Source organism: Aphidius gifuensis, linkage group LG4 (genome assembly GCF_014905175.1).
Source record: "Aphidius gifuensis isolate YNYX2018 linkage group LG4, ASM1490517v1, whole genome shotgun sequence".
NCBI classification, from domain to species: domain Eukaryota; kingdom Metazoa; phylum Arthropoda; class Insecta; order Hymenoptera; family Braconidae; genus Aphidius; species Aphidius gifuensis.
Window position 1 is genome coordinate 371,499 of NC_057791.1, and position 260,124 is coordinate 631,622.

At 24.9% G+C, this 260,124-nt stretch overlaps 49 protein-coding genes, 2 long non-coding RNA genes and 5 other non-coding genes across 75 annotated transcripts; 33 read left to right on the forward strand and 23 right to left on the reverse strand.

Moving 5' to 3' along the window:
- Positions 1-304: 304 nt before the first annotated feature.
- On the forward strand, positions 305-2,734 carry LOC122854175 (FK506-binding protein 5-like). Its single transcript, XM_044154618.1, has 2 exons — positions 305-2,289; positions 2,368-2,734. The coding sequence occupies exons 1-2, from the start codon at positions 651-653 to the stop codon at positions 2,538-2,540; spliced, it is 1,812 nt and encodes a 603-aa protein (XP_044010553.1). The 5' UTR covers positions 305-650; the 3' UTR covers positions 2,541-2,734.
- LOC122854174 (ATP-dependent RNA helicase SUV3 homolog, mitochondrial) lies at positions 2,691-5,082 on the reverse strand. Its single transcript, XM_044154617.1, has 2 exons — positions 4,972-5,082; positions 2,691-4,908 (listed from the first exon to the last, which is right to left on the reverse strand). The coding sequence occupies exons 1-2, from the start codon at positions 5,046-5,048 to the stop codon at positions 2,691-2,693; spliced, it is 2,295 nt and encodes a 764-aa protein (XP_044010552.1). The 5' UTR covers positions 5,049-5,082.
- A 460-nt stretch (positions 5,083-5,542) lies between these two features.
- LOC122854173 (helicase POLQ-like) lies at positions 5,543-9,098 on the forward strand. The gene is made up of 9 exons (XM_044154616.1): positions 5,543-6,841; positions 6,909-7,054; positions 7,133-7,367; positions 7,431-7,968; positions 8,036-8,193; positions 8,270-8,365; positions 8,428-8,715; positions 8,791-8,925; positions 8,989-9,098. The coding sequence occupies exons 1-9, from the start codon at positions 5,543-5,545 to the stop codon at positions 9,073-9,075; spliced, it is 2,982 nt and encodes a 993-aa protein (XP_044010551.1). The 3' UTR covers positions 9,076-9,098.
- LOC122854176 (ribosomal RNA-processing protein 8-like) lies at positions 8,014-10,467 on the reverse strand. Its single transcript, XM_044154620.1, has 3 exons — positions 10,000-10,467; positions 9,691-9,927; positions 8,014-9,608 (listed from the first exon to the last, which is right to left on the reverse strand). The coding sequence occupies exons 1-3, from the start codon at positions 10,422-10,424 to the stop codon at positions 9,395-9,397; spliced, it is 876 nt and encodes a 291-aa protein (XP_044010555.1). The 5' UTR covers positions 10,425-10,467; the 3' UTR covers positions 8,014-9,394.
- Positions 10,468-16,995: 6,528 nt separating this feature from the next.
- On the forward strand, positions 16,996-28,186 carry LOC122854171. Of its 2 annotated transcripts, none has more exons than XM_044154614.1 (5): positions 16,996-17,439; positions 18,729-18,879; positions 18,983-21,284; positions 21,372-21,521; positions 22,351-28,186. In XM_044154614.1, exons 2-5 carry the CDS (start codon positions 18,757-18,759, stop codon positions 25,002-25,004), a joined length of 5,229 nt encoding a protein of 1,742 aa, XP_044010549.1. In that variant the 5' UTR covers positions 16,996-17,439; positions 18,729-18,756; the 3' UTR covers positions 25,005-28,186. The 2 variants fall into 2 exon arrangements, with proteins under 2 accessions (XP_044010549.1, XP_044010550.1); XM_044154615.1 differs by lacking the exon at positions 16,996-17,439 and adding an exon at positions 17,922-18,197.
- Positions 28,187-30,117: 1,931 nt separating this feature from the next.
- On the forward strand, positions 30,118-37,300 carry LOC122853677 (histidine-rich glycoprotein-like). Its single transcript, XM_044154093.1, has 5 exons — positions 30,118-30,510; positions 32,702-33,292; positions 36,301-36,549; positions 36,624-36,989; positions 37,059-37,300. The coding sequence occupies exons 1-5, from the start codon at positions 30,144-30,146 to the stop codon at positions 37,208-37,210; spliced, it is 1,725 nt and encodes a 574-aa protein (XP_044010028.1). The 5' UTR covers positions 30,118-30,143; the 3' UTR covers positions 37,211-37,300.
- On the forward strand, positions 32,519-33,375 carry LOC122854178 (histidine-rich glycoprotein-like). Its single transcript, XM_044154626.1, has one exon. It carries the CDS (start codon positions 32,596-32,598, stop codon positions 33,346-33,348), a length of 753 nt encoding a protein of 250 aa, XP_044010561.1. The 5' UTR covers positions 32,519-32,595; the 3' UTR covers positions 33,349-33,375.
- LOC122854177 (15-hydroxyprostaglandin dehydrogenase [NAD(+)]-like) lies at positions 33,348-39,050 on the reverse strand. 5 transcript variants are annotated; one of them, XM_044154625.1, is made up of 7 exons: positions 38,335-39,050; positions 34,700-34,806; positions 34,514-34,637; positions 34,338-34,444; positions 34,102-34,275; positions 33,884-34,038; positions 33,348-33,818 (listed from the first exon to the last, which is right to left on the reverse strand). In XM_044154625.1, the coding sequence occupies exons 2-7, from the start codon at positions 34,793-34,795 to the stop codon at positions 33,704-33,706; spliced, it is 771 nt and encodes a 256-aa protein (XP_044010560.1). In that variant the 5' UTR covers positions 34,796-34,806; positions 38,335-39,050; the 3' UTR covers positions 33,348-33,703. The 5 variants fall into 5 exon arrangements, with proteins under 5 accessions (XP_044010560.1, XP_044010558.1, XP_044010557.1 ...); XM_044154623.1 differs by having other exon boundaries at positions 33,622-33,818; positions 34,700-34,802; positions 38,335-38,515; XM_044154622.1 differs by lacking the exon at positions 38,335-39,050 and adding an exon at positions 34,953-35,125 and having other exon boundaries at positions 33,622-33,818; positions 34,700-34,802.
- LOC122854179 (lysozyme-like) lies at positions 38,685-39,355 on the forward strand. The gene is made up of 2 exons (XM_044154627.1): positions 38,685-38,916; positions 38,989-39,355. Exons 1-2 carry the CDS (start codon positions 38,776-38,778, stop codon positions 39,325-39,327), a joined length of 480 nt encoding a protein of 159 aa, XP_044010562.1. The 5' UTR covers positions 38,685-38,775; the 3' UTR covers positions 39,328-39,355.
- A 4,859-nt stretch (positions 39,356-44,214) lies between these two features.
- Positions 44,215-45,178, forward strand: LOC122854180 (pro-resilin-like). Its single transcript, XM_044154629.1, has 2 exons — positions 44,215-44,348; positions 44,485-45,178. Exons 1-2 carry the CDS (start codon positions 44,331-44,333, stop codon positions 45,106-45,108), a joined length of 642 nt encoding a protein of 213 aa, XP_044010564.1. The 5' UTR covers positions 44,215-44,330; the 3' UTR covers positions 45,109-45,178.
- Positions 45,179-46,910: 1,732 nt separating this feature from the next.
- On the reverse strand, positions 46,911-47,856 carry LOC122854181 (immediate early response 3-interacting protein 1). The gene is made up of 3 exons (XM_044154630.1): positions 47,709-47,856; positions 47,237-47,338; positions 46,911-47,165 (listed from the first exon to the last, which is right to left on the reverse strand). The coding sequence occupies exons 1-3, from the start codon at positions 47,797-47,799 to the stop codon at positions 47,110-47,112; spliced, it is 249 nt and encodes an 82-aa protein (XP_044010565.1). The 5' UTR covers positions 47,800-47,856; the 3' UTR covers positions 46,911-47,109.
- A 2,359-nt stretch (positions 47,857-50,215) lies between these two features.
- Positions 50,216-52,451, forward strand: LOC122854184 (DNA primase small subunit-like). The gene is made up of 6 exons (XM_044154633.1): positions 50,216-50,435; positions 50,557-50,890; positions 50,977-51,145; positions 51,216-51,382; positions 51,453-51,645; positions 51,740-52,451. Exons 2-6 carry the CDS (start codon positions 50,563-50,565, stop codon positions 52,347-52,349), a joined length of 1,467 nt encoding a protein of 488 aa, XP_044010568.1. The 5' UTR covers positions 50,216-50,435; positions 50,557-50,562; the 3' UTR covers positions 52,350-52,451.
- A 291-nt stretch (positions 52,452-52,742) lies between these two features.
- LOC122854183 (poly(A) RNA polymerase GLD2-like) lies at positions 52,743-56,731 on the forward strand. The gene is made up of 5 exons (XM_044154632.1): positions 52,743-52,874; positions 53,072-53,175; positions 53,445-53,701; positions 53,923-54,146; positions 54,229-56,731. Exons 4-5 carry the CDS (start codon positions 53,940-53,942, stop codon positions 56,419-56,421), a joined length of 2,400 nt encoding a protein of 799 aa, XP_044010567.1. The 5' UTR covers positions 52,743-52,874; positions 53,072-53,175; positions 53,445-53,701; positions 53,923-53,939; the 3' UTR covers positions 56,422-56,731.
- A 1,720-nt stretch (positions 56,732-58,451) lies between these two features.
- LOC122854182 (regulator of nonsense transcripts 1) lies at positions 58,452-63,267 on the reverse strand. Its single transcript, XM_044154631.1, has 2 exons — positions 62,683-63,267; positions 58,452-62,333 (listed from the first exon to the last, which is right to left on the reverse strand). Exons 1-2 carry the CDS (start codon positions 62,869-62,871, stop codon positions 58,965-58,967), a joined length of 3,558 nt encoding a protein of 1,185 aa, XP_044010566.1. The 5' UTR covers positions 62,872-63,267; the 3' UTR covers positions 58,452-58,964.
- A 521-nt stretch (positions 63,268-63,788) lies between these two features.
- On the forward strand, positions 63,789-64,820 carry LOC122853678 (speckle-type POZ protein-like). The gene is made up of 2 exons (XM_044154094.1): positions 63,789-64,600; positions 64,715-64,820. Exons 1-2 carry the CDS (start codon positions 63,789-63,791, stop codon positions 64,818-64,820), a joined length of 918 nt encoding a protein of 305 aa, XP_044010029.1.
- Positions 64,821-65,373: 553 nt separating this feature from the next.
- On the forward strand, positions 65,374-66,927 carry LOC122853679 (neprilysin-2-like). The gene is made up of 5 exons (XM_044154095.1): positions 65,374-65,497; positions 65,557-65,617; positions 65,688-66,348; positions 66,439-66,638; positions 66,914-66,927. The coding sequence occupies exons 1-5, from the start codon at positions 65,444-65,446 to the stop codon at positions 66,925-66,927; spliced, it is 990 nt and encodes a 329-aa protein (XP_044010030.1). The 5' UTR covers positions 65,374-65,443.
- Positions 66,928-66,988: 61 nt separating this feature from the next.
- On the forward strand, positions 66,989-67,257 carry LOC122854185. The gene is made up of 2 exons (XR_006373944.1): positions 66,989-67,028; positions 67,096-67,257. It is a non-coding gene; the product is annotated as an uncharacterized LOC122854185 (long non-coding RNA).
- Positions 67,258-67,677: 420 nt separating this feature from the next.
- On the reverse strand, positions 67,678-70,671 carry LOC122854186 (translation initiation factor eIF-2B subunit delta). Its single transcript, XM_044154634.1, has 5 exons — positions 70,548-70,671; positions 70,303-70,335; positions 68,613-69,943; positions 68,346-68,523; positions 67,678-68,277 (listed from the first exon to the last, which is right to left on the reverse strand). The coding sequence occupies exons 2-5, from the start codon at positions 70,312-70,314 to the stop codon at positions 67,891-67,893; spliced, it is 1,908 nt and encodes a 635-aa protein (XP_044010569.1). The 5' UTR covers positions 70,315-70,335; positions 70,548-70,671; the 3' UTR covers positions 67,678-67,890.
- A 438-nt stretch (positions 70,672-71,109) lies between these two features.
- Positions 71,110-72,239, reverse strand: LOC122854188 (60S ribosomal protein L19). Its single transcript, XM_044154635.1, has 3 exons — positions 72,175-72,239; positions 71,576-71,846; positions 71,110-71,493 (listed from the first exon to the last, which is right to left on the reverse strand). Exons 1-3 carry the CDS (start codon positions 72,177-72,179, stop codon positions 71,167-71,169), a joined length of 603 nt encoding a protein of 200 aa, XP_044010570.1. The 5' UTR covers positions 72,180-72,239; the 3' UTR covers positions 71,110-71,166.
- A 475-nt stretch (positions 72,240-72,714) lies between these two features.
- Positions 72,715-75,866, forward strand: LOC122854189 (probable peroxisomal acyl-coenzyme A oxidase 1). Its single transcript, XM_044154636.1, has 3 exons — positions 72,715-73,169; positions 73,643-73,802; positions 73,878-75,866. The coding sequence occupies exons 1-3, from the start codon at positions 73,031-73,033 to the stop codon at positions 75,604-75,606; spliced, it is 2,028 nt and encodes a 675-aa protein (XP_044010571.1). The 5' UTR covers positions 72,715-73,030; the 3' UTR covers positions 75,607-75,866.
- A 1,165-nt stretch (positions 75,867-77,031) lies between these two features.
- LOC122854190 (syndecan-like) lies at positions 77,032-103,049 on the reverse strand. The gene is made up of 4 exons (XM_044154637.1): positions 102,722-103,049; positions 79,802-79,982; positions 79,025-79,369; positions 77,032-78,933 (listed from the first exon to the last, which is right to left on the reverse strand). Exons 1-4 carry the CDS (start codon positions 102,800-102,802, stop codon positions 78,752-78,754), a joined length of 789 nt encoding a protein of 262 aa, XP_044010572.1. The 5' UTR covers positions 102,803-103,049; the 3' UTR covers positions 77,032-78,751.
- Positions 103,050-103,338: 289 nt separating this feature from the next.
- On the reverse strand, positions 103,339-103,843 carry LOC122854192. Of its 2 annotated transcripts, none has more exons than XM_044154641.1 (3): positions 103,719-103,843; positions 103,578-103,656; positions 103,339-103,521 (listed from the first exon to the last, which is right to left on the reverse strand). In XM_044154641.1, exons 1-3 carry the CDS (start codon positions 103,760-103,762, stop codon positions 103,345-103,347), a joined length of 300 nt encoding a protein of 99 aa, XP_044010576.1. In that variant the 5' UTR covers positions 103,763-103,843; the 3' UTR covers positions 103,339-103,344. The 2 variants fall into 2 exon arrangements, with proteins under 2 accessions (XP_044010576.1, XP_044010575.1); XM_044154640.1 differs by having other exon boundaries at positions 103,578-103,662.
- A 104-nt stretch (positions 103,844-103,947) lies between these two features.
- LOC122854191 (ATPase inhibitor mai-2, mitochondrial-like) lies at positions 103,948-104,964 on the reverse strand. The gene is made up of 3 exons (XM_044154639.1): positions 104,830-104,964; positions 104,323-104,455; positions 103,948-104,247 (listed from the first exon to the last, which is right to left on the reverse strand). Exons 1-3 carry the CDS (start codon positions 104,874-104,876, stop codon positions 104,116-104,118), a joined length of 312 nt encoding a protein of 103 aa, XP_044010574.1. The 5' UTR covers positions 104,877-104,964; the 3' UTR covers positions 103,948-104,115.
- A 197-nt stretch (positions 104,965-105,161) lies between these two features.
- LOC122854193 lies at positions 105,162-107,098 on the reverse strand. The gene is made up of 2 exons (XM_044154642.1): positions 106,527-107,098; positions 105,162-106,451 (listed from the first exon to the last, which is right to left on the reverse strand). The coding sequence occupies exons 1-2, from the start codon at positions 107,001-107,003 to the stop codon at positions 105,255-105,257; spliced, it is 1,674 nt and encodes a 557-aa protein (XP_044010577.1). The 5' UTR covers positions 107,004-107,098; the 3' UTR covers positions 105,162-105,254.
- A 496-nt stretch (positions 107,099-107,594) lies between these two features.
- On the forward strand, positions 107,595-110,547 carry LOC122854194 (protein scarlet-like). The gene is made up of 8 exons (XM_044154645.1): positions 107,595-107,859; positions 108,121-108,341; positions 108,410-108,988; positions 109,054-109,639; positions 109,723-109,858; positions 109,921-110,026; positions 110,098-110,198; positions 110,273-110,547. The coding sequence occupies exons 1-8, from the start codon at positions 107,836-107,838 to the stop codon at positions 110,452-110,454; spliced, it is 1,935 nt and encodes a 644-aa protein (XP_044010580.1). The 5' UTR covers positions 107,595-107,835; the 3' UTR covers positions 110,455-110,547.
- Positions 110,548-112,041: 1,494 nt separating this feature from the next.
- On the reverse strand, positions 112,042-120,695 carry LOC122854195 (ras-related protein Rab-32). Of its 3 annotated transcripts, XM_044154646.1 has the most exons (6): positions 116,105-116,710; positions 115,360-115,923; positions 114,515-115,116; positions 113,704-113,932; positions 113,309-113,634; positions 112,042-113,228 (listed from the first exon to the last, which is right to left on the reverse strand). In XM_044154646.1, exons 1-6 carry the CDS (start codon positions 116,427-116,429, stop codon positions 113,115-113,117), a joined length of 2,160 nt encoding a protein of 719 aa, XP_044010581.1. In that variant the 5' UTR covers positions 116,430-116,710; the 3' UTR covers positions 112,042-113,114. The 3 variants fall into 3 exon arrangements, with proteins under 3 accessions (XP_044010581.1, XP_044010583.1, XP_044010582.1); XM_044154648.1 differs by lacking the exons at positions 114,515-115,116; positions 115,360-115,923; positions 116,105-116,710 and adding an exon at positions 119,969-120,695 and having other exon boundaries at positions 112,053-113,228; XM_044154647.1 differs by lacking the exons at positions 114,515-115,116; positions 115,360-115,923; positions 116,105-116,710 and adding an exon at positions 117,724-118,114 and having other exon boundaries at positions 112,053-113,228.
- Positions 120,696-121,838: 1,143 nt separating this feature from the next.
- LOC122854197 (serine/threonine-protein phosphatase PP1-beta catalytic subunit) lies at positions 121,839-125,411 on the forward strand. Of its 2 annotated transcripts, XR_006373945.1 has the most exons (6): positions 121,839-121,964; positions 123,418-123,905; positions 123,968-124,066; positions 124,136-124,375; positions 124,455-124,622; positions 124,712-125,411. XR_006373945.1 is itself a non-coding variant. In XM_044154649.1 (5 exons), exons 1-5 carry the CDS (start codon positions 121,913-121,915, stop codon positions 124,569-124,571), a joined length of 996 nt encoding a protein of 331 aa, XP_044010584.1. In that variant the 5' UTR covers positions 121,839-121,912; the 3' UTR covers positions 124,572-125,411. The 2 variants fall into 2 exon arrangements, 1 of the variants encoding a protein (XP_044010584.1); XM_044154649.1 differs by having other exon boundaries at positions 124,455-125,411.
- On the reverse strand, positions 125,200-133,051 carry LOC122854198. Of its 3 annotated transcripts, XM_044154651.1 has the most exons (8): positions 132,919-133,051; positions 130,961-131,157; positions 130,722-130,878; positions 130,507-130,595; positions 128,203-128,346; positions 127,850-128,098; positions 127,421-127,501; positions 126,447-126,546 (listed from the first exon to the last, which is right to left on the reverse strand). In XM_044154651.1, exons 2-7 carry the CDS (start codon positions 131,058-131,060, stop codon positions 127,458-127,460), a joined length of 783 nt encoding a protein of 260 aa, XP_044010586.1. In that variant the 5' UTR covers positions 131,061-131,157; positions 132,919-133,051; the 3' UTR covers positions 126,447-126,546; positions 127,421-127,457. The 3 variants fall into 3 exon arrangements, with proteins under 3 accessions (XP_044010587.1, XP_044010586.1, XP_044010585.1); XM_044154652.1 differs by lacking the exon at positions 127,421-127,501 and having other exon boundaries at positions 125,200-126,546; XM_044154650.1 differs by lacking the exons at positions 126,447-126,546; positions 127,421-127,501 and adding an exon at positions 127,137-127,216.
- Positions 133,052-144,286: 11,235 nt separating this feature from the next.
- Positions 144,287-152,725, reverse strand: LOC122854199 (homeobox protein Nkx-2.8-like). 2 transcript variants are annotated; one of them, XM_044154655.1, is made up of 4 exons: positions 152,435-152,725; positions 146,876-146,988; positions 146,537-146,749; positions 144,287-145,309 (listed from the first exon to the last, which is right to left on the reverse strand). In XM_044154655.1, exons 1-4 carry the CDS (start codon positions 152,515-152,517, stop codon positions 144,744-144,746), a joined length of 975 nt encoding a protein of 324 aa, XP_044010590.1. In that variant the 5' UTR covers positions 152,518-152,725; the 3' UTR covers positions 144,287-144,743. The 2 variants fall into 2 exon arrangements, with proteins under 2 accessions (XP_044010590.1, XP_044010589.1); XM_044154654.1 differs by lacking the exon at positions 152,435-152,725 and adding an exon at positions 147,703-148,270 and having other exon boundaries at positions 144,623-145,309.
- Positions 152,726-153,670: 945 nt separating this feature from the next.
- On the forward strand, positions 153,671-156,278 carry LOC122854201 (Golgi resident protein GCP60). Its single transcript, XM_044154658.1, has 3 exons — positions 153,671-154,188; positions 154,427-155,742; positions 155,843-156,278. Exons 1-3 carry the CDS (start codon positions 153,984-153,986, stop codon positions 156,008-156,010), a joined length of 1,689 nt encoding a protein of 562 aa, XP_044010593.1. The 5' UTR covers positions 153,671-153,983; the 3' UTR covers positions 156,011-156,278.
- LOC122854200 (beclin-1-like protein A) lies at positions 156,268-161,901 on the reverse strand. 2 transcript variants are annotated; one of them, XM_044154657.1, is made up of 8 exons: positions 160,928-161,579; positions 160,720-160,851; positions 160,560-160,640; positions 160,266-160,493; positions 159,973-160,176; positions 158,668-159,824; positions 158,483-158,589; positions 156,268-158,422 (listed from the first exon to the last, which is right to left on the reverse strand). In XM_044154657.1, the coding sequence occupies exons 1-8, from the start codon at positions 160,946-160,948 to the stop codon at positions 158,118-158,120; spliced, it is 2,235 nt and encodes a 744-aa protein (XP_044010592.1). In that variant the 5' UTR covers positions 160,949-161,579; the 3' UTR covers positions 156,268-158,117. The 2 variants fall into 2 exon arrangements, with proteins under 2 accessions (XP_044010592.1, XP_044010591.1); XM_044154656.1 differs by having other exon boundaries at positions 157,060-158,589; positions 160,928-161,901.
- A 1,594-nt stretch (positions 161,902-163,495) lies between these two features.
- Positions 163,496-165,601, forward strand: LOC122854205 (mitotic checkpoint protein BUB3). Its single transcript, XM_044154663.1, has 4 exons — positions 163,496-163,660; positions 163,782-163,979; positions 164,067-164,447; positions 164,527-165,601. The coding sequence occupies exons 2-4, from the start codon at positions 163,785-163,787 to the stop codon at positions 164,929-164,931; spliced, it is 981 nt and encodes a 326-aa protein (XP_044010598.1). The 5' UTR covers positions 163,496-163,660; positions 163,782-163,784; the 3' UTR covers positions 164,932-165,601.
- A 118-nt stretch (positions 165,602-165,719) lies between these two features.
- Positions 165,720-169,122, reverse strand: LOC122854203 (mitochondrial coenzyme A transporter SLC25A42). Of its 2 annotated transcripts, none has more exons than XM_044154662.1 (6): positions 169,009-169,122; positions 167,191-167,376; positions 166,778-167,109; positions 166,416-166,678; positions 165,926-166,106; positions 165,720-165,846 (listed from the first exon to the last, which is right to left on the reverse strand). In XM_044154662.1, exons 2-6 carry the CDS (start codon positions 167,311-167,313, stop codon positions 165,720-165,722), a joined length of 1,026 nt encoding a protein of 341 aa, XP_044010597.1. In that variant the 5' UTR covers positions 167,314-167,376; positions 169,009-169,122. The 2 variants fall into 2 exon arrangements, with proteins under 2 accessions (XP_044010597.1, XP_044010596.1); XM_044154661.1 differs by lacking the exon at positions 169,009-169,122 and adding an exon at positions 168,649-168,854 and having other exon boundaries at positions 167,191-167,374.
- A 25-nt stretch (positions 169,123-169,147) lies between these two features.
- LOC122854206 (calmodulin-like protein 4) lies at positions 169,148-170,306 on the forward strand. Its single transcript, XM_044154664.1, has 5 exons — positions 169,148-169,416; positions 169,488-169,518; positions 169,602-169,733; positions 169,800-169,982; positions 170,059-170,306. Exons 1-5 carry the CDS (start codon positions 169,414-169,416, stop codon positions 170,157-170,159), a joined length of 450 nt encoding a protein of 149 aa, XP_044010599.1. The 5' UTR covers positions 169,148-169,413; the 3' UTR covers positions 170,160-170,306.
- LOC122854202 (neuronal acetylcholine receptor subunit alpha-10-like) lies at positions 170,286-174,536 on the reverse strand. Of its 2 annotated transcripts, none has more exons than XM_044154660.1 (9): positions 174,396-174,536; positions 174,128-174,309; positions 172,906-173,042; positions 172,676-172,830; positions 172,424-172,607; positions 171,871-172,066; positions 171,287-171,421; positions 170,859-171,028; positions 170,286-170,792 (listed from the first exon to the last, which is right to left on the reverse strand). In XM_044154660.1, the coding sequence occupies exons 2-9, from the start codon at positions 174,174-174,176 to the stop codon at positions 170,367-170,369; spliced, it is 1,452 nt and encodes a 483-aa protein (XP_044010595.1). In that variant the 5' UTR covers positions 174,177-174,309; positions 174,396-174,536; the 3' UTR covers positions 170,286-170,366. The 2 variants fall into 2 exon arrangements, with proteins under 2 accessions (XP_044010595.1, XP_044010594.1); XM_044154659.1 differs by having other exon boundaries at positions 170,342-170,792; positions 171,850-172,066.
- Positions 174,537-175,171: 635 nt separating this feature from the next.
- On the reverse strand, positions 175,172-186,377 carry LOC122854207 (colorectal mutant cancer protein). Of its 3 annotated transcripts, XM_044154666.1 has the most exons (8): positions 185,725-186,377; positions 184,375-184,604; positions 184,031-184,167; positions 178,050-178,311; positions 177,786-177,943; positions 176,259-177,721; positions 176,095-176,197; positions 175,172-175,366 (listed from the first exon to the last, which is right to left on the reverse strand). In XM_044154666.1, the coding sequence occupies exons 1-8, from the start codon at positions 185,832-185,834 to the stop codon at positions 175,256-175,258; spliced, it is 2,574 nt and encodes an 857-aa protein (XP_044010601.1). In that variant the 5' UTR covers positions 185,835-186,377; the 3' UTR covers positions 175,172-175,255. The 3 variants fall into 3 exon arrangements, with proteins under 3 accessions (XP_044010601.1, XP_044010603.1, XP_044010602.1); XM_044154668.1 differs by lacking the exons at positions 184,031-184,167; positions 184,375-184,604; positions 185,725-186,377 and adding exons at positions 179,603-180,099; positions 180,583-181,084; XM_044154667.1 differs by lacking the exons at positions 184,031-184,167; positions 184,375-184,604; positions 185,725-186,377 and adding exons at positions 179,603-180,326; positions 180,583-181,084.
- Positions 175,744-176,037, forward strand: LOC122854209 (protein brawnin). Its single transcript, XM_044154670.1, has one exon. The coding sequence runs from the start codon at positions 175,853-175,855 to the stop codon at positions 176,033-176,035; it is 183 nt and encodes a 60-aa protein (XP_044010605.1). The 5' UTR covers positions 175,744-175,852; the 3' UTR covers positions 176,036-176,037.
- On the forward strand, positions 178,727-179,284 carry LOC122854208. The gene is made up of 2 exons (XM_044154669.1): positions 178,727-178,862; positions 178,947-179,284. The coding sequence occupies exons 1-2, from the start codon at positions 178,754-178,756 to the stop codon at positions 179,177-179,179; spliced, it is 342 nt and encodes a 113-aa protein (XP_044010604.1). The 5' UTR covers positions 178,727-178,753; the 3' UTR covers positions 179,180-179,284.
- Trnan-guu lies at positions 180,963-181,034 on the forward strand. The gene has a single exon. It is a non-coding gene; the product is annotated as a tRNA-Asn (tRNA).
- Trnan-guu lies at positions 181,250-181,321 on the forward strand. Its single transcript has one exon. It is a non-coding gene; the product is annotated as a tRNA-Asn (tRNA).
- On the forward strand, positions 181,504-181,575 carry Trnan-guu. The gene has a single exon. It is a non-coding gene; the product is annotated as a tRNA-Asn (tRNA).
- Trnan-guu lies at positions 181,757-181,828 on the forward strand. The gene has a single exon. It is a non-coding gene; the product is annotated as a tRNA-Asn (tRNA).
- On the forward strand, positions 182,039-182,110 carry Trnan-guu. The gene has a single exon. It is a non-coding gene; the product is annotated as a tRNA-Asn (tRNA).
- A 214-nt stretch (positions 186,378-186,591) lies between the features above and the next one.
- LOC122854211 (DNA primase large subunit-like) lies at positions 186,592-188,805 on the forward strand. The gene is made up of 6 exons (XM_044154672.1): positions 186,592-186,795; positions 186,875-187,320; positions 187,386-187,610; positions 187,683-187,862; positions 187,941-188,316; positions 188,393-188,805. The coding sequence occupies exons 1-6, from the start codon at positions 186,792-186,794 to the stop codon at positions 188,614-188,616; spliced, it is 1,455 nt and encodes a 484-aa protein (XP_044010607.1). The 5' UTR covers positions 186,592-186,791; the 3' UTR covers positions 188,617-188,805.
- Positions 188,806-188,850: 45 nt separating this feature from the next.
- LOC122854215 (probable 39S ribosomal protein L45, mitochondrial) lies at positions 188,851-190,419 on the reverse strand. Its single transcript, XM_044154675.1, has 6 exons — positions 190,228-190,419; positions 189,835-190,146; positions 189,598-189,749; positions 189,475-189,523; positions 189,251-189,400; positions 188,851-189,154 (listed from the first exon to the last, which is right to left on the reverse strand). The coding sequence occupies exons 1-6, from the start codon at positions 190,276-190,278 to the stop codon at positions 188,864-188,866; spliced, it is 1,005 nt and encodes a 334-aa protein (XP_044010610.1). The 5' UTR covers positions 190,279-190,419; the 3' UTR covers positions 188,851-188,863.
- An 86-nt stretch (positions 190,420-190,505) lies between these two features.
- LOC122854212 (tRNA pseudouridine synthase A) lies at positions 190,506-192,236 on the forward strand. Its single transcript, XM_044154673.1, has 4 exons — positions 190,506-190,717; positions 190,799-191,191; positions 191,254-191,596; positions 191,672-192,236. Exons 1-4 carry the CDS (start codon positions 190,663-190,665, stop codon positions 192,213-192,215), a joined length of 1,335 nt encoding a protein of 444 aa, XP_044010608.1. The 5' UTR covers positions 190,506-190,662; the 3' UTR covers positions 192,216-192,236.
- A 226-nt stretch (positions 192,237-192,462) lies between these two features.
- LOC122854210 (modular serine protease-like) lies at positions 192,463-195,843 on the forward strand. Its single transcript, XM_044154671.1, has 8 exons — positions 192,463-192,562; positions 192,937-193,006; positions 193,075-193,467; positions 193,538-193,983; positions 194,059-194,280; positions 194,817-195,127; positions 195,198-195,522; positions 195,590-195,843. The coding sequence occupies exons 1-8, from the start codon at positions 192,529-192,531 to the stop codon at positions 195,841-195,843; spliced, it is 2,055 nt and encodes a 684-aa protein (XP_044010606.1). The 5' UTR covers positions 192,463-192,528.
- Positions 195,844-195,900: 57 nt separating this feature from the next.
- On the reverse strand, positions 195,901-197,836 carry LOC122854214 (charged multivesicular body protein 7). Its single transcript, XM_044154674.1, has 4 exons — positions 197,267-197,836; positions 196,405-197,179; positions 196,141-196,330; positions 195,901-196,074 (listed from the first exon to the last, which is right to left on the reverse strand). Exons 1-4 carry the CDS (start codon positions 197,542-197,544, stop codon positions 196,013-196,015), a joined length of 1,305 nt encoding a protein of 434 aa, XP_044010609.1. The 5' UTR covers positions 197,545-197,836; the 3' UTR covers positions 195,901-196,012.
- Positions 197,837-198,221: 385 nt separating this feature from the next.
- On the forward strand, positions 198,222-200,981 carry LOC122854216 (probable tyrosyl-DNA phosphodiesterase). The gene is made up of 3 exons (XM_044154676.1): positions 198,222-198,329; positions 198,550-198,648; positions 198,736-200,981. The coding sequence occupies exons 1-3, from the start codon at positions 198,311-198,313 to the stop codon at positions 200,979-200,981; spliced, it is 2,364 nt and encodes a 787-aa protein (XP_044010611.1). The 5' UTR covers positions 198,222-198,310.
- A 735-nt stretch (positions 200,982-201,716) lies between these two features.
- LOC122854217 (phosphoglycerate mutase 2) lies at positions 201,717-202,959 on the forward strand. The gene is made up of 3 exons (XM_044154678.1): positions 201,717-201,959; positions 202,150-202,647; positions 202,729-202,959. Exons 1-3 carry the CDS (start codon positions 201,860-201,862, stop codon positions 202,893-202,895), a joined length of 765 nt encoding a protein of 254 aa, XP_044010613.1. The 5' UTR covers positions 201,717-201,859; the 3' UTR covers positions 202,896-202,959.
- A 338-nt stretch (positions 202,960-203,297) lies between these two features.
- Positions 203,298-204,905, forward strand: LOC122854219 (ras-related protein Rab-24-like). Its single transcript, XM_044154680.1, has 4 exons — positions 203,298-204,062; positions 204,144-204,232; positions 204,296-204,570; positions 204,656-204,905. The coding sequence occupies exons 1-4, from the start codon at positions 203,949-203,951 to the stop codon at positions 204,793-204,795; spliced, it is 618 nt and encodes a 205-aa protein (XP_044010615.1). The 5' UTR covers positions 203,298-203,948; the 3' UTR covers positions 204,796-204,905.
- Positions 204,906-204,911: 6 nt separating this feature from the next.
- LOC122854218 (S-adenosylmethionine mitochondrial carrier protein-like) lies at positions 204,912-206,258 on the reverse strand. Its single transcript, XM_044154679.1, has 6 exons — positions 206,091-206,258; positions 205,871-206,027; positions 205,691-205,800; positions 205,373-205,622; positions 205,171-205,303; positions 204,912-205,108 (listed from the first exon to the last, which is right to left on the reverse strand). Exons 1-6 carry the CDS (start codon positions 206,151-206,153, stop codon positions 204,982-204,984), a joined length of 840 nt encoding a protein of 279 aa, XP_044010614.1. The 5' UTR covers positions 206,154-206,258; the 3' UTR covers positions 204,912-204,981.
- A 4,135-nt stretch (positions 206,259-210,393) lies between these two features.
- Positions 210,394-213,846, forward strand: LOC122854220. Of its 2 annotated transcripts, XR_006373947.1 has the most exons (7): positions 210,394-210,624; positions 210,866-210,939; positions 211,194-211,303; positions 211,533-211,619; positions 211,703-211,811; positions 211,898-211,993; positions 213,219-213,846. It is a non-coding gene; the product is annotated as an uncharacterized LOC122854220 (long non-coding RNA). The 2 variants fall into 2 exon arrangements; XR_006373946.1 differs by lacking the exon at positions 213,219-213,846 and having other exon boundaries at positions 211,898-212,712.
- Positions 213,847-214,216: 370 nt separating this feature from the next.
- Positions 214,217-220,340, forward strand: LOC122854221 (ubiquitin carboxyl-terminal hydrolase calypso). Of its 2 annotated transcripts, none has more exons than XM_044154681.1 (6): positions 214,217-214,609; positions 214,711-214,925; positions 214,998-216,039; positions 217,740-217,844; positions 217,933-218,264; positions 218,330-218,649. In XM_044154681.1, exons 1-6 carry the CDS (start codon positions 214,552-214,554, stop codon positions 218,567-218,569), a joined length of 1,992 nt encoding a protein of 663 aa, XP_044010616.1. In that variant the 5' UTR covers positions 214,217-214,551; the 3' UTR covers positions 218,570-218,649. The 2 variants fall into 2 exon arrangements, with proteins under 2 accessions (XP_044010616.1, XP_044010617.1); XM_044154682.1 differs by having other exon boundaries at positions 214,218-214,609; positions 217,948-218,264; positions 218,330-220,340.
- LOC122854224 lies at positions 215,299-217,571 on the reverse strand. Its single transcript, XM_044154684.1, has 2 exons — positions 217,293-217,571; positions 215,299-217,204 (listed from the first exon to the last, which is right to left on the reverse strand). The coding sequence occupies exons 1-2, from the start codon at positions 217,512-217,514 to the stop codon at positions 216,062-216,064; spliced, it is 1,365 nt and encodes a 454-aa protein (XP_044010619.1). The 5' UTR covers positions 217,515-217,571; the 3' UTR covers positions 215,299-216,061.
- On the reverse strand, positions 219,807-226,779 carry LOC122854222 (probable serine/threonine-protein kinase DDB_G0267686). Its single transcript, XM_044154683.1, has 2 exons — positions 226,068-226,779; positions 219,807-222,329 (listed from the first exon to the last, which is right to left on the reverse strand). Exon 2 carries the CDS (start codon positions 222,307-222,309, stop codon positions 220,711-220,713), a length of 1,599 nt encoding a protein of 532 aa, XP_044010618.1. The 5' UTR covers positions 222,310-222,329; positions 226,068-226,779; the 3' UTR covers positions 219,807-220,710.
- Positions 226,780-260,124: the final 33,345 nt, after the last annotated feature.

The following is a 260,124-nucleotide window of genomic DNA, read 5'->3' on the forward strand; positions in this document are numbered from 1 at the left end:
AGAAGCATAGAGTGGTCACGTTCATAATTACAAGGTATTTTTTTCTCTGGATTAATTAAAAATAATCGAATGAGATAAAATAAACAACATTGTTGCATATAAATTCATTAACAATGTTAATTTAATTATTGGTCATTAGTAAAAGTAATTGTTGTTGTTTTATTTCAAGAATTCCTTGTAATTGTGAACGCATTCACTGTATCATGCATTTGATTGGATGAAATTTCAAAATCAACAAACTTCACACCTTGTTGCATTGTTGTTGATTTGTTATGTGTGTTTGTGTAATATGTTTGCCATTTTTTAGCATTTTTCAGACTTTCAGTTGATCTGATAATTAAAAAACTGGTAATTACAATTACATTTGACTTGTTTCTTTGTGGAAAAAGATTAATTATATTAACGAAATAATTAATTGGACAAATTTTATTTGAATATTTTAATCAACAAGGCATGTAAGTTTGCAAAATAATTCATTAAAAAAATAATGAAAACACAAATACAAACTTAACCACAAAATTCGTATAGAAATTAAAACAAAACATTGTTAATTAGATGTTTAAAATAAAAATAAATAAACAAATTATTTATTAATAAAATATAAAAATAAAGCTATTTTTCGATTTAATAATAAGAAAAAAAAAAAAAAAATGACAAGAAAGTGTATATTGTGTCAAGAAACAAATTTTAAAACAAAATACAGTTTTTTTTCGGCGCCAAAAGACGCACCAACTCGTAAAAAATGGAAGGAGGCACTTGGAATACCAAGTGTTTGTGATGAAACATATGTTTGTAGTAAACATTTTGATGATCGTGATATTATATCATCATGGGCAAGTGGTACACCACCTCATGTTGTAACAATTCAATATAAAAAATGTCGTTTAAGACCAGGTGCAGTACCAACAACAAAAAAAAATAGTAGACAATATTGTATACCTACTACAAGAAAAGATAATCAATATTTCATACATGAAAAACATGATGGTGATGATGATGAAGATGAAGAACCAGAAGAAGAAAAAGAAAAAGAAGAAAATCAACAACAAAAAATGATAAAAGAAACACATGATGAAAGACAAGAGGAAAATCATAATAAAGAAGATGAAAAAGAAGAAGAAGAAGAATTTATTGAGACAAAAAAACCAGCAACAAGAAGTAGCATGAGAAAAACATTGCCAGTACCACCTGCAAAGGTAAACAACAATAACAATAAATTAAAAGCAACTGCCAAAAAAACAAATGATAAACCAAGTATTAAAAAACCTGTTTCAAAAAATGGAACAGTTGTATCAAAAACTCGTGCTGGTGGTGATAATAATTGTCAAGAAAAAATGATAACTGAACCGATAGATATTATTGATCCAGCTAATATGGATGTTGATGATAATGGAGATAAAAGTGCATTCTATATTAAAACTGGTGATACAAAACAGCTGTATTATATTAAACCAGTTGATGAAAATTCTAAAACAGATTTTACCGAGGATGATATTATAAATGGTGGTGATGATGATAATGTTGATGATTCTAAAGAAAAAAAAGTTGAAAAAAATCCATTAATTAAGCTTGAAAATGTTAAATATATTGAAGATGACGATGAAGACGAAGAAGATGAAGAGGATGAAGATGATGATGACGATGATGAATACCCAATGTGGAAAAAAATTAAGGCTGAAACAAAGAAAAAGGCAAAAATAATATCGAAAACAGCATCAAAATTACCATCATCAAAAACACCAGCAACAAAAATATCAGAACCAAAAATACCAGCAACAAAAATATCAGAACCAAAAATACCAGCATCAAAATTATCACAACTACAAATACCAACATCAAAAATAATAGAACAAAAAATGACAGCACAAAAATTATCAGAAGCACAAACACCAGCATCAAAAATATTAGAACCAAAAATATCAGAAGCACAAATAGCAGCAGCAAAAATAAATTATGAAGAAGAGGAAGATGACGGTATGTTATTTGAAGATTTACTTGAGACTTATACTGATGTCACATTACCAAGTGGCTGGTGTGTACTTGTTGAATCAAGAGGTGATGTGACAACAGTTATATATGCATATATTGAAACAACAAGTGGTGGTATACCATGGATTAGAAAACAAGTATTTATACAAAATGACATGTTGATGAGAACATCAGCTGGTGGAAGAGAAATTGATCCAATAGTTTATAAATTAATTAAAGGCACAAATAGTGTTCAAGTTACAGATGTTGATGATGTTACTGATATTATTAGAGAATTTGATGAAAGAACTGTTTGTCAAGGTAATTTATTTTTTAAATTTAAATTTTAAATATTAATTTATCTACATTATTAATTAATGTTTTGTTTTATTAATAAAGGTACAAGTGAAAAAATAAATCCAGCTGATATGGACAACACAATTGGTTATCTAGATGGTGTTAATTGGCGACATGTTGAATGTTCAATAATGATTAAACCTGGACAAGCACGTTGTAAAAAATGTAACTCATTAAATGCAATAGCTAAACGTAAAAAAGCAAAATTACCTTGAGCTGCTGAATTTGTTAAAATTTTATAATAAAAAAAATAAATAAAAATATTATTGTAAGCTTATTAAAATTATTTGATTAGTAATTTAAAAAAAAAAAATTATTGATTTGAATAATAATAATAATAATAACTTAAGACACAAAATAAATAATTATTTAATTTTTTTATTTCTATTAAAAATTTTGTTATCAGTTATTCTATTTTTTTGATTTTGTATAGACCATTCACGTTGTAATTCTTGTAACATACTTGGTGTTAATAATCCTCTTTCAAGTAATTTATCAGTTAATTTACCTTGTCCATGATGTTTTCTTCTGCTATTATAAGCACCACCACCATTATTATTATTATACTGATTATTATCAGTAATTGTTGATGTATTTGTAAGTGAATTGCTTGCACTTGTTTCATTGCTAGCTAATAATTTTGTTAATTTTAATATACCATCTTGAATCATCATGTCAATGTCTTTTTGAAGATTTCTAACAAGATGTGTGTCTGGAAACAAATCAATGAATCTATAACTCAGCCAAAGATATAGATCCATTACGTCAAACACAGCTTCCAGATGCACCAAGTCAATTATTGTTTTTGGTGGTTTTAATGGCCAATCAAATTGTTGTGTCAACCATGAAAATGTTATTGCCTCATTTTTGCTGTATTGACGAGCAAATTTAAGGAACATTGTACATGGAAATGGTATTTTTTTGTTGATTGGCGCACAACAAAATACATAACGTGCACGTAGTGGAAGTGACACATGTTGAATCATATCAGCAAGAAATTTAAAGTCATCAATATTACACATGAAATACAGTGAATCATCAACAGTACACAGTGCAACAAATATATCAATTAAATTTGATAATGGTGCTTTTGGCAAATGGTATGCATACAATTCAATTTGATCAGCTGTTGGATGTAGACCAGCTTGTGTTATTGGCTCTGGTGATTGAGATAAAATACTTTTTAATAATGACAAATCTTCAGCCTTGAATGTTGTGACATATCCCTTTTCCCACTGGGTACCATAACGTCCAGCACGTCCAGCAATTTGTAGGGCTGATGACACTGATATTTTATCCATTTCTTTTTCACCTTTTTCATTTACTGTTGGTTTAATCATTGAATAAAATATGACACGTCTGATGTGAAGATTCAAGCCCATACCAATTGCATCAGTTGCCACCATGACTTTGCATGTATTTTTTGGATCATTGAATTTAGCTGCTTGACTGAGCTTTGTATTTGGTGGTAAACCACCATATATCACAGCTACTTCAATGCCATTCATTTCCAGCTCTCTTGATACTGAATAAATGTCATTTTTATTGAAGCAAACAATACAATCACCAGGTTGTATATTTTTGTATGTCACAATTGCTTGATTTTGTATTTCCAATTCAGTCAAACGTTTATAATGATTAACATGAACAGTTTCACCAGTTGTTAAGCATAGTGCACGTACCAAATCAACTGCACCAGCTTCACCACAAAGATGTATCTCATCAGCTGGTATGCCTAGCAATGCACGTGTCCATGCCCATCCTCTTGCATAGTCTTTTAACAATTGTATTTCATCAATTACAGCAACTTCACATGGTGCATTTATTTTAGCCATCTCAACTGTACATGCAACATGTTCTGATGGATTATTAACACCATTTGCAAATAGTCTTTCTTCACCAGTTACCAAATCACATGGTGTATTTAAACTATTTGTTTTGTTAAATACTTCAGTTGCTAATAACTTTAATGGACCACAATATAATCCACTTTTAGCTGTTCTAAAACGTTCTAGGGCATGATAAGTTTTGCCACTATTTGTTGGTCCAGCATGAAATATTATTTTACGTTTTTTAGTTCTAGCAAGAGGATACCAATTTGCTGGTGTACGAAGATCAGATATTTTCTTCAAATCATCCATGCACTCAAGATGTGGAAATATTTCTTTTGCATGCTTGATAAAATATGGAAACAAGTCAGACACATTACCACCATTTATTATATCTGATATGACAATGTGTAAATCAACTGGTAGAGTTTCGTTTTCCATGCAAAAACGACGAAAACTATTGAATGCTTGTTGTTGAAGATCATTGTCAAGACCATACTCTTTAGCTAAACTGTGAATTTCTTTTTTCATATAAAATTTTGTTAAAATTGTTTGTAAGTCACTTTTATTTATAACACCACTTAATTCAGCACCAACATTAACGTGTCCTTCTGTTGTTGTTGTTGTTGTTGTTGTTGTTGTATTATTTGTTGATAAATCAATCGGTCGAAATAACGAATTTATTGGCATATTTTTTTTATCCATTTTTTTTCCTCTTTTTGTTTCTATCATTACAACATTTGAATCTAGTGACCTGTAATTAAATAAATTAATTAGATAAATATATATTTTATTTAAATTAAATATGATGAAATACCTGCTGAAAAGACATGGTTTCATAAATCTATTTGATTTACAAAGATATTCAACTATTATTTTTCTACTATTCAACATTTTAATGATTATAAATAAACTATTAAAATTACTATTATTATTATTCAATTATTATTATTATATCAACATCAATAAATTCATAGTTAAAAATAACAATTAATTACGACATTTTTTTATGTGTGTTCAATAATTATTATTGAGGTTATGATTTCACGTGGTGTCTCTTTTTTTTTGTTTTAATATGCCATCTTGTTTTTTATTTAGGCGCGCAATGTTACCGGTAAAAAAAAAAAAACAATAATAATAATAATAATAATATTAGTATTTATTGTTTATTGTTGTTGTTGATGATGTTGGAGTTGTTCAAAACTAGCTCCAAACAGGCACCAACACGTTTAATCATCAACTCTAATTAACTAAAAAAAAGTGTAGATAATTTAATATAGTTAATGGTAAATATATTTTCATCATAATTGTTAAATAATTGATGATAATATTTATTAATTGATAAATCAAGGTTACATGTGACTTGATTTATAAAGAAATAGTAAAATATGGCAAGTGCAATTAAAAAAATAAAATTAATTGATCATAATCGTGAGCTAGATGTATTAACACAAGAATCAAATGATAAATTAAATATTGCAACAATAAGTACCAATGATGATTCAATATTCAGTGATTGTTTTGATGACTTTGATAATTCATGTCTCAATAAAAGTATATACATTGATGATGATGATGATAATGAAAATGATTATTTATCAATAACAAGTGATTTTAATGCACCATCATTAATTGAAAGTGATTTCAATTATATCAATGCTGAATTAAAAAAAGAAACACCACATATCAATGATAATTTCAACACGACAAATTGGAAAAATGATACAATATTTGCATCTTCTTCATACAATAAAATTGATGAAAATAATATTAAAAAATCATTATTAAATAAATCATTTAAAAATAATTTATCAATTTTAAATGATGGTAAATTAGAAACAAGTAAATTGTCATTAAGTTTAAGTAATACTAAAAATGAAATATTAAATTCAGCATCATTATCATGTACTGGTCTTGAATTTGATGATTGGTCACAAGAGCTAAAAATAAATGATGATAGTAATTCATTTTATGGTCTTCCTGATCGTGTTAAAAGTTTAATATTTAAAATAAAAAAAATAAATTCATTATATGAATGGCAAAATCAATGTTTAAATTTGCCATCAATTAAAAATCGTAAAAATTTAATTTATTCATTACCAACAAGTGGAGGTAAAACACTTGTTGCTGAAATACTCATGTTAAAACAAATAATATGTTATAAAAAAAATTCAATATTTATATTACCATTTATATCAATTGTCCAAGAAAAAATACAATCAATGGCACCATATGGTGTTGATTTTGATTTTTTACTTGAAGAATATGCTGCAAATAAAGGACAATATCCACCAATTAAAAGAAGAAAAAAAAATAGTATTTACATATGTACTATTGAGAAGGCACTTGGTTTAATAAATAGTTTAATTGAAACAAAAAGACTTGATGAAATTGGTATGGTTGTTGTTGATGAGCTACATTTACTTGGTGAAAATGGAGGAAGAGGTGCTTGTCTTGAGGTGTTATTAACAAAGCTACTATATGCTAATGATAATATTCACATTATTGGAATGAGTGCAACAATTGGTAATCTAGCTGAAATTGCTGAATTTTTAAAAGCTGATATGTATGTTGAAAATTTTCGTCCAGTTGAACTCAAAGAATATGTTAAATGTGAAGATAAAATGTGTCTCGTTGATGTCAAAGAAGAAAATATATTTCAAGATTGTAAAACTGTTAAATATCCAGTAAGTAATTTTAATTTTAATCTCAAGTATTATTAGTAATTAATAATTGTCTTTTGTTATATTTTAGTATTCAAAAAAATATGCAATACTAGATCCAGATAAAATTGGAGGATTAGTTATGGATGTCGTGCCAAATGATTCTTGTTTAATATTTTGTTCAACTAAAAAAAATTGTGAAAGTCTTGCTGGTTTATTAACACATGTTCTATTCAAGTTTGTTAATTTTTTTGCTTGTTAATTGATTAATTATTAATTAGTATTTTTATTGATAGATTTTATGTACTATTTCAGTCATTTAAAAAAACATAAAGAAGCTGAAAAACAACTACTACTTGATGCATTAAAAACAGAGAGTAAATTATGTCCAATATTGGCTGAAACAATTAAATATGGTGTTGCTTATCATCATTCTGGTTTGACAACTGAAGAAAGAAAATTAATTGAAGATGGATTTCGTGAAGGTGTACTTTGTGTTATTTGTGCAACATCAACACTTGCTGCTGGTGTTAATTTACCAGCAAGAAGGGTAATCAAAATAATACAAAAAATATTTATTAAAATTGAAAATTAATTAATCAATTTTTTTTAGGTAATTCTTAGAAAGCCATATATTGGAAATCAATTTTTAAATTTAAGTAGATATAAACAAATGATTGGCAGAGCTGGTAGAGCAGGAATGGGACAAATTGGTGAAAGTATATTAATTTGTCAAAAAGTTGATATGAAAAAAGTTGAAGAAATGTTAACATCAAAAATGGATGATTGTTTGAGTACACTTCATCAAGAAACAGATCGTGGTATAAATTATTTAATTCTCAGTGGAATACTTTTATCACTTGTTAAAACACGAGAAGAAATACATCGTCTTGTTTCATTTTCATTATTGGGCTTGCAAGCTAAAAGACGTGATATTAATATTAAAGAAATTGTTGATCAATCAATTATAAATTTAGTCAAGTCAAATGCATTGTTAATCGACAAAAAAATATATAATTCAAATTTTAAAATTGAAATATCATCACAAAAATTATTAACAAATAATCATGATGATGATATTACGTCATTAATTGATATGACAATGATGAGTCATTTAGAGCTATCAAATTTAGGAAAAGCAGCAATGAAAGGTAATTTTAATTTATTAACAATAATTATAAAAAATTAATTATGTGTTGTTTTTTTTTTTTTCTACAGCTAATATTGATTTAAAAACAGCTTATATTCTTGCTGAAGATTTAAAAACAGCTCAAAAGCAATTGATACTGTTGAATGATTTGCATTTACTTTACTTGATAACACCGTATGATTTTTCTGATAAATTTAAAGTTGATGGATTGGTACTTTATGATGTGGTATGTTTATTAATTTTAAATAATATATCTCTATTATTGTTGTTGTTTTTTTTTAACTAAAAATAATCATCAACAGATAATGAGTCTACCAGAAAGCCTGATGGTTGTATCAAGATTACTTGGGATTAACGAAATGACTGTTATAAAATTACGTGAAGGTGTTGTACCAAAGGTATCTATCATCATCAAAAATAATTTTCACCTATTTTTTTTAATTATATACAATTGCTTTAGAGTGTTTCAGTCAGAGTTATTTCTCGTTTTTATTTGACATTGATACTGTATGAATTGAATAATCAACAGTCAATTCATATTGTTGCCGAAAAATATAAAGTTGATAGAGGCTGGATACAAAACATCATGATTTCATCAGCATCATTTGCAAATTGTATTATTAAATTTTGCCAAGAGATACCAGAATTTTGGGCATTCCCAGATTTAATTAAAGTATTTACTAAAAAATTGAGCTATGGATGTTCTGGCGAGTTAGAAATTCTAATGGAATTACCAACTGTTAAAGCAGTAAGTTTATTATTTAATTTTCCACGTAATTTACGTAATAGAAAATTTAAATAATATATTTTTATTGACAAATAGGGAAGAGCTAGACAACTTTACAATGCTGGCTATAAAACACTACAATCAATTGCAACAGCAGATGCCAAAGAAATTGCTGAAAAAATTCGTTACATGCCAAAAAGTTCAATAAGTCGTATTATTTCATCAGCTCATGTAAGTAATTAAATAAAATTGACTCTTAAAATTGTACCTGACATATTTTTTTAAATATTTTAGCTATTGTTGAAAGAAAAAATTGAAAATTTAAAAGATGAATATGCAGAAATGATGGATGATTTGGATCCAAATTTACCTGATTTTTAATCATTTATTTTTCAATCAATTAATTAATTATAAAATAGTGTTGTTAATTTTTTCGTACTGATTATGTAAGTATATTTTTTCAAGTTTATAATACTCAAATATATATGTTAATAATAAAAAAAAATTTAAGTATACTCAATGATTTATTTATTTATGAATTGCATAATTATTTTTATTTGAAAAAAAAATAATGTGTCAATCAGATCAGTATGCCTGAAATCTTGTCATGCTGATTAAGCTGTCACAAACATTAATAATCCACATAAATTATTAAATTAAATAATGTGGTACAGTATTTTAATTTATCAAAGTAAATAAATTATCTTCTTTTGTATAAGCATGTTTTTAAATAAACTTGTGGAAGATTTTTGTTTCTTCTATTGACATCTTCAATTTTTTTAAAGTCCATAAAATAAAATAAATTATTTGATAAATCTTGATATGTATTTTGAAAGCCATATTTTTCTAATGACTTTACAAATTCTTGTATATTTTCAAAGCGACTTTCAACATCAGCAATTTTTAATATTCCACTGTAAATTATAATTAATATAATAACAAAAAAAAAATTAATTAAATTAATAAAACAAAATATTTAAATTAAAAAATACTTACTCTTGTTTTAAAACACGATTTGCTTCTAAAAGATAATCTGCTAAATTTTTTCCCATTAATGATAAACAAAATACAACAACATGAACACTGCTAGTTAGCAAGGATGTATGTGCCATATCACAAGCTGTTACTTTGTCATTAACAGCAACTAAATCAAGTGAGTGAACTTTTTGTTCAACTGATTCACAAAGCTTGGCATCACCACAACCAAAATCAGCAACAACATATTCTTTTGGCCTGTAAAAAAACATAAATAAATATATTTTATAATAAATAATTAATTTTTCAAGGGATTATTTATTAACTCACATTTTTTTAATTGTATTTATGATAATTTCTAGTGGATTTAGTGGCCATTGTTTAACTTGCTGACGATAACCAGAATGATAAGCTTCAAATGCATCTGGATCTTCAACAAATAATTTTTTAGAGTCTGAACTATTGTTGTTGTATAGTGTTTCATTAAGATATCTAAATCTTGCTGATCTTAATTGCTCCAACATTCTTTCTCTTAATGACATTGTTTTTTCTTTCTTCTCCTTTGACATGCTTTTTTTTTGTGCTAATAATTTTTGAATTTTATTTAAATCCAGCTGGTTTTTATTATCAACAATTGCATTATCATTTTGTTCAACTTTGTCATTTGAATTTGTTGTTGTTGACTTATCTTGAGTATTAATTTGTTGTCTTTTTGATTTTTTATTCTTTTTTTTTTTTGTTTTAACAATATTCATTTCATTTTTAGCTAATTTTTCTTGTTGTTTATCTAATTTTATTTTTTTTACTTTAACATTATTTTCAGATGATAATAATTTACGTTTTTTAATATTATTATCTAATTTTTGTGCTCCATTTTCAATACTATCAACATTTTTTTTTTTATTTTTCATATTTTTATCCTATAAACATAAAAAATTAAAATATTATAATTATTTATATTTCTATCACAATAATATATTAATAATATTTTAATTAACCTAAAAAAACAACATACCTTTTTTTTAAACACTTTAGTTTTATTGTTTTCCAATTTTTTATTTAAATTTGAACTCATCTTGATATATCAAAAAATGTGTTGATTTATTTTTCACAATTAGCTATAATATCAACTGGCAATTATTATTTAAATAAACAAATTATTATCAACACGTGTCTTGGTCCTTGGACAGTTCAACAAAAAAAAACACAAGTGACAATAATGGCCGATTTACACTGAACGTGAACGTTAAGAGTGTGCTCTCCAATTGGCTTTTGTCACGAGGCTGTTTAGCCAATAGCGTTTGAGCATTTGAAAATCTTGAAACATTTAAAAATCTAAAAAATTGTTAAACATAATAAGTCGGAGCAAAGTTTATAATTGTATATAGCTGAAATATAATTAAAAAAAAATAAACAATGATAATATAAATCAATATAATATTAAAAAATTATTACGTGTAAATCAAGTGTCTTTTCCAAGTCACCCAGGAGGTAAGACACTTGACTCGTTTTTTTTTAAGTGGTATCTCCAGTAGACCTAGTCCACTAAAATTACGCTTTTTCGCACGTCGTCTAGCTGCAGCTAGAATTATTTCGATTTAAATTTTTCGATTGCGCTCATAGCAGCAAGTACTGATCAGTCGACGCAAATGTAAAAAAAAAAAATAAAAAATATGTGTGGGCCTAATTCACTATGCCACTATCACTCGCTGTGATAGGACATTTTTAGGTTTAATTTAATTTATTTCACTATGCCACTATCACTCGCTGTGATAGGACATTTCAAGATTAATTTAATGTAATTCACTATGCCACTATCACTTGCTGTGATAGGACATTTCAAAGCTTAATTCCACTTAGGTCACTATGCCATTATCACTCATTGTGATAAGACATTTCTATATGCTTGATTCTATGCCATCATTTTACTATGCAATCTTCAATAAGTAATCCTCTTGTATTCGAAATATAATTCTCAAGAAACAGCAGTTGACGTAGTCTTGAAAATCCTGAAACAAATAAAATCTTCAAAATATTAGAATCGTGTCAAACATAAAAAACTTGAAACAATTGACATCCTGAAAAACAAAATCCTGAAATATTATTAAAACATTAGTAATTGGAAAAGTGCGTAAAATATCAAATAAAAAAACCTTACATATTAACATACATCGCGATTGGAAAAGGGTGATAATTTATCTATTATAAATTATCACGATAGATAATAATAAATCCTAATCACCCCCGTCTACTCTGTTTGAGGAAGACAGGGTCAATTCATTTTGACTTTTATACTAACGACATTTAATTTGCCATAAAAATTAAATATAAATTATGAAAAAAATCAGTCAAAATAAATCTAAACAACAAATCAAATAATATATATAATTTGGAACGACAAGAAGCTTCAAAAAAATATAGCATACATTTTTTTGTAACTTCAAGGATATTAAAGCACTTTTCTGGGATAGGTTAATAATTACAACTAGTCGATCTCGATCTAGAGGAACTTACCTTATTACAGCAACCAGCAAAATCCTCAAAAGTAGTCTCCCGGTAGTCTCCAATAATCCAATTAAATTCTCTCAGCTAAGCCATGTAGAAATCGTCAAGGTAGACTCCAATAATCCAATAAAATTCCTCTCAGCTAAGCCATGTAGAAATCGTCAAGGTGGACCCCAATAATCCAATAAAATTTGTCTCAGCAAAGCCATGTAGAAAACGTCATATAAGGTAGTCTCCAATAATTCAATATAAAATCCTCTCAGCAAAGCCATGTAGAAAATGTCAAGGTAGATATTCCAATAATCCAATAGAATCCGGTTACTTTTCTCAGCAAATAGCCAAGTAAATTCCCCCCTACGAAGACGCATCGACCGATATTTTTGATTTTGTGACACAATAATATAGTACCGTTTTCCCGAGATTACCTAGGATACTCACACGGAGCACCTAGCTGCATAATTTGCATGCACTTTTCATATTATATATACTATATTCAAATTTTAAAAAATTAAACATTTTTTCCCAAAAATTCACACTAGCTCCACCCAAAAATTTAAAGCCATATAATTAAGTAAACCCATAAATATTATACATATAGTTTAGCTAACATCGAACATTTTTCAAAACTCTAAAACGAAAAAATAATAAAAAAACCCCCATGATATTTCACGAAAAAGATGCGAATAAGCAGTGAAGCAATGCCTTCTATACGCAGTTGCGGCGCAACCCTTGCTTGGCTTGGGCAGATTACTTAACGAACAAATCATTGGATCTAAGATACGCTACGTATGTTTACGTTAGAGATCAACTTACCAGTTAATTAGAAATGAGCATGGATGACACCCACCGCCAACCAGAACCAATAAATGACTTAAGAAAAATTTAGCTGGGCTTGAGAGTATAATAACTTCGAAAAGTTATCGTCGTCAATCTGCCAGGATCTGACAGCCAGCTAAATTTTAATTAATCAAGCTAAGATTGGGGCAGAATTTCTCGATTAAACTCACCGTACCCTGGACCGGTAAGGACTTAAGAAAAATTTAGCCGAGAATCATAGAATAATAGAATTCTGTTTATTTGATTACTCATACCAGTCTGCGATTGGTATGTCAGGTAAATATTTTCAAATAAATCACTTAGCTAAGAGTAAGGGCAAGAAAAACCTTGAAATAAATGCCATTCATTCCTCATGACTAAAGTCTCACAACAAATTTTTTTTAATTTGCGACTGACACAATCAACTTGGTTTAATAAGTACACAATTGCTTCAGCAGTCTCGCGTTCCGACCAGAGGCCACAGATAATAATATTGACACGCAACGTAGCAGCTGCATGCTAATGAATATCGCATAGTTTTCTATGAATTCGAGAAATAGTTCAGCTGAGTTTGGGTGCAAGTTGACTTCAGAAGTCCATAGATCAGTCTGAGTAACTGCCGCCATCCTGCCCGGTGAATACTTCAAGTATATCATTTATCACAAAATAGGGGTAGACTAAAGACTCAAGAAAAATTTAGCTGGGCTTGAGAGCTAACTGCAAGAGTTGTTGTCGTCAAACTACCAGGATCTGGTAGCCAGCTAAATTTTCGCGAAAAATATCAAAAAAAAAAAAAAAAAAAAAAAAGACTAATTACAAATGTCGATTTCAGTAAAACTATATATATAAATTTATCTATTTTTGAATTGAAAAATTACCCCTACAAATATGCATTGGTTGACATTTTTTAATTTGTGACACAGAGTACAGTTTTCCCGACATTACCCAGGATGCATCACATGGAGCACCTGCATAATTAACATGTACTTTTAACATTATATACCGTATGATCATGTTTTTTAAAAAATAAATTCTCCCCTACGCGAATATGCATTATTATTTTAAAACGAGTCGCGAAATAGAGTACAGTTTTCCCGAAATTACATCACAATATGAGCACTTGCATAATTAACTTGTATACTATTTAAATTAAATTTATTTCATTTTTATTAGAAAATCGATCCTCCCAAAACGTACGCAAATAAATTATCCCGACTATATTCTTAGAAAAATTAACGCTCTATGTCATTCAATCTATTGGCCAAAAAAAAATATTTAACAGACTTCTTGGCATTAACCAGGATGCACCACGTGGAGGTCCTGTCTGTCCTAGCATCCCATGATCACCACGTACACACTGAATGATTTTGAATGATTTTATTAAACTAAAAACTCTACTTTGTCTCTGGTACAACCCCCAAACCAACCCCAAATAATTATTCAAGTCAAAGGATAATTTATACTCAAGAATCTAATGAACTGGTGCCATAATATTACAATAAATTTATTAAATTAATTACTCGAGAAAAAGAATTTAAAGGTATCTATTTTATATTTATATTATAAATTTATTTTATTTTTAAATTATCTACGTATCACCCATTTTAGCTTTTAGAGATATTTTTCCCCATTAAAATTTAATTTATATTTTTATTTAATTGTTTCTATTTCAATACAAAAAAAATCTACGCCCCAAATTATATTGTCAATTCAAATACAAAACGTAAAATAAAAATTGATTGGAAAAGTGCTTTAAAGTCAAATAAAAAAAACCTTACATATATTAACATACATCGCGATTGGAAAAGGGTGATAATTTATCACGATAGATAATAATAAAAAATCCTAATCACCCCCGTCTACTCTGTTTGAGGAAGACAGGGTCGATTCATTTTGACTTTCATACTACCACCAATTAATTTGGCATTATAAAAATTAAATTTAATTAATGAAAAAAATCAGTCAAAATGAATCTAAACAACACATCAAATAATATATAATTTGGAACGACAAGAAGCTTTAAAAAAATATAGCATACATTTTTTAAAACTTCAGGGACAATTAAAGCACTTTTCCGGGATAGGGTTAATCATTACAACTAGTCAGTCTTGATCTAGAGGAACTTACCTTGGTAACAGCAAACTGCAAAATCCTGTAGAAGTTGTCCAGGTAGTCATCAATGATCCAATAATATCCGGTTAATTTTCTCAGCAAATATCCATGTAGATAATGATCCATGCATAATAACTTCCAAAAACAGCAACAGGCATTGTTGAAATTTATACACTTTCACTGAGTACTTATTTATTAAATTACTATCACTATATCACACTTGAATGCCCATATTTATATTATAATTTTCACATTATTCAATTGAAAAAAAAAATTTATATTCATTAAACACTTGCACGTTTTTTTTTTTTTTTTTAAATCGCAAAAAAACACGAGGTAGTCGGCACGAGTTTATTTAAAATATTTCTAATTAATTGTTTTAAATTATTTATCTGGACGCTAAAATTAATAAATTGAAAAAAATTTTATAATGAAAAACCACGAGGCTGCACGTGCAGGACTACTAACCAAACTTTAAAAATTATCCAACCCAAAGATTTTAACTGCACTCCGCATCCCGCACGAACTAAAGACGAACTGACAAAATTTTCCAGGTGTGTCTACGACTGACTCGCACCTGGAGATTAGAGGTCGCTTTTTTCTATGACTCACTACCTAACTCTGTCCTCGGCAGATGAGTCATCAGGCAGGATGAAACATATGCTTTGCATGGCATGATGTCCAGGTACAAAAAAAATTTACAATTATTTTTTCTATCAAAAATATAACTATTAAATATTTTTTTTTTAATAAATTAAATGTAGAACCACCGAGAGAAAAAAAATATAAATTATAAACTCTAAATTATTTCCATGATTATTATTATAAATTTAAAATTGAAAAAATAATTAAACAATGATAATTAAACGCGCTTGCAATTATATATCTTACTTGAATGGCCATATGCATTAAATATCTTATTCACATTAATTAATATAAATTTTTTTTTCAATTGAATACTTACACTTTACTTTCTTTTTTTTTTATCCTGAAAAAACACGAGGTAGTCGGCACGAGTTTATTTAAAATACTTCTTATTAACCTTTTTAAACTTTTTGACTGGACGCTAAAATTAATAAATCGAAAAAAATTTTATGATGAAAAACCACGAGGCTGCATGTGCAGGACTACTAACCAAACTTCAAAAATTATCTAACCCAGAGATTTTAAGTGCTATCCACTCCGCGTTCCGCACGAACTAAAGACGAACTGACGAAATTTTCCAGGTACGTCTACGACAGACTCATACCTAGAGACTAGAGGTCGCTTTTTTTCTATGACATCACTGCCTAACCCAGCTGTCCTCGGCAACATGTTTTCCATGGCATGATGTCCAGGTGAAAAAAACGTGTACAAAAAAAACTTTCAATTATTTTTTCCATTAAAAATTTTGTTATAATTATTTTTTCTATTTAAAATTTTGGCAATAATTTATGGTTCATAATTCATACTTTTTTTCTCTCGGTAGTCTTACAATTAATTTATTTAAATAATATTTAATAATTACATTGGTAATAGAAAAAAATATTTTACAATTTTTTTTGTACACGTTTTTTTCACCTGGACATCAGGCCGCATGCAAAACATGTTGCAGAGGATAGGGTTAGGCAGTGAGTCATAGAAAAAAAGCAACATAAATATAAATTATAAACTATAAATTATTGCCATAATTAATATAATAAATTTTAAATCGAAAATAGTTAATGATAATTATAAATACACTTGCATTTTATTTCATCTTTATATCGAATTATTTTAAATTTTGAAAGTCACGTGACTGCTTCAACCCGCCCTCTGCTTGTATTAAATTACACCAACTGATGAGAGAGAGAGAAAAAAAAAAAAAAAAAGAGTTTGATTTTACACACACTACCACAAATCAGCTGATTATTGTTTTTGTTTTCATGTGTGTGAAGGTGAATTGACGTGTGTGTGTACACAACTCTTTCGATGCGCCATATTAAAATCAACAAAGAACAATTTCATAAAAAATATACATAAAATTTCAAACAACAATATATTTATTTAAACAATCAATCAATTAATAAATTTTTTTGTGTATTTTATAATTAAAATCATAGTGTGTGTGTGTGTTTGGCAGTGTGTTTAATTAAGTAATTAAAAAAATCAAAATTGACATTTCGAGTATCATCACTCATTGGCTATCTGTCATTATTATTTTTTTTTTTTATTTTTTTTTCGATTCGCAGCGTATGACGCAGTAGAAGTGTAGAGGCAAGTGTAGAAGGTCGCCAGTGAAAGAAACAATAAAAAAAGAGTAAATTAAATTTAAAAATTATTTAAAATATAAAATGAAAAATACAGTTAAACAAACAAGTAAGTTATTAATTAATAAATTTAATTTAACACCTAGCTAGCTTATTTTGTTGCTAATTAAATTAATTGTAGAATTTTATGTGTTTTTTTTCGAGTGGAATTTCTTTGTTGTGCCTTTTTATCAATAATAACATTACGAAAAATTAAATTATATTTTTTTTGCGTCATTTTGTGGATCGATAAATTTAACCTTGGAATTTAAACTTTGATAATATATTAATTTTATTAGTTTTTTTTTTTTTATCATTTTTCTTTTTAAATAAAAATTTATTCAAATCATTGATTTGTGATTGAGGGAGGGAAATCATATATGTAGATATATTTTTTGTTGTTGCATTCTCTTGTGATGATTAGTATATATGTATATGCATTTATTTACATATAAATATATGTATATATGTGATTGTTTGTTGTACAAATATATCAGTGTGTTTGTTACGCTTGCGCATGTATTTTTTTCTATGAAAATCTTTGTGTGCATAACAGCAACAGCTGTACTGCGTCGAAGAAAAGAAAATAAAAATTTTTCTTTTTTTTTTTTTTAATTACCCTCTCCATGTAACATTGATTCTACAATATATATTTTTTTTTTAAATAAAATAATATATCCCCTCTTGTTAAATATTATTATTTCAATAATACAAAAGTTTATTTAATTATTATTTAAACATTTTTACCGAAATTATTTTCTACTCCAATTTTGACAGATTTTTTTTAGAATGTTTTTTCTTTGTTTTAATTTTTTTTCAAAATGAAAAGTGAGTTAATGATTTTTGTTTATTTAATTACACTTTAAAGTGAAATATAAAAAATTATTTTATTTGCTTTTTTTTAATCTGGCTTTACGTAATTCGAGGTGACATTGAAACTTTTTTTTTTTTTTTATTTATTTTTGGAAATCAATATATATTTCAAGTTGTAAAAAATATTTTTATTATTTATTTACATTTTGTGATTTTGACAGTTGCAATTGGTGATTGTGTTAACTGTATATATTTTTTTTACTCTAAAGTTATTATTAACTTTTTAAAGTGTCTGTTTTTTTTTTTTTTTCTTTTTTTTATTTACTACTTGGTCTACTATTGCGCGTCAAATTAATTCTTTACGAGTGTGAATAGAAAAATAAAGAAAATTAAATTTTTAAAACCTTTATTTAATTATATTTTTACAGACAATTGTCTTTGTCTTGTGTGATAATGTCATTTGAAGTTGAAAATTATAATAATGTTTAGTGAAAAAAAAAAAAACAATAATAATAATAATAATAAAAATTGTTTTAATTATTTTAGATAAAGTTTATTGATCAATGAAAGCAGAATGTCTGCAGATTCACCAAGAAGAGGGTTGCACAAAGGCGCCCAAATAATATCACCACAACCAATTAGTGATAAATCAATAATTGATAGTGTTGCTGGTATTATAAATGACATTGTTCCGCAGGTAACAAAAATATATATATTATATTTATCAAACAAATACTAATTTGTATTTTTTGTATTTATATAAATAAAAAATTTTAATACTTATTTTATTATAAATACAGGCATATACTAGTACACCAAGCAATGACAACAAAGAAGCAATAACATGGGCAAGATTTGAATTTGCTGATACAACAAATACTGATTATTATTCTGATTTTCTTGAAATATCAGCTTGTCCACCATTAATATTAGTACTTGGATATGCAACTGGTGTACAGGTATGGCTTGTTGGTGCATCAGGTGAAGCAACAGAAGTATTATCATGGCGTCAAGGTGTTGTACGTACATTGAGAATATTACCAAATCCAAAATTAGATGATGAACATCAAGATTTATATGAAAAAAAACGTCCAATTGTTGCAATATGTGATTCATCTGGTTCTGGTACACAATTTTGTAATGTTAGTTTTGTATCATTACGTACTGGTGAACAAGTTAAAAATATAAAATTTAAAAATCAAGTATGTGATGTATTGGCAAATAGAAAAACAATTGTCGTAACATTTATTGAAAAAATTGCTGTATTTGATTCACGTAAATTTGATGATATATTAACAGTAACAACATGTTATTTAAGTCCAGGACCAAATCAAAATCCAATAGCACTTGGTACAAGATGGTTAGCATATAGTGAAAAAAAATTATTACCAACAAGACGTAGTAGTGGTGGTAGTGAAGGTGAAGGTGTACAAAGTTATACAGCAACTGTATTATATGCTGCAAAATCACTTGGTAAAGGTTTACGTGGTCTTGGTGAAACAGTTGCATCAAGTTTAACTGGTAATAATAGTATCAGTAATCAATTAAATATTCATCATAATAATCATCATAATTTATCAAATAATAATAATGCAAATAATAATAGCAACAATAGTGGTGGTGGTGGTAGTGGTAGTAGCAACAGCCACAACAACAGTAATAATATAAATATAAATGATACAACACAACCAGGTGTTGTAACAATACTTGATTTACAAGCAGCTAAAGATGAAAAAGAATATGATGATTCAACAATTGAAACAGTTGTTGCACATTTTACAGCACATAATGATGCAATTGTATCAATGACATTTGATTTAACTGGTGCAATATTAATGACTGCTGATCGTCGTGGTCATGATTTTCATGTATTTCGTATACAACCACATCCTGGTGGTCCAACACTTGCTGCTGTACATCATTTATATGTTTTACATCGTGGTGATACAACAGCCAAAGTACAAGATATGATATTTTCATCAGATACACGTTGGGCAGCAGTATCAACAGTACGTGGTACAACACATGTATTTCCAGTAGCACCATATGGTGGACAAATTGGTATGAGAACACATTCAACATCACATGTTGTTAATAGATTATCAAGATTTCATAGAAGTGCTGGTTTAACTGATGATACTGGTACACGTTCACATTCACCAGTATCACACAATGAAATACCAATATCTGTTTATCCATATAATAATCCAAGACTTCCACCATATCCACATCCAACAATAATACATCCATTAGCACAAATACGTCAACCATCAAAATTACAAACAACAAATTGTCAATTATTACAAACAAATATGAGAACACAACAACAAAGACAACGTTTACATTCAGATGATAATAATAATAATAACAACAACAATAACAACAATCATCATCATCACAATAATAATCATCATCATCATAATAATATAAATAATATAACAAATGGTAGTTTACCATTAAAAATATGTGCATTATTTGCACCATCAAGAACATGGGCATATAATACACAAAGAGATTCAACAACAAGTAAAATAAATAATACAAAACGTGCTATTGATTCATTATTTATAATGGCATGTCATGGTAATATGATACAATATGATTTAGAACCAAAACCAGCAACTGGTATACCAAAAGAAAAAATATGTGATGATACTATGATTGAATTGGAAGTTGAAGCTAAAGGACAATGGCCATTATTAAGATTAACAAATTCCATTGAAATAATACCACCATTACCACAATCAAATCCATTATTAGTTTTATTTGGTAATAATCATCATTTTACAAATGATAAAAATGAACAGCAACAGCAACAACAACAACAACAACAAATGGATACTGCTGAAGATCGTTGGTTGAGTCAAGTTGAAATAGTAACACATGCTGGACCACATAGAAGACTTTGGATGGGACCACAATTTGTATTTAAAACATACAATGCACCAAGTGGTGTTAATTTATCAGAATCTGAAGCTGTTGAAATTGGTGTTACTGGTGGATCAAGACCAGCAAGATCAAATCCAGTTAATATGCCACATTCTGCTACTGCTGCTTGTGGCACAAGACCACTTGTACCAGTTATCATTGATGGATCTGGAAGTAAGTTATTTATACATATATATATATATATTTTTTTAATTTTTCAACTATACAATAAACATATTTTTTTTTATAATCAATTAATAGGTAGCTATGAACAATCACCAAGATTCATGGAAGTGTATGGTGATTCATTGGAAAATGACAGCATGGGATCTGGACATGGAGAAAATCAATTACGTGAGGATCTTGCTGAAGCCATGCTTGAAACATCAACAGCACCCAATAGAGTACCAGGTAAATTTTATTTTATTATTATTGTTAATTTAACAAGCCTTGCTAAAAACAAATTTATCAATTTCATTATCAATTTAATTATTAATTATTTATTATACTACACACTATTTTTTAATTTAATTTTTTTATCTTGATTAAAAACAATTCTCAACGTGGTGTGTAAATCATATATTATTTATTTATTTTTTTAAATTAATTATTGTGTTTAAAATATAATCGCGAATTAATTATAAGTTGTTTATATAAATTGACACAATATTGTCAATTATAATCGTAAAACGTGCACATAATTTTAATGCTTTTTGCACGTGGTGAAGGACGGTATTTAGGGTTTATATATATTTCAAGGACAGAAACTGGCCAGAGGCAGGTATCGCCACTATTTTTTTATTTATTATTATTTTTGTTTTTTGATTTTTCTTAATTTTTTTTTTTTTTTTATCATCATTAAAAATAACTGTAAAAATTAAAAAATATTAACAACGACAGTAAATTCATATCCAAAAAAAAAATAAATAACAATTATTATTATTATTATTATAAATCACATTTTTAATAATTTCATTTTTAAAAAAAATATATAAACGCGTTTTAAATCACACTTACCACTATTTAACAACAATAATAACTAAATATATATTTTTTATTTTTATATAATAATATTTTAAGCTGTGTGAATTATTTTTTTTTACCGTGTGTAATTATTTATTTTTAATAATTAAAAAATAATTGTTTTAATAATATATATTATATAAAAATAAAAATTAAAAATTAAAAAAAGGGTTTAATTAGTAACTGATACCTGCCAACGGCTTTTTTCTGTTACTAGGGAGACGATTGGTAGTTGAAAGGGTGGGACAACCGGTAACAAAAGTCGTCAATCCATTGGGCACCGTGATAACAGTATTGGCTGATGAAGAAGACGCGAATACAAATCAAGAATATAATGATATAGAAGATACTCATCAACAAGCACCTAGAAGTTTATGTGCTGAAGAAGGTCCAGCATCATTGAGTGATATTGAACAAGATGGTGGTTGTCCTCTTCGTAATTTAACTAAAATATGTGCTGAAATGCGTCACACAAATGAATCAACAACAATTGATACAATAAGTGATGATAATATACATGAAATTAAAATTAATAAAAATTTATGTATTGCTATGAATAATAATAGTAATAGTAATAGTAATACAACAACAACAACAATTGATTATGAAAAAACAGATAGTTTTCATGATATATCAACAAATTTAAGTTTATGCGTTGAACAAGGTGAAATAGTTCCAACAAGTTCAATGACACAATTACATGATAATTATTGGTCAAAAAAAAATAATAAATTACAAAATAATAATAATAATAGTAATAGTAATATTACAAATGCAAAATATGTTGTTAATTATGATGAGGATAGTGTTGTATTAATGGAAAATAAAACATCTGATAATAAAATAATAAAAAATATTGATACAACTGAACGTGCAACTAAAAGACCAAATAAACAAATAACATCAACAACACGTGCAACAAAACGTGTGACATCATCACAACGTGAATTACCAAAATATCATTTACATGAAAATGATGATAGTATTATTATTGAAATGGCAAATTCAAAAGCAACACCACCACCATCATTGCCACCAGTTGAAGTTAAAAATAAACAACAATTTGTTAAAATAAATAATAATGATAAAAAATTAAAAACAGTTGAAGCTATGATTATTGATTCAAAACAATTGATAAATAATAATATTGAACCAATTGAATCATTTGTTGATTTAAAAACAATTGATGATTATCAAGATTATCCAGAAGCATTGGAGCTCATTGATGATACAACAACAGCATCATTACGACCAATTATTGATGATTTTCATTGTATGGATTATCATATTATTAATACCAAAGAAAATACATATGCAAATAAATCAGATGATGATATTGAGCATATATTTAATACTGATAATACATTATTAGTTATTGATGATGATAATATATTAACTGTTGTTGATAATAATGTTGATGATATTAATGATAGCTATAATATATCACAAAATTTATATAGAAAATGTAGTAAAAGTACAATATCTGATGATGATTTAGAGCATATACAAAAATCTGAAATATCAGAGCTATATGAAGGTGCTAAAGCAATTATTATTGATAAAAATATTGATAATTTAGATAATGATGATGATGATGATGATGAAATTGAACATATTGTACATAATGAAGGTATTGATGATACAATATTATCAACTGCATCAACTACACCAGGTACATCAACACCACAATCAGTACCATCACCATTACCAGGATCATTACCACCACCATCAATTAATGATCCTCCTCCTTCAACAACAGCAAAAATACAAACAGCTAAATTATTTACAGATAAAAAACAACAAAGAAATTCAAGAAAACGTAAAGATGTTGTTGTTATTGATACTGAACCAATATTAAATAATAGTAATAATAATAACAACACAACAGATGTTACTGTTATTGTTAATACACTTGGTACAATTGATGAAAAAAAATTAACAAATAATATTAAAAATGATACAACAACTGAATTAACAGACAATAATAAAGATAAATTAATTGATCAATTGAATTTACAAAGTTTACCTAAAAAAACAAAAGTTAGAACATCCAAAACAGCAACAGCAACAACGGCAACAAATATACAACAAAAAGTCATATCAAATTGTATTGAAATAATTGATATTGATGCTATGGAAAAAGCTGAAATGACTGTTAATAATATTGTTAATATACCAGAATGTAAAATACTTGAACAATGTCCAGATATATCATTAACAAGACATAAAAAATCACGTAAAAATAAAAAAATAAATAATGATCATTTATTATCAAGTACATCATCAAAACAACAATGTGATCAACAACAAGCTACAATAATATCTAATGATAATGACAATGATGATGTTAAAAATTGGGATAAAATTGTTCATAGACCAATTTTAACACCAACAACAGTTGATGTTAAATTAACAGATGAAATATCAATTGATGATGATGATGATAATACTAAAACAGTTGTTCATAATGATGCTGATGTTGCTGATGATAAAGTATTAGAAAATGTTGAAAATAAAATACCAATAATTGAAGAAAAAAGTCCATCAGTTGAAGAAATAACAACAACAAAAAGTGATGATGATGATAAAATTGAAATAATGAATAAAAAAGATGATAAAAAGATTGTGAATAATGATCAAAGTGAAGTGATATTAAAAACGTCTGATCAAGGTCAAGGAATGAGTCAAGATAATGCAACGAGAACAGAAGAACAACATGTTGGAACACCAATGGATACTGAAGATGATACGGTTGTTAAAGATATTGCTGAAAAACCAACAACAGCAACAACAACAACACCAGCATTACCACCGTCATGGTCATCAGTTGCTAAAAAAAATAACAGATCAAAAAAGAAAAAACGTAGATGAGTAGAGGATTGCGTTGATATGCCTGGTGCCAGTCTTGCTCTTTATATATTATTCATGCAAGTTACTGGAGTTGATTGATTAAAATGGAAATAAAATTTAGCAAAAGGAAAAAAAAAAAAACAAAAATAAAAAGACAAAAAAAAAATATATAAAAATACAAAGAAAAAAAAAAAAAATATTAAAATACAAAAAAATAATCGAAAAAAAAAAAGAAGTATATTTAAATGTAGATTATTTTTTTCTTTTTTAATTTTTTTTTTTTTGCTTGTAATTATAATCGATTTATAAATTCGATTATAAATTTTATAAAAAATATTTTCCAATTTAATTAACAAGATTAATTATCGAAAAATTAACAATTTTTTCAACTCTTTTTTTTTTCTGTTATTTTTTTTGTTTTTAAATCAATGAAAATTAAGTTGATGATAAATTGAATGAATAGAGATGTTAATGATGACCTTGACAACAAATTAAACTGAATTAAAAAAATTAGATAAAATTAATTAAAATATAAATGATGACTTTGAATTTATTAATAGAAAAAGTCACTAATATTTAAAATTTGGCCATTCAGTGTTCATTTTAGAGTATATCCATGATGATATATATTTATTCAAAAAAACCATTAGATATTTTAAATGATTAATTATCATAAATAGCTAGAAAAAATTATAATTATATATTAGCAATGTTTATGTGCAACGTAAATATTTATCTGTATTATTTATAGCTTTTGAAAATCAATTTTTAATGATGATTGATTATATTCAAAATATATCAATTTTATTTAAATTGACAATTCATCATTATAAAATTGAATAAGAAATTTAATTTTTTTTTTCTTCAAAAAGTATTAATTCATTTGTTCTTATAAAAATACTAGCCATGATTTTTTTTCAATACAATTGGATAATTATACCAGTCTCTATTCATTTATTTAAATAAAAAATTTTTTTTTCTTCTTAAAAAACTGGTAATCATAATAAAATTAAAATTCATTTGATAATTCCAATTAAATTCAGTACAAAAAAACAAAAATATAATAGTTTAATTAAACACTTGGTATTATTTTACGGGTTTATTGATTGGATTATAGATTATATTGCACAAAAAAAATAAAATGTTATTTACGTGAGCACACAGAATAGTTGAATTTATATAAAAAAAAAAAAATAATAATAATATATACTGTAATAATAATTATTATCAAGGTATTTTAAATAATTATTAATTTTATTTTATTTTGCGTTTTAAAACAAATTAATAGTACTAATTTTTATCTATAGAAATTAATTAAAAAAAAAAAGACAAATCATGTCGGATTTTTAAAACGAGCTTTATTATTATTCAAAGCTTAATTTATTAATTGTACTAGCATCAAATATTTTATTCATTAACGTATTAATATTATCAAAAATTTTACGTTAAATATTTCGCATTAATTTTTTTCTTTTTAAATTTATTATTATTTGTCTTAGACTGAGATATTATTTTAATTTTTTTTTTGTTTTTTTTTAAAAAATTCGTACCTCATGTGATTCAATAGGAAATTTTTTTTTTTTTTTAATTATTATTTATTTTAACGTGGTGCAAATTAATTGCCATGAAAATTGGTGCGATGCTAATTAATTTGAAATGATTATTATTCAATTTAAATTATCGTGTAATTTTTTTTTTTTTGAAAATACGAGTTTTAATTTTTAATTATTTGCAATAAAAATAAAGTGTTCATATAAAATATTTCGAAATAGTTTTAATTTCGGTGCATAATAGATGGAAAATTTTAAGCTAAATCATTGTTGATAAAAAAATTTATTTCATTTGAATTATTTTGATTTATTAAGTTTTTCTTTTCGAAAGAGTTTGTCGGTTATAATAGAAAATAAATCAATTAATTTTCACGAATATTAAAATACACATATATTAATTTACAATAAATAATATTTAACAACAAAATATATAATTATTTAAAAACTTGGGTTAAATTTTAAATGACAATACTCACTATTAATTAATAATTTAATTTAAAAAATAAAAAAAAAAAAAAATATAAAATTTTTTTTTTTGTGATAATCACAATCAGCATTATTAATACATAATACGTATTTTAATTAAATAAAAAAAATTAATTACTAGCTGCCCGATTGTCACAAAAAAGTGAAAAAATGTTAAAAAAATAAAAAAATATTAAAACAATCAAATAGAACAAAAAAAAACTAAATAAATTTAAAATAAAAAAAAAAAACGATTTCTAAAAATATTGCAATTTTAATAAATAACAATCGGCATTAATAATTAATAAAAAAAATATGTGAATTTATGATTTTAAAAGTTAACTAGTAGAAAATATAAAAAAAAAAAAAATAAAAAGTATTAGAAGCTATTGAATTAATAAAATAATTAATATATTCTTATTTACATTCGCCGATTGATGTTAGCTTTATCTGTGTGCTAATTAATTAACAAAAATTAATTATTATTATTAAATTATTGCCTTATCATTGAGTTCATAATACTGTAGGTACTAATTAAAAATTTTACACAGCCAAACTGTGTAAAATACGTTTTAGATAATTAATAATTTATTGCACATTGATAAATAAATAAATAAAAGTATTGTCATTGAATGTAATATTAATTATTAATTAATAAATCAATTATTATTACTCGTGAGATTTCATAGCACATATAATAGATTGATAATAGCTTTATTCAAAATTATAAAATCATTATTTAAAAAAACTTGTTTTCCTTTTAAAATTTGACGATGAAAAAAATATCTGTGGTATATAAAAAATAAACATACAGTGTGAAATATAATTTTACATCAATAATAATAATAATTGAGCAATAGTTTTACTGAAATTAAATTATAAAAATTAAAAAACTGTTTAGAAAATTTTAACGAAAATAAAATACACGAGACGTATGTGATAATCATAAAATGTGCTTTTTTTTTTGCTTTTTTTTTTGACTATTTGTGGCATTAAAGGTGAAATTATTGATATAACAAAACACTCACACAGACACACGATAAATAATTGTACAAAAAAAAGAACAAAAAAATATGTTTGTTGATTAAAATAGTGTGTAAGAATTAAATCAGTGTGCATTGTCACATTGTATTGCAAGAGAAAATAAATAAAAAAAAAAAATATTGAAGCATAAAAAATGTTGTTTATAAATTGTTTATTATAAACCAATAATTAAATAAATTATTAATAATTTTGTTATTGAAATTGATAATGAAGCTTAAAATTCAATTTATTAATTTTTTTGTATTTTTAATTAAAGGTGGAAGTCAGTCAGTTGCAAGCTATGAAGATTTAAGTTCAAGCAGTTTTAGTTCAGCAAGTAGAGCATCATTAGATGCAAGAAGTTCACCAACACCATCATCATATGGAGCTGAAAATATGATGGTTTTTCCAGGTGATAGCAGTGGATCTATTTGAAATTACTTGAGGTGCGTTACCACATTGCCAAATTGGTTACGCTGCCTCAGGTAAATAATATTATGTGTTTACTGGATTTTATCAAGTATTTTATTATCCAGTTTATTATTATTATTACTATTATTATTATTAATATATTATTTAATATCACAATCCTCAATTGGGACCGGATAATCATTCAATGTAACACACAATTGGTAATTCCAAAATAGAAACAAAAAACAAAACGTACTAATTGTATTTTGCTGAGTGTTTTAAATTAAGTAACATCATGTACCTTTTTTATTTTTATTTTATTTACAAAAATTTTTGTATTCTTCTATATAATTTGATACTAAAAGAAAGAGATAATGTGAGAAAAAAACATACAAAAAAAATATAGACCACTAAGGTTGTGATAGTAGAAAATAAGCTAAAATTTTTTTTATTTTATTTTTTTAATTTGAAATATTATTTTGATTATAAATTGAATACAAAAAAAAAAACATGATAATTTCCAATTAATAATTTATAAATAAAAAACATTAAAGGACAAAATAATACATAACACTCAAAAGTATAATCAAAGCTTACAAATTTTGTAAAAAAAAAAAATATAAAAAACAAAAATTAATTATAAATAAAATTATATATTTTTGTTAATCATTTTTTCTAAATTAAAAAACAAAAAAAACCATGTAGCATTCTTATATCGTTACATTCTACTTGATAATTTAAAAAAAAAAAAAAAAAAAAAAGATCTGGGTAATTTTGCTGATGGAAAATAATATTGTTAAGTTAATAATTAAATTTATAAAAAAAATTAATTTGTTATTATTTTAATTATCACGACGTTTGTATAATTTTTTTTTTTATCATTAAAATTCAAAGATGTTGAATTTTGCATTTTGTAATATGTCTTGTATCTTGTGTATCATTGTTAACTATAAAAAAAAAAAGAAAATGCTTCACATTGCATCAAGTAAAGTTGTGTAATTTGAGAAGAAAAAAAAAATTGTCTGGTTTAAATAATCCAACAAGACCTGGATTTATTTAAAATCAAAGACGTAATTTAACATGATACCTAGAATATAATTATAACTACTTTGATATGTGATTAATATAAAAAACAATTGAATGTAAATATTTGGACATCAAGAAAAGTTGGATATTAGTAAGGACTTTATACTAGACTTTTAACTGTATTTTTATCAACAATTATTAATCATTGGAACTTGATTAATCACACAATTAAATTCACTATCCAATTACTATTTGGATATATTAATTAAAAAATTAAATATATCATTTTATAAAATAATTAAAATACCCATTGTGTAATTAATCAAGTAGATAATTTTTTTTTTTTTACACAGTTAAAAGTCTAACTATGTCGACTTGATGTCGTGACTTTATAATAAGTCAATTTTAATACCAGTTTTTGAAATAAAATTTTTAATCAACAATAATTTGTCCTGTATTATTTATTTATTGTTTGCATAATTATTATTTTTTGTTTTAGTTGCTGTAATGAAAACCACATGATTTGAAATAAATTTATTTCGCAATTTTTAATTGTTCTAGTTGATTAATTAATCATTGGAATATAAAGTGGTGATTTCACTTGATAAATACAATATAAAATAAATTATTCAACAAAGACAAACTTGAAGAATAATCATTTAATTTTTTTTTTCAAATAATAAAAATGTTAAATAAAATTATAAAATTTGTTTTTATTATTGGAATATTTATTTCGAATCTTCAGCTATCATTGAGTCATCAAAAAGATAATAATGGCAATAAAAAATTACAAGATTATAAAGCAGTACAAAATAAATATGGATTTTATTATCTTCCAATTTATGAAAGTTTAAACCGAAATGTTTGGAATAAATTAAAAACAACAACAACAACACCAAAAAATAAAAGTTTAAAAGTTGTTGATGATGATGAACGTATTGCTGCTGCATTAAAAGCTGAACCAGATGCAGAAATGTTACCAGCTGGATACAGTGGTATTGCACCACCTGGAGTTGATCATATGGAGATGAATAATTCATCTGATGAACGATAATAAAAATATAAATTGACAAATAAATATATATTTCAATGTTAATTAATAAATATACGTTTTTTTTTTTAATGAAAATGTTAATGTTAAATTATTAAAAATATAATTAATAAAAGATAATAAAAAAATATTGTTTGAACTTTGTTATGTAAAATTAATTTTTGGAAATTTGTTTATTTATATTTTTATTTATTTATTTGTTAATTAATAATTTTGATTAATATTTAATTTCGAAAGAAGATACCTTCTTATCTATTTTACTCTCCTTTTATTTTCGAGCGATTTTTCAAAGCCTCGCGCATATCACCACCACAGCATAACAACCACACAACAACAAATCAATTTCAAAGTAGATTTAAAAAAATTCTTTCTAATCCATGAAGATTAGAGAACAATAATATATATATTATATAATATATAAACTTCAGAAAATAATAATATATATATAAACAGTAATAAATAAAATTCAATATGTAATTAGTTACGCAAATGACTAGTAGATGGCCAAAAAAAAGCTTTCTCGCATGTGGTGAAGTCGCTAATCGTTTCTATATATAGAAGAAACAATTTTATATCATCACTCGGAGTGCAGGGGGGTGCGTCACGCCTTCGGGCGGGTTGACGTAAAGGAAAAGATGTAGCTTATGCTTAATCTTTCTATATGTTGGTCTTCTTTCACCTGTTGAGCCCTTTCAAGTTTGTAACGGGTTAACCTTAGGCACTCATACTTTTGCATTTTTAATTACTAATTTAAACAAATTTTTTTTTTATCTATTTGTCTATTTAAATTAAAATTACGCAATACTACTGTTTTCAGGACCAACTCTATTTTTGTTTCCCTATGTTTGAAAAAGAAAGAGACAGTTATAAATAAATAAATATAGTGTAAATAAATAAGCCTACTATCTAATAACAACATATTTATTAATAATTATATATGTATAATTTAAAATTAGAAAAAAAAAGAATTGAATAAAATAACTATTAAAATATATAGGAAAAATTTGCACATAATAATTAATAATAGTATTATTTGTGCTAAATTAAAATAAAAAAAATACTTTAAATTATTTTTTTTTTCATGAGTTAATAACAATTGAAATATGAAATTAATAAATTATTTAAAATTTAAGACAATCGAATAAATTAAATAAATATTTTTCTATTTAAAAAATAATCAATAACAACTTTTGCAGATTTTTACAAGAATAATATTCTAGTCTTTATGTTCTAATTATTACATCTATTACATTTATATTATTTTATTCTAATTCAAATACTATTCAATGAATTTTCATCGACTCGTTGGAAAATGTTTTAGGGTAACATCGTTTACAAAAGGTATCATCATCCTCCTCCTCCTCTTCCTCTTTGTTGAAATAACATTGCAATATACCTTCTTGCCTATTCTAAACTCCTAATAGATTGTACATATTTCTACATCTAAACCGCATGCGATATTCAAAAATATGTATTTCAAATCATTCAATAAGAGTATCAAAATAAATGTCTTTTTTTTTTTTTTTTGATGTATAACTACTGTAATTATTTATTAAAATATATATATATTTTTTAAAATTATTTAATTATAGTAATTATTATTAAAAACTTGTTGATTGACAAAAAATATAATAATTTGAAATTATCAATTAATTTTGTAACTATGTAATTAAAGTTTATTGGAATTTTTTTATAATTAAATTTAAATTTTACTAATTTAAATTGATATAATTTTAATAAATAATTTATCAAGTTGGGAGCAATAACCACATAACAACTTGATGACAAATTCATTGCTTCGATTAGATAATTTATTGTTAAAATCACTCAACAGCAACAGCTTCAAAAAAAAAAAAAAAATCTGTCTACAAGTATAAAAAAATTTTGTAATATCTAGACAATTATCGTTCCCCTCTATTGATTAGTACTTTTTTTCAATTAAATATATAAAATGTTACATTGCTTCGATTTCTCCAAGAATATTATCTATATAAATAGCTTGATAAAATTAAAATATCGTCTTAAGTTGTTGAACAACATAAACAACTTGCAGAGTGTGTACAACAAAATCAATAAAAAAAAAAAAATGAGAAATATTGACAAGTGGTCAAATGTCTGGACAGTTGTATTATTATTATCAAGTATATTAATAATAACAGTATCAAGTCGTAAAATAAATAACAATGATAAAGATGATTTAGCTGTTGCTGCAAATAATCATCATTATGAAAAAGGTGACAGTGAAGAGCATCATGATGATCATTATTCTGAAGATGGTGAAAAAGGTGATAAAGGATACAAAGGTGATCATGGTCATGATGAAGGTAAAAAAGGACATCATGATAAAGAACATCATCATGGTCATTATGATGAAGAAGAAGGACATAAAAAACATCATCATCATGATGATGGTTATTTCTCTGATCATCATAAAGGTGAAAAAGGTGAGAAGGGACATAAATTTCATGAAAAAGGTAGTTTTGGAAAAGGCCACAGTACAAAAGGACATCATGAAGTTAAAAAATTAGATGAATATAAAAAAGATAAAGAATTTCATGATGAACATCATGATTCTGGACATCATGAAAAACATGGTGGACAACATCATGAGGATGAATATAAAAAAGGACATCATCATAAAAAAGGACATCATAAAGGTGGACATCATGAGGATCATTATGGTAAAAAAGGACATCATAAAAAAGGCCATCATCATCATGATCATAAAGGACATAAAAAAGAAGATGGACATGATGATCATCATCATCATCATCATGGTTATGGTAAAAAAGGTGGACATGATGATCAAAAAAAATGGTCACACAAAAAAGGACATTAATTTATTTTTCATTTTAATTTTATTATTTTCAAATAAAAAAAAAAAAAAAAAAAAATTATAAAATATTATTTTATATTAATATTTTCGATTACAATGATATTTTATTTTATTTTTTTTTTTTATTTATATCACAATATGTTATTATAAAATATAAAAACACTTAAAAAATAAAATAAAAAACTAAACATAATTAATTTGTAAATTTATTTGTATAACAAAAATTTTCTTTTAAAATTGATTAAGTATATTATGTATCTTATATATTATTGATAAATTTTTTTTTGTGCGTTTACAAGACGGTATGAAAATTTATTATAATTAATATATTATTATTTTTTAAGTATGCGCAGATAATTTATTGTTTTGTCATGATTACTTCACGTGCTGGTTGTCCATTTTCAACAAGCCAAACACTTCCACTTTTTCCATTATTCAAAACATGAATAAGTGCTTTGGCAACATGTTCAGCTCTGAAATAAAAATATAAATAAATATAAATAAATTAATTAATTAATCAACTAGCTTATTATCTTACTTTTGAATAACACATGATGCTGTATCACGACGCCATGCATCTTCATAACGTGGAACAAGTAATTGTTTTCCAATGTCACGAACAAGATCACTGTTTGTTGCACTTGGACATATTGACATGACACTTATACCAGTTGCATCAAGATGATATTTGTCCTGTTGAAAATAAATCATCAATAAAATAAATGTATATAATTAAAATATCCTAATAATAATTACCCCAAAAGCTCTTGTGAGACTGACAATTGCTGATTTTGTTGCTGAATAAATTGGCACACTAACATATGGATCAAGACTTGTGTTGCTGCCAGTATTTATGACAACTCCACCACGACCACCCTTGTCAATACCAAGATATCTTTGAGCCAGTAACATTCCTCTTATTACACCATTCTTTAAAATACAATAATTATATTTTATTATTGCTAAATCAACAAAAATCAATTTCAACTTACAAGATTAATGTCAACTTCAAGTTCCCAAAATCTGTCATTCATTATTCCTGCATTATTTATAACAATATCCAAACGACCAAATGTTGCAATTGTCGTTCTGAATGATTCTGTTGATAATATTATTTAAAATTAAAAATATATATATTTAATATGGCATTTTTTATTAAATTTATTACCTTCAAATTGAGGATAATCAGTAACATCACATGGACAAAATAAAATACGATTTTTACCATGTCTTAATGATAAACTTCTTGCTAATTGATCACCCTCTTCAGCATTAATATCACATATTGATACCTATTTATTAAAAATCAAATTAAAAATGCATTTATTTACTAAAAATATTATTTTGCACTTACTGATGCACCATTGTTTAGCAATTCTTCAACATAAGCTTTTCCAATTCCAGTTGCTGCTCCAGTAACAAGTGCAACACGTCCTTTAATCTCCATCATAAAAATTCTATCTAAAATCAATTGATATTAATTAATTTTTCCAAGTCTTTTGTATTTTTTTTTTGTATTTAAAATTGGCAAAGTTACCTCACCCTTTGAGCCAACACCAACAATAAACAGATAAATTTAAAAAAATAATTATATAAATTAAACAAACCTTGATGAATTGTTTTGATGAATAATTATTGATAATTACTTAAAAAATAATAATAATTAAAAATGTTAAATTTATTTAGGACGGAAATAATCTCAAGGTGTGGCCAATGTCACCAGTGAGACACCAGTTCACCAGTTGTTTGGATTGTCTAACAGTGTGAATATTCCACAACATGTTTTTCTACGACACAGAGTCTGCGTATTAGTAACTATTGAAATATTACAAGTGGGAGTTTATATCCCACCCAGTGTGTATAATACAGTGAGGGATGAATATTTTCAGACTACCCCTATTTTTCTACATGGTTAATACATGAATTGCTTGATGACTTGATGGTGTCATTCTACCTTTGGGAACATGTGGAATATTGATTGTTCAAGGCGTTGGAGCGAGTCAACATTTATATTTTTTTATCAATAGAAATATTATTATTTTTTGTAAAACAAACAATATTTAAAAGTTGTATAATTAAATATTGATTTTTTTTATTTTTATATATTGATGTTGTTGCATGTCTAGATTGTTATTTATTTAAATTGATTTATTTTATTGTTGGACATCTAGACAAGATTTATTTTATATACTGTAACATGCGAGCAGAATTGGCAAGGAGGTTGAACACTGTAACTATTGATGCTAGACAAGATGAAATGTCCATTGTCTATTATTTAACTTGATTATTTTTATGATTGATGGACCATTTTATTGTTCACTTAATTTCTCAAACAAAATAAAAATACATTTTTCAATTTTACTAATTAAATTTAAAATACATTTGCCAATTTAAAAATTGCATCAAACAATGAAATATATTTTTATATATTTTTTTTATCATCTTTTCTTCATACTGTCACTTTCTCCTTGAATATTGTTTAATTCACTCAACCGTTTACAAATTATTCAAGCATACTATTAAAATTTAAAAAAAAAAAAAAAACAAAAAAACTTGGTTTTTAGATGATTACATCAAGGCCCCAAGAATAAGTCTTTAAATATTTCCTAATTAATTTAATAAATAATTTAAAAAACAAAAAAAAAAAAGGCACCAACATTTAATCTCAAAATCACCATGTAAATAATTAATTTTTTAAATGATAATAATTAATTTTTTAACTTGTACATCAAATACTTTCTTCTTAAATAATTTGTGTTTTTTTTTGTTTGTTTGTTTGTTTAATTGTTGTATTTATATAAAAATAAAATTGTCCTATATCGAAAGTTTGCGAAAGAAATCATTGTGGAAATTGAAACGTAACGAATGAAATTATTACGTAGTTAAATGACTATAAAAGGATAATTCTAAGATGTAATTAATCAGTTGGTTTATTGATTTCATGACTGCAACAAGAAATGAATAAATATTATATATTTAAAATATATAAATTATGTCCAATATTATTGATACTATGTATTGTCATAAAAACATCATGTGGTTTGCAGTATCAAATACAAGAACATCAAGATTTAGATACAGCTGCTGCTGAACATGGACATCATCATGAATCTGGTGGTGGACATAAATTTCATGAGGATCATCATGATGAACATGGTGAAAAAGGAGAAAAAGATTATCACAAACATCATCATCATGGAAAAGGTAATATAATACGAAGAAACTTCCTAAACTAGTTGTTTTATTTATTAATAATTAAATGATTTTTTAAAAAAAAGGTGATGAAGGACATTATGGTGAAGAACATCATGAAGGACATCATGATGAACATGGTGGACATAAAAAAAAACATCATGATGAAGAGGGTAAATATGGTGAACATCATGAAAAAGGACATGGTCATAAAGGTCATAAACATGGTGAAAAAAAAGGCCATAAAAAAGGAGAAAAAACTCATGGTTTTCATAAAAAAGCACACAAAGATGAATATCATAAAGAGCATAAATTTTATGATGATCATCATAAAGGTGGAAAGCATGAAAAACATGGTGATCATCATGAGCATCATGCTGCTAAAGATGGACATCATAAAAAAGGTGGACATCATCATTCTGGTCATCATCATGATCATCATGGAAAAAAAGGTATTTTATTTATTTATTTGTTTAATTATTGTGTTGCTAATTTTGTTTTCTCATTTTTTTTTTCTCCAGGACATCATGATAAGGGACATTTTGATGAAGATCATCACAGTCATCATAAAAAACATGGACATGATGATCATTATCATCATCACAAAGAGCATGGAAAAAAAGGACAACATCATCATGGAAAAAAACATGGCTTCTCCAAAGGCCATCATTAGTTTTATTAATTTTTTCATTCAAATTTTCAATTTTCAATTTATTTTCAGTCAAGTTAATTTTTTTTTATCATTACAATTTCAGTTGAACAAAAAAAAGGTCAATAATTAATTTACCACTTGATATGTATTTGTTTTTTTTTATTTAATTTTATCCAAAGTTAAATAAAAAAGAGACAATTCGAAACTGGTAATTTTAGGCTTTTATTTAATTTTATTTGTTGAAAGTTTTGATGTTTGTTTTTCCTGTAAACTTTTATACCAGTGAAATGAAAAAAAAAAGGGTTGATGGTTTAGTATTGAAAATATTTAAATAACATAATGTCATATTTTAATACTAGCTTTACAATTTTTAAATATTTTGGAATTAAAAAACCAAGAAATTTAAATTACATTAAATCATTTATTTATGATTTTTATTCATCTATTATTTTGTTGATGCAAATTTTATTTATTATCTCACAAATAGTGTCATTTATTAGAATGAAAAAATATTTAAATATACAAGGAGTTGTTGAATTTGTTGCAGTTGGAATTGGAATGTCGATTGTATTTTTTGAAATATTAACAATATTGTGTAATAAAAATAAAATTATTGAAATTGAAAATATGCTTGAAAAAAATATATTTATTGTAGAAAATAAAAATGAAATTGTTATTAGAAATAAATACAACAATGTCATCAAGTAAGTAGCTTGTAATTATTGTTTTCTATCAATTATCAACGGTGTCAATACCAAGTTTCAAAAATAAATGGTGTCAACGTGGTAAAAAATCTGGCAAATGCAATTCTCGTTGCGAAGATTTTGCTGACGATAGAATCACAGATGATATTTCGTGTGCAATTAAAATTTGGCAAGAAGAAGGATTTAAATATTGGAGTAATTGGACAAATAAATGCAAAGGCATCGAAAAAAATCAACAACAAAATATTTATCAACGATGCAAAAATATTAAATATAATTAAACAAAAATAAAATCTGTTTACCAAATAATTATCAATAATTGTGTCTCATTGATTTGTATTTTTAAAATAAATAAAAAAAATATTTATATATGCGTAAATAATTATCAAAAAAAATAATTAATTTAATTTATATTTTTTAAATAAAATACAAATATCTTACCTTGAAATTATTTTTAATAATTATAATAGCAACTTGGAATGTTGTCACACTATCACCATATCCTTATCATAAAAAAGCTAAACTACTTTATTTACACAAGCATAATTTAAAAAGCAAAAATTATATTACTTATTCTAGTTATAACGTAATATTTCCTGGTTGAATGAAAATATCGAAAAACAATAAGAAAATAAACATCTGTTTCTCTGATTACATTGTCGTATTTAATAACACACAAATGTTTTTATCATTTACATTCCCACTCGAACATTCTCCTTCTTTTAAATTCAAGATAATAATGTCTATCAGATAAACAAGGTCAAAGACGTGACACTTTTTATTTCTTTTCCATATTCATTATACATAAAAAAGACGACGCAATAAACACATGTTTAAAAATTAAGAAATAAACGTAAATCTATTGATGATTTAATTTAAAAAATGTTGTTTAAAATTTTCTATATATTATATTTTTTAATTTTATTTAATGATAAAATTAATGCGAGAATATTAACAGAGTGTGAAGCTGCAAATGAGCTGCGTAAATCATCAATAATATCAGAGACATTTATCAGACACTGGGTTGTTATATTATTTATAAATTATCATTTTAAAATTGACTAATTTAATTTAATTCACTTGTTTTTATATTAGGTTTGTTTGATGAAATTTGAGAGTGGATTAGATACACGTTTTATTAAAACAAATGGTCCACTGGCAAGTGCTTCATATGGTGTGTTTCAAATATCAAGTAAAAATAATGAATGGTGCATCAAAGGAAGATCTGGTGGTAAATGTAATGCAAAGTGTGAAGATTTTGCAAATGATGATATTAGTGATGATATTATTTGTGCCGAAAAAATACAATCGCTTGTTGGTTTTAAATATTGGGAAAATTGGATGAAAAAATGTAAAACAGGACCACTTCCTGATTTAAATAATTGTCGCAATCGTAGATATTCAAGCTTTAAATATCCACTTTGGTTTTTATAAAACAATAAATTTAAACAACAAAAATATATTTATTATTATTTTCAATTTATTTTCCTTATTGTTATAAAATTAAAATAAATATTATGTAAGTATTTGTTTTATCATTAATTCAGGTGTTATCATCAATTTTACCAGTTGAAAATAAAATACCAAGATAAAACTAGATAGAATGATTTATTATATTTTTTTATCAATATTATATTATTTTTCTGTGATATAAAAATAGGTGAAATAAAAAATTATCATCAACTTGAAGATGTAATCAATTTTCTTGGTAAAATCTAGTTTGATAAATTTAAAGAATTGTCAAGTGTTTTTCAGAATTAACAAATGAAAAATCGTGCATTGTTTTGTAATACAATTTGTTTATGAAATAGATAAATGTATTATTCAAGTGGTATAATTTTCACAACGACATATTATTATCATGATGATGATCTATGATGACAGTAGTAAAACCAAGTGAAATTTTAACTTTTAAGCTCATCAATTCACGTCATACCCACAAATATTGAGAAAAAAATAAAATAAATAATCATTTGCAAATTAATTATTGCATAATACCTGAAACCGGAGTTGCAACTTGTTGATCAAGGTCGTTATCTAAACTCGAATGAATAAATAAATAAATTAATAAATAAATGACAAATATTTATTTATTTTAAAAATATTTTTCTTAAATTATATAGGTACATTTAAAAGTTAATTTGGATAATGCATATATCTATTTTGATGTAATTTTTTTATAAATAAATAAATTGAAAAATAAAAAAAAATATTTACAATGGTATTAGTGTGTATTACGTGGTCATGAAGAAGAGCGCGTTTCAATGCGACTTACATCTCCTTTCACTGGCGGAAGTGAATTGCGATGGGGTAAAAAAATGTTACATAGAATCTGAAATAAAATATAAAAAAATAAAAAAAAAAAAATCAGGTGAGAGTAAGCCGGGTCATCACTCGTATATCAACATAAAAATTTATTTAAAAAAATGAATGATTATACTCAAGATTAAATCGCAGCGCAATTATTTAAAAAAAAAAAGAATTCATTTTAAAGAATTTGACAATTTAAAATATAGTTAATTCTAAATCGAATAACCATATAAATTAAAAAGCAATAAATAATATTTAAAAAATATATATATTTAAGAAAGGAATAAAAATAATTCTCAGGATGTTGGTGAAACTCAGTCGCTATCGACCTCTCGAAAGGTCGATTCAACATAAAACGATGAAAGTAAAGTGACTCTTTATTTTAACTTGATTTATCTATCAAAAAAATTTAAAAAAAAAAATCATTTGTTTATTTATTTTTTCAGATGATCATTTATAAACCCTTTTTTTTATGATGACTTTTGTTGTTTCATATATTTATAAAGGTCACAAGCCAATCCTTTTTTTTTTTTTTGTCAGTCTGGTTATACCTTTCACCCAAATCCTTAAAAAAAAAACGAATATTCTATAAATAAAATATATTTTTAAATACTAAGAAAGCTCGAAATTTCTTTATTTTATTTTTAGCTATTTTTGTATTTTTGATGACACGAATAATGCATTTATGAGTAGATAAAATATAAATAGAAAAAAACAAAATACAGGAAGCGTTTCACCAATAGTTTCACATACCACTTTGGTGATAATTACATGACATTAAATTGGTGCTATAGTTACACATTTGTCTATTGCAATAATACATATATTGAGACACCTCAAAAGTAATAATAATTATATATTTTTTTACCTTTTTTATTTGAATTGTTTTTATCATTTTAAAGTGGTGTTACAGTAACACACATTTTTTTTTTTTTTTCTTTTTTACATGACTGTTAAGTAGCCTGTTACGTTATTCAAAAAATAATAATAATATTTTAATTTTTGTTTATATATATTTAAATATTTATAATAAACAATTATTACACTTACGACATGTATATGTGGTTATTAAAAATTTTGTGAAAGTTTAAATTTTTAAAATTAAATTTGTTTTGTTTTTTTCTTTTTTTAAATTGAGTAATTATTTATGTTTATTTGTTTATTTATTTATTTATATTTTCTGTATATATAGCCATGTTGAAAATAGATAAAACAAATATATTTAATCATTTTTAATTTTAAACATTGTAATTAGTTAAAATCCTTGAAGGTTCAAGATTCAAGATTAAATGAATGAAATTTGCATTCATATCGAGAAAGAAATACTTTCGAATAATAAATATAATTTTTTTTTTTTTGTGATTTTTTTATTTCGTTCTTTTAATGGTTAAATAATGCGCGTTTTTTTTTTTTTTTGCTGAGATGTTCAATAGCAATTATCATTGCCTTTCTAGAGATATATAAAAATGACACGATGTGTTTGCAAAAAAAAATAAAAATAAATTAAATCTGATCTTAATATTTTGCAATGAAATTAATTAATATAATTTTGAGTAAATATAAAATTAAAATAGCAATTAAAATTTAAAAATTAATATATAAAATTGAAATTTTCGAAATAAAAATAAATTGAAAATTTAAAAATTAAATTGAAATGATTTTTTTGCTGTTATAATATTTAATCCAGAGTGAATGTATTGAATGAAGATCTCAAGGCTCCAATAATTTAACAGATATATATAATAACAGTTTTATAATAAAAAAATCAAGTAGGGTGGCTGATATTGCACCAATAAAAAAAAGAAAGGAATTAAATGAAGGAGAATGGAAGAAGAAGACCCCGAACATGGTCTCAGCGAAAGTTACAAAACCCCCCAGGGGAACTTGATGTCTGCCCCTTTCTTCTCAATTTTTTTTTTGCAACATTACCCTGAAGATAAATAAATAAATAAATAAAATAAATTCATTAATAAAAAATTAAAATATATTGATTACAAGTCTCAAACCATCACTCATAAATATTTAAAATAAATTAAAAAAAAAAACAACAAAAAAAGTGATAAATCAAGAAACAATACAACTATTTAGCATTTTAAATAATGAAAAATCCATCATGTCTGTCTGTATGAAAAAAGAAACAATTTAAACAACTATTAAATTTATTTATCTAAAAATAAATAATTAATAATAAATATGAGGTAGATAAAAAGAGCATATAGTGGTTTGAGTATTTCGCAAAGTAGGCCGGGAGTTCACGTGAGGATAATCGAATTCCATGACGAAGAAAGCGTTTTCCCTCTCGATCAGTGGTCACCATCACTGGACAAAAATAAAAATAAAAAAAAAAAACAACTTACAAATGCATCTTTACATGTATTAACTTGGTTTGTTCGTAAATATCTTAATAATAAATTCACATAAATTTAATTCAACTCTCATGTTTGTTGGTTCATCTTATCCACTATCATCATCTTGCTAAATACAAAAAATAAAATCAAGCAACTATTACGTAGCTTTTTTTTTTTATTTTACTTTTTTCATCAAGTTAAAATCCACGGAAGCAAATAATCATGATCATCACCATCATCCTACCAGTATACTGTATACATAAGACATTATTTTTCTTCCTCATGCGAGTTGATGTTTAAAATCAACCACACTTGTTACTTGAATTATTTATTTATCTAAAAAAAAGGTTTTAATTTTAATTCAAGACTAGATGACTAGTATGTACAGTATATATTTAAAAATATTAAAAGATTGTAGATTACTTTATTTTATTTGTAAAATTCGAAATAAAAAATTTTAAAAATTTCACTGGAAATAAGAAGGATGTTACATTGACGCTTTCGCTTGTCAGTAAATTAAATGCGTAAAGAGGAAATGATGATAATAAAAAAAAAAAAAAAAGTTGATTCAATTATGCTTATGAAGATTATATTGGACAGGTTGTGTCCTCGGTCCAACTTGATTGACTTTCTTTTAAAGTCTTATCAGCCTCAACAAAAATCACATACAAATTGCAATATTATATTTCATTTGTTGATCTAGATTTTATACCACCACCAAAAACAGCATAATTAATTTGCTTAAAAAAATTAAAATTTCATTTTTCAGGGTCGAATAAGATTGGCTGAAATAATATATTTATATCTGATCCAATTAAATAATGTTCATGACCTAAATGAAAAAAAAAAAAAAAAAAACATTTATTAAATCAGATATAAAAATGTATTTTTGTTTTATAAAAAAATTATATTGAGTAAATAAATTTAAAATTAAATAGTTAACAACATTTATCTTGATGTAAAAATGAAAAAAATAAAAAAGTTAAAGATCAAATCAGTGAACCAGATTACAGCTATTATTAACAAAAGTAACAAAAGAAAATAAATATTATTTTCTCACGATGATCGAATAGTAAAAATTTACAAACCAGGAAGAATATAATTAACACAAACAAAAAGTAATTTTATAAAAAAAATATTATAATAATTACGAAATCAAATTAACTCTCGAAATGAAATTGAATGTGTTTCTTTTTTTCTTAGTAATGTAGTTTAGATTTGGCGTAAATTAGTATTTAATCGAGGCCAAGAATAATTTTACATAATCAAGATTAATCAAGATGTATCAAGATGCATCAAATTACCAACAAAGAGAACATGATTTATTTATATTTTTTAATTAATAAATTTCCAAATTGTTAAATTAATATCAAAAAATATCAAAAATCAAGTATCAAGTCTAGGCCTAGGACACTGTTGATTCTCCACTTGATTCTTCACTTCATGAAGAATCCAAACAACAAATTCAATCATAGCAACAAAGCCTGTTGCAATTGATTGATTTGATTTTTTTTTTTCATTCCTTAAATACACGCACAAGACGAACAAGTCATTCTGAATAAAATAAAAAAAATAAATAAATTAAGAGAGGACTAAATAATAATAATAATAATAAAAGAGAAGAGCTGCATTTACTCTCACTCGAGGTCTGTCCCCGTCTCTTCTTCGTTGTCACTTTTCCCTCTCCATATAAATCCCTACTTAACATCAGGGTATAAAGCACCCGGGTGCAACTAACTCAAAGTCACAAAGAGCCAAAACGGCATTGCAGTAACCAACATGAATCCACTTTTCGCGGTAAGCATCATAATAGTGTTACATCTAGATACAAAAACAAAAAAAAATAATAATAATAATTTTCAAGTGATATTTTAACAAAATATATTTATTTATATATAATTAATATATATTTATTTTAACAAAATATTTTCAGTGTGTGATAATTAGTCTGGCAGGTGTTGCCTTAGCTGAGCCACCAGTATCATCAGGATATAATTACAACAGACCAAGTAGCGGTGGTAATTCAGGAGGTGGTGGATATTCATTAGGAGGTGGTGGTGGTGGTGGATATTCATTAGGAGGTGGTGGTGGTGGTGGATATTCATCAGGTGGTAGTGGTGGTGGTTATACACAAGTATCATCTGGTTATCCAACAAGCGAGGGTGCACAAGTTGATGGACAATTACTTGAACAAATACGTCAAATTTTATTAAAAGAAGAATCACAATCACAACAATCTGGTAGCTTTGGAGGTTCTGGTTATGCACCAAGTTCAAGTTATGGACCACCAAGTGGTAGTTATGGACCACCATCATCACAATATGGTGTACCATCAATAAATAATGGACGTGTTGTTGGTATTGATTTAGAAGGTATTAGACAAGCAATACAAGTTGCACAATTTCATCAAGCAACTTCTGGTAATACTGGTGGTTATCCAAGTGGTCCAACTGGTGGATATCCAAGTGGACCAACTGGTGGATATCCATCACCACCATCTGGTAGTTATGGAACACCAAGCAGACCACCAAGTGGTAGCTATGGAGCTCCATTCTAGATTTAAATATTAAAAATTAATATTTAAAAAGAAAGAAAACACACCAGACATCATCAAAATTATCTTTTTTTTTAAAAAAAAAAGAAAAATAAATAATATTACCAATCGGAATAGAAAAAATATAATAAAATTTAATATCAATAGAGAATTTTTGTTTTTTTTTTTTAAATATTAATAACATCTAGGCCAATCATATCAAAAAAAAAAAAAAAAATGTCTGGATAAAATGAATTTTTTTTTTTTCTTTTTAATACAAATTATGAAAATCAAATGAATAAATGATAATTCTGGATATGATGAATGATATTAAAATGAAAAATAATCGCTCAAGCGATGGAGAAATTTACTCCAAAAAAAAACGAAAAAAAAAAAAAAAAAAACTATTACCTGAGGAGGTCAAAGAGAATAATGGAGGAGAAAAAAGATGATCGTAATTTGCTCGATGTAAATTAACGGTTTTTGTAAATAATTAAAACAACACAAACACACAAAGAGAGAAATAAATTTGGAAGCAGATTATTATGAGATTCATGAAGCAGTATCAATTTAAAATAAAAAATTATCAATTGAAAATTATGATGCAATGAAATTGTTGGCTAAATATTGCCATTTAAAACTCGTAATTATTAAAATTGTATATATTTTTATTTAAATTAGTGACACGCAAGTTAACTTAGGGCATTCAATCAAAACTCACGTGTCACTTGTCTCAATAATCAACAATAAAATTACATCAACAATCTCTCTCATAGAAAAAGAAAAAAAAACACAAAAATATTTTGTACTTTTTTTTTTTTTTATACTTATAATCATGCAATTATTATTTTTTTATATTACTTGTATAAAGGCTTTTTTGTAGAAAAAATAAAGAAAAAATAAAAAAACGTCGCCACCGTTTAAAAAAAAAAAAAAGAATCTTGTTTTGTTGTTATTATTTTGTTGTTGAGGAGATCAACACCACCTTTCTCCTTTCACTTGATGCAATTTTTTTTATTTGTTTCATTGGATATATATAAGAACGCACTGGACATGACGTAAATAAATTAACCTGATCGATCTCTAGATGAGAACAAGGACCAAAAAATATACATTTCGAAATTCGAAAGTGAATGATGCTTTGATAATGTTGGGGACAAACCAACACTGTCCTCGAATTTGTTTTTTTTTTCTTTCTGGACCATGTGCTGAATTTATTTACACAAACAAGTTTAATAAGGAGTTGTCAATGTAATCTTGATGATTACGTATTTTGACTATTATGGAACTCTTTAAAACTTGATTGTTATTTTAAAAATGCTGACGAGTCATCTTGATGCTAATATGTGCAATTTGTGATTAATTTTGTTGCTAAAATAACGCAATGATTCACAAGTGGAATGCAATGACATGTTGAATAATAATATAAATAAAATCTTGATGATATATTTTTAATTTAATTGTGTTAATTTAAATGTTTTTTAAACTATTATTCAAAATGATATATTATTTTTGTATTTAATATGTTAACACGCAGAATAATACAGAGAAAGTAAAATGATCGTGGGAACATAATGAATGAAGACTCAATTTACCAAGAAACAATTTACAAGATTAATATAATAATATCCACCACTTTTGACTCTCTCAAAGACTTTTTAAAAATTTAAAATAAAATAAATAAAACCACAGTATGTTATTTCGTAACAATATTGTTATAAAAATAATTGTAACAATAACTGTGTTGAAGAAAAATAAATTAACACAAATAAACTATTAAAAAATTGCATCATAATTTTAATAAATAATCATGCATATGAATTTAAATAGTTTTTTACTGATTGTTTATTAACTCGAAAAAAAATATTTAAAAAAAACGAAATAAAATTAATATAAATAGTAAAATATTATCCTGAGATTTATGTACATACGACAAACGACTTTGATATTATTTTTTATTTAAAAAAAATTGATGTTTTTATTGGATTAATTGTTGGCTTGTTGGTGTCATCATTATCATCATTATCATCCAAGCACCAATTTAATTAATATCGTGAGAATATTTAGAAATATCAATGGAACTGTAAAATAAAAAAAAATCATTGTTATTAATTGTTATCATTTGCTTTTAGTTGAACTTTTAATTACTCACATCTTGTGACTGTTCTAATTGACCTTACAAGATGCATCAATTGTGATTTGACTGTTGGAGTTTCACCAAAGCCTTGGATATTTTGTTGAGCACCCCATCCAACTAATGACAATTGAAAAAAATTTCATAAATATCATATATTTTCACACATGAAATTAAAAAACAATAGGTTTTCTTTTACAATGAATATTCATGTGAAAAATAAATTAAAGACACAATAAGTCTAGTCAAGCAATAAAACAATATTACAAAAAACAATGAATAACAATATTATACCTATTTTTTTTTCTCATTGTTTTTATTGTTAAACAATAGCAAGAAAAGGTGAAATAAATTTTGTGTAGGCAAGAAAAAAAACTCACACAATACGTGTCAAATATATTTTGAGGTTAGAAATGATTAAACAACTTAAATGGCAATTTAAATTATTGTTATTAAATTTATTGAATAATTGTTGATAATTATAACTTACTTTTAACGAGAAAACGTTCTTCATGAAGTACACAAACAGCATTTAAACACAATAGTGTTGCTTCAAAAAGTGTCCACAATGTAAAGGCCATATTTGTGTGTTGTTATTTTTGAAATAAACAGAAGCTATAATAATAATAAATAAATATGAACGTCATTTTCTACTTTACCAGTAAAAATCGTTAGGCTGTGTGTGTGTGTTTTTTTTTTTTTCTTTTTTTTTTTACATTGTTATTTGTACATGTAGTAGACGAAGAGGGGAGAAAAGGGCATAGCTCTCACTCACTCATTCAGCTTCTTCATTGTCCTTTTGAGTTTTGGGTTTTACATCGTTTGTAAATATTTACTCTGTAGACTAGAGTTTTATCTAAATACATGTAACTATATTGTACAATAATTAAGTATGGATGCATATAAACGAAAAAGGATTGAAAGCAACGAATACATTCCTGAAGGTGATCTAAATGCTTCTGCAATTGATAATTATTTAGCACAACGAGCTGAGATAATTGAAGCTGCTTATAAATTCATCCAATTTGAAAAAGAACATGCAGAAGAGGATAAAAAACAAAAAGAAGATGAAAAAAAGATGAAGATGGAAAAAAGAGCGATGAAGAAGAAAATGAAACAACAGAAATCAGCTCAAGTTGAACAAGGTGGTTTGGCTGCATGTGAAAAATTAAATAAACAGCCTAAACAAAATCAAACAATTGTATCAATACCAGCAACAAGTTGTCGTCATCAACAATCATCTGGATTGTTCAACTTGGAAGCCCAAAAAAATGATGTTAATATTTATTATAATCATTATTTACCAGTTGATGAATTGTTTGATTTATTTGATGTTAACAATGGTAATTATTATTATTTAAACTATTATATTTCCATAATGATAGATTGATTTTTTTTTTAATTTTAATTTTCTTTCATTTCAAGCATGTAAAAGAGAAAATCGTAAATTCATGTTTAACGCTACATCATACTATGATCTTGAAGCAATAATGGAAAATGCAATTATTACTAAAAAACATTTGATTGATATTGATTTAAGTAATTATGATGAAATACGTACTTGCTGTAAAGGACGAAATATATGTAAAAAATGCTGGAAGTATGCTGCATTGGCATGTAAAATATTGGACAAAGAATTAAAAGGTAACAGTTGATGTTAATAATAAATTTAAATTAAACATCATATTTAATTTAATTTAATTTCAAATTTTAATTTAATGTAGAACATTGGCAGTATAAGCATATAGTGTGGATTTATTCGGAACGAAGAGGAATATTCGGTTGGATTTGTGATGGAAAAGCCAGAGAAAAATATGTTAAAGAAAGAACTAAAGTCACTCAATTTTTCAGTGGTGTTGAGTCAAGAAATAGTAAAAAACGTATAAAATTTAGAGGTCCTCTTGATCATCCTTCAATATGGTAATCATTATTATTATTATTAAAAAATATAACATATGATTATCATTAGGTATATTAATTGTATATATTTTTTTTTCCTTTCCAGTGATAATTTTGTATTGTGCTTCAAATTTTTTATTGAAATATGTATAAAAAAACAAGATTTACTGAATGATATGAAAAATATAAAATATTTTTTGGAACAAGTGCCAGTAGCATTTCGTGAAGATCTTTTAACTGGATTTAAATGCTATAAAACAAGCTTACAACGCTGGAATTTTTTTTTACTTTATTATGACAGACAAATGAATAATAATGTCAATAATGGAGGATTTGTAGCTGAATGTAAATATCTTGTTGAAGAAATTGTTATACAATATACTTTTCCAAAATTAGCTGGTCCAATATCAGTTCTACAAAATCATGTATTAAAATGTCCATTTACTTTTCATCCAAAAACAGGAAAAATAGCTTTGGTCATTAATCCAGAACAAGTTGGATTATTTAATCCAGATGAAGCTCCAAGAGTTGATGAAATTGTTGAACAATATCAAAACGGATATGGATCATCAGGGCAATGTCAATTTAAAAAATCTGTTGAACATTTTAAAAATTTATTAATTCAAGTTAAAAAAGACAAAGAACAACAACAACAATAGAAAAATGAATAATATATTTTAACTTTTTATATTTTAACTTTTCATAAATAATTTGTGTGTGTATCATCATTTAAATAAAAAGATATTAAAAATTAACAATAAAAATTCACCTTTTTAAATAGTATCAAAGCAAATATACCTATATATTTTTTTTTTTTTGAATAAATATAATAACAATATTTTGTTGTCAAAAAAAAAATCAACTGCTAACGTCATCTTATTGACCTATAAAAAATTAATAATAATAAAACAGCTAGCGTCATCCTACGTTGTCATCAACTAACTACATCAAAAATAAATAATAATAATAATAATAATACGTTTAGATACAGTAATTTTTTACTTTACCAATAAAAATCGTTAAATAGCTGTGTTTTGTTTTTTGTTGTTTTCGTCCTTTTTTTTTTTTTTTTTATACTGTTTTTTTACCAATTGCCATTGTAGTCGACGAGAAGACAAAGGGCATATATAGCTTTTATTCACTTTAGTGAAAAAAAATTTACAAGAGACAGTTTCCTCAATGTCCTCTCTTTCCGGGGTCGACTGCCTTGGTGTTCTTAGTAAATCGTGAAAACTGTGTCACAGGGTCTTCTGCATGTAGCCCGTGTGTGATTTAAGTTATTACATATAAAAATACTGCGACAAAAAAATACATTCCCGTAAGTAAACAAAATTCTTTTACAATTAACAAAAATTTCGATATAAATCAAGCTGAATTAATTAAAGTTGCTTCTTATTTTATTTAATCTAAAATTGAACGAAAAAAAAAAAAAAAAACAGATAAAGATGGATATAAAACAAGAGAAAAAATTAGATAAAATCGACCTGATTGATTTAACAATCGACGACGATTCTTCTAATATGGAAGTTGAAATTAACCAATCAGATAGTAATTCAGAACGTCAACAATTTGATTTGGCTGTATGTAAAAAATTAAATGAACAACCTAAACAAAATCAAACACTTGTATCAATACCAGCAACATGTGGTCGTCATCAACAACCATCATTCAACTCTGATGAAAAAAAAAGTCATATGTTTGAGGATAGTGCATTTTATTATGATCTTCTTTTACCAGCTAAAGCTATGATTAATTTATTTAATTTAAATGATGGTAATTTTTACTATTATTATTCAAAATATTATACTTCAATGATAGATTATTTTTTTTTTTTAATTTTAATTTTCTTTTATTTCAAGCATATGAAACAAAAAATCGTGAATATATGTTGAACGTTGAATCATCCAATGATCCTGAAGAGTCATTTGTTATAAGACATTTAAATGTTTCGAAAGCTTCGCAATTTAAATCACAACTTAAAGTATCTAAACCACATCAAATTGATATTGGTCCAATTTATGAAAAACCGTAAGTATTTTTTGGTTCTCAACAATATAATAAAATAAAAAAAATATATATGTATTTATGATTTTTTTAGACCACAAAAAGGAATGGAAAATAAAGTTATTGCTAGAGAGCATTTAATGGACATTGATTTGAGTGATTATGATGAAATACGTACTTGCTGTAAAAATAAAAATATGTGTAAAAAATGCTGGAAATATGCTGCATTAGCATGTAAAATTTTAGACAAACAAATAAGAGGTAAAATGTTAATAATAAATTTAAATAAAACATCATATTTAATTTAATTTCCAATTTTAATTTAATGTAGAATATTGGCAGTATAAACATATAATGTGGGTTTATTCGGGACGAAGAGGAATTCATGGTTGGATTTTGGACAAAAAAGCCAGAGAAAGTAATGTTGAAGAAAGAATTGTTATCACTGATTTTTTCAGTGTTCTTCAATCAGGTCATAATAAAAAACGTGTTAAATTTAGACGTCCTCTTCATCCTTTGATAAGGTAATCATCATTATTATTATTATTTAAAAAAAAAATGTAACATATGATTATCATTAGGTATATTAATTATATATTGTTTTTTTCTTTTCAACAGTGATAATTTTCAATTATGCTTGGAATTTTTTGTTGAAGTATGTATAGTGGAACAAGATTTATTGAATGATATGGAAAACATTTTGTTTTTTTTGGAACAAGTACCAAAAGAATTTCGTGATGATCTTTTAACTGGATTTAAAAGCTATAAAACAAGTTTTCAACGATGGAGTTATTTTTTACTTTATCATGAAAAACAAATGAAAAATATTGATGAAAAAGTAAATAAAGAATTGGTAGCTGAATGTAAATATCTTGTTGAAGAAATTGTTATACAATATACTTTTCCAAGATTGGATTGTCCAGTATCAATTCAAAAAAATCATGTACTTAAATGTCCATTTAGTTTTCATCCAAAAACAGGAAAAATAGCTTTGGTCATTGATCCAGAACAAGTTGAATTATTTAATCCAGATAAAGCTCCAACAGTTGATGAAATTGTTAGACAATATCAAGGTTCTGTTAAATTGGATGAGTCAGTAGGGCTATATAAATTTAAAAAATCTGTTGAACATTTTGAAAATATATTGATTCAATTAAAAGAAGACGAACAACAACAACAAGAACAACAACAACAACAACAACAACAACAACAACAACAAGAAAAATGAATAATATATTTCAACTTTTTATATTTTAACTTTTGATGAATAATTTGTGTGTGTATTTTTTTGTGTGTATCATTCTTTAAATAAAAAGATATTAAAAATTAACCTTTTTAAATTGTGATATTTATTTTGTCAAATTATATTATCAAGCAGTACCATGACACGAGAATATATTTTTTTGAATAAATATAATAACAACAATATTTTGTTGTCAAAAAAAAAATCAACAACTAACGTCATCTTATTGACCTATAAAAATTAATAATAATAAAACAGCTGGCGCCATCCTACGTTGTCATCAACTAACTACATCAAAGATTGATTACATGAAAAAAAAATAAATAAATAATAAATATAAACATAAATAATAAAAGAACAATAATAATAATAATAATATAAGATTGTGATTGTGAAGAAAGAGAATTCAAAAATTTATTTTGTAATAAACGATTTGTGTGTTGTGTGTGGTGTGATAATTGAGTAAACACACGAGTTAATAAATCCTGAGGAATACTAAAATTATTATCTGTAAATTATATTTTTAATTATTTATTATTTATTTATAACAAAAAAAATTAATTTATAAATTATTAATTAACTATTATTCATAATCTGACGTTTGCTAATTATTTATTTTATTGTTTTTTCTGTTTTTTTTTCTTTTTTCTATTTTCTAAAAATTTATTAAATTGGAGTTTTTATTTTTATTTTTTTTTTTCCCCAAGGAATTTAACGAGGGGACACATTTGGCGAGGAAATTTTAAAAACACACATGAAAATATATATCATCACCAGGTGACATGGCAATTGGGCATTGATTTTAATGACAGTAAGTTTTTAAATTTATTATTTAATTTTTAAATAAATATATCATTTAATATCATTGAAAATTTTTCTGTCAATATTATTTGTTTTAAAAAAGAGCATTTTCATTTTTTTTTCATTTGTCCATTTGTAAAATTATCAATCCTGCACTTGACCACACCAATTTTTTCTTGGAAAAAAAAAAAAAAAAAAAAAAAAAGTAAATGACCTGTAAATTAAATTAAATTCTTTCTTTGATTGATAATAATAATTATTTTGTTTATATATTTTCAGATAAATAATGAGGATTTTAATATAACTGATGTCATCAAATAGATAAAAAAAAAAAAATAATACACACACAACATTAAATAATTCCTCATAATCCTCATAAATCTATATCCAAAAATATCAAAATACAATAACAAATAAATACCATAATATAATAATAATAATAATAATAATTAGAAGAAAAATAAATTTGAAAAAAATAATGATATATCAAAATAATAATAAATTAGCATAAAATAACAAGTTACAAATTCAAAAAGGTACAAAAATTAATAATAATAATAATAATAATAAATATCAATGTGATAGTCATTAAAATAATATATTTATATATATTTATGAAAACAAAAAAATGAAAAAACTATTTTGATAAATTAAATATATATTATTGACTTGATAGTTATTAATTTAAATTTGATATTAATATATATATATATCTATTTTTTTAAATAATTTTGTTAATTAAAAATGTATCAAACAGTTGTATCACCACCATTAATGGTTAAGATTATAAGTGGTTATCAAGCCAATGGACAGTATCCAAATTTTCAATCACCAAATCAATCATTAGCATTATCACATACACCTCCACCACTACCACCACCACCTCCACCGCCAAGTCCTCGTCAACAATCCCCACATAATCATCAAACATATTTTATCAATGCCAATACTGAGTATCAACAAGGACATCATTTAATTCCAGTAATTATTATTGTTATTATTATATCTATTTAAATTAATTTATTAAATGTTTTGCTAATTTAATTTATTTTATAAATTACAGACTGAAGTTTATCATCCTCCACTTGAAGTTTATCAAATGATGAGTGTTGAAATGCCACATTTACATCGTCATGGTTTTGGTCCACAAGTTGCAATGCCATGTTCAATGAATCAACATTATCAAAGACGTCATTTTAATAGTTATGATTGCAATGCATTAACAATGCCACCACCACATTTAAATTTTCGTCAAAATGGTAATATAAATTGTTCAATTAAAAAACCAAATTGGCCAAATAATAAACAAAGAAAAAATTCACCAAAGAATAATTTTATAAATATTGATGGTAATGCTAATGCTAATATTTCAATGCCAAGAGAACAAATGCCACAGTATCATTTATTTCCAATAAGACAACAAATTACACCAACATCATTATCACCAATAACACCAACAGCAATAGCACCATCAGTATCATCAACAGCATCATCATCATCAGCATCTTCATCATCATCAAAAACAGATAATTATTGTCACAGTGACAGTGGTACTAATTCACCATCACCAACACCATCTAAAAATCAACAAGATAATCATTATGATGATAAAACAATTTTATCAAATTTTCATTCAAATGTTATCAATAATAATAATAATAATAATCACCATTATTATCATCATCATCATCATTATCAACAACAACAACAACAACAACAATATGATAATTCAAATGTTAATGCAACATTTACACAGCATCATTTGAGTCCATATGTTACAAGTCAATCACAATTTTTACAATATCATTATTATCAACAACAGCTGCAACAACAACAACAGCTGCAGCAACAGCAACAACAACGACAAACAAATTATTACAATTCATATTTACAAGCATTAAGAATGAATCAACAAAATTATCATAATAATAGAAAACGTCATGATAATAATAACAACAAGAAAAATAATAATGCATCATCAACAATAACATCAACATCAACAACAATACCATCACGTTGTAAAAAAACACTTGCTGAAATATTTATATCACCAGTTAATTTTACAAATCGTATAATACCACCAGATAAATTTTTAAATAAATCACATTTAATGCAAGTTTATGATAAACCAATAAATTTAACAAATAATTGTCAATGGGATAATTTATCAGTGGACATATGGAATAAATTTATTGAATCACAACAATCTGAAAAAACTTATAAAGATAAAATTTTATTATGGAAAGGTTTGTATCTTTATTTTAAACAAACATATCCAAAATATAAATTATATCTTGTTGGTTCAACAGTTAATGGTTTTGGTTATGAAAATAGTGATGTTGATTTGTGTCTAATTGTGAAAGACATTGAAATGATACCTAGATATGATGCAGTGGATCATCTAAATGAGTTGTGCAAAAAATTAAGTGAATGCAGTTTTATTGATAAATGTGATTTAATTGAAGCTAAAATACCAATATTAAAATTTCATGATTCATTGCATTGTCTTGATGTTGATTTAAATTGTAATAATGCTGTTGGTGTTAGAAATACACATATGCTTTATTGTTATTCACAAATTGATTGGCGTGTACGTCCATTAATTATTGTTGTTAAATTATGGGCACATGTTAATGGTATAAATGATGCTAGAAATATGACACTGTCAAGTTATTCATTGACACTTATGGTCATACATTTTCTACAAAGTGGTGTCAAGCCAGCAGTACTTCCATGTCTTCATCAACTTTATCCATTTAAATTTAATACAATATCAGACATTAAAAATATTGATATACATGAAAAATTAGAATTACCAGAGAGATCATATGAACAAATTAATAGACAATCACTTGGTGAATTATTATATCAATTTTTTCATTATTATCATAAATTTAATTTTGATCAATATGCTATATCTGTTAGAACACCACATAAATTATTTATTGAAGATTGTCGTAGTGTTTTATCACTTAAAAATCGTCGTCATCAATGGAATTTAATTTGCATTGAAGAACCATTTGATTTGACAAACACTGCCAGAGCTGTTTATGATATTGAAAAATTTAAAATTATTAAACAAGTTTTTGCTCAATCATTTGAAAAACTTGGTAGCTCACGTAATCTTGACAGTATATTTCAACAATCAAATATTGTAGAAAAAAAATATGATTCATCACAAATTAAACAACAAAATCAATCAAAAGATTTAAATATTATTAATGGAGACAAAAAAAAGGATAATAAATCCAAGTGAATTTATATTAAATTATCTTTTTTTTTTTTTTTTATTTTTTTGCCAAATAATCAGCCTAAGTTGATGATGATGGATTATTGATGTTTTTTTTTTTTTTTTTTTTATTTAAATTCCGTCAATAGACAATTTTGTGATATAAAAAAAAACAAAAAAATATGAATAAATAAATAAAAATACTTGGGCTGTGTGTGCATTGAGTCAAAACGCTGGTGATTACACTGTGATAATAGTTAATCATACTGATAATAAATTGATCAGCGTTTATTAATTTATTAAAATGATAAAAAAATATATCGTCTCAGGAAGAGCGTTAATAAAGCTAGTAAAAATATAACACTGCCAATGATAGCTGTCGTTTAAAAAAATATAATTTATTATTAATTAAAAATAAACAAACAAACAAGGCGAAATTAACAAATAATGTCATTGTGCCTTACATGTTAGTCGTACTTAATACTCAAATGCAAAAAAAAATTGATATTATTATTATTATTATTATTAATAGTCTGATGCAATTATTGCTCAATGTCCAATTATTGAATATTTAAAAAGGAAATTAGAAAAAACAAAGATACATTTAGCTATTACATTAACGAGATTATCAAGTGGCATTTTGTTTGAAAGAAAAATTAATTTAAAATGTAAAATTATTTGTCTTGCGAGTGTGCCTGTTGTTGTTGATCTCCCTCGTTATTTATTAACTATAATTTATCCAATGAAAATCGAAAAAAAAAATACTTAAAATCAAAATACAAAAACAAAAAAAAATGCCAAAAAATTAAAGCTCAAAAAAAAAAATAATAATAGATATATTTTTACAGATTAATTGTTAAGGTTTAGTATTTATTTATATAAATTTAATATTTTTTTTTTTTTTTTTTAATTATTTTTTCCGTGAATTGTATTTAGCTTCTTGTCGTATTGATATGATATTTTTTTTGTCTTGAGGGAGATGGCCTAGATCACGATGTATCATTTATTTTGATGAGCATTTTTTTCTGAAATTATACAAAGGTCGATTAAATTGAATGAGAAAAAAAAAACTTGTTAAATTGAAATTATATATGAAATTTAGTTATGTATTTTGATTTATACTTGCAAATAAAATTAATTTAGCTTGTCGAAAAAATAATAAAAACAAAAACTTTATAGCAATTTACAAATAAACATTTTTTTTTTTTTTTTTTTTTTTTTTATAAATATAAATTATTCGAAATTATTGTAAAGAAAACTTTGTTCCTTATAAATGAAAAATAATAAATTTTTGTAAAAAAAAAAAAACAACAAAATATTTTTATTTGACATCACATTTATTGATACCATAATAAACTTTTTTTTTTACAGTGTTTTTTAAAATTAATTTTTCAGTGGGAAAAAAAAAAGAAACTAAATCAAATTGCTAACTCAAAAATTAATAGTTCAATAATTTTTATATTCTACAGTATATAAGTCAAGAAACCATTAAAAAAAAATAATAATAAAGCTAAAAAAAAAAAAACATTTAATTATTATAAATAAACAAAAGAAAATTTCAAAAAAAAAAAAAAAAAAAACTTTCCAAGTAGTTTTTTGATATTAAATTGAGTTTAAAAAAAAAAAAAATTAAAAGTATTAGTAATTAACAAATTAACGACTGTTAATAATTATTTTTTTCTTTTTTCTTTGTCAACTAATCGAATCAAACTCTACGGTTATAACCGTGTGTACTATCAGCCACTCTGTTTACTAAATATACAAGTTACGAATCAACGAAATAATTAAAATATATTGAACAAAGATCAACATAATTTTCCACGATAATCAAAGAATTTGTTGTCCATTTTTTTGTTAAAATAATGCAAACAATATCATTTGTTTATAACAAAGTTATCAGCTTTGTTGAAAAATATATTGGACTGATGAAAAATTCGCTAGATCATATCGTTTCGATTTGTTGTTTTGATGTTTCTTTATTCATTTAGGTTTTTTTTTTTTTTTTTTTTTCTTTTGATTGATGATGAACAACTTTTTGTTCTTGGATATTATATATATTCATCTTTTGAATAATTATTTCTTCTTTATCTTCATCTTCTTCTTCTTCTGCTTGTTTTTATTATTTATATAGATCTTGTTACGAATAAAACACAATCAATGCTCATTTATAATTATCTCCCAGTATATTCTGATAACATCTCATGATGTTAATTTATAAATCACCAGTTGCATTGAATCATCAACAATTCAATCGAGTCAATGCATTGCACCAGCAAAATAACAGTTTTAACTGGAATTATTATTTATATTACTATTATATCATCATTATTTTGTGGTTGATATAATTTACTTGATGGTAAAATTTTTCTTTTTTTGATTGATTCATTGATTGATTTGTATTTGTATTTGTGTTGTTTTTTTTTTTTTAAATATATTTTTTTTTCTTTTTTTTAAATTTTTGTATGTTTTTTTTTCTTTTTTTTTTTAAATAGATTGTGTCAAAAGCCCTTTACGATTGCTCCCGCAATCTTATGGCATATGCCTTAATAAGCATTGTATTAAATAAAATCTCAGTATGGTTGAGAAAATTGTCCACCTTGTTGTGATTGTCCACCTTGATAGAATCCACTTCTATCACCTTGATAAGTTGAATCTTGTGATAATAAACCATCCATTTGTGATTGAAAATCACCAACGACAAATGAATCTTGTGATAATTCAGCTTGACTTAAACCTGGTTGTGATAAACTAAAACCACCAGGTTGTGACATACCTTGTGTTGTGCCTTGTGTTAATGGTAATCCTGGTTGTGAAAATGGTTGTGTATTTATATGATCATTTTGTTGTTGTTGTTGCTGTTGCTGTTGATGTTGTTGATGTTGATTTAATTTACCAAATTTATTTTTATTTGTTTTCATTGAATTAATAATACCACCACGACGATTATTATTATTTGTATTATAATTATTGTGATTATTATTATTGTTAATTCGGGGATTTGTTTGACGTGATTGTACAGCTTGTTGATGTTGATTATAAAAACGTGGTGGTACATGTGCCATATTCATAAACATACCAACTGGTACTGGTACATTATTAATAGCAGCTTGTGCACGTTCTGGACTAATATAACTGATAGTATCATGTGTACGACTAAACATATCAAGTTGTACATGTCTTTGATAATATGGATTATTATTATTTTGATTTTGATGTAATTGATTATGATTATTCATAGCTGCTGCATTAACAGCAGCAACAGTAGCAGCATTACCACCAATACCATTTAATTGACCACCACCACCAACACCACCAGATCTATCATATATTGAACCAGGTATCATTGCTTCACGTGCATCATACATTGATGTTGACATAAAATGTGAACCTGGATTTGCTGAATTAATTAATTTTTTAGGTTTAGCAAATTGTATCATTGATTCTTTTAAATTATTTAATGGTCCTTCAACAAGTACTTTTTGTTCTTTATAATAACTTAATAAATGATTCCATAATGGTTGTTTTGATAATACTTTTGGATTACCAACAATAATAAGACCATATTTTGATCTTGTTAATGCAACATTTAATCTTCTTGGATCATTTAAAAATCCAATACCTTGATGTTCATTTGATCTAACACATGACATAATAATAATATCTTTTTCACGTCCTTGAAATGCATCAACACTAGCAACTTCAATTTCTTGATATAGCTTTGAATGTAATGAACCTTGATATTGCATATATTGTACAAGATATGCACGTTGTCCTTCATATGGTGTTATAACACCAATTTGTTCTGGTTTAACACCACAACGTAAAAATCTTGTTGTTATTTTTTCAACATTTGATGCTTCAGTACGATTTAAATATGATGTACCACTACCAGCAATTTCTTCTTGTCCTTGTGTAACATAAAAAAACATTGGTTTATCTTGTACTGGCCATGGAAAATCAATTTTAATTAATTTTCTTTCATCAGCACATACACCATTTTGTAATGAACCTTCATAAAAAAAATTTGATGGAAAACGTGATAAATCTGGATGCATACGATATTGTACCTCAAGACGAAATGGACGTATACCAAGTACAACTAAACGTTCAAATAATGATTGTGATAAACCAGCACGTGCTGCTTTTTTACACATAACAACTGGTCCTAATTGACAATGATCACCAACTAAAATTAACTGTTTAGCACCAAGTACAACTGGTACCATACATTCTGGTTCAGTTGCTTGCATACTTTCATCAATTAATATTGAATGAAATTTAATACGATGAAGACGTGGATCACCAGCACCAACACATGTACAACATATTACATCAGCAGCTTCAAGTAATTCTTTTTCAGCTGATTTTTTTAACAATCTATATCTTTTTTCATCAGCTGATGATAGCTCACCAGTTTCATCTTTTAATTGTTGTAATTTTTGTAATTCATTATTTGTTTCCATATTTTTAATTTGATTATGTAATGCCAAAAAACTAACTGGTGAATCAATAGCTTCACGTGATTTAGCACATAAACGTACAACTTTTAAATTTGATTTATGTATTTTTTCAGTTAATTGATCAACAGCTGTATTTGATGGTGCACATACTAATACTGGACCACCATTTTGTTTAACAAGTTGATAAACAATTGTTGCACTTGTAACTGTTTTACCAGTACCAGGTGGTCCTTGTATTAATGATAATGGACGTTGTATTGCATGTTTAACAGCATATACTTGTGAACGATTTAAATCTGGTAAATTTGGTGCACTAAAATGTTTTGGTAAATGACAACGAAATAATACTTCTTCAACTTCATGACCAAGTAAACGATGATATATATATGCTGATACTGATGAATCATCAACAGCAAATTTACGTAATGCTAATTGCATACGATCAAATGATGTACTTTTCCATATAAAATCAACAACAAAATTACTAATACATTCAGTTGGTGCACCAGTACTATTTTTTAATTCAATACCAACTTCTTCACCATAATTATCTGGTATTTTAATAACATGACCAAGACCAATCCATGGTTTATGTAGCTCACCAAGATAACGTAATCTTAATTCATCACCATGCATTAATTTCATATCACCATCTGTTTTAGCTAATAAAAAATATGCTATTGTTTTTTTATTTAAACCAACATCCCAACGTACTTCAATATTTTCTTGTGTTTGTGATTCTTTTAAACGTTTATCATAATCAGCCTCAAGTTTAACTAATGGACCAAATATATTTTGATATTGATAACCATCTTCATAACGTAATAATACTTGTTGTGGTTCTTCATCAACACCTGGTTTTTCTAAATCTTGAAATGTTGCATCAACATTATCACGCCATAATTCTTCAAGTTTATTTATTTGTTGTGCTGATATTTGACGTGCACGTAATTGTTCTTGTTCAGATGGTATTTTAACAAGCCAAGCTAAAAAACTACGATCTTCAATTAATGGTTTCCATTGTTCTTGATCCCAATTCATATCTTTCAAGGAACTTTGTGCTGCACATGGTTGACGACATAATAATACAACAACTGAATCAGCTTTTGCTGGTATAAAACCAAGTACAAATACATTTCTAACAGCACATGAATAACATTCAAGTACTGTTTCACCAAGTGGTCCATCTCTGTGTAATGTAACTTCCTTATGTTTAGCTCGTACTAAATGATTTATAATATGTGAACCTGATGTATTACCACGTCCATTACAAAACCATTTTCTGCATATGTTACACATAACAACACATGATGCTTCATGTATACCACAATATTTACATGCATGCTCAGGTAAATCACGATTATAAAATGCTTCCTCTTCTTCTTCTTCAAATTGTAATTCAGCAAGATTTTGTGCAGCACCAGATATTTTCAAGTCCAATGCTGATGATGATGATGATGTTCCATTTGTACCATTTATCTAAAATCAAACAACACACAATGGACTTTAATACAACAACAAGATAACTCTATACTATTAACGAGGTCATGTGATAACAAAGTACACAATGCAACTTGTAGGTACAAGTGTATAAATTTAATAACAACAACAACAACAACAACAACAATAACAATAGGGTTGTTGTTTGTCCTAAATATTTTTAAAACCTTTAAGGTTATGTTCTTAACCGCGTGGGTGATTCGTGGCATTTTTTTTATTTTATTTTTTATTTTGATTTATTTATAAATAGCTAATTAAATGGTTGAATGTTTTGATGATTGAAATTTTATAGAGTATTATTATCATCATGACTATTGTCTATTATTACCTGAACAGATTGACTTTGTTGACTTTGTGCTGGTTCATGTTGAGATGCTTGTGTTTGACTTGGTGATGGTAATGTAAAATCAGTAAAATCAAATTCACTTCCTTGTGTATCAGCTCCAATTAAATCAGCTTCTTCAGTGTCTAAAAATGTCAATGTTTGACTACTTGGTCCATATGCATCAACACTCATCTTGATGTCTATTATTATTCTTTAACTCTTTGATATTTAGTTGTTGTTTTTTTTTTTTTTTTTCATTTGCCAAGAAAACACTGATTAATCTGCCAATCCAATAAATTATGGTCTTGATAATTTATCTGTTTTGAGAGAGAATGTTTTTTTATTTTTTCTTGTTGGTTAATAACACTTCCAAGTTCCTTCAATATTAACATTAAATATTTAACTGTGTATATTTTTTTTAAATAAAATTAGGCTTCAAAGTGCCAACAACACTTGACGTATTTTTATTATTATTATTTTTGTGTTTCTAATATTTTTTTAGAACTAATAAAATAAGCAGGCCATCAAATGAATAACCTACGTCATACTTTTGCGTTTACTTTTCTCTCTCCCACCAATATAAACTATTTCACAATTTACACAACGCGAGTGTACATAATTTTTTTTTTTTTTTTTTTTTTTTTACTGCGCTAGTCGGTTATTACGTCATCAGCTGATATCCGTAAGCGCGGGAATTCTGTTATTCATACAAACACACAGCTTTATTAATTAATAATAATTTTAAAATGTTAATTAAATTTTTTTTTTTTTTTTTAATGACAGTTGTTGGTTTTTGTTGTTATTATTAAATTATTGTCATTAAAAAAATATAATTCATAGGAGGTCTCACTTCTTCATGGTGTCTTTTGTTTTTGTTTTTTTTTCCAGCGCCACCCCCTAAAAATCTCTCAACACTAAAAAAAAAAAAAAAACAAAAGCAAACAAAAGAGAAAAAAAAAAATTCATCATACGCAGTTTGTCTGTTGCTGAATGTAAAGCTTATAAAAAAGTTAATTAATTAATTAAATTATAATAATTAATCAAGTGTATTGGCATTTGTTGTTTTTTTAATTAAAAAGAAAAAAGTGTTGATAAATTGTTGATACATCATGTCGATTGCACCAAGACAATCATTTACAACTGAAGAAAATCAATCGTTTACATTTGAATACGACTGGACAATTAAAAATTTTGTATTTCATGATGATAAAATTGAATCATCAGAATTTTCATCTGGCTTGGCAAACATTAATGACAAATGGTGTTTAAAAATATTTCCAAAAGTCATACTTGATGATACAGAATTTGTATCAGTTCAATTAAAATTATTGGATTGTGCTGCAGATGTACCAGAAATTGTTGCACATTACAAGGTATCAATATTGACATTAAATAATGAAGAAGTAAATGCACAAAGTAGTCTTAGTCCATTGAGATTTTCATCTAAAAATACATCAGCAATTGTAAGACGTTTTGTAAAACGTGAAGATCTATTTGGTAGACTTTGGGAATCAACAAAATTATTGCCAAATGATAGTCTTACAATACTTTGTGAAATTAAACTTCTTGTTGATGATAAAACAATTGAAAGTTATCAACCAGTTATTGTTAATGATCACAAAAAATTAATAAATGATTTGGGACAATTATTGTCAAGTGGATTATCAAGTGATTTTACATTCAAGGTCAAAGGTAAATCATTTCAAGTTATCAAAGGTATCATGGCAGCAAGAAGCTGTGTATTTCGTAAAATGTTTGAAGGAAATGATACCAATGAACATACTGTATCAGACATTGAAGCACCAGTATTTGAAGAATTATTACGTTATATTTATACTGATGAAGCACCAAGAATTGATGAACTTCCAAAGCAATTACTTGCTGTTGCTGATAGATATCAACTTGAAGAACTTAAAAATATGTGTGAAGATAAATTGATTGAGAAAATTAATATTGATGAAGCTGCTAATTTACTTGTTTTTGCTGATGATTTTAAAGCTGAAAAATTAAAAGCTAAATGTTTGGAATTTATCAGACATAAATTGAGAGATGTTGTTGCCACTGGGCCATTTCAAGTATTAAAAGCATCACATGGAAGAGTTTTTATGGCTGTTCTCGAGGCAATTGCTGAAATTAAATAAATTCAACTTTTTTTTTTTTCTTCTTTTTTTATTCTTGTTTTCTCACTTTAATGTAATTACGTATTACAATTTTCATTATGTTTTCATTACTCGTTCATTACTTGATTTACTTGATGTATTTTTCATGAATAAATATTAATATTAATATTGATTATTTAAATATAAATATTACTGTGTGTTGAATTATTTCTATTACCTTGAAATTTATTTTTTTTTTTTCATTTGAAAATAGCTTGTAGAATTTAGAACTGATAAAATTTTCAAAAAAAAGAACATACTAGAAATAATAATAGATAAAAATTATCACTAAAATTTATAGAAAGACAAAATTCTCGTAAACAAGGTGCAGTCCAAGCGGGTCATTCAACTTTAATCGTCGTTAATTGCCTAAAAAAAAAAAAAAAAAATTATCAAAGTGTCTTTTTCCAACAAAAGAACATACTAGAAATAATAATAGATATAAAAATTATCACTAAAAAGTATAAAAAGACGAAATTTTCGTGAACAAGGTGTAGTCCAAGCTGGTCATTCAACTTGAATCGTCGTTAATTGCCTTGGCTAAAAAAAAAAAATAATTATCAAAGTGTCTTTGATAAAATTAAAAAGACACTTTAATTTTAACAATGATTGAAAAATTTTGTCTGCTTGTAATTTTGCTGGCCATTTGTTTAAACAAAGTAAGTATATATTTTAAATTAAATAAACATAAATTTATAATATAAAAAATAAATTTCAGGCAAATGGAAAGACAATTCCAAAAGTCGAGTATTGTAATTCATTGTCCTGCAACAATACTGGTAATTAAAATTGCATTTAAATGATAATTAAAATAATAGTTGATGATTAATTTACTTGTTTAAAATATAGCCAGATCAATATTGAACAACATGGACACGAGTGTACAACCCTGCAATGATTTTCTTCAATTTGTTTGTGGTAAAAATAGACACAGCAATGATCCAACTGCATCAAAAATTAATCCATGGAAAAAATTGAGAAACCAAATTCAAGAAAATATTTCAAGCAATGATGATAGCCTTGTTAAAATTGTCAAATATTTTTACAAAAGCTGCATGATAACAAGTAAATTTGATAAGCAACAATTGAGTAATGAAATTGTTGATATGATTGAACAAATTGGTGGCTGGCCAGTTGTTAAAAATGACAAATGGAACAGTAGTTTATTCAATTGGAATAAAACCATTTACACATATGACAATGAAAAATATTGGAATTTAAATTTCTTCGATGCTAAACTTGAAGTTGATGTGAAAAATAAATCTCAACATGTTATTTATTTGAGTCAATCATCACTGCTACAATCACAAGAATTTTTAACAGCAAATTTTAATGATAAAAATGTTAATCAAGATTATTTAAAGCTTATGGTTGATGTTGCTGTTAAAATGGGAGCTCAATATGATGTTGCAATTAATGAGCTTAAAAATTGTCTTGAATTTGGATCTCAGCTTGTAAATTTAACTGATGCTAACCACGAATCAATGAGTCTCAATGATTTTATTGAAGAGTTTAATTTTTTTCCATGGAAAGAATATTTAAATAGTCATCTTCCTACAGGTGTGTCAATAAATAATGATACAATTATTATTATTTCAAGTAAAAGTTACATGAAAAACCTTGAAAAGGTATTAAATCAAACTCCTAAAAAATCACAAGCTAATTTTGTAGTCTGGATGATGATTCATGAGTTTGCTGAGTTTATAAATGAACCAATTGATGGAAATAAATTAAAATCAGACAAGTGTCTTGATATAGTTACTAAAAAGCTTGTTGATATTACACGAGTTTTGTATGCTCGTAATTATTTTGATAAACATGACAAAGAACATGCCAGAATCTTGATTAAAGCTGTGAAAAATCAGTTGATAAAAATGATTGTCAATGACAAATGGACTGATGAAAAATCAAAAGCCATGACAATTGATAAAATTAAAATAAATATCAATGATAATTTTTATCAAGAGCATAATCTACGTGAGCTGGAAAATATAATTGAAGAATATAATGGATTAAAAATAGATCAGTATAATTTTGTTAAAAATTATATAAAATTAAATTTGTTTAAACTCAAGTGGACCAAGTTTAACAAGACAGCTTTTGATTTATCCTGGGATTCTTTTGCATCTGGGCTATTGTATTCAGATACAATTTTAATTGGACCTGGTTCATTGAACAACAACACTTTGGGTAAGACCAATCTATCAATTACTACATGCTGATATTTAAATTGATAATTAATTTTTGTTTTAAATAGAATTCACAGGAAATATACTTCAAGAGCCATATTTTAATATCAACCATACCAAGTACATGAATTATGGTACACTAGGATCCAAAGTTGCCAGCAGCATAATTGAAAGCTTGAACATCAACTGGACAAGCAGCAAGATGCATCAACAAATAGTCCAATGCAGATCACATTGTGCTGATGGTTTCCTTCCAATTGACGTAATAACTCTGAAAAAAAATATATTTAAAAAAGCAAAAACATCAAGTTAATTATCTAACAACTCTTTTTTCTTTTTTGATAAATTTCAGGAGCAGTTTTTTATTGATACTATTGGTATTAAAGCAGCTTATTCAACCTACCAAAATGTCATGAAAAATAATAAAGCAGAACAAAAGCTATTTGGTCTAACTAGCTATACATCCAACCAAATGTTTTGGATAAATTTGTTGTCTTCAAAATGCAACAAGCAACAAGATATCACAGAGCATCAAGTCTTTGAAAATACCAAAGAATTTATTGATGATTTTAAATGTTCAATTGGATCCAATCTACATTCAGCAGATTGTTGTATTTTATAAAAAAGAAAACAATCTCTAAATACGTAAATGTTTTTTGAGATTTAAATAAATTGTTTATTAAACAGTACATGGTCAATTTATAAACAAATAAAAAACAAAAATATATAATTGTAATATATATATTTAAAAAATAATAAATGAAATGAGTATAGATAAAAAAATACTTGGTACAAATATTTATCTAATCACTTGTCAATTAATATTATAATCGTTGTATATAGTCAGGATAGTAAAAATTTAATTAAATTTCTGATGGTTTTATACGTAATATAACTGGCACACTGGTGCATGGTAAAATAGCAAGTTCAGTAACAACAGCTGTAACAAGATCAGCTGGTGTAACATCATAAGTTATATTTAAAAGATTTAAATATTTTTTAGCTCTCCAATTATTTAATATACTTTTTTTACTGTGATTCATTGTTTTAGTTAGCTCATCAGCATCACCAATTTCATTGTAAACAATTGAATCAGTTTGTACACGTTCACATGATTTATGAGTACCACATGCAACTAAAACTGGTACATTAAATGCTTTTGCCATTAATGCAACTTGAGCTGTTCCAGCACGTGACATAACAGCTCCATTTGCTAATATTGCATGAGCACCAAGAAATACTTTATTAACCTAAAGACAAAAAAAAAAAACAAATCAACATCATTAAAGTTTTAATTTTAAAATTTAATTAAGCTTACCTCAGGCATTATAAAACTCAGGGCATTTATTAAAACATATGAACATTCAATTCCAATTTTTGATAATCTTCTAATTAATTCTTTTCCTTCAAGCCATGGTCTTCCATCAACAACAACAACTCGAAATTTAATTTTTTCCTTATGTGCATCTGTTAGAATTTTTTGTATCAATGAAGAGCTGTTGAAGAAATAAATTAAATTAAAATAAAATAAATTGTAGTCTTGATAGATGATTTTTTTTCTTTTAAATTTTTTGGTAATACTTACTAGCCATATGTTAATATAACATCATCATTTGTTATTTTTGTTTGTATTCTATTTGATATTGCTTGATCAGCCAAAAATATTTGTTCTTGAATATACGTATCAATTGTTGTTATTAAATTAATTTTAGCATCATTGTCTGATATTGTTGATGGAAATTGTGCCATTTTCCATTTTAAATGTTTCAATGCATTTTGCATTGACACAGCAAGTGGACGACAATTATGTAAATATGATAATGATTCTTGAAAACTTGTTTCTAATCCTCGTGTAAAATCAGCTTGACTTGGTCGTTCAAAATCTTTAATGAGTTCTTTAATTGCAGCTAAAAATGCAATACATCTTGCATTACTACCAACAATAATTTTTTTTTCATACTGTACACCTAGACGAATAATTGCTGGATGAATATTTGAATTTACTGATGGTTTACCATGATATGCTTGTTCACGTTCTTGATATAAATGTTTGAATAAACTTATTTCATGTTCATTACTTTTATTGGCTATTAATTTTTGTGATATCTTTTTAATGTCTTTGCTATCAGCTGTTTTACTTTTTAAATCATCTGATTTTTTTGATACAGCAACAACATCACCACCAGCTGATGCTTCTAATTTTTGTGCTAATTTTTGTTTTTCTTGTTCTGCTTTTAATGCTCTTTGAGCTTCTTGTTTAGCTCGTCTTTCAGCTTTTAATTCAGCTTTACTTTTACCATCATTTTTGTCACTTTGTTCTTTTTTTACTTCTGAATTTTCAATTTTTACTTTAGATAAATTATCAACAAGTGCTGATACATTGTTATCTTTTGATACTTGAGCTTCAATTTTTTTTTCAACACTAGTACAAGTCTTTATTGATTCATCATTTTGTTTTATATTTTTTCCCTTATTTTTAGCTGCTGCTTTTGCTGCTTTTTTAGCTTCACGTTCAGCTTTAACAAGCTCACGAGATTTTTCATCTGTATTATTCATTTTTACTTTATCAATACAATTTATCAATATATTATTATGTGAACAATCAGCTATAAAGTCATTTTTATACAATGATATATTGCTTTTAATTAACTCTGATTGATTACGTTGATTTTTAACACTTTTAATTACCAATTGATGATTATTTTCACTCTCAGTACGTGAATCTTTACTTGTTGAATTAGAATCTATTACAATATTATCATCTGTTGTTGTTTTAACTTTTAATTCTTTCCTTATTGCTGTATCAGAACTTGAATCTGTTTCAATTGTTCTACGTGCAATTGTTAAACGTTTACGACGAAGATGACGAGCACGAGATTTACTTATTTTTTGTTTTGTATTGCTATCTTCTTCCAACTAAAATAAAATTAAAATAACTTTAATATCATAATCATTTTCCATAGCCCAAATGTTAATAATAATAATAATAATAATAATAATAATAATAATAATAATAATAATAATAATAATAATAATAATAATAATAAATGTTTCATAAAAATCAAAACAAATAATTATAATTTATTAATCGACACATGCATTGTTAATATATATTTTTTGATAAATTAAAAAACAAAAGCTTCAACAAATAAGCTACAAGAAGATAAAATAAAATGACAACATGATTGGCGTGTGTGCAACAAAAGTAATGATGATGAAATCATTATTTAAAATTTCATAACAAATTTTATTAAAACATTTTTAGATAAATGTACCTTCAAATCCATTTCCACTTTGAATAATTAAATCTAGGAAAATCCAAGTTGTACTCATTATTATTTTAAAATATATATTACATCAAAAAAAAAATAATGCAATATTTTCAATATCATGTTGTGTAATTCAATGATTTTTAGGGTTATCTTAAAGTTTATTTATTTTTAATTATTATTATTATTATTCACTTGTTTAACTGTTTATTTAATAAATAAAAATATAGGTATTTAAATTTAATGTTTACCTGGCTTAATTGAAATTAGTTTGTCAATTTTGCAATGATGTTTATTGGAGTATTGATACAAATTTTCATTTACGTGTCAGACTGTCAGCATCACATCAAGTCTTAAGTCTTGAAATACTTTGGAGTGAATTCACCTGCAATCTGCACACTCTAATGTTTATATAACAACAGCGCCCTCTTTTTACAATTAATCAACTATATTATTAATAATTATAAATAAATATAATTAATTTACTTGCAAATTCTAAATCATCATGAAGGTGTGCATGATAATCTATTTACTTTTGGATCCAAAGAAAATGCAGCATGTTAATTTGAACAATATAATTTCTATATTTTTATTTTGATGATGGACATGATGATTAAATGGTACTCATCATTAGAGTGACAATCATCATCAAAATAGAAAAAAAAGCGATTTAATTATTATCATCTAGATATGGTACAAGAACTACATAGATGACATAGTGCTTCTACCATGTCATCTAGACCTTTATGATTATGCTAAAATATGTAAAATAATAATAATATCAACAGGATTAAACAAATAAATAAAGATATAATATTTTTGTTTCTTTTTTTTTTATTATTTATGACGATCATTGAACGTTAGATACAATTATTTTTTTTGTGCTGCAGCTGCTTCATCTTCACGTTGGTATGTTTGGAGAAGTTCTTGTTTCTTTTGTGTAATTCTGTCTGCACGACGTTTACGAGCTTCACGTACTTTAGTACGACGAGCTTCAGCTTGATCAGAAAGCATCTCTGCTCTGGCTTTTTCAGCTTTTTTCTTGTGGATAAATTCCATAAGAACACGTTTGTTTTTGAAGACATTACCCTTGGCCTTCATGTAAAGAGTATGATAAAGATGTCTATCAATTTTTTTAGTCTCACGGTATCTTTTCAAGAGACGACGAAGTACTCTCATGCGATCAACCCACAAGTCCTGAAATAGAAATTAACACAATCAATTAGTGATGATGATCATTTAGAAAATTTTATATTTAATGATGATAATTGATACACACCTTTTGTGGTGTACGAGCATTTGCTGTACCCTTTCTTTTACCAAAACCACTGTGACGACCCTTACGTCTAGCCTCAGTATTTTTGCGTACTCTAGCTCTGCTGTGTACAGCAACTGGTTTTTTGATGATCAAACCATCTTTTACCAATTTACGAATATTTTGACGTGAATTGGTATTTCCAATTTCATTGGTTTCATTTGGATCCAACCAGACCTTTTTGCGACCGCATTTCAGCACATCGGCTGCTAGCCTTTTTTGCAACTTGAGAGAACTGTAACATTAAAATTATCATACATGTTAATTAATCAGTTTAATTACAAAAAAAATTTATCAATCAATTCATATTATTATTATAAAAAAAAACAGTGAATAATAATTTAATAATGACAAAGCAATTGTTAGGTTAATTTCACCATGTGGCTGGGGTCACACGAAATTATTTTAACACTTTTCCAATTATTAATCACTGTTATTTCATATAATATTTATCAATTAATGCATTAATTCACTTTTTAATTAATTAATTTATTTATTATTAACACAACACAGTTAATATAATTATTTAATTATTTTTTTTAATAATAATTGCGACTGTATACCTCATGTTACAATCCCTCGACGTAAAAGAAGAAAAAAAAGTAAGGACAAAAGATAAAATGACGATTGTCGATTTCGACTAATACCACTTTTTACCTCCAGCGGTTAAGTCCCTTAACTAAAAAATAGAGTTGATTGAAAAAATGGCGTTTGGCGGTTTTTTTCAAATATTCATTCGTATAATTAATTTTTTTTTTTTGCTCTAAATAAAATAATTATTAGAAAAATAAAAATTATGTAATTTTATGTAAATAACATAAAACTAGATATTAAAAACTGCAATATAAAATTATTTTAATCATAAAAAAATATAAATTTTTCGTTTTTATAAAACAATTAAAAAATTTCAACAAAAAAAGTTTATTATAGCTAATTAAATATTATTATATAATTTAATAAATTGAACGTTTAATTTATTTGATTGACAAGGTCTATTATTAATTAACAATTAAAAAATATGTAAAAAATAAATAATTATTAGTCGATAATAGAGATATTTTCTTTAAAAAAAAAAAAAGAGTTAAAAAGAGAAGGGGAATTGTAAAGAGAGCGAGTAACAGAACAACAAAAAAAAAAAACAACGTTAATCTACTATTTCTATTTCCTAGTATAAGCAAAGTGGTGTGTTAAAAATGTAAAAAAGCTGACTTCTGAGCTCAGTGTGTCATTCGTCGTCCTCGTCAGCTGCGTCAGTGGATAAATAAATAATAAACAAATATTTATAATATTATTTTGAAACACTTTAAATTGAGCAAACAAATAAAACCACTCAAGCAAAACAAAGTGAAAGTTGTAAGATTAAATTTAGATTGTTTGTAAACACTTCAACATCTTTAAATTGCACCATCATCTGTTAACATGGAGACAACAATCCAAAACAAAAAAACAATCAACAATGATTTGCTACGAGAAAGAGAACAATGTAATTTTGATCCAACTGAATTGACTCATCTTCTTGATGGTAGTCCTGAAAAAACAAAAATTCGTCGTTCACGAGGTAACAAAATTTAATTATACCTACATCTTATCTTATTTATCCAATTAAAATTATTTATTAATTTATTTACTCTATAATTTTAAATGTATTAATTTTATCATGCAAAGTTTTTTTTACTCCAATTAAATAATAAATTTTTATAAATAAATTTAGCATGATAACACAGCTCAATGATAAATAATTTTTTTGAAGAATGAGTTTTTAAAAATCAATCAAATTGATAAGATCATTTAAATATTGTAAAATTGATAAATGATATTGCAAAAAAATTAAGCATTGAGAAAGTTGATTAATTCAACTGAGAAATCAACTGTTATTCGCACATTCTCAAGGCCATAAATAAAAAAATAAAAAAATGTAATAATCATCATGTCCAAAGGACAAGAGAATAAAAAAAAAAAAAAAATTAATGAAACCAGTTTTTTTTTTTTTTTGCTTGATATTAAAAATAAATATTAATTTATTTATTACAGAGGAATATTTTCTAAGTGATCCAGAGTTGAAAGATGAAATACCAGCAGTATATAAAAGTCACAAAGAAATTTATGAGGATGCTGTTAGAAAAGGATGTTTGGTATTGCAAAAAATTAATCATTTACAAGAAATTGGAAAAGGAGATATGGACATGTACTCGTTAGTATTTTTCATCTATTTTTTTTTTTTTAAATGTAAAATAATGAATTGAATTTAATTTAATAATATTTTTAGACAATTATTGGGTGGTTCATTGGGCTCAGCAATATTAAAAGATGGTAATCCATTGACTCTGCATTATGTTATGTTTATACCAACAATAATGGGACAAGGTTCATCTGAACAACAAGGATACTGGATGCCACGTGCATGGTCTTGTAATATTATTGGTACATATGCACAAACTGAACTTGGACATGGAACATTTATAAGAGGCCTTGAAACAACATCAACATATGATCCAAAAACAAAAGAATTTATATTAAATAGTCCAACAAGAACATCATACAAATGGTGGCCTGGTGGATTAGGACAAACAGTTAATTATGCTGTTGTTGTTGCACAATTATATACTAAAGGTGAATGTAAAGGTATACATCCATTTATTGTACAATTACGTGATGAAGAAACTCATGAACCACTTGATGGTATTAAAATTGGTGAAATTGGAGCAAAACTTGGTATGAATGCAACAAATAATGGTTTTCTTGGTTTTGATAATGTTAGGATACCACGTGAAAATATGTTGATGAAAAATTCACAAGTACTTGAAGATGGTACATATGTTAAACCAGCAACCGATAAATTAACATATGGAACAATGATGTTTGTTAGAGTTGTTATAGTTAAAGATTTATCAAGATATTTATCAAAAGCTGTTACAATTGCAATAAGATACAGTGCAATTAGACGACAAAGTCAAATTAATACAAATCAAGGTGAATGTCAAATAATTGATTTTGTAACACAACAATATAAATTATTTCCTAATTTAGCAACAAGTTTTGCTATTCTACTGGCATCAACAGCAATATGGGATATGTATAATAAAGTATCAGTTGAATTGAATGAAGGTGCATTAGAAAGATTACCAGAACTTCATGCATTGTCATGTTGTTTAAAAGCAGTTGCATCATCAGATGCAGCCAGTGGAGTTGAACAGCTACGTTTAGCTTGTGGTGGTCATGGTTATATGGATTCAAGTAATTTACCAGCAACGTATGGACTTGTCACAGCTGTTTGCACATATGAAGGTGAAAATACTGTATTGCTATTACAAACAGCACGTTATCTTGTTAAAGTATGGAAACAATCAGCTACTGGTAAATTATTACCACCAACTGTACAATATTTATCACAAATATCACAACAAAAAACAAAAAAGAAAATATGGAAAAACACATTGACATGTATGATTATTGCTCATCAAGCTGTTGCTACTGGTAAAATTAAAATAGCAACAAAACATATGGATGATAGAATTAAAAATGGTACATCAAGTGAAGATGCATGGAATCAAACGAGTATTGAATTAACACAAGCTGCTGAAGCTCATTGTCGTGCATTTTTAATAACACGTTTTATTGATTGGGTCAAATCAAAACATGGCAAAATATCAAATGAATTATTTATTGTGTTGTCACAATTATCAGAACTTTATGCTGTCTATTGGGTTCTTCAAAGAGTTGGTGATTTTTTAAGATTTTCATGTCTTAAATCAGATGATGTGCCGGTATTACAAAAACGTCTTGAAGAATTATTAGCAGCAATTAGACCAAATGCTGTTGGTATTGTTGATGGTTTTGATATTAGAGATGAAATACTTGGTTCAACACTTGGTGCTTGGGATGGTAATGTTTATGAAAGATTATATGAAGAAGCTATGAAAAGTCCACTCAATCAAGAGAGTGTCAACAAATCATTCCATTTATATTTAAAGCCACTTATGAAAAGTCGTCTTTAATAAATTTATATAATTTTACTAGCTTAGTCAAGCTATTAATTATTAATAATGTCAATTGAAAATTTTTTATAGAAACAATTTACTTACTTTTGTACTCTACTCTAAATTGTTTATTTTAAAATTTTTTTAAATAAATATTGTTGATATATTTAGATAGTTTATAAATATGTTGTATTAAAAAAAAAAAAGAAAATATTATGTCTTGGGTATTATATATTTAGATAATTAAATAAATAAATTTAAATTATTATCTTATACAATAATTGTTTATTTACAAAATCAGAACAACATACAATATAGTGTAATTTTTTTTTTTTTTTTAAATTATTAACTTAATGGTAATAATAGCAGTAAATAATTTAGAAAAAAAAAAAATAAATGAAAATTGGGGGGCTTTGCTAATTGATAATCAATTAATTCGTCCTTATAATTGAATTAAATAATATAATTTAAAGAAAGACTGATGAATTGTAATATTATTTAATTCATCAAACAAATTTCTATTTTTAAATTTCATTGCTATGGTAATTAGTACTGAATACACCCTCTTATAAAATATTATTTTATTACAGCTAATTTATTATTTAGACTGTTGTTTCATTTATTATTATTATTAGTTATTTTTAAATTATTAGTTTATATTAAAATGATCGAGCGACAGAATATATATATATTTTTTTTAGTGGCAAAGACGACAATACTTTTTTTTTCATATTTTTTCATATATATATATTTATAAACAATTAATTAATTTGTCAATAATTATAATTGTTTTTTTTTTTTTTAACATTGTTGGACAATTAGTAATTTTATTTCAAACTTGTATATTATATTATATTTTTAATTACAATTATGATGAAAAATTTTTTTATTCATTTTTCATCACCTTCTGGTCGTTTAATAATAATAATTTAAATTTTTTTTTCTTTATTATAATCAAAATTAAAAATAGCAATTTGAGAATGTGCTTATAAAAAATTTTAATTTATTTATCGAGTCTTGAACTTTATTATTTGAATTTGAAGGGAAAAAAAATTATTGGGTTGTTTATCAGATGTGCGTTAAACAAATTTCAATTTTATTTAAATAAAATAATAAATAAAGTAAATCTGGTATTTAATAAATAAATTAAAAGCTTTTGTTTTATTTATTTATAAATATTTTTACGTAAAAATGTGTATATAATTTAACAACAAATGAAATTTATAAATCCATCGGAATGTCTGGAATAAAAAAAAATAAATAAATAAATAAAAAACAATAAATAAATAATGAATTTTGTTTTTATTAATTTAAGGCGGACTCGTGAGACAAATTTCATTTTTTTCTACCAGAATTCTTAATTTATATATGGCAGTATCGGCGTGATATTTTATTGTTTAATTTACCATTTGAATTATTTATTATATAATTTATTAAATTTACTGGTTTATTTTCTTTTTTTTTTGTTATATTATATTTTTTTAAAATTCGATAATTGGTTTATCGATTACACTGGTAAATAAAGAAAAATGCAAGAAATATTTTTTTTTTTTTTATAAAATAATAAATAATATTTATTAACAAATAGCCGAAGAATAAATAATGATTTTTTTTTCTTTTTTTGCAATAATTAAAATGTCTTAATGGACGTTTTAAAATTTTTGTCAATTACATTTTTTTTAAAAATTAAATTGATTGTTTATAAAATATTCCAATGGACGTATAACATTTAACAAAGATCATAGTGCTAAATTATTTTTCTCCAATTTAAACAAAAAAAATTCTCCGGCATTTTGAGTATACATAATTATTGATTTTTTAATTTATTATTAATTCATATGGCAAATTTATATTTTTTAATTTCAAGTCTGTCAAGACTCGTGTGCGATTACACATAAATTTTTTTTTTTACACCTAAAATTCCAGCAACGAATTTTATACTTTTTTGAAACCGAAAAAAATTATCAAAATTAGCTCGTTAACTAATTAAAATAATAAATAATAGTTATTAATTATTAGCTGGAATAATTAAGCTTTTTAAAAATGATTTATCATTCCCTTATTCAAACTCAATATTTTGTTAAAATCTCATCATCAAGATAATGTGACAAAATGTGATTATTAAAAAGTTTGAAAAAATGGAAAATGACTTTTTTTTTTTTTTTTTTTTTAATTTTATTTATATTTTATTAAACAATCAAATATACTGTTATCTATTATTAATATTTATTATTATTTATTATTATATATTATCGCTCAATAAACAAGAGGATTCGTCAGCCCTTTGTTCATAATTTTTTTTCTATTCGCCACGAAAAGAAAAACAATAATTAAAAAAATCCATTAAAATATAATTTAAAAAATTTCTTCTTTCAGTTGATTTTCACAATAATTTTCTCTCAGTCCTATACACAAATTACACACAATCATACTATATATCAACACGCATATTTTTTTTTTTCTTTTTTTCATTTTTTTTTTCTATCACTCGTACAAATGCATTTGGAATTTATTTATAACAATATCGCTAAATGTCATATTTTCAAGACGAGGAATTTGCCTTTTGCTAAATATATATATTTATAAATTCAATAACTTTTATAAAAAGTTATGATGATTGTATAAAAAATGATTTATAATATCATTAAAATACAAAGTGCATTTGTATGAATGCACTTTTATTTTTTTGACTCATAAAAATCGAAATAATAATATTAATTAAATTGAACAAGAAAAAAAAAGAAAAGATTTCCTCGTCTTTGGATACATGTCAATAAATTTAATTAAATATTTGACAGCGATATTTAAAATTCCAATAGCTATTATATTTTAATTCTCACGATATCAACTTTTATATTTCACGTGTTGCTTTGCTTGTTTCCAGCATAATGTATTTGTTTTTGTTGTTGTTGTTGTTGCTGTTGCTGTTGCTTATTAACTTTATCATTGTGTCTTCAATCGGTCAAATATAATCGGTTTTTATTAAACTGCCAACAATTTGGCACACACATAAAAACCGTGTAGAAGATAATGACAACGATGATGAAGATGATGACGATGGTGATGATAATGATGTTGATGATGATGAAGATGATAATCTAATTAATGAATTTTTTGTTTTGTTTTTTTTTTGTTTAATTAAAATTATTTATGATTAATTCCTTCAAGCGTAAAATTCACGATTGTGATGTGGTGCACCAGGTTTTGGATATGATGCTGCAGCTGGTGATCTTCTTGGTTCATCAAGTGCATATGAACCTTCATCTTTTTTACGCATTCTGTATACGATAAACATTACAACGAGTATTGCACATAGTAAACCAACAACTGCACCTCCAATAACAGCTAAAAAAATAACAATATAAAAATATTAAAAATGACAAATTGTTGTTAATGTTGTATAATATATAAATGTTAATTAAATAATTTTTATTACCAGCAAGAACACCTGGTTGTGCAAAAAATGAACTAGCATGTTCCATTGCTGGACGTTTGTCGTCTAAACTAACGCCAATATTGGTAGCTTCTTCACTGATTTTATTACCATCAATATCACCACCACCACCAGGTAATTTTGAATCGTTATCGTCCTCGTCTACTGGTCGTTTTGGTGGTGGATCTATACGTGTTGGATAACCTTTGTTGAGTGGATCCACTACGTAAATTGAATCTGTTGTTTTTGGTGTTGAGTTTACTTTGCTCTTACCAGCAGCACCATTTCCACCATTACCATCACCATCAGTACCACCACTACCACCACCAACAGTATTAGTTGGATAATCTGTAAATTTAAATAATCAATTATTATTTAATGATATTCATTTCCGTTGTGTAAAAGCCAATGTGCTAAATAATATTATGTTATTTGCAAATGACTGTTAATTACAATTTGGCTGTGCATCCGTTTTATTTTCATTATAATTGTGTTATTATTGAAGCAACAAGATGCACCATGTTTATTATTATTTATGTCATCAAGTGTCATTATGAAATTTTGAATATTAAACATTTGCCAATATCCTGAATGTTGTTGATGTTTTTAATTTATATATTTGGTCAGACAAAATCATCAGAGAGAATCAATCAATAGCTAGCACATTTTCATCATTCAACAATATATAGATAACAATATATAGATAAATCAATAAAATACCAAACCAATTAAATGTATTATTTATTTAATTAATTATTTATTAATAAAGGTTATGTTTACCTCGACCACCGTCACCGTCCTCGTCGTCTGGTCCAAAACCACTTCCTGATGCCTCTAAATCGTCACGTACTTCACCACCTACTTGACCAGATCCATCCAAACCGTCTTGATCATCCAGATATAAATCATCAACGGAATCGTAGTTCCCTGATTGTTTATTATCTTTCAAATTTGACTGTTTCTATAATTACAGGAAAAAAAAACAATTTTATTAATTAAATAATAATAATAATAATTGTTATTAATTAACAATATAAATTATTCAATTGTTATTTTTTTTTAATTATTTAAATTTTTTTTCAATAATAATAATTATAGTCATTAAATTAAATTAAAAATACGCGCCAAATTATTTATTTATGGCCATTTTGTTATTGTTTTTTTTTTTTTTTTGGGTTTTTTTTTTTTTATGGCTTGGTGGCAAAAGGGCACTGCGGGGGAGCGTTGGTCAGTTTTTTCGCAACTTTTATCGGAGTAGGATCGTTAGTGTTTTTTTTTTTTGTGTGTTTTTTGTGCTCCAAATATATTTTCCTGATAATAAACCTGAGATGATAATATAAACCTGAGCTGAATAATTGAGCTGACTTGGTAATGTTTATAATAATGTTTATGATATTTGAGTGTGGATTTATTTTATTAATTTATAAAAATGATGTTGAACAAATATTCGCCGGTTCGTCATTGAGGCAATTTTTTTTTTTTTATTTTTTATTTTTTTTTCATTAAATCTTGCATGGTTTTGATTTCAGAGTTTTTCTATTGTGTTTTTCTAAATATTTCGAGTTTTATTTAGTGTTAAGTTATTATTTATCAACAATTTATTGTTAAAAAAATTATTAATTTTTTTTTTTATTCATTGACAAAATGGCGTCAAGAATCGGACAATTGCCCCCCAAAAAAAAATCATTTTTTTTAATTTTTTCAATTAAATTTTTTGATTCAATCAATCAACGATGATTTTTATTGATTATTGGTAATCAATATTTATTGTTTTAATTAATAATCAAGCTCAATAATCAATGACAATTTTAATATACTCCAAAAAAATTAGAAATTAATAAAAAAAAAAAAAAAAATCGTGACAATCATTAGGGCTGTGTTTTCAAAACACTTGACCGCTTTATTTTGTTGCTGTTGTCGTTTTTTTTTTTTTTTTTTTTTTTCAACGATGTAAATAAACAACAACCAAAATATGTGTTAGTAGGACAAGTTATAAGAATCTATACATATGTTTTTTGTTGTTTAAAATTTGTGTTAGTAAAGAAATTGAGTATTTTTTTTTTTTTTTTAAAAAAAGAACAATTACATTCATACAAAGTTAATTTTTTTATTTATTTTTTACTGACAAATTGTCATTTTTACTCCAAAAAAATCTTTAAATTTTAATATTAAATTTTCAAATAGCCTCTACTTTTTTGCTCGACTTAGCCGAAAGAAAGTCTTTATTAAAATTTATTTTTTTATTTCATCTCTTGAGAAGATTTATCATCACAATTTCCCCTCGATAAAATTTGACCCTTTTTATATCCAAAAAAAAAAAAATTCATATTAAATCCACTGCACTTTTATCAGCCATAAAATCAACTTAAACTTTTAACCAGAAAAAAAACGACAATAAAATTCCTCGAAATAATAAAATTAATAATCAATATACCAATATATAATTTTATAATTATTAATTTTTTTAAATGTTTATTTTAATAACTTGAAACAGCTGATATCTGGGAATATCTAGATATCGAACTGACCTGCGTGTTGACACGACGCAGGACACTCCTAAAAAACAAACCAAATAAAAACAAACAAATATTGAAAATTAAATTAATATATTAATTAATATTGAAATAAAATATTCTCATTTATTAAAAAAAAATTTACCCTATTATTTAAATTAAAAATATTTCAATTATTTAGTTTAAAAATTCATTTTATTAAGAAAAAACTGCGCGAGCGCGAATATTGATGTTTCATTGCGAAACAATGCAGCTATTTTATTTTTTTTTCTATATATCCTGGCACGAAAAAAAAATTATATAATTTCTATATTTTTAAGAAAATAAATTGATAATATTTTCATGTAAACAATTAGAAAAACAGTAGCTTATTTTGAAAAATATTTATTTGTTTTTCTTACCTTAAACACAAAATTTTTTGATGGAAAATTTATACTATCACAAGTTGATGATTTAATTAATATTCAATGAGGCAAAAAAACTGGATAAATGCTTAACTAGACTATTGATTATTAATTGATAAATTTAATTAATTATTATATTTTATTTGATAGTTAACAATGGAGACGAGATATATATTTTAAGCTTGTAAAAATTTATTGGGATAAGGTGCTTCGAGTTTTTAGGCCAGGGGGTGACTGGACGTCGATAGTACGTATTTTCACCACTAGGGGCATAGCATGTAGATGGAAAATTTCATCCCTACTTTGCAGAAAGACAGAATTTTCTTTCTCTCTATAATTTTCTCTCTCTTTTATGACAGGGACGTGAAAAAAACTAGGCGCAACTTTTATTTTTCTTTTTTGTTTTTTGATTTCCAACTCAAGAATTTTCATATATACTTATTTCGAAAGTTTTCTAAAAAAAAAAATACATTAAGAAAAAAAGAAAAGCAAGCTATACATGTCCATTTAATCTTGAAACTTTGGAGACAAAAGAATTATTTTTTATCATCATGGAAAAATTTGAAAAAAATTTATTTTTTAAATAAAACTTTGAAATAATATTAAAGAGGATTTAAATGATTTTTTTTTTGTTATTATTAGCAACAATGTGATAGGGTGTAGTCATGTAAAATATTGATAGTGATGTGAATACCCGACAAACATAATCCTCGCATGGATTTAAAATTATTTTTCAATTTATATTTATTAAATTTAAAAATTGACGAATATTTAAATATAAATTATATTTTGACACTATGTTTAATTGGCTAATGATTTTCTGGCATATTCTGACATACAAAGTTTTTGATTGTTAAGTAAATCTTGTTATATTCAATGGTAGTGGTAGTATGTATACATTGAACATAGTGTATTTTGTCAAAGTCCAATGGGGTGTGTACATGTCTTGAGGGTTGTTATAAAACAATTGTTGTAAACATGCAATTTCTTTGAGCATTGAAAATTAATTCAAGACAATGGATTATTATTAAAAAATATATATATACATACAAGTGGCACTTTTATATTAATCAAACAAGCTGGGAATATACTTGAAAAACTTTATGATGAAAAAAATAAAATATATAGTAAAAAAACACAACCCTTATATATAAACTTAAACTAACAGTATAGCTTTCTTTGATAAATATATTGTACTTTTATTTGATATATTTTTTTTTCTTTTGCGAGATCTTTTTTTTCATTTATTTTTTAAATTTTTCATCATGACTTTGATTTCATTTCAACTTTTAAACAATTTATTATTTGTTTTATTTAAATTTACTATTTTTTTATTGTCAAGTTGAAAACTGTGCTTATTATTTTATTAATATTTAAATAATTCATTCACTTGTTCATTTATTTTGTAATTAAAGATGAAATATTTCGTTCAATTGAAAATACAAAGTGTCTGTATGTATAGTTTGTTAAAATCAACGATGAAATATTTAATACAGTCAAATTGAATTTGATTTAACTGACAGGGGAGAAGAAGAGCTTGATTGGGTGGTAAATCTTTGAAATTCTGCGGTGCTTGAAAATGTCTTGGACATTTGTAATTGGCAAGATATTATATCGGTTCAGGGTTTGCTTGAATTATCGATCAACTTTGTAAATTTCTTGCTAAAGTCAAATGTCACGAGAAAAAAAAGATGAAAAACAAATTTAATATTAAAATTATCATTTCAAACTAATTAATTTTTTTTATTGTTTTTTAAATATTTTTTCTGTGGCTCGTTATTATTATTATTATTGTGATTTCTTTTTGTCAATTTAATAACAGTTTTTTAAATATTTTATTTTGCGATATTGGCCCGTTCGAATGACACCTCCATCCTTCCTCTCAATTGACCTTAATTGCGCCAAATGTTTGTGATCGTTTGCCAACAGCTCTATAAACTATTTATTTTTCATATTAAAAAATTCTTCGCAACCAATTGTTTGTTATATATTTTTATAAAGTTCAATTAAAAAAAAACAGCGACAAAATACACACGTACAAATACTCTTTTGTATATTTGAACAAAAAAAATAATATAATAGCCGAGTCAAGATAAAGTTCAATACAGACTAAAGACTAGACACGTAAATCATCTCATGTAAATTTAAACCTGGAATTTTCAAATAATATATATACCAGCTTCTTCAAGTCTTCAAGTTATTTCAATTATTTCAATTCAATTTTCGCGCTTTAATATATATTAAAAATTTCCTATTCTTTCGAATTTCAAAAATAATGTTTAATATGATTAACAACAAAATACATTAAACAACTTTTTTATTATTATTATTTTTGTTTTTTAAAAAAAAGAGATAATAATATTCTCAAGGTAAAAGCAACTCGTTAACTCGTTAAACGGAAGCACCAACTATACCCCCTGCGTGTACAATCGAATAAATTTGCATTAAAAACAACAAGCATAGTTTAAAGTTTAAATTTCACTTGTATGAATGAGAGACTTTAAAGTAATTTTCTTAAAAAAAACAGTATAGTATTTTTTGTCATTAAATAAATTAAATAAATATACAAAAAAAAAAAAAAAAAATATATAGTAGTCTAGGGGTAGAAATAAAAATGTATGTATAGGTTTTTTATAATTTTTTTTTTTTCATTTCATCGCACATGTAAAAATGCTATAGATTCGCGTGAATAGAAGATAAAATGAGAGAGAAATATATATATATAAAGAGGTTGCGGGAAAGTTGCCAAGGGGTAAAGAGAAAGCAGCTAAAATAGGGGAGGTTTGTGAATCAATACAAGGGTCGTACATAGTCCGCGCTGCTTTTTGCTCCTTTCTTCTTCACTTAAATAAATATATATGTGCTTTCTTGTCATTTGCCAGATGATACTGGCCTTTATATATATATAAAATTTATCTATTAAAATTATATTTAAACAACAGCTGAGTTTAAAAATTAAAAAATATAATTTAATCAAGTTGTTTTGTCAAGTACCTGTTTAATTGAATTTTATACACCTTATTGAAACTTGTTTTTTAAAAAAAAAAAAATCATAGACATTGGTTGGAGCTTTAATCAAATTGTTAATCCAATTTTGTATTTTCTTTTATTTTTTTGAGATGAAGAGTATTTTCTACTTGAAGAAATGAAAGCAAGTATTTTTTTTATTTTTTTGGCTTTCAAGTTTATTGTCAACCTTTTTCTCCTCGCTTTCAAGATTTAAAATATATATACGTCAATTTAATTTACATATATAAGTTGAAACTTTGCTGCTTTTTTTTTTTTTGTTTTTATATTATTTACCTGCAGTAATAATTTTAATTTCCTTTCAATATTGACAAAATCAATGTAATTATTTTACCCGGTAAATTCTCATCCCCCGAATTTTTATATCGGTAAATTTGTTATAAATTTTTTTTCTATTTTTTAAATATAATTTTATAAAGTCTAATGTAATTTTTGTGTCGTGTATATTTTTTTTTATGACAGTTTATAGCAATTTATTTTATACTGATTTTTTGAATCATTAATCATAAATTGTGTGGGTTTTTTCTTCATCCGTTATATTGACGTTTAAAATATATATAAAAAATATGATTTATAAAAAAAAAAAGAAATTTTATAAAATTTATTATAATGTTTTTTTCTATTTCGTATATAAATTTTGGGTCTTTTTGGATTCTGGGCAACCGAAAGGACGAGCATCTCATTTCCGGTGGTGTCTTTCCTTGTTCCTCTATTCGATTCGTCACACTATTCTCTTCCGGCGTTATATATTTTAAACCGGCGACAGCTGTCCACTGTCGATCGACGGAAAATCATACTACATATATATATTTTTTTTTCAATAGTCAGCTCTCTTTTCACCATCATTTATATACTCTTTCAAATGGATTTTTTACATTCTTCATTGGTTAAAGTATACTCAGTGAAAATGCATCAAATTCAATTGGCAATTTTATCAATTATTGGTTAAATAAAAATTCAATATGTAAATAATGTAATTTTCAACAAAATTAAATATATAAATTCTTTGAATTTTTATGTCTCTCATGGCAATTATAAATTAATTAAAAAATATATATTAATCATCATCATGAAAATAAACTTCAAAAGAATATATTAATGAAATTAATTATTTGAAAAAATTATTTAAAATTTTGAAAAGGTAAATTTCCATGTTAATTAATTAATAATTATAGGTATTAGCAAAAATAATTCAGTTTTGAAAATGTTATTATGTCTGAATCAATCTAACATCATCTCGTACATTGCATTTTCGTGAAAAGTGATATGCCCAAGGTGTCTCATCATGTCCCCAATGTATCTTGAGATTACGACAACGACAAAGACGACATTATGTTTATATTTTACCAACAAAATGTTGGACACTTTTTATCCTAGTCTTGTTTTTCTACTACGCCAATTTAATATTTATTATTTTTTTTTTTTTTTGTTTATATATCCCTCTTAAATATAAACCAGCAAATATATATAAAATTATTTTACGAGATGTTTTTATTTTTATGTATAAAAGTTAAGTCTAATGAATGAATTTAATGTAAATTTGTTTTTCAAATTTTAAAAATTATGATAAAAATAATAAAAGAGATAAATTTTTTGAACTATGGAAGTTTAAAACAAGTGCCACTGTTTTTTTTTTTTTTAAATTGCAAGTGGGTCAGATTAAATTCTTCACGTAACGTGTCATGATGTTCTGCCCCATTATCACTGTTATAATTTATTTATTTATTTATTTTTTTTGCAATTTAATATACACGTGTAATGAAGGATTTATAACATAATTATATACATTGCTATTTTTCTTTTTTTTTTTTGTTTTGTTATACTGGAATTTTGTAATGAAGATTTTAATCAAGCTTTTACGATTTTTTTTTCTTTTTTTTTAATTAAAAAATGACAGGATATTATTTGATAAAATCATATTTTGATGATATATTTTTTATATTGTTTTGGATTTTTAGGATTAACAGAGAAAAAAATTGGGGGTGTTTCTATCAGCTTTATCGAAATATAAATTTCGAAAAAAGCATTTCGACAATTTAAAATAGAAAAAAAAAAAAGTATATATTTGTTTGGCACAAAATGCATCAAAATTTATCGACATAAATAAAAAATATCAAGAGTTTACTATCAAGTGTTGAGTCAAGTCGTGAGTTGTAATTAAATTCCTTTCGATTTATGAAATGCCTTGAGTAATTTATTCATCTTCCACAGGATCAATCTTGTTACTGGCTATTTTTTTTATTTTAAAATGATAAACTACCTTGATATAATTAAAATACACATATTTTTTAATCTTTCATTTAACGCTAATTCAAGTTGTATAATTTTGCGTATGTAATTTTATTTTTTTCTTTCGTAATATTAATTTTAAAATTGAAAAAGTTTCTTTGAAAATTTTCAAGAATTGCTACTCTTCTATTTTTCATACCGTTAATCCTCTCTCAACGATGAGTTTTATTATATATCATTTTTTTTTTTTTTTTTTTCGATTATCTGGGAAATGGAAGGGAAATTACAATAAAAAACATAATAATAATTGTAAAAAAGAACAAATAAAAAAGTTGAAATGTCGCATCTAGCTGCAATTATATTTTTCTCCACGTCCGTCCGGTTTTATATATATATTTTTTATATTTTTCTTATTATTCTTTAAACATTGACTATAAAAGTTTGTCGAGATATAGAAGAAAAAAAAAATTAAATAATAACGAGTATAATTTTTTATCTTACACATTAACTTTTCCTTCATTATTTATATATTTTATTTTTTTTCGTTTCAATTTCATTCATTTTAAAATAGCATAATATTTATTATTTATTTTTTTTTGTATACTTGAAAAATTCATTTAAAAATGTCTCGTAATTTTTTTAACTTTTTATCTTGACATTATAGATAATAGAAAAAAAATTCTTTATTTTAAAATAAAAATGATTCAAGTGTATCAAAAAATTGATTACCTTTCTCTCGATATTCTACAAGTTTTCCAATATTTATTTAGTATTTTTTTTTTCATTTAAAACTTTGGCTAAAATCAATCATCGTTATCGTGGAAGCTTTTTTTTCTTATTATTATGATTTATTAATTTTTTTAATTAAACTATATAAGAAAATAAATATCACGAAGCAATTGAAGAAAAAGAAATGTTTTTTTTTCTTTTACTCAAGTAGAATTCTGTAGATGATAGCTTTTAAACAATGAAAAAATTTTATCTTTGGTATATGATATATTTTAAAAATAATTAAATAATAATTGAATATTAAAAAAGTTTTAAATTAAAAGGAATTTATTTAACGTAAAAAAATTTTAAACTAATTATATTTTTTTCCATCATTTTGTTTTTTAAATTTAATTTATTTCGCAATTTAACAAGTAAATTTTTTAAATTAAAAATAAAAAATAATATTTTAAAATCTGTTTAAATATTTATCGAATATTATAAAAAATATTTTCAACTAAAACTTTATCACTTTAACATATTCTATTATTATCAACAATATTGACCCAATAATCATAAAAATAAAATTTCCCATCTTACCACAATATCCATCTATTATAAACTTGATAAAAAAAAAAAATTATTATTAATAAAAAAACCAGCCGAACGATTAAAAAAAAATTGAGTAAATTAAAAACATAAATTTTAAATAAAGAGTAGTAAATAAATATATAAATGAATCAATCTAAATATTATTTTTTCATTACTTTTATATGCACACTTTTAAAATAAAAAGTACGTAGCTTATATTAAAATTAATTGTGTTTATATACATTTTATTTAGAATTTATTCCATCTATTTGTTTAAAATGAAAATAAAAAAATAACCATTAGAGAGAGTATTTGTTTTTTAATATAGAAATTTATTTAAAGCTTTTGTTTTTTTTTTTTATACAAATTGTTATTATTTAATCTCTCGGTTGTAGGTCAGATGATATTGATTTGAATAAAGAAAGAGGGTAAATATGGGCCTTGTACCGGCTGCTGTGTGTTACACTTTGAATAAATGCTGAGCAAAGTCTATAGACAATATTTGCCCCTGATAAAAATAGACACTATAAAATATATAAACCTACATTGTAGAGAAAAAAAAAAAAATAATATATAATAATAATAAAAGATGGGGGTGTACTTATTGCTGCTACCTATTGGGTCGATTCGTTGTGTTTTGCTATTGAGGGATTTAGCGCATGAGAAAGTGCGAGTATGCTTGCAAAGAAAAAAAAAAAAAATAAATAAAAAATAAAAAGCTCATAGCAAGTTGAAGCTAAATAATTTTTTGTATATCTATATAGTTAATAGAAACCAAATAAATAAATAAAGCTTGTACATGTGTTTTAGCATTACGAGATTTATAAAATTTTCTATTGTTTAATTAAAATTAATTAAATTAAAAAATCTAGGGTGTAAATAAATAATGACCTCGTGTGAGACAAAAGACCAAGAGGGCGTATGATATATTGGGAGTTGAAATATAATAATAATAATTTTAGTAAAATAATAATTAATAAATTCAAGTGATGTCGTCGTTGTGCAGAGTCTCTCTGGTTAGGTGAGAATGACGCAAAGACGCGAAAGAATTAATCGAGGTGTGTAAATAAAAAAAAAAAAATACTATTATGCAGAGTCAAAGGATTAATATATATAATTTTTATTTTTTTAAAAAAGAGAGAAATGTGTTTAACTAACGCGGTTTGTTTACCAACGGAAACGGAAGTCGTGGTGTCTGGCGAATTAATTTTCTTCACCTTTTGTAATTAAAATCATGGCTTTAATTAAAATATTATATATGTTTTTTATATAGCTTTTCTTAACGAAAACACACGTGTTGTATTTAAATATTCAATATTATTATTTTTTATATATAAAAATCAAATTTTCTTTACGTGCGTGATTTACAATCCAGAGAAAAATCAGGTTATTGAACTATTTTATGTATTTTTTTTGCAAAGAAACATGAAAAACAATATAAAATTTAAAAAAAAAAAATCTTCTCGAATGACAGAAACATCGTTTGCCTATTTGACAGCCCTATTAAAAAAGAAAAAAAATTCTATCTCTATTTCCTCGTTGCTTCCTTCAATTTTAGTATTGATTTCCGTGAAAAACAAAACGATAAAAAATATATATATATTCAATAGCGAGTGATGAGACATGTAACAATACACTAGACAAAAAAAAAAAAAAAGTTAATGAAATAATATCTAGATATTTATATATAGAAACTATTAATAATAAAAATATATAAAATTGAATATTGATAAATTAAAATATATAGCCTCGCAACGTAATGCTTTTTTTCTCGGGGATTTATTTTATAAATCTGTAAAATATATTAAAATGTAGGTAAAGAGACCATTGGTTTATTTTATATATTTTATTTTTGCTTCCTGAAAATCCTCCTAGAAGTTACCATTCATTTTTGAGCTCAGCCGGCTTTAGTTATATACTTTAACCACGAGACTTTGTGTTGGTTTTGTACTCTACAGGGGCTTCTTTATTTATTTATTATTTTTTATAACTATTATCTAGACATGTAGGGGGTTTTGTAGAACAGGATGTTTTAATGCTGATACTCTATTAATCTCATTTTGTAAATATTTTATCTTACTCAATCAATATTATGTATATTCAATTTTCAATTTGAAATTTTCATTCTCTCCAATCAATTCAGCTTACCTGTAACATAAAAAATTAAATATACATTGTTTAGTATTTAATTACATTATTTAATTAATTTAATTATTCAAGTATTATTATTATTATTATTTTGTTGATGCAATTTTACAAAATAATAATACTCGGAGTATAATAAAATATTTATGATTGATTTTATCAATAAAACCATGTCTGATAGAAATATCAATTTCTACATTTACCAAATAGTTTATTGTCCAATGGATGAATAAAAAAATATAATAACTAAAATTATTTTCGAGGAGTACAAAAAAAAAAACATGACAGTTTTGATCGAAGAGAAAATGAGAAAAAAAAATATTCTCTGATTTAAAAATATATATGTTTTTTTTTTATTCATTTATGATCCGATCTGCATTTCATGTATTTCGTTGAAACATGGAATAAAAGTTGAAAGAAATTGATGAAAAAAAATTCAACATGGAGGCTTTGAATTTTCTGTAATTGAAATTGCGGTTTTGTTATGATTTTTTTTCTTCTAAATTGGATTGATGAATTAATCACTGCAAGTAAATCATCTGGATCATTGCCAAGTGAAAAGATTTTTTTTTTTTAAATATATTTATTATAAACAAATAATAAGTATATATTAATAAAATTATTTCACAAAAATTCAATGATCCACTCGACTTACTTTTCAGTATACTGTAAAAAAAAATTCGACAAAAAGAAATGTGCCAAAGAAAAGTCAACAGAATTATGTATTATATTCAGAGAAAAACGAAAAAAAAAAAAAATCTAGTAAACTGGAATTTCGTCAGGTCAAAGACAGGTACAGAAAATTTGACCCCTGGTGATTTTTCAATGAAGAGAATAACCAGGATGAGAGTGGTTTTAAAAAAAAAAATTCAGGTAAAAAAAATCCAGAATAAAGCAAGGTTTTTATAAAAGAAAAAATATTTTTCTACGCTTTTTAAAGGACAAATAGAAAAATAAGGATCCTCGAGTTTGAAGCAAAGTTTTTAACAGACAAATATCATAAACGACCATCGAACACTCACTGTCAAGAGTGGCCGTTGTTCCTTTTGTAAAATTTCATTGTCCAATCCTGGACAATGGATTTTTAAATTTTTGAAAAACGTATAAATGGGCTAATTAAATATGCTTCATATAAATTTATTATATAATATTTAAAAATATGATTACGTGATTAAAAAAATATTTAGATAATTTTTTTCCCTAAAATCTCAAGTTGGTCTAGTTTGAATTTTAAATTTCTTTGATTTTCTTTTGATGTTTTACATAAAGAAAATGAATTTTTTATTCAACACACAATAAGTTGATTTAAAAAAAATAATAATCAAGATATTTTCAAAAGAATATTGTGTGCTTGGTGCTTGCAATAGATAAGGTGGCATCTTGATAACACAAAATCCGAAGCGCCTTAGTTGAATCTTGAATATAGCTGAGTAGTATATAGGAGGCGCCATCGACAAGTCCACTTTCAGAATCGTCAAGCCAGCCATCTTTTTATTTTATATATATAACACCAAAGAAAATGCGAAAAGTGAGAGATTTATTTTTTTATTTTTGTGATAACATGAAGCTAAAAATAAGTTAATAAAATGAAATAAAAAAAAAAAAATATCCATTCGTCTGCCAATTTCAGGGACATGAAAAAAATCGTATAAAAATAGTTTATTTATTTATTTTTTTTGATATACAATATTAGCATCTTTAAATTCCCCAGTTGATATATCCATTTACAATTTTATATATTTATAAATATTTAAAAAATGAAATATGTATTTTCGAAAATTAAATCATTTTTTTTCCCTGGACGAAGAATTTTTTTTTTTTGCCAAAATTCTATGCATTCAATTATCATCAACATGATACCCTTCAAATTTATTTAAAAACATGATAAAAATATAATTTTTTATTTCAAGTTTATACACAGTGTGAGATAAACAAATTTATCAAGTTGAATTTAGTGTTGCATCTTGACAGATCATTGAGTAAATAGTAATTTCATCTCATTTGATTCAATGAATGTATCCGTTCGTTCTTTCGTGATTTAACAACTCTATATAATTTTATATCCACTAATTGGTTTAGTAAAATAAAAACAATTGTTTAAAAAAAAAAAAAAAACATCCACTTCACTCTGTCTGCACTCGAATTTTTTTACTTTTTTTTTTACTAAATTTATTTATTGATTTAATTGCAACCTTGAATGAAAAATAAAAATAAAAAATTATCAGCAATTCTTCCAGAAGAATTGCTGATTATTATTTTGTAATGATTTATTTTTATAAATTTTCTAGAGGTCATATTTATTATATATTAAATGTTTTTTTTTTTTGGAAAATTATTCAATAAAAATTCCATTTATTAATGTTAAAAATTATTGAGTAATTTAGTAATTTATAATTTCCGGTTTGCCAAGTTTTTACACTTTGAAAATATGACCTTGCTTATGTGTTTAAACTTGAAGGGGATTTTTGTATTTAATCACACACATATTGACGTCAAACACTGACGCGAGGATAATTTACAAAAATTTTTTTCCAATTGTCAATAAAAGATGGGTCAAAGTTTCCGACAAATATCATCATATTATCTCTTGAAATAATTTTATAAAATTATTATTATAAATTAATTGAGTTAATTAAGTAAAATAAAACAAATTGATCAAGTTATTATCAAATTATTACATTGTTAATTTTTTCAAAAGACTTGAATATTTTTTTAATTATTTTTTCAATGATAAATTTTGTATTTTTTAATAATTTAATTATATACAAATGAAATATTAAATATTAAATATTATTTAGAGAAAGAAATATAAATATATTTAAAATAAATTGTGTCAATCGATGGATGATTGAAAATTAATTAAAATCACAATATATACATATGCAGGTGTAATTTATATATAATATTTGAATGAAATAAAATGAGTCCATGGCTGTATTGTCATGATGATGATGAGATAGAAGTGGATTTTACAGTGTTCATCCGGAAACACAGTGCAAACATGAGAGACGACAGGAAACGCGTGTGCTGGCACAAATTTACATATTCTCTGTTAACAAACTCAGATTTAAAACTATCCTCATGACGTTTAATGCACCGATACATTTAACGGATATATTTCTGGACGTCCTCGAGAGGGAATAAATACTCTTGATGGATTTGTCCAAGAAAATATAAAATTATATTTAAAAAAAAAATCAACAAATTTATATATATTTTTCACACAAGTGGGAAGAGGGATATTGTTTTAGCTTTTTTTTTCCATCAAAGAAATTTAACTTCAAAGAGAAATGAATAATCATTTAAATATATTATGTTATCTGTAAATTATTGTGGGTGGATATTATGTTGCCCACATGTTAAACTCAAAACTTTCTTGTGTTTTTTTTTTTGTTTTTAATAATTAATTGACAAGTTTTTCTATATAATACTGCACACAAGATGGATGATAAATTTTCATATAAAAAGTAAACTGTCGTTGTTATCGAACTTTATAAATCTTATCTCAACAATTTTTTTTCCTCTCAATCTCAATGAAAAAACTTTTTCATCATCTGGATTTGAAGAAATTTTATTTTTCTCTCTATATAGAAAATAAATTTTATCAAGTCTTTAAATTAAATTAAAATGAAAAAAAAAATAATACGATGATTTTACAAAATGTTAATTTTAAATAGTTGATAAAAAGAAAATTAGCATTGAGAGTATTTTGACAGATATGGTCTCTTGAAAAATCACGGAATTAATGTAATGGAAATTGAGGACAAAAATTGTCGATGATATATGAAAAAAAAAAAAGTAAAGAAGAAAAAAAAATGTAGAATCGATGGGTACTGTATAATAATATCTAACGGGGCAAAATATATAACCGAGCCAACAAAAAGTAGGAAAAATAATCAAACTAAATAAATAAAAAATAAAAAAAAAAAAATAGACGACAGAGAAAGGCCAACTACCTCCACACTGACCACATTGTATTGAGCTTTAAAATATTTATCAACAATTTTTTTTTTTTTCTATAAACCAAACTATATTATAATATTTATTACTTTCTTTTTTTTTTGTTTTAAAATATTTTTCTGATAGATTTTTATGTTGGCTGTTGGTGTACTCTCTAAAATCCCACACACTTTTAAAATAAGGTGGGTCACCTGCCTCCAGGGTAATTGCATTCATTTTTTTTCATTTTCAATTTCTACCCACACCAGCAGCAGCTGGATATATATTTACCCACCTATACATTTTAAAATTTTATTATTATATTTTGATGATATTTATTAATCAATAAATTAATGTGACATTAAAAAAAAAAAAATAATTTATCCTGTTATGGTTATGTATTTAAAATAATTTAATTGATTTGTTATTGCAGTGTTTTTAAATTATTTACATAATTTTTATAAATCAAAGTGAACGTTGATATATTTTTTTTTCTATGAAAAATATAAAAAAACACGTTTGTCATTGATTTTAATGTTGTTGATGATGATTAAACACAAATGACGTCAATAATTTATTGTGATTCATTGATATTATTGTTTCTTCTTCATTAAAATTAAATGCACATAAAATAAAATTAAGTAATTTACAATTTAATTTATGGCAGAAATTAAAATTATATTTTTTCGGAGTTGGAATAGCAACACTGCATTGAGTTTGTTGTATTTCAAATAATTTTCAAGAATAGCTAGCATGTCTGATCCAACAACAACACACAAGAGAAAATATTTTACTAGATTTTCCTTGTCGATGATGCAGTGTGTGTTGAGATACATAAACATATATGTGCACCATCAGCATCTTGTGTGTTGTTGCTTACAGATGAGTTAGTCTACCTAGGACCGGTTTGTGTTAAGGTGTATGTATTATACACTCGTAAATGGTCCCGGCAAATCGGCGCCACAAACTCAGCATCAACCAGACAAAGACATATCATATAAAATTTTATTATCAATATATTTTGCTCCAAATATAATTTTTTAATTAAATTTAAACTATTTCACTTTTAAAAATATCTTTTGACATTTATATTGCTTAAATTTTTATTCATGAAAAAAATATAATTATAAATTGCTCAACTCAAAATTAGCATTGTGTTGATGAAAATATTTAAAAGAATTTTTGTTATTTTCATATATAAATAGCAATATTATTTTTATGAAATTACAATGTGTAAATTAATTTATCAAAAATTTCAAGCATTTAATCGTTTCGTGTTTGATTTATTTTAATAAAAAAAAAAAAAAAGGAGAAATATTTTAAATTTAAATGTGTTTATATGTCGGAATGGCTTATCAATATTTTAAATATTTTATTTTTTAACTTGTTGATAATTTATAATTTTAATTGGCTGTGGCAATACATTCTGAGTAGGATCTTTAGTTACAACTGATTGTAATTGATATATAATTTATGATTTTTGACTCCTCATTGTTACCCGAGATATTTTATCATAAATATTTTTATGAAAAATAATTTGATATTCGAAAGAACAAGTTTATAACCCGATAGAAAAATTCTTGGTGAATTGAAAAATACAAATGGGGTTAAACTCGATAACCCCAAGGGTCAAGATTCACATGATGCTTAAATTTAGTTTTGAAAATAAAAAATAAAAAATCAGCATTCAAGAATTTTTTTTATCAATAAATTTAAATTTTATATATATAAAAAAAAACAAACTAATGGTCAATATGCGTATTGTGTCTTTAAATTTTTTTTAAAAATGAAAATTATACAAAAAATATTTGAAGGTTTAAGTGATGCTAGTCCGAGCATAGCCAATTTATTCCACTCACGTTTATCAATCAATACATAATTTTATTTTTTTTGGCAACTAGTTTTTTTCAACTTGAGAAAAACTTAGTTGCATGTGCACGAATAAATTTTATTTTTATCAATACAATTGTTATTTTTTTTTTTTTTCATTCAATTGATGAAACAATAGACTTTCTATCCGATTTAATCCAAAATTTGTCAATTTATTTATATTTTAACCAAATAAATTTACGTCTATTAATTATTTAACAATTGAATTTTAATTATTTGTAAATATAAATTATATATTTCCAGGTAATTAAATATTATATATACACCTTTTGAAATTTTATTTATATATTTTTATTGTTCATTTCATAAATATATTTTCGACATGATAATAAAATTTAATTATAGACTAAATGGAAGAAAAAAGAGATAATCAATAAGGAGGGCATCAATCGATATTTATTATTGAGTACTTATTCTGACGATTAAGCAAATTCGATTGAATCACCCCAAATGCCAATATATATACTTGAAATATATTTTTTTTTCGATGAAATAATACAACTTGGCAAGATCGAAATGAGAAAAAAAATATAAAAAAATTAAAAAGAGGATGAGAGAGATTTCCGGCACGTGTTTTTTTATTTTTTATATTTTTTTTTTCATTTCGTGTATTGGTTTATATATTGACACTTGGAAGAATGTGTGTGTATGTGCAACAAACTGGACTCTTTTTATTTTTCAACTCTTTTATTTATAATTATTATTTGTTTTTTTTTTATTTTTATTTTTTTGTTGAGCAGAGTTAAAGTGAGTTCTATTGCCATCTCGGGAGATATATCCGATGAACGGGACCCTTGTGTTTTTTATTATTTTATTTTTTTAAATTATTTTTTTCTTGAATGGTGTCTTGTCTTTTCCATCCCTGACTCGAGTCATTAAACGTCAGACTTTCTTTGGATCATTTGTTGTTAAAAAAAAAAAAATAAATTGGTATTATGTATATACACGATTGAACGAGCCAAAGAATTAATTTTTAACTCATAAAGATAATTAAAAAATATAAATTTAATTACAATATATATTCATTAATTAAATACGCAGTAATTAAAAGTATTTAAATTTTATTTTGTCATTAAGAGTTGTTCAGTGTGTTGGATATATTTGAAGCATTGAAAAATTCTATAAAAAATAAATATAATAATGTTGTTTTAAATAATTTTACAAATTTTAAATTAATTGATTTAATTGATGTAAAAAATTTTTACTTTTTAAAAATAAAATTAATTTAAAATATTGAAACAAAGCATTTAGAATCAATTTTTTAAAAAATAATAATTTCCAATAATTGAATATTCAAACCAATAATTAAATAAATAATTTAAATTTAAAAAAATAAAAAATAAAATTACTCGCGAATATTAAAATGAAGCATAAATAAAATCAATTTAAATTTGTCGAGAATATATTATTCACTTGAAATATATTCTTCAAAATGACCAAACGAAATAATTTAAATATTTTTTATCTTTGTTAAAATATTAACATGATATTGCACGAAAATAATATATACAATGAGCCAAAATACATATAATATATATAAATTTCGAGTACTCTAAATGTGTGTGTGTGTGTGTACATGAATAATATCCCTTTAATATTGTAAAATATAATTTCTTTAAATATATGTCGGCTTTGGTTAATTCGAGGGAGCCAAAGGGTTGTCGGCTTGTAAGCTACCATTTCAAAAAAGAATATCATATTCACACACACATGCTATAAAGCCAAGAGTCAAGGAACAATGTCGGCTAGTAGTCTCTGCTCTCTTGATATTAGTTTTTTTATTTTTCTATTTTTTATTCTCGCTTTATTCTCCGGATGTTAACCGGAATTAATTAATTCTTTGCTATATATGTGTGTACAGTATAAACGACAAAAGAATTTCGAATAAAAAAATTGAAAAAAATTCACAAAAGCAACGGTAATATGTTGACATTACACTATTACTTTCATTCTATGTGAATAATTATTTGAGATTGTTTAGAAAATTGTTGAAATTTTTATATTAAAAATTGCGTGTATTTTTAATTTATTATACAAGTTTTTCAATGCATTACTGCGAAACAAACATTTACAATATTTAATTTTTTTTTCATGATCAGTAAATTCTGGTGTGGTTAATGTGTTTACGCAATATTTTCTAACGTGTGTGGGCCTTTTTTATTGACGACTAAAATCTTTCAATATAGCTTTTTTGTTTCATCATTTTGTTACTTAAAAAAACCTAATATATATTTAGATTTTAAAATGAATATCTGATCTTTTAATTAATTAAAATAATTGTCAATATATGTATTGGAGTAAAAATATAATTTTAATTGATTTTTTGTAAATGTTTGTCATCATTATTTTCGAGTAAAATTAATTGGATTGTAAATTAATTATATTTAGAACACTTTGATGCTTATTTAGAATGATTAATATCAATAATTTACACTTCAATTATGCCAGGAATATTCGTGGAAATTATAAATGCGTTATACATTTATAATTATGAGACAATTTGAAATTTTAGTATCACTTTATTGGCAAAATCATGACATACAAATATTATTCAACTGTACAAGTACAGATTACTCCAACATATATTTACATGAATTTTTAATTTTAATCAAAAATTAATTGACGAATAAATATTTTAAAAAGAAATTTATCATAAAAATATTATCCTTATTATTTTTTAAAACTTACATAACATTGCAACAACTATTTTTCATATATAAACCAGTCTTTTATTTAAAACTCGAAAAACAATTTTTTTTTTCTTCATCTTTTGTCAGGCATATGGTAATTTTAAGTAAAAAACTTGAAAAAAACTACCTGTGCATTTGCTGCTATGTTGGTATAGTAAAAAAATAATAAAAAAAAATTTGCTTGAGGGAGTTACATACTAGAAATGGATGAAACTTTTTGTGGACTTGGTGGTGTGTGTCGTCATTGGGAACCACGTATAAACTCTTCTTCGAGAAAAACTCAAAAGTAATAAGCCAGTTTTAGCAAAAGCATCTTTGACTAGTGTAATAAAAAATATAAATTTTACATAATTTTTAAGAGACAATATGATAATTTTTCAAACAAATAAAATGAACATTTTTCTCTTTCAATGCGCGATATATTTGAATAACTCGAAATATATTTATTCAACAAGACAATATAAAAAAAAAAATCACTTAAATTCCATCAGCATTTGTTTGTTCAGTGATTTTAATTTATACTATAACTTAAATATTTTTTAATTCAAGAAAAATATTTATTTTATAATTTTTTTCTTTTGGTCGACACTGCAAACAAGTGTTTCATTACCAAGCTGTATATTTATTCCAATATGTAAACAAGAAAAGATGGTTGAACAGAGAATTTTTAAATAAATCATAAAATGAATATATAAATTGTCTGATTTTTTATAGATAATTGAGTAATAACGAAAAAATTTTTAATCAGTATATTTTATAATTAAGTCGGTTATTCCCAGTCAAGATAATTATAAAAAAAAAAAATGAAATCATATTCAAGCGAGATAATGATGATTAATTATTTTTAAAATTATTTTTCCCCGATTTTATATTTATATTTTTTTATGTAATAAAGTTTTGTCAATAGTATACACTACATAGATAATACTATTGTGAAACTAATTTATGTCTGGCAAGTCTCAGGCATCATCGTCAACTCATTCTCATCAATAATACCACAAGAGATAGCCCAAAGGCTTCTCCCCTGGCCTTTCACCCCTATTAACACTTTATCGAATACCACAAAATTTACGAGAACCAAACTCTCAAGAATCTTATATATACTGGCTTCATTATTAAGCCCAATTCAACCATAGAAGCCAACTTTTCAAGCGACAAATTATCAAACAACCACAATATAATAAAATTAATTAATTAAAAATTTTTATAAAAAATATATCACAACAAAAGTTTCAACAACCAAGCATGCAATATAAAAATGAATTTTGAAAATTGCTCAAACATTTTTAGAAGCTTACAGATAACAATCAAATAGTCAAGAATTCTTGAAAATCGTTATACCATCACCATCACATAGAATAAGAAAAGTTTAAATAAAAAATAAAAAAAATAAAATAGGAGGGGAACAATGATCGGGCGTTACCGAACCAACCGATAAAATCGGAAATTATCAGGAAAGTCTACATTGTATATAGTACATATATACTTGATTTAACTTTTTGTAACATTAACGACTTTTACTACTACCACCACTTCTTCTATTATATATATAAAATTTGAAGATGACTAAAATCTTGGCATTATTGATAGAGTCTTTGTACATAAAAAGATAAATGCAGACTATTTTATGCCAAATATAGAGATGATGATCTCAAAATCATACAACTTTAAATTGCATCTAGATAAAATTTACTTTTTTCGAAATTCAATAATAAATTATTATTATATTTTTAATTAAACAATGCAAATATGTCAAATGATTTTTTTTTAAATGTATAAAAATGTACAATTGAGTGTACTTGAAAATAGTCATTTAAATAAAAATTGGTATACAGTAAAATGGCCAGAGAATGGATAAGTGAGCATAAACGTAAATTTATGTTGGTGCTTTAAAATCCATACACAGACATATACATATAATGTCTATCTATCTGTGTGTGTGTATAAAATGTACAATGCACATCTGCCACACACAAATACATGCAAATTAATTTATATCTGCATATTGGCCAACTGAACGTGACAGGAGATTCTGATGAATCTTGATCTCTATGAAAATGAAAAATAAAATTTTCTTTGACATTTATGAATATTAAATTGACTTGTAATATTAATAGCAATACTAAATATAATTTTAAATGGAAAATTTAATTATGATTTTTTATAAATAACCATGTGGGTCATTTAAACTAAATATTTTTCTTTTCATCAAAAACAAATATACTTATATAAATTGTTTGATATTTGATTATTTTTTTTTTTTTATTCGAAAATTGACTTGGTTTTATATTTAGAAAATCAAATTCTTTATACAAATCTAAACATCTGTTGGTATCAATATGATCACACACATTTTAATATTAAATTCATTCAAATATTATGCGAGTGTGTTTAACCGGTTTTAAATTATTTATTAAAACCCACTCACACACAGACACTGGTATCGTAAAATAATCGAGATAATATTATTTTCTTGAATGGAAAAGAGAAAAACCAAGTTATATATTAATAAATAAATAAATATAGATACAGTTGGTGTGTTGGTAACGACACTCTAGAGAATTTAATAAATAAAATGACATAAAATGCAGAAAAAAAAATAAAATACTTCAATACATTTTGCCTCTCTCTATTATTGACTGTATGTATTTTATTTTTTGAAAAATTGAAGGGGATGATATAACAAAACTCTGTCCAACAATTCAAGTCATTATTTTAGATTTTTTCTTTGTAAATTTTAGCTTTTGAGGGGAATGATTATTTGAGCAAAAAAAATGTACCATGTGTTTGAATTTGAATTGCCGTTAGAAAAAAACCCCCGAGGGGTGTAAATTTTTCTTAAAAAATAAAGAGGAATACATCAGAGGCACACTGGCAAATTTAGCCAAGCCCTTTTAATATTTTTTTTTTTTTTTTTTTTTCTATTATAAACACAGTGTAACACAAACTATAGTAAATTCTTAAATATAGGTAAAGTTCCCCTCTTGATTTATATATTTTTTGGCTGCAGCCACAGAGACATAGACACACACACACCCCCCTAATCCACCCACACTCTTGTTAAAATGCATTTTAACTATTTTTATAATATATAATTTAAAAAACATATTTTTATGTTTTTTATGAAATTTAATTTCGACCTCATTATCAAATAGACTCAACAAAAGTTTACTTGTTTCTTTTTTTATTTTAAAATACTTGACAATATTTATTGTGAAATAAATATATGTATTAATAATTTTGTGATTATTTAAATTTATATTTAAAATGTCAAATTGGATAAAAAAATAATAAATATAGAGATAAATCCATATGGGTGTTTTTTAGTAGAAAAATTATTTAAGGCTTATCTACTTGAGTGTCGAAGGTGATTTAAAAAAATTGAGTAAAGTGTTTTTATAAATAATATATGATAATTATTTAAATTTCACAAAAATATATTTAAACAATTTATTATTTAATTTTGGAGCAATTTTTTTATTTTTTGGAGTAAAATTTTGGCATGATTAAATTTAGATAGATAAATAAATTTTTATTTTTTTAATTTTTTTGTATTTAATTTACCTCATTTAAAGCGGCAGCATTACACCCGACGAAGATGACGGCTGCACAAGCAAAAATACAGTAGTATATCCTCGGCTGCATCCTTGCGTGTTTATTTTAAATAAAATAAAAAAAAATAAAAAAAAAATCTCCTTAAATCAATCACCAAAGAGACCTCAAACACGAGGCCAAATAATACACTTTATTTAAATATTATATAATATTTATTACAACATTTATTTTTAAATGAAATTATTAATAATTAAATAAATATTAAAAAAATTATCTCTTTTGGAGCAACAACGCGAACAAACACACTACACTGATCGATGATTCGTGAGACACTGAATAAACGATGGCGCTACAATCGTTGGCATTTTCCTCTCTCTCTCCTCTCTCTTTTTTCCAAGAGAGAAATGGGAAACGCGAGAGAGGAGAGACGAGAGAAAATTAAAAAAAAAAAAAATTATTTATCAGAAGCCATTGATGGTGATGGTGACGACTCACTGTGGACCCGCCAAGAAATACCATGTTTAATTTTATTTTTTTTTGCAATTTATTATTTTTTAATGATTATCCTAATTGCCATCTGGACAATTAACATCATTGAAAAGAAAAAAAAAAATTGTAGGATTATTTTAAGCTTAGGTTTTTTTATTTTTTAATTCAATATCTTTATCAAGATTATTTAGAAATCTCATTGTTTCGTCAATGTCACGATTGTACACTTCAATTTTATGTTGCATTGAACGAACTTTATTTTTCATACTTCTAACTTCATCTTGGGTTTTTTTACGTAATAATTCAAGTAGTTCTTTGTCCTGTTATTTAATTGCAATTATTAATTGATCATTGCTTATGGAAATTATTGATTTACCTGTCTGTAGTAATAGTCACTCTCGTAGGCAATATTTTTATCGAAAAATTTATCTTGTTTACTTTTGTTGCTTAACATCCTAAAACTTAATCAGTTATTTTTAATAATCAAAAATATATAATGACATTAATTTAAACTTACAAGTTGGTGTGAGTTACACAACTTGTTAATCCTCGACGCAGCATATTTATCCAAATATTTTTGTTTATAAAAAAATTAAATTACATATTTATTTGCGCTAATTTTGACATGTTTATTATTCAAAATTTATAATAAACAATAAACAAATGAATAGGATTTCTTGAATGAATTAATAATTTTCAATTTAAAGAAAGAAAAAAATATATATTTTTTTTTGTTTTTAAGAAGCTATGACATTTTGTTTAACAATAATAATACAATATTTATTTTTTATAGCAAAAAAAGAAAGAAATTATTGTATATTTGAGTTAAATCGTTGTTGACGAATGAATTTTACGAAAAAAAAAAATATAAAGAAAATAGAAAAATTAAGCTGTTATTAATTACAAATACAGATTTATTTTTTTTCCATGTTGCCAATTCTTTCCTTGTGACGGGCGATAGCTTCTTGGTGACGTTTTATTTGTTCCTCATGAAATGATATTTCATCATGAAGTCCATCACGAATATTTTGAAGTTGTTGTTTTTGCTAAAAAAAATAATTAAATAACAAACAATTAGTTTAATGAATTTTTAACTAATTTTTTTGTTTAAAAATTCATACCTGATTGTAAAAATACTGATCTTCATGAGCAGCTTCCATTTTACCAAATGATCCACCAGCTGAACGAATTGAACCACCACCACCACCTCCTTTACCAGCACCAGATCCAGCTTCACCAGCCATTCTGACTTGGCTATTAATAAAAACACAACAAATATTAGTAAAAATAACTTTTCATCATTGCAAAATTCTTGGCAAATATGTGTTACATAATAATGACTGCTTATCATTGAATTAAAATATTACCAGCTTTGGATTATAAAATGATAATAAACTCTGATTGAGTCTAAAGTGTTAATCAAAATGATGATGCAAATAAAAACAACATTTATTTATATAAATGATTTTTTTTTTATTTTAAACAATTGCGACGTTGAAACATTGACAAGTGTATTTCATCATCATGTCGTTGTCGTCATCAATAAATTAACCGGCTTCTTCATCAATGATTATTTGTTGTAATATACATTTTGAATTAAATAATTAATTAATTTAAATTATATTTACCTCAATGATGCCATTTGGCGAGAAATTATTGTTGCAGCACGTTGCATTTTCACAATTAATATTGTTAAATTAACAGAACAGTCTAGACAATTGTATGACAATTTTTGTAATAATAATAATATCTAATAATCATAAATTGTTAATCATGAAGAATGGAAAATTCATCAGCTGTTAAAAGTACAAATGTCAAACTAAAGAGGCACCACATACTGGAGTTTTGTTAGCAAACTAAATTGTGTTTTTTTTTCATACGTGTAATAATTAATTAATTAATTAAGATTTATAATTATTATATATAAATATATCCAATTTTTAAATTACAAAATAAACAATTGAAATTTTCCTGAATTTTTATTTATGGTTGTTTCTGGTACAAAGTAAATATGCTAGTAGCTAATAATACAATAAATAAAAAAATAATTTAATTACAATGAATAATTATTAGCCTTGGCTTTAATTAGCTTGATATTAATTTCTGAATAATTTAAATCATTACGTGCTGTTTGCAATTGAATTTCAGCTCTTTCAAGCTGAAGATTTAAAATTTTTAATTTTATTTCATGCTCTTTTTTGGCATAATTATTATCATCATCATCATTTTTATTTGTTTGTTTGTCAGTTATTATATCATTTATTAATGATTGTGTTGTTTTTTTAATTGTCGTAACATTATTTTGAATTTCATCAATTTTTTCAGAACAATTTGTTGATAAAGTATTTACGATATTTTCTGATGAATTATTATCATTTTCAATAATTGTAATATCATCACAAAGCTCATCTTTGATTTCTGTTAATTCTGCTGAAGATATTAATTTTATTAATTGATTATCATTCAAAGTATTTGACTCTTCTCTATTTGTTTCATCAGAAAAGTAATTATTGCACTTTGAAAAGTGATAATTTGTTTCTTGTGAAGTTGGTATTGATGTTGAAAAATTATCATGACATTGTGATGATGATGACGATGATGATGGTGTTGGTGTTGGTGGTGTTAAATCACTTATATTTAATGGATCAACATCTAGACTGTCAATATTTGTGTTGGTAATTGTTTCATTAATTTTTAGATTCTCATCCTTAACAACTGGTGTTGTTTGTACAACAATTTTTTGATAAATATTTGATGATGATGTCGTTGGTGATGTTGGTGATGTTGGTGATGAAAAAGAATTACGTTTTCCAGTAGAACTTTGAATACAAGCTATTTTAGAATTTTTTTGGCTTCCAATATGTTTAATACGTTTTGCAAATAACGAAGTACTTGTTGAACGAATACCATGTCCTGTATACATTTCTGGTTTTTCTAATTTTAAGAATTTAGCTATTTGACATGGCCACTTGGAAATTTTATTTTTACCAATTGGTTGCTTTGTGCATTTTCCATGTTGATAATTTAAAAATAATCTTGATGTATCTGTATTTTGTGGACGTAAGTCAACATATTTTTTAATGTTGTTACTCCATACTCCTTTGTGTGTAAACACACGATTAGTTTGATTTACCTTGTTGAATAGTGTTATTGTTAATTTATTATTTCCAAAATATTTTATATTTTTAAGTTCTAATGCCCATAAATCAGTTCCTCGACAAACACCAGTTACACCCAATATCATTCCAACCTGTTAAATAAATTTAAATTAATATTAATTACATAAATCCATACAAATTTTTTATTTTTTTATTTTTTCACTTACTTTATGAGCTAAATATAAATAATCTGGAGCTGTGTCAATGAATTTTTTAATTTCATTTACTTTAAAAACTGATGATTTTTTTGGCTTATAGCCTAGTTCATTTTGTTTTAAAAAATGCATGACTTGTTCATAATGACCAATGTCAATTGTATGATATTTTTTAATTGTTATTTTGAGTCTAGTAAATATTGCTTTCAGTGTAATTGGTGAATATATTTTTTTAACATCTTCAAAATACAATAGTAACACATCTTCTGACCAACCTGTGATGTTATTTGATTTTTTCCACGTTTGTAAATTATTGTATGTTCTTAAATATGCATCCTTTGATTTTTTTGGTATATCATTATCATCATCATCATCCTCAACATCCTCAACATCCTCAATGTCCACGACTATCTGTTCGTGTCGAGCAAAATCATTGATGGTTATTGTTGGACAATTGTCAGCTACTTCTTCACTTGTGTCAATCTCCATTATTTTTTATACAACTTATAAACAATTTAAATATTATAAAGCTGGTTATTATAATCAACAATTGCATACACAATTATTTAAGAGGTTGTGTACATAAATAGTACATGAAATTTCTAGAGATGTCTCTCATATCAGTCGTAAAATTTTTATATACAAGACGTGACGTCATTTATAATTAATTTAATTAATTTTTTTCAAGCACATTATTTGAGTCTGGATATGAATTTTTTTTATTAAAATTTTATTCAATATAAATTATTATTAATTTACAAATTAATAAAGTTTAATTTATATTTTTTTAATTCTAATGTATTTCGAAATTTATGTAAAATTTCTAACTACAATTATAGTAATTTTTCTACAGGTGTAAATGATAAATTTACACCTATTTTTTTAAATTTCTCTCCTTTATTTAATTTAACATAATGAAAAATAATTTATATTTATTCAATTATTAGGGTGAAATTGTAAATGTGATATATTTCCATCACTATTTATTAGTAATTTATTGCATAATTAAATTATTTTTCTATATATTCAAATATAATGACTCGTTGTTTTTAGTTAATTATTTTTAATATTAAAATCGAGTATATGCAATTTTTTTTCTCATATATGTGTGAGTATTTTATTACTGTTTCCGAGCAAAACCACTATCACCACCACTTGCTGTATGATGGTCAACATGTTAAACTTGATTTCAGTCTGCACCCCCAAGTAACAGTATACAGATTGGAGTTGATGGTCTTCATTCAAAAAAATTAAAATCAATATAAATAATTATTATTTTTAAAAAGTGCTCTAAATAATAAATTAATATATATTTTTAAACATGTTATATTTTGATAATAAAAAAGTAAGTGAATTTTTTTTATTTTAATAATTGGAATAGTCATAAAATTTATATATTTAAAATACACACAGATAAAATAAATTAAAGTAATAAAATTTGATGAAAGAATTTTGCATTAACTGGAAGATAATATTAATTCACAAATACATGTATTCAATAATAAAATACATGTATTGTGGTTTCTTCTTGTTTTCAACATTCGTTCCAAGACACTGCACCAGTTAACTTATAAAATTAATTTTATTTCTCTCTCTCTCTCTCAAGATGATTAGAAAAAAAAGTAAAAGATTAACTGAAACACCATTGTGTTCACCGAAAAATTTGTGTCTAACTTGGAAAAATATTTTTTATACTGTTAAAAAAAATAAAAATGATGGATATTGGAGAGATTTATTTAAAGGAAGACAAATGGAAAATGTTCAACTTCTTCATAGTGTCAGTGGTGCTGTAAAGTCTGGTACACTATTAGCAATTTTAGGACCAAGGTAAATATATATTAATTTATTTAATTTACAAGTTTTTATATGATAATTTTTTTTTTTTTCCTTTAAAGTGGAGCAGGAAAAACAACTTTACTTGCAACAATTAGTAAAAGAATTAAGGGTGAATCAACTGGTGATATTTTATTAAATGGAAAAATGATAAATCGTGATATGATGTCAAGAATATCTGGATTTGTTCCACAAGATGATCTTTCAATTGAATCCTTGACTGTACAAGAACACATGGAATTTATGGCACGAATGAGAATGGATAGTCGTTATAGAAAAACAGCAAGAGATCAAAGAATTGAAATTTTATTGGCAGATTTAGGTATAACAGAATCACAGTGTTCAAAATTATCAACATTATCTGGTGGTGAACGTAAACGTGTATCATTAGCTGTACAATTATTAACTGAACCAAGTATATTATTTTGTGATGAACCAACAACTGGTCTTGATAGTTATTCAGCAATGGTTGTCATACGTACACTAAGAAAAGTTGCTAAAAGTGGAAGAATTGTTATTTGTTCACTTCATCAACCAGCATCTGGTTTATTAAATGAATTTCATGAAATTTTACTACTTGCTGGTGGTGGTAGAGTTGCATTTCAAGGAACAATTAATGATGCAACTAATTTTTTTTCAAGGTATAAAATTTTCTCATCATTATCTTATTTATATTTTAAAACTTTAATTTATTTTTATTTTTCAGTCTTGGTTTTTATTGTCCAGCAACATTTAATAATGCTGAATTTTTTGTATCAAAATTATCAATAATTCGTGGTAAAGAACTTGAGTCAAAAATTAAAGTCAATAATATTTGTAGTGAATTTAATAAATCACAATATTCAGATAAAATAAATAATATTATTGATGAATGTTGTAGTGGTAAATTTGATAATGATTATAATAAATCACCACATGAAATTTTTACTGATGATACATTACAAGTTAGTGATTTTAAAAAAATTAAATCAATAACACAACTTGAATGGTTAACATGGAGAAGTTACATTGATTATAAAAGAAATTGGTCAACAATTATTTTACGTTTTAGTATGTACATGTTGATTGGTCTACTTTTGGCAGTACCATATGTTCATGTTACTGATAATATTGATCAACGAAGCATACAAAATATGCAAGGTCTCATGTATCTTGTTGTCACTGAAACTGTATTTACATTTAACTACAGTGTATTTTATACATTTCCAAAAGAATTGCCACTACTGTTGAGAGACATGGCCAGTGGTCTTTACTATCCTGGACCATTTTATTTCAGCAAAATTGCAGTTCTTGTAATGATAACAAAAAAATTACTATTTTCTTTTTTATTAATTTTTATTTTGTTTATTAATAATTTTTATTATTTTTCTTTTAGATACCTGGAACTGTTTTTCAGCCATTTATTTATGCAGCTTTAATATTTTTTATTGCTGGATTAAAAGGTGGATTTTTAGGTTTTATTTATTTTTCAATTCCTGTTATTTTATGTGCAACATCAGCAACAGCTGTTGGTTAGTAAAAAACATACCTAATAAATGTTTTAATTGGTTAATTAATAAATTATTTATTTCAGGTTGTTTGATGTCTGCTTCATTTGAATCAGTTGATACTGCCTCATTGTTGTCAGTTCCAATTGATTTTATAACTTTAGTATTCAGTGGTATTTATCTTCATCTGGGGTAAATATTATTTACATTTAATATATTTTATTTTAACGATTCTTTAATTGCTTATTTGTTTAAATTTTTAGAAGTTTACCACCTCAATTATCTTGGCTCAAATATGTGTCACAGTTTTACTACAGTTCTGAAGCTGTTTCAGTTATTCAATGGCAAGAATACAATGCCATTAGTGAGTATCATTTAAAAATCATTCATCTTTTTTGACAATACATTGTGTTAAATTGAATTATTATTTTTTGGCAGAATGCTCGGATGATCCTGATGAACCATGCATATCATCTGGTCAAGGAGTTCTTGATAAATATGGTTTTTCATCAGATAATTATTTAATGGATTTGATTGGTCTAATTGCAATATTTACTGTTGGTCATATTGCTGGTTATTTGGCAATACTTTACAGAACTCGTAAAGAACCAGTTTATTAAATACCACAAATAAAAAGGATAACATTTTTTTTTTTTTACATTGAAAAACACAATATGAATTTACGATTTTTATTTGTTTTATATTTCATTATAAATTAGCCAATAAAAATATTAATAAAGTAAACATTTTTTGTATTTAATTTATTTTATTTTTCTGCTTGTATAAAATACCTATACACTTGTGTTTTTAATTTAATAACAAGTTGAGTTAATGCTTGTTTATGTGTGCACGAGTTGATTGAGTATAGCATCAATTCTGTTGCATTTAATCAGCTAAAACTTTTGATCCTGATTTTAGATTACAAGTTATCATCATACACAAGTCCAATGAATAATTGACAAAGTTTCATGCTTTACAGTCTACAAAATTTACAAGTACTTAAAGTTGATATCCTCATAGTAAAAAAATTTTTTTATTTTAATTAATTTTTATGTTTTTCTTCAATAGAAAAATAAATAAATAAAAAACAAGTAAATGACAATTTTAATTTATGATTTCGTTTATTCAAGTAATTACTATTGAAATATATAAAAAGCACATTGATTGGCAAAATATGTTCACTAGATGAGAACAGTCGACATCTGTCATTGATATAAAAAAATATATATATTTTATTATCAAGTATATATCCAATTAAATTTAATTGGTTTTACGATTGAATAAACTATGAATGTGTGCTATACAGTATTGATATGTAATTAATAATTACTAATTATATTAATCCTTTGATTATTATTCTGACATTTTCAATGTGTGTGTTTTACGTTTAAATTATTTTTTTAATTTAATTGAGTCTACCTCTTTCACTCTTTTTCTAGACAAAGATAAAAATTAATTAGATATTCTTTTTTAAGAATATCAAATATTGCTGGAAACTTGGATTATAATTTTTTTTTTTTTTGTTCTTATATCCTTTTTTTCCATATGACAATTTTTAAATGAGAATTTGATAATTGAATATTTTTATAATTAATTTTTAATCAGTATGAAATAATTGAAATTTATCATTTAAAATTAAAATTAATTTGGTGAAAATTTTATTAATTCCTAGTCTTGTTAATTAATTATTAATATTTATTTTTTTTGCATAAAAAAAAAAATTTTATAAAGATGAAATTTAATATTCAATGGATAAATAAAATTTTCTGTTATTTAAAATTTTACCTTGAATAATATTGATGAATTGATAATTGAAAAATAATATTATTTACCGTAAAATAATATTCTAAAGTTATTGAATTTATTTCAAGTGAAGGACAATACTGCTTGAAATCTTTAGAATGACATTCTCAAACAATTCAAAATGTTTAGCTGAATCGATCCACTCTGTGGTTCAATTAATTTTACCAGGGTCGCTAGTAAACTATTTTTGTATTGTAAAAAAATATTTCCCAACAACGGCAAATTAATTTTGCAAGTTAAAAAGTAATTAATTATGTAATTTTAAATTATTAAAAAAATTAATATTATTTTTTTTTCTCCTTTTAAATTGATTAAAAGCAATTTTTCATTTAAAATTTATTTCATGTGAAATTGATCTAAATTCAACATAATAAAAAAATTATCAAACATCAGGCTAAATAAATAAACACAAAAATATATATATACAATAACAATCATATAATTTAATGACGTCAAAATTACAAAAATGAAAGAATAATTAAAAAAACAACAATTAAAAATACATACTGAACAATTAATTTTATATTGAAAATGCTGAGATAATTTGGCAACAAAATAATAGTGCATAATTATATATATCTAACAATTTATAAATATCTTGAAAAAAAAAAAAAAAATTGATAAAACAACTCGTAGTTAAGGAAAAAGAAAAAGAAAAAAATTAGTTTTTTGAGTTATTTACAAAAGACCTGTGTACATGTGTAAACTTTATGTGTGTGTTGTTTGTTTGACATATATTTCATCGGAAAATTACATATACTATTATCTCTTAATAATTATTTTAAAAATAATTACATATTTTGTATAAAATTTTATGATAACGATTAGAACTTGTCAATTTCGATAAAATAGCTGCTAAATTTTTTTTTTTATTTTTAATGGCACAAAGGCGACACTTAAATCTACGAAAAAAAAAAAAAAAATAATAAATGATTAATAAATTGAAGAACAAATATATTTTTTTTAAAAATGTAAAATTAGATTATCATTAAAATAAAAAATATACAGCTGAGAAAATTAGTAAAATGAAATGGCATTTATATGGAATGTAATCTCTGAGATTTAAATCGCAATTTCCATCCATTCATCTATCTATCTATCATCATCATCATTTACATTTTAATTAGTGCATATTTAATTATTGACTAACTATATTATTGAACGCCATTTGGTGCAGCTTCTAAGAATTTTTTTTTAGTTGAAATAATAATTAAATTAATATTGTAGAAGCATTTGGTGATATTATTATAATATTGATTGCACGTCACAGGCTTATTAGGCACACCTTATTACTTTATGCATATATATACGTGTTATAATTGTATATGTATTTTTAAAAATATGTAGTATTGCAAATTGAATAGTCTTTTTCGTTCAACATGGGCGGAAATTTAATTTTTTCTTTTTAAATTAATTATTAATTTTATTATTTTGTTGTTGTTGTTGTTGTTGTTGTTGTTTTTGTTGTTAAATATTGTCAGCATGAACATGATTTTTTAGAATTTGTTGGTGATTGATTTAATGCAAATCTTTCACCATCTGTTTGATCTTGTTCACCATTACCTTTCATTAGCTGATCATTTTGAAGAATCTATATGAAAAAAAAAAAAAAATTTAATTTAATATATATAAATTATAATTATTGATTGATTGATTTAATTATTAACTTACTTTATTGACAAGAAATCTAGCAGCTTCTTCAATATTAATATTTTCTTTAGCTGATGTTTCAAACCATCCAGAAAAATTTTTTTCTTTACAATAATCATCCATTTTACCTGGTGTATTAACAATGCCTTCTTTTTGTTGATCACATTTATTAGCAAGTAGTACACATGGTATTGGTGAACCATCTGGTAGCTGTACCTTTGAATCAAGATCTTGTTTCCATTTAACAACTGCCTCAAGTGTTGCACTTCTTGTAACATCAAAAACAATAAATGCACCAACAGCTTCTTTGTAATAAACTCTTGTCATGTTGCCAAATCTTTCTTGACCTAATTAATTTTATTATAATAATTATTAATTATAATTGATGATGAGATGAATAATAAATTTATAATTACCAGCAATATCCCAAAGTTGAAGACGAATTATTGTATGAGGATCCCAATTTAAAACTTTAAGTGCAAAATCAACTCCAATTGTTGCACGATAATGTTGTGAAAAAAATTGATGAACATATCGTTTTATTATTGATGTTTTACCAGCTCCCAATTCACCAATTACTAGTATTTTATATAAATGTTCACGTTTTTCACCAATGCCAGAATTTGGCACACTGTTATGTGTCGACTGGAAAAAAAAATCAAGCAAATACAATTAATTTTACATAATATTTTCTATATAATAATTAGAAATTAAAATTAATAAATCATATCATCTCCTGGTGATGGCACAAATATAATTTTTATCTTGAAACACACTGTGTTGTGGGTCTTCAAGTAGAAAAATAAAAATCATTGAATATAATTAAATAAATTATAATTCAATATAAAATGTTAATCTCAATTTTAATTGACATTATAATAATTATTATTTTCAATATAAAAATTCTGGCTTAAACTTGTTTTTCATATTTAATCATCATCATTATTAGTGGATTTATTTATTTAAAAAAAAAATATATATACTTGGTATGAAGTAGCCTGAGAAATCTGCATGTAACACGAAACTTAACCGAGAACCGCAAAGTGCAGCTATCGATCCGCATCATATAATAATACGTGTGAAAATAAATATTCAGTACAAAAAAAAAAACGAGAAACAAAAATCAATATTGTAAATTAAATACAAAAAATACATCAAGAAAATAATTTTTAAAAGTTTAATTAATTAAAAAAACAAAAAAAAAAAAATTTGAATGATTTATCTCACCCCACTGTCCCCACTGAGTCGTCGTGGCATATCTGTACTTTCAGTTGACATTATTGACAATGATCTTGGTGTATTAATTGTTCTATCAATTTTATCATCAATTTTTATATCAATATTTTTTTCAATATAACCAGAAATATCTTCTTCTTCTTCTTCGTCGTCGTCGTCGTTGTAATCTGCACCCTCAATTGTTGATAGACCATCAAAATTACGTACACTAATATGTCTTGATATTTTTTTAGCAATATCTTGATCAATTGAATCACAATTTTTATCAATAACAGTACAAATTGAATCGTCTTTTGAATAACTTTCAAAATATTTTTTTTGAAATATTGCTCTTTTTTCATCCAACAATGATAGCTTTTTACGTATTTCAATTGTTGGTTTTTCAGAACTGATAACTGATGATTCTGATTCTGATTTTATATTTAATTTTTTTTTTAATATTTTTTTATTTACAATAATTTCTTCAGATGATTTTGATAATGTGTTTGGTGAACTTGTTACTGTTGGTAATATTTTTTGACTATCTGTTGTTGTTGTTGATGATGATGATGATGTTGTTTCACCAACACTTTCAATATTATTTTTCAATTCAGCTAAAGAATGTTGGAAAGTGAATGAACAAAAAAAATTAATTTACCTGAGAAAATATTTAATATAAAAGAAAATAAAATAATACAATCAAAGTAATTATAAATAAAAGGTAACTAAATAATTCTCTCATCAAACACTTGATATTTAAATATTAAAGTTAACTTTCACTATGTCTATTTATTTGAAATAAATAAATATAATAATTAAAAGATACATGTATAATAATAATAATTGTTGAATCTCACCATTGACGGTGGTGTGTTGAGTGTTGCCAGTACCAATTGTAACTGATGAAGGTAAGTCAGTCTGTAATAAAGTTATAGTCTTGACTGTTTTTTCATGAAACTTGTCTGGTTTCTTAGGGTCGTCAATAAAATATTCAACATCATCATTATCATCATCATCATCACCACCATCATCATCAACAACATCAACTCCCTTCTCTTGTTCATATTGTCCCCCAGTTGTTGTATAAGATGGTTTACAATTTTCAAACATTGGTGTCGCTGTTGATGATGTTGTTGTGGTTGTTGTTGTTGTTAATTTATCATTTTTATTACTATTTTTTAATATTGAGGTTTTATTTATAATTGATTTAACTGTATCAGATGAACTGGGTGATGATTGACCACTTTGTGTTTCTTGTTTATCTTGTTCACTTGTTCCAATACGAAATTTATTTAAACTCAATTTACGAACAATTGATTTACGTTTTTTCATCATTTTTTTAACTGTTTGATTTGTTGTTGATGTTGATGATGATACTGATTCTTTTATTTGATTATCATCCATTGTTTTATTATTTATTTCTGTATTTATTTTAAAATCAAGAAAAATAATATTTGTGAGTTATTTGGTTTATGCAATATTTAAGGGGCTTCTAAAATTTATTTATTTATTTTAAACTAGATCAAGTTAAATATTTTAATTTTATTATAATATTAATTTTTTCATATATAAAAAAAAAAACAATAAAATAAAAACAAACACCTTTTGTTGCTGTTGAATCATCTTCATAAAATTCTACATCAGTTGATGTTTGACAATCGAAACTTTTATTTTTTTTTTTCGTCTTGAATAATGTATTTTTAAATGATCCAAAACGTCCTTTTTTTTTTTCAACAATTTTATCAATATTATCAACAAATATTTGTGCTTCACTACTTCCAGTTAATGTATCAAGACTTGAATTTGATTCATCAATATTATTATCATCTTGTAAATTTTTATTTTCTTCATTTTTTTTTTTATTAATTATTGTCAAGGTGTCAGCTGCTGTTGTACTTGCTTCTTCATTGCCACTTTCTTTATTCATTTTAAATAACCACAATGACAAAAAAAAAATATATATATATAAAAATTAAAAAAAGCTATGGCTTCGTACTGAAGAAGACCCTGAAGTCCAACATACATACAAAGAGATTAGCTTAATTTTTAAAAAATTTATAATAAAACACTTCCAAGTCTATCAAAGTTTGAGAGTTTACTGAAGTTGAAAAATGTTTTTTCAATAGAAGTTATAATTGCCCCACTCTTAATGATATATTTTTTTGTCCTTGATATAATTTCTGCCACAAGTAGATATATACCAACACTCGTGATAATTATTATAATCAAATATTGATAGTAAAAAAAAAAAAAAATAAATAAACAAACAATAGTTATTCCTGAATAAGGAAGAATAAATAATAGGACAATTGTATTTTTAAATAAAACACAAAACCAATAATAATAAATACAAAACAGTCAGTTTTTTAACTTGATAATATTCATGATATTATTGTGTGTGTTTTTTATTTAAACAATAACAATAAGTGGGGTAATATCCCACCCATCCAGCCACGTTTTATGTCAGTGGTCAAGTCGCAAAAAAAATAAAATAAAACAAATAAAAACAAGGCATGTCTTTCATCTGCATTCAATATGATACTCATCAACTTGATTTTACGATGATGATGATGGGTTACTTGATACACTCGTAATTATTTTAAACTAATTTAATTGTTATTTTTTTGGCCTTGATGATGAGTAAATGATAATTATGAATAAGATTGATAAGAAATATTATTTTTCCAAGTAAATATTTCAATATAAATTTTGATTAAATTTTTTCCACATGATTTGATTATAGTTTTTTAAAAATATATTACAATAAATTCATTGTTTAATTAAATGATGATGCTTTTAATACTTAAAGTTTGTTTTTAAAATTTATTTTATAATAAGACTTTTGTCTTATCAATGACATACTGAAACTAATAATATTATGCAATTAAATTTTATAATGAGAAAGTTTATTATAGTGCAGTTATTATTAGTGTCATTGGACTTTGAAGAAGCATGCTTATTAACTTGCATGATAAGCATTATAATATTTAAAAAAAAACAAACAAACATTATTTAATGTAAAATAGAAAAATTATTTTTTAAAATATTGATTACTCCAAATAATTAACGATCCGTTACTTTTAAAATTTTTGATGTTTAGTTCCATCATGTCAACTCAAGCAAAACGTACTAATTACCGTAACGAATGTTCATTATTTTCATTGTAATGAATTTTCGTTCAACCTAATTAAATTTTCAATCAAGCGAATAAAATAAAATACCTTATTTATTTTTCTTGAATCTTCTTGTTTAATATTTTCACTAAAATTAATATTAAAATCAGTATAAAGATTATTATTATTAAGTAATTGTGGTGGTGGTTCCATTGGTGGTGGATTTGCATATTTTTTATGTCTTAATCTTCGCTCAGTTCTGTCTTGTCTTGTTCTCAAAACTAACATCACATGTCTATCAAAATGGTCCAACATTATTTACTAATAATATTAAAATTTAAATTAATATTATTGACACTGTTATAATATCAAGAGAATCACAGTAACTGAATGAGAATTACAAATATATATGAATAATTATAAATTATAATCCAAGAGAGTACAAAGTCCCAGTATTTATTAGCCTGGTCCATCAGTCACAGTGTCGTATTATTTTATCATCAATTTAATTATATTATCATTATTATATTTATATATGTATTATAGTTTTAATATTGCAATTTAATTATTTACGTTTTACAATATTTTTTTTTCATAAAATAAATGAATGAATATTGTTTTTTTTTTTATTAATTATTTACAAATAAATTGTGGTTTTTTATTTATTTTATTTCCAAGCTTGATATTTGATAATAATATTAAAGTTATTAAATTATTATTTTTAAATATATCGACACTTGGAATAAACATTTTATTTGTCATAAAGTAATCGAGCATTAAGTGCGCAGGTAATTTGATATTTTGGATAATATAATACTGAATAACCATATTGGGGTTTTTAAAATAAAATTATATAAACAAGGACAACTTGAAGATTAATTACAGAAAGTTTATATTGTGGGGGAATATAAAATATACATTTTTTTATTCAATCGAATATGTATATTGTGCAATTGTGAAATATAATATCTAATTTTATTTTTAATATAATTTAAATCTGATGAGAAAATTGGGTTTTTTTTAAATTTCTTTTGGCAATAATTATTTTATCTTTTTTTTTTATTAGTCAGTTATCTTGTTCATTCATTCATTATTTTTTTTTTCTTCTGGGTGCTTTAGGGTATCTGAAAAATCCACTTGCGTGTATGCCAAAAGATTCGCACTTGTCGTTGACCCCAAATATTTTCCAAAGAAAAAACAATTATTGTCATTTAATTGACAAATAGTTTTATAATTTATTCAATAAATATTCAAGTTTTATTTATTTATAAATATAGATTAATCAATAACGTCACTAAACAAAAATATATTCGATAATATTCTTGGATTAAATTTCGGATCAACTTTATAAGTACCTTGTGTTTTTTTTTTTTTTTTTTTATTTAATTCTTTTCATACGTCATACATAAAAGAATTCGTCATCAAAAAATACCTCAGCTGTTTTTTCAAGTTTATTATTTAGTCACGTATAGCTCTTTTATTTATTATTATAATTATTTTTTATTTATTCTTTTTGAAAAAGGTGCTTGCCCTACTTGTATTTTATAAATTCATAAAAAGTCAATTTTTAAAAATATTAGAAATTCATTTTAATAAACTGGAAGCAACAGTTTGTTGCTAAATTTTTATCATTTAAATATGTAATTTAATTATACTGAATATTATAAATGAAAATCAAATTTTAATCCTTGAACAAGTTGTATACCATGTGAATGAAATAAATTAAAATTCATATTATCAAAATGCAAATGTAACACTTGTTAAATTCAAAAAATATATATTAAAAATAATTTTAATTTAAAATTTTTATAATAAATAATATACTCGATAAAATTATTACGTTTTAGTAATGTTTTTGCAATTTTTAAATATTATTTAAATGTCAATTTTCATGATGATATTTATAATATTTATTGACACTTTCCCCTCTCAATGACAATCATGAACTTTGTGACAATAAAAACACAAAAATATATTATAAATTTGTATTTTTATATTATAAAATGATTAAAGTTATGAATGTGATAAACTTTTACCCAAGTAAACAGAATCTTTCTTTGAAGATTAGATTAAATCAATATCTAATCGATAAAAACAAAGAATGTCTATATATATTTTTTGAAGAAAAAAGATAAATTATTTTCTATCGTTATTTTAGAAATATTATTCAACTAAATTTTCACATAAACAATTGAATAATTAATAACAATTATTTTTTACAATGTGGAATAATAATTTACGCGAATTATTTTCAAAAATATCCCGCCAATTAATCCGGCGTTGAGTTCACCCAGGAGATAATATGAAAAAAATTAATTTAAAAATATTTTTTTATTAAAATTAATTGACTTACCATTTGTTTGTTGCTATTATTAATCACTTGTACAATAACACTCACGTTAAAAAAATTTATTAAACAATATGAATAACTTTCATAACTTTTTTTGTTTTTTTTTTTCAGATGTTTTATCTCTCACGACAGCTGAGAGAATCCAGCCATCTTGAACGGTGATTGAAAATTATGTTCTATATATTTTTTTCTTTCTCTGTTGGGTATGTGTATTATATATTTTTATTTTACTTTTTATTTGGAATTTTTGTGTGTTAGTTTGTAGGTGATAATAGTCTGTCCGCGCCGGCGTTTTTTACATTTGTGGCGTTACCGTCGTAAATTTGTAATGACGTAACGAAATAATTTATCTTTCAGGGCTATTTATTTTATTTATATATTAATATTTTTTTTATCTTTTTGATTTATCACTTGGATGATTGTTATTTATTTCAAATTGATACTGTCAAAAATTTTCTTTCCCGGGGATGGCAGCACTATCCAATGACAATAATTTTTAAATAATTAGATTAAATTTATTTTCTTAAAACTATATTATAAAATATAACACTTGGATTTTTAAAGCTATGATTAAAAAACTTTGTTCATTGTTACAAAGATTAATATTATTATGAAAAAAAAAAAAACTTTGTGATGAAATAATTTTAACATCAAGATAAAATTTATACAGTGTGGTTTATGAAAACTAAACTACTTGTGATTTCACTTGAACTTTCAAACGGGTTAAAACCACAGGACAAACAATTGTGAGAGTAAGAGCCAAGGTGAAGGGAAAGACACAAAAAAAAACATACTCTTCAACCGCGAGTATGTATATACGATGAAACAGATTAAACTATCCCTGCTTCATTTTTTTTTTTTTCAAGTTAACAGTTGTCTTGATACTTTACTTTCATTTTATCCTGAGAATATTAAAACTTTCTTCAAAAAACAAAATAATAATGAAGCGTAATTTAACAAATGTTATTTGTACCTGTGAAAATTAAACTGATGATTAAAAATTAAAATATAAATATTTAGAAATTTTATTATTAACAAACTCTAATTTTTTTTCATGTTAATTATAAAAGTATCAATTTAAATTTCGCGGGTATTACTCTTAGCGTGTGTGTTTTATATTTTTTTTTCTCCGTCTGCGATATTAAAAGAGACGAGGATCGGAGATTCGCGGTGAAAATTGAAGACACTCGGAGGAAAACAGATAAATGTCACCAAAGTCGGAGGAACGACGGTGAATTAGTATAGAAAATTTTCTAACTGATTTGTTTTTTTTTTTTTTTGCAAAAATTTGATAAACAAAAAGATAACATATTTTTTTGTTTAAATATAATGTCTCTATAATTATAAGTATAAAAATATAATAAAATATTATAAAATAAAATATTTGAGATAACAAGTATTTCATTAGGCTCACATGACTTAAATTAACAATCTCACATTATACAAACGAAAGAAAAAAAGAAATACACGTGTTTCTTTTGTAATTATTCTAATGTTCTAATTATTGTAATTACTCTAATCAACAAAGAGCAGAAATAGAGCAGCTTTTTTGTTTCGATACATGTGCCCACGCAGAGAATATGCTCATCACGAATGCCTTGGTGCAATGTTTTTCCCATCACATATTCACATTCGTCATGAGCAAACTCTTTGCGAGGGCATTTGTATCGAAATGTACTATTATTTAATTGTCATTGATATATATAATTATTATTTAATACGAAAGTATGTATGTATTTTCGCGCGTCTTTTCAAACGTAAATTTGAAAAACCCAACTACCTTATCGACTGTCGGTTGGTCAACAAATTTAATCAAAATGGCGACACAAACATACACTTTAAACAGTAAAATACGTGTGTAAGTGAATAAAACGAAAATCGACAAATTTTCCCAACACTGGTGATAACATCCAGCCTCAGTGCACACACTTCAGTTATTCCAAAAAAATGGCGGATGTCGACTTGAATATCGACAGCTTGATAGAAAGATTACTTGAAGGTATGTTTTAACATAAATTATTAATTAAATTAACAAATTCATTAGTCATTTATTAAATTACATATTATTTTATAATATAATCATTTAAATTGTCATCAACAATTCAACAACATTGTGTTGATTAATCACCAACTCACTCACTCTCTCACTCATTCACTATTATTTTTATCAAAAAAAAAAAAAAAATATTAAAATATTAATTTTTTAATTATTAATATTTAAAGATAAAGTGTTTATTGTTAATTGTGTTTTATTTTTATATTTTTTTTTATTTCTACAAGTGTGTTGTGTGTGTGTGTGTGTGTGTTATCATTTGTTGATATTATTTATTATTTTTTTTTTCTAAGAAAAAGAATGTGTGATGATTAATTCAGTGACAGGTGTTAAAAATATAATTTTAATAAAAATATAATTATCAATTAGATAATGACACTTTGTTCTTAGATTTTTATATATTTTTTTTATTTTTCTAATTAATTTATCATAACAATAACCTTGCTCTGATTATTATTTTTATTTAAGCAAAATCTAAGAACAAGGTGTTGATGCAAAACTTTCTCATCCAGCCATATTCATTGTAGAAGAAAAAAAAAAATATAAATCAATTATTTAGACGGTATTTTTTTAATTTTCTGTTTTTGCAACTTGGATATTAAATAATTTAAAAAAAAAAAAAAAAAAAAGTATTTAACAATACACAGACCGAGCAAGTCCAGAAGAAGGGCAGACTAGCTGATATATTCCTGTCGGAATTTTCGGGTATGAGAAAGGTTTAAAAAAAGAACAACAAACACACACACCCATATTACTTGTTTTATTATTTAATTTGTTTATTTAATATAATAATTAATAAGTGTAAATAGTTGAGTAATGAATGAGCTATTTAAGCATGAAAGTTGTGTCGTACTTGTTGAAAATAATAAATTATCAAAAAAGTATCTTGTATATTTGGGTTATGCGTAATGCAAAGTAATACTTGAATTATTTATAAATAATTATTTTTAATTTTATTATAAAAAGCAGCCCAATTTCAGGTTAATATTTTGATATAAATATAAAACTAATAATTGATGTTTATATTATTACTTTTTTTTTTTAAATATATTTTTTTCAATTATTGAGTTAAATTTACCATACAGTTTTCCAATAACCAATGTGATAATAATTAAACTTGCATGAATGAGTTGTTCATGGTCGTGTGTCTATAAATAAATAAAAAATATTTGTGTTATATATAAAATCAATGGATATTGGAGAACTGGTGGCTTGTTGTCGAGTTGAGAAGCCAACACATGTTAAACCAATCTATCATGTTTTTTAATTTTAACAAAAACAAATTTTTTTTACTATTTTATTTAATTTATTTATTTGTAGATAAATTATTTTATTGATTAGATTAACTATTTATTATTATTATTATTATTATTTATTTATTTATATTTTTGATCAACAGTGCGAGGATGTCGTCCTGGAAAATCAGTTATAATGACAGAAGCAGAAGTACGTGGTTTATGTTTAAAAAGTCGTGAAATTTTTTTACAACAACCAATACTACTTGAGCTTGAAGCACCATTAAAAATATGTGGTGATATACATGGACAATACACTGATTTATTGAGATTATTTGAGTATGGTGGTTTTCCACCAGAATCAAATTATTTATTTCTCGGTGATTATGTTGACAGAGGAAAACAATCACTTGAAACAATATGTCTATTGCTTGCATATAAAATTAAATATCCAGAAAATTTTTTTTTACTACGTGGTAATCATGAATGTGCAAGTATCAATAGAATATATGGTTTTTATGATGAATGTAAACGCAGATATAATATTAAATTATGGAAAACATTTACTGATTGTTTCAATTGTCTACCAATTGCTGCAATTATTGATGAAAAAATTTTTTGTTGTCATGGTGGTCTAAGTCCAGATTTACAGGTAAATCTTGTCTTATTTTTATCATTGCTTTAATTATTTACATGTTTATTTATTTATTGCAGGGAATGGAACAAATAAGAAGAATTATGAGACCAACTGATGTACCAGATACTGGATTACTTTGTGATCTTTTATGGTCTGATCCTGATAAAGATGTTCAGGTATATAGTAACATCATCATCATTATTATTATTTATTAAATTAATTTATTTCTCAATTGAAAAATTTAGGGCTGGGGAGAAAATGATAGAGGTGTATCATTCACATTTGGTCCAGATGTTGTATCAAAATTTTTAAATCGTCATGATATGGATTTAATATGCCGAGCTCATCAAGTTGTTGAAGATGGATATGAATTTTTTGCAAAACGACAACTTGTTACATTATTTTCAGCACCAAATTATTGTGGTGAATTTGATAATGCTGGTGGTATGATGAGTGTTGATGAAAATCTCATGTGCAGTTTTCAGGTAATTATACAATAATTATTATTATTTATATAAAGTTTTATTTTATAATACATATTAATGAAAATAAATTTATCAATAGATTCTTAAACCATCTGAGAAAAAAGCCAAGTATCAGTATGGTGGTATGACTGGTGTACAAACAAGTAGACCAGCAACACCACAAAAAAATTCAAGCAATAAAAAAACCAAAAAATGATCATCGTATACAACTGATTCTGCATAGCAATCAACACTAATGTCATTCTAGGTATTATTTATTTATTTATTTATAACAAGGTTCATTATTTTCATCAGATTATTTCAACTTGGAGAAGAAAATATATATTATTTTTACAGTTGTGGAACGTCAGAGAATCCAGTATCGTTCATAACGTCAAATATATATTTTAAAAAAAAATTACCTCTTCCGTAAATTTTAAATACAAAAAAAAGATGAAACTCATGATAATTTAGTCGAAAAGAAACATTGTTAATTTAATTATCTGAGCTGTTGCTTTTTTTTCCTTGTTTTTTTATAATAATTTTTTCATTTTGTATTCAACTTTTCGAGATTTTAGTTGAATACTGAATTTTTGTTTTTGAATAATCACTGGGTATATAACACGTACTTCCATCTTATATAAAAAAAAAAAAAAAACAAATGAAATATTTATTCTGTAATGTGCATTTCGTAAATGTGCTTTATTTATTCTTTATTATTATTATTATTACATTAGATTTAAATATAACTATCCAATTAAAAAAAAATCAATTGTTTGTTTTTTTTTTTTTCTTTTTTTGTCATCTTGTGCTTAATTTTCTTTGTCATTCATCATTTAACTTGGTTTTTTTTCTTTTTTTTTTTTGTTTATTTATGATTATTTTTTATTACGTCCTGGTGATGATGATATTGTTCATTCAAGTTTGGGTCATACCCAGTTATTTAATTTTGTGCTATTTTCAGCAAAATTGCATTTTCTTTTTTTGTTTACTTAATTTTTTTATCGAAACACCGACGTGCATATGCGAATTTAACCGAATGAATGAAGATATTATATATGGACAAATGAGTGTACTAAAAAAATATAAACAAAAAGAAAATAAATTCAATATAATATAGTATTTTTTAAGGCGATACTGCCTCTGTATAGATAATTATAAGTTGATCGGATATTTATGTATTTGAAAAAATTATAATAATAATTAACGCGTTTTAAAAATTGTTGTAACAAAATATTTAGCAAAAGAAAAGAAAAAATCTTTTTTTTTTTTTAAATTAAAAAGGTATTTTCTTGTCTTAATGATAAATTGTGAAAACTGGGTTGTGTTGTAAAATCAAATTGACGTTCATGTTAGATGAAATAAATATTTTTTTCTTCAAAATAATATTAAATAAAAAAACGCCGATAAAAAATAAATAAAATAAACATTAGTAGCACTACACGTGAATAATAAATTGAGCAAATAATTGAAAATTAGTATTTAAAATAATAGCTTAATAATAACTGTCATTATTATTATATTTTAAATTTGAAATGTTATTTTTTTAAATAATTTCAAACAGTTGTGCTCAACATGCAGTTATTGCTATTATTTATTTTATTATTTACGTTATTAGAAAAAGAAAAGAAATGTTTTTTTTTTTTTTTCTGAATGTTCAAAAGTAGTAAGTAAAAATATAAATATTAAATTAAAAAAAAATCTATAATGATTGCTCGACGATGAGAGAAACAACAAAAATATAATTATAAATTTTTGAGTTGTAACTTTCAGATAATAAATATCCCTATTATTGTAAAATTGTGTGTTAAAATTAATTTAAATATTATTATATTTTTTTTTAATTAACATTTAAATTAATAATTATGTCGTAATGATATTTATTTAAATGACATTTTTTACAAATCACATATTAAGTAGAAACGTAATTTTTTTTTAATTTATAATTTATTTATTTATTTAAACAAAAAAAAAAAAGACCAGTTTATAATTAATTTATTGAAAAATTCATTCTTTTCTTCTTTTTTTTTTAATAATTATTTATTTTTAGAATGAGGCTTGTTGGAAAAGACCAGTCTAGATCATCTTGACGTTCGTTTTAATTTTAATTTAAATTTTATTTTGAATCCAGTTCTTCTCAAATTTTTTGTATTAATTTTTTAAATTTTCCTTGCACGCCTAGTGTGCGTGTGCTGAAAATAAAAAAAAAACAAATTATTTTATAATAATTATTATCAACAATAAATTAATCACAATGACATAAAAATTCACATAAAAAATTAACATAAATAATTTAAAAATTAATTATCCATGCTGAGAAAATAATTATTCATAATTTCATTGATTTTTTTTTGCTTATAAAATAAATATAAATAATTTTGACAATAAGCGAAGCATCACACCGCTAATCTTGACAAATGTACATGAATGATGAATAATCAATGTAAAAAAATAATTACACAAATTATTGATGATTTAAAAAAAAAATAAAAAAAGGCTTACTCATCAAGTGGCACGTGTTTGTTGCCTGAATGAAAATAAAATAAAAATACATCCTGATAATTCATTAAACGCGTGACCTTAAAAAAAGGAAATCATCATTAAGGGTTAATAATATTATCACATTTTTAGAAAATATATATAAATCAACACGAAATATAAATAAATTAATCAATTTTTTTGTTTTTAAATTTAAATTATATACTCTATAATCAATTTTGGAATATTTTCATGATTATTGTTTGATTATTTACAATTTAATTTTTTTCAATAATTTTGCTCACTTTGGGTTTTAATAATTGTAGTTTGGGCTATTAAAGTGAAATCTTGGAACGGGCTGCGAATAGTAATAGTAATTTTGTCCTGAAACAATATATATTTATATTTTTTAAAAATTATTTACTATATCGATTGACTTTTTTGTTTTTTTTCTTTTCATTATATATTGGAATGCTAAATGTTTATGATGATGATTGTTGTTGATAATTTCAAGCTACAATACTCTGAAACAGACATGCTCTTTTATATATAAAATCGCGTTTATTTAATTTTTTTTTTCAACGGTACCGCGATTATTAATCAGGTCGTCTCAGCTTTCTCTGTTTTACAACAATAATGTCGCGAGAAGAGATGACCCCACATCCTTTTCTGCAAAATAAATATTAATAAGCATAGAAAATACTTTTTTTTTTAATTTAAAATTCATTTTTAAAAATGAATTTTTAAAAAGAAAAATATTTTTTTTTTTTTTCTACTGGCAATATTAAAGTTTTTATTATTTTATATTTGATACAAATGACCTACATTTTTAATTTAAAAAAAAAAAATACAAATTTTCCAATAAATTAGCAAACAAATTGTCAATTAAAAATAATATCATTATCGTCAATTTGATTGTGAATTTATTGATTGAAAAAAAAAAAAAAAAAGTTCGATTGCAGGTCAATCGTAAAACAACAAGCAAATATAATGAAAAAAAGTATATGATAAACCTACCAAAGGGTCTGAGTGGATGTCTGCTCCATAAATAATTGCGTTTAACTGGGCTGAGATAGCTGTCCCTGAGATAGAAAGGACTGCTCAATTGGGCATAACTTGGTATGTATGGTGCATATGATGGATACCACCATGGATCCCTGTTGAATGAGCTGATTGGTGCTGTTGGACTTGGCTCCAATAAATCAAAGAAATTCTTCCTTCCAAGAAGTGATGGAAATGATGACAATGGGCTATCCAACACCTTTCCTAAATTTTTGGTTTTTCGATTTTGTTTTTTGTTTGTTTTGTTTTGTTTTCTCATTATTAAATTTTTATTGGGTTTTATTTATTTTTTTTAAATTGGTACCAACCGTGTATATCAAACAGCGGTTTTGTTGTCAGGGCGGGACTCTTGTGACGAGATAATAGGGATGATTGAGATGGATACGATCTGTCGATGTCAGCCAATCGGTCCAAGTGATCATTCCATGCCTTATCCGCATCAAAAGGTTTCGCTGGGGGGGTGTTTATCCAATATAAAAGAAGTAAGAAAAAAAAAAAAAAAAGAAAAGAAGACATATTTATCATCAGTATTATACGGTATTTCCAATTTGTCCATGTGTTGTCTTTTAATTATTTTGATTTTTATCTGTTATCAATTGTCGGTGAGTTATTATTGCATACTGACCTTGCCGAAGTGTCACACTGTATTATCAACAAACACTACAAATACAGCTGGGATTTCATTAATTTTTATCAATTTATTTTTTTTATAATAAAGAAAAATAAAACATGCCATATCTTCTGAAAAAGACAGAAATTTTCTACTGGCTTTTCAATTATCATTTTAAAATGTTTTTTTTTTCTTTTAAATGTTAATGATTTTTAACTATATATAAATTGAAATTAGTTATTAATTTTTGAAAAATTAATAATTCAATATAAAATGTTGGTTAATTTTTTAAGCCCGTTATAAATTTAAAAAAAAAAAAAAATATATAAATTTCTAGCTTTTTCGGAAGTTTGGCGATCACGATAATTAATTTTATCAATTTATATTTATTCTCTGTCAAATGACAAATTTTTTTTATATTTTTTTTTAAACAATATTCAACGTACGCATACAAAATAATTTTAAAATAATATAATTTTTGTTTTTAATATTCCCAAATTGATCATTTAATAAAAATAAAATGAACGTCCAAGAACTGGAACATAATTAATTTCCGGTGTACATACAAGTGTACGACGATTTTTGAGTACTTTTATTTTCAACAATGATTCAGATAATTTATTTTCACGATTTTTCCATTTTCTTATTATTTGTTGTTGTTTTAAATTGCTCAATTCAGCAAGACGATGAAGATGAAGCCATTTACCAGTAAAATCATCAAAGTCTGAAATAAATTATATTTATAAATCGGCATTAAACCGATTTATTTTAAATCATTAATATTTTTTTTTCTTTTTTTATAATCAAATGATTTTAGAACTCCGATGAAATTGAAGTTAATTTTTCCTTGTGATTTTTTTCACAAATGACTGATGTGATTTTTCATACAGATGATTTTTTTAATTTTGCAATCAACAAACAACGTAGTGAAAATAATAAATTCATATGAAAACAATAAATTAATAATATGATCGACTTGGGATATATATAAATTACAAAAAATTATTATTTTTTGATTTTTGTTTTATATATTTTTTTTTATTTATTGTAATTAATTTTATAATTGTAAAATTTTTTGCGTGCGTGCGTTTGATAATATATATGAAGAAATGATATTTTTTTATCAACAATATTATTAATAATAAATAACAAAAAAAAAAAACAGATATTGACAATTTAGTTTGTTATTCTATTTCGTATATTCTATATATTTTTTTTTTTTTTTTAAATGATTATATGACACATATACATTACGACTCCGAGACTTGATGAGAAATATTTTTTTTTTTTTCTTTTTTTCTTATATAATAATATATTAGCACTTGATTTGAAAACACGGATTAACACGATGTGATACGAGCAAGGATTTGATTTTATGAAAGAAAAAAGAAAAATAAATTTTTTTTTTGTGTAATAAATATTTATTTTTCTCCCACGAATATCAGGATAGCACAAGCAAGGCTCGCAGGCATAAATTAATCAACAAAAAAAAATAAATTACCAATTATAAATTTCAAAAAAAAATTACAGAAAAAAAAAAACAATAAAAATCTCCAGTTAATTCATTTCTCATGGAAAAAAAATGTACAGAGATTTTGTATAGAGAAAAAAAAAAAAGATAAATAATTATTTGAAATTTTAAAAATTGTAATTTATTTTAATTGTTGATTTAAAAAGTCTTTTAACATGGAAAAAAAATCGTGCTAAAGAACATGATAATCAGTCCTCAATAAATTAACAAAAAGCAAAAAAAAAAAAAAACTCTGCCAAAATACAGAATATTGAAAAGAAAAAAAATAAACGAAAAAAAAAAAAATAAAATAATTAGTCCGATTATTATTATAAATTATTTGTGCAATAAGTGCACTATTTGTTTTTTTTTTTTGTTTATTTTTTAATCTTGATGTTTGACATATTAATATATGTGTAAATTAATTAATTTGACGTGAATTTTTTTTTTCTTTCCCAGCTCCAGAGACGTGGGTCGTGCGTTAGTACGTACCGGAGGTGAAGCGCTCAACTGGCTTGTATTGATGAGGATACAGTTGTCTTGGTGAAGAGCCATAGATTTCCCGATGGACTGGCAAGTATCTTGAACAATATAAATAATAATTAAAAATACAATTAAGGATAAATTTATTCATCAAAAAAAAAAACAATAAATCGAAATGAAAATTGACGCTATAATATTCGAAAAAAAAATGGCAAATAATTTACCTGTATCCAGGTACATTGATGCGATCAGATGCATGTAGTGGATTTTCATAAATTGATTTTCCATATGGCCATGATGTTGATGAACGTAATTCAGGAAAATCACTGAATAAACCTCTTGGTCTGTGGGTGTGTTCAGGTGCCCTCATGTCATCGGTACCTTTTTAAAATAAAATTAAAATTGATCAATTGTAAAAATATAAATTAATAATTTTTAATAAACAAATTAATATTAGTCTTACCCTTGAGGGCACGAACATAACTCTGCCAAAATTTAGCCTTCTTGGTGATTGGCTCATTGCGCCCAATCATGGCGAGGTTACTTCTGAATCTTGCATCCATTTTTTCGTTAATAATTTATATTTTCTTTTTAATTTCGAATTTTATTTTTTTCAAGTCAGACGGTTACAACCAAAATCCTACCGCGTATACTCGTTCGCTAAAACAATTTTTAAAATAAAATTTTTTCATCTAAAAATATAACAAGTGATTGAATTATTTATATTAAAAAAAAAATAAATAAATCAAATTAAAGATATTTTGCGTTGTTATGACGTAATAGTCCCCCGGATTTGGCGGTCGTTATATTTAGTTGAATGATGCAGTCCCGGGGCTGGGGTTAAACATAAGCCATTTTTAGATTTTCTTCATCCACTTTAAACTTTTAAAAACAGGTGGATTTATTTGGCTGGTTATTTAACTACGTCTCTTTTTAACATTGTCGTTGTGTATACATAGTATATATATTTTTTTTCCCTTGTTGACTTGAAGAAGAAGAATCGCGGGGTTGACTTTGACCGATTTATATTACGTGTGTGTCTAAGTCACCAAGAGTTTGACACTGACCCAATTATTTTTTTTTCTAATATAAATATACATACTCGGTTTTATAAATTTAAATCATGATCTCAATCTTGAATAAATTTAACGCTATTATAAATACATTTTTGCTTTGAATTTCTTAAATATAATTAAATTGAAATATATATTTTTGACAAACAGAAATTTGATCTGCCAAAAATTGCTCAATTTGTTGGTTTTTTTTTTCATTTATTTTTTTGCAAAATTAAAAGCTTAAATTGATAGAGACATTTGTTGTCTGTCATTTTAGTTGGCAAGAAAAGTGTCATGTCCAGTCGAACAAATGTTTCGTCAATTTAACAATTTAGAAAAATTTAAATTTGACAAAGATCCATTTGCTGTAGCAAAATAAAAATTCAAATTAATTATAAATATTTTAAAAATGTACCTTTAATTTATCTTGTTGAAAAATAATATACAATAAATAAATACTTTTAACATAAAGTAAGTCGGACCTTAGTGGGTTTGGCTACTTGAAATAACTATTTTTATCCCAGTGTATAAATATCGAATCTGTCTTACATAAGAGCTCAAAGTTTTCGTGCCAATTTATTGGGATAAACGATACTATTTTGCAGATACACTTGAGCAATGATTTTCGATTGCAACGTTATAAAATATTTATGATTTATACCCACATCTCAAGCTGCTGCATAAATTACGATAAATGATCTATATTTAAAATTCATTTATAAATAGCATTATTGCAATTTATTAGTTGAAAATATTTAAAGCAAATTTAAAGTTTTTATTAATTTGATTATTTATTTTTTTTTTGTTAAATTTTTTTTTACATCTATTTGATCTTAATCTGTAAATGTCAATCTAAATGCGGTCAATGTGTCACTCGGTTAAAATCTAGAGGTCATTTAATCATCCTCTTTTTACATTGTGCCACAAAATTTATTTATTTATTTATTTATTTTTTTTAATTTTTTTTGTCTCTTTAATTAGCAATTGCTTTATTCTAGCTGATTAATTTTAAAATTTTTATAAATACAAAAATCCAGTATTTTTTATCCAGATTTTCACAAAATATTATCACAACAATTTGCTTGTCTTTTCCATGATCTATAATCAATGAAAACTTGAACAATTAAATTCAGAAAAAAAAATACAAATGAAAATCTTATTAAAAACAAAATAACGCGCACAAAAAAATTTCTATTAATTAAAATTAAAAATTGATTAACAATTATTTTTCACCCCTTTATTAATTTTGTTTTTTTTTTTTGAAAATATTAAAAAGATAAAGAAAACATTTACAAGTTAATATTTTGATAAAATAAAAAAATAATAAATTAATAAAAAAAACTTATCGATCAAACGGATCAATTACCTAGTTTCGGATGACCGTTCGGTTCGAGGGTTGAATCTAACACTGGGCGTGAGCCGCCAAAAATCGCGAACAAGTATATTCTCGTAGTGTCAACTAATGGCGCCCTCATGTGGATAGATCTTTAAATATACTCGCGACATTTATGGCAAGTCGCGTTATTTTTTCCCCCTCATCTCCCCTTGCATAAGACACATAATGTTTATAAAAAATTCGTCGACGTTAATATATATACACATATTACTCATAAAGGTCAAAAAATAAATTCAAAAAAAATATATATAATTTTGTGCTTGCAAGCACGTCAACAGTCAACACACTGACAATATAAATATATATATTGAAATCATTAAATCCAGCACCTCGTTCAAAACAAAAAATTCATCTTTATTTTATTTTTTAAATAATAAATAACGCTTGACATTAAAACCCACGCAAAAATAATTATAATATATTTTTGAAAAAAAAAAAAAAAAAAAAGTATATCACCCATTTTTTCCTCAAATCTATTTTCGTTTATTTCGACATTGAAAAATCATGGAATTTTTCTATTTTTTGTTGACATTTAAAATTTAATTAGTCACTTAAATATCTACTTTAATATTAAAATGTGAAATAATTTAAAATGAACGTACCAGGTGCTTAGATTTTTACTATATGAAACTGATGATGCCAACAAATTCATAAACGGCCCTATGCACTATTTTAATTTATAATATATAAAATGTGAGCCTCATTTGTGTGATATTGATATTTTATTTATTTATTTTTTTACCTTTGCAATATGGGGAGAAGTATAATGATACAAATAATATTATTGCAGAGGTTAGTAGTGTGTGTTTAAACTTAATACTCATTCTAAATGTATTTTTATTTATATTCAACTCGGCCACGGCCAAATAAATTGCTTAGATGTTTTTTTAAATATATTACAATATGTGCCACAATATTTACCTGCAATATACATAATAATTATCATCATCATCATCATTGACAATAGTATTTAAAATATTAATTTGAAATAAAGTCATTTTGACTTTGTCATTATCCACATTATATATTTTAAAATAAAAATAAAAATGTTGTTTGTATTTACTGATGAGCTGATGAATGATTGACCTTAGAAAATAATTTAATAATAATATTATTATGAGAAAAATATATATTTAAATAACTCGAAGAGTTTGAATAATATTGCCGTCGGATTGATCAGTGTGGTGTCTCTTTTTGATGACCTTGCTTCTAAAGTGTCAACTACCTATATATTTATATATTTTCTTGCTTTGTTTTCTTGTTCTCATTTGTTGCAAAAGTTAAATCTACAAAAAGCTTGACCCACTTAAAAACTGATGGATTTAAAATATTTTAAAAATGAATATAGAATATTTCTGTCATCATTTAATTTAGTGACATATTTTTTTCACAATAATTTTGTTGATCTATTTACGCATGAAGAAAAAAAAAATAAACAGCAGCTATATTAAATATATATATCTTTATTTTATTTTTTCTTATCTTGTGTCACTATAATATAATGGAATAACAAGTTGATAACTTGTATTATACTGTGACAATGTACTTAGAAAGTTGAAACAATATAAAAAAAAAAAAAAATCAATATGAATGTCTCTTTAGAAGTAAATGGTGTTCGTGTCCAAGAACACTGATCCCCCAATCCTTAAATTGAAACTTATGAGTTTTGTCGTAATTCTTAGCGTCAAATTTACCCTACCTTTTGGTGAAGATTGAGGGTGGCTTTTTGTTGAGTTGAGCTTTGTTAAATTGCGCAGGAGCAAAAGTTTGTTGAATGGTGGTTGGTTGGTTTGTTCATAAGGACACACGTGTAGGTGGTGAATTTTCATGCTGAATTAAACAGGGGAGGAAACAAAAGTCTTGTTATACACTGTTAACAATCCGCCATTCTTCTTCAGCTACTTGTGCTACTCGCTAAAAAAATAAATAAATATAAATATTCTCGTATTAATTACAAGCTCATTATTGATTGTCATTTGCAATCAAGATAAATCACTTTCAATTTATCAAGCATCTTCAAGCCAGATTCATCAAATTAAATCAAGCTTTTTTCTTATATATACCATTTGTTAAATTAAAACTCAGCTCGATCTTATTTTTTTAGCCCCAACATTTACAAGTATATATTTAATTTCAAAACTGTCCAAATTTACAATATTGTTACATTCTTTTTCAAGTTAAAAAAACATTTAGCATGATGTTTGAAAAATATTTTTCTACATATTTATGATAAAGTCTGCATTCAAAAAAAAAAAAAAAAAAAATGACTAGAGTCGCATATTAATATTTATTTAGGACTTGAATGTCTCCAAGTGTGTCAAAATTATAAAGCAATGCTACCTTAAAAAAGCATATCTACTTGTCATGGTGGTGGGTCCTTTTATTATTATTATTTTTATTATTTATTTCGACAAATAAAGTGATGAAGAAAATAGAAGATACATGCTAAAGTTAAAATCGTTGTTAAATGCCTATATTTTTTGGACAGCACCTGGTACTGCACATCTTGGATGTCATAAACAAGAATTTGTCAGGCTGCTTGCATGAAATTTATATAGCTGCTGGATACTTTTAACATCGCGGCATCATCTTCTTCTTCTTTTTTTATATTTTATAACAAAAAAACTATAGCCGCTATAATAAAAACTTACAACACATATGATTTAAAGCCACACAGATGTACTCGTACATATAGGTATATATATGCAGGACTAAATATACGCCAGTTTGATTTTCCAAATTTCACGCCCATTATCCATTGTTGTCTGGTATAGTAGCATCGTATTGACCCTCAACAATAGTCTCGTGACTCGTGGCATACACCGGAAGAAACTCATGATACATTTTAACTCAAAAGAAATTTTTTTTTTTTTCTTTTTTTTGATTTTTATTTATAGACACTCTAATACTCTTCTAATATATAACAAATAATTCTATTCAATTTATAATAATTTAAAAGGAACAAATTTTATTTGAATAATAAGATGAAAAATTTATATATATTATAAAAAATTAATTGTATATAAATCTTTTGATTGAAAAAAAAAAAAATATAATATATTTATCAGGGAGATATGGGAGATTTGATTTAATTTGACTTGTTGTACAACTGACCAAACAATAAAACAATAATCCTGGCAAAGATACGCGGGCACAAGACATAATTATATCATGAGTGAAAAAACACCATGTTTTATTCATTTGATATGTTAATAGTCGCAGTGGGATGTGTTTATAACCATATGGAATATTAATTTTTAAAAGGGTGTGATTGAGAGATGAAGGGAATATATATATATTGGTTATCCTGGAACGCCCACCCGCCGCGAATCTAATATCAAATCCCAAACAACACGTCAGCATAAAATGTGCGTTAACGTTTATAAGCCTAGGATATATAAAATGTTTGAGGGGCTCAAGGGGAATCTCAGCTTATATACAAAAAGTCTCATGTAAAATGGACTGTTGCTTTTCTCTATGGTTGTTGTTTTATTTTATTTTTTTCTCGTGTGATAGCCCCACCGGATTTGACCCCTAAAAGCACACTATGACAAGTATATTAAGGCGCGCGCGTTTATATCAATTAGACGAGACGTTTTTAGGCGATAAAGGGGAACGAGCTTGCAAGTTAAGTTTCAGTTTGATACTGTTATAACCATCAGGGTTCACGGGGTAAAAGACGAAGTGAAAAATAAAAAAGCCTCACCCTGTAGGGCCTTCAATCTAAAGCCAACTTTAACCACCCTCCTGGTGTGAATTGCTTTTTTTTTTTTTATGTAGATTTAACACTGACTGCGTTAACTATTTGGTTTTAAAAAAAATGAACCACCACGTGCAGAATTTGATGCAACGAATTTTCATAACTAAAATGCTCATTTAGAATAAATATATTTTATGGGGGGAAAATATATTCACGCTTAAACGCATGTATCTAATTTTCTTTGATTTTTTTTTCTATATATTATATATAAATCGATCCATCTTTTTTTTATATTGTATGTATTTGGGGATGAGAAATAAATTTTTGATTTTATTTAGAAACGGAAGCTAAAGACACGCCTAATTTAACTAAACAGCCGTCTTTTTATTATCTATTTTATTTTTCTCATGCAAAAATCTTTGACTTTTAATAAATTTTATTTAAAAAAAAAAAAATAAAAAACAACAAGTATATTCAAATATTTACCCCTACATTTATGGTGGAAAAAAAAAAGAAATAATGTGCTGAAAAATTAGGGTAAAATTATGGCAGAATAACTGATGGATCGATAGGCGTTGTTGCGAAGAATATATCTCAGTGCAATTCAAGACAGAAAGTCGTTTTTATAATGAAAAAAAAAAAATAGCCTGTGTCAAAGAAGGGCGTGCAATGAAAAATAAAAATTAGATAAAAGCCATATGATCTGTATAATATATATTATACTATTTAGCTATTTGCCACCTTCAATAAAAGTTTTTTTTTTTTTTTCAATTCTTTACCTTTCAACTAAACAGCCACTGTGTGTTCCATCATCAACAATAACCAAAAAATTTTCCGCCTTTAAATCTGTACCAATATAGCCTCACTTTTACTCTTCTCCAGCTCGAAATATATATAAAAAAAAAAAAAAAAACTTTACCCTACCCTCCGCCCTCTTTATTACCTTCAAAATAAAATGCTTCTTGTATACATATATGGGGGCCTTTTCAATCGAAATGAGCCCAAACTAAACGTTTCACAATGCGTGTATAGTAGCTTTGAAAATATCCATTGATAAAGCATCAATTTTTTTTTTTTTTTTTTTCATTTTCATTTTCGCACGGGACAATGACTAAACATCCGGTCAATCTTGGGGTTGTTATTTTATTGAAACTAGTAAAGGCCATCACCTCTTCTCACTTTTACCTTTTTTTACTTCCTTCCACTCTGCATCGTAATTGTGGTCGTGTCAAAATTTATACTATTTCTATATATATTTTCTATTTTTATTTTCTAGATCTTTTTTTTTTTTTTTTCCTTCTTCTTCATCATCATCGTTGTCGTTTTCATCCCCCAGTATACAAAGTGTGTTGTGGTCACTTATTTCACGCTTGAAATGTTTTATATTGTTGGTAGTTTTATCAAATATAAATACAGTAGCTGTGAAAGAAAATAATGAAAATTCATTCTTAGCTGTATTATTGACTTTTTAATTTTTTTTTTAAATAATAAATCATATAATGCAAGAGTAATGCAAGTTTTTTTAAAATTACCAACAAAATAAGAGCCCAATCATTTGCCAAAATAATAATTATATAATAAAAAATAAAAGTATATATTGAAACGATTAGTTATGAGCAATGCGGATAGACAAAAAGCTATTACCAAGCTTCCGGTAACACAAGCCAGCACTTAGCTATAATAATTTTGCTGACGTTGCTGTGTCTATACACAAATAAATATTATTTTTCACATCACAACTCAATACTTCATTTGGTATACATGGATATTAATTTCATCGAGTTAAAAAAAATATAATATTTAATTCAAGTTATTATTATTATATTTTTTTTGTGTTTAAAGGTTTTATCATCGTCAAGGTGTTGAAGAGCAGTGAAGAAGACAGAGGGTGGACCATGCACAATGCTATCGACCACAGTAAAAAAGCCACGCCTTAACCCAGGTGGCACCAAGAGGGGTTGACCCCGTTGGGTCGATTTGGCTTGCAGCTTCCTTAATGCGTCTTTTACCTTTTCATTTTGAAGGTAAAATATTTCATTATTAAAAAAATTGAGCTACATGGATAAAAAAATAATAAAGAGTAATGAAAAAGTATTATTAATTTTAAAAATAATATTTGCATGTATTTGGAATGACATCATCATCATGATGTGATCATAAGCATCAACGCACATTGTCGATATGTCTATATACACACAAGCAATGTTGGTTTTTTTTTGATACATACCTAAAAATAGCAGACACATTGGTGGATTTAACCACGTTAGGATTTTCACTAATAAAAAAAAATATGAATCAGTAAATATAAATGCGTGTATATATAAGTTTATTTTCATTCTCTGACTCGAATAGTTGGCGTATTTATCCAAAACATATATGTTCAATTCATTCATTCAACAATGTATGTATATTTTTTTTTCTTTCCATTTCATTGGAAAAACTGTACAACAACCTCAAACACACATAATATATCCCTTATACTCTATTTTATACTTTATCCACTAGCTAAACTGCTGCATTTAACGAGCTTAGCAACGCCACGTCGAACCCTGTGTCAATTGTAACATTATAGATGTTTTTTCTTTTTTTTTTTTTTTTCTTTTTCAGCAGGGATCACAGATATAAACCTTCTCAGTCGAAAATGAAAAAATAAAAAAAAAAAAAAAGGTATATCCAAAAATGTTATTCTTTTTTTTAAAAAAATATATATATTTCGAAGGAAATTGAGCGAAAAATCGAATACTCCATGGTACAACACCTCTGCTTCAGTTAGCTCCCCTTTTTTTTTTTTTTTTTCAACATATTTGCCATGACCACACCACGTTTAAAATTTTTGGGATAATCTTTTTGTTGGTATTTAATACAATAAACAAGGATACAATAAAGGATACGATATTTACTCGAATATATATATATAAATGAGTTTTATTCTTTAACTGCTATAGTTAAATTAGCTTTATATATTAAAACAACCACTTGGATAAAGTTACGATCTTGGAAAACATTTTGTTTTACTGGTTTAGATTTTAATTTTTATGTTTCTTTATTACGAAGATAATGAATAATAATTTTAAAGTCGCGGTCAGGCTATTTGTATTTGATTTTAAAAGTATTCAGTGTATTTTCGAAATTCTATGAACCTATGTCCGAAAAATCCACGTAGCTCTTAAAAGACATTCTATGTTCAGCTTCTTTACTTCAAGTTTTCCTGAACTTTTAAATATTCGCTTGAAATCTTTCGAGAAAAAATTAATTTCGTATCAGAAACATAGAAGGACATAGGAGGTATATGCAATTTTATTAATTTTTTTGTAGGAATTCTTTGGCAAATTTTCAATGAAATTAGGAAATTATGAAGAAAAAGAGTTAAATTAAATAAAATAATAAATACCTCTTATGTACTTTTATGTTCCTGTTACGAAATTAATTTTTTTTTCAGTATTCTTCGGCGAATTTTTATTTAAATTAGGAAATTATAAAGAAAAGGAATTAAATTAAATAAAATAACGAATACCTCTTCTGTACTTCAATGTTCCTGTTACGAAACTAATTTTTTTTTCAATATTCTTCGGTGAATTTTTATTTAAATTAGGAAATTATAAAGAAAAAGAGTTAAATTAAATAAAATAACGAATACCTCTTCTGTACTTCTATGTTCCTGTTACGAAAAAAATTTTTTTTTCAATATTCTTCGGTGAATTTTTATTTAAATTAGGAAATTATAAAGAAAAGGAGTTAAATTAAATAAAATAACGAATACCTCTTATGTACTTCTATGTTCCTGTTACGAAATTAATTTTTTTTCGTAAATTCTTCAGCGAATTTTCAATTAAATTAGGAAATTATAAAGAAAAGAAGGTAGAAATATTTTTATATTATATTCAAAATTAAACGCGTCATGAATATTAAAACAAATCTTTTTTTCATATACATATCCTGACACTATACATATGCATGTTTTATTAGAGTCAAAGATCTTGATTTTCATTTTGATGAATTTATACATGTATATATAAAGAAGCATCGCAACTAATGGACTGTACGCGTGCAATGCAACCGCTCGTGTTCTATTGTCATGATTTTTATAAATAAAAAAAATGTATATGTGTGAGGGTGGGAATTATTATTAAGTACTGAAGTTAACATGGAATAGTTGCCCCCCAATACCACCAGCATATAAAGTAAAAGAAGAAGATGGAAATACGCGTTTAATCCATGAGATATATAGATGGGGGTGACTTTGGTTTTATAATACATTTATGACTTGCTATATGTAACATAAACACGTGCTATAAATATATATAAAAAATCTGCCAATGTCTAAATTAGACTGGTGAAACTTTGACTTGTCATTATCGTTAACCGATCAATGGCCATTGTACATAGACATACCACCAATAACCAACAACCCTCCTCTCTTCCACTATTGTTTACCTATTTGAGAAAACTTGTTTCCAAAAAAAATGATGAATTTATTTATACAACGGATATTTATTAGGCTTCATTAAATCATGTTGACGCCAGTTAATTTACGATTAAATGTTTTTTCATTTATTTTCTTCTTTGTATACAGGGTGTTACATATAAGTTACTCACGGGGGTGAGATAGTCGGTAGAATTCTAGTAAACATCTATGGGATTTTCACACAATATTTTCACCGTAAGTTTTCTCGTGACCTGTATATAAATGTTCCCGTAATTCCCATGAGTTCCTTCGTAAAGCATCACCTAAAAATGAACGGTTAGTCCTGATAAACTGTAGCGATTACAATTTTATTAATTTAATTTTCAATTTTGATTTTGCAAGTTTTAAAAAAATATAAATTGGTTAGTTATATTATACAAAATATAATACTGGTATATTTTATTGATTAAGCAATCTTATAATACATCGCTGAGCTGCAACGTACCATAAAACTCCAACGGAAAAGGAAACAATCTATTCTTACCGGGGAATATGGTCGCGACGGTGACGGTATGTATGGTTGCTCCCTGAATTTTACTTTGATTAATAACTCTAATACTTTTATTATTTTATTTTCATGATAAAATTTCGGAAACTTGCTTTGAGCATCATTGCCAACAATGTGGCTGAGTAAAAAAAAAAAACACCAAGTTTCCGCAAATTTTTCATTTGATATTTTCAAACAAAAAATTATATGAAAATTATAAAAGAAGTTATTGCAATTTCTAAAATATTTTTAAGATATTTTTCGGATGAGTATATATCTATTTATATTAGTTGATCAATCAAGTTAAAAAAAAAAAAAAAAGGCCAAACACTAAAACAACTAGCTCATTGTTCAATCGATATCAATTAGGATGCTCTTTCCGGTCGCGTGACTTGTTAGAGCCACCCTATCATACGTGTCACACTGACACGCGTGTTTTACGCTTTCATATTTTTATTTTTATTTTTTTACACATCAGTACAGCACTCTCTGTAAAACCTTAACTTCCGTTTTTTTCTATTCTTTCAACGCGTTGTACATAAATAAATGTATACATGCCAATCGATTTCACCGCACAATTATTATTATATATGAACAATTGGGCACGGTACCTTTTAACGCCCACACGTATCTTCTTTCCCTATCGTTCAGGTGTGTCCTTAATTCACATCATAATTATTATCTTGATTGTACTCCATATATATACTACATGTACTATTTTGACTTTTGAGAAGTGGCTAACGTAACAATTCGCACGACCCCACGAGACCAAGTTGACATTTTACATATACAGATTATCTTTATTTATTTTCATCATTTTTTTTTTTTTTCTATCAACAAATTCGAAACAGTATTTAATGGTCAATACAATAAAAAACAAGGATTTTTTATTATTATATATAACCCCCGGAAGACTCGACTTTTCACTGTATAAAAAGTTTTGGACATTCTCAACTATAAGCATACAATTTCAATATGTATACGACCCCTTGTAAATGTGTGTACAGGATTTGGATAAAACTTCATCAACCCTACAGATAAATGTACAGACGGAAACCAGCCAATAAAACACCCCCCAGAACCTTACCAGTATTGTCCAATTTTTTACTTTTTTTTATATATTTTTTCTTTTTTTTTTATGTTATTTTTCTGGTCATAGTCCTCATCTTGCTCTGAATTTTTATCGTATATATTTATATGGAAAACCTTTCACGGGATTTATCCTTCCACTATTTTGATACACCCCCTCGATTACAATCGGAAATATTAGGGGACGTCCCGTTGCTCGACAAACTATCAATTTGTTTTTCTATTTTTTACTATATTGATTTGACTACGCGAAAAATAAAAAATATCTTCTGCGGAAGACAGTTGTTTTTTTTCTTCGGACAGTAAAACAATTTACTTGTATTGTGAAAAACTTTTATATTCAATTGAAAGACCTTTTTAAAATAATAATGAAAAAAAAAAAAAAAAAATGCTTTAGACAGCGTGTCGGGAAGAAATAGTTTTTTTTTCTTAAAAATCTTTTCAGCAAGTATTTAGGTATATAAAATAAAAATATTTACAAAATAAATTAAAAATTTCTGTCAATTCATCAAAGCATGAAAATTTAATTGTTTATTCACAGAATTTAACCTCAAGTGAATATTCAATTTCACAGATGCTTGTAATTTACAGTAAAAAAAAAAAAATTCACAATTGACAAAAAAGTTTCAAGAAAAACCTCAAGAGAAAGTAAGAAAATTTATTTCAAAAAAAAATCTCACACTATGACGTCTGTCACACTTGAATTTAAAAAAAAAAATTGTATAGCTTCAGCTCTCTTCTTCAAGAGAAGCATCAGCATAAAAAAAAAAGGAAAAAAAAAAAATTTCAAATCCACTATCATGATTAACTTGGGGTCATGTATAAATCATAGTACTCGATATGATTCAGATGAATGTTATCAGTTGTTTCCGGTCTGTTGCACAAACATTTTGCACGTAATATTACATATTACACTTATATTTAGAAAAAAATATTTATGAGAAAAAAGCGAAACATATGCTGGCCGCTGTCCACTCCATTTACCTCGCTGCGTCATCATCATGATCATCATCCCTTTGACTCTTTACGAATTTATATTTATTTTTTTCTTGTTTGGTCTCTGGCTAAAAGAGATTTCATATAGCTATACATGCGCTATGCAAGATTTATTGACATGGAAAAATATAAAAAACAACATCAACCTCTTTTGACCAATCTAATCTGAAAATTTTCTATATAATACTATTAACATTGCCGCATCAGTGACACGATAAAAAAAAACAAAAAAAAACTTGACTTTTGATTCTTATACAATCTTGATATTAGACAATAGATATGAGGGATGATTGCATATATATTGCGGGGGTTCGAAAATAGACACTGGGAAATCTCAACCGGTTACAAAATGGCTGACTTCGGAAACGGAAACCGGATACATGTCACTCGAGTTACAGCAAGTTTCCGGCGTATTCTGCAAAAGAAAAATGTATAGCAAAAAATCAAATAAATATACAAGGGGGTTGTTAAATTCAATCTGTCTATCTCATTCGCGAATTTTAGTTTTTTTTTTTTAAATTGTTTATCCAATGAAAAACAATGAGGATAAAGCTCATTTAATATGGTTTATGATAAAATTTAAAATACAAATTTAATATTATTTATTTATTTATTCATCTTTTATTATATTTACGTTTCTTTGCAGTTATATATATTCAATATATATTTTACTATTATGTACATATATACAATCTGCTACAATATAAATTGAAACATCAGAATTGTCGAAAAATAATTTCAATTATCTAAATTATTTTTTTACAATTATCATTTTAATAACAATTCTAATGTTTCGAAAAAAAAAAAAAAAAAAAAAATCTACCAGATTATTTCTGGTTCTATATATTTTGATATATTTATATATTTCACTTGGTATCATCATTTTTTTTTTTTGATTTATTTTACAAAATTATATGCAAGATATTTAAAACTAAAATTTACAAATAAATCTTGATATTATTTATACGTCAAAGCACACTAACACGAATCAAAAATAAAATAATATTATTATAATTATTAATTTTAGGATTCAAGCTAGCTACTTATGTGAAAAAGTTTCACCACCAGTATGGTTTTTGCATGTATGCTGATGCCATATTTATTTGTCCATTTGGACCAGTTGAATATCCATTTTCCATGAGTTTTGATTGGCATGGTTTACCATCTCTAACCAATACTGGTACAGCAACTCTTCTTGGTGAACAACCACTACTACCTGGTTCAACTCTTTCATTTTGTGCTCTTTTTGTTTTATATCTATGATTTTGAAACCATATTTTAACTTGTGTTGGTGTTAATGATATTAAAGATGCTAAATGTTCACGTTCTGGTGCATTTAAATATCTTTGTTGTCTAAAACGTCTTTCTAATTCATATGTTTGTGATTTTGAAAATAATACTCTTCTTTTTCTTTGTTTTTTACCACAATTTGAATTACTATCATTTAAATCAATTCCAGATTTATTATCATTTCTATCATCTTGATTATCATCAATTTCTTCATAATCTTGTTCTTCACTTTTTGGTGAATCATTACAATTTTCTGGTTGTGATTGAAATGAATCTGACATTGTTGGGCTTGTTGAATCTGGCTGTTGTTGTTGTTGATGTTGATGTTGATGTCCTGTAAACAAAAATCAAAATAAATTCAAATAGCTGCATAGACAATTTTTTTTTTTTATTTTATTTTTAATCTTGATGTAAATGTATATTGTATATATTATTGGGGTGTAAATATATAGAGGGTGAGAAAAACGATATAAAACTCATTGAATATATCCGTATGCATTTGATCACACTCTGTTCGTGGTCCCCCACACGAGATCAACCATATCATTTTCATGGGAGATTAGACCCTTGAAAGATTCTTTTTTTTCTTTTCCCTCTATATAATTTCAATTAGAATACATCAACATGTTCTTTAATCTCACTCAATTCACTCTGTATATTCAATTTACATATAGAATTATTGTCACTATATTTATCTATCCATCTATCTTAATTATCATTATTTTATTTCAATATAATCGAAACCCTTTTTCCTAATATGCGCATTCAAAAAAAAAAAAAAAAAAGCATAAATCAAAATAATTTTAATGCCTCTCAATTTCATCGTCATCTACCTGGATTTAAATTCAATTAAATCCTAAAAATATATTCAATCATTTTTAAAAGAGCTTTTCTACCATCTCCCTTTAATCAAAATAAATTGAATAATCATTCAATAAGTTATATATATATTTTTAAATATCATATAAAATGAAAATAAAAATGGTGGATTTGAATTTAGCCCTCGTTGAAAATTTTGTATCAAAAGCATTATCATTGTGTGTGCGTCGTGTGTATATTGAAAATAAAAACTACACGAGTATTTTGTGTAACCGCGACAATGTGAATGTTGGGCGTGACAATTTTATTTTATTGTTGCGTGAAAAAGTGATGTAAAATGTAAAAAAAAAAAGATTGAGGGGAATAGTAAATGTGCAAAGTTTATATACGGTGTGTATATCATGAATCCAGTGCTTGCATCTGTCCCAAGAGTGACATCTGTCTAGGCTGCTTGGGCCAATCATGAAACGAGTATCCAAAGGACCTTTTATAGGGCCATTAGATCCTGCTTAGTATGGCGCGAACCAATTGTAGGGTGTTAAATAAATAAGGGTCGTACCAAGGGACAAAAAATCAAGAAGAAAAAAAAAAAATCAACAAGATATATAACGGGGCAAATATATATATATAATGTAACTTCGTGAAGAATACGATGTGTAATTTCATGGAAAAAAAAAAAATGAAAATAATAGAAAAAAAGCTTGTTGCATCAATTTAATTTTCCAGATATTATGAAACTTACCAGTTATTTCTGTTAAATTTGGTGGCATTGATAGGAGTGAAGTTGGTGGCCAACTGAGAAAACCAGGTGGTGGTAATGATGATGCTGGTGGTGGAGGTAAATTTGCTGCTAATGAATTACCAAAATGTCCATGTAAACCACCAGATTGAAGCATTGTATGTTCAAAAAATTGTTGATAAGCTGCTGGAATTTCACTTGGTAACATTGTCATTCCTAGAAACAGAAAAAAAAAAAAAAAAGAACAAAGTTAATTATCATCAGATTTTTCGGTTTTCTTTGATTTTTCTTTTTCGCCAAAAAGATAAAAGAAGACAATTTTATAAGGAGATTATATTTTACCATTTGTTTCATCTTGTGCCGGCGGCTTTGTATCATTTAACTTTAAAATATCATCAATTTTAAATCCAGAACTTGTCCTTGAAGCAACTGGATTTTTAATATTTTCCAGTAATCTGTAGACAAACAAAAAAGAAAATACATTTTTCAATTAGCATATATATATACGAAAATTTGCATTGTGTTTTAAGGAATTATTTGGAAAAATAATAAAGTCGGTATGAAGTCAATTTATAGATTTATGAAAAAGCTGGCTTTTACGGTAAAAACGGGATTAAAACATTTAAAGTTATTGTTGGATCTTTTGCCACATGAAAAGTGGAACTACAGGCGGCATGACCACCTCAGTTTAAAACTATTGTTACGTCTAGAATAAAACCCCTACAAGAGGCTGTTGAAATGTTTAAATCTGGTGGAAACTGCAAATTTAATTCACTCACAGTATGTAAGACACCTTCCTTCTTTTTTTTTTTTTTTTTCCTCTTTATTCTTTCAAATATTTTAAGCCGCTAAATTTATTATAATGACACGTACCAAAAATATACATTATGAAAAAAGAAAAAAAAAAAAAAAGAAAAAGACAGAAACACATTTTATTTGTCTTTTTCTTTTTGAACTTTGAAAATTTTGAATATAATCATTTATCATTGATGTTATTGAAAATAAAATAGAAGAATAGATTAAGTAAATATCCCGTTGTGTTTATATTATTGAGAGAAAATTAAAATGAAAAAAAAAAAAAAAAAAAAAACACACATTTTAGAAAGTTAAGGTGTCAATTTTGAGCTGTAAATTTTATATTTGCTGGAATTTTCCGTTTATATTTTTACCTTGATTTATTTAGAGCTGATATATTTTCAATTTGTTGCTTGAACCACAAGTGATTCATAAATGCTGGTGAAAGAAAAGACCAGGGTAGAAGTGGATTCTTGTCCCCCATTTTAATTATTGTTTTAATTATCTTTTGTTTTTCGTAAATACTTTTAACTATTGTATCACAATACTCAAAACATAATTTAATCTCAACAATATACTCAAATTGAAATATAAAAATAAATTATAATTCACTAATTTTCTATCAATTAAATTCCAATGATATTTAAGCTCCACTTCACAATTCAAATCGATCACTTTTTAAAATTGCTCCAAATTAAAACTCTTGGTGATTCACTTTCAAAAAAAAAAAAACTCAATTAAATTGTTATCACAAATTAATTAATATTTAAATCTTTTTTAAATATATAAATGAAAAAAGATGTATATATTTTTTTTCCAAGTCTTGATGTAAAATTTGAGGACTCTTCTTGTAATATTTCGAGTGTGTTCTCGACGAGCACTTGACGACTAGTGTGTCCCTACCATCGAAACATTTTCTTCCTTGAGCACTCTCTAGTACAGTCGAAGGGGCGTTCGTGCTAGGGGCGGTCTTTTCTCTATTTTCCCCTACCCCAATAGCCATGAAAATTGGTTATTTAACAGGTTTTTTTTTTTCCACAAAGCACAAACCATCAGCTACATTTTCTTTCAGGATAAATTCTCGTGGTTATATTACCAAAGGGTGGAGCTTATGCAGTGCAATGAAGGCGCGGCAAATACAAGGGTTGTTTCTCTTCCCTTTCTCTTCTCTATAAATATAATACATTTTTATTTTTTTTTTTGATACAACTGCAGCCAATCCGGTTTTAATATCGATCAAAGATTTTTCAGCAGTTCTTCACGACACACTTTATGTCGAGTGTTAATTCGAAAGAGCATTAACACCGCGTACTTTCATGTTGGTTTTTTATTTTTTTTTTTTTCATTATCAATATCCTGTATTACACCCTCTCACCCTTAACCCATATTTTACACATGAAATATATAAAATGAAAATTAGCTGACATTTATTTCAAAAATATCCAATTACAAATTTTATTTCTTTTTTTTTTTTTTTTTTCTAGTAAATGATTGTCGGCAAATGTTTCGAAAATTTTAACGACTTGAAATTTTTATTTTATTTTATTTTTTTTTCAATAGAATAGATTTTACTTCAAGGACTATTTGATTTTTCTTGTAAATTTTTTTTTTGAACATTATTTTTACAGTAGCGTTTATAATGCGGAAGGTAAAAATTTGAAAAAAAATAAAATAATAAAAAAACACATCGAAAAAAGGTGAAATAATTTTGTTTCTACATTTCCGGTTTAACTGAGGTATTTTACTATTGTTGTAACACTTCTTCTTGTAGTTATTTTTCTTTGGCATCTTCTTCTTGTTTTTCTTCTTCTTCTTTTTTGGTTGTAAAGTCAAAAAGTCCGGAAAAGGGCGTACAGGGTTTCTATTGTTGAGTGTCCAAGCAACGACGACACGCAGTCTAGCATTTTCGTTTTTCTCCTTTTTTTTTTTTTTTTTTTATTTTATTTTATTTTTCTCACCGTCTATTATGCTCTTCTTGACCTCCGGTTTTACGCATGTATATTCAAGTCCTTTAGAAACTAGCTAGCCCACAGAAAAAATATAAAAATCACTCTACACTTCTCTCCCTTTTTTTATTCTTCAAAAAAATATAAAAACTTTTCTTTTTTTTTTTCCTTTTTTTTTCTAACAATCATTTATTTTATTTTTTGAAGGTTACTAATGTTGCAAATATTTATTGATGATTCTATATATTTTCAAGTGTTCATTATATAATAAATTCTCCTTATTAAAAGTATATTTTAATATTTATTTTTGAGTTTAATCAAAACTGTTGATTCAATGAATTTTTAAGCATCAATAAAAATATTATTCAACCAAATTAATTGTTAAAATTAACTAGGTGATAAAATAAATATATTTTAATATTTTAAATTTATTTAAAAATAATATTTATAGAAGAATCGTGACAAGATATTTCAAACTGCACGCAAATTGTCTATTTTATCAAGTATCATATCATGTGAAATAAAAAAATATATAAATTTAATATCTTAAATGTTGAAAAGCACGACATCTAATCTGGTTAGAATCACATTTAACAGTTATCTTATATTTTTAATATAATGTCTCTAAGTTTTATTTGATTTTCAAGTTTTAAATATATATATATATTTTTTTATATTGAATATAAATTTATTATATATTTTGTTTTTATCACATCTTGACGATGTGAACAAGTCGATGCCAAAAAGCTCAAGTATAATCCAACTATGTATATATTCAGGGGTGAAAACTCAACGGGGTGGTACCATCCAGTGTGAGACAAAGATAATATTAAAGGCAGGCAATCGAGCAACATTTGTCCAAGTCTCACGACTGTTTGGCGATAGCTGTGCCAACTTGTTTTAATACACGCAATCCAATTTGTCTGTGTCTCATTGTTTCAATAATTTTTTTTACATCATGTATATTCATATACAAAGATGCGACATATTTTTTAAATATACTAATATATTCTCGCTTGGAAATAAAATATATAAAAATGAGCAAAAATTTACAAATAAATTCTCGCGTTTTGTGTTTAAATAAAATATTCTTTATATATACTTTTGCAGACAGAGAGGAATTTTATTTTTCTTCATTTTTCTATAGATAATGCAAGAGGGGTAGTGTACAGGCACTTCAGGTGTATTAATTTCTGGACTGATCTCAAATTCCCTGTAAAATTTCATCATTATAAATTGTAATGGTACCTATTTTAATCTAAATGAGTCCGAAGAAGTGTATCTCTCTGTATTATTTTTTTTTTTTCTCACACACTACACTAAAAATCCTAGAGAAATCAAAATGAGTGCAAGAGAGAGAAAAAAATGTAAAAAGATTTTCTCAAGGATATATCCCTCTATACTGTATACTATACAAGGGGTGGACGGAAGTTGAAAATGCTTAAAAGCGGAAAACTAAAAAGAGATAGGAAAAATAATAATAAAGGGCCCACCATCTGAGAATAAGAGAAAAAAAAAAAAAAAAAAAACATCTCTTAAGCTTGCAGTCGTTTAGTCTGTATTATAAACAGCAGGTACAACGTTTGTGTCTTTTCATTTATTGCCGAAATACGTGCCCACACAAAATATTTCACGAATTATTTCTACGAAAATTTAAACACACACACACACCTCTCCAGAAAGAAAAAAAAAAATGAACAATCAAAAAGAAAAAAAGAAAACTCAAGTGGATAAATTCCAATGTCTCAAACAAACTCTCAAAAAAAAGAAAAAGAAAAATGTACCTGCAAAAACTTGCTAGACTATTTGGCTACCCAAAAAAAAAAAAAAAGAAAAAAAAAAAGGGAAACCTTAGCTCATTTCTTTTTTACAGTTTTAAATTATTTTTTTTTTTCAAATTAAATTATTTTTTTTTCACAATTACCGCACGTGTGACTCTAATCTATAATTTTTTTTTTCATTCTATCATATCTTTCGAAAGATAACTTGCGTCAATAATCAATATTACCTGCAAACGAAAAAAAAAATTAAAAAAAATTGAAAAAATTATATCGATCATGATGGAAAATACCATGTTTGTATAAATATGGTAATTGTATGTGTGTGTATGTGTGCTAAAAAAGTATGAATGAAATTTTTCTTACGTTTTTTTCAAAGTCGCTCAATTTCATTCATAAAATTATTGACAAAAGGCCCAAGCGGGTGGGCCTCTTGGTGTATTTTTTTTTTCTTCAATTTTTTCTTTTTTTTATTATGTATTTTTTCTTTTTCTCGCGTTGAAGCCGTCAATGAACGTAGTAAGCTTTCGTAGTACTATACTACGTATACTTGGAATTTTAAAAAATATCATTTGGATTTATTTCGAGGGCCTCTTTATGGTTTTATTCGTGTTCTATATCTTACAGTAGTAGTATATATTTTTTTTCCTCTTTTTTTTTACTCTCTCTCTCGCCTTGTTAAACTAAAAAAGCATACAAACACACTGCTTTGACACCATGCATCCGGTGATTCAACTCACCTGACTTGGAAGAAAAAATAAAATATACCTCGATACGTGATCAAAAGTTTGCATGGCTATATATACAGAGCTAATGTCAAATCGCATCGTATGAATATAATTTTTTTTCCTTTCTTTCCCGCCGTTTAAGAACCGTTTAAAAAGTTATTTTAAATAGTCACATATCTTTTTATTATATAAAACCGGAAACCAAGTTCTTTATATTGTTGCTTAAAAATATATTCTCAAAAGACCTCCATGAAGAAAATCAATAGTAAAAAATTATTCACTTTTATATTAAAAATTGTTTTTGAATTGTTAAAGCTGTGCTTTTTTTTTTTCAATTAATTTGTTAAAACACTTGAATAAAATTCAAATATATATATTTTATATTTGAAATTAAAGTAAATTTAAATTGTGTAAACTAGACAGATGTTGGTATAATAATATTTCGAGTATTTAATATGAGTGCAGTGTAACAAGACGTACCATTCACATTTATAAAATTTCACCCCCCTTGGGCTGAGGATTCACCCTTATCTTCATTCTCGAAAACATGCATGTTTATATAATTTAAATTTACAAAATACATATATATTTAATAAACATAAACTACTGTAAATTAATTATATTGCCAATTTAATATGTAATTTATAGTCATACCTGTAATCATCATCATGTGATATATAATCGGGTGGTATTAAATGCCAAGAAGAATCATAACAATCATCATATCCCGTTGCCATATTTTTTTTTTTTCTAAGCCTGTTGTACACTTGATGATTTCTTTTTAATATATATTCAAATTTAGAAATTAATTGTTTATTATTTTATCCAACACTCCTTTAATAACTTTGTCGCACTTTAAATTTTTTTCTGTAATAAAATAATATATATGTTTAATTTATATTTATAAAAATAATAATTTTATGAATTTAATGTGATTGTACTACTAACAGTCTTGGCTATAGATTGACCACTTTTATATGTATATATTCTATCGAAAATATGGCGTCTAGATAGGAACTCAGGCAACCTTATCTTTCATTTGATAACAACCCTATATAGAGATTAGTTTCGACTACCGATCTGTATGATTTTCTAAGTCACTAAATCGCTGCAAATAAATTATTTGTCAATTTAATAAAAATTCTACAGCAAAACTATTTAATAATTTATAGAAAAAAAAATCATTTCTAATATTAATTTTGATCCTCGCATTGATAATCACATCAGATACTCAATTTTTTTTTATTTAGATGATTATTAAAATCAAGAGCTACTTAAAACAATTATTTGATTTTTTTTTCTACTTGAATATTTTTTTTTTTATTTTTTGTCAATGTCAACTCTTGAGGTGAAGTGTCAGAGCTTATAACATAGAGTGTATCTTTTCAAAACATTTGAATATATATTTATTTATTTCTCTCAACATAAACGATAAGAAATTTTTTTTTTTTTCAAATTTTTCAAGTCAATTTTTAACTATTAGTTTATGTAATTTATTTGTCAAGTAAATAATAATAATAATATCAAGATTTTAAGATATAAAAATTTTTTAATTTAAATCAAGATGACCTCGATTATTAAAAATAAATAAAACCGATTATGTCGATTTATAATGATAAAAAAAATATATAATATTACAAATCGATGATAATAATACATTGATATGATTTTTTAGAATTTTTTTTTTTTTTTCTAAGTAAATAAATATATAATAATAATAATATTAAAAATGTTATTTAATTTTTAAAATGTATAGTGTATCATGGACATGTGGCTCTAATCACCAGTATCTATCATCAAAAGATTACACGACGACAAATGATAAAATTATATATTTATTTAAAAAAAAAATACTATATATTTATTTGCTATAAAAATCTAAAAAATATTATATCAATAAACATATAAATAATATATAATCTAAAAAATAATTATAATAATTTTTGATTATATTTAAAAAAATAAAATAAATTTTAATTTCTTGCTTACCGATTATCAGTCAAATCAAACTGCAGATTTCTTTTTTAACAATTTTTTTTTTTTCCTCTTTTTACGTCGCCACGTATGATGGAAATAAGTTCCAAAAATACAAGCCCCAGAAATGATATATTCAGTGATCTGTCAACATTAATATCTAAACAAAAAAATATAAATAAATTAAATTATTGTTAATAAAAATAGACATAGTAAAATCTTATTTAAAATGGCATCAATAGCAAAAAACATAACAGCAATAAGTGATGATATAAATAATATTAAATTAACAAGTAGTAATCATCAAGATGATACATCATCATCATCAACAACAACAACAAATAATTTATCAAATTTATCAAGTGAATTTGAGCCTCATTTATCTGGTTTTGAGACTCGTGAACTTTATAAAATAGCTATTAAATTTTACAAGGGTAAGTAATAATAACTAATGCAAATATGACCTGACAGTTATTGACAAAATATTCTTTACACAATAATATATATGACATGGAGTTATCAAACTATTGATTATCATAATTAATAATTCATTGACAAGTCTTGCCTTTGTTCCCTTTTTTTTTTTTTTTGTCTATAATTTCAATGTTAAAAAATCATGATGATGATGATGATGAAAATTAACATGTTAATTTATTACTATTATTATTACAGAAAAAGAGGGTAAAGCTGTACATTTGTCATATGAAGATAAATTAAAATTAATGGCATTTACACAACAAGCAATACATGGTAAATGTACACCTGAAAATTTACCGCCCTTGGGTGTATTGGATGTTATTGGTAAAGACAGAAGGTTGGCATGGCAAAATCTAGGTGATATAACTAAAGAACAAGCTATGGAAGGTTTTGTTGTACTACTCGATAAATTATGTCCACTATTCAGAACAGTTGTTGAAGCTCAAAAGCGTAACATCGAAGAACAAGAACGTATACAAAAATTAATTGAACTTAAAAATATTGAAGATATTAAACGTCAAAAATTAATTGAACAAGAAAATAAACGTCAAGAAGAAGAACAACAAAAACGTGAATATCAACGTAGACAAATACAAGAAGCATTAAATCAACAAACATATTATCAATTTAAAGCATATGCTGAACAACAATATCCAGGTAATCCAGAACAACAAGGTGTATTAATACGACAATTACAAGAACAACATTATCATCGTTATATGCAACAATTGCATCAAAATCGTTCAATGATTCAAGATAATAATAATGATGTTGTTGTTGATAAAAAAAATAATGAAAATCAAGAAAAAGATGATAATAAAATACAAAAAATTAAAAAAGATGAGCTAATAAATATTGATGATGACAATGATAATGATAATGTTGAGAAAAAAAAATATAAATCTAAAAAAAATCATCAAAATAATAAACGTAATAATAAAAAAAAGTTAAATAATGATAGTGATAAAGGTAACGATGCTGATGATGATGATGATGATGATATGATTAATGATGATGGTCATGACGAGGAGGATGATGATGATGATGATGAAGATGAGGATGACGACGATGATGATGATGATGGTCATGATAATGATAATAAAAATGAAAATGATTCAGATGAAGAACCAGATTGGCCACATATTGAAACACCTAAAATGTGGACACGTACTGGTGTTGAAGAATTTAAAGATTTAATAAAAAGAGAAGCTGGTGATGCTGTTATTAAAGTTGGACATGGTGAAACAGTTACAGTTAGAGTACCAACACATGAAGATGGTTCATGTGTTTTTTGGGAATTTGCAACAGATGGTTATGACATTGGTTTTGGTGTTTATTTTGAATGGACAAAACCAGATACAAATCAAGTATCAGTACATATTAGTGAATCTGAAGATGATGATGATGAAAATGATTTTGATTCAAGAGAAGATTTAGAATGTGGTGATATTAATGGTGATGTTCAAACTGAATTTAAACCAAGTACACCACCAATAAGTGTCATCATACCTGTAAGTAAAAATTAATTTTTTCAATTTTAAAATTCATTTTTTTAATTATTATACATTTAATTGTATTTTTTACCTTGTATTTTTTTTTTAACGTTGACAGGTTTATCGTAGAGATTCACAAGATGAAGTATACGCTGGCAGTCATGAGTATCCTGGTCAAGGTGTTTATTTGTTGAAATTTGATAATTCATATTCATTGTGGCGCAGTAAAACACTTTACTACAGAGTTTACTATACAAGACCTGGTTTTACAAATAATCCAACTTAACATTATTTTCATTCATGTTAAATAATGACACATTATTTATTTATTATTATCAATAAATATACTAGTCTGGCTGTCATGAAAAAAAAAAAAATAAATAAAACCACAATGTATTATTGTGACAATTTAAATATAATTTAAATTTATTATTACACTTATGTAAGTCAAAGATTTTTTTGTTTGTTTTAATTTTGTTTTGTTTAAAATTTAAACAAATATGCACAATATTGATCACTATTGGTTATTAAAATTAAAAATTATTTATCATTAACAGGCATCGTACAGAGTACAAATTTAAACAATGTCTCATATTTTATTAACATAATAATTATTTGCTATGTGTTTATTTTAATGTCAAAAATATTTTTTAAACGACAGAGAAAAAAAAAACCATATTTGTAATAAAGTGTCAATCAATGTTCTTTAAGTGTCAAAAAAATTGATGAAAAAAAAAAAAAAAAAAAAACTTAAATGTCAAATTAAACAAAACGAAAAAGTTTTCTAATAATAAAATTTACGTAACTTAAACGAAAACATTTATAATTAAACAATATTTAAACAATTTCTTTTTTTTTCTTTCAAATCAAAATTATCTTATTAATTTTTCATTGAAAAAAAAAATGAAAAAGATCATGTTGCTTTGCTAATGAATGACATTTATTGTAATCATTATTTCATACTGCAGTAATGCCCAGTAATGTTGATAATTAATTAATTAATTAATACATAAGTATATATATATAATATATAAATGAGTTTAAATTATTTAAATCTGTTAATTTTTGGCCCTCGGCATTGAATACCTTCATCACTGTCCATTTTATTAATTAACTATTATCTCAGCTTAATTTATAATTTTTTATTATTAATTAAATTATCACCGAAGCATTTTTAATCAATACACTCGACTTTTGTCTTTTTTTTTTTTTTTTCGTTACAAGAGCACTTTATGAAGACGGCATAAGTTTATGTGATGATTAATAATTTATTTCGTCGATTATTATTCCGTTTTCTAAATTTTTTTTTTTTGTATATAAATTCTATCGCTTGGCTTTAGAATTATTATTATTAAATGGATTGTCCACACGTAGACCATGTTAATTGCTAAGATGAATGCTATCAATTAAAAAATTTCTATCGGCAAATAAGTGCAATGGAAAAATAATAATAGTAATTTTTAGGATTGCCCTTAAATCCTTAAAGTAATTTTATAAAAAAAAAAATTTGCTGTTTAATTAATTTTTCAAATTTGTTATTTCCCTGATGCCTATGTAAACATAAATATTATAAATATTAAAAAACTATCTGGCAGTTTGGAAAGACTTCATTGTTCAAGCGCAAATTTGTTTTTTTTTTTTTTAAATTCTATTATATTGTTTCAACAACTTCAAAGTGGTTGAACATATTACCAGTCGCATTATTAATCATTAATAATAATAATTAATATTTAAATGAAATATTAATTCAGCATATCACATATTTAAGAGCTCCTATTTTATGAAAAAATTACAACAATTGCATTATGTCATAAGCTGCTTAAATTGACAGTAGGAATACAAATATTATTATTATTTTTTTGCGTCTTAATTATACATTTTTCGAGTGCTTATCATTCACAATACATATTATATTATTTAAATATTTTTTTTTAATTTCGAAAATACACTTATAAGCATTTTAAAAGTAAAAGTACAATAAATATATATTTGTATAATATTATCATCTTGTACCCACTGGCAACTTGGACTAATTTTTTTTATTTTATTTTTTTTATTGGAAATATAAATATGACTGTAACTTTCATTTTTTTTTTTTTTTTTTTTATTAATACGTTTATAAATTTAATACTTGAGCTAATTTTATTTTTCTCTTTTTGAGAAAATTGTCAATTTACAAAAGTAAATTATTCAGACAATTTTATATTTTTTATACTGTTGCAAATTATAATTTTTTTTTTTTTGTAAAATTGTAATTTAAAAACAACAGTTCGTGCGTCATTTGATTTTAAAGGCATATTTTGTTTATTATTATTTTTTTATATTTCGGGAAGAATTTTATCTTGAAGAAGCAGTAAATTAAATATTAAAATTTCATTTAGTTTTTCTGTGTTTTACAAAGACGTTTCCATATTGAAATTCATACGTTTTGCATGACCAAATTGTGTTCTTTCATCTGTAAAACTATGTCGTTGAGTTTTATCAATTTTTGTCGGTGGTTTTGGTCTTCTTTCTGTTTGTGATCTTGTCAAACCACCACATGGAACATTTGTTGTTATTAAACATCGTGTTTCATTTTGTTGTGTGCCTTTATTTGTTATAAATGTTTGTAAATACTCAGGCTCAACATTGTGTGTTTGTTGTTGATTTCTATCATATTTTATTCTATGTTTGTTTGTTGATGATGTTGTTGGTTCAGCTAAAACAGTTAAAGATGTACCCAAACGTGTAAAAACTGGAAGATTTGATAATAAAGTACCTTCTTCTTCTTCTTCGTCATTTGGAAGATTATTTGTAACTTTTGTTTCAACAAAAGCATCATTAGGTCGGCAAATTTCTTGGATTGGACTTGCAAATATAAGTGTTCTACAAAAAAAAAAATATTAATTATTAATTTTTAAATATAAAAAATAATATCTTTTTGCTAGTAATAATAAAACAAACCTATTTAAAGTTTCCCTTTGTTTTTGTTTGGATGAATTGTCCCTCAAGTGAATTATAGAATCATCATTATCATTGGCAACATAATTTTTTAATTCATCAGTTGTAACAAGAGTATATCTCCTTTTATTTTGTTTGAGAATTGCTTTGAGACACAAATATGTTTTTGATTGTGGTATTTTTTTTCTTGACATACCACCAATTGAATTAATTAAACTATTTGGTCTTGATGCATAATTATTTTTTGGAATTGCTCCCATTTGTCGTTCACCAAAAATTTCATCACAAACATTTACAGTTGTCTCATCATTCTCCATAATATTCTCTAAACTTCTACCATTTTTTCTTAAAAATTGAAGACTCATACCACGCATTAAATCAGCTGAATTTGTTTTTAAATTTGGCTCAGATATATCTCTTGCTAATAAAATTGAATTACCACCACGATGATGATGTTGTTGATGATTATAATCATTTGTTAAATTGGAAGAACTACTGCATACATTACATAAACTACTAATTGCATCAGGTGATTGTTCAACAATTGTTCTTGAACTAATACAATGATCATTATCATTATCATCATCATTATTATTATTATTATGTTTATTATGACATGGACAATCACAATTTGATGATTGTGCTTCAACAACAGCAAATATACTTTCATTTGTTATACTACGACCAACAGTACAAGCAATATTTTGTAAATTATTTTGATGACCATTTGCATGTTCATATAATAATGCTTCTGAATAACTTGGTACAATCATTTCATTGTTATTATTATTATTATTCAATTGATTAATTGCTGTATTACCACCAGCTGGTTCCATAAGTAATGCCTCACTGTAACTTGGTGCAAGCATATATGATCCAGGTGCACTTAATTCACCACATGATGCATGAATTGGATCACCACTTGTTGGTGTATCATAATTAACACCAAATAATTTTGTTATTTGATAATCAGCATATTGTGTATTACATTCAATAATTATTCTCAATGGCCAACTTAGTAATAATGCACTCAATAACCAATAGACATATGAATTTGTAAACCATGGTTTACCAAGTACAGCAACAAGACTGGTCGATGAATTAAAATTATAACCAAGGTCAAGACCCTCCCTCATTTCCATATAATCATCTCGTAGTTCCTGTTTTTGTTATTATTGTAATTTATTATCATTATTAAATTTTTACTATTATCAAGGTTTTATATGTGTACATGTGTATATGTCAATAAGGGTCAAGGATTATATAACACATTGCATGTTTATTATTATTATTATTTTATATATTTACCTGTTCAGCAAAAAATCTTGACCTTGCTTCTTCAAATTCAGTGGCAGATCGCATGTTTGAAAATGCAAAACCTTTGCTAAGTGTTATTTTAGTTATTGGTAAATTTGAATCCATTGTCAGGTTCTTGCTTATGTCCTTGACACCACAATAATCATAAAAATAAAGTGATGTTGCTGCATGGGTATTGACTCTTTCATAATACACCTGTAACATATTATTATTATTTATTTATTTTTTTTATAATATCTAATCTATATTTTAATAATAATAATTATTATTATTTTTCTATTTACCTGTGTTGTTGTGTAATTGTCACCATTTCTATAACGTGTTACTTGACGTTTTCTACGTACATAATGATATGATACTGCTTTCCACCAAATTGTCGGTTGTACAAGACGTAATTGTGTTAATTTTGTTAATACACTTTCTTGACTTTCACCATTATGTAAATCTAATCTAATTGGTGAGTGATAACATTCAACAAGATAAACTAAATAAAGCATTCCCATAAATGCAACCTGAAATAATATATAATATTTATTTATTTTTTTTTATTTTTGTTTATTTATTTATTTAAAACTTACTGGTATATAGATGTAACCGTCATCGCATGGTGACACGTGCCTCGTTGTCCTCAGCGGGAACTTTGAATAATTTATAAAAACCTACAATTTTTATTATATAATAATCAATATTTTTTTGATTTATTATTTCTTTATAAAATTTAATAAATAATGCAAGTACCTTTGGTACATAGGCACATCTGCACCATGTTACAGCAGCAAGACATCCGTAAATTAAAACTGAAAGTACCAAACATTTGCAATTTGCTTCTTTTTGTAATGCACCACAAAGTGTTTGTGGTATTGGTCGCTGCTGAAAAAAAAAAAAATAATAATCAATTAGATATAATTAAAAATTTAAACATATATATTAAATATAATTTACTTACTTCTTCACTATCTCGATTCATTTTGTTATATTAAAAAAATTAACTATACAAACTAATTATACTTTTTAAAAAAAGTTGAATTTTAATAATATGATAAAAGACAATAATTAATCAACATTAATGATGGTATTTAATTAGAAGGCTTAAACCTGCAGGGACATATTAATTTTTTATATTTTTTTTTTTCATCAGCATTGAAAATAACAGGCCAAGGAAATATCATCACGCGCATGAATATAATAATTATTGCACAAAAAATACATCATATTATTAATATTATTAATAAAATATATAAACATTATATTTCACTATTATAAATATTTATCTAATTTATTTACAACGAAAAATTTAATTATCTATTTATGCACTTTTACTCGAGATAAACACTGATGAATTACACAATTATTTATATTTATTTAAAATACAAAAAAAAAATACTTATGAAAAATAAGATTTGCATTGATGAAAGGATATATAATTTATAAACCAAGAGATATAATAAAAGGACGCGTAGACTGAACAAGAAATTAAAGAGGGGTGGAACTGTCTCATCCACCCCCAGAGAACATTTAGGGGTGACTGCCAACTGGTGTGTCGTCTGTATGGCGCCCTCAACTTCTCTCCTACTCTCTAACTTTTTTTTTTTTTTTTTTTTTCGTTAAACTGTTATTATTGTTGTTTTTTTTTTTGTTGAAATTTATTTTATCATTTTGCAACTGCGCGTTGTGTATTTCATCCCGACAAGAGAGATATATTTTTTTTTTTTCTGTGTAAAATTTACCCCATCGTGTTTGATAAATATAACACTAAATGACAAGTTTTAAATGTCTCAATGATATTACGGTCCATATGAATAACATGAGCTTTTTTACGCTTAATTTTTTTTTTTTTTTTTTTTATAAATTTATTTTTTGATTATTGCACCCTTCGTGTTATCAACATGAGCTTTATCTAAACATGGTCCATAACATGCTGGGCTACATGCACATTACATCAGCTTGGCTTGTCAATTTTTTTTTTTTTTTTTTATTTACTGTATAAAGTAGCCAAGGGCTTTTGATCATGCGTGCATGAAATTATTATCATTTTTTTTTATACCTTTCTTCCTGTATGTAATTGTCTATTTTAAAATTTTCCCATCTATTTTCTTTTTTGTTTTAATAATTGCTAATTGTTTATTAACATGAAAATTTTATTTTTCAATAAAATTTAATCTGTGCTTATTGACGATTGATTAATTATTTGTCTGGTTTTTTATTTATTTATTTTGTCTTTGTCTCTGTGTATCAATCAATCTGTGTATGTTTTTCCTTTTTTTTTTTCTTTTCCATCTCACTGAGCAAACATGCTAGAAAATTTTCTCAGAAAATCCAATAACTGACATAACAAGTTGATCGACAAACTCATCAAAGTGTCAGTCAATTTTATTAATAATACAAAAATCCATACAACAAATAGACCCACATATTTATAAAAATAATAAAATTTAATTTTGTCTATGCAAAGATGCTGTGTATATGTATTTGCATAATACAACTGGGGTAGAAAATAAATGATTATGTATTTAATAAAATACACAAGGATATGTATATAGTCTCGAGGTCATGCTTAAATATCATCATCATATATATAATATATATATAAGTCAGTGTCTCCGAGCCAGTAGGATAAAGATGTCCTTTGGCGCCGTCACGACGTCCCGACAACTTTTCTATATCGATTGTCAGCCAATAAATAAAAAATATATATAAAAATATATAGCAAATTTGCTATAAATATTATATACATTTATTTAACTCAATATCTTTTTTTTTCATAATGATAATTAACATTAAATACTACAAATTAAATGCAAAATAATTTTATAAATTAAATAATTGAAATTGATTTATGTATTGTTTATAATTTAATGTAAAAATTGGGGATCGTTTTAAGGAGTGGAGGTCAATGAAGAGTCAGACCAAAATTCAATAATTATTATTTACATAAAATATAGTCTTAATTATTGCGATCATCATCAGTCATATTATTATTGTTTATTTAATTGATCCACTTGTCTTTATTGCTCAAATTATAATTGTTTATTATTATTTTTTTTACCTCAAAATGATTATTAAAATTGCGCATCAAAATGTTAATTGATATTTAATAGTTTAATACACGAGCTGTTGTTCGATTATTATTGCGACAGCTGGAAAATTTCATTTCACTTTTTGGAAAATTGCCAAAGCCGCATACAAATCTATATTTTTTGTTTTTTATTATTTTTCTTGCAATTTATTTATCGAAAAATTAAAAAAACAATAAAACATAATTATGTACTTGAATTAATAAATAATAGCTAATCAATTTTTATTTTTTTCCATTAAAATATAAATTGTATATTTTAATTTTTAATGACTGATGTGATTTTATTGGTTTAAAAAAATAATAGACGATAAATTAATTAAAGCTTTTTAAAATTAAATCAACTAGCAAGCTGGATTTACATGAGACTAAAGAAAAGAAAAAAAAAAAAAAAACATTCGTCACAGTGGGAATTCAGCTTTAGACAACTATGGCGGATTTTATATTTGAATTGTTGTGACTTTTGTAATCAAGTGTCAATTGAAACAAATAAAACTAAAAAAATCGACTTAAATATTATTATAAAATTATTCTAAAATTATATATGACTATTAAATTATTAATTTTATTATCTTGATACTTTTTATATGAAATTCAATTAAAACAGTAAGTTTTTTAAAACTTTTTAATATAAACTCTATATTGAGGTTATATCAATGTTTTTAAATGATTGTTTATTAATGTGTTTATGTTTTTTTTTTTTCATTCAAATGATTGTTTAATTTAGAATATGGAATCAAGAACAGAATTTAAAATAAAAAATCCACCAACTGATGCAATATCAGCTGTTGAATTTGGTCCAAATTCAGCACAATTTATTTTAGTTGCATCATGGGATTCAACAGTTAGATTATATGATATTTTAACAAATACATTAAGATTAAAATACAACCATGATCTTCCAGTACTTGACGTTGCATTCCAGGTAATAATAATTTCAATAACATCAATTGAATTAATTGAAGAAAAAATATACAACAATCCAATTAATAAAAATTTTGTTTACTTTTAGGATGCAGTACATGCATACAGTGGTGGTCTTGGTAATACCCTAAAAATGTATGATATTAATACAAATACTGAAACAACAATGGGTACACATGAAAAACCAATACGTAAAATTGAATATTGTTCAACAATAAATGCAATATTAACTGGTAGTTGGGATGGTTCAGTTAAATTATGGGATCCAAGAAGTCCATCATGTGCTGGTACATATTTACAACCAGATACAGTACTTGCATTATCTGTTTGTGGTGATAAATTTGTTGTTGGTACTGCTAAAAGAAAAGTATGCATATGGGATTTAAGAAATATGTCTGGAATGTTTCAAAGACGTGAAAGTAGTTTAAAATATCAAACAAGATGTATCAAAGGATTTCCAAATGAACAGGTTAATTTAATATTATATATTAATAATATTTATAAATAATATAATATACTTATCATTATTTTCGTATGTTTTTGTTTAGGGCTATGTACTTAGCAGTATTGAGGGTAGAGTTGCTGTTGAATATCTTGATACAACAGCTGAAGCACAAAAGAAAAAATATGCATTTAAATGTCATAGAATTAAAGAAAATAATGTTGAAAATATTTATCCAGTTAATGCAATTAGTTTTCATTCAGCATATAATACATTTGCAACTGGTGGATCAGATGGTTATGTTAATATTTGGGATGGTTTTAATAAAAAAAGACTTTGTCAATTTCATAAATATAATGCTGGTGTTGCTGCACTTAGCTTTAGTCATGATGGATCTGTACTAGCAATTGGTGTATCATACATGGACCCAAATGAAATGGGACCTGGAAGTCATGATGAAAAAGAAATTTACATAAGATATGTCAATGATCAAGAAACAAAACCAAAATAATTTCTTTTTTTTTTTGTACAATTAATTTAAAATAATAATTATAATTAAACTTTTGATTATTTTATCAAAATTTTTAAATGTAATATTTGTTTTCTTTTTTTTTTTTAATTGAAAAACAAATTGAACAGCTTTTTTTTTTTTTTTTAATAAATAATAAAATTAATTATAGTGTAAATACCTTTTTATTTATCATTATCAGTCATTTTTGTTAGTTGATAATCCTTCACTGAATGAAGACAGATTTCAAATTCAATTTGAAAATCTAGATTCTTCAGCTGAAACATAAAATAAAATGATGAATTTATGTTCACATAAATAATATTCTCTCTTGCCATTTGATAAGACATTTAAAAAAAAATAACTAATGACAAATTACCTGTATGGTTTTGTTTTATTTTTTTTTTTTTTAATAAAAATTGAAATTCTCCAAAAAATACATTTTATTAATCATTAAAAAGATTATTTGATTTGCGGACAATTTATACAAATTAAATTATGCAATATTTATTGTCGTATTTAAAAGTAAATATACCTTTATGAAAATAATCTGACAGAATCTGCCAATTTTATCAAATTAAAATCACGTTTTTGCAAATAAAAAAAAATCAATAAAACTTTTACAAAAAAAAGCTTCAATTACTCAATAAAGTGCTTGATAAAAAGTAAAATTTTGTTTTATAAATGACTCGAATATAATATAAGTTTTTTTTTTTTTTTACAATTTTTTTTTCATCTCCTCTATTTACATATAAACTGTTTCGATATTTATAAAAAAAAAAATATCCAATTTAACAAGCATATTTTCGTAAATTGTCACGAATAATATCGTGAGTTGCAAAACTAATGCCAACAGCAACTGGACCCTTGACCCAATTCATAGTGAGTCCTTTGTAAAATGCCATAATGCCTTCTTCCCTAAAAAAAAAAAAATAATAAAAATAATTTAAAAATAGTCTTAAAAATTTATTAAAAATAATATCAAGAAAATTCTTACTGATAAATTTTAACAGCAGTTGATAGACTGGTATGATAAAATGCCCCTTTGACTGCTGATGTTTGCATCCTTCTTCTGATAATGTCCAATGGATAGCTCATTGTTTGACCAACAGCACCAGCAGCAGCACCACAACTCAATGATGAAGTTGTATATAAACCCGGATTCATCTCACGATCCACTATTTATCAATATTGGTTGATGGATCATTTTAACACGTCACGCCAACAATGTCTGTCTCGTATTTTTCATTCCCATTTTCATTCCTATTTTCCTCGCAAGAAGGATTACAATCAAGAGCCAAATATGGGAATTCATTTACAAGGGGGAGGGTAGAAGGGAAAAAAAAAATACTAAACATTTTTTCAATTTTTTTTTTAAAGCTTTTCCAAAGATAATGATTTTAAAAACTATATGCTCAAATTTTAATCCCAATTATTATCCCGATTCTATCTACTTATCTAATATTAATAGAAAATTAATTATATACCTTTTATTAAATTTTTTAAAAAATCATAGGTGAAAAAACTACATCCAGCATAAGGAACAACTCCTAATATTGTTGCAAAAAAACCACGATAAAATGCTGATAATCCTTCATATTTATATATTTGATAAAATACTGAACGAAGAGTTGAATATTCAGCTTTTTGTGTTACAGCCATTCTTGCTCGTGCAAGATCCAATGGATAAGTCATACTTTGTGATGTTACACCTGCCAATGAACCAGCTAAAAGACCTTTCCATGGTGGTCTTGTTTGATATTTAAAAAAAATACAAAAAATAAAACAAATTAATTATTTGTTGTATGTATATTTAAAATTATATTTTTTTTTTCAATGTAAAACTTACGTATGTTGACCATTGATACCAAGCAGTTGTTTCCATTGTTCATGTGATGCAAATTGTATTGCTGAATATGGAACAATTCTAACCATTGTTGCACTATTACCACGCCAAAGACTCATCAGTCCATCTTTATTGTATGATTCAAGAAGAAAATTAATAGCTGCTTTTTGTGAATATGGTGATTTTGATATTTGAAAATTAATTTTTGTTCTATCTAATGGTGCTATAACTGTTTTTGCAAGTGCACCAGCTGTTGCACCAGCAATAAGACTTGTATATACTTTTTGTACATTTGACAATGATGATGATATTGATGACTCATCCTCTATATCTTTCTACAAATAATAATTAATATTTTTTTATTTTTTTGTATTGTTTTTAAAATATAAATTATATAGTTAACGTTTTAATAATACCTCATTATTTTTTGGTGATACATCAACAGTTGTTTTTACATCTGCAGCCATAACTGAATCGTGAATTATCTCAAAAACAATTTGAGTACTTTCAACTTGAACATCTGATAATTGTCCATTCATATCTTGGACACTAGCAAATTTTTATTTAAATACTTTTTGATAATTCATCAACAATTTTAATCTGTAAAAAAATTAAATAAATAAATAAAATTGATTAATATATTTATTTACAATTTGATAATACAATCAGTATTTAATTTTCAATATTCATGGTCAATATTATATATTGCATAAAATGACATGCAATAATTTTACACTTTAAAAAAAAAAAACAAATGAATATAGAAACTGGTTTCGAAACTGGTTTTATAGGTTCATCAACTTTTCAAATATTAAATTCATACAACTGGCAAAGTCTAAAAATATATTTTTAAAAATTTAACTCAACCTTTGTGCTTATTTTTGTATCAACAATAAAAATTATTACTAATAAAAAATTAGAACCATTAGTTGAGAGGTTTAAAAAAATTATAAAATATAAAAAAAATTTATTCTTTATCTATTTATCATTATATCATATGAATAGCTGATTGAATAATTTACGCATTTATAAATGTTAAAAAATAATTTTATTCTAGCATAGATATTTTATTCAAATTCTATTTTTATCATATTTACCCAACTGAAGGTTGCAGTATTAAAATGTATGTATTCACTTGGCAATTATTAATTTTTTGATAAAAAAAAAATGCTAATTATTGTCTTTATTCAACAACAATTTGCAAAAAAAATTTACAAAAGTTGATGACGTTTAACAATGAAATTTCATACATATTGTTTATCAATAAATTTATCTTATCATTGATTAAATATTAATAGTAAAAATAATCAATAATAAATCCTTGATAAATAAAATAAATAATCGAGTATTATTAAATCGTTTTTTATATTTTTTAAAAGTTTGAATAAATTGGCTACAATTGTCTGATAAATCATCAAGTAAAATCATCTTATATAACATGTCACAATTGACCCCATCATCATTATAAAACATTAAACAATCATTTTTTTATTATTAAATAAAAAAATAATCGATTTTTCTAGAGATGATAACAGTGTTGTGAAAATTTTATAAATAAAAACAAGAAAAATTTATCCCCAAGTTTATATTATGTCAGATAATAATTTTGATAATGAAAATAATTAAATGACCTTGGTAACATGTGTTACTTTGAACAACAAATGATTAAAATTATAAATTTATTTTTTGATAGAAAAATATATTTATCCAGCTAGAAAAAAAACAAAAAAAAATAATCATAATAAGCCTAAACTTTAATGTAAACAAATAATTTACCTTATAAATTATTAAATTTAATTGATTAACTATTTTGTTATTGTATTGACTATAATAATTTTTAACTTTGTTTATTTAGATAAACAACAACAGCTTACCAAGTGTTTTATCAGTTGATTGAATAATAGAAAATAAAATTTAAATATTGTTTTTTATATAAAAAAAAACAAACAACTAATGACAATAACAATTATTAATTTCAACTTTATCTGATGAAGGAATACATACGACTGACTTAAATAATTAATTATTATTCATACACACTTGGTTGTTGAAAAAATTAATGCATGTAACCAATAGTGATGACGACAACAAAATAAACAAATAAAATATTATCAATATATAATTTTTAATTTGTTTAATATATATTATAAAATTAAAAAATTAATTTTTATGATTTTATTAATTAATCAAATAATTAATTTTATAATTTTTTTTATTATTTATAAATAAATACCTTTTTTTTTGGAGTTGTTTTAAATATCCAAGTATCTTGTTACAATTTTTTATTATATTTTTTAGCTCAAATTCATTGTTTAATTGTTTAAATTTTTTTATCACATGAAAATTAATAATTAAATTAATATTACAGTTTAATAATAAATAAATAAATCAGTGAGTGATATTTTAATTTTTATGCTAAGAGGAGGAGGATGACAGTATGAGACTAAGTAAAAAAAAAAAAAAATATAAAAAAACAACTAACAAGAGAGGCAAAAGAGAGGAGAGAGAAGAGAGAGAGAAAAGGTAAGGTTGGGTTTGACACGTATGTACAAACAAAAATAAAAAAATAGAGAAACTTTTGTTGACTTTTGTTAATTGCTATTGTTAAAAGAAGCCTCATTATCATCTAAATAATAAATATGGTAATTAAAAATAGATTATTTATAATAATAAATAAACATTAATAATAATTATTTATTTATATTTTCAACAGGCAAGATATTTTAAAGAAGATGAAATTGATGGTAAATTTATATTTTTGTTAATGACACCTGTCAAATATAACTGTATATTTTTTTTAATATCTGGATTTTATTTTTATATACAGAATTTCGTGAATGTTTTTATCTTTTTGCAAGAAGTGGACAAATAAAAACCCTGGATGAATTGACAATTACAATGAGATCTTTGGGAATGAGTCCAACAATTTCAGAGCTCAACAAGTACTTTAAAGAACAAAGTAAGTTATAAACAAAAAAAATTGTAGGGATAATTGAAAGATTAAATAAATGATTAAATTTTTTAGATGGAAAAATGACATTTGCTGATTTTTTGGATGTCATGCATGTACATACAAAAGTTGAAAATTTACCAAAAGAGGTAATTGATGCATTTCGTGCTGGTGATAATTCAAGATGTGGTACCATACCAGCAAGACGTTTAGCACATTTAATGCTCAATTGGGGTGAACGTCTCAGTAATAAAGAAGGTTTGTTTATTATTTTACTATTAAATATTACTTACTTATTACATTTAAATAATTGTATTATTAATTTTTTTTTTAGTCGAACAAATATTCAGAGAAGCAAATGTTTCACTCAATGGCAATGTTAATTATGAAGATTTTATTAAAATTGCATGTGCACCAGTTCCTGATTACTACTAAAAGCAAAAATTTATATTTATCAATTTTTTAATCAAATAATTTTATATTAAAAAAAAAAAAAAACTTTAATATATTTTAGCACAAAAAAACAATTATCTAAATTTGAATAATAAATTTATCTTTAATTTAAAGAAGAGAAGCTTTATAATGAAGTTGTTTTTTTTTCGAAATATTTACAATGATATTGTAGATTTGAATTAAAATTGATTAACCTTTTGGTACAATTGGATCAACTGGTGGTGAACCACTGAGAATAATAGCTGTACTTATTGCTGTTGTTAAAAAAAATATACATAATAATGCACGATCACTTACAAGTGCAACTTGTTTCCATTCAAGCTCAGAACGTTGACGATTATCTTGTTCAACAAGTCTCTTTTCATTTTTTTCAATTGTCGAATGTACACGTTGTAATATTTTTAACCAATGAATTTCTAAATTATTACTATTTGCCAAATTAATACTTGGACTACTAATATTACTACTGCTACTATTATTATCTGAATTTCTATCGATATATTTTTGTGATGATTGTTGTTGTTGTTGTTGCATTTCCATTGAAAAATGAAGTGGACATGATTGTCGTCTTCTTGTTGTCTCTTCTTGATAATTTTCATTTGTATCTTTTGGTGTCTACATATTAAAAAACACGTGATAATTAAACAAGCTTAAACATTATAGAAAATAATAATTAAATACCTCATCTTGAAAATTAAAAAATATTAGTCTCGCTAATTTTTCAAGGATAAGCGATTTAATTAGAGTTGGTACTCTTGTTCCTCTTATTCCACGATGATGTAGATTAAGTGTAACAACAGCTAAACCCGATGCAAAGGACACTAGACAAATACTAACACCGTAATACAAACCTAGAAAAAAATATAACAAAAATTTAATTAAAAATTTCAACAACAAAAAAGAGATTATGACAATTTAATATAATATAAAAAATATAATTAGTAAACTGAAAAATTGATTGAGTATTAACAATAGAAACAATTGAATCGAAAAAATTGATACAATTGCATTTCAGTTGAATTTTTTCATCTCCAGTATTTATTTGTAATGATAAAATATATTTAAAAATTCCTTATCATTTTTATTTAAATATAAAAATGTTGATATACTTATGAGAGGAGTTTTCTCAGTGGGTGGAAGTGTCTCCCTGATGGTCATCAAAAATACAGTCATCGATAAAAGTGCAGATATCCCAAGGGTAACTTTTTCACCTGACTCGGATGGAACGTAGAATACTAAAAGAGCTGAATCACCAAAAATGCAAATTTTAATTATAACCATTTACATTTAACAACCAAAAAAAAAAAAATAAAATACATATATCCAACTTGAGATTTTACATTAAGATTTAAAATAAAATACGTTAATTTATAAATTTAATTTTACTGTTGTTGTTATTTTAAAAATAATATTTATCAAGTTAAAAAATAATAATATAATAACGAGATATTTAATGAAATTTAAAAGTTTCACAGGATTGAGTTAACTTCCGAAAGATTATAACGAATTTATCTACCACTTGCTTTATTCAGTCAATCGAAAGACGAGATTTTCCGGCTTTAAAAATAACAACATCAAATAATTACAACACGTTTTTTTATTTATACTCTTTTTCTTTTTTTTATTAAATGCTATTTTAAATAGTTCATTGACTGTAGAAAAAAAATCTTACCAATTCCATTGATCAACATACATGGTAATATCAAATTAAAAACGTAAAACATTGGACGACGTCGTAAACGTATTTCATATGTTATATCAGGATATGGCTCTGGACAACATGAATAAAATTCAATATTTCTTTGAGCTGAAAAATCAAGTAAATCAAATTCACCATTTACTTGATAATTACTTGTATCACCAGCTTCACTTTGAGCCTCAAGTTCAAGCTGAAAAATAATAAATTTATTTTCCATTTATAAAAATAATAATAATGCTTTGTGATATTGGAAATGGTATTGACTAGAAATATTTCGTAATGATATAGGTGTGTATATAATAGATGTCAAATCCAAGAAAATTTTGTCGTTCCATTTTCAATTTAGGATTAAGCTATACAAATTTTGTGAATAATAATTCAAGTTTTATAAATCAAATTCTTTAAAATGAATTTTAAATTTTAACAAAATAATTTAATTATTTAAAGAAAAAAATATATATTAATAACCATGTAATAAAATAAAATTTAAAATTCAATTAACTAGTGGTATATAGATTAAAATTGAATTAAAAATGATGATAATTACTTGATATCCATCATATGTCCATGAAGCCCATTTGAGCGCACATCTCTGTTCATCAAATGGAAAAAATTCAATTTCAATATTGCATGTGCTACGATATACACCGTGGCTCAACCAAATAACTTGTCCAGTGTGACTCACAATGACATTTGTATTTATAACTGCTGAACTATATTGTGGATCTGCACTGAAAATTAAATTAAAAAAATTAACCAAGTAAAACAAATAATGATATGATAAATAAATTATAATTACTTGTTGTAAAGAATAGTATCAGGTAGCCAAATACGTGAATAAGGTATTCTCAATACTCTGATACCAGCAAACTCAGATATATTCCACATCAAATGATGATCAGTCCAAATTTGTGTTATCCAGCAATTTGTCGTGAGAATTTGATTTTTTTCATCCTATTAATTAATCATCAGTTATTTATTTTAATTAAATAATTAATGATATTATTTTTTGGACAATTAAAAATTTACCACGTCAATGATATGATGAAGTGATAGTCCAAAAACAACAACCATTGGTTGTGATGCATTTTTAGCTGGTCTAACACCAGCATCATATCCATTCATTAAATATTTCATTAATCTATACTCGTGTTCATCACAATGCCCTTCAAAAAAATTATTTTATATTAATTAAATTTTAATGTAATCCAACTATTGTTGTCAAATAATTTTTATGGTTTCGTAAAACCAATTTAATATTTTATTCTTCGAGGGAATAATAATAAAAAAAGAAAAAAATTCCAATTGATCAAGTTTTTAATGAAAATATGATAACTCAATTCCCATTTTCCCTCTGCCAATTTCACGACTTTAAAAAGTTTATTTATATATTTTTATTTTATTTTTTTGGTCATATATATTTGTTGAAACTTAAATCGAAAAAGTCATATCAAGATACAAGACACCTGTCGATGTGAGTCTACTTTATTCGACACATCAAATCACTTCAATATGTATTTGTTTCAATTTTTATTTGATTTTCAAGGTAACACATATTGCAATGAAGGGTGATGTGAAATATTTGAATTTAAAAAATAATAAATTGTGACAGAAAAAATTACTATGAATATAAATTTAGTGGATGGAAAAAATTTAAAATTCGTACAGTTGAATAATTTTATATTGAAGTGTGAATTATTAATAGAACAGTCAATTTTTATGTTACAGTTATTGAGTATGCAAATCATGATGCATTTGTAAATTTAGAGATTAAATTGCCAGAGGCAAAATGCATGTTATTCTGCGGTTTGACAACATAATTTTTAGATATTGAATAAATTTTATTTTAAAAAATTCATATGAATTTACTATAAAATTAAATTGTCAATCTAAAGTTTTATTAAAACATTAAAATTATATTTTTTTTTTCAAAGACTGTTTTATATATTTAAAATAAATATAATATTTAATTTTTTAAATACATCCTACAGTTTTTTTTTAAATTATAATTAGCAGTAGCATAAAATAAATATATACAAATTAATCCTCATGACAGCACAAAAAATTATTCATGCACTAATAATGATTAAAAAAAAAAAGCCTTTAAACATATTTTTTTATTTTTAATTTAAATTTTTAAAAATAAAAATTATTAACAAGTAGTTTTAATAATTTTAATTTAATTTTTAAATGAATTTTAAAAAGATCTTTTTCAAGATTAATTAATAGTAAATGTAAAAAAAAAACTTACCAATTTTAGTGACAATTGCGATGAGTAAAATAAGTCGAATTAAAGACATTGAAAAAGCCGGTTAATCTATCCACCAGGATGTCTCGAAATCATACTGATATTTTTTTCAACAAAACCACCCCAATGTCCCGCTACTTTTTTCTGTTGCTCTCCTGGAAAAATCACGCAAGCGCTGGACATTTCTACACAAAAAAATAACAACAATAATAATAAAACAATTGTTTAAATTGTAAAAAAAAATAAATAAATAGCAAATTTATATACTCACATGAAGGGACAATTAGAGAATTTATTTTTTGTAAACTCATGCACGAATAAAATTTTTGGTAATTAGATTTAAAACCAGTCTTGCATATTTTTTTTTTCACACAAAAAACCAACGTTTTATATCAAAAATAAAATCACTATATAAAAGTAGTTTAAATTTGTTTTTTTTTTTTTATTCAACATTATCATGTTGACGTTGATGAAAATTAAATATGCTTCGAAATTTGCTGACTTGTCGATCAATATATTTAAAAACATCTTGACTTTTTTTTATTTTTCGACAACAATTGATTCATCATATTAACAATAATGACACACTAAAAAATAAAAAAAACATCAAACAAAAAATTAAAAAACAATTGAAAAGAAAAAGATAATTAATTGTTGAATTTAATCAACGAAATAACTTTTAAATCATCATCATTTTATACATTTATCAAGCAATCTTTGCTCTTTTTTTTTTGTCTCACAATATACATCATGTATGTACATAACACTGATAAAAAAAAAAAATCTAAATGAATGTATTTATAAAAACATCATTATCATTTCATTTAATATATATAATTTTTTTTTTTTTTATTATCAAATAAATAATTTCCACAATATTATGTTTTATGTAAAACATGAATCTGCGAGGTTCACATTTTTTTTAAATTTAAAAAACAAACTGACAAATATTGTTTGTTATTTTAAAATTATTATTTCTTTTTGTTTTTTTGGTTTATCGAGTCGAGTACAAAAATACATAAACTCCTATCAATATATTTAGTAGGCAAATATTTTTTTTTTTAAATCTATATGTAATATTATAAAAAAATGAAAAATTTATCCCAAAGAGTCTTCACGATCAGATGAGTGTCATAATGATGTTTCAGAAGCTCCAGAACTTTGTGATTGAAGTGGAAGACATCCTCTGTAACTTGCAGCTTCATCTTCAAGCATTGCTATTTTTTGTTTCAACATTTTTACCTGAAAAAAAAAGACAAATAAATTGCATCAATTTAAATTTACATTAGTATACTATTGTTGTTATTAATTTAGAAAGAAAAAAAAAAATGACCTGCGCAATAAATTGATGGCCAAATAAACATGGCCGAATGTTAAAAAATAAAATTACACATTTTGCAAGTACATAAAGTTAAATTGTGATTATTAAAGAAAAAAGTCTTGTAATGACAAGTGTAATATTGAAAAGAATATTAAAAAAGTGGCCTGGAAAAAAAACATTTGGTGTTTATAGATTTTTACCATTGTTTTTTGTTCTTGGTGCTGGTATTGAATTTTTCATGATCAAATTGCAAGTTGGAGAGGTTAACTTTTACAAAACATATAAAGCAAAAAAAATTGAAGAATTAGTTGAAGAAAAATTAAAAAATTTATCTGATAATAACACTGTTAAATAATAACAAAGCTAATTCAATCAAATAAAGTGTTATTTTTTAATTTGGAGTAATCATGCCAGCTGGTATGTCAACTGGTCAATACTTGAGATTTATCATGGCAACAACAATAACAATGTTTAGTGGATCACAATTAGTTCATGTGTTTTTTAAACCACTTGATGATTTAAATGAACTTGTTGAAATTGAATTTCAAAAACGACTAAAACTACAAACAACACTTGAAAATGTAAAATAAAAAAAATTATTTATAATTAGTAATTTTGTTTAAATAAAAAAATATTGTTTTAAATTTACCTGAGCTGCATTTCTTTCAATCATTCCTAACATTTGTTGTTCCAATTTTTTAAGTCTAGATTGATATTTTTTTTTAGATTTTTCTAGTGTTTGCACAAGTGCCCTGAAACAAAAAAAAATAAATAAATAAATAATTGACAATTAATTATAAATAAATAAATTACCCATTGGCCATTTTAAGTTCATTAACAAGTTCAGCAGCTTGTTGATGACGAAGTTCTGAATTTCTAGTTACAATATCAAGTGTTGTAACTAATTCTTGTAAACGTTCTTTTAATCTAGCTTCTCTTCCAAGTGCCTCAATAAGTTCATTTTCAATACCAACATTTTCATTATCACTTGTTAATGTACGATCTTTATTATTATTTGTCATACTTAACATAGCTTCTGTATCATTTAATTGTCCTTGAAGATGTTGTATTGCTGTATGTTGAGCATTTATTTGTGAATCACGTGAATTTAATTTAAGCTCAATTGTTGAACGTTCTTTTTCTAATAAAAATACACGTGCACGTAATTCAGCTTTATCTTCTCTCATTGCCATTAATTCTTGCATTAATACAGCTGTTTCAAGATCTAGCTTTCTTGCTTCAGCAAGTGATATTGAATTTTTTGAATTTAATGGCTCAACATGATGTGTTTCAAATTCAACAGCAGTTGATCTTATTAATGCTTTATTATTTTTAAATTTATTAATATATCTACGTAGTTTTTGTTCATCATCAATTGTCCACATGATATTTGAATCATCAGATAATATTATTGAATCATTCCATGAATTTTCAAATTTATCACAATAATTATTATCATCATTATCAAAACGTTTTAATACATGATGAGCAACACTTTCAGCTGTTTTACGATTATCAATTGTAACACTATTTTTATCATTTGATAATGCTATTTCTGTTTCTAATAATGCAACTAATACATCATATGCTTCAATTGAACTATCACAATATGACAATGCAAGTTTTAATGCTGTTGAATTTGATTCATATTTACCAACAAGTAAACTTAATTTATCACATTGTGCTTTACTTTCATGTAATGTCAATGCAAGTACAGCATTATTTGCTCTTGAATGTTCTAATTTACTATTTAATCTTTCAGTTTCAATTTCAAATTGTTGTTCAGAACCATTTAATTCTTGTATATTTGATTGTTCAAGAAGATCTGATACTAAATGTTCAGCAACCATTGTTGAACATACACCAAAATTTGTTATATCTGGACCAGTTATATGACGTTCATCTGTTCTACGTAGCTTAACACGTTCAGCCATTTTTAATATTGGTCCATCATCACGAAATATATTTTTTGATGGTGGTGTTTGTAATGGTGGTAATAATGGTGAACATGGTGCTGTTAGCGGTTCTGGTGAACTAATATTACCACGTCTATGATCACGACGTGGTGAATCACTACTGGTATTTTGTCCAACATGACTATTTTGTCCTCCATGACCACGAAATTGTGCCAATTGTCCATGAAGATTTGTTAATTCAGCTCTCAGGGCATTAACTTCTTCTTGTAATGTTGCAACAGCAACACTTTGACATGATACTGCTTGATTTGTTGGTTCTGGTGTTGGTAGTGCTGCTGGACTATCAAGTTGTCTTTCACTCTGTTAAAAATTTAACATTTAAAATATTAAAATTTTATTTAAATTTATTTAAAATTTAATTTACCTCAAGTGGTCTGGTTTCAATGTCATCACAACAACTTGAATCATCATCATCATCATCATCACCAATTGTTCTATCACCATCACCAGGTATATCTCCAGTTTCACTATCTTCAACTGGATTTGTTATTGATCCTTCAGCATCACGACTAGTTTCTATTTCTTTTTATTTTAAAATGAGAAAAAATATAAAATATAAAAAAGAGAGACTTGTATATAAAAGATGAAAAAAAAAAATATATATATTATTTTCAAGATTGAAATGTACCTGACTCATCTTCCTCGGTAATGACAGTTGCTCTGTGTCTTTCTAGTTGTCTACTGAGTTCAGCAATTACAGAGTGAAGTTCAGTCAGTCGTTCTTCATGTCTTGCTGTTTGTTGTTCAGCCCTTTGCTCAGCTTTTACTGCTTGATTTTCAGCTCTTATCAGTGCTGCTTCAGCTGATTCTTTAGCTCGTGTTGCTGATACTAAACGTGAATTTAGTTCAGCTACTTCAGTTCTCAATGATGAAAGTGCAGCAGCATGAAGCTGTTAAAAAAATAAATAACAAGAAAAATAATTATTTATTTTTCAAGCTTTAATATCTATTTTTTTTTTTAAATTATTTTTTCATACAAATTATAATGTTATGTAATATGTAATATTTTCAACTAATTAAAAAATTTCATTAGACAAATTTGTTGAATAAATTTAAAGTATATTATTATAGATTTTTTTTTCTTCACACAAATTACGCAATTATTATTTGAAAAATAAATAAAATATATTTTTTATTTTGTCATTTCAAGATGTGTATGTGTCTCCTTGAATTTTAAATTTTATCTCCAATTAAATGTAAAGAAAAAAAAAATAATAACAAGCAATATATAAATTATATATTTAGAATAAAATAAAAAACACATAAGACAAATAACAATATCATTTATCGAACATAAATATTGAAATTAGCAACCAAGTGGGGAAGATTTTGATGGTCAGAAAAAAACATACAAATACATTAGTGAGAGCAAAAATAAATTATTTCTGTTGGATTTATCAACGAGTCAAGACCAAGATTATTAATCGAGAAAAAATTTCAGGTATTTATATTGACACACAATCATAATTCAAGTATATATAAAATATAATTTTTATAATTTATTTATAATTGAAATATTAATTAGATTTCAAGATGAAGATAGTCATTGTGACATTGATGGTAATGCTGATAATTGCAACAATAACAACAACAACAGTATCAGCAGAAGAACAAGATGAATATATTCATTTACCAGGTAAAAATTGTGACGATGCACCAGAGTGTCCAGATAATAGACCATGTGTAATGGCTAAACCTCGTTGTAATGCTGGTACTTGTGGAACTGCACCTGTTCCAATTTGTGGACGAAAAATTTAAATTTTCAATCGAAAAAAAAAAAACAAGATCTTTGTGAAATTATTTTTAAAAAATTAATACTTTATTTGTAATTAAATAAATAAAAAAAAAATTGTTAATTAAAATGTTTAATTATTTTTTAAAATTATTACTCTAGCTAAATTATTCACGGATAATAAAAAAAAAAATGTAGCTAAAAGATAATTAGATATCGTCAGTGAAGACGGTAGAAATGTCACTTAAGAATATTTAAATATTCCAAGACATTTTCTATAATTTAATTACGGATAATAATTTTATAGATTAAAATGTAACGATGTAGGAATAAAATGTCTCATATAGTGTAGAAAATTATCTCGTATATAGAGAAAATGATGAATAATTAATTTGAAAAGTGATATAGAATGTTTTTTTTTTAAATTAAAATTATTACAAGAAACTCACATTTTGTCCAGCAGCTTCAACTTGACATGGAACAACACGATCATTATTTTTATCTGATTTACAACACAGCCAAGTTCTTATTTTTTTTTTATCAATACTTTTACAATCATCATCTTGACCATCAATACCACCAACACCACCACCACAATTCACATAAACAAGATCAATTTTTTTATTATCTAAAACATCTTTTGTTGTTAAATCTCTTAAATTATTATTTGAAAATAAATTTGAATGAATTCTTGGCAAGTTTGATAGTTCTTGATGATAATGATTATCATGCTGATGATAAAATTCATCAACATAACATTCCAATGACTCAACTGAGCCATTCATTATTTTTTTATTCATCAAATTAATTTTTACACTTAATACAATTTAAAAATTCACTTTCATATTTTATTTATTTATTTGTTGTTGTTCTAGTTGTTGTTTTTTATCAATTAGATAGTAAACAGTTTGACATTGTTTTATCTGTTATAAATATTATCAATATTCTGTTGACAACACAACAAAAGTAACAGATGATTAAGTTTTCAATGAATTTAATGATAAATATAGGGGTAGTATTTTAATGTGATAGAATTGTTGTTTTATTATTGGGAAAGTTTGTGAGTAAATTAAAAGAGGCGTCTTGAGGGCAGACGACCCAGATAACACTGACGCCATCAAGTTGTTGGTTGTATATAAATTTACCAACCACCCAGTGAGTTTTATTATTCAACTGGAAACAGATATATTTCGAAAATATATATATTCACAGTATGATAATTTTTTTTATTATTATTATTTATATATATTTAACAAGAAAAAAAAATTATATTTGATTAATTTAATTATTGATTAAAAATGTTTTTTAATTAAAAAAATCATAAACTAGATAAATACAAAATAGAGCTTTTAAATTATATTGCTTTATTTTTTTGTTTGTTTATTGTTAGGAAAAAAAATAAATAAATAAATACAACAACAGCTATTACCTTTGACAAATTGTTAAAATAAACTTGTACCTGACACCCCAGCACGTATCAAGTTGCTCGTGCTTTGAATTAATTAACCAACTTAATTAAATTGTTTTTTATTTTTTTTTTAGCCAACGATAGTAAAGTTAATTTTGTATTGATAAAAATTGAGTGGATAAATTATAGAGTATGGTAGTTTCATAACACCTGATGATTATAATTATTTTCAATGATACCGGCAAATTAATTAGCTAATTACGAAAAGAAGATTGTCTGCAAGTAAAATGTTAAGAAGATGATGAGAATTTTTATTTGAATATATTAAAGTGGTGGTTAAAATGTAGATTAAAAAATTTCTTCTAGTGGCTGTTTTTTTTTTTCTGTGAGCATCAAGACCGGCTCTCGTGGCGCAATGGCAGCGCGTTCGGCTGTTAACCGAAAGGTTGGTGGTTCGAACCCACCCGGGAGCGGCTTAATTTTTTGCCGTAATTTACAAGGTGTTAGATAAAAAATGAGTCAGTTATCAATATTTTTTTTAAATAAAAAGTACAGTTAATCTCATTGACCTCGCTGATAACTTTTTTTAGAAAAAATTATGTACATCTTTTTTTTTTCAATTTTTTTACGTCACAATAATGGGACTTATGTTTAACAGAATAAATAATGGGCCCCAAAATCAAGAAATGCTTTCGTGGCGCAATGGCAGCGCGTTCGGCTGTTAACCGAAAGGTTGGTGGTTCGAACCCACCCGGGAGCGTTTTTTTTTTTTTAAATGCTCCAGCTTGTAAGTTTTTGAATTTTTTTTTACAATTCAACATAATTGAAATAAAACTATAAAATTTCAAATTAATTAAATTTTTTTTTTTGCAACAAATCTATTGCTCTTTTGTTAAAAAAAAATCATAAAACCAAAAATAATGGGCCCAAAAAATATGAAGCGCTTTCGTGGCGCAATGGCAGCGCGTTCGGCTGTTAACCGAAAGGTTGGTGGTTCGAACCCACCCGGGAGCGTTTTTTTTTGTTTAATGCTTCAGCTTGTAAGTTTTGAATTTTTTTTTACAATTCAACATAATTGAAATAAAACTATAAAATTTTAAATTAATTAAATTTTTTTTTTTGCAGCAAATTTATTGCTCTTTTGTTAAAAAAAAAATCATAAAACCAGAAATAATGGGCCCAAAAAATATGAAACGCTTTCGTGGCGCAATGGCAGCGCGTTCGGCTGTTAACCGAAAGGTTGGTGGTTCGAACCCACCCGGGAGCGATTTTTTTTGCCAAAAATTCTACAAATTATACGATTTTTTTTTATTTAAGCCACTCCTAAACTTTTCAAAACAAAATAACGAAAAATATCAACTTAAAATAAAAAAATAATAGATAATAATTAAAAAAAATGCTATCTATTTTCTATTATTGTCATCAAAATATCAAGTCGCATCCAAGTAGATTTAATTTCGACACCAAAACAGACAGTGCTCTCGTGGCGCAATGGCAGCGCGTTCGGCTGTTAACCGAAAGGTTGGTGGTTCGAACCCACCCGGGAGCGAGTTTATTTTTTTTTATCGAAAAACAAAAAGAAATTTTTTTTTATAAACACTCTTTCTATTTTTATTTGCTATTCAATTGACTCGGATATATGTCAAGTAATTTATTTGCTTAGAGCATAATTTAATTAAGTAATTTATTATTTTGATTGAATAAATATTGGAGGGTTGAAAATAACAAAGTAAAAAAAAGAAAACCAGCTGGTTGGCGCCATCAGTCTGACGTGTGACCGACACGAGGCCACACAATTCAATAAAACTTAATTAAAATATAAATTCAATTTAAAATATCGCACCTGATTTCAATTTCCCAATCAAATAATTTTTTATCTAAAAATTTGTTATTATATATTGCAATTTGTTTACTCTGGTTAACGCCCATATATATATTTATTATTTCTTTTTTTCGAAAATTTATTCTATCATTAAATTTAATATTTATAATAAAAATAAATTTCAATTTTAAATTATTTAAAAAAAGAGAAATATCACGTTGTTAGAAATAAATTTTTATAATACAGATTTTTTTCTGTTAAAAATTCAACTCATGCTGAAACTTTAATACAAATTGAAGTTATATAATTTTTTTTATTTTTCAAGACAACTTGAATCCCTTGAGTTGAAAAAAAAAAAATAAATAAATAAAAATATACTGGTTATATTAGCATGAATAAAAAAGATTTCCCCAAAGAAAAAAAGGATTTATTTTCCAAGGTAATTTCGAATCACATTTTGATAGAAAAATATTTTAAAAATTTCTATCATCATTTAAAAATAATATTATATTCGAAATAGTAGCTTGTGTTTTTTTTTTTTTTCATAAATAGACTCACTCAACACCTCATTTTATATATTAATTAAAAACAATGTTAAAATGATAACCACAATTCGAAATAAAAATAAAAAAAAAGAAGAAAATTAAATAAACAAATGGTTTATGAATTAATTTAAAAAAAAAAGCAAAGAGAAAAGAGTTTTTTTTTTTTGTTTAAATTTAAAAATGAATGTTTAAGTAAACGAATGATATTATGATAGAATGTGAATAAGGGTTGTGCACAATATGACGTTCAATGATAGACTGATTAAATTGACGTTACATTGAAGAAACATCTAGCCAACTGGAAAAAGCCAGTCAATCTATGTATATGAACTTGAAAGCGCAACCGCGATATACACACCACAAAAGCTCAATTGAATAAATATATAAAATATAAATATATTTAGACAATTCAAGTTGGATGGATTTATCAATACTTTTTATATTAAAAATAAAAATATAAATTACAAGTCTTTGTATGACTTTTGATGCTCGAACAAATAAATTTTTGAATGACATAAATGTTTTTTAAATTAAAGCTGAGGTAAAATTTGTATTTAAGCTTCAAGTAACATGACATTGGGTAGAATATACGTCTGGACTATAATATGCTAAACTTACTTTTCAAAATAAAATAAATGCTGAAATTTTTACACTAGCAGTGTGTCTGAATAAAGTGAAAATAATAAAAAATTTTTTATATTTTAAATGTAACGAGTTTTTAAGTTGAATGTTTTTCCCTTTTTTTTTTTTTCAAGACTTTTTAATTTAAATAAAAAATGGTACTTTAAATTAGACTAAAAATAGAATAGAAAATAAAAATAATAAATTAATTATATTTTTTTTTTTTTAGAAAAATTATTCTTCAAGGATAAAATTTGAAAAAAAAAAAAAATTTTTTTTATGAACTTGAAATTTATGGAGCGAGTTAAAAACATCAGAGAGTTAAAATTATCAAGCGACGAAATATTATTTCAGGAAGTGATTAAAAATGTTAAATTATTATCTATTTAAATTTTTTTTTGAGTAACTTTTGATGCTTGACATCCGGTTTAAATAATTTTTAAAAAATTATTATTATTTAATAAAATATTAAATTGACTACCTTGTTTGCAAGATCAAGCATATTTCCAGTTCCTCCAGCAGCAGCTTCAACAAGTTTTTGAAGTGTATGTGGTTCAGGTGATAGATCTCGAGCTCCACTATCAAACTCCCAACTTTCATGTCGTCCTGATACTGTTCCTAATAATATATATTTTAAAATTCTTTCAACAGTATATATACAAGAAATAAAAAATACCAATATTTAAATTAAAGTGTGGAAATTGAGTTGATCTTGTTGAAGGAAAGAAGAAGAAGAAGAAAAATAAACAGGAAATAAGTCTGACAATTTTTTTTCCTCTTCATCCTTTCTTCATAATGATAAAATAAATAAAATTTATTATTTACCGAGACTGTTATCACTGCTAGTTGGTAAATATTCAGGTGTATGTGTATTTTGTGAACTACTTCTATTTTTTCCAGCTCTCAATGCTTCAATTTCTGGACGTAGTGCTAAACGTCGTCTTAGAAATTCTTGATAAGATATACGACCAGACTCATCAGCACCAAGTTCTCTCATTAATTCTTCAACTGAATTTTCAAGATTTAATTCACGACATACTGTCAAAAGATCTTGACTAAAAGAAAAATCATGAAAAAAAAAATATATATTAATTATAATTTTAAATTAATATTTAAAAAATCATCAGTAATCATAAATTGATATGTAAATATAAAATTATAATTAATTTCTTTTCATTCATTTATAATAAGAAAATAAATATATATTTTTTTAAGTATATCATTAAATTTAATAACATGTAATTATATTTTGTATGTGAGTTGATTTTAACAACCCTTAAAAAATTATTTAACGATATATATTTATTTCTTTTATATCATCAATGTATTTATATAAATGTAAATTTTTTAACGATAAATTATAATATTTAGAGTACAGACAGATGAAGAAGAAAATGATAATGTTGATTATGGATATTCATTTATTTATTTGTTTAAATTTAAATTGGCTGACGAGATTAATTTATCACGACGTAATCAACGTCAGAATGACGTTACTTGTCCATCTAAATTTACCATTTAAAAATGTTATTTTTTCATTAGAAATTTTTTTAAAATTACATTATTTTCATTTATCAAAAATTAGCTAATTGTTTTATTTTTATCTTTTAATAATTAAAGCTCAGACAGTCAAGAATTATGAATATCCATTTTTTTTTTTCTGTTATATCTTACATATTGCAGAAAAAAAAAAATATAGGGGTTTGAAAAAAAGAAAAAAAAACCAGTGACTCATTGGCCATTAAAATAATTTCACCCTCTTTTTTATTTTGGGGCAAGTCATCCCTTATGTAAAGGTAAATCTCCCAGCATGCCTTTACTCTTAATCCATCTCCTATATTTTCTAGCAACAATAAAAAACCAAAAAAAAAAAAACTAAAAATAAAACAATTGTTGGAGTAAATAAAACTGAAAGACATGCCACATTTCTTTTTTTTTTTTTTTTTGTTGATACAGTGACAAGAACCAGCCCTTTTTAAAGTTAAAAAAAAAAAAAAAATGATAATAATAAATACAAAAACCAGATGCTAAATTTGTCTGATATTTCTCTACAAATAAAATGCTTACACTGGTTTTTTTTTTTTTTTTAAATTTCTACTTGGTGTATACCTATATTATGCCTATAAAAATAAATAAATAAATAATTATTGTATTATTATTATTAATAATAAATACCTGTCAATAAAACCATCACCATCACTATCGCAGGCTTGAAAGAGCTTTTTAACTCTCTCCTCGTCGCAAATTGAGCCTGCTTCACTCTCAGCATCACCAATCTGTGACATTATCACATTTTTTTATTATCACACATAATCAGCTATTTAAAATGCTGATTTATTTATAATATCATTAACATTACACATATTTTTTTTTATTATTATTATCATTACTCTTCATAGTAATAATAATATTTAAATATTTTTTTAACTAATTTTTTTATCATTATATATTATTTTTTTGTATTAAAACACTGCACTTGATCATGTTTTTATTAATTAATATTATAAACAAACAAAATTATACTTTTTTATGGTTATATATTTTTTAAATTATATTGTTTACATAAACACTATTTTAACTTTATTATTGTTAGCCGAAAAATATGTTTTAATTCACGTATTTTCATTGACTTTTTTCGATCATTAATTATCAAAATAAACAACATATAAAAATGTAAAAATTATAAATTTACTAATCTAACCTCACAAGTGTATTTAATAACCCTTTAATGACAATTCTAATTTCAAAAAAAAAAAAACAACTTATCGATTATTATTATCATCACTGCTTTGTATGCACGCGAAGGGAGAGAAAAAAAAATTTTGTCTGAAAAAAAAAATAAAAATAAACTTGGAATCCAAAGAGAGACATGAAAACTAGAGACCTCTTTTGATTTAATTATAAAGCTTAGCTTGTAGATTTTTATTGCGAACAAGAGATGACGGTACGATCTTGTGCTTTTGTAACCATAACAACTAATAACAACAAAAGTGAACAAGATGAAAACAAATGACTGTAAAAAACTCTCTTTCTCTTGTTTTCTCTCTTTATTATTTTTATTTTTTCTCAAGAAAAAATTTGTAAACATGTGAGCCGGCACTTTGCCTCTGTTTGCTTTGAAGGAAAGACCTTAACGTATTTTTTTTTTTTTTTATCAAACTGAAACAATATAACAGTGTTCAACTGTTTTCGTTCAATTATATTTTTAAAGAATAGAATCTTGTTTTGTCAATCAATTAACAATGGGTAAGTAAAAATATATTAATAAAAAAATTAATTAATTAATAAATAATAACATTAAATTAAATTTTTGCTTTTAATAAAGAAAAAAAAAAATCACAACTTCCAATAGACCTTCAGCTTTATCAATTCAGATTATCAGGAGAAACTGGATATGCAGATTGTATTGATATAGCAATTGAAAGACTAAAACTTCTTCACATGATACATCAAATGAAAATTGATAAAAATGAATTAAAACTGGAAGAACAATTATCATATTTGATTCAGTTATTAAAATCAACTGGTGATTCTACGTTTTTAAGATTACTTCAAAGCAAAGGACACCTCGTGGATGATATTATGAATGATCGTAAAAAAGATTACATGTCATTCTTCTTTTTAAGCTGGGCCATGTGTACAACTGATAATGATCTTATTGTACAATGGTGGTATGAAGGAGAATTACTCTTGTTTAAATTACGAGCATTATCACTTGATGATAGGGGTGTTTATAATTTTGTACACATTAATAAATTGCCATATGAAATTGTAAGTAAAAAAATTACATTACTTTTCATTTTCATGTATATTAAATGATTATATTTTTATTTTAGCTTTGTCAAACAGAAGCTCAACTATTATGGCTTAAAGGATCGGAATTTTATGGTGAAAATTTATGTGACACAACTTTTTTTTTCGAGGTACCAAGAACATATGTCAGACACTTGGTCAGACAAAGATTAGTTCTACATCGTGGTGATATTGCTTTACTATCAGCACCACTTCTTCGTTGTGAACTTTATCCATATTACAGTGATATTCTAATAGTACACTGGGCAGTAAGTAAAAAAATATTAAGCTAATTATCTAAAATTAACAAGATTCATTAAATTATTATTTTATTCATTCAGGACTCACTTGCTTTTGTTGAATCTGAAGAAGCTAAAAGCGAAACAGTAAGAAAGGTCATTGAAGTTGTTAAAATAAATTTTGGTGATCTTCCTAATATTGATGCTCAATTAGCACTCTTCAAGCCAACAGATACAGCTGAAAATATGTGTTGTAGTCTTAGTAATTCAAATATTGATGAGGTATATATTTTAATTGTTATTATTTTTATTATTAATAATATTGATATTATTGTTGTATTTTTTTTTTTTTTTTTGCAGATTGCCATTAATTTATTTCCACCTTGTATGTTAAAAATCCATGAAAAATTACGTAAAAATCATCACTTGTCATATTTCCATAGACTTCAGTTGACTACTTTTTTGAAAAATATAGGAATGTCAAAGGAAAATGTAGATTTTTATTTACGAAATGAGTTTACTAAAAAAATAGAAGATAAAAAATTCACTAGTGAATATGTGTACAACATTAAGCATACTTATGGATTAGTTGGAAAAATGGTACCTTATCCACCACGAGCTTGTAAATTTATATGTCAAGATCCAAATAACTTTCATGACGGTAACGGTTGTTCATTTGTTGGTGACATTGAAGATTTACATCTAAAAATGAAGAAAGAAAATATACCAGAAAAAAGTAAGTTGTCATTTTTTAATTTTATTTACTTGATGATAATTGATGATAGTTATTGATTTTATTTTATTTTCTTTAGAAATCAATACAATTAAAAAATGTGCAGCAAATGGGGATTATTCTGTAGCTTGTTCAAAGTATTTTGCTGCAAAATATAATTGTAAAGAACCACCTCCAATGAAATATCCAGTCAATTATGTTAAACTTAGCATAGAAGAAAGAAATGGTCCATCACCACCACCAGAACCATCATCATCAACATCAACATCAACATCAACACATGAATCATCTAAAAAGTTGTAATTAGAGGCTGAATCAAAGACTGAACCTGAAGTAATTATCCTTTAAATTATAGCATCATTATGATACTGATAATTTGATTAAAATTAAAATATTCAGTTTCAGTACTTGTATTATTATTCTTATTAAATATTAAAATGTTACTTGTTTAAATGATGCTGGACAACAAAAAATAAATATTTAATTTTCAATCAAGTTGTTTTATATTTTATCTAAATCATTGATTTATAAAAAAAAAAAAAAAATTGAATTAAACAGTAGCTGTTTGAGATGTAGATGTTGAATCACTTGTTGATGGAACAGCAACATCACTTGCTGGTTCTGGCTCAAAACCAACAAGTGTTTCTTTTGGTTTTTCAATATATGTTCTTAATCCATAATCTCTTGGTGGTGCCCATGGTGGTATTATTTTAGCATGAATTCTCCATGATCCATACATGTTAGCCAAGTGTTTTTCAAACACAACATACTCAAGAACATCTTTTTTTAGTATTTCACTTCCATGCATTAGTCTACCAAATCTGTCATACACAGCTAGTGTCTTGAATAATAAATAATACAATTATTAAAATTATTATTTAACTTGGATAAATGACATATTAATAGCTTATAATATTTTTTTTAATTTTAATTTTACCTGTTGAGTATGAAAACGAACAGTTATTTGAGCAAAAACATTGTCCTTTGTGATGACATCAGTACAACGTACATGAACAGTACGTGGAAGCTGTAGTGATTCTAAAAATTTCCATCTCAATGTTTTATCCATGACATTGTGTAATACTTCCTAATTTTATAAAATAATAAAACCATTATTTATTTAGCAAATTTAAAATATTTCAAGATATTTTATTTACTTACTGGATAAGCTCTTTCTGTTACCAATAATCTTAATGCTTCTTTATCTTTTCTACAAACAATAATAGCATAAAAAAATTAATTAATTAATATATTAATTAAAAATAATTTATATAATAAACTTACGCCGCAACAACTTCATGAGTTTTAATATAAATTTCTTGTGCTTGTTCTTCAAAATCACTAAAACTAAAATCTTCCTCAAAACGTTTAATTTTTTTTGTTGACCAATATGATTTTCCTTTTTTTGCCATTAATTCAGCTCGTTGTTTAGCACCCTAGTTGTAAAAAAAATAATACAATAATTAAATTACAAAATTTAATAATAATAATTAATAATTAGCTTGTGTTTAAATTTCATACCGATGTTGATAGAGTTGAGTATTTTCCATCACCTTCTGGTGGTACATATGGCTCAAAAACAGCACCAGTACAACTAATAAATATTTGTTTTTCCATCCATGGTCTTGATGGTTGTAATCCATGTTCTTTTAATTTAGCACGAACTCTTTCTTCAGACATATCCTCATTATCGTCATTTTCATAATCTGGCAATTTAATTTTAATTACTTTTTCTGCTCTTAATTTTTTCCATTTTGGATTCCAATGATGACGATATCTTGTTTGTAAAATTAATGATGAATTTTTAATATTACCAATTGACAAAAAGTATCCCTAAATAAAAAATATTAATTATTTATTTATTTATAAACAAGCAAAAATAATAATAATAAATTAATAAAATTTAATCCTAACCTGTGTTAATCTCGTGAGATTTTTTATTCCAGTCAATGCATGACATGACATTTTATCTTTTAATATATAAAAAATTTATTATTTATATTTAAACAATAATAACACTAATTATTTATAATTAAAAACAATATTTACTGGATTGTTTATCAAAAAAAAAAAAAAAAATATTAATTGTTGTTAATGACAACCATGTTGTTCAGGTTTAATTCAAGACAAATTTTCATCAAGCTTTATTTTTGTTGATGATTATCGTTGTAAACTCAGCCTAAAGCTAGATGATAATCATGATGATGATAGATCATCAGATGATTGTTGTATTATCTATGTTACTTTATTAACTCAACAGCACATGGTTCTTTATCTAATAAATAAAGTGATAAATAATAATTAATGAAATATCAACAACAATAATAAATTAATAATAATATTCTATCAATGCTACGTTCCATTGGAAATAAGTTTCGTGTATGCAACATAATTCCCTCGTTTTGTAAGTTAAATAAATAAAAAAACCATTAACCCTTAAATATTAAATTAAATGTATTAATTAGTAATATAAATTTATTTACAGACAAGTATCAAGAAATTAGAAAAATGTCAACAACAACTGTAGTAGAACCAAGTGTTACCATAAATAATGAAGATACACTTAAAAGACCATGTCCAGATGACAATAATGATGCTGTTGATAAAATTGTTGTTGATGAAATAAAAAAACAAAAAATTGAACGTATTAGAAAACGTAATTTTGCATTAATGATGGGTTATCTTGGTAAGGATTATTATGGTATGCAAAGAAATCCACATGTTAGAACAATTGAAGAAGACTTAATTGGTGCATTATTTAAGGCAAAGCTAATTGATGATGATGCATTTGAAACAATTCAAAATGCTAATTTTCAAAGAGCTGCTAGAACAGATAAAGGTGTATCAGCAACACGTCAAGTTTGTTCAGTTAAATTAGGTAATTATTAAATAATAATTTATTTATCATTGTACATAATAAAAATTAATATATTTTTTTAGCTGAACATGCATCAGTTGATATGATCAATGAACATTTACCAAAAGAAATACGTGTATTTGGTTTAAAACGTGTAACAAAAGGTTTTAATTGTAAATCACAATGTAATGCACGTACATATACATATACACTTCCAACATTTTCATTTGCACCAGATGATTCAGAACTTGTTAATAATGAAAAATGGTCAGATGAAGAAATTGAAAAACGTATTAAACAACTTGAATTTATTGATGGTAAACCATTTACAGAATATCGTATAACACCAGAAATTATTGATAAAGTTAATGAGGTTTTAAAAGTTTATGAAGGAACACATAATTTTCATAATTTTACAGCAAGAGTGTAAGTATTTTTATTGATTAAATATATAATAGCTTTAAATAATATTTATTTATTTTTTTAATTTTAATTTTAAAGACGACCTTATGATCCAAGAGCACAACGTTTTATCATGAAATTTCATTTAAAAGATACTCATGTATCAAATGGTATTGAATATGCAACACTTTTAATAAAAGGACAAAGTTTTATGTTACATCAAATAAGAAAAATGGTTGCAGTTGCAATTGGTGTTGTGAGAAATATCATTCAAATTGAAGCAATGGATGCATTTTTTGAAGCTGAAAATAAAATGGATGTACCAATTGCACCAAGTTTAGGATTAGTATTAAATCATGTACATTATGATAATTATAATAGAAGATATGGCACAGATGGACTACATGAAATTCTTGAATGGAGTGAACTTGATGAACAAATACAAAAATTTCATATGGAATATATATCAAAACACATTGAAGATACTGAGGTCAATGATAGATCAATGTTACTTTGGCTTGGTGATTTAGCTCATCATACATTTGGACCAAGAGAAGATAAAGAAAATAAAAAAGAAGAAGATGAAGATGACAATGACAATGATGATGTTGTTGATGATGATAAAGAATCAGCAATTAATTAATCAAGATTTTTTTTTTTTAAATATTATAATTAACAAACAATTAATAAATTGTTTTTTTAAATAAAAAAAAAAACTATTTATCTTTATTTTAATTATTTGACACTTCCTCGAATTATTTGTGTTCAATGGGAAAAGCCCAATGCATATTTAATGCAAATCACGTCGCATCGATATGATGAAATTGATGCTTTTTATCCTTTTTTTTCGTCAATAAAAATATCATCTCGATGTGTTATTTTATCAGTATCCAATTGACTGTCAAAGAAACCAGTTCTTTACAGTATTTTTAATAAAGCTCATAATTATTTTAACAATGAAAAAAATACTTAATATATCAACAAATATTGGTGAGTGAATAAAATTAAAAAATAAAATCTCAATTAGAAATTTACTATTTTTTTCTTTTTTCAATTTTTAAAATGTTTTTGAGTATTATTAACACGTAAACATGTTGATTGATCATTGATGAGGTCAAATATATTGCAAAATAAATTATCCAAAGTTTAAAGATCATTTGATTGTAAAAAATAAAAATAAAATCAAAATGATTTCATTTGGTTTGTTAAATTAATTTGATAAATGAATAAACTTATTTTTAGTCAGAAAAATTCTTGTAAACCGGTTCAGGTGTAATAAAATGGCTGGAGTGTTGGATAAAGTCTTTGACCTTGACTTGAGCTTATTATTATCTTTTTTATTTTTTTTCATTAAATAATTTTAGTTTTGATATGGAGTATCATTGAGTCATCAGCTTTTGAATTTCCCGACAGATTTCCTCAAAGAAATTGCAGGTAAAAATTGATATTTTTTTTTTTTAAAATAAATTTTAAAGATATAAATTATTATTTATTTGATGTAGGATTAATGAATATCGTTGTGACAATGGTGATTGCATAAAAAGTGAATCATTGTGTGATGGAAAAATTGATTGTTCTGATAGAAGTGATGAGACAAAAGGTGAATGTTTAAAGCCAGAAATTGATTGTCCAAAATATGCATTTAGATGTTCATATGGTGCTTGTGTTGATGGTGATAAAATATGTAATGAAATTAATGATTGTGCTGATGGTAGTGATGAAACACTATTACTTTGTAATGATACTAATAAAAAATCATCAAAACAATCAACATGTAAAACAAATCAATTTACATGTGCAAATGGACAGTGTATTGATGAAACTAATCTTTGTGATGGTTCACCAGATTGTAGTGATAGATCTGATGAAACAGAGACTAGTTGTCAAGCAGTACAGTAAGTTAATTAAATTTATAAAATCATTTATCATTAAATTTTACATATTTTTGAAACCTTGTTATTTTAGATGTGAAGGATTTTCATTTAAATGCTCTTATGGTGCATGTATAGATGGTGATTTAAAATGTAATGGAGTAAGAAATTGTGCTGATGGTTCTGATGAAGATACACGTCATTGTGCTGGTAATCGACCTACTCCAACACCACCAGGAAGAAAACCAACATCAAATAAATTTACAACTTCTACGACAACAACAAGAACAACATCATCATCATCATCACCACTGAGACCATGTATAGCTCCAGAACAACCAAAACATGGAAAATGGAGTCATCACACATGTAAAACAGAATATAATTGTGAAAATTTAACAGGTGATGATTTACAAGGTACATCAATGGCACCTGGATCAAAATTAAATTACAGTTGTGATGAAGGTTTTAAAATAAATGGCTCAAATGATGTATACTGTGATCTCAAAGGAAAATGGTCATCAATTCCCGAATGTTTAGGTAACATTATACATATTAATAAATTTATTAAAATTATAAAAATTAAATCATTTTGTTTACCTTGGTATTTTTTAGAAATTCGATGTAAAGCATTGAGCTCAGCATCAACAAAATCAAATTGTGCAATAAATGGTAGCTGGACATCTTGTGATAATCCTGTTCTTCCTGGTACAATGGCAGATTTATCATGTCACACAAGTTATCGTCAAGACACAACAACAATTGGTCTACAAGGAAGACATGTCAAATGCAATTCAAAAGGAAAATGGCAACCAGAACCAATACGTTGTGTTCCAGGTGATGTTGTTGTTGTCAATATTTATGCAACAATTACCATTGATAATAACAATGACATGGACTATTATAATTTACCAAAAATATTAGAATTACTCAGTGCTAATAAATTTGCTGTTAATAAATATTCCAATGTCATTGATAAACCATCAATTGATGCAGTTAATTAAACAAAAAAATATAAATAAAATTATGCCTAAAATCAATTCATTGTAAAAGTTAATTATCGAGTAAAATTTTTGATGATTAATCATAAATAATAATTGTTATTTATGTGTAACAAAAAAAAAAAAAAAAACAAAATTTAATTATTGAAAAATTTATTAATCCTTTAATTTAATTAATTAATTTTATTTTTTTTAATTTAAAAGTATTAAACAATGATAGTATTCATGTAGAATAATAAATTTTCAACTACAACAATTTCATGTATATTTTAAGTAAATAAATGTTAAAAAAAAAAAATTAAAGGATTAATAAAAATCATGTCTATGTATTTTGTTTTATTTTAATGAATAATAAAAAAAAATGTGTTTTAGATTGTGGCCGAACAAATCGTTTAATTGCACCAACTCTAATTGTCAATGGAAGTTTTCCAAATATTACTGAAATTCCTTGGCATGCAACTCTATATGAGGCTAAAAAAAATGATGATAATCAAATTGAAAAAGAATTTATTTGTGGTGCAACAATAATTACCGAAAATTTATTAATAACAGCTGCACATTGTGTTTATGAAGATAATAATCATCAGGTTAAAAATCCATCAAATATTTATGTTGCTGCTGGAAATACATATCGTGATTATGATTCACCACTTCATGATTATAACTACGTTCAAAAAAGAAAAGTTAGTTTAATATTTATTGATAGATTAATTGATAGCTATTTTCATATATTAATTTTTTTGTTGATTATAGATTAATAAAATTTATGTTGAATGTGCATACACTGGAAGTGTAGGAAATTATCAATCTGATATTGCAATTTTACAAGTTGATAAATCATTTCTTTTTACATTATTTTTGGTGCCAATTTGTTTAGACACAATATTTAAACATAAAGCTATTGAAATTGGAGGTATTGGACTTGTTGCTGGTTTTGGTAGAACAGCTCAAGGATCATCAAGTTTTATTATACAAAAAATTCATGTACCAGTTGTACCATCAAATCAATGCACAAATAGTACTGATGAATATTTAAAATTTTTAACACTTGATAAATTTTGTGCTGGCTATACAAATGGTAATTTGCTTTATTTAAATGAGTTAATTTAATGGTTTTAATTGGATTTTGTTTTTTGTCTTGTTAGGATCATCTGTATGTGATGGAGACAGTGGAGGTGGTCTTGTATTTGAACTTCAAGGATTGTCTTATCTTCGTGGAATTGTCAGTGTTGGTGTTGGTTTACAAATGTCATTTGGTAGTAGAATTTGTGATAGTTATCGTCATGCATTATACACAGAAGTATCAAGTCATATTGATTGGATTCAAGATGTTATTTTTAAACTTAAAAATGACAAATACTATCCAGAATGTCAAAGAAATTATCATCAACGTAAATGATAAATATAAGAAATATTATTTGTCAAATTGTTCTTGAACAAAAAATCCTCATAGAAATTTAAAAATAAAAACATTAATAATTTATTTTTCATATTTATTTTTTACATATAAAAATCATAAATTGTGTTATTAAAATTTTAGATAGAGAAAAATAAATTATTAGCTCACTCTAAAAAAAATTTGTTGTTTTTTCAATTTTTTTTGGAGTATTTTTATCTACAAAATTAACACCTGTAATGAAAAATAAATAATATTAATATATATATTAATATAAATTAAAATTGATGATTGAATTACCTTTCATATTTAAAGCTTCAAGTTCTTTTTCTAAATCTGGTAGACTTGTATCAGGAACAGCTGGTAATGATGTATCTTTAACACTTGAATTAAGAATATCTTCAAGTTCTTGTTCAAGTTCAGAATCAGAATCATTTGCTTTAATTGTTTCTGATAATACCGATTGAATCTCACGATATTCATTGACAGCCTGAATAAACAAACAACAATAAAAACATCATTAAAAAAACAATAAACAAATTATATATAAAAATAAAATATTACCTCAGTCATGTCATCAATTGCATCACGAGCATTAAATTCATTGAGACCTGATTTTTCAAAGCCTTTTAATAAATCAGATCCCCTTTTGTATGCAGCAAGAACATCAGTATTCGAGTGTGCATCATGAATATTTGATATTAAAGTTTGAAGATTTTGAAGTGTTGCAGCTTGTCTCTCAATTCTTTTATCAAATTCACGTTTTTTTCTCAGATGAGTCTTGGCAATTTCTTTGAGACCATTGTCCATTGACAATTTAGCCTTAATCAACAAGTCATTCTTTTCAATTTCTAATTTTTCAATTTTTTCAAGAAGTAACCTTTCACTTTCCTTCAATTTAAATAAACTCTCATCACCTTCTGTTAAATTATCAACACGTGTTGATGATACCTTTAATAATAAATCATGTTTTTCCATATTTGGCTGAATAATTGGACCTTTTTTAAGCTTTGACAACCACAATAATGCCATTCTAATATTTTCTTCAGTTATATTTTTATTATTATATTTATCACAACATTTTTTAGTTATTTGTGCAACTGAAAGAATTAAATCTTTATCAACAGATAAATTTAATATTAAATCAGAAATTTCTTGAAGTGTTTTAAAATGAATGTATTTTGTTTCTGATGATGTTATTGTTTTTTGTGGTAATAAATAATCTTTCATTTTAAAAAATGACCATACAACTGGTTTTTTAACCATTGTATTTATTGCCCAAGATGTCCAACTTGTATTATCATTTAAAAATTCTTGTTCACTTGTTATTTCTCCTTTTCTAAAAACACAAATATATTATATAAATTGTTAAATTAAATTAATACAAATAATAATAGCAATAAATAAATAACATAACACAACATACTTGTAAAGTTCTTCAACAACTGTTGATAAACAAAGTGGAGTTCTTCCTTTTCTTTTAAATGTTGTTGACAATTGAATGATATCAAATGTACATTGTTTTTTATAACTCAACCAAGATGTTATAATACCTTCCCAAAATTTACATTTTGAATCCCAATCTTGTGGATTTACTGAACGATTACGAAATTCAGCAAACATTGAATTCATTCGTTCATCAATAAACCAAGCTTCAGGCATTAATTCTTTTGGCATTGGCAAATTGTCATTTATACTTGCCATTTTTTTTTTTTATATATATTTATTTATATATTTATTGATGATGATGAATTTTATCTCTCAAAAACTTTAACCTTGCTTGTTTTTGTTAATGTTTTAAAAAATTTTCTCAAGATGACTAGTCTAAATTTGTTGGACACTCAATTATTAATCAACAAATTTTTACTGTATTTTATTGTTTTTTAAATGATATTTATTTATTTTCGTGTGTGCATGAAATAACAGACTATGTACTCAGTACTCTGTCATTATTTAATTATTATCATCATGTTTTTATTTACGTCGTCATTTTTAATTATTATTATTATTATTTTTTCATAGTACAATTTTTTATATACCAGGTGGCAGCAGCGAACGGCAGGAGCATTTGAATTTCTTTTTTTCTCGACACTATATATATATATATATATATTAAAAAATATATTAATTATCTGTATAAATATTTAATAAATTTAAAAAAAAAAAAAAATATCACTATTGTTAATCTTACGATAAATTTTAAATAATTAATAAATCCTGTAAAAAATAAAAACCTGAAAATATTAAAATTCTAAAATATCAATAAATAAAATCGTTTTTTGTTTTTTTTTTTTTTTTTTTATTAACATGATGAATCAAAGTGTATCAAAAAAAAAAAAATAAAATAAAAGACAAATGAAAAACTGTTGTTGCAAAGCATAGACGCAGTTCGACGCAGTTAATTGTAACGCATAGCTTCTAAAAATTTTATATTTTTTTTTGGCTTTATCCAGTGCAAAATTAATTAAACATGGATTCAATAAATCAACGTATGTTAAAAATTATAAAATATTAACCCTGTTATTTATTTTTTTATTAATTTAATTAAAGAATGTGGTATAAAAAAAAAACCAACAAAAAATAAAATAGTATACTGAACCAGTGGTCATTGTGCTGCTTTTTTTTTTTTTTTCTCTTTTGTTGACAAATTAAATTGTTTTTTAATATTTAAATAATTATCAACAATAATGTATGTTGTTATTGTTGCAGGTAGAGGTCAAATAATTAGGCACAAACCTCTTTGTCAAAAAAAAGAACATTGTTACATAGGAATTGAAAGTCATTTGTCTAATTTTTCACATCCTCATTGTGAGTATAAAAATATGTTGTTAAATAAATAACATTTAAATTAATTAACAAACAAATTAATAATGAATTAATGGTTGTTTTTTTCAGTGGAGGATGTATTAGAAGGACAGTTGGATGTTGAAAATCCAGTTTTACCTCCAGATGTTGAATTTCCATGGGGCTATACAATTGTTACATCCCAAATAAAAAAACTTCAGAAAATATTAAGAAAAGAACGAGATTCTTCATCATCATCACCATCAGTAGTGTGTATTGATTTGACTCTGGATGATTCAGAGGATGATTCAGACGACAAGAAAAAAAATAAAACATCAAAAAAACGTTTACCAAATCCAAAAAGTGTTCAAGAATCAAAAAATAAATATGAATCAAGTGCCAAAAGATCAAGACAAGATGTACAATCTTCAAATAATTCAGTCAGGCAACAACTTCAACAAGATAAATATCAACAACCATCAACAAGTTCTCGTGTACAAAATTATAATGCTCAAAAATCACCATCAGTTAGAGAACTACTTCAAATGAATTCTAAACAATATGACGATTTACAATCAATAAAATTAAACAATTATCAAGCAAATGGTTTACGTACACATAAAAAAACATCATCAGCTTGTCAACCAAAAAATTTATACAAACAAAATAATTATGATGAACAAAAAAAGACTTTTAATTCAAAAAATTCTTGTGGTAATAATTTACCAGTTTCTCAATCACTTCAACCATCAAGATCTATAAATCAAAATAATTTACAACCATCATCATTAACAGCCACATCACGTCAAAATAATACAGATCAACAATTGTATAAAAAAAAATTAAATTATCAACAAGATTCTGGTACAAAAAAATCATCTCAACAATCAACATCTTCTCATGATAATTCACAAGCATCAACATCATCAACAACAACAACAACAACAACAACAACAGCAGAAAGACCACGTGTTAAAAGAACACAACAACAATATATTAAAGAACGTAAAACATTAATTAAAAAATTAAATGATCAAGGTGCAGGATGTGTTATAAAACCACCAGGTGAATTTGATATTAAATATATTATGTCAGCACCATATAATGTATTTTTATCTACTGTCGTTGACGAGCCAAAAACATGGGATCAACCATATTCCATAACATTTCCAGAAATACTTGACATTAGTTTAGGTAAAATTGTCAAAAGTTTACATATTAGTTATATAGTACATGTTGGTTGGTTACATATCCAATATTTATTAGCAATGCAACCAGTTGACTGTACAATTATTTGTGAAGAAAGAATAGATGATATACCACTTGATAGTAATACAAAAGTTTTTATTCATAAAACAACAACAAAATATGGTTGTCATCATAGTAAAATATCAATTTTACAATATGAAAATGGTGCAAGAATAATAATATCAACAGCAAATCTTTATTTAGATGATTGGCAAAATAGAACACAAGCCATATGGATATCACCACATTTACCATATTTAACAGATGGTGCTGATTCACAATTAGGTGAATCACGTACTGGTTTTAAAAGAGATTTTTTAGAATATATTAAAGCATATAAACGTGATTGTCTTAAAGAATGGTTAGAATTATTGAAAAAACTTAATTTTGCAGCAATTAATGTATTTTTTGTTGGTTCAGTACCAGGTAGTCATAAAGATGATAATAAAACAAAATGGGGAGTACAAAAATTATCAAAATTATTATCACAACATGCTGAATTACCAAAAGATGGTGCTAAATGGTCAATTGTTGGACAAAGTTCAAGCATTGGAAATTTAGGAGAAAATTATGGTAGCTGGATTGGTCCAAATTTTGTATCATTACTTGCTGAAAGTACTGATAAAAGTATACAAACAGCACCAAGATTTGAATTTATTTATCCAGCAGAATGGGATTATAAAAAATCATTTGATGTTAGACACAGATGTTGTTGTCTTACATATCCAAAAATTTTATTTAAAAAACAAATGTGGCTTCTTAGTAATTTACGTAAATGGAAATCAGATGATAAATGTCGTACAAGAGCAATGCCACATGTTAAATCATACACAAGAATATCACCAGATGGTACAAAAGTACCATGGATAGCAATAACAAGTGCAAATCTTAGTAGAGCTGCATGGGGTTATGGTACTAATGCAAATATTATATTGAGTTATGAAGCTGGTATTGTATTTTTTCCAAAATTTGTTACTGGACAAACAACATTTCCAATTAAAAATAATGATTCATCAGATGTACGAGCATTTCCAATACCATATGATGTACCACTTACAGATCATGATTTTAACGAAGACGTATTTGTTACTGATATGTTAAATAAGTAAAAAAAAAAAAATATTTAATTGTTAAAATGATTATTTTTTGACTGATTAGTTTTTTTTTTTTTCGTCTTGATTTTTTTTTATATGGATCCATCATTTTGATAATGATTTGAAAATAATCCAGTTTATTAGTAAATTGCTTACTTTTTTTCAGTCTTTTTATCAATGATATTTTTAATATATTTTAATGTATTTTTAATATGAAAATGCACGAAAAATATTTATATTTTGATAATAAATAATTAAATAATTTAAAAAAAGAGTTGTGTTTTTGATTATTTGTATAAAAATTAAATTTGTCTTAATTTTTTTTTGTTATATTTTGGTGTTTATTTCAGGACCAGGTAGTTTTGTATATTAAAATAATATTTAAAATGCTTTTGATTAATTTTATATCATTAAAAAAAAATAGAATTAATGATAAATTAATTTATAAAAAAATAAAAAAAAGGACTCCAACAAAAGGCACACACATGTAACTTACACAAAAAAGTTTAGTTACAATGCCACCTGATAAAACTCCAGTTGCAAGTACAACTAAATCTTCAATGCAACAAAATTCAACTATCAATAAAAATTCAGTTACAAAGCCACATGTTAATACTCTAGTTTTTTTAAATAAACATGGATAGATAATTGTTGATTTGATAGAAAATATATACAAATTTTAAATATTCGAGATATACCTATATCTATATATCGTTGAGAAACTCTCGACGACAACTTCAAACGATACATACATCGAATTCGACTCTATTCGACTCTTGGCAAACTTAACGACATTGAATAATTTTATCTGTCTAATTTTTGGTCTAATTTGAGCTCTATCAAATTAACAAGTATTATCAATAAAAACATAAATAATAATCTCATTAATTAAAATGGCAAAATACAGAATTGTTATGGTACGTCATGGTGAGAGTGAATGGAATCAATTGAATTTATTCTGTGGTTGGTATGATGCTGGTTTATCTGAAAAAGGTGAGTTTTATTTCATCATATTTTACATTTTTACCTAATCCAAGGACAAAAGGTCACAAATAAATTATTCAATAATCAATAATTGTTATATAAACAATTGTATGAATATTATTTAAATTAATTTGTTGTTTATAAAATTAAAATTCAATTTTCTAAAATATTTTTTTAATCTTTTTAATTAAATAAATAGGTAAAAATGAAGCATTGGCTGCTGGAAAAGCACTCAAAGCATCAGGGTATACTTTTGATGAAGCACATACATCAGTATTGACACGTGCCCAAGTTACCCTTGGATCAATTCTCAAGGAAATTGGACAAGACAATATTCCAATAAATAAAACATGGAGATTAAATGAACGTCATTATGGTGGTCTTACTGGTATGAATAAAGCTGAAACAGCAGCAAAATATGGTGAAGAACAAGTACAAATATGGAGAAGATCATTTGATACACCACCACCACCAATGGAACCAGATCATAAATATTATGATAATATTGTCAAAGATTCACGTTATGCTGAAGGACCAAAACCAGAAGAATTTCCAAAATTTGAATCATTAAAACTTACAATTGAAAGAACTCTTCCATACTGGAATGATGTTATTATTCCACAATTAAAAGCTGGAAAAAATATTATTATTGCTGCACATGGTAATAGCTTGAGAGGAATTGTCAAACATCTTGATCGTAAGTTTTACTATTTTGTTTTTTTTCTATAATTCAATTTTCGAAATAAATTAATAATTTTATTTATTATGTTATTTATAGAAATGAGCAATGATCAAATTATGGGATTAAATTTACCAACTGGTATTCCATTTGTTTATGAACTTGATGAAAATTTCAAGCCAGTTGTTTCAATGAAATTTTTGGGTGATGAAGAAACAGTCAAGGCTGCTATTGCTGCAGTTGCTGCACAAGGTAAAGCCAAGTAAAAAAAAAAAATAAAATAACACAAAGACTAAAAAAAGAATCATCATTACAAAAATAAAAAATAAACAATAGATAATTTACAAATTAATGTTCCAAATATAAGCAGAATTGTGTACATAATAATTATAAATTATAATGTTAATTAAGCAAGTACACATAGATAAATAATAACAGTCACAAAAAAAAAAAAAACAACTAGAGTTGAAATAATAAATAAAATGATTAAAATTAAGTCTCGAAAAATTGTTTGATGATGATAAATAAATAATAATGATTAAATGTAAACTCTTGATGTTTTATTTGTTTGATTTGGTCAATAAAATTTTGTTTATATTTCAGCAGAATCCTAATCAAGATTTAAATCATTTTTTTTTGTTGTCCACAGCAAAGTTGACTCATCAAATATTTATTTATTAACTGATATTTTTTATCTTTTTCGTGGTACCAAGTGGTACCAAGGGGTACCAAGTTTTCTGTCATTAATATTCATTTATTTGTTCTGTCAAATAACTAATATACAATATTTAAATAAGTTAAAATTTGAGCAACATGTAATTTAATGCTTTGTTTATTGATTTTATTATTATTATATTTTTTAATAGTGGAATTCATGAAACTGATGATTAAGAGAATGACAACTGACACTGTGATTGTATTGTCTGGTATATTTAATATAGAATGAGTGAGTCAACTAAGAATGCAGCTTCGTATTTAGTTTTTTTTGTACTTTCATATTTGACAAAAAGAAAAAAAAAGAGTCAGGCTTCAAACAAAGTGTTTATGTTTATTTTTATCAAGTCTCTACCGAAAAAAATCAACATAACATTTATTAATTAATTAAAAGTAATTATTAATAATTTATATTTGTTGTTGATTATTCAAAAGAACAAATGAATATTGTGTTGTTTTTATAAATAATAAATCAAAACATAACCTGAAATTATTATTGATATATGAAAAAAAAATATGACTTGTATATAAACTAATGTGAACAATAAAAAGTGTAATTATTGATTTGAATATATATATATTTCTTTTGTTGTTAAAAAATCAAAATGACTCGTGTTGATTTTAAAGTTGTTTTACTAGGTCAATCTCTTGTTGGTAAAACAAGTTTGATTGAAAGATTTGTCAATGAAAGATTTTATGAAAATTTGGCTTTTAAAAATGTAAGATAATTAAATTAACAATTTAAAATACATGTATTATTTTAATTTAATAAATAATGAATTATGATTTTTGTTTTTTAGACAATTGGTGCTGCCTACACATCAAAACAAATAAATGTTGATGAAAAAACTTTGGTTCTTGGTATTTGGGATACTGCTGGTAGTGAAAGGTATATAAAAAAATAATTATTAAATAATATTAAAGCTTATTAATTGCTTTTTAATATTAATAGATATGAGGCAATGGTGAGAATATATTATCGTGGAGCAAAAGCAGCAATTGTTTGTTATGATGTAACTGATCAATCATCATTTAACAAAGCTAAATATTGGATAAGAGAACTTCGTAGTATTGAAGAAAAATGTAAAATATATTTATGTGCAACAAAAAAAGATCTATTAAATCTTGGTCATGATGCAACACCAAGTTTAGAAACTGTTGATAATTATGCTGCTGGTATACAGTCTAAATTTTTTTTAACATCCAGTAAAACTGGTGAAATGATTGGTAATATATTATTTATTTATTTAAAAAAAAATATCAACAATATTATTTACCAACTAATAATATTATTTTACTTACTATAAAACAGATGAAATGTTTATTGAAATTGGAAAAGACTATCTATCAGATCCTGAAAATCAAACAGAAAATGGATTAGTAAATATCATTTTATCTGGTAAAAAAAATGATTCATCAGGATGTTGTGGGGGTTCATTAAAACAAAGTTAATAATATAATTATTAATCTTTGACAATTTACGTATTATTATTTTATAAGATTTATACTTACTTTAATATCTTCTGTAAATAAAAAGAAAAAAACAAATTAAAAAACAAGTACCTATATATTTCTTGACAAATTTTTTTAATAATGAAGTATAAATTCAACTATAAAATTATCTATAAATTAGTTAAATTAACCAACAGCAGGATCAACAAATAAAACAGTTTGACATAGATATCTTGATTGTTCATAAACACCAAAAAATACAAATCCACTAACTGTTAATCCAACAGATCTCACTGAACATCCAGCAAATAATCTAAATTAAAAACGAAAATTATTATTTAACAATTAATGTAATTAAAAAAAAAATATTTTTACCCTTTTATTCCTTTTTCTCTGTAGACTTCTTTCATTGTTGCTAAAATATGAACTTTTTTTCTTGATGCATGAGCAAGCATTATTCTTGTTTTAATGACATCAAGTGGTGTTGTTACAGCAGCTGATATTGTAACTATTATAACAATATTAATACATGATTATTAAATTATTGATTTATAATAACAAAAATTTTAATAATTACCAGATAATGCACCACATATTGCACCTTCAAATGGTGTACAATAATCTCTTCCTTGTTGTATTTTCCAATGTAATTTTAAATATTCCCACAATGGCATTTGTATTAGACCATATGGTACCTCACGAAGAAAAGTACTACCATATCCTCTGTATAATGTTCTAATGCCAAGTTCCATTGGATTTGAATTTGCTAAAAGTGCTTGTCTTCTTTGTTTTAATACTTCAACTGGTACTTTTACAAGACAAGATATCTATATAAATTAATTTAAATTAAGTTATATAATTATTGACTGAGTTAATTTTTTATATATTAAATTACCAATTCAGCACAACATGTAGCTCCCATATGAACAAACGTATGATATTGTGGTGATACTTTTGGTTGAACAATTTCTTTAAATCCCTCGTATGTCATAAAAAATGATGATGCTGTTAAATTAAATTTTCAACTATTTTTATTTAATTATTATAAAGTATTAATAGATTAATTATTAATTACCTGATGGAGCTGATCCAGCAATAGCTGGTAATAAACCACGATATAAACTTTTAAATGCTCCTGATTTAATAAAACCATGTTGACTTTGAAGACGTGTTTTTACAGTGTCCATTGGAAAAAATATAACATCACATAGTACTCCAGCAGCTGCTCCAGACTTTAAATATTATTGACATTAAATAATATAGCATTTATAATTATTTAATTTATTTATACTTACAATCATTGATGACCAAAAAATATTTTTTGATTTTGATACATTATTATTTTGTTCTTGATACATTTTATCTTTATCAAGTCAATATAACCAAGATGATAAACCAAAAATTATTTATTTATGTTATATTGGTTATACCTATAGCTTAATTATTTATTTATATATATTTAATTTAACAAAACAATAACAATAATTATTTTATGTCATTTTTTGTATATTTCTTATTGTTTATTTATAAAAATTTAATTTTTTTTTTTGGCTAGAAAATATCATGTGTTGGCTATTAAATTTTAATAACAACAAAAACTAATAAAATTTATTTATATTTGTTAATTTGTTAATTAAATAGCTTATTTATTATTATTTTTATATTAATTAATTATTATTACCAACTAAATTTTTTTGTTAACCATAAAAAAATAATTTTAATTGTGTTTTTTTCAATATCAAAACTACCACCACGTGATATTTGTTGTGTGAGCTTTGTAAAATGACGAAATACATGAAAATAAATACCAGCAGAGTAAAATACTTCAAGAGGTAGCATTTTGTTCAACAGCATTGCTCTCAGTTTTACTCTCCTAATAACCATTTCTAATTTTCTTGTTTTCATGATCATAAATGTGACTTAGTTTCTCATCTAATAATGGAGTACCAAACTATTTAAAATATTTCTATTAGTCTATTCATATTTTATAAATAAATAATAATTATTTTTGTTGTTTTGTTTACATTGAAAATTGATTTTTTATTTATTTATAACTTGCTTGTATATTTATTGGTTTATCATATCCAAGAAAATTCTTAAAAATATTATTAATTTGATTAAAAAATATGTTGATGGTATTTTCATTGATTTTATGTGAAACATCAGCAGTTAAAAGTTTGAGTCCAACAAAGCCACCATACCCAGTCATTATTTTATGATAAACTCCAACTCCACCCATTGGTCTTGCTGGTGTTGTGAATACCGGTTGAATATCCAAATATGGAATCATTGTTTGACCAGCATCTTTTTCAAAACTTGTTGGTTTAAATTCAATGTAGTGATTGTTTGAATTACGATAAACTTTATGTTGATTATTCAAAGGAGCTAACTCTGAAGCATCAAGCTCATCAACTTGTTTCAATAATAATCTAGTTAAACAAAACAAACAAATTAATTTACATAATCATTTTTCAAGTTAAATAATTATTACCTTGTTGCTGAGTAATTTGATGAAACACTTATTATTTTATCAGTCAATTCATTGTCACTTGGATTTGTTTCTTTTCCTTCGGCTTTTATAAATATAATTCCATTAACATACTCAAATTTAACACCAGTTAAAAGTGTATTTGCTGGCAATACAATTTCATTTAAACTCAACTTTCTATTGGTGAAATTAAATGATACAGTTTGACTGTCATCTTCAGGTGTTGACTTCCATTTAACACTTGATTGATCAATACTACCATTGACATATTTACCCTCTTGTATTTCCATGTATACTGTCTTGCTTTTTATCAACCATTTTATTCCAGTTACCACACTAAAAACAACAAAAACAATATTACAACTTGTTTGAGGCTTGACTCTCTTTTAATGGAAAATAAAATTTAAATTATTATCATATATACTTACAAACCAGGTGATGCTGTAACACTTTGTGTACTAAATTTTCTAACTGAACCACTTGGATCTTGTTCAACCCAACACATACGTTCACCTTTTGATGCTTTTTTATGTATTCTTTGTAAATTTTTTTTTTCAGTTTCATTTTTTTCTCTTCCCCATTTTTTTTCAGTCTCATATTTTGATTTAAAAAATGTTGCTTTTGTCTCATAAGCAAAATACGAAAATTTTCTATCTGGATCTGATAACTGTAAATATTATTTTAATTAATTTTTTTTCTTTTACAAATATTTAATAAATTTAAAAATCATTTACATTTCTATAGGCAGTATTTAATTCATTAAACTCAGGAAATCCATAACATGAAAATCTAAGTAGTTTAGTTTCATCTTCTTCTTCATCATCATCCTCCTCATCATCATCACTATCATCATCATCATTACTATCCTTGTCTTTATCTTGATTAAATACTGTTTTATTTTTACCATCAAGTTTTTCAGCAACAATAATTTTCTTTAATCTCTGCCAAGTTTTATCTGTATATAAAAATAAAAAAAATTAACATACATATTCTACTTATTAGATATTTATTTACATAATAATTCAATGTACTTTTGATATGCTCTGATGGATCACATGGTCTAATATCTCTAGATGTTTCATTAAGTGCTCGATGAGTTGCTGCAACAATTGCTACAATGTCTCTTTGATATTCATTCATTCTGTCCATTGCAGATGTCATGTAATCAGCAGCATCTGGATAAATTTATCAAGACAATTTTATTTTTACTAATTAAAATACAATTTATTAATTATCAATTACCTTTATCTTTATTTTTATCAACAGCCTCATTGTATGCACGAAAATGAGCAGCCATTACAACTGAATAACTTTTTGCAACAACAGCCATTATTACCATTGACAAATCAAATATTTTATCATTCATTGACTCATTGGTATTGCAGTCAGTACTTTTATTTTTCTAAAATAAAAAATTAAATAAATAAATCAATGCATTATATTTATTTTTGAATTATTAATTTCATTGTCTTACCTCTAGTTCATACTCATCAACAATATAATCAAAAATAGATCTTAATTTTTTAATTGACTTAGTTTCTGATCTTATTGCAATTGATTCATCAACAAATGCTTTTAATTCTTTTCTGTATTCTTTATTACGATCAAGTAATTCATCTTTATCAAATTTTTCAAATACTGATGAACATGTAGAATTTAATAAACATCTTGTTAATCTATCATCATAATAACCACGAAAAAAATTAATTTTATTTTGTAATTTATCAACAATTTTTTCACCAACAACAGCACTAACAATTTCATCAATAACTCTTTGTGATTCTGTTACAATTAAATTGTCAATACGATCAAATCTTTCTTCTTGTTTTTGTGCACTTAAAAAATTATCTGTTAAACTTTTATTTAATGTTTTTGTATCTTTTTTAAGTTTTTTTTCTTCATCTTGACGTGCAATGTAAAATGAAAAAAATGTACTTGATACTGTTGACAATATTTTTCCAACTGGATCAGGTATTAGCTTTATTAAATCTTGTAAATTTTCAAATATACTTTCTTCAAGTTTTCGTCTAGCAATTTTAGCATCACAATTATCAACTTGATGTAATAATAAAATTACTAAAAAGCCAAAAATCAATAATTTGCATGATATATTCATGATGAAAAATTTTTAATTTTTATAATTTCATTTCGACAATTGTATTTATATAAAAAAAATAAATGTTTGATGTAAAATTTCAAGGTAAAATAGCACGTCAATGCTTTATTAAATAAACAATAATAAATTTTAAATAAAAAAAAAAAAAATTAATAACTTGAATTATTTGTCTATGTATTTAATAAGAAAAACAAATATATATATTTTTTTCAATTTCAAAATTTATTATTGACATAGATATTAATTGTTTATCCGGAAGTTTTAAATTTTCATAATAACGTTATAGATTATTGAGGACACAGGTGTGTTTATCAATATTTAATATTTACAATTGTCTCCACGTAATTTTAATTTAATTTATTATAAAATAAAATATTTACATATACTTACTAGGAGTAGCATTTAAAGTTAGCTATCGAAGCAAGATGACTTAAGATAATAATATTCAGGACCATCATTTTATTTAAAAATATATAATCATCAATTATTTATAGTAAATGACCATTGCAATTATATTAATTATGAAAAATCCTACCTTGTAAGCGGATGTTCATCTTCCCACGTTGGTCATCAAATTGTCCAGGATACTGCAATCCATGTAGTAATTTATATGATGATTCAATTGGATCATCAACAGGTTCAATGATTACACACAAGCACTACACACTTTACACAAAACAATGATCACTACACTTTTCACTAAATAGTTTATAAAATACTTAATAAAGTTTTTATGTTTGTATTAACTGAATAGATTGAAAAATATAAATTATTTCAGTATATTGTTCTAATAATTATTATTTAAAAATTATAAAAATTATTATTTAAAAATTATAATAAATTGTAATATTGTATTTTTAAATATTGTTTGTACTGGTCGGTAAATTTCATTGAGCAAGTTGATATTCTCACCGTGTTGTGGCGCTGCAGTCGTTTTCTAAAATTCTCATGACTTTCTCATAAAAAAAAATATTTTCAGTTGAAAAAAAAAAAATATTGCGTAATGACGTGCTCCGATTTTACAGTAATTATTTAACAATAAATAGCAACAATTAATTGTTAATTTATAATAAATCAGTTCATTAACTCGCTGGCTACAATTTGAGTACATAATTATTGCTGGATGTCACGTATTTTAGCCAAAAATTGATATTGTTTAAAGTGCCCAAAAGCGGCCGGGTCACGAAAAGACGCCATGGGATTTGATGACACAAAATGGCCGCAGGTAAATATTTTTTATTATTATTAGCTTTGTTTTTGTCAGACAACAAAAAATACGTATAAACAATAGTAAAAATATAAATATTTAATTAACAATCATGCAAAAACAAATTTGAGGTTAGGTTTTTTTTGTCGTTGTCAGTCAATTGACATTTTTTGTAATAAATTATTGTTAAACATGCAATATTATTATATAAAATAATAAAAAAACATTAATTGAATATTTTTGTGAAAAAAAATTACAGATTTCTTTGGATATGTCAAAAATTATGAGATCTGGACAGATGCCATGACATTTACAACAAAAAAATAGCCTCAGGTAAATAATTTTTATTAATATTAGCTTTTTTTTTTATAATACAATAAATAATCCGTGTAAAAAATAGTGAAATTATAAATAAATAACTAATTATGTTGAAAAAGCAAATTTAAGGTTATGTTTTCTTGTTGTCATAAATTTATTTACAAATTTTGCAATAAATAAATATTGAACGTGAAATGTTGGTTGACACAAACAATTAAATAAATAATAACAACAAAAATTGAAATATTTATTATTATTTAATGTTACAGATGTAAAAAAAAGATGACCAAGAATTAATTGGAAAAATGACATGACAATGATAAAAGACTGGGCTTTTTATTGATCAAGGAGCCAAATTTACAGTGCCAAATAGCCAAAGGTAAATAATAATTATTATTAAATCATCAAAAATTAATACTAGTAATAGAAAAACATAAATTTGAGATTAGCTGTTGTTGTTATGATTTAGTTGACATATTATGCAATAAATAAATATTTAGAATGCAGTATATCAATTTATAAAAGTAATAAAATCAATAACAGTAATTAATTTATCATTTTTCTTCCTATAATAATTTTATTTTAATCATAATATTTATTTTTTATAGATACAAAAAGATGGCCAGAGTTTATTTGTAAAATATGTCTGACAAAGTGAAAAAAAGTATCGGCACTTTATTGAACAATAAATTATGGTGAATAATTTTATATTTATTGTAATTTAATTTTTTTTATTCATTCAACATTTGTCTAAAATATTATTTGTTTAAAATTACAGTGGCTGATGAATGTTTAAAGCTATTCAAGACTGAATATTAAGTAATTGTTGGCTAAATAAAAATGTGCTGATAATTCAAACCAAGACAAAAGTGTTTTACATACCATAGGTAATTTTTATAGCTTTTTATAGTTAGATAAAAGATGTACAATTTCTTGACTATATTTTAATTATTTTGTATGTTTTTTTTCACAGAATGATATTGTACCAAGTGACTTGTCATAAATAACTAACAAATAGAAATAAATATACTATTCAATCAAATGACGACGATGTTGGTGGTCGTAAAAGGTATGTTGGTTTTCGTTTTTCTTCGACAAATTAAGTAAATTTAATATGAAATCAGTCTAATCAGTTATGAAATTTATGGAAAAAAATATGATTGATTTCATATTAAATACTGATATAACTGAACGACAAAAAACTACGAAAAAAAAAAAAAAAACAGACAAAAGACGTTGATCTATCTTTTAACGATACATTAAATTTAACAAATAATAAATGGGAAATTAATTTTAAACTTGACGTTTATTGTCTTGCGTTGCGTTTAAAAAATATGAGAATTAATTGTTAAACGGTGCGAAAACAAACAATGTAAATTTATAATTATTAATTATAAATTCACAAAATAAAAAAAAAGAAGAAAGTAATATTAGAAAAAAAAAATTTACTCTGAAGAAATGACAAGATCACTTGGGTCAATGATAATATCAAGAACCACAGGGCATTTGTAAAAACTTGGAAAAGATTCAACATATGAATCTACTGAAAGAAATCATGCTACAGAAGTTAATATTGATGCAAAGAAAAATTGACACGACGAATACCTTGACCAGGACTAGCCAGCATAAAAGTATTTAAAATGCCAACACCAGACGATGACATTGGACATCCTGCTAATGCAACTTACATCATATCCATCCATGTATCCTGTGAGCTGCATCTACACCTTGTGACATGATACAAATAACAAACTACATAATAAAATAAATTTTTTTTACTATTTAAAATAATTATTCTTCAAATTTATTTATGTGTCTTTGAAAATAAATGTATTGTAATTTAATTGTCGTCATTTGAAGCAAGAAGACTATAGACTTCGTCTTCGTGATTTAAACTAGGTCTTTAGTCTTCTTGATTTAATATAAATTGTATATTCAACTCTGATATGCTTGGAACCATGTGCCACTCGTACAAAATATTTCATATAAAAATGTTGTCTGTACACTATACAATGTTCGTAATAATTTTATCCAACAATTGATTAGATAGTCGGCGTTTCAAACACATCAGAATTTTATTCGTGCACCAATTTTTGCGTACATTATAAATCATACAATTATATATCCTAAATTATTATTTAATAATATAATATATTGTTTAAATAACTCGACACACAAACAGACACTCACCACAACTTTGACTCAACATAAACCAATACTCTATTATAATTATTGATTTTTAAATTTATCATCATGTATATATTTTAATAATTTTTATGATTTTTATTTCATAGTGGAATTTGGCATGTTTACTAATTGCAATCATAAGAAAAATAATCATTCATATACACGTAGGAGCATATATCTGAATCATGTCTCATAAATCATCTAAATAGTCATTGGTGCATTTGAATGCTGTCTCCTAGATCTTCTACATGGTCGTTGGTGTATCTGAATCATTTCTTCAAGAAGACTAGACACCAGGAAAGATAATAATGTATGTACATTGTCTAGTCTTCTTGCTTGTCTTTCTTCTAGAACTTCTAAATAAGGTAAGAGGCCATCTGGTCATTTTTTTAACCAATCCCTCAGGGTAAAAGTGCGTCAACAAGCTTGTAGCATTAAAGAATTTATGATATAATTATTTAAAGCTACTTGATAATCCCCCAATATTTATATTGTATATATTTTTGTGACTTGTATAGCTCACCTTGATCACTTTTTTTTTTTATTTAAATTATAAAATTTTAATGCCAGAATAAATGGTGGTAGTTGATTGATCAAGGTGTGCACATCAACCTGTCTATCTCAAACAGAGTAGACGGGGGTGAATAGGATGTATTTCAGGTATTTTTGAATTGTTATTTTTTCTAGGAGATATTAGGATGTTTATTTTATCTCTTTTCAGGTTTATTATATATTTATAATATTTAAATTTAAATAATTTCTTGTTGAACGCACTTTACCACAATAATTTACAAAGTTGTAAATTTATTTTTAAAAATATTTTTTTTTAAATTAAATTTAATATGCTTGCAGCTTTGAGCGCAAGTCAATAATTTATTACTTGTTTATCAAGTTTTTTTTAAAAAATTTTTAATTCAATCTGTGTGTATTTTTATACATGGTTTGAATTTTTTTCTATTTTATTTTTCTTTTTATTTATCTGCTGCTTTTAGCGCTGATAATTAATCAATAATTTTTTATTTCATTTAACTTGTTTATCAAGTATTTAAAAAATTTATTTTTATATTCCAAATTATATTTTAAAAAATTAATTTTGATTTATCAGCGCCTTGCGGTAACAATGGCTGCTAATAATAAATTTTTTTTATTTGAAAAAAGTTTTTTAGTGCTTGTGTATAAATAATCCAGTGTTTAATTAATTAATTTATTTTTTTGTAAGTATAAATATTTAATTTTATTATTTTTTTATAATTGAGATTTAAATTGAGATCGATAACGTAGAAATTTTACAGCATTATATTACAAAGGAAAATGGCCGAGAAAGAGAGAGATATCAAAACAAATTATGACGTGAGCATGGCGTCCTGTTTTTTCTGGTATGTCAAAATAAGAAAATAATAAACTCCTGTCAAACTGAGTGATTATTATGAGTGAAAAAAAATGCCTGTGGATATAAATCGTTTGACCGAGGGTTGGCTTGAGCTTGAAAGTGACCCAGGTAATATAATCAAAGCTAAAAGCACAAAAATTAACTCCTTAATTAATCAATAAAAAAAAATAGTAATAAACAAATGATTTTCTGTTGTTTACATACTCTAGGTTTATTTACTTTGTTACTTGAAGATTTTGGTGTAAAAGGTGTACAAGTTGAAGAAATATATGATTTACAAAAATCCATTGAGGGTCCAGTTTATGGATTTATATTTTTATTCAGATGGATTGAAGAGAGACGATCAAGACGTAAAATAGTTGAACAAGATGAAGGCTTTGTCAAGGATGAAGATATTGTTAATAATATATTTTTTGCACAACAAGTAAGTACATATATTCTTAAATTAAAATGATGCTGACGATGATGATAATTATTATAATATAATAAATTTTAGGTCGTTCCAAATAGTTGTGCAACACATGCATTATTATCAGTATTATTAAATTGTCCAAGTATACATCTGGGTACAACATTATCACGTTTAAAACAACATACATCTGGTATGTGTCCAGAAAATAAAGGTTGGGCAATTGGTAATACACCTGAATTAGCATGTGCTCATAATTCACATGCAATGCCACAAGCTAAACGTCGACAAGATAAAAATACTGGTGTATCAACTGGTAGATTTACTGGTGAAGCATTTCATTTTGTTAGTTATGTACCAATTAATGGACGTTTATTTGAACTTGATGGTCTTAAACCATATCCAATGGATCATGGACCATGGAAAGAACATGAAGAATGGACAGAACAATTTAGAAGAGTTATAACTGATCGTCTTGGTATATCAACTGGTGAACAATTACAAGATATTAGATTTAATTTAATGGCTGTTGTACCAGATAGACGTCTTGCAATATCACATAAATTAACAATGCTCAAAACAAACAGACAAATCGTACTTGAAGCATTACAACAATTGGTTAAATTAAGTCATCAAGATCCTAATACTGATAATAATAATCAACAGCAGCAGCAGCAACAACACAATACTGATATTGATAATAAATTACATAGTATTAATAAGACTGATAATAATATTAATATAACAACAACAACATCATCAGCAACAACAACAATAAATGTTGATAATGTCCAACGTACTACTTCTACTACTAATAATAATAATATTAATAATGATAATAATAATCATGATGATAATGATGAAGATGATAATAATAATGATGACGATGATGATGATTATGATGACGATGAGGAGGAAGATGATGTTGATGATGTTGTTGACGAAGTTGATAATGATCCTGATGATAATAAAAATCATATTAAAAATAATAATGGCGGTGGTGATAAAGTTGTCATGTGTGAACTTGATTATGCAACACCATTGAGAATTCAAACATCACCAGCACATAGTTCTTCAAGTACAGATACATCATCAGAAATTGGATCTGCATTTAATTCACCAACACAAGGTAATTATTTTACATTTCATTTTTAATCAGAAATATGACAAAGTTTTTTAGCTGTACAAACTTTTCTATCTTGACAAAATATTAAATCATTTGGACATGACATTTTCATTGATTCAATTGTTCCTAAATTTTTTGATAAATAACAAAAATAATAATATTTATCAGACATTTGATCAGGAAATTTTCCTGTTGATTCACAATAATATTCACTTTGTTGTTTTTCTTTATTATTATTATCATCATCATTAAATGACAAAAGTTTTTCAGTTATTGAAAATGATGTTGATGATTGTTCAATTGTTGTTGATTTATTGTTACGATTTTTAATACAAGATTTATATTTTTTTGTATCACAAAAATTTGTACGTTTGTTAAATGCCGTTTGTGGTGGACAACGAAATTCATGAATTATTGCTGTATTTGGATCACAAGTGTAGTATCTAGCACAATCAGTTAAATTTGGTAAACGTGTACCTTCTGATACACATGGTATAACATCAATAATTTCAACATTGTAGCTATTTGATAATTCTTTGTATTGTTCAATTGTCACGTATTGTTTTTCACCAAGATTTCCAATAATTGCAACAATATGATTTGTTTCATCAATCATTAATTGTGTTGGATTTTCCATTGTTGTTGATGATATCATTTCATTCTGAATACTTTCTTCAGTTGTTGTTTCTCTTATTAGTTGGTTCTTTTTAATTATTTCATTTTCTGTTTTACGATTATTCAACATATAATTTTTTATCATTTTAATAAATACATTTTTACTTGGATTTTCTACAATTGATGATGTTAATATATTTTTTTTATTATTTAAATATGTTCCAAAATTTATAAAAAAATATAATCTACTTGCTGATGTTTTAATTTTTTCTTGTGAATTTATTAAAATACTTGATTTATCATCTTGCTTATTATTTTTATTATTATCATTTAATATTTGTTTTATTTCAATTAATGGAAATAAATTATCAAAATTATTGCTTACAGTTGAATTAATTAAAGTTGGATTTATTTCGTGATAGTTGATTTTTGTTTGATCAATTAAATCTTGGGTAAATTGATTTTTATTTGGTAATTTATGAGAAAATTTAGTGTCATCACAATTCCAAGTGTCTCCTGGAAGAACACAAACACCCAAATACCCTTGAAAAACCTAATAAATAAATAAATAAATATTCAACAAGTTTTCTCATAAATTTAGCTAATATAAATATAATTTTTTTTTTTTTTTTAAAACTTACAAGTCCATCAGGACATTTTGAAGGTACCCAGACATATCCACCATCTGGTAAATTAATACAATCATAATAAATAGTACAACTTGTAGCATGAGATTTTCTTGTCTCTGTACATTTTGATGCAAAACAAATTGAAATTATAAAAAAAAATAAAATCACCACTAGTAGTATGTTGTTGTTGTTCATCATTGAGAATCTCAAAATAAACTGAATTATTTTGTCCATTTACATGTTGCTTTTTATCTTGACTTGAAATTTTTTTTAAATCATGACAATTAACACCTAGAGAAATAAACAGTTATATTTTGTTGTTTAATTTTAATATTAATATATATATTAAATGCTAAGTAACATACTTTTTAAAAAAAAAATATTTTTATATATTTTAGAGGTCATACAGCAATAATAATAATTGTTATTGATTTAAATAATTTTATTTTTTCTCTCAAGCATGGGGATGGAATTCTGGTCAAAGTAGTCCAACATCAACAAAAGATTTTAAAAAATTTGTGGTAATTAGAGTAGCTGGTGATGAAAAAAATGAAGCTGGTTTGAGTGAGTATACCTATATAATTTTTGGAAAAGAAAAAAAAAACGTAAAAATTATTTAAATGTTTATTTTTATATGATTTGGGGTAAGAAGAAATGGATTTTTCAGGTCGTTCATTGGGTAACATAAATATAAATGGTAAACGACTTGTATCTGATTCTGGTCATCTTCATAAAAAAGTATGTTTATCTGGTGAAGTTAGAATACCACATGCTAGAGTTAAAACAAGTAATGGTGATACAGTTACTGAAGAAAAAAAAGTTGAAAAAATTGATTCAAAATTTAGCTCAAAATATCCAGAATTATTTGAACCACATACATTTGCACCAAAAGATCTTTTAGCATTATTAAAAAATTTAGAACATGAAATAAGTATTTGTGAAACAAGTTTAAAAGATGAAAATGATAAAAGAAATAAATACAAGGTAATTATAATAATAGTAATCATCAAAAGTTAATTTATATAAATAATAAAAATTATTTATTTTAGGTTGATGATTGTAGAAGAACCCACAATTATGATGAATTTATATGTACATTTTTATCAATGTTAGCACAACAAGGAAAACTTGCTGAATTGGTACAACAACATTTAACATTAAAAAAACATACATCTGTTAATAGCAATGTTAATAATCGTGTACACCGAACATCTAAAAAAACTGATTCAGCACGTCCAAATGCATCAAGACGAAGACGTGGTAGAACTAAATGTAAAAAACGTAAATGAATAATTTTTTCAAAATGGCAAACAAACAACAAAATCATCACACAATACTTTTAAAATTAATAATTCAAATAATTATACAAGTGAGTACTTTTATTTATAAACAAAAATTATAATTAAATAAATAATTTAAGACAAAATTATTATCAATATATTTATAACAGCTATTTAAAGAGAATATATATATAAAATAAAATAAATAACAAAAAAAAAAAAATATTAATATGATAATGGAGGTTTTTTTTCTTATTTTTTTTTTTTTTTTTTATTAAAAATATTACTTGATTATTTTACTGTAAAAAACATTTATAATATTTTTATTTATATGACAACAACACAGTGTTGATGTTTCCTTAAATTTTACTTAAAAATTCAAGGATAAAGTTGACTATTTTTTCTTTTTTTTTAAATAACTTTTATTATTTACAATTGTGTGTAAGGATCAATGTCCTCTTTTTTTATAAGAGTTGTTCATTTGTGAATCATCCGGAAATAATGATTAGATTAAAAGGAAATTCCCCAAATTTATGATTACGAAATTATTATCTTTATTTTTCATTTTTTTTTTTTTTTTTTTTTCTTAATTTGTGACGAGCACAGCTCATTTATTTACAATATTTTTATCATTAAATATTTATTATATTTTATATAGATTATAAACGCCCACAGTAATTATTTTTTTTTTTTATTTTTATTTTTTTTTTTACAAAAATCAAGTGCAAAGCTTTACAGCGACTAGAGCTTGCAATTGTTATTATTTTTATTATTATTAAAAACGATAATTATCGTTGATTTTATTTATTTTTTTTTTTCGTTATTTTCTGGTTTTATTATTAATTTTATAGGCACTGGTAGTAACAGTTTTTTTTTGTTTATTAATTTTTAAATTATTTCAATTTTTTCATCTGGGATTATAAAAATAGCTCGTTATTATTAAATAAACTTTTTTTTTTTTTTTTTTTTATAGCATGATTGCTGATAAATAAAAAAAGAAAAATTTCAATTTTTAATAATTATTACATTTTTTTTTTTTAAATATTTGTAAGCAGTCTTGAGTTGGGCTTTTTAAAAATCTTGAAAAAAAAAATTATAAATATATATCTACTCATCTGGGACTAATCACTGTTATTATTATTATTATTATTTTATAATAAATTTCTTTGAAATATTTACTATTTATTTTTCCAATTGACATAACAAATTTTATTTCGATTTAAATATTTTTTAATTGTCAAATATGTGTCGTAATTAATTTGTAATATCCATAGAGATGCGTTGATCTTTTCTTATCATTATTTCAATAAACAAATAAAAATATTATTATTATTATTTATATATAGTAGTAGTACCTTGACACAAATTTATAAATATTCGACAGGGACACATCAAGTTATTCTTCAAATCAATAAACCAGAATAGTAAAAAATAATAAAAATAATAATAATAATAACTCAACATTTTTTTTTTTTTTTTTTTCATGTAATTCGAAGCACCGTGGGCATTGACTATTTACAAAAAAATATTTATAATAATATCACACAAGTACCAAAAAAATTATATCAAGAAAAAAAGAAAAAGAAAAATATTATTATTCTTTTTTTTTTTTCATTTTTATTTGGTACTTGTGCGAATTAATATAATAATAATAATAATAGTAATAATAATATTAATAATAATATGCGTATATTTATAGACTAATTAAATACGGTTGATTAATGAATAAATGTTTTTGTGGCGGTGATGAGAAGCCGGTAGTTGCGATCAGTTTAATCACATCATTTCGCTATTTAAAATTACAATATTATAAAATAGTTTACAAGATAAAGAAATAATTATTAAATATAAATTCAAGTCATTATAGACATATAATTTACTAACAATATTAATAATAATAATTAAAATAAAAAAAACTCATTGAAATATATATATATATGAAATTAAATTAAATTACTCTCACAAAGACAAGTGTGTATGTATGATGATTTGACTCATCACGACTAAACAGCCATTTTAATAATAAAAAAGAAAAACAAAAAATTATCTTTCTCGTACTTGTCTCAAGGTACAAAACAATTGGCCACAAATAAAAAATTTCACAAATTATCATGGATAATATGATGATTTTTTAAATATAATATAAAATTTCAGGGTATTCCATTGATATTACTAGTTGAATTTGTTGCTTGATTATTTGATATTATTTGTTGTGGTGTTATATTATTATCACCAGTTTTACTAAGACGTAATATTGATTGTAATGATGCAACTTCAGATGCTAATCTATCTAATCTTGATTTAACTTCACGTTCTGATTCTGGTACAACAGTGACATTTGTTGTTGGTCCAGTCCATTCAGCACCAAGTGAAATACCAGAATCACGTTCATCACTTGAACCCTCATTGTCCCATGGTGGTGATGCTCTTGGACCTGGTTCTTGTTTAATACCTTGAAGTGCAAGAAGAGCACTTGCTGCATCCTTGTCACCAATTCTTGTTTTATGCCTTAATTTGTGAGGTAAACTATTGTTGTTGTTGTTGTTATTAGTGGCATTGCTGTTGTTGTTGTTGTTATTATTGCTAGTAATATTATTGGTGTTGTTGTTGTTGCTGCTACTAATGCTGTTGTTGTTGTTGTTAATATTACTACTACTGTTGTTGTTGTTGTTGTTGCTACTACTGTTGTTGGTTGGTGCTGGATGTTGAGCGATAATTTGTGTACTTTCATCACCACTACCAGATGATAATTCAAATGGTGATTGTGCACGTCTACCACGTGATAAATTAAGTGCACTTGATGTATCAAAATGTATTGGTGGATGGGTATATGGATATTGGAAACTTTCAGCTTCAGGATAGGCACTTGTTTCAGGTATATATAATTGTGCTGGTGATCTTGGTGATCTAGCACCACCACCACCACTTACTGGCTGATGTATAACAGATGTATGTACTGGACTTGGTGTTCTGGCATATAATAATGTTGTTGATGTTGGCAGCTTGGCTCGTTTAACACCCAATGATGATGATGTTGTTGATGATGATGATGATGATTCATTTGGTAATGTTGATAATACATGCTCAGCACTTATTACATTTTCACCACATATACCAAATTTATCTCTAATAGCTTCTAATTGAGTTTTTAATATATGATTTTCTTTTGATAATTCCATAACACGTTGTTCCAATACCATATCATTAAAACGTCTTTTTTCACGTGAACGTTTGGCTGCCTCGTTGTTGCGTCTACGTCTGTCCCAATAGCTGTCATCCTTCTTATTGTCAGGAATGAATTCGCGCTGCTTGCGCTGTGAGAAAAGTTCCTTCCTTATGTCAAAGTTTGGTGGGTAATTTTCGGGATGTATCACCTGTGATTCATGAAGTTGTTGCTGTTGTTGCTGCTGGACCTGGCTTTGACCCTGTTGTTGTTGTTGTTGTTGTTGATGATGATGGTGTATTTGACCCTGTTGCTGTTGCTGCTGGGCTTGATGTTGCATCTGGGGATGTTGGGACTGTTGTTGTTGTTGTTGTTGCGATTGGCCCTGTTGTTGATGATGTTGATGATGCATCTCATTTGCATGATGACTTGAATGTGACAAATGAGATAATGGACCATGACCATCATGTCCATTGTGAGAGCCATGATGTGACATTGTATGACTTGCTGGCATGTTACCGTTTAAGCAAGCTGTCTCACCATTTATTGGCGAACCACTTTGACGGGCTATAAATTCTGCCACCATTATTCTTCTTCTTATAACATCTGCAACATAATAATATACAAGATAAAATTAGTTTATTTTCTTTTCATTTTATTTTATATACCTATATATATTTTTTTTTTTCAAGGAAAAATTGTGATAATTTTATCAAGGATCATGAGTATATTTTTATTAAACGACCTTTTTTTTCAACAAGGCTATAAATCCATAAGTTGGATGATATCAGAAATCCGGAACAAGGAAACATACAAAACTGACCTCTATTTATTCAATTCTTTGTTTATTTTATCTGTTAATTTATTTCAATACATACTTTTTTGTTTTTTTTTTTTAATCAAAAGTAGGTAATATTTTAATAAAGTAATAATTCAAATGATGAAAGTCAATAATATATTATTAACAAACGACTAAAGTAGATAGAGCACGTGCATTTACAGCTATCAATTGTATGTTATTCTTACACCACAAGATTATATTTATATTTATACAATAAACTAATCAGTCATGTCTCTTTTTAAACAATATATATATATTTAATAATAATTTACGAGTCTATCAGTAATCATCTCATCATCAAGAATAAAAAAAAAAATTAATAATTTAATCATTCACCGTATATAGAAACAAATAATCCTTGAATTTAAACAAAAAATAAATAAAATTGCAGCATTAACAAGTCGTTGTTTGTTATTGTTGTTGTTGTTATTATTTATTTATTTTTTACAAGGCCGGAAGTTTATTAAAACGTTTATCAACCTTCTCGTATTTTATTTTTATTTTTATAATAAAATTAACAATTTTATTAATTAGGAAAAATAAATATTTGTCAAATAATACAAGTGTGTTTTAATAAATATAATAATAAAATAGTTGAGCTAAATTTACGTCATATAGGTGTATTTTAATGTGTAGATACAAGCTGAGGTAATATAGATAGAAAAGATGCCAAGTCAAGTCAATTTAATTTTTTTTTTTTAAATTACGTAAGGCCTGTGTTGTGTATTGTAAAAGAATTTATTTTGTGCGCAAGCGTTGATTCAGATAAACTCACATTGGCCACGTGCAATCTACTAGAAAATTTAACATTTAAATTACGAAATAAATTGTCGATAATTATTTTATATATATATACTTGGATATTTTTTTTTTTTAATTTTAAATTAACAAAGACATTGTGTTATTAAAATATATATATATCAAGTTTATTTTCATTGAGTTTTTTTAGAAAAACTTTTTTTTTTTTCTTTTTTTCATTTAAAAAAAGAGAGGAAAAAATAGTTAGATATATATATAAATCACGTGTTTCAACGCGGGTAAACGTGCTAGTCTGACCTCGACGCCTACTCAATTGTATATATATATATTTAATTTTTTTTTATTTCAAATTATACAATTGCAAGTACATGAGGTCGTCGACGCCACAGATAAAGCTCACATTTTTTAAATCAATCAATCAATCAGTTTATATTATATAAAAATTAAAATTTTTAGATTTCTTTCATTCAAATTTCAATGATTTTACAATGATTGAAAGTCAGGGAAAAAAAAAAAAAAAAAAAAGATTTATGATAAATGAGGAAACTATTTAATGACTCATCTAGCATTCGAGATTTTAACATGAAAATATAAAAAATATATATATAAATATTTATTTAAAAAATATGAAGGTTGATGACCGAAAAATTTCAAGAATTGCAATAGTAGGTGTGTGTTGAGTCATATTAACATCATATCAATTACAATTTCTTGAAAAATAAATAACGTGATTGTTTGATCGATTGAATTACATTGTGACGCATTTAATGATTGCTCATGTAACAGGTCACCTCTTCTTACACCACTGTCATCAACATTTTCTTTTTTTTTTTTTCAAAATGCAAAACAACAAAAAAAGAAATAATAATAATAAATCAACTTTATATATATGATTTTTGGTAAACAACATTTTTATAATGTGGTGTAATATGAATATATTTATTATCAAAGAAAACTCACACGTGCATTTATCATTGCGTAACATTATTGCACGTTGCAGGAAAAAAAATAAATTTAACTTTTTTTTTTTTTTTTATGGATTTGATCAACACACGATAATTAATTTGAATCAATATTTTTTATTATTTTTTCTGATGTTCATTATAAGTTGATTTATTATTTTTATTTTATCCTAATTGGTTTTTTTTTTTGTAAATTTTATAATTGATTTAAATGACAAAATAAAAAATATAATTTGCTACAAATTGCAGCTGATTTTCTAAATTAATAATAATTACCATTATTAAAAATATATAAAATATATATTCTTAATTATTTAAAAAAAAACTAGTAAATTATATTTAGCAACTTGAAATATATTTTTACAAATTTTTAAATCAACTTGAGAAATAGATAAATAAATAAAAAAAATGTCATGAAAATAAAAAATAATAAATAAATAATTAGAAGGTATAATTAGATATATATTTTTTATTGATTTAAAAAATATAAATTATCTTGTGAAATAATACTATGTGCAATGATAATAAAAATTTGATTGATAAAAAAAAAATATACATAATAATGCTATGTATTTTAAATGATAATTAGTATTTTAGTTTGTAAATAAGGTAAAAAATTGGATGAGGTCAATGCCTGTATATGATTATTCAAGGCAACGTGATCGATCAGAATGACGTAACATCAGTCAATGCTGACAAAATATACAGCTTTAAATAAAAAAATAAAAAAAATAAAAAACGTGCCAATTTTGTTGCTATCATTTTTAGAATATGTAATATAGATAAATCAAACAAAAAACAATATAATATAAATTTTAACTAGTGTGATTAGACGTTAAAAATTTATCGAAGGACAAATAATACGCGTATTCGTACAATTGCCCTTCATTTAGTTGATTTTTTTTTTTAGAATTTAGTTATTTGTTTGTAGTACATATGGAGGTTTATAACACATGTTCTTGCTCTTACTCGAGGCTATGAGAGTTAATTGAGCCATGGCCCACTTTTAGCAAACACTAGTAGATATTTATCGTGTCTGCGTGTGAAAGGGGAAATATTTAATATATATATCGAGTCAGTAAGTCAGTAAGCCAGTGAGTTCAATACACAGGTGGTAAAAAAAGAAGAAAAAAAAAAAGACAATTTTAATTGCCTTTAAAAAGTATATGAGACAAAGATCATTTAAAGAAAAAATAAAAAATTAATTTTAGCCGGGTTACATGAGTTCGTATGACGCAACAAAAATCATATAAGAAATAAAATTTTATTATTGCGAAGGTCTTTTAAGTATAATATCACGACCCTCACTCACAAGAAAATTATATTATGTATATGATGATGAGACACACCAACCAACCAACCACAAAGTTCATTGATCCAATGCTCAAAAAAAAAAAAAAAAGAAAAAAAAATTAGTCATAAAAATCCGTTGTTAAATTTGCGTTTGAAATGAGAAAAAATATACTTGGTATATATAATATATAATAAGATGATTCTAGAAATAAATGAAAAAATAATAATGCGGTAATTTTATTAATATTTTAAATAAAAAATTAAATTGTGTCATACAGTTTGTAAATTGAGCAACGACAAGTCTATTTGGTAAGCCACAAGTTCAAAGTCTATTTCAATTTTAAAGACACGTGTCTCTTAAAGACTTTATCTCTATTTTTTAATAATTATTTAATCGAAAACAAAAATAATAATAAATTTAAAATTTTATATAAAATAATATTATTTTTTCGGTTTTTTAATTTTTTTTTTCTATTCAAAACAACTTACCAATAGCAAAATTTTGCTCAAAGCGCGAACTCGCGCTAATGTCTAGATCCACTTTGACAATCCAATCGAAATGTCAAATGACAAAAAAAAGTAATATTGTTCCCGTAAATTATAATACTCCAAAAAGTAAAAATTTATAATTAAATCACTTGATAAACTTGCACTTTGAATTAAATCCTTATTTATTTTGAAAAATAAATTTTTTTTTTTTTATACTTCTGTAGTATAACTTCACTTTTTGATAATTTGATTTTTTTTTTTTTAAATCAAATTTAATATTATTATCCTTGTTTTATAATAGTAAAAAAAAAAAAAAAAAAACACTTAATTTTATTTTTTAAATTAATTAATATATTGTATATCGAAGATTTTTTTTTTTTTTCAAAAATGACAAAAATTGACGTGCTTGAAAATATTTAAAATTGAACTTGAGATGAAAACACGTCTATTCATACCAATGTCGCGCTTCTGACTGATCTCTTTCGCGGCGTTCAAGTTGAGTAGGACGCTCGGTTGCTTTCTGGTCCCTTGAATGTTTGAAGGAGTTGAATTTGTGTGTGAGTGTATGACAAAGAAAATAATATATTAATAGAAAGAGATGAAATAATTACTGTCGAGTAAGTTGATGATGATGATGGTGGTGGTAGTTGTGGAGGTGGATTATACCGCGCGCGCGAGAGAGTAAAATAAAATTGGTGGGGATAGTTCGCGCACTTGAGACATGAAACGCGTCTCATATCAACAACACGCTTATGTAGCTATGTATATCGCGGATACCGTATAGTTTTATCAAGTACACTCATACTACAATACACATAATACACACAAGTGGGGATAAAATACATTTTGCTCCAAAATACATTTGCACCAGTCACAGTGGCTATATAATATATACTTATTGATACTTATTTCACTGTTTCCCCTCTTGCTGTCTTTATTCCCACTACCGATAATTTTATTATCGCGGTGAAGTGCGGAGTAAAGAATCAGTTGCCGTTCAGCTTCAGCCAGCGTCAGATATGTATCATCATCATCATCACCATCATCATCATCATCATTATTTATTATTATTTCATTCCCCCGTTTTAAAATGTATCTCTTGTATGATTTTTTTTTTTTTTTTTTGTTCTTTGTGTGTTAAAGCGTATCAGGGGCAATATACTTAAATCCTCCCACTCACTGTATTTAATTTTTGCGCCCCTATATATCTAACAATATATAATATGCATATCAGACTCATACGTATTGGAATAACTGCAAGGAGAAAGAAATGACGACATCGATTTGAATGACTCAAATATTTATAACTAGATCTGTAATTTGCAACTTGAAACGCCATTATCACTCTTTTATTTTTTTTTCTTTTGTTTAAAACCAATTATATTTTATGCAATTTATAATGATAATAATAATAATAATAATACAAGAGAAATGGAAGATTTGGAAGATCAAGGCCAGTTGCACACAGTGATGATGATAATGATGATAATCATGAGGAGGAGGATAGTTTTTTATTTATTTATTTATTTATTTTTTTTTTTAATTCCCAAAGAAGAGCGAGGATATTGGAGCTAAAGATCCTCGAAGGATCTTTCAAGATGACTCGTTATTTCTTGTCTTTTTCTTATTCATTAAATTTGATAATATTTGTCGTGGTCTTCTTTTTCTTCTTCTTCTTCTTCATCTTATATATGTGTTATGTGTTATTGGTATTTTCTCGGGTTATTCGCGTTAAGATAGAAGGCAGTGCACGCGCGTGTCCTTGGTAGATGAATGCAGGCAGGCAGGCAGGCGTGCGCCCTCGTATATATATATTTTTTTATTTCGCCAATTGTTCGAACAAAAGCCTGGTTTTTTTTTTGCGCAGTCTTTTGTAATATTTAATATATCTGCCAAAAAAAAATTTTTAAATTCATTGTCTATTTTACAAAAATATTATTTTTAAATTTTTTTATTTAAACAAAGGCAAATGATAATAATAATAATTATTATTATTTGACAGTGGAAATTTTTATTATATATATATAATATTTTAAAAGGGTGAATTGTATGTCATTTATGATAATCGTCATCATCACCCTCTTTACGTCATAAATATTATCATTTATATAAAATATATAATAAAAAAATAAAAATGAGTCAATGTGATTTTAATCTAAAGAAATTGTTATTTTCATTTTGTCAATATCACGCAATTAATTTAACGATTAACTGACGTCATATAATATTATTTAATTATAAATATGAAAGAAAAAAAAAAAAAAACAAATGTATAAAGAATTTTATATATTTATTTTATCTATCAAGTTATAACAAATCATCAACAAGTTTAATAACCTCCGAAATATAAATTTTATTATTTTTTTTTTCTTTTCTAAATAATAAATTACAAATGATGATTAAACAAAGTGACATGATATTTTTTTTTCTTTTTTTTTTTTTAAATACCACAAAGTCAATGTCCCCAATATAATATATTTATAATAAAAAAAAAAAAAAAAAGAAAAAGCTTTCAATATCATTGACCGAAGCTCAATATTGTGACCTTCAATTTTTGATTATCAGCAAGAATCAAGATCAGCCTGCACATAGGGTTGAATAGCATTGTCAAATTTATTAATAATTTTTTTTTTTTTTTTATTATTATCATTAACATCTTGTAGTTAATAAAAAATTAAATAGTTATTATTATAGTCATAGGAATTAATTAGCATAACCAAGATAAATAAATACATCAGTCAAATTTCGGTTCAATAAACTTGACGACATGATTTTTTTTATTTTTTTATTTTTTTTCTTTCAACGAGTATAATCTCAGAGAGAATTTATATATATACAAAAAAATTCAAATAATATTATAATTCATATACAAATATATATGCTGTAATAAATTTACGACAATATTTTTGTGATAATATAGCTAAGTATCACATATATAATTTGTTATGATGATTAATTTAATTTGTAAATTATGATAAAAAAAAAAAAAAAATGATGCGTGTCTATTAAAGAGTATATAATATCAAGACCGGATCCTGCATATTTTCAATCACCTGTATATAATAAAATATGAAATGTTTGTGATTGTGTTGATGTTGATTGAGACTGGGCAACAGCGACGAGACTTTCATCGACGAGTGAAAGCAATATGAAAGTGCTTGATTGCAAAGTAGAAAGGTGAAATGTGTATTATACTGGATTAAATGACGAGCTCCGTTACGTGCGTGTGTTTATATTCTTACGACCCATTTTTTTTTTTTTTTTTTTTTTTTAAATTTATTTTTTCATACATATATATTCGCGCGCAATTTTTATAAATTTATACTTTTTTAAATGCGACCTCTATATATCTATTAACATCCTTTTAAAATATTCTAAATATAATAATAATTATTTATTTTGTTTTTTGATAGATAAAAATAATTAAATAATAACATTAAAAAATATTTTCTCTTCTTTTTTTTATCTTTTTTTTTATAAAACAAATAAGATTTCGTGATTTTTTATATTGTTGCTTATAAATTGCACGCAGGTTTAATAATATCAGTGTCAATGAACCGTGATGATGCGTGTGGTATTTTTTTTTTTTTTTCAAATTTTTTTTATCAGTAAAAAAAAATCTTTGATCAATAAATTATATATTCTAATATAACACATAGAAATATATATATGTAATAAAAGTAAATAAAATTTTAATAATTAGCATTAATTTGGTCTGAAAATAAATGTAGTAAAAATAAAAAAAAAAATATACCAAGACGTAATCATCATAAGCCATTTTTGTAAATAAGAAAAAAAAAAAAAAAAAACGACAACCAAACTAGTGACAGGAAGGAAATCCTTGGTGTTGGTGAAAGCAGTTTCGCTCGTCTGCCACATTTTCTTACTAATTAATTAATTGAAAATTAATGAAAATATAATATTTATATTTTCTGTATATAATATATTAAATATATTTTTAAAAAACAAAATTTATATATATTATTTTTTATATTTCAATGTTAAAACATAAATTGCATCTATGAGTCAGATATTTCTGTCATGATAAAAAGTGCATCATTTATTTAATACCAAGAAATAAATGAAAAAAAAAAACAACAATGTATATAATATACAAACAGGACATGTCATCCTGAATATTTGAGCTCGGGACAAAAGTGACCTTGGTTTTAAATCACCGGGGTCTTTGATCAGGGTCGTGTTGCAGTGGGGGCCAAAGCCCTCGAGGCCATCACCAACGCGGTGATGACGCCACCTTATATACTTTTTTTTAATAAATTTTTTCTTTTTTCATTTTATTTCTGCAAACTGCAACTGCACGCACAAAAGCTAAATACTTGAAATACTTTATTGAAAGCAATCATAATTATTTTAAAAAAAAAAAAGAAAAATCATTATGCATATATATATAAGTAAATTAAAAATATATATATTTATTGGATCAATTATTTTTATGCTTATAATTGTTTCCTATTATTATATATTATATGTACCAGATGTTTTTTAGATTGTTGTTAAAAAAAAAAAAAAGGTTAAAGAGTATTTTGTTTGCTTGCTAGCTTTTTTTTTTCTAATAAAAAAATCTAGATGAAAAGATGGAACTTGATCAGTAGTAAATGGGACAATAGAATCAAAATGAGGTCACGAGAGTAAAATATACTTGTGCTCAATAAACTATCAAAACATGTTGGGGGTGGTTTTTTTTTTTTTCAAAAAAAATACTCAATAGAGATAGCGGATTTTTCAATCCAGGATGTGTTTGATATTTAGGTGAAAAAAAAAATGCATCTCAATTCCAAGGTCTTTTGTTGGGTGTATTCACTATTCACATTGAGTTTTGTAGAAAAAAAAAATATGAACCGTTAGAAATTGCTCAAACCAATACAAGGGGTATATAGAACATATTTATTTATTTTTTTTTTTAATTCTTTCAATATAAAATTTGAAACATTTTTAATAATACAATGTATCAATTATTATGTATATAAGTTTTTTTTTTCTTTGTTAAATTATATTGTTTGAGTAAAAATTGCATTGCGCAGTGATTAATTTGCATATTATATATTTACACTTTGGTATCACTAAAGTTATATACGGACATCCTGGTGTCATTAACCCGCATTGTAGCTGACACTCAAAAAATATGAAAAAAAAAAAAATATATATAAAATGCGTTGGTGAAAATGATATGATAACAACTGAATGACTGACACATAGATTGACAATTATTTTTCATATTATATTTAAAAATTATAAAATTATATCGATGTATAAAAAAAATAATTACGTATATAATATATTGCCGGTTTTCACTCTCTTATATTTTTCCCTATCAAGATACTGCAACTCGACAAATTTGCGAAAAAAAATTTCATTAATTTCTCTGAAAAAGAAAAAGTAATGCATAATTATAATAGTGTAATTTTATTTATTAATTAACAAAAAAAACAAATAGGCAGAAAATATTAATTAAATATTATAATTTGAAAGGGCTATATAGTTTTGATGATAAATATTTTGTCAATAATATAATTGGGGCCAGAGAAAGTAGATGATTGGATATTGGAACCCACTCTGAGTTACGTTGGCTTTAACAAATATTATATATTTTTCTTTTTTTTTTTTTAAATTTATTTTTGTATGTTATACATGTGTATTATGATAATATTAAAACGTGTTTGTGTTTGTGTGCACGTCACCGTTATATTATATGTGACGTGACACAGTCGTTTCAAATTCTTTTCATTGACAAATACAACAGCGACAACAAAAACAACCTTTCCCTTTGCTTGAAAAAAAAAAAAAAAATTTCTCTATGAATACAAGTCTAGTATATAGTTGATTGAGATTTTATTTAACACTATATCAATTGATAATTAAAGCTTATTTATTTATAAATTTTAGTTTCTTTTGTTTTTCTATTTTTTAAAATTTTTTTTTGTTGGTGTAATTTATAAAAGGATTGATTCTAAACATGGTCCATTACCTTCCTCAATTAGATGAATTATTTACAATGTTGATTCATGTTGACATGTAATTATTATTTTTTTCATTGAGCTATAAAAAAAAATATTATTTTATATAGGTATTTATTTTCAAAGTCATTAGAGATGTCTGTCATTTTTAAATTTGCAGTATATGTCTATGATTAATTGGTATTTTTAATAGACTAGAATTTTTTTTTAAATGGTTTATTGATTATTGAGTTAATTTTTTATTTTTTTTTTTTATTGTAAATGCATATTTATATATGACAAAACAATTTTGATAACCCGTTGCAAAATCGATAAAAAAATATCAGTTCGTTTCGCTTTCTTGAACTTCTAGAGCAATTTTTTTTTTTTTTTTTTTTTTTTTTTTAATATGCGACAATTTCTATTTCATATCATATTGCAAAAAATGAATAAATAAAAAAGAACTAGTTTGAGAGCATCTCAGAAGTAAAAAAAAACGGTCCGTAATTTTTTATCAATATAAATTAAAAATATTAAAAAATATTATGGACTTTCCATTATATTATTTATTTCATTGACATCGATGAGGGGGTATTTACGGGAAGTATATGGAGACATTTATACAGATTACAGGAAAATTTTACGGAGAACATGCGATGGTTTGTTCGTATTTCCCGTAAATTTTTTCCGTATTTGTGTAAATGATAATTTCGATCCAGTGCGAGATTATTAATTTATATAAATAAATAATTAATTTTTTTGTTGAAAATAAATTTAGTTATATTGACATGTGTGTGATGGGAAAAAAAAATAAAAAATACATATTATTATCTCGAGTAATCGGAGAAACTCATTACGATGCAATAAAAAAAAAAAAAAAACACCTCATTCAAATTGAATTTTGCTGATTGTTTGATATAGGAAATAATACATAATATACAAATTATTGAAATATAATATTAATATATATATATATTTGCGTGTTTGTTAATTTCATAACGAGTACAATGACCCTATAACAAAAAATGAAAAACAAATTTTTTTACACGTGAATCTGCTATTTTTTAATTTATTACCGGATCTCATTTAATTTATATCGACATAACTTATTTTAATTTTTTTTTTTATAGTTAATTTCGTTCCCCTTTCTTCATCAGTTAACTTGTGCCAATAATATTACACTATATTATGATTTTTACTTTTTTTTTATCTATATAAACTGACAACACTTTTACCTCATTTTTAAATTATACCATTTCACTTATTAATTGTATAGTGAACACATCAAAGAGAGTTTTTTTTATATTACAATAAAAAAAAATAAATGCAAAATTATCTATTTATACAAATGAAAATTTAATTTTTTGATAAATGATTGGATTTAAATGTAAATTAATTATTGAAAAAAAAGGTCAAAAATAATTTTTGTATATTTTTTTTTTTTTTTTAAATAATCCACATCATTTACATGAAAAAAAAAATGCCTTAAAATTTTTTTGGATATATTTTTGATGTTATTAATTAATAATTATAATTTTAAAAATTATTTAACGGATGCATTGATCGATGACGTCCTCCGGATGTCAACAATGCAATGTATGACCTCAACTTATGCGAGTAGATGAGTGTCATCAAGCAGTGTATGTAACAGGCAAACTCAATTTAGTTGTCTTATTATTATACCCATCGAAATTACAGCAGGACATTGGCCTTACCATGCATTTGTCAAGTGGCAAGTTTATGTAAGCGAAAGTTGCGTACAATAATAATATACATATATACAACAACAAAAAAAAAACGAAAAATATATAACAATTAAATTTTCTTGTTGTTAATTTATATTAATTTAAATAAAAAATTAAATTTTTAAATAATATATTTATTAATTTTGTTTTTTATTTAAAAATTTTAAAAAATATTTATTTCGAATTGACATATACATGTCGATTTAACATGGCTTTATGTAGGTCGCAGAAAGTCACATGCATTTTATACTCTCTTATTATAAAGATTTATTTTTTTATTTTTTATTTTTTATTTTTTCAATAAACATTATATTTAATATTTAAAATATATTATTTATATATTTTATTTGATATAATATCCTGAATCATTAGACTATATTATTATATTTTCCTTTTTTTGTTAATAATTTTAATAAGTAGTTGTACTTTCTTTTTATGTGCGATATTAGTTGAAAAAATTAACAAGTATTTTTTTTAGTTTAATTTCTTGAAAATTATAAATATATAATATCAAAAAATATATAGTATAATTGTAATACGCGCAAAGACAAGTGGACAAGTTTAATATAAAAAATATAAAAAATAAATATATATTTTATTATAAAAGGGGGGATGTAAATCGTGTCGGGCCATTGACCGTGTATGTACGCCTTACTTATAAGTCATCATGTACAATAAATAAATATAGATGTGCTTCCACACAAACTCTCAAGTTTGATGATTTTAAATAAAACTTTCACTCACTTGTATATACTTATATATGTGTGTTGTTTGTTCCATCGACAATATATATATATATATTCTTACAACTTCTTCACTCCATTCAGCAAAAAAAAAAGAAAAAAAGTTCTCGAAACTTTGCAAAATTGCCTGTGTAATGTACATTTTTTTTTCACGGTGATCTCATTTTAAATAATCATCAAGAATCCTCACTGCCAATGCCAAATGCCATAATGGAAATTTTTCATAAAAACTTTCTACAATTTTTATTATTTTTTATTTTTTGGGTACACAGAGACCAATGAACTTGTGGGCCTAGTGACATAATTATTTTTTAAATTTAAGAAAGTTTATATACTTATATGAATAAATAATAAATTTATTTAAAATATATATAAAATAATTAATTAGTATGATGATTAGCAAGTTTATATAAATTGTTAATTGTTAATTGGCATATTGTTTGTTGTTTTAATATGAACATCTTATCAAAATTTGTATCGAGAAATAATTTGTTGTTGATGCTGATGCTTACTGCTTCGATGAGTAGTATAATTATCTCTTAAAGTTATGTTTGTTTATTAAATTTAATATTACTCTCTAAAATATATATGTATCATGTATTTTAATTAGTCAACAAGTTATATACTTGTTTTATTATTATTATTTATTTGAATTTTACAAATTTTACACTTGAATTAATTTTAATATTCATTCAGGCTTTGCTTGTTTTTTTTTTTTTTAAATATTTTTATCAAATTGATAAGTATATATTATATATTTTAATTTTACATAAAATAATTTAATTTGTGTGTGTGTGTGAGTGTTGTCGAGACAATGTAAAGAGGAGCGCAGTCGCACTCTCGCCAGGACAGGTCAGTGACAAAGACCAAGGTCAATTTATTTCCCTCCCTGTTAGACTCCAAATGAAGAAAAAAAAAAAAAACCAATAATATATTTAATTAAATTATCGTGCAATAATTAATATTTGATAAATATTAAAATACATATATGCATAATTTTAAGATGCAACATCATTTAAAACGTGTGCAGATTTTTGAGAAAATCAGAAAGACTAAAATAACTCTCGGGCTAAGATGGGTCATAAGTTTTTGGTTGTATGTTGAATGCATTTATATATATATTTATATTTATCTTGCGAAAAAAATGAAAATAATAATGAGACACATAATTTTTCCCCACATTATATAGACAGTGTAAAAGGCGACTCTTGTAATCAGTCGATAACAAATAAATGTGTGGATAAATGCTGCAACCGCAAGTTGCATTATATTTTATTTTCTGCATTATATATATTTACTCAAATAATATTTTCGCAATAATTATTGACGTAATATCAATTGATTAAAAATATCATTTAACAGAAAAAAAATAGTTACACACTGATAATACATTTTTTCTATCTACAATATTTTACTTTTCACTTGCGAGTTTAAAACTGCAAATATTATTTATATTGTCTGATTGTCATTTATCAATATATGTATATATTTGTGTATCGTCATTCAGCTGTTGTGCAATACTTTAAATCATCATTATCATTATTATTTTATTTTTTTTCTCATCTTCATTTCCTTTGATAAACACGTTAATCGGTATATAACTTTTAAAAAAAATGTATTTATGAAATTTCCGGCGCCATATAATTTCAATGAAAATCAATAAAAATATTTTTATTTAAATGATGATATTGGCATTGTTCCATTATATCGTATAAAATTGATAATTTATTTAAATACATATTTGAATTTTGACAACAACAAATATCTCAATGAATATCATGTGTCTCATCAATTTTCAAATATTATATACTTAAAAAAAAAAAGCGGAAGTAGATTTTGTTTTTTTTAAAATAACCTTGTATTTAAAATTTACAATCTCATGGTCTTTGATACTCATCCAAAAAAATATAATTTAAAATTTTATCAAATTATATTTATTTATGTATTTTATCATATATATTGTGAATTTAAAATTTTCCATTATTTTATTCGAATATTTTCATCGAGGTTAAATAATTTAATATGATATATATATTTTTTTTTTTTCAAATTTAATTTTAACAAAATTTTGTTAAATTAAAAACTACATAGTTGAATATTTTTGTGTGGGCTTTTTTTTTATTTAGTATATACATGTTGTATGCTATAAATGTCTGAAAATAATTTGGCCATTGCCAGGGATGTGTGTGGGCAACGACCCCGCACACATCAGCGCAAGCTCACGAGCTTTTTTTCCACTATAACCCACATCAAGGTCAATTCAATAAATCATCAATATTTTCAATTAACAAAAAAAAAAAAAAAAATGTGTATATATTCTTACGTCATCTTTATAATATATAATTGACTAAATCTATAAGACAAATAAATTTGCAATTTTACATATATATTTATCACAAAACAATGTCTCGAATAATAAAAAAAAAAAAAATCAATTTAACGCGAAACAAAAAAAAATATGTACATAATTTTGTGCATAAAAAAAAGAAATATACACTTTTTTTTTTTTATTCAAACAACAAAGAACATGATGGTAAATTGTTATTCACGTCATTCAAACATGTTGCATAATAATCTTCTTTGTATTATTTTTTTATTTATTATTTTAATAAATTAATCAAAAAAAAATAGAGTAAATAAATTAACAGCTTTATATCTGGTAATATTTATTCTTAAATATTTTTTATGGTTTTTTTTTTTTTTTTATGAAACGACCGACAACCGACCCTGTCTATATCCTCAGCAGTGAAGAGGTCAGGAGGGGTCTTCTACCCTCTACCCTCTCTTTCTTTCTATATTCTCCTCCAAAAATCATTTCGATTTTTAAATTTTTTTTTTTTTATCAGAAAGATATAATAATACAAGAGAATAAAATAAGATAAATAAAAAAATATACAAGTCTCAAAATCTTATTGGATTTTTTTTTTCGCGATAGTATATATGTGTGTTGTGTGTATGTGTGTGTGAGATTCGGTGAATTTGTCCTGCATAGGGGGCATCGGGACAATTACCCGAATGACCTTGAATGGTTTGTTCGGAGCGCGCGCATCGACCGGCGCTGTTTGTTCATCGTCGAGCATTGCACCTTGTCTTGATATATCGTAAGCAGTGTTGCACGATCTCTCTTTCAATATCACCATCTTCCTCATCCTCCTCATCCTCCCTCTCTTCCTCCCACCCACCCACTTCACTCTTCTTTCTTGCACTCTTATAATATACTTTTTCTCTAATTTTTTTTTTTTTTTTTGTTATTTTGCAACTTGTTATTCGTTTTCTTTGTGTTTTTGTAATTCTTTTTTTTTTTTTTTTTTTTTTCATAAATAATAAAAATCAACTAAACCACTTTTAGATATATTCGTCTGCTATATACGCCCTCATCTAAACCTACAATTTTTAGCCCTTTTATATACAGTATAGGTATACTACAAACTATCTAATTTTATTTTTTTTTAAATATAAATTTTGTTTAATTTTGAATTATTTAAAAAACAAAAAATAAATAAATATCGACAGAGTGGAAAAAATAAAAAAAATATTGACAATTATTAATTTATCGAATGTTGTTTTGATCATTTTTGTTATTTTTAAAAAAAAAAAAAACATTATTGATGACAGGATGTTTTGACAATTGCAGTCCTGAGAATATTCTCGAAATTTATATAGATTACAAAATTATTATTTTATATTTTAAATGACACAATTGTATTATTGTGCATATTTATATATGTATATACAATAATAAAATATATTTAGTTTGAGAATAAAATAATAATATTGAAGGTAACAAGAACGATGCACTTTCGGTGAGAAGGCCAAACGACTGGACCACATTCCACCTCACTGAGATCATCGCTTAATAATTTTAACTTTTGTCTCGTTATTAATTCAAATACTGCATAAATATTTTTTTATTATATTCATAAAAATTGTGATAAGAAAAATAGATATTATATTTAAAAAAAAAAATAAAGCTTTTAATTTTCTTGACAATTTATTTAAATATATTTGACCTATTTTAAGACATATATATTTGACAATTATCATGACATAAATCAAACAGCTCAGTATATGCAATTTATCATTTATATATTGTTGAAAAATAATTACATTATTTTTGCATATTGCATTATGATAATTTTACTGCACATAAATGCATAATAATAATTATTTTTTTTTTCTTTTTTGTTAAATTAATATTGTAATATTTATTATTTTTTTTTTTTTTAAATAATTATAATAAGGGTATATTTATTTATATTTATATAAATAATATTGAGTTTGGAATATGTGAGAGAGGAAATGCTTGTCCGAATGAAGTCTGTCGGACATAAGCAGGCGTATCAAGTCCAGACGCACTGCGACGCATAAACACAAGGTCACACGGCCACCGATCCACTGGGTACTAACCTCCATCCTTATTTTTTTTTTTTTTAATTTTTTTTTCCCTCTTTTTATCTCCTCACTTTTTCTTATCGTTTCATCTATCTCAACTTTCCCCCTCACAATACATACATGGTATTTATATACATTTTACTACTACCCTCTTTATTTTTCTTGCATTCTTCTTCTTTTTCTGGAGGCTTTTTTTTATTTGTTTTTTTTATTTATTTATTTAATGTAAAGCTTTATAACCAAGCCTGCAGTGTATAGTTATATATTATATCTCCTCTTTTTTTAACTCACTTATATATACTGCATGTGTATGCGTATATGTATACACATATAGTTACTTATACTACTTGTCGTCCTCTTTTTCTTTATCCCGTTTAGTCACTTTCATCGAAAGCTTGACTCATTTTTTTTTTTTTTTTTTATTGCATTCACAAGTTTATGTATTATTATTAGACACGGCCAATGTAATTTATGCATTATGCAATATAAATATCTTTATATATATATATTTTTTATTGATTAATGTAAAAAATAAAACATTTGACATTATATTATTGCATTTTGTCATTTAATTAATTTTTTCAATTTAAATTATTATTGTTATTACTTTGTTTGATGTTGAAAAAAAAAATAAATTATATAAAATAAAAATAAAAAGAGGACACTAAAATATTACATAGGGTCGGGAAAAAAAAAAAAACATTGGCAAAACAACCGTTGGGTCTTACGCAATGGGGCCCGTGCGTGCAATGTGTGGCGTGTACACTGCAAATCACTCTCTCTCTCTCTCTCTCTCTATAAATATATTTAAATTATAATTTTTTACTCTATAAACTCAAAAATATATATATATTTAATTAAGCATTTATAATTTTCTATTTTTTCATATACCTATATAAATAATTTATTGAATTTAATTATTTATTTTTTTTTTTTAAATGCGGCAGTAGTCCCAAATGACCTTGGTGAGTGCAAACTTTATATGCGGTTAAAGTACTTGAACGACAGTTAAACACACCAGGTTATTTATTTATTTATTTATTTTATGTACTTGCTTGCAGCTTATACTTGCTGTATATATTATATTGTTTAATATAAAAAACTACATATAAAAATATGTGTGTTTTTGTAATGATGATGATGGGGATGGTGGGATATCATATATATTATCACCCACGCATATGGATATATACATTAATGTGTCTTTGTTAAAAAGCAACACATCCAGATCATGTCCCTTGATTTTTTTTTGTTCATTTTAAAATAAAATAAATATATAATTTTAATAATAAATATATATTTTTCTTGTTATTTTTTAATCAATTAATCTCATCAACAGAAAGTCTGTTAATTTAAGGGGTTTATAAAAAGTGAAATTCCATTGGTAATATTGACTCGTTATCGTGCCTCATTATCACCTATAAATTATGACTAAAGTGTGTAAACATTTAACAAAAGTTGGTTGACCGGATGAGCTTGAAAAAAAAAAAAAAAAAAAGAAAAAAGAATTCCTGCAGTAAATTATTTTAAAAGTATTTTTCTTTTTATTAAATAATTATTGTAATAGTGTAATTGTAGTAGATATAATAAAATTTAATAATTAATTAATGAAAAAAGAAAAAAAAAAAATTGATACATTTTAATTTTTCGTAAATTATTATTTTATTTTATCTTCTTTTTTTTTTTTTTTTTTTGGTAAGTTACGAGGAGGATGTTGTTGAGAATGAAAAGGAGGGGTTGATGGGTTAAATGAGGAGGGAATAAGAGGGGTTAATGTAGGGGTATGAGGTGAGGTTAAAAGAGAAAACAGCGGACGCCCTTGAGCGACGGGCAATGCACCGTGCGAGGTTCAAGGCAGAGCGCCGTTTGCCGTCGTCGCGTCTCTTTATCCCCACTTGATATATATTTTTTCATCATTTTCAAAGTACATATGTATGTATTTATTTAACTGTCATTTACATTTACAACCCTCTGATATTATCAACCACCCACTCATTCATTCAACCCTTATAACTCTAGTGCTTTTCGCGGTCTTTGACTTTTTCTATATGGATTTTTTTCGATTTGCTTTTTCGAAATTATTATTTCTTTGTTTATTAATAATTTCTATTTTTTTTTTTTTACTTTTTTATATGCTTGATTAATATATTATCTTGTTAAAGAATCATATGTACATCTATAATACATATAATTTATATAATGAAAAAAAAAAAAAATAAATTTAACAATATAAGACATTGCAAGTAGTAAAATGTAGATATAGTCAGTCGTCAGGCCGGCGGCAGTATATAGAGTCAGAGCTTCGGTGCAATATATATAGCTAACAAACATAATAATATTGCTGATGCATAATATAGACACAAACGGACCCATCAGCCACGGAACCACATATATGCAATATTATATATATTTATTTGTGTGTGAGTCTGTTGAGAGAAACATAGACGAGCGAGTGTTGATGCCCTCGAATCGGTCTGAAGGTTAAAATCACCATTGGAATGCTGTGATTATTATTTATTATTATTATTTTATTTTTTTTATTTTAATTTTAATAAATATTATCAATAAATATATATTATTATTATTATCATTTTTTATATTTATGCATTTTACAAAAATTATGAGCTTTTTTTTTGTAATTTTGTTTTTAATTGTTTCCAAGTGTTGAGCACAATATATATTACGTTGTTTAGAGATATGATACATACGGATTATGTACTGGTGCTTTTTTTTTTGCTTTTTTTTTATACTTAAAATTTATTTTTGATGAAACATTCGTCATCAAGAATTTCTAGAAGGCGATGTGCCGAAGAGGGCGCGCGTTGGCCGGGCGTCCGGTCTATGACTCAGGAATGACCCTCGTTGAACCGAATGTTGGCGGGCGCCAAAACGCATCTCAGAAAGAAACGAACCTTGCAATTTTTAGCCTTTGACGAAAATAAATCCCTTTATTCTTTGTTTCTTTCCCCATCACCAAACAACTATAGTCAAAATAATAAAAAAAAAGAAAGAAAAAAAAAAACGTCTTTCATCTGGTCTTTTCTTTTTTTTTTTTTTCCAATGTCTTTTATATTCTTTCTTTTTAGTGTCTCTTATATACATGTTTAAAAATTGCATTTTAAAAAAAGCTGTTTTTTGCTTTTTTATTTTTTCGAAAAAAAAAAATTTACTTTCATAAATGTAATTTATTTTTATCATTATAAATATACACATATTTGAGCTTTTTTAAAAAGCTTTTCTTTTTTTTTTTTTTTTGACTGCACTTTTTTGTTAAATATATATATTTAAATAAAAATTATTAGCTACATATATTTTTAAAAGCTTTAATTATATATATTTTAATTTTCACTGCACTTGAATATTATCAATAATTATACTGATGTTAAATAAACACCCAGATATCTCAGTGATAATCACGTCCATATATATATAATTTTTTTTTCTCTTTCATTTGATTATATCATTTAAAAATTATATATCAAATTTATATATTTTTTCATGTATAATTAATCATTTTAAAAAACAATCTGATTATTTTTGACAATTGATTACATATCTTTTATAAAAATACATGATTTTCCGGTTAAAATCTTTCAATTATTGAGGAAATTTAATAAATAATTTTTTATAAATTTACAATTAATTTAAAACAATAATACATGTATTATATTGTTCTTTGTTTAAATAATATATACTAAAGATTGCAGTAGTAGTATATATATCCAGACAGTTAAGACTCTTGTCGTTGTCCATATAATATTATGTACTTTTACATATATATATACATGCAGTGATCGCATATATGTATATAATAGCAGATGCAAAGTAACATTTGCGCGCGCGCGCGCCCGTGGCGAGCTTTATTGGGAGCGTCTGGGTTGTCCATGACTATACCAAGACTCGAAGGTCTTTGGAACGTTGACCATGCGACTCTTTTATTGCCTCCATATCAAGGTCAAAATTTTTTATTATTAGATATATATATATATATGCTTGTGTTAAATCATTATATAAAATGATTATTTGATTGACAAAATATTTATATATGGAAAAATTAATATTGTCCTTCAATTGATAAATTAAAAATTAAATTATTTTTCTTTAATACATACATAAAAAAGTATAAAATATAAACTGTTGGTTGGTTCATGGCCTGCCTGTTTTCCCAACTTATATTTTCCCTGTTTTTTTTAATTTATGCATGTGTGTGTGTGTCCATAAAAGTATGCAATAATGTAAGGTGTCAAATTGAAAGGGTTAATATGTATATGCAGACAAAAATAAATATATATTAAAAAAAAAAATTACCTACCTCACGATGAAAGGGAAGCGGTATATATAAAACCATTAAGAAGATAGTTATATATATATACCAAGGGAAATAATGATAATAAAAAAATATATGTACATTAAATTTATAAAAGTGTGTGTAAGAGAGAGAGAGGAGACAATTAGATAAAGTTATGCAAAATGACGTCACACATTGGGGTAACTGTGCTGAGTCAAGGACATACTTGCATCAAGGCCCTATTTTTTTTTTTTTTTTTCTTTTTTTTAAATTACTTGTTTATTTTTATCAAGCTCCAATCGAAAAATATTATATTGTTTTTTAATACATATATATTTTATTATATTATTTATTTATTGAAAAATATAATTTATTAATTTTTTTTTTTTCTTTGTTATTTCGATTTTATGCGAAGGTGATTGGCCCGACGACTTTTCATCTCCTTGTTGTCTCGACCCAACACTGATCTCTTATAAACTTACGTCATTCACTGGATAAATATATATATATTTTGTTTCTTTTTTGAAAAAAAAAAAAATTTTTTTTTATTTTTCCTTATCTTGTTTATTTAAAATTTCTTTTTATTTTTTCATTTATTATAAATTTTTATCTTGTTTTTTAAATTATAATCAATATATTTTCATTATATATAGTTTTTTTTTTTTTTTTGATTAAATATATATGTTTATAATTAAATATTCATTCAACAATTTTATATTATTATTTTTTTATTATCAATTGAAAGATATAATAATAAAAAAAATAAATAAATTGAGAAATTTGTTTTTTTTTTTTTAGCTTTTTAGACAGTCCATATACTGTGTAAATTTTTATCGGTCTTTGTTGAGTTTTTGTCCTTGAATGGTTTACATAAAAAAAATATATATATTATTTTTTATTTCAATGATGATCACAAGCATGCACAACCCGGAATCCAAAGTGAAGGTTAAATTATTTCTTATATTTGCAATGTCTCATGTGATATATAAAATGTAAATAATAATAGGACCATTCAACGATCAATCGCCTTGATATTATTTTTCTATAAATATTATATATTGTAAAATAATTAAAAAATTTAAAGATATATAATTTGAAAAAAATTGCACTTTGTTTTGTCAGTCAATTTAATTGCTAATTAACAAAAATAATAAACAAACAATCTTGTAATAATTTTGAAAATTATATATATTTATTTTTTTGGCAATATATTTAAAAGCAATCAATTAAATGCAATTATTATTCATTTTTTTTTTTTTTTATTTCATGTCACACTGTTATTTCAGCTCTTGCAGAAAATAAAAAAAAAAAGATATGCATAATATAATATTATGATTATAAAAAAAAAACGATGGCGCAATTTGAATTGGATATCAATTTATCGCATTGTTATAACTGCTGAGCATACACTCTGTTGTCTTTGTGTTTTTAATTTCTTTTTTTTTTTTTTATTTTACATTATTAAGCATGACAATTATTATTCACCTCATATCAAATCACATCCGCGTAATATCGTTCATTAACTCGAACAAAGCGCAATCGAGAGTTTAATATTTGTTTTTTTTTTTTTTCCTTTTTTTTTTTGTGTAATTTCTTTCTTGATAATTTATCGAAATAATAATAATTCATTTTTGCAAGAATATGTTGTCACTTGACAAATATATATCCAAGATGCATTATTATATGAAAAAAAAAAAAATATGCCGAATGAGTTGGTAAATGTCAGGGACATGTAGGCGTCGACAATATTCTGAGTTTGTTCACCTCATTTTTTGTATATGGCGTCGATATTATTTATCGAAAGACGCAGTTTGCACAAAATAAAAAAAATAAAATTAACAAAATTAAATATATAAAAAGATAAATATCCTCAACAAATGAGTTGAATTTTTTTTTATCGGACAAATTAAGTATATCGCTTGTTATTTATTTATTTTTCTTTTTTTTTTTTGTTTCTGATGCAAGTTTTTTGATAACTCATGCAACGATTTGTAATAATTAATTATTTTTTTTTTAAATATATTAATCAAAATTAATTTTTTTTTTATAAAAAAACATATATTTCAATTACCGGTTTATATTTTTTAAAAATATTTTTATGTCATGGACAATTTATTGTAGAAAAATTAATCACGTAATATCGATTTGACCATGATCCAATCGTCACATGCAACAATACAATCATATAAATATTATTACATAATGCGACCATTCAATTGTTTGTGCGAAAAAATTAATCTTAAATATTTTCATTAAAAAAAAGAAAAAAAAAATCAAGAAAATAACTATATTAGCAGTATAGCAAATTAAAAATAATTTTAGAATTTAAAAATGAAAAATAAAATAATAGTTTAACGATAAAAATAAATTTAAATAGGGGCACTTAAATCTATTTTTGTTGAAAAACTTACGTAGAATAGGTCAATAAGATCGAGTTCTAATACTTGTTTAATTTTATTTTGAATTGTTTTAAACGTGCATACCAAGGGTTTCAGTGTCCCACTGGTCCACTCATCAATTCTAAATAAAAAATATCAAAAGAATTACATATAAGGCAATACAACTAATTTTAGAAATTTATATTTATTATTAAAAACAATTTAAACATATCAAACAAACAAATTATAAATATTATTATAAAACACTTAAACATTATGACTCGTATGTTGAATAATCGCAACTCAACTCTACATTTGTTTATTAAATAATAATTATAATTTTTTAAATATTTTAAGTATGACAATGAGGCTTGTTGGTGATAAGCTAATTAATACTAAAATTTAAATATATATATATTTAATAATAAAATTGTTTTTATTGATGAATGAATCAACTTTTGTTTCACTGAAAAATTCAATGACTCACTTGGATATATTGAAAATATTTGAAGCAATATTTTACCTGCAAATGCGAGCAATTGTTATTATTTTGTTTTTTTTTTTTTTAAATTATAATTTTTATGATATATAATAAATAGTATTAATTAATTCAGCATGATGCATTACGCGATTGTTACGCGTCAAAAATTCAAAAGATTTGATAAATAAAATAATATTTTTAATATATAATAAAAAATGGAAAAAAAAAATATACATGATATTTCCTTTGTGAAATTTTAGAGATGATTTTCAATGTTGATAGAAATGAGAAGTTGTTTTTGATTGAGTAGAAAAAAAAAAAAAAAAATAGATAAAATAAAACAAAATTAGAGAGTTGCGTGGTATCTTGTAATGATTATATTTGAAAAAAAGAAATAAAAAAAAAAAAAAAATTTATTTATTGCACTTTCTTGGCCGATGTGGCTATGTACAACGATTGTGTTTAATCTAGGCTAGTTGACTTTCTCTTTCGGTCTTGTTGAATGACTTTAAGTGGGGAAAAAAATGTGCAGCAGTGTAAATGTGTGCCTTGTCCTCGACAGCTTCCGACAGACAATGTCACGTCAATTCGCGGACATGCTCGTGACCTCTGATGCGTTCTTTTATTTAAAAAAAAAATATACTAAATATACTTGACTATTTTTAATTTACAAAAAATAAAAAAAAAAAATATAATTAAATTAATTTTACTAATGTATATTATACATATAAAAAATATAAAAAGAAAAATTAATTTCAATTATATATTTTTTTTTTTTAAAAAAAGGGATAAATAATTTTCTAATCAAAATTTTTCATATATTATAAACTCGATTAGAAATTATCATTTGATGATGGACATAATATATAAACATACCTGTACCATATTTAGCAACTAAACACTGCAATCAATTTGTAGAAAGTTTTTATGAAAGTGCATCGCGTGCAACTGGTATTGATATGTACATTTAAAAAAAAAAAATAATAATAAACAACAACAACAAAACGATGCCACTCTATCAACGTGCATTATTATTATTTTTATTATATTATTAACAGACCAATGAGGTAAGAGGATAAAATTTACAAAAAGGGGGCCAAAAGAAGAAAGGGTATAAAAATTAACAAGTTGTTTATTTGAAAAAAAAATATGTAGCTATACACTTGTTGGTTGTTTTGTTGTATATATTTATAACCCCACTACTAGAAAATTCAATGTCAGCCTCATTTTATTGCTGAGGTTTCTTGTGGAAGAGGTAATATGTATGTGATAAAATAAATTACCACAAAGTTAGAATGTGCAACACGGTTAAGTTGCGATGAAAGTACGATCTCCATGTATATAACAACTTAAATAATCGCTGTGAGACAATCGAAAATAATATACAACTTTCCCGATTCATTTATATTTTATTTTTTATATTTGAAACTCTATTTCTATGCATTTTCTAAATTGGCAACATGCTGCACTTGAAAGTTTTAGCAATGTGAAAGTTTTTAATATAATAATATACCACCACAAAATTCTAGTTAAAAAAAAAAAAAACTTTTATATTATTATCTAAAAATGATTACTTAAAAAAAAAAAAAAAAAGTAATTATTATATTAATAAATGAATAATATTATTTTCTTATTTTTATAATTGACATAATTATTAATTATACTTGGTGAAAGTCGTTAATATATATAGAACAAAAATAAATAATAAAAAATATGCAAAAAAATTAAAAAATTTCATGCTTAAATGATAATATTTTAAAAATATTTTTAAAGTCTGATGGCAATGAACTTTCACCAGGGGTCAATCGCATCTTTTCGTGTTACGCATATATGAGAAACCATGGTATTATTTCAAGAGCAGGGTTATGTCAAAAAAAAAATAAAATAAAATAACACTGAGGTGAAAAGAGAATGGCACAATTTGTGAATATATATATATATAAAATTAAAAGGGGTCAAGTTGTTTGAATGGGTGGACAGATACACACAAACACAGACAAGACCTACTTATTTTGTCTATAATATTTTATTTAAAATAATTGTAAATATAAAATAAACAAAAAAAAATTTAAATAAATAATCAAATATAATATTATTAATATGAATAATTATTTATTTTATTTTTTTTATTCAATTAATAATAATCATGAATTTCTAACGGTATAATGGCCTCTTTTTCAACTTTTTTTTTTTTATTAAATTAATTTTAATTAAATTAAATATATGGTTTTTTTCTTTTGAGAATTATAACAAGTGTTATGTTTAAAATAATATATTATGTCACAAAGGGAAAATAATATTTAAATAATTTATAATAATTTGTTTGATTTATATTTAATTATATTTTTGAGTATATACTGATTGACTTGGTTGAGATGACGGCTTAATAATTTCCGCTCTTCATGTGCAAAACATAAATAAATATAAATTGAATTGAAAGAAAAATCTAGTTGGGAAAGTGGCCATGCATATCCTTTGAATTTGCGAGGTCGCTTTCACTCTGATAGAGCTACAACGATAACTCTCCTACAAAACTATGCGGGATTTTTTTTTTTTTTTTATTATTTACAAAATAAATTACAATGTTAAAAGTAGGGGAGATTATAAAAAAATAAAAAATGTATCATTACAGACAATCTCACGTTAAAAATGTTGAATGAGGTGACGAGATAATTCATAATTGCGATGCGCGATTTTTTAAAAAATAAATATACGTGAAAGCAAACCGTGTGAATTATCTAATTATAATTAATAATTTTATTTTTAAATTATACATTTTTCCTAGTAAATAAATATAATAAAATTTATCTTCAACAAATTTTTTCTATATACAAATGTATATGTTGATTTTTTAGAAAAAAAAAATTTAAAGATCACGTGAGATTTGTTACACGCTTATACCGGTGAAAGTAGTTGAAAAAAAATCGACCTCGAATAGGTAAAGTTCAATGTCCCATCATTAAACTTTGAAAAAAAAATAAAAAAATAATAATAATTTGAATTTATTAATTATAATAATGATATATTAAATGCATATAAAAAAAATCTATGTAAATATATTTTGAATAAAAAAAAAAACTTGAATATATAATGTAGATTAAATAAAAAAAAACATTTTCTATTTTATAAATATATAATAAATAATAAATATATAAAATGCATCGATTTTGTAGGTCAAACGGCACAATAAACTTGCCCACTTGACATAGCGGTACTTACGATTGTCTCGATGTATAATGTAGATACACATTTTGACATAAAAAAAAAAAAAAAAAACATAAATAAATAAATAAATAAAAACAATATACAATAGACATGATGAATTTGTTACCGTTATATCAAACTATCAAACGCCTTTTTTAACACAATAACAGTGAGATTGCATTTAATGACATTTAATTAATATTTTTTTTTCATTAATTTTCTATTTACATGAATATGAAATTTTAATTTAATTTATAATATTATCTCATCAATTATATATATATATTTTTAAAAAATAATTATCATTATAATATATATATTACAAGACATGATATAATAGATCAAAAATTTGCAAATGACTCATTCAAAAAAAAATCAAAAAATAAATATATAACCATAGGTATAGCGGTAAAAATAAAATAAATATATAACTGGGGTAGTGTGTATAGAAAAAGAGGATTCATCCTTAACTTGTTGTCCATTTTAACATGAAATAATAATAATAATAAAAATAAAGAGGTTGATATTTAAGTAGTATATACATATATATGTATATATATATGTATATATGTATATGATGGGTATAGTAATATAATATAATAAAAAAGGCAAAAGATTTAATAGTAAGTAAGAGCAAAGAAGAAAGAGGGTAATGTAGGTCAGTAAATGTACAAGTCGGCACTTTCTCCAAGAGGGGGAGAATTATCAAAGACCAAGTTAACGGGGGACAGTCAGAGCGCGAGAAAGATATAAGGTGGGGGGGATTGTAGTGACAAAGAATTATGGTCCCCGTTGTTTAATACAAAAAAAAAAAAAAATTATAAATAAATAATAATAGTATCAAATGATAAATGATATATTAGTAATGATAAAATGAATGCAAAAGAGGACGTGAAGACTCACTGATGCTTTTTGTCATGACGATGATGTTGATGATGATCATGATGATGATGATGTTGGTAGTGGAGGGTAAAGGTAAAATGCCTTAAAATAAAAAAAAATAATAATAATAAAAACAGGCTCCGCCCGTAACACGCATTACGGCGCTTTGGCTTACTGTACTCTTTGTGGAACCAACGTGTCTCATCGGATAACGGTATTGTAAAACAAAACGGGATACTTGTAACACAAAATTTTAGATGAATATCAAATTAAATCAAGGACAAATTAAAGATACAATTAATCCAAGAAATATTTGATTAAATTAAAAATCAAATAAATATAAAAATTCATATAATATTAATTAATTTTTTTTTATTTTTTAAATTTAATTTATAATATTACAAAATAATAATAATTATTATAATATATAATTTTTTTTTTTATTAGATAATTTAATTTAATTATTAAATAAATATTATTAATAATTGAAAAATTTATAAATATATTTGCCAAGTGTATTTATAATGATGAATATTTTGTCGTTATAATTTTCTTTTTTTTTTAATTTTTTTGCTTGACGATTCCGGATGTCGGTGTTAATTCCACAATGTGGAGTAATACAAAACCAGGGTTATTGCCGTCAGCATATATAAGTGTGACGCGAGAGAAAATCTAACGGTAAATAGAGACCGCCCGCGCGATTTTTCTTATGATATTTATCTCTTTTTATCTCACTGTCTGCTACAAAGTTTGCCCCTCTTTGCAACAATTTTGCTTATCCATATATATGTATATATATATTTTTTTTTTTTCTTATACATATATATCAACGACACCGATATTACGTCCTCGAGTTTCGTAATTCATACCCCGTTTCATAACTGAAACTAGCGGTTCACCGTCTATTGTCTTTTTTATTGTATTATATTATTTATTTTTATATTTTAATTTTATTATGTACGCAAACTTTTGTGGTCAAAAAATAGATAATCAATAATTACATATACGTATATTGACGGGTTAATATATAATTTATTTAAAATACTGAAATTATTATCTTTTAAAATTATTATTATTATTTTTTTTTTTAATTGCACACACAGCTTTATTTTTTTAAATTCATTTATTTATTTAGAAGAAAGTTCAAAATGTAATCAGAACATTATATAAATTATGCTGAATTAATAATATGTTTTTTAGTCGAACGACGTAATCATTTCAAAGTCATAACTGGCAGCTGATGTATATATATGAAAAAAAAATCTGTCTGTTTAGTCAAAGTCAGTGTCAATGTTAATGTCAATGGCCCAGACACATTGGGTGATTGTGACTTTCCTCATAATAAGCATGACAATAAATTTATTAAAATGCACACACAAAAATAAAAAAAATAAATAATATTCAAAGATTTAAAAAGAATTTAACAACGGTATATATATATATATTCAACAATTTAAAAAAGTATTGCCTGTGAGCCTGACGTAATAACGACAATGCTCCAAAATCTCAATTTTCAAACCGTTGCCTTGAGTATATATTTAATTTTTTTTTTTTCTTTTTCCTTTTCATTATTATTATTGTAAATTTTTGAAACAAAACCGTTATAGAGTCAGAGAATTTTGCACTACATAACGTATTTATTTAATTTTTTTTTTTCATTCTCATCTGTACTTTTGCTCAAGACGTTTCGTCAGAGACTTTTTTTTTTTTTTCTTGTAACATGCATTTTAAGCCAATTATATTTTTTTGTCATTATAAAATGAAAATTTTGTTAATGATAAAATATAATTTAAATTTAGAATTTGATTTGAAAGGCATAAACAAATGAGAGATAAATAAATAATAAAAATTATTATATAGACTTGAAATTAGTAGTGGGAATAATGTGTTCTACTTAAATATATATGAATTTTTAAATGTAGTCAGCACCTACCTTCATTTTGGTCTACTTTTGCGATAAATACATTGATGCGATGTCTATGCACAAACCTCTCTCTTTTAATATACATGTATATATATTTTTTAGATCAGGTCTCCGGTAAATGTATTTTACAGTTAACATCATTTCATAATAATGCAATCTGTATATACGTATTCAGTTACCTTATATCCCTTTTCTCTCTTGTATTAAAATATGGTCCTCTTTCTTTGCGCCTTATTCATCCTCTTGATTTTTATTTTATTTTTTATTCATAACCCATACATATGCCCTGCGCACTTGGAAAGACATCATATCGCATCGCTTCGTAACACAATTTTTTTTTCTTCAACACACACATACACACACACACACGTAATTTATTATTGTCAAAATTTTTTTATTATGCAATAATTTGAACCGTTGTTATTTGCTGCTTTTTTTTTTTTTTTCTTTAAATTTTTCAATATGCAATTAATATTAATGATAATGAGATATTTTATAGCGGAAATTATAATATACATACCGATATAAATATTTATAATTTAATTTTATATAATTAATAATTATTGTTTTATTTTAATTTAATAAATATTTGACCGTGATGAAAATTAAAAAATTTTTTTTTTGCCAGTAAATGAAATTAACTTCCTATTTTTTTTTAAATTATAAATTTTAATATATATTTTTAAATATTTTAATTACAATATATATTTGAAAGAAAGTTTATTTATTATTCAAAATAAATTAATAAAATATCAATAAATAGTGAAATACATAAAAAAATATATATATAAAATATGCAAAATAAATATATTATGAATTAATTGTAAAATTACATAATTATGAAATTACGGAAATATATATTTGAGCTGTAGCCGTGAGCTATGGAAATTTTGACCGTGAATGCTCAACATTATTCCGTAAAATATTATAAACAAGGATATTTTGTTTATTCCATTTTTGAATAATTTATAAATTAATAATATATGCAAGTACATATATTATATTATTAAATACCCAATATTTATTTATTTATTTATTTTTTTAAATAATAAATAAATACTTGTGCAGGCGATGAGTAAGTTTACAATAGGTCAACAAGAAGAACAGTAATAAGAGATTATATAAATACACATCACAAACCATGCATGGGAATGGGTTAAGAGGAAAAAAAAAAAAAAAAAAATGCAAAAATAAATAATAAATAAATAAATAAAATGTAGCACACATAAAAAAGACACTGCATTTGTGATCTGGGTCATTGGGTCACCTGGCTATACATATGAATTTCCCGTTTGACCCCGGTTGTCTTTCTACACACACACAGGATTATGTATCTCGTTATTATATATATGTTTTTCCACAAGTCTTTCACTGTAATATAATTTATGTGCTTGCAAAATCAAAATAGCAAATTGCATTTTATTATTTCATCAATTTTTTTTTTTTTTTTCATTTATTTATATAAATATATACAAGCACTGAAAAAATATATAATAATAAAATTAAATGAGTTAAATAATTCGGGCATACCGCAAACACAACGATCTTGGTTGAATACGTGTCGAATGCCCAAATGAAAAAATAACGGCATTGAGTATGGCCATTCAGGACACATAATTTCGGCATCACTTGGTTCGTCACGGAGTGAATAGCAGAATATAACATTTTGGTATACCTACCTACCTACCCATATCTCTCTTGCTGAGGTAACAGTTTTTCAAATTACCAAGTACCGTTTTTATTTTTGATGGTTTCCATTGGTCCTAACCTTGGCCACCAATCTAACGTTTGTTTTATTTTTTTTTTTTATTTTTGGGTGTATATATACATTCACGTCCATGCGCGCGTTCAACATACACATATATATTTATTTAATTTTAATATATATTACATGTTGTGTTACAAATTGGCCTCTCTATTGTACAACAAACAAAAAAAATTTTAAATACCTGTCGACCAGTGCAATAAACTTTTATTGAACAATAGCGATCGGTGCGTAACAATTGTTTTTTTTTTTTTATTTAATGATACAGCTTTTGTTCGATTAAAATAACAGAAAATTCCAACATGAGAGAACTTATGCACCGCTATTTTTATTTTTTCTTAAGGCGAGCCTTTGGTTTTTCCCCTTCTAACCTCTTTGGTGTCTTGACCTCTGCTCTAGATCACATGGCTTGAGCTGATCAATGCTACATAAGATGTGGAACACCATCACAATCTCATATATATTGCACTTCAATTAACCAAATGCATATTTTTTGTTTTTTTTTTTTGAAAAAAATTAACACCTTTTTAACTACTACTACATCATAATATCTAATCAATAAATGAATCAAGTTTAAGTATATAAAATATATATGCATAAAGTTATATAAAAAGATGTTGGTAAATGTCTCTAATAAGTGGATCAATTGGTGATGGTGGTGGCTCGCCCGGATTCTCTCATGTATAACGGCTGAAACACTTAATACCGTTACAAATTGCTTTGCGCAAAGGATCCATGTGCGATTCATTGGAATCATCAATTGATCTCGCATCGATTGATTTTTATACTGCACTTGAACTGCATCAGTTTTATATATACATATTTTTGTGCATTTATGCGATATAAACTAAATTCATAGCCTTTATGTTTATATAAATTTGCTTGGAGCAAAATATCGTTCAGACTTTAGATGTATGATCAGATTGCAGTTTGTACATTATAATATATGTTTCACGTACGGTACTCGTACGAGGATAAATAAATAGGAAGCTGACCAACGGAAAAAGAAAGAGAAAAAAAGATATGGTGGTCTTAAACTCCGTTATATTTGTGTGTGTCAAGCTGATCGTCTTTGTCGTCGTCGTCGTCGTTGACGATATAATACATGTATAACTCGATTATATACGCTAATGGACGTTAGCTAGATCTATCACCTCTTTTATGTATATATATATTTTTTTTTCTTCTTTTTATTTCAAATTTGTATATCCATATCTTATTTCTCCGTTAGATTTACCTTCATTTCCGGAATTTCAACACGTTACATCACCCAATTCGTATATGATATTTTAATTTTTTTTTTTTTCTTTTTTTAATTTATTTTTATCGTATCATCATTTCCGTAATTTTCTATATTACATTATAATATATTTATTTTTTATTGTCATTTAATGGTAAATAGTTTTTGCAATTAAAAAAAAAAAAAAAATGATTTATTGTCAAGGTCTGTTTGTAGTGATGATACACCACAAGGTAAAATTATTATCAATTTAATTATTAATTAAAACAATTAATTTATTAATTTATTTGATAAATATAAATATATAATAATATTATACATGCATTTATAATGTTTTCTATTCTGGAATTTAAAAAAAAAAAAAAAATCTTTTTTCTTGGTATACGCACTTGGTGTGTATAGTATAAAAATAAATTCATCACCCAAAGTTCTTGTAAATTTTTGTCGCAACAACGAATGAGAAGATGAAAAAGGTATAATATAACAAAAATAAAAAATAAATAAATCACACTGGCGTCTTTGTAAATTCAGTCCCAGACAAAAATCGTACAAAAATCACCGCGAATATACGCCCACAGTTCTATATACTGCACCCTGTGCAACTTTTGAAAAAATAAAATGAAAAAAAACACTCAAATCATAAAATGAATAAATAAATAAATTGATAATCTATTTATCATTTATTTAATATATTTATATGTTAATTAAAAATATAGAAATAAATTAATTTTGATGAAAAAAAGTAAAATAATATTATATATTGTTTTAATATTAAAAAATATTACGTATATATATTTTGTAAAAATGCATGTATATATAGAGGGCAAATTGGATGTTGTAATCACAGATATTTCTTTGCCATTCAGTGTGCAGTGAAAGCCAACAACCTTGATTTAATAATAAAGGTTGCCACTCGTGTGTCTCACTTCAGCACCCCTTCTTGTTATACAAATGCAATCTTAATCTTTTTTTTTTTTTTTTTTTTTCATATATATATACATTTAAATTGCACTTTATATATATATTTTAAACAATCGCACGTTTGCAATGTCTGCAGCATGCATGTACATGTAGCAGGCCTTTGTGCATCCATTATATACCAGACGACTTTATTTTTATTTATTTATTTAAATTTTTATTTTCACTTGGTCTTTTGGATGTAGCTAATTTTGGATAAAAGTATCTATAGTGTTTTAAGCATTCTTGGAACTCTTCAACAAATTCAAAAATTATTATTTATCGACAATATTTTTTATTATAAATAAAAGCAATTTTGAGGATTTCCTTTCTTGAGATTATTATCATAAACATCTTGCACGTTTATATTCATTGTCTGTCAATTTTTTAAAATGAAAAATGAGATGAATTTCCGATCAATTGAGATGTATTGAGATGTTGTTTCCGTTTGACCCTAATTTTTTTTTTTTTTATCCATTCTTTAAATACACATGCTAAAAAGAAAAATGTTATATTCTTGTATTGAAATTATATATTATTATTTATTACATTCAATTTATATATTGCCAATTATATATTATAAAAATATCAATGAATGACGTTATAATAATATTTTTAGTTACAAAAAAATTACAGCTCATTTTTTTTTCGTCAAATATATTTACTGTTAATATAAGAATTTTTTATTTCTAAAATATTTCAAATATATATAGAATTTTACGAGTTTCTCTTGGTATTTTTTTTTTTTTTTTTTGAATTTTGAATTTTGAATTTTGATTAATATTTAAAATACATATTATTTTCGTATATTATGTATGCCGAATTTCGTTGGTTATTTGAAAATTTACCGTAATAGTGTATGTTGCTTTGCGGGCCTGTTCAAATGGCGTCAAATGTTTAGTGTTATAACGGGTGTTTATAGTGTGCGGGTCTCATAGTTTCATTGAAATCTTTTCATCAGCAATGTATACCCGTTAGATCAGCCCACGGGTCTACCCAATACATATACATAAATTTACAGATTTTTAGATTGATAAATATATACATAGATGTAATACTTTATTTTTTTTTTTTTTTTCAAATGAAAAAATATCTTGAAACGATAGAATATAGCACTTTGTAATATACCTATATAATTATTAGCATGAAAAAAAAATTATTAAATATTGTATATCGAGTTATTTAACGTGACCAATAATTGAAGTATTAAAAAGCTGTTATTTATTTATTTGACATTATCAAACACATATCAATTTCCATGAAGATGATAATTTTAAAATTTTCATTTATATAAAACACGTTCATTTACAATATTACGTAATTATAATTCTTTGAATTTATATTATTATTATTATAAATGATTATGATAGTTGAAAACGTGTGTCACGTTTTTTTATTAAAAGAGCTAATTTATATATATAAATAAAATCAATGAATATGAGAATTAAAATAAATACAAATTTTTTTTTATTTAATGAAAGCAGTATGCGAAAATAATTATTATTTTTATTTTTTATTGTTTTCTATTTAATTGACAGTGATTAAAGATTATGATATAATCATTTTCAAATGCAAAAAAATAATATAAAGGCGTGGTTGATATTTCATCATGATTTTAAATTATTAACAACAATAGTTGTTATTATTATTAAATGCTTTAGATTAATCTAATTGAAACGTTAAGTATAAATTGTGGAATATAAGATCATTGATCTCTCTCTCTTGACTTGATAATTTGCTGGTTAAAATAGTAATAATAAAATTACATAAATATATTAAATGTTGGCTTTTAAAATCTCATGGTGCAGTGTATGTATTTATATATACACAATTGCATAATAATTTTACTAAATCGTGTTGGCTATTGCTGTAATATGCCACATTGTCTTTTTGTTTGATTTTATCAGCCCACTTTTTATTCAATTTTTTTTTTTTCAAATATATATTACAACATTAATTTGAAAATATATAAAATAAACAAAAAAATATATTTGCAGTATTTTGAATAAATTTAATCTACTTTTATATACAGCAATTAATTAGCAATTAAAATTTACTTGTCATTTTAATAAATTAATTCAACACACTCAATAATAATATAATAATGATATTTTAAAAAATCAATACATAAAGTATTTTTAAATCTAAAAGTTTTCTTTGAATATAAAAAATAATATATAATTTTCTATTTGTATATTTTCATTAAATTAATTTCAATTATTTATTATAAAATGATTGAGAGAAATAAAGAGAAAAAAAATATATGAGAATTTATAATTAATATATAACGTATATCGATGTGATAAAATATTGAATAAATATGTTATGGTAGTGGGATTAAAGAGAATATATATGTATATGTATTCTTGCGTCATGACTGGCTCGCAAAGTCGACCTTGTCACTTGTAGCGGCCGTCGAACTCCGTCGTCGCATTGAGGGTCAAAAAATACGTGAGCCGATTGCAATTTGCAATAGCCAATGCAGCCCACACTGCTGCCCCCCTTCTTTTTTTTTATTTAATTTTTAAATAAAGCAAAAATAAATATAAATTTTCTACTTAATCGCGACGCCATCATATTATCCGGTTGCATAAAAAAAAAAAATTACACAAAGAAATATATTCAAAAATATGTTTATAAATTTTTTAAAAAAAAAACAAAATTATTTATTTATTTTATCACTTTGTTTTTTTATTAATAGACTAATTATATTTTTGTTTATGTAAAAATATATTGTCATTTACACGGAAGCTAAAAATTGACGCCAATTCTACTTGTTTACACAACTTTTTGATGGAATATTTTATTAAAATTTTTTTAAATGACAAAACTAGATAAATTATAATACTTAACAAGTTTTTAAAAAATATAATTTTTAAATACGTAATTAAATCTAGGACTACGCATTATGTCAAATTATTAAAATGTAAACAAACCTATTGCAAAATAATATGCTGCAATAATATTTATAATTGACTATATATTTATTTTATTTATTTTTAATTATTATTGACTCGTTCAAAGTCAAATATTTTAATATTATAATCAAGTTCAATATCCTCAAATATTTTGCAGACTTGTTTTATTTATTTTTTTTTTTTTAATAATTATTTTTAAATAAATAAGCACACAATATATTATTTTATTTTTATTACAATGTATAATATAAATATTTTGTAATATAATTATATATATTTTACTGCAATTTTTATTTAATACTTTATAAATTATTTAAATGGTGATATATTAAAATTGATAATAATACATGGCCTCTAATCATCATCATCATCAACATCATCATCATTTATTTTTGTCATAGAAAAATCAATAAAATCATACAGACCTTTTCCATCATGATAAAAATACATTGTGACGTCAATTTAAATAAATAATATTAAGTCGACATTTAAAATAACAAAAAAATAAATAAATAAATTTTAAAATTTGTCAGTTTTTTTTTCATATTTTTTGAATATAATATAAAAATAAAATGTAATCAATTTGTTATAATTATTTTATTTTTTAATTCATCCGTAATATAAATATAATTAAATATGATAATAAATTTTTTTTTTTTTAATTCTTTTCTTAAAAAAATAAAAAATACTTTGAACTCTGTTATTTTTTTTTCTCTTCTTTGTGTTTTTGTCTGGATGCAATTCCAATTGTATAATCAAAAAAATAATTTCATTCAAATATTTTTTAATTATTACACAAAAGTACATTGACCTTGTTTTTAATAATTGCACGATTAAAAAGATTAAAAAAAAACACACTGTATGCATATATATATTTAATGATAAAAAAATATGATAATAAATTATGCTGAATAATAATAATTTAATATACATCGCCAAGAATTTCATAGATATTTTAAATGATTTTATTGACAAACCCTTGAATCTATTTATTAACTATTTCAATGATTATATATTTTTAAATTATATATATATTTATCATTATCATCATCATCATCATCATTATTGTGATAAATTATTGTTAAATTATTACAAGACAACTTTTGTATTTTATATTTTGTTTACAAAATTTGTTATTCACTGTTGAAATTTTTATTATTTTTTTATTTTATTTTTCATGCAAATC

What these genes read in the sequence shown, in the direction of transcription:
- LOC122854175 (XM_044154618.1), top strand. Translation starts at nt 651, where the DNA reads ATGACAAGAAAGTGTATATTGTGTCAAGAAACAAATTTTAAAACAAAA. An exon ending in TGAAAGAACTGTTTGTCAAG is followed by an intron (nt 2,290 to 2,367) that starts GTAATTTATTTT and finishes TTATTAATAAAG; the next exon opens with GTACAAGTGAAAAAATAAAT.
- LOC122854174 (XM_044154617.1), bottom strand. Translation starts at nt 5,048, where the DNA reads ATGTTGAATAGTAGAAAAATAATAGTTGAATATCTTTGTAAATCAAAT. An exon ending in AAACCATGTCTTTTCAGCAG is followed by an intron (nt 4,909 to 4,971) that starts GTATTTCATCAT and finishes ATTTAATTACAG; the next exon opens with GTCACTAGATTCAAATGTTG.
- LOC122854173 (XM_044154616.1), top strand. Translation starts at nt 5,543, where the DNA reads ATGGCAAGTGCAATTAAAAAAATAAAATTAATTGATCATAATCGTGAG. An exon ending in TTAACACATGTTCTATTCAA is followed by an intron (nt 7,055 to 7,132) that starts GTTTGTTAATTT and finishes GTACTATTTCAG; the next exon opens with TCATTTAAAAAAACATAAAG. An exon ending in TTAATTTACCAGCAAGAAGG is followed by an intron (nt 7,368 to 7,430) that starts GTAATCAAAATA and finishes AATTTTTTTTAG; the next exon opens with GTAATTCTTAGAAAGCCATA.
- LOC122854176 (XM_044154620.1), bottom strand. Translation starts at nt 10,424, where the DNA reads ATGAATATTGTTAAAACAAAAAAAAAAAAGAATAAAAAATCAAAAAGA. An exon ending in ATAAATACAATTAAAAAAAT is followed by an intron (nt 9,928 to 9,999) that starts GTGAGTTAATAA and finishes GTTTTTTTACAG; the next exon opens with GCCAAAAGAATATGTTGTTG. An exon ending in AATCGTGTTTTAAAACAAGA is followed by an intron (nt 9,609 to 9,690) that starts GTAAGTATTTTT and finishes TATAATTTACAG; the next exon opens with TGGAATATTAAAAATTGCTG.
- LOC122854171 (XM_044154614.1), top strand. Translation starts at nt 18,757, where the DNA reads ATGTCTGCAGATTCACCAAGAAGAGGGTTGCACAAAGGCGCCCAAATA. An exon ending in TAAATGACATTGTTCCGCAG is followed by an intron (nt 18,880 to 18,982) that starts GTAACAAAAATA and finishes TTATAAATACAG; the next exon opens with GCATATACTAGTACACCAAG. An exon ending in TATCATTGATGGATCTGGAA is followed by an intron (nt 21,285 to 21,371) that starts GTAAGTTATTTA and finishes ATCAATTAATAG; the next exon opens with GTAGCTATGAACAATCACCA.
- LOC122853677 (XM_044154093.1), top strand. Translation starts at nt 30,144, where the DNA reads ATGTTAAATAAAATTATAAAATTTGTTTTTATTATTGGAATATTTATT. An exon ending in TAATTCATCTGATGAACGAT is followed by an intron (nt 30,511 to 32,701) that starts AATAAAAATATA and finishes ACAATGATAAAG; the next exon opens with ATGATTTAGCTGTTGCTGCA. An exon ending in ACATCATCATCATGGAAAAG is followed by an intron (nt 36,550 to 36,623) that starts GTAATATAATAC and finishes TTTAAAAAAAAG; the next exon opens with GTGATGAAGGACATTATGGT.
- LOC122854178 (XM_044154626.1), top strand. Translation starts at nt 32,596, where the DNA reads ATGAGAAATATTGACAAGTGGTCAAATGTCTGGACAGTTGTATTATTA.
- LOC122854177 (XM_044154625.1), bottom strand. Translation starts at nt 34,795, where the DNA reads ATGATGGAGATTAAAGGACGTGTTGCACTTGTTACTGGAGCAGCAACT. An exon ending in TGATTATCCTCAATTTGAAG is followed by an intron (nt 34,445 to 34,513) that starts GTAATAAATTTA and finishes TATTATCAACAG; the next exon opens with AATCATTCAGAACGACAATT. An exon ending in TTGAAGTTGACATTAATCTT is followed by an intron (nt 34,276 to 34,337) that starts GTAAGTTGAAAT and finishes TGTATTTTAAAG; the next exon opens with AATGGTGTAATAAGAGGAAT.
- LOC122854179 (XM_044154627.1), top strand. Translation starts at nt 38,776, where the DNA reads ATGTTGTTTAAAATTTTCTATATATTATATTTTTTAATTTTATTTAAT. An exon ending in AGACATTTATCAGACACTGG is followed by an intron (nt 38,917 to 38,988) that starts GTTGTTATATTA and finishes TTTTTATATTAG; the next exon opens with GTTTGTTTGATGAAATTTGA.
- LOC122854181 (XM_044154630.1), bottom strand. Translation starts at nt 47,799, where the DNA reads ATGGCCTTTACATTGTGGACACTTTTTGAAGCAACACTATTGTGTTTA. An exon ending in AGAACGTTTTCTCGTTAAAA is followed by an intron (nt 47,339 to 47,708) that starts GTAAGTTATAAT and finishes AATTGTCATTAG; the next exon opens with TTGGATGGGGTGCTCAACAA. An exon ending in AATTAGAACAGTCACAAGAT is followed by an intron (nt 47,166 to 47,236) that starts GTGAGTAATTAA and finishes TTTATTTTACAG; the next exon opens with TTCCATTGATATTTCTAAAT.
- LOC122854184 (XM_044154633.1), top strand. Translation starts at nt 50,563, where the DNA reads ATGGATATAAAACAAGAGAAAAAATTAGATAAAATCGACCTGATTGAT. An exon ending in TTTATTTAATTTAAATGATG is followed by an intron (nt 50,891 to 50,976) that starts GTAATTTTTACT and finishes TTTTATTTCAAG; the next exon opens with CATATGAAACAAAAAATCGT. An exon ending in CCTCTTCATCCTTTGATAAG is followed by an intron (nt 51,646 to 51,739) that starts GTAATCATCATT and finishes TCTTTTCAACAG; the next exon opens with TGATAATTTTCAATTATGCT.
- LOC122854183 (XM_044154632.1), top strand. Translation starts at nt 53,940, where the DNA reads ATGGTTAAGATTATAAGTGGTTATCAAGCCAATGGACAGTATCCAAAT. An exon ending in AAGGACATCATTTAATTCCA is followed by an intron (nt 54,147 to 54,228) that starts GTAATTATTATT and finishes TATAAATTACAG; the next exon opens with ACTGAAGTTTATCATCCTCC.
- LOC122854182 (XM_044154631.1), bottom strand. Translation starts at nt 62,871, where the DNA reads ATGAGTGTTGATGCATATGGACCAAGTAGTCAAACATTGACATTTTTA. An exon ending in AACAAAGTCAATCTGTTCAG is followed by an intron (nt 62,334 to 62,682) that starts GTAATAATAGAC and finishes GTTTGATTTTAG; the next exon opens with ATAAATGGTACAAATGGAAC.
- LOC122853678 (XM_044154094.1), top strand. Translation starts at nt 63,789, where the DNA reads ATGTCGATTGCACCAAGACAATCATTTACAACTGAAGAAAATCAATCG. An exon ending in CTTGAAGAACTTAAAAATAT is followed by an intron (nt 64,601 to 64,714) that starts GTGTGAAGATAA and finishes GGAATTTATCAG; the next exon opens with ACATAAATTGAGAGATGTTG.
- LOC122853679 (XM_044154095.1), top strand. Translation starts at nt 65,444, where the DNA reads ATGATTGAAAAATTTTGTCTGCTTGTAATTTTGCTGGCCATTTGTTTA. An exon ending in TGGCCATTTGTTTAAACAAA is followed by an intron (nt 65,498 to 65,556) that starts GTAAGTATATAT and finishes AATAAATTTCAG; the next exon opens with GCAAATGGAAAGACAATTCC. An exon ending in CTCAATGATTTTATTGAAGA is followed by an intron (nt 66,349 to 66,438) that starts GTTTAATTTTTT and finishes TATTATTTCAAG; the next exon opens with TAAAAGTTACATGAAAAACC.
- LOC122854186 (XM_044154634.1), bottom strand. An exon ending in GTTATATTAACATATGGCTA is followed by an intron (nt 68,524 to 68,612) that starts GTAAGTATTACC and finishes TTTCTTCAACAG; the next exon opens with CTCTTCATTGATACAAAAAA. An exon ending in TGAGTTTTATAATGCCTGAG is followed by an intron (nt 68,278 to 68,345) that starts GTAAGCTTAATT and finishes TTTTGTCTTTAG; the next exon opens with GTTAATAAAGTATTTCTTGG.
- LOC122854188 (XM_044154635.1), bottom strand. An exon ending in ATGCTCGTACACCACAAAAG is followed by an intron (nt 71,494 to 71,575) that starts GTGTGTATCAAT and finishes TTTCTATTTCAG; the next exon opens with GACTTGTGGGTTGATCGCAT.
- LOC122854189 (XM_044154636.1), top strand. Translation starts at nt 73,031, where the DNA reads ATGGAGACAACAATCCAAAACAAAAAAACAATCAACAATGATTTGCTA. An exon ending in AAAAATTCGTCGTTCACGAG is followed by an intron (nt 73,170 to 73,642) that starts GTAACAAAATTT and finishes TATTTATTACAG; the next exon opens with AGGAATATTTTCTAAGTGAT. An exon ending in GGAGATATGGACATGTACTC is followed by an intron (nt 73,803 to 73,877) that starts GTTAGTATTTTT and finishes TAATATTTTTAG; the next exon opens with ACAATTATTGGGTGGTTCAT.
- LOC122854190 (XM_044154637.1), bottom strand. Translation starts at nt 102,802, where the DNA reads ATGCAGCCGAGGATATACTACTGTATTTTTGCTTGTGCAGCCGTCATC. An exon ending in GGACGGTGACGGTGGTCGAG is followed by an intron (nt 79,370 to 79,801) that starts GTAAACATAACC and finishes TTAAATTTACAG; the next exon opens with ATTATCCAACTAATACTGTT. An exon ending in ACAACCAGGTGTTCTTGCTG is followed by an intron (nt 78,934 to 79,024) that starts GTAATAAAAATT and finishes TTATTTTTTTAG; the next exon opens with CTGTTATTGGAGGTGCAGTT.
- LOC122854192 (XM_044154640.1), bottom strand. Translation starts at nt 103,762, where the DNA reads ATGCTGCGTCGAGGATTAACAAGTTGTGTAACTCACACCAACTT. An exon ending in TGTGTAACTCACACCAACTT is followed by an intron (nt 103,663 to 103,718) that starts GTAAGTTTAAAT and finishes TAACTGATTAAG; the next exon opens with TTTTAGGATGTTAAGCAACA. An exon ending in GTGACTATTACTACAGACAG is followed by an intron (nt 103,522 to 103,577) that starts GTAAATCAATAA and finishes ATTAAATAACAG; the next exon opens with GACAAAGAACTACTTGAATT.
- LOC122854191 (XM_044154639.1), bottom strand. Translation starts at nt 104,876, where the DNA reads ATGCAACGTGCTGCAACAATAATTTCTCGCCAAATGGCATCATTGAG. An exon ending in CGCCAAATGGCATCATTGAG is followed by an intron (nt 104,456 to 104,829) that starts GTAAATATAATT and finishes TTTTATTAATAG; the next exon opens with CCAAGTCAGAATGGCTGGTG. An exon ending in ATCAGTATTTTTACAATCAG is followed by an intron (nt 104,248 to 104,322) that starts GTATGAATTTTT and finishes TATTTTTTTTAG; the next exon opens with CAAAAACAACAACTTCAAAA.
- LOC122854193 (XM_044154642.1), bottom strand. Translation starts at nt 107,003, where the DNA reads ATGGAGATTGACACAAGTGAAGAAGTAGCTGACAATTGTCCAACAATA. An exon ending in ATTTATATTTAGCTCATAAA is followed by an intron (nt 106,452 to 106,526) that starts GTAAGTGAAAAA and finishes TTTATTTAACAG; the next exon opens with GTTGGAATGATATTGGGTGT.
- LOC122854194 (XM_044154645.1), top strand. Translation starts at nt 107,836, where the DNA reads ATGTTATATTTTGATAATAAAAAA. An exon ending in TATATTTTGATAATAAAAAA is followed by an intron (nt 107,860 to 108,120) that starts GTAAGTGAATTT and finishes CTCTCTCTCAAG; the next exon opens with ATGATTAGAAAAAAAAGTAA. An exon ending in GCAACTAATTTTTTTTCAAG is followed by an intron (nt 108,989 to 109,053) that starts GTATAAAATTTT and finishes TTTATTTTTCAG; the next exon opens with TCTTGGTTTTTATTGTCCAG.
- LOC122854195 (XM_044154646.1), bottom strand. Translation starts at nt 116,429, where the DNA reads ATGAATAAAGAAAGTGGCAATGAAGAAGCAAGTACAACAGCAGCTGAC. An exon ending in TCAACACACCACCGTCAATG is followed by an intron (nt 115,117 to 115,359) that starts GTGAGATTCAAC and finishes AACATTCTTTAG; the next exon opens with CTGAATTGAAAAATAATATT. An exon ending in TCAACTTTGGGATATTGCTG is followed by an intron (nt 113,635 to 113,703) that starts GTAATTATAAAT and finishes AAAATTAATTAG; the next exon opens with GTCAAGAAAGATTTGGCAAC.
- LOC122854197 (XM_044154649.1), top strand. Translation starts at nt 121,913, where the DNA reads ATGGCGGATGTCGACTTGAATATCGACAGCTTGATAGAAAGATTACTT. An exon ending in GATAGAAAGATTACTTGAAG is followed by an intron (nt 121,965 to 123,417) that starts GTATGTTTTAAC and finishes TTTGATCAACAG; the next exon opens with TGCGAGGATGTCGTCCTGGA. An exon ending in ATCTCATGTGCAGTTTTCAG is followed by an intron (nt 124,376 to 124,454) that starts GTAATTATACAA and finishes ATTTATCAATAG; the next exon opens with ATTCTTAAACCATCTGAGAA.
- LOC122854198 (XM_044154650.1), bottom strand. Translation starts at nt 131,060, where the DNA reads ATGGATGCAAGATTCAGAAGTAACCTCGCCATGATTGGGCGCAATGAG. An exon ending in AGTTGAGCGCTTCACCTCCG is followed by an intron (nt 128,347 to 130,506) that starts GTACGTACTAAC and finishes ACACCCCCCCAG; the next exon opens with CGAAACCTTTTGATGCGGAT. An exon ending in ACATCCACTCAGACCCTTTG is followed by an intron (nt 127,217 to 127,849) that starts GTAGGTTTATCA and finishes ATATTGTTTCAG; the next exon opens with GACAAAATTACTATTACTAT.
- LOC122854199 (XM_044154654.1), bottom strand. Translation starts at nt 147,812, where the DNA reads ATGGGGGACAAGAATCCACTTCTACCCTGGTCTTTTCTTTCACCAGCA. An exon ending in GGCACAAGATGAAACAAATG is followed by an intron (nt 146,750 to 146,875) that starts GTAAAATATAAT and finishes TTCTGTTTCTAG; the next exon opens with GAATGACAATGTTACCAAGT. An exon ending in AAATTTAACAGAAATAACTG is followed by an intron (nt 145,310 to 146,536) that starts GTAAGTTTCATA and finishes TTTTGTTTACAG; the next exon opens with GACATCAACATCAACATCAA.
- LOC122854201 (XM_044154658.1), top strand. Translation starts at nt 153,984, where the DNA reads ATGGCATCAATAGCAAAAAACATAACAGCAATAAGTGATGATATAAAT. An exon ending in AGCTATTAAATTTTACAAGG is followed by an intron (nt 154,189 to 154,426) that starts GTAAGTAATAAT and finishes TTATTATTACAG; the next exon opens with AAAAAGAGGGTAAAGCTGTA. An exon ending in CAATAAGTGTCATCATACCT is followed by an intron (nt 155,743 to 155,842) that starts GTAAGTAAAAAT and finishes TAACGTTGACAG; the next exon opens with GTTTATCGTAGAGATTCACA.
- LOC122854200 (XM_044154656.1), bottom strand. Translation starts at nt 160,948, where the DNA reads ATGAATCGAGATAGTGAAGAA. An exon ending in GATGTGCCTATGTACCAAAG is followed by an intron (nt 160,641 to 160,719) that starts GTACTTGCATTA and finishes TAAAAATTGTAG; the next exon opens with GTTTTTATAAATTATTCAAA. An exon ending in CAAGATTTTTTGCTGAACAG is followed by an intron (nt 159,825 to 159,972) that starts GTAAATATATAA and finishes TAACAAAAACAG; the next exon opens with GAACTACGAGATGATTATAT.
- LOC122854205 (XM_044154663.1), top strand. Translation starts at nt 163,785, where the DNA reads ATGGAATCAAGAACAGAATTTAAAATAAAAAATCCACCAACTGATGCA. An exon ending in TACTTGACGTTGCATTCCAG is followed by an intron (nt 163,980 to 164,066) that starts GTAATAATAATT and finishes GTTTACTTTTAG; the next exon opens with GATGCAGTACATGCATACAG. An exon ending in AAGGATTTCCAAATGAACAG is followed by an intron (nt 164,448 to 164,526) that starts GTTAATTTAATA and finishes GTTTTTGTTTAG; the next exon opens with GGCTATGTACTTAGCAGTAT.
- LOC122854203 (XM_044154662.1), bottom strand. Translation starts at nt 167,313, where the DNA reads ATGAATGGACAATTATCAGATGTTCAAGTTGAAAGTACTCAAATTGTT. An exon ending in TATCACCAAAAAATAATGAG is followed by an intron (nt 167,110 to 167,190) that starts GTATTATTAAAA and finishes TATTATTTGTAG; the next exon opens with AAAGATATAGAGGATGAGTC. An exon ending in TTTAAAAAATTTAATAAAAG is followed by an intron (nt 166,107 to 166,415) that starts GTATATAATTAA and finishes ATTGATAAATAG; the next exon opens with TGGATCGTGAGATGAATCCG.
- LOC122854206 (XM_044154664.1), top strand. An exon ending in CAAGTACTTTAAAGAACAAA is followed by an intron (nt 169,734 to 169,799) that starts GTAAGTTATAAA and finishes TAAATTTTTTAG; the next exon opens with ATGGAAAAATGACATTTGCT. An exon ending in ACGTCTCAGTAATAAAGAAG is followed by an intron (nt 169,983 to 170,058) that starts GTTTGTTTATTA and finishes TTTTTTTTTTAG; the next exon opens with TCGAACAAATATTCAGAGAA.
- LOC122854202 (XM_044154659.1), bottom strand. Translation starts at nt 174,176, where the DNA reads ATGTCTTTAATTCGACTTATTTTACTCATCGCAATTGTCACTAAAATT. An exon ending in TTCATCATATCATTGACGTG is followed by an intron (nt 172,831 to 172,905) that starts GTAAATTTTTAA and finishes ATTAATTAATAG; the next exon opens with GATGAAAAAAATCAAATTCT. An exon ending in GGACATATGATGGATATCAA is followed by an intron (nt 172,067 to 172,423) that starts GTAATTATCATC and finishes ATTATTTTTCAG; the next exon opens with CTTGAACTTGAGGCTCAAAG.
- LOC122854209 (XM_044154670.1), top strand. Translation starts at nt 175,853, where the DNA reads ATGCCAGCTGGTATGTCAACTGGTCAATACTTGAGATTTATCATGGCA.
- LOC122854208 (XM_044154669.1), top strand. Translation starts at nt 178,754, where the DNA reads ATGGTCAGAAAAAAACATACAAATACATTAGTGAGAGCAAAAATAAAT. An exon ending in TAATCGAGAAAAAATTTCAG is followed by an intron (nt 178,863 to 178,946) that starts GTATTTATATTG and finishes AATATTAATTAG; the next exon opens with ATTTCAAGATGAAGATAGTC.
- LOC122854207 (XM_044154666.1), bottom strand. Translation starts at nt 185,834, where the DNA reads ATGTCACAGATTGGTGATGCTGAGAGTGAAGCAGGCTCAATTTGCGAC. An exon ending in GGTGATGGTTTTATTGACAG is followed by an intron (nt 184,605 to 185,724) that starts GTATTTATTATT and finishes TTTTTCTTTTAG; the next exon opens with TCAAGATCTTTTGACAGTAT. An exon ending in TTGAAAGAAATGCAGCTCAG is followed by an intron (nt 175,367 to 176,094) that starts GTAAATTTAAAA and finishes TTTTTTTTTCAG; the next exon opens with GTAAAAATGTTGAAACAAAA.
- LOC122854211 (XM_044154672.1), top strand. An exon ending in ATAAATTGCCATATGAAATT is followed by an intron (nt 187,321 to 187,385) that starts GTAAGTAAAAAA and finishes TTTTTATTTTAG; the next exon opens with CTTTGTCAAACAGAAGCTCA. An exon ending in AGAAAATATACCAGAAAAAA is followed by an intron (nt 188,317 to 188,392) that starts GTAAGTTGTCAT and finishes TATTTTCTTTAG; the next exon opens with AAATCAATACAATTAAAAAA.
- LOC122854215 (XM_044154675.1), bottom strand. Translation starts at nt 190,278, where the DNA reads ATGTCATGTCATGCATTGACTGGAATAAAAAATCTCACGAGATTAACA. An exon ending in ACTCAACTCTATCAACATCG is followed by an intron (nt 189,750 to 189,834) that starts GTATGAAATTTA and finishes TTTTACAACTAG; the next exon opens with GGTGCTAAACAACGAGCTGA. An exon ending in TAACAGAAAGAGCTTATCCA is followed by an intron (nt 189,401 to 189,474) that starts GTAAGTAAATAA and finishes TTATAAAATTAG; the next exon opens with GAAGTATTACACAATGTCAT.
- LOC122854212 (XM_044154673.1), top strand. Translation starts at nt 190,663, where the DNA reads ATGCTACGTTCCATTGGAAATAAGTTTCGTGTATGCAACATAATTCCC. An exon ending in AGTTTGTTCAGTTAAATTAG is followed by an intron (nt 191,192 to 191,253) that starts GTAATTATTAAA and finishes ATATTTTTTTAG; the next exon opens with CTGAACATGCATCAGTTGAT. An exon ending in CATAATTTTACAGCAAGAGT is followed by an intron (nt 191,597 to 191,671) that starts GTAAGTATTTTT and finishes TTAATTTTAAAG; the next exon opens with ACGACCTTATGATCCAAGAG.
- LOC122854210 (XM_044154671.1), top strand. Translation starts at nt 192,529, where the DNA reads ATGAAAAAAATACTTAATATATCAACAAATATTG. An exon ending in TAATATATCAACAAATATTG is followed by an intron (nt 192,563 to 192,936) that starts GTGAGTGAATAA and finishes AAATAATTTTAG; the next exon opens with TTTTGATATGGAGTATCATT. An exon ending in ACTAGTTGTCAAGCAGTACA is followed by an intron (nt 193,468 to 193,537) that starts GTAAGTTAATTA and finishes TTGTTATTTTAG; the next exon opens with ATGTGAAGGATTTTCATTTA.
- LOC122854214 (XM_044154674.1), bottom strand. Translation starts at nt 197,544, where the DNA reads ATGGCAAGTATAAATGACAATTTGCCAATGCCAAAAGAATTAATGCCT. An exon ending in GTTGTTGAAGAACTTTACAA is followed by an intron (nt 197,180 to 197,266) that starts GTATGTTGTGTT and finishes TTGTGTTTTTAG; the next exon opens with AAAAGGAGAAATAACAAGTG. An exon ending in TGAAGCTTTAAATATGAAAG is followed by an intron (nt 196,075 to 196,140) that starts GTAATTCAATCA and finishes TTTTCATTACAG; the next exon opens with GTGTTAATTTTGTAGATAAA.
- LOC122854216 (XM_044154676.1), top strand. An exon ending in TAATTTTTCACATCCTCATT is followed by an intron (nt 198,649 to 198,735) that starts GTGAGTATAAAA and finishes TGTTTTTTTCAG; the next exon opens with TGGAGGATGTATTAGAAGGA.
- LOC122854217 (XM_044154678.1), top strand. Translation starts at nt 201,860, where the DNA reads ATGGCAAAATACAGAATTGTTATGGTACGTCATGGTGAGAGTGAATGG. An exon ending in TGCTGGTTTATCTGAAAAAG is followed by an intron (nt 201,960 to 202,149) that starts GTGAGTTTTATT and finishes TTAAATAAATAG; the next exon opens with GTAAAAATGAAGCATTGGCT. An exon ending in AATTGTCAAACATCTTGATC is followed by an intron (nt 202,648 to 202,728) that starts GTAAGTTTTACT and finishes TGTTATTTATAG; the next exon opens with AAATGAGCAATGATCAAATT.
- LOC122854219 (XM_044154680.1), top strand. Translation starts at nt 203,949, where the DNA reads ATGACTCGTGTTGATTTTAAAGTTGTTTTACTAGGTCAATCTCTTGTT. An exon ending in GATACTGCTGGTAGTGAAAG is followed by an intron (nt 204,233 to 204,295) that starts GTATATAAAAAA and finishes TAATATTAATAG; the next exon opens with ATATGAGGCAATGGTGAGAA. An exon ending in TAAAACTGGTGAAATGATTG is followed by an intron (nt 204,571 to 204,655) that starts GTAATATATTAT and finishes ACTATAAAACAG; the next exon opens with ATGAAATGTTTATTGAAATT.
- LOC122854218 (XM_044154679.1), bottom strand. Translation starts at nt 206,153, where the DNA reads ATGTATCAAGAACAAAATAATAATGTATCAAAATCAAAAAATATTTTT. An exon ending in TTTTTTGGTCATCAATGATT is followed by an intron (nt 206,028 to 206,090) that starts GTAAGTATAAAT and finishes TAATATTTAAAG; the next exon opens with TCTGGAGCAGCTGCTGGAGT. An exon ending in AGAGAAAAAGGAATAAAAGG is followed by an intron (nt 205,109 to 205,170) that starts GTAAAAATATTT and finishes TTTTTAATTTAG; the next exon opens with ATTATTTGCTGGATGTTCAG.
- LOC122854221 (XM_044154681.1), top strand. Translation starts at nt 214,552, where the DNA reads ATGCCTGTGGATATAAATCGTTTGACCGAGGGTTGGCTTGAGCTTGAA. An exon ending in ATATATTTTTTGCACAACAA is followed by an intron (nt 214,926 to 214,997) that starts GTAAGTACATAT and finishes AATAAATTTTAG; the next exon opens with GTCGTTCCAAATAGTTGTGC. An exon ending in ATTTAATTCACCAACACAAG is followed by an intron (nt 216,040 to 217,739) that starts GTAATTATTTTA and finishes TTTTCTCTCAAG; the next exon opens with CATGGGGATGGAATTCTGGT.
- LOC122854224 (XM_044154684.1), bottom strand. Translation starts at nt 217,514, where the DNA reads ATGGACAAAATAATTCAGTTTATTTTGAGATTCTCAATGATGAACAAC. An exon ending in CAAAATGTCCTGATGGACTT is followed by an intron (nt 217,205 to 217,292) that starts GTAAGTTTTAAA and finishes TTTATTTATTAG; the next exon opens with GTTTTTCAAGGGTATTTGGG.
- LOC122854222 (XM_044154683.1), bottom strand. Translation starts at nt 222,309, where the DNA reads ATGGTGGCAGAATTTATAGCCCGTCAAAGTGGTTCGCCAATAAATGGT.